At 39.9% G+C, this 288358-nt stretch overlaps 4 protein-coding genes and 1 non-coding gene across 5 annotated transcripts in view; 2 read left to right on the top strand and 3 right to left on the bottom strand.

Moving 5' to 3' along the window:
* The window catches only part of gpr85 (G protein-coupled receptor 85), a 1185-nt gene extending 145 nt beyond the window's left edge, over window positions 1-1040 (bottom strand). The window contains exon 1 of the mRNA XM_063006417.1: window positions 1-1040. This exon is cut by the window's left edge and continues 145 nt beyond it. Coding sequence (XP_062862487.1) covers window positions 1-989 — 989 coding nt within the window. The 5' untranslated portion in view covers window positions 990-1040.
* Window positions 1041-5585: 4545 nt separating this feature from the next.
* On the bottom strand, window positions 5586-6258 carry LOC134324527 (small integral membrane protein 30-like). Its single transcript, XM_063006406.1, has one exon. It carries the CDS (start codon window positions 6234-6236, stop codon window positions 6051-6053), a length of 186 nt encoding a protein of 61 aa, XP_062862476.1. The 5' UTR covers window positions 6237-6258; the 3' UTR covers window positions 5586-6050.
* A 66156-nt stretch (window positions 6259-72414) lies between these two features.
* Window positions 72415-84376, bottom strand: ppp1r3aa (protein phosphatase 1, regulatory subunit 3Aa). The gene is made up of 4 exons (XM_063009255.1): window positions 83595-84376; window positions 81882-81931; window positions 78817-78917; window positions 72415-76764 (listed from the first exon to the last, which is right to left on the bottom strand). Exons 1-4 carry the CDS (start codon window positions 84374-84376, stop codon window positions 74797-74799), a joined length of 2901 nt encoding a protein of 966 aa, XP_062865325.1. The 3' UTR covers window positions 72415-74796.
* Window positions 84377-104725: 20349 nt separating this feature from the next.
* foxp2 (forkhead box P2) lies at window positions 104726-267918 on the top strand. Its single transcript, XM_063006393.1, has 17 exons — window positions 104726-104766; window positions 165383-165560; window positions 198447-198536; window positions 219493-219630; window positions 221949-222038; window positions 225948-226140; window positions 229676-229889; window positions 233310-233420; window positions 241513-241600; window positions 244930-245013; window positions 251874-252084; window positions 252696-252772; window positions 252890-252991; window positions 256474-256595; window positions 256900-256969; window positions 259187-259401; window positions 267690-267918. Exons 2-17 carry the CDS (start codon window positions 165393-165395, stop codon window positions 267832-267834), a joined length of 2118 nt encoding a protein of 705 aa, XP_062862463.1. The 5' UTR covers window positions 104726-104766; window positions 165383-165392; the 3' UTR covers window positions 267835-267918.
* trnat-agu (transfer RNA threonine (anticodon AGU)) lies at window positions 149403-149476 on the top strand. Its single transcript has one exon. It is a non-coding gene; the product is annotated as a tRNA-Thr (tRNA).
* Window positions 267919-288358: the final 20440 nt, after the last annotated feature.

Raw genomic sequence — 288358 nt, 5'->3', positions numbered from 1 at the left:
GCCGTAAGATAGCCTCCAGGCATGGCAGGGCCACGGGCGAACACTCTCCAGTAGCACGCCACCAAATAGGGCCCCCACAGGCTGAGAAAGAAGAAGGTCATCACGTAAAACATCCGGCTAATCCTCTTCTCCGTCTTAAACTCATCCAACACCAGGAGGCGGCGACGTCCAGCAGCGTTACCATTCTGTCGAATTCCAAGCAAGGTCGGGGGCGTTGGGCCTCTGCCAAAACCAGCCAGCCAGTTAGCGGCTGCCTGCCCACTAGCCCCTGGGCCGTGGAAGGTCCAGTTTTGGCTGACAGCAGGAACAAACTGGACTGGTTTCATCTTGCGTCTGTCATGGACGAAGAATATGAGCTTGAGGTAGACAAGCTGGGTGGCCAGAAGAATCAGGGCGAGCAGCAGCATGAATCCCAGTGAGTCATTGGCACGGAACGAACGATGCTGGAACGTGCACTGGTCCTCCTCACGGATGAACGAGTACGTTCCTACATCCAGTACTGGTGGGAAAGCCATAGCCACTGACAATGTCCAAACCATGCACACTACAGCAAGGCAGGTCCACAAGGTCAGCCTCTTGGTATAAAAGCGGTGATGGGCGATGGCTAGGTAGCGTGTGACGCTCACACAAAACAGCATAAAGGCTGTGTGGAAACAAGAGAGCACGCCCAAGAAGGCAATCACTTTGCAAGTGAGCGTGCCGTAGGTCCACGCTGAGCCGTTCTTGACCGAGGTGAACACAAAAGGAAAGCAGATGGCCGAGCGCAGGATGTCCGAGGCACACAGGTCCAGAAGAAAATAATAGGGCGCACGGTGCAGACTCTTGTCTTTGACTAGCAGGATGGAGATCAGGAGGTTTCCCACCACACCGACGCCAATGATAAAGCCCAAGGAGGTTAGTTTAAGGAATGTGACAAGGGGAGAGACATTCTGCAAGATGTTGTGGTCCCCTGCATGGCTATAGTTCGCCATAGATGGAGGAGGGATCATAAAGATGGTTAAAGCTTCAAGCCAAGTATCATGATCTGGATGCGAGGCGGAGCGATAGATCCATTTGGTGTGCTTTGAAGCAGATGCCAGCCTTCTCCGCGTTGCTTCTAAGGCATCCTTTGTTCCTTTGTCTCATCACACCTAAAAAATATGATCCACCCATCAGGATTTTAATAACACAGACAACATACTGCTTTTTTAGCATTGTGATTTCTACATCAGGTTGGGTGCATTTGCTACAGATGTAAATACTGTCTATTTTTTTTCCGATCACAATACAGCTGTAATGGTATGCATTCGTCTTATGCAGTGCATAACCAGTTGGGTTATTTCATTTAGCCTACATTAAGTGACTACAATAACATGCATCTATAATATAATAAAATAAAATAAAATACATGTGAGCCATCATCAATCAAAAGTATTTAAAGTTTTTCTTTACAAAATGTATAAAAAAATGTAAAAAGTGATGAATTGGTTGTCATGCTGGCGCAGACCGAGTGAAACATTCATAGAAATGCAGCAGAAAGCTGTTGCTCCCACCCAGGGAATCTGCAAAATGGGTGTCTAGGCTCTAACCAGGACAAACCCTTCTTTCAGTGTTGGGTAAAATCGGTAGAGGAATACCCGACCTAAGGATCACAGATCTCAGACTGACGGTTGGCATTAAATAGGCGCAATAATAGGCGCATCTATAAAATGACTCTGTAAGTAGCCTATAAACAATGGTTCATATGGAGTATGCTATTTAACACGCCATATCATTGGTACAATCTGTACCCATTAGAAAAATCTGTGTTTTTTCTCTTTTTTTCCATGAAGCGCGTTTTTTTTCCTTTGCAGATTTTTTATTATAGGGTTTATTATAAGCGCCACTTGTACAGGCTAATTGCGTGCCGTCGTTTCATGCCATCTCGACGAAAATACATCATACAAATAAAAAAAAGCGAGACTAGGCAGAATTATAGTCTGTTTTCTTAATGAAAGATGTAACACCCATTCACCGCCACCGCCATCATCATAATAATCATCATTCTCGTTTTATTATAAGCGTTTATTTTCGCGCCATGTTTACAAAATCTCCATTGTGCGTCTGTTTTCGTCGCCGACTAAAGGTGTAGTCCAAAGCAAGATTTTTCTTAACCAAATCACAAAACACTCGATTTGCTTTTACCTTAGCAGTCACATATGTTTCCCGTCCAGTCTGAAGCAGCAGCGTTACATCCATTAGGTGAAGCAGTTTCTAAGTAGATCCGCTATGTAAATCGATGCCATCCCAATCCGCATCAAAACGCCATCGCCACGGATCACACCGCACGGATCAGATGTATCAATTAAACCCAACCTGTTGATTATTCCCTTGGATCTTATTTACGTAAAAGAATTCACATCGCCGTTATAAAAAGGCTTGGTGTGTCGCCTGCCCTTTTTTTCCCTCACTGTGGATATACAGTAAACGGTGCAGACGGCGCATGCGCACTGAAGCCCCTTCGTGAGCCTAAGCCGCGTCTGGTCTCTTGTTGCAGCAGCAATAGCAGTGAAGTCTCCATTGGCAACATCTGCACAGCGGGGGCAGCATTACTGTTCCAGCTCCCATACCTCTCAATATATAAATGGATCCTCTTATTCACGGTTTATATAGCTAGTAGAAACCACAGACCACTCCATAGATTATCTAAGAATATGATTTTTTTGGTCATGCTCGTGTGGGTCCGGTGCCAACATGAACCACTGATCAGGATGCCAAACCATCGCAGAGTAACACACTCAGTTTGGCCTGTTTTTGAAATTTGAAATTTGTTTAGATGCCATGTGGTTGCGAGGTACACACTGTTCCAGCTGTGGTACTTGAAAACCTAAATCTTGACTGGTCATCCCATTCCAAACCATGGACAAACTTGACAAACCTCCATTGGCAACATCTGCAGAGCGGGGGCAGCATTACTGCTCCAGCTCCCTTACCTCTCAATATATAAATGGATCCTCTTATTCACGGTTTATACAGCTAGTAGGAACGACATACCACTCTATAGATTATTTAAAAATATGATTTACTGTAATTTCAAGTCACGTGGGTCCGGTGCCAACTTGAACCACAGATGCCAAACCATCGCAGAGTAACACACTCAGTTTGGCCTGTTTTTGAAATTTGTAAGTAAATCAGAATGAAAACTCAAAGATTACATAAAGGAGGTTAAACCTTATGTCCTTAGAGACCATGTTGTTGAGAAGCACCCACTGTTCCAGCTGTGCAACACTGAAACCCTAAAGTAATTCTAAGTTAAATATGTAAACCTATAATTAGGATACACTATATGGCCAAAGGTACTTGGAAACCTGAATCTTGACTGTTGGGGTGGCGCGGTGGCTCAGTGGGTAGCACTGTCGCCTCACAGCAAGAAGGTCCTGGGTTCGATTCCCAGGTGGAGCAGTTCGGGTCCTTTCTGTGTGGAATTCTCATGTTCCCCCATGTCTGTGTGGGTTTCCTCCTACAGTCCAAAGACAAGCAGGTGAGGTGAATTGTCCATGACTGTGTTTGACACTGAACTTGTGAACTGATGAACCTTGTGAAACGAATAACTACCTCTCCTGTCATGAATGTAACCGAAGTGTGTAAATCATGACATTAAAATCCTAAAATAACGTTGAATAAATAAAAAAATCTTGACTGGTCATCCCATTCCAAACCATGGGGATTGATGCAGGTTCTGTGGAAGCCATGGCAAACTTGTCAAAAGGTGTGTCTTTATAGACCTCACTTTGTGTATGTAGAAAGAGATGGAGTCATGTTGAAACAGAAAAGGACCTGTGAATGTTGAAGAAACATAATGATATAATATAATATAATGATTTTATGTATGTTAAAAATGGTTGTGTCTGAAACTCCTAAACATAGTCATTAAAAACAGTGTTCACATTCTTTTGGGTTATCTGATATTTATACACTGACCAAAATAAAAAGTTAAAAAAAGTGTTAAAAATCAGATATTATTATTACTTAATAGAAACATTACTTATTATTAATATTTATGATACTTAAATCTGAAACAGAATCTCCTGAACACTCACTGAGTACTTTATTAGGTACACATATCTTTTATGTATTCATTGATAATTGTATAGGCACCTGCCTTACAGATAAACATTATGTATTATATAGTTACTGACTGTACCTCATCTGTTGTTCTGTACTCTGTCACCCCTGTACGCTATTTATTAATTGAAATGGACCCTCATAGGCCCCCCAATGACCAGATGTTAATTGAGTGGTAGATCACTTAGCACTGCAGTGTAGCAGGTTTACCAGAGTAATAGGAATTTTTGAACACCTGTGTCAATGCTGTGAGAAGAATAGTACTTCAACTAAATAAAAAGCAGTGTCCACTAATAAAAGACTAGACAAATGAACACACATTGTGCATAAAATTAAAATAGCACCAACAATCAGTGCTAACAGGGTATGTGTTCCTACTAAAGTAGTCAGTAGGTTCATGCAGCACTTTCAAATCCCAACAACACTACCGTACTTGATATTCTCATACTAGAACAAGACACTATATTATATTATAATGTAATATATTACTATATATTGTTAGCATGTCATTGCATTGCTAAAATGGTACATTACCCAAACATCCTCTGGTCACTGGGGATCCTCTGCCACTTTCGCTTGACAAATTGTGTAGAGTGGTGATACAAAGTACAGAGCTGCAGATGGGTTACAGTCAGTAATTGTATGCCCACAAAATGTATGTGTATTGTAAGTGTAGTTTATAAAATAATCAATTAATGCATTGAATAAATTGCATTTACTTTGGAACCACGATCATGTCTAATACCATGATTAATTAATAACAGTGACTAAATAATAATAATAATAATAATAATAATAATAATAATAAATTATATTAAGACTACTTTACAATAAACTAGAGCTGGGCAGTATGACAGTACATTCGGTATACTGGTTTTTATTCCTCATACGGTATGGATTTTTCAACAGTTAATACAACAGCTGTAGGCTTCAGTAGCCAGCAAATCACATAGTATTGTTTGCCGCTAAAAGTGCAGGTTAGATACAGCTTATGAGTTAGCCAGGTAGCATTATCATGACAGTGTTAACAGATAAGAAAAAAATTGGTGAAAAAAATAAACAAAAACAGATGGAGGATGAAGAGAGGAAGACCAAATATGCACCAGAAGAACCTGCCAAAGAAATGAGCCTAAAACACTATATACTCTACGGTTGGTTGAGCCACGGAAGTTGCAAACAAGTAAACGATGGCGCGACATTACTAACGCAGTAACAATCCACATATGCAAGGACACGGTTCCTCTATAGACAGTCGAGTAGGAACATTTCAGAGCAATAATTAAAACAGTGGATTGAGGATGAGGTAAAAGCTAATAATTTTAAGCAGGATAACTAAACATGATTAAATAATAACCATGACTAAATAATAATAATAATTATAATTATTATAGATAATATTAAAACAATATTACAATAAACAAAAACACAGTAAAAAAAACAACAACCCATTTGCAACTGTTTTATAATCATTTTTAAAATCAATAAAATGACAGACCAGTCTGTAGCATTTACAGTTTATTAGACAAACTAGGCAAAAGCAAAAGATTCATCTTTCAGCAGTGTAATCAAAACTCACTAAGGCAAAATCACTCATTGTTAAGTGCTGAACAGCAGGTGCATGATGCCAGTGCTGTAAATTCTGATTATCTTCAGTGCTAAGAATGATACAGTTACATGTAACAAGAGGAAGAGTTCCATCATACAAGCATAGCAGGTAGTTTATAAAATCCAGATGCAGTACAGATGTGCTTCGATGCCATGATCACAACAGCACTGGCACAACAGGTCGGTCAGCGTGCATGCTGGGTTTTTTTTAGTCAGTACAGTCTTTAGGGGCTTAAAGCATCACCACCAACAGTCTCAAAATCTTTTACATCCCCAGAGCTTTGGGTAAAACCCGATCAGCTACTGAGCCATGAGCTTACAGGAGGCGATGAGAGTCATTTCCGCATCACAGGCCTGTAGGATCAGAACTGTCCGTTCCGTCTCCGCGCGTACCAGCCAAGACACGCACAAAAGCCCACCACAGTGATGGTCATACCCAGCAGCAGTGCCACCGCGTCCCCGCCGTCAATCGCCTCCACCGGCTGCACAAAACTCAGCAGCAATACCAAGAGCATCGCGAAAATACTCCAGTCGTTCAAAGAAGCCATGTTGCTAATGTTGGCGCTTATCATGACTGATCACATGGTCTTACTAAACTTCCTCATTTTTTTACCCACTCGTCGTATTTGGTCGAACACCCGCCTTCAAACAACGATTCGAACTGCTATTGGCTTTAACGACACGCAGTCAGCGTATCGTAAGGCGGGACAGTAAACGCTGGGCGTAGCTGACTGACTACGGGTGGGAAAATAGTTTCCTCTCAGACTATTTGCTGAAATTAGGTTATTAGGAACATTGTGTATCTGTAAACTGAGAGTTTTGCATATTCTCCACCTTTGCGCATGGGGAAGAACACAAATTGACTATTTTAAGTTTCTTCTAGGTGTAAGTGGGTAAATAAGTGAGTGTATCCCACCAAAACACTAACCTGAATTAAGCAATTAGTTAAAATTTAAGAATGGATAAAAACATTGTTCATGTTTTCTAAGGAATTTGGTATGTTTTCTTTAAGCATGCATATTATTCCTCTGTCTACTCTGGTTTCCCCCCACCAAACAAAACGGTTGATGCGGTTGATGTATTGGCTTTAAGTAAGTGAATTACTTGCCCTGTCCAGAGTCTGTTCCTGTCTTAATCCCATTGTGAAGAGGTTAATTATGTTTAATAAATGAATGAACATTATTTCTGGCTGGCACAGTGATGAAGTGAGTTGCATTGGGCTGCACCACTCTATAGGTTCTATCCCTACTGAGTATTTGTCATGAAGGTTTCTCCTAACATCATATAACATGCCAGTATGCAGGTATTCATTCACATATTCATTAATTCAAGTTACCACTCATTAATCAGGGCCCTCACTAATCAGGGTCCTTCTCCCCGTGTCTGTGTGGATTTACTCCGGGAGCTCCGGTTTCCTCCCACAGTCCAAAAACATGCAAGTGAGGTGAATTGGAGACACTGAATTGTCCATGACTGTGTTTGATATAACCTTGTGAACTGATGAACCTTGTGTGAAGATGAACTACCGTTTCCTGTCATGAATGTAACCAAAAGTGTAAAACATGATGTTAAAATCCTAATAAACAAACAAACAAACAATCAGGGTCCATGGATTTGCTTTCCACTGTTGCCCATGGTTTGAAAAATATCAATAAAATAATTCAAGAAATCATTTTTATTCTTTGTCATTTTCATTTCTTTGTCTAGTATATCCATGATGTACATACTGCCAGTAGTTATTTAACCAGTAGCCATCCTGGTGTTCAACTGTCACAGTATTGAGGTGCTATAGTGTTTAAATATCGTTTGATTGACTTAATATATAAACCCCTGTTCTGGCCAAGAGTTTGCAACACTCATGCAGATGCCAACTGCTTATCACCTGCCAATGGTTGGTTAAAACACAGAGCCGTACCACATATGGAGATTCATGTTTTATGTGATTCCCCCACCACCTGTGCTGTGTCATAGTTCAGTCCTGGAGATAACATATTGAAGCAACAGTTAGGTCAAACCCCATCCGTCCTTCCATTCTCAGACAAGGCCAATTGTGTCTGTTTGACACCCAGCTAGGTCAGTAGTACTGCTGAGATTCAAGCTTGTGAGTTTAAACACTTCATAGTGGGAAACTAGAAAAAAACTCCAGTGACCTGCACAGAGACCTGGCCTAATTGGAATCTCAATTGCGAGGCTTTCTGAAATGCTCTTTATAAATGGGCACAAATTTCTACAGTCACACTTCAGAATCTTGTGAAAAGCCTTTCTAAAACTGCTGTTCTAGCAAAGAGGAAGGCCACCTCAATTGTAAGGCTCATGGACTGGAAAGTGATGTTGAACAAATTCATGGTTAGATTGTCCACATACTTTAGAACTGCTAAACATGTGCATTGTACTGTATATAAAGGCAAGCTCTACTCTCAGTTCAAGGTCAATTTAAATTAAATGACCTTGTTTAAATTAACAAGATTGATTTAACTATTATTTATTTAATTTTCATTAGTTGTTTAGTCTTTATACACATTCTTAAATCCAGAATTTTTGCATACCCCTCTGTCAAGGTTGTAGTGTGTTGAAAATAGAGAGAGCACAGTGAACATGTTTTGTTGGCTGACATGCCGGGTTACATTTTACCTTTTGCCACAGATTTAATTGGTTTACAGTGCGGTAGGGGTCTCTCTGTTGGTGTGCCATGTAAGATTCTGTGATTTTAATTAGAACATACCAGCCAAAGTAAAACACTGACCTTGCTGTCTGCCTCATCCACTGCTGTCCAGCTCGTTTACGACGTTCTTTGCACAGCATGCCAGTGTAGGGATTATTAGCAAGTCTGAAATGTTAGCCCACTGAATAAGAGCTCATTCTGAATGCAGAACACACACAGAAAAAAGATTAATGCCACTGTCCTGACCTGTCTGGACAGACGTTCTTATTTCTCTAAGTTAATTCTGCTTTGAGTTGATTAATGACCCGGAACTTTTTAAGCCAAAGAAAGATGTGAGACTATGGATATACTACGTGATGGTAAAATTTGACGGTTAATTTACTCTTGATGCCTTACCTATTAGTTCTGGTTAGATTTTTATCCAAGGTGTAATAATAGACAGAGCATTTTGCCAAAAGACTGGGAGAATTCTTAGGATGTACTTAAAATAATAAGAAATACACAATGTACTTAATAAAATAATAATTCATATTGATTTTTCACCTAAATAAAAGTGTAGGACTTTGCCAAACAGTTAGTACATTAGTTGAACTAGTAGCTGAACATAAAAAATTATATAGAGAATCATATCTAAACACTAGCTATACTACAACACTGTTGCAAGGTGACTGGGAGAATTGTAAATACTGGAAACCATAAAAACATGTGGACACGTGACCATGAGCTTGTTGGATATCCCATTCCAAAACCGTGGCCAATGATATGAATGCCCCAACCTCTTTCACATACAGTGTATCACAAAAGTGGGTACACCCCTCACATTTCTGCAAATATTTCATTATATCTTTTCATGGGACAACACTATAGACATGAAACTTGGATATAACTTAGAGTAGTCAGTGTACAACTTGTATAGCAGTGTAGATTTACTGTCGTCTGAAAATAACTCAACACACAGCCATTAATGTCTAAATGGCTGGCAACATAAGTGAGTACACCCCACAGTGAACATGTCCAAATTGTGCTCAAAGTGTCAATATTTTGTGTGACCACTATTATTATCCAGCACTGCCTTAACCCTCCTGGGCATGGAATTCACCAGAGCTGCACAGGTTGCTACTGGAATCCTCTTCCACTCCTCCATGATGACATCACGGAGCTGGTGGATGTTAGACACCTTGAACTCCTCCACCTTCCACTTGAGGATGCACCACAGGTGCTCAATTGGGTTTAGTCCATCACCTTTACCTTCAGCTTCCTCAGCAAGGCAGTTGTCATCTTGGAGGTTGTGTTTGGGGTCGTTATCCTGTTGGAAAACTGCCATGAGGCCCAGTTTTCGAAGGGAGGGGATCATGCTCTGTTTCAGAATGTCACAGTACATGTTGGAATTCATGTTTCCCTCAATGAACTGCAGCTCCCCAGTGCCAGCAACACTCATGCAGCCCAAGACCATGATGCTACCACCACCATGCTTGACTGTAGGCAAGATACAGTTGTCTTGGTACTTCTCACCAGGGCGCCGCCACACATGCTGGACACCATCTGAGCCAAACAAGTTTATCTTGGTCTCGTCAGACCACAGGGCATTCCAGTAATCCATGTTCTTGGACTGCTTGTCTTCAGCAAACTGTTTGCGGGCTTTCTTGTGCGTCAGCTTCCTTCTGGGATGATGACCATGCAGACCGAGTTGATGCAGTGTGCGGCGTATGGTCTGAGCACTGACAGGCTGACCTCCCACGTCTTCAACTTCTGCAGCAATGCTGGCAGCACTCATGTGTCTATTTTTTAAAGCCAACCTCTGGATATGACGCCGAACACGTGGACTCAACTTCTTTGGTCGACCCTGGCGAAGCCTGTTCCGAGTGGAACCTGTCCTGGAAAACCGCTGTATGACCTTGGCCACCATGCTGTAGCTCAGTTTCAGGGTGTTAGCAATCTTCTTATAGCCCAGGCCATCTTTGTGGAGAGCAACAATTCTATTTCTCACATCCTCAGAGAGTTCTTTGCCATGAGGTGCCATGTTGAATATCCAGTGGCCAGTATGAGAGAATTGTACCCAAAACACCAAATTTAACAGCCCTGCTCCCCATTTACACCTGGGACCTTGACACATGACACCAGGGAGGGACAACGACACATTTGGGCACAATTTGGACATATTCACTGTGGGGTGTACTCACTTATGTTGCCAGCCATTTAGACATTAATGTCAGTAAATCTACACTGCTATACAAGTTGTACACTGACTACTCTAAGTTATATCCAAGTTTTATTTCTATAGTGTTGTCCCATGAAAAGATATAATGAAATATTTGCAGAAATGTGAGGAGTGTACTCACTTTTGTGATACACTGTATCTGGGAAGGCTTTTACACACTAATGTAGGACAGGAAGGCAATCAACATTCCAATTCATCCCAAGGATTTTCAGGGGGGTCGAGGTCAGGGTTCTGTGCAGGCTTACAATTAACAGTGGTAGTGGTAGCTCACAATCAACATTCCAATTCATCCCAAAGATTTTTAAGGGGGTCGAGGTCAGTGTTCTGTGTAGGCTTGCAATCAACAGTGGTAGTGGTAGCTCACAATGAACATTCCAATTCATCCCAAAGATTTTTAAGGGGGTCGAGGTCAGGGTTCTGTGCAGGCTTACAATTAACATCCCAATTCATCCCAATGATTTTCAGTGGGGTTGAGTCAGGGCTCTGTGCAGACTTGCAATCAACATTCCAATTCATCCCAAAGATTTTCAGGGGGGTTGAGGTCAGGGTTCTGTGCAGGCTTACAATTAGCATCCCAATTAATCCCAAAGATTTTCAAGTGGGTCAGGGTTTACATTTACATTTTCAGCAGACACTTTTATTCAAAGCGACTAACACAATGAGTGGAACACGCTGAGCAATTGAGGGTTAAGGGCCTTGCTCAGGGACCCAAGAGTTGCAACTTGGTGGTGGCGAGGCTTGAACCGGCAACCTTCTGTTTACTAGTCCAGCACCTTAACCACTGAACTATCACTGGCCCCAGGATTGGTTCTGTGCAGGCTTACAATTAACATCCCAATTCATCCCAAGGATTTTCAGTGGGGTTGAGTCAGGGCTCTGTGCAGGCTTGCAATTAACAACCCAATTCATCCCAAAGATTTTCAGGGGGGTCAAGGTCAGGGCTCTGTGCAGGCTTGCAATCAACAGTGGTAGTGGTAGCTCAGTGGTTAAAGTACAGGACTAGTAACTGGAAGGTCACTGGTTCCAGCCCCACATTTGTCAGGCAGCCCACTGTTGGGCCCATGAGCAAAAGGCCCTTAACCCTCAAGTGCTTGCAATGTTTGTTTGATTATTGGGATTTTAACGTCATGTTTTACACTTTGGTTACATTCATGACAGGAAGGGTAGTTACTCATTACACAAGGTTCTTCAGTTCACAAGGTTATATCAAACACAGTCATGGACAATTTTGTATCTCAAATTTACCTCACTTGCATGTCTTTGGACTGTGGGAGGAAACCGGAGCTCCCGGAGGAAACCCACGCAGACACGGGGAGAACATGCAAACTCCACACAGAAAGGACCAGACCGCTCCACCTGGGGATCGAACCCAGGACCTTCTTGCTGTGAGGCGACAGTGCTACCCACCGAGCCACCGTGCCACACTGCTTGCAATGTATACAGTCTCAATTGTAAGTCCCTTTGGATTAAGGCGTCTGCTAAATGCTGAAAATGTAAATTCATTCCAAAGATGTTCAGGGTTCTGTGCAAGTCACTGTATTTCCTCCACACCAAACTCATCATAATCATTTCTCTATAGACATTGCTTTGTACACTGGGACACAGTCATGTTGGGGCAGGAATAGGTCTTTCCAAGACTTAAGCCACAAAGTTTAAAGAATATAATTTAATTTATATATTATTTGCTATGTATATGTATACATTTGTTAGCAAAGGGTGTGGTTAAAACACCAGAACCCAATCATTTGGAGGGGTGTCTACATAATTTTGATAGTAGCTACTTGATTGATAAAAGGGTTTAATTCTAATCTACAGTCCTTAACCTGAAATGTATAAAATGCTTCAAAAAGTGAAAAGTAAACAGCTTCACCACAGGTTGTAGCTCTAAACTCACTGAATAAGCACTTTCATACATTCATACATTTTCAGAAGTATAGGACTGAAACAGAAATGTACCCTGGTGTGTCAATTGCAGGGCATCACTCACTCACACAAACAGGCAATTTAAAGTAGCCCGTTTGTTCTCTGAATGTTTAGAAAAATAGAAGGAAACACAGCAGGTCAGAGCAAACCCAAGGGAAACAAAGGGGAATGCACATTAAACTGGTTACAGACAGTAACCAGAGGCGAGGATCAAATTCAGGTCCATGTTTAGTTTCACACCCACTCTACCAGCTGAAAAGCTGTGCCGGCCACTACAATACAATGAATTTTAAACTATAAAAGAATTTACAGAAGAATATCAGAGTAGTAGGATGGCACAGTGGCTCGGTGGGTAGCACTGTTGCCTTCCAGCGAAAAGGTCCTGGATTTGATTCCCACATGCAGTGATCTGGGTCCTTTCTGTACTCCGGTTTCCTCCCACAGTCCAAAGACATGCAGTCAGGTTAATTGGAGATACAAAATTGCCCTTGTGTGTGTTTGCTCTGTTATGGAGTGGCGACTTGTCTGTTCAGGGTGTTTCCTACCCTTCACCTAGTGAATTTTACCTATCGCGCCCCTGGCTAGGATAAAGCGATGGTAAAACAGACAATGAATAAATATCAGAGTAGTGCTCCATCACCTGAGGCCAAATAGAAGTTTGAATATGCAACTAGACATTGACTCAAAACAAGTAAATTAACAACTGAGCGGTTGATGTGTGCATTAAAATGGCCAAATCAGACCTCAACTTAGGGGGCGGTTGTAGTTTAGTGGTTAAGGTACTGGACTCGTAAAAAAAAAGGTCGCTGACTCAAGCCCCACCACTGCCAGGTTGCCACTGTTGGGTCCCTAACCCTCAAATTAGACTTAGACAATATACACCGATCAGCCATAACATTAAACCCACCTCCTTGTTTCTACATTTACTGTCCCTTTTATCAGCTTCACTTACCATATACAGTAGAAGCACTTGTAGTTCTACAATTACTGACTGCAGTTCATCTGTTTCTCTGCATGCTTTGTTAGCCCCCTTTCATGCTGTTCTTCATTGGTCAGGACCACTGATGGTCTGTAACGCGTTACTTAGTAACGCGTTACTCTAATCTGACCACATTTTTCAGTAACGAGTAATCTAACGCGTTACTATTTCCAATCCAGTAATCAGATTAAAGTTACTTATCCAAGTTACTGTGCGTTACTATTTTTGTCATTTTCCTTAGTGAAAATATATTTTTGCTTTCTTCTTGGCAGGGACGGAGCCAGGGGGTGGCCAGTGGTTGCCATGGCCACCATAAAGTAATCTTCGGCCACCCCTCTGGCCCCCCCACCACCGCTTTGCCGGCAATTTTTTTGCGGAAGCATTTCTGCACGCAGGAGCAGCGCACCTCAGATGAGTAGTTCTTCACCAAAACAGTGCAGTAATACACTCAACATAAATGTCAACCACCAACACCATTACAGAAGTACAGTAGTACTATTTAGTAGTATTCGTGGCGCGCTACGAGTAAAAGCGCCAGCTTCTCTGCGCATTCCAGTGTTGCCAGATTGGGCGATTATCCGCCAAATTGGGCGGATTTTGTTGGAAAACAATTTAATAGCAGGTAAATAACCCTTCTATTTAAAAGAAAATCTTCCGTTTTAAGAAGCTCCAGCATTGTAGAAGGCTATTAAAAGTAAAGTCAATTTTCAATGCTGATTTAGCGTAATAGTGTTGGTCAGTCTGTATCATATTCTTGAAAGAAAATTAAAATTTGTTTTCCATGCATTCACACTGGCATGTTCTGGGATTCAATTGAGTCTCATCAATACACACAAGTTGGCAGCCAAATGATAAAGTATTGCAAAGGAATATCTTTGAAATATTCAGCATTATATAACTAATAAAGTAACTTGTAATCTAACTTAGTTACTTTTAAAATCAAGTAATCCATAAAGTAACTAAGTTACTTTTTAAAGGAGTAATCAGTAATCACTAATCAGATTACTTTTTCAAGGTAACTATGCCATCACTGGTCAGGACCCCCACAGGACCACCATAGAGCAGGTATTATTTGGGTGGTGGAACATTCTCAGCACTGCAGTGACACTGACATGGTGGTGGTGTGTTAGTGTGTGTTGTGCTGGTATGAGTGGATAAGACACAGCAATGCTAATGGAGCTTTTAAACACCTCACTGTCCCTGCTGGACTGAGAATAGTCCACCAACCAAAAATATATCCAGCCAACAGCACCCTGTGACCACTGATGAAGGTCTAGAAGATGACCAACTCAAACAGCAGCAATAGATGAGCGATCGTCTCTGACTTTACATCTACAAGGTGGACCAACTAGTTAGGAGTGTCTAATAGAGTGGACGGTTAGTGGACACGGTATTTAAAAACTCCAGCAGCGCTGCTGTGACTGATCCTCTCATACCAGCACAACACACACTAACACACCACCACCATGTCAGTGTCACTGCAGTGCTGAGAATGATCCACCACCTAAATAATACCTGCTCTGTGGTGGTCCTGTGGGGGTCCTGACCATTAAAGAACAGGGTGAAAGCAGGCTAAAACAGTATGCAGAGAAACCGATGGACTACAGTCAGTAATTGTAGAACTTCAAAGTGCTTCTATATGGTAAGTGGAGCTGATAAAATGGACAGTGAGTGTAGAAAGAAGGAGGTGGTTTTAATGTTATGGCTGATCGGTGTACAGTAACAGTATTGTAGGTTGCACTGGATAAGCGTCTGCTAAATGCCGTAAATGTAAATGTCAACCTAACTGAAACACTATGACGTAGCCTGTGTAGGGCTGTTTTTCTACTATTGTATAAGTCTGAAGGGTTCAACAAAAAAGAGGTTTTACTAGATATTGAATTCAAGGTCAACGTAGCTTTTGTGTGTTAATCCTACATACATATATTTCTATCTACAATGTAAATGTTTAATAAATGTGTTTAATAACGGTGTGAAACGTCCTGTTGGTGTGTTATTTAGTCAGAATGTCTTTTAGTATGACTTGGATGAAAATTAAACCTTGTTTTACGAGTAAATAATGTATTCCAAGGTTTCAGCTGTGTATTCCAACAGCGTTGGCCTGCATATTCATCCTGACATTGTTGTAATACATTTAAAATCATATTATTTATTTTCTTAATTACTGTCTTCATTTCTAGCAATGGACTCATGTGCTGTTGCCTGAAAAGCACAAAAACACCCTCTTTCAAGATTAATTAGGCACTGAGATAGGTAGTAAGCCTCAGAAGCAGTTGCTGCATCCGTACCAGCCTTTGTGCATCTATAATTAATTTCTGTGAAACAACATGACAAATGGATTGTCCTGTAGCTTTTATGCTAATGTTCTTGATGTTAAATAGTTAGCACATTGAAGATGCTGGCAGAGAAGGACGCCTGGTCCCATTGAGTCATACACACAGGCAGGGGATATAAGGACATTTCTCTGTGTTTTGAAATGGCTTTAAAGTGAAAGTAAAAGTGAGTTGTGTATTAGTTGACTGTTTTTTTTCATAGTTACAGTTTATTTATTAGGATTTTAAAGTCATGTTTTACACTTTGATGTTATTCATGACACGGCAGGTAGTTACAGGTTATGCATGATTTATCTCTTCAGGTTCAGTGTCAAACGCTGTCATAGGCAGTTTTGTATCTCCAGTTCACTTAACTTACATGTCTTTGGAGGAAACCAGAGCTCCTGGAGGAAACCCACACAGACAAAGCAAGAACATACCAACTCCACATAGAAAGGACTCCCACTTGGGAATCAAACCCAAGACCTTCTTGCTGTGAGGCGACAGTGCTACAAAAACAAACTCTAAATGTTGATGCTACAAGTCTGTTTTTATTCATTCATTATCTGTTTACCAAAGCTTTATCCTATCCTACCTTTATCCTAGCTTTATCACTGGGCGAAAGGTAGGAAACACCCTGCACAGGTTGCCTGTCCATCACACGGCAAGAAACACTGGCCTGGTTGTTTCCATCTGTGTACCATCTTGGTACTGGCAGTAATGGAGATAGTTATGCATCATAAGATTATATATGGGTATTTATTTATTTATTTTGCATTTTTCCCAATTTTCCTTCTAATCTAGTCATGTTCAATTACCTGATTGCTATCGCTTCCTCTCTACTGCTGCTGACCTTCACTCCTGACTGAGGAGAGCCGTGACGAACACACTCTGACATATGTGCAGTAGCCAACTGCATTTTTCTATTTTATTTATGCATTTTCTCTCATTTTTCTCCCAATTTTAGCGGAGTTCATTTGTCTTCCGCTGCTGGGGGATCCCTGATTGCAGTCGAGGTGGGTATATTGCTGCTCACGCCTCCTCTGACCCGCACGCAGCCCTTTTTGCGGAACCCTTTTTCGTTTGAAGACCCCACCCACATAGTCTGGCAGCCCACCCGAGCAGAACGGTGTCTGTTGCAGGCACTGCCAATTATGCTCGCTAGATGGCACCCAGCCGAACGGTGGCAACGCCGAGTTTCGAACTGAGTAGTTCAAAATCTCAGCGCTGGTGTGCTAGCAGAATATCAACATCAGTGTCTGACCTCACAAATGCGCTTCTGGAAGAATGGACAAAAATTCCCATAAACACACTACTAAACCTTGTGGAAATCCTTCCCAGAAGAGTTAAAGCTGTTATAGCTGCAAAAGGGGGGCTGACATCATATTAAATGCTATGGATTAAGAATGGGATGTCACTCAAGTTCAGGCACGTGCACAGACATTTTTGGGGGCAGGTGCTCAAGCCAAAAAAAGGGCACCCATTGCCAAAATTAGTAATAAAATAATTTAAAAAAAACACAGTAGGATATTTGTATTTTTGTTAACACAATCACTACACATCTAATCAAATGACTCAAATTATCAAATTGCATAAATAAATGAAAAACAGGCAAAAACAAGGCCATACTGTGCACGCTTTTTAATAACCAAACAATATATTAAATAATCATCAAAAAATAGCTCAACTTAAGATCTACCTTTGATTTCAAATCAGAAACCCACTTTGGGTAGTTAATATTAACAATGGGCCTATTATTCTGCCAATAAAATCAAATAGACAGCTAAATAACATTTTTCTATTTATTCATTATTTTTTGTATGCTTTTCTATATTAAAGAGCATTATATTTAGCCTTCTACATATATTGGTCTAGGCCAGTGATAGCTCAGTGGTTAAGGTACTGACTAGTAAACACAAAGTTGCCAGTTCAAGCCCTGCCACCACCAAGCTGCCACTGTTGGGTCCCTGAGCAAGGTCATTAACCCTCACTTGCTCATCATGTTCCGGTCATTGTGGATAAAAGTGTCTGCTAAATGCTAAAAATGTAAATGTTAGTATAAATGCTTGCATGAAAACAACTCCTTGACTAAAGGTGACTTTTCCTACACAGCGTTTTGGCCAGGATGCTGTAATTATAAAATTTTGTATGTTTGTATTTATTTTCAACACTTTACTGTGAGAGCTACTTGACATTTTCCTGCAAAATATTTGTGCTCATGCTTTTTTTTTTTCTTCAGGCTTTTACATCAAAATAAGTAAGAATTTAAATTAAACAAAACTAGTGACCTTGTCTAATTTGTAAAACAGTAAAACACTTTTCGGGGAATTGATGACAGAGAGGGTAATTTTTATTTTTAAATATTAATGATTGTAGAAAAAAATTGGGTTCCAACAGAAAGGGCACTTTTCTCATCCAGGGCAAAAGGGCAGGTGCTTGAGCACCACTAGGGGTCTATCTGTGCACGTGCCTGCTCAAGTTCATATGCGTGTGAAGGCAGACGAGCAAATACTTTTGGTAATAAAGTGTACATATACGACATATACAGAAGGAACAGCTACTGGAAGAAGAAAAACTTCAGAAAGTGTAAATTAAAAATCAGTGATTGTAAATGTACCTGAAGTTCAGCTTTAAAAATGAAATAATATAAAAATCAAAACTAAAATAACTCCGGGTCAGACTGTCTGACGTTGAACGGCTTTTGCTTGCTGTAATGGCAGCACAGTTACGGGCCAGCGACACTAAATCAGTTCACTGTGAAATGGTGTGATTCCAAGGTTATTCAATTTATTTCTTTTTTCTCCCCCTGTCCCTTGTTGTAGGTTTCCACCTGGTGAAAGAAACGAACTGTGCCATCACCAATCGGGTGCAGTGTCAAACCGTAATGGAATTTATGATCAATGGTTTCGAGCGCAAACCACTTTATTTTCGTGTTTTGTTTGTGTTCTGTCTGGTTCTCTTTTTTTTTCTAACAAAGATAAATTGCACAGTAACGGCTGTACTACTTTTTCTTTCTGAGTTTCCCCCCAGAGAGAGGAAGAGAGAGCGAACAGGAGGGTGAGAGAAACCCTCTGAGCGGTATCTGTGTAGTAAGGAACGAAACTATTTCATGGGCCAGTGCTTGCACGGTTATTGCCGGACTTTTCTCCACCTTGAAATAAAGTAATAAAATCACTGTCCATTATTGCAGACGGTATATTGCTGCGTTGAGGAAGGACATGCAAACTGAATACAGCGCTTCAGACACATCAGTATGAGCTGCACTAACTGAAAAACAAATGGTGCATTGGAAGACTACATGCAGATTGAGCTCAGGGCTTGAGGCACAGCAGATTTCTAGAGCTGCCAGCGGAGGCACTGAAACTGCACCACGTTCTCTCGCTGCTTTAAATGTCATCATTGAGTGTGACGAGCACCATCATGTACCTCATCAGTATTTCTCCCAGCTGGCAGCAACTCAGCCAGATGCCATGCTGTCCTCTTTTTCTGGGAAATGTAATTTTTTTAAGCCTAAATGCCATGTTTATGGCAATACTTGAACATAACTCTTTAGGTATTATTGGTGTAGAGATTAGAAGTTCATTGTTTTAATCGTTTCAGTAACCTTTTCATCCTGATCAGGGACTTAGTGGGTTAACACAGAAATACTGTGTACGCAAAGCAGGGGTACATTCCAGACAGGGCACAAATCCACCACAGGGCAACACACATTCACTCATGACCCTCACTCACATCTAAGGTCAAAGAATAGCCGGTTCAGCTTTTGCATGGGTTATGGCAATACAATAAATTAATGAATTGAAGATTAAGAGCAGGGCGGCACGGTGGCTAAGTGGGTAGCACTGTCGCCTCACAGCAAGATGGTCCTGGTTTCGATCCCCAGGTGGGGGGCTCTGGGTCCTTTCTGTGCAGAGTTTGCATATTCTCCTAGTGACAACTGGGTTTCCTCCCGGAGCTTCGGTTTCCTCCCACAGTCCAAAAACATGCAGTCAGGTTAATAGGTGAATGGGTGTGTGTAAGTGTGTGTCTGCCCTGCGATAGGCTGGCGCCCCGTCCAGGGTGTTACTGTGTGCCTTGTGCCCATTGAAAAGCTGGTATAGGCTCCAGCACCCCTCGCGACCCTGATTGGATAAGCGGTTAAGACAGTGAATGAGTGAGTGAGATTAAGAGAACCAACAATAACATGAACAGAGAAAGGGTTTATACCTAGGACCACATGACCCATGACGCTAACACCCACACTCTCCGCTGCATTTCTGTGCCATGTCTGATAAGGAGTTTAGTTTAAAGTTAGTTTTAGCAACTGTCCATCTTTATGAATTAATCACATCAGATTCAATTGGTTCCCCGGAGACAGCACGGTGGCACAGAGGGTAGCTCTGTCCTTTCTGTTTGAAGTTTGCATGTTCACCCTGTGTCCATGTGGGTTTCCTCCAGGTGCTCTGGTTTCCACCCACAAGTCCAAAGACATGCAGTCAGGCCAACTAGTGCTACTAGAAATTGCCCTAAATGTTTGTGTATGTGTGTGTGTATATTATTCATGAGTGATTTTAATTAAATTATTAATTAATTATTATTTGAATAAATAGCATTTTATGGGACAGTATGAAAAATGCAAATAAAATAAAAATGCAGTGTTCCTCACATTCACTTTGAGTTTTATTTGATTGCAGACAGGATGAACCCAAGATATATCATGTTTTATCTGCTCAACTTTATTTCATTTATTAATAAACATCCATTCCTGCATTTCAGATCTGTAACACATTCCAAAAAAAGTTGGGACCAGACAGGTGATGTCAACAGGTGATTGTAATCATGGTTTGGTACAAAAGCAGCATCCAGAAAATGCTAAGTCTTAGATGAGCAAAGATGATCTCCAGTTTGTCAACAAATGTGTGAGAAAATTATTAAAATGTTTAAAAACAATGTACCTCCAAGAAAGATTGGAAAGGATTCGCATCTACAGTGCATAATATCATTAAATGATTCAAGGAATCAGGAGGAATTTCAGTGCGTAAAGGCCAAGGGCGCGAGCTTAAGCTGAACGCCTGTGATCTTCAATCCCTCAGACAGCACTGCATCAAGAACCGCCACTCAACAACAGCTGATATAACCACATGGGTGAGGGATTACTTTGGCAAACTTTTGTCAAGCACTACAATACAGAGTTACATGCACAAATGCCACTTAAAACTTATGCCTTATGTTAACCATGTCCAGAAGCGACATTGACTTCTCTGGGCTCTGAGGCATCTAGGATGGACCATCACACAGTGGAAACGTGTATTGTGGTCAGATGAATCAGCAGTCCAGGTCTTTTTTGGAAAAAATGGACGGCATGTGCTTTGGACCAAAGAGGAAAAGGACCATCCAGACTGTTATCAGCAACAAGTCCAAAAGCCAGGGTCTGTCATGGTATGGGGCTGTGTCAGTGCCCTTGGCAAAAGTCATTTACAACTTCTGTGATGGCAGCATTAATGCAGAAAAGTACATTGAGATCTTAGAGAAACATATGCTGCCTTCAAGACGTCATCATTTCCAGAGACATCCATGCATTTTTAAACAAGTCAATGCAAAACCACATGCTGCACACATTACAGATGCATGGCTGCCAAAGAAGAGGGTACGGGTACTGGACTGGCCTGCCTGCAGTCCTGATCTGTCCCCAATAGAGAACGTGTGGAGAATTCTGAAATGAAAAATGGGACAACGACGACCCCGTACTGTTGCACATCTTAAGACGTGTTTGCAGGAAGAATGGGACAAAATAAAAGACTGAAACACTAAATCACTTGGTATCCTCGGTGCCAAACGTCTTTTAAGTGTGGTGAAAAGGAATGGCAACATTACAAAGTGGTAAATGCTTTACTGTCCCAACTTTTTTTGGAATGTGTTGCAGGCCTGAAATGCCGGAATGGATGTTTATTAATAAAGGAAATGAAGTTTACCAGACAAAACATGAAACATTTCAGGTTCATCCTGTCTGCAATCAAATAAAAGTCAAAGTAAATGTAAGAAACTCTGTGTTGTTTTTTTAATTGCATTTTCCATGCTGTCCCAACTTTTTCTGATTTGGAGTTGTACACAGATTAAGAGCTATTCCTTTTTTTAACTGGTGCTATAATTCTAAAAAAAAAGGCCCTTGATATTCTGCTTCTAAATGTTTAAAAGGAAGTTCTGCTTAACATCTTTATACTTATAGCTTACCTCACAGTAGTTGATGAGATCATTAATATCACATTAAGATCTTGGATAAAAGCTTGCTCCCTGAAGGCTGGAACGAATGCTTGTCCTTCAGCAAGTCAATTACCTTAACTACACTGCTAAAACAACACTGTCCTGATATTAACCCCATCATCAGTGGTGAAGAACTTGCCTTATTGTATTGTGCAATATTAATTGAGGAATGCACCAAGGGGCAGCAGGTTGAGTGAGGTGTACAGTACAGGTGTGATCCTCACCACTGATAACAGTCTGTAAGGAGTTTTCCATCTATGTGTCTGTTTGGGTTTCCTCCAGGTTACAGAATGTGGAAAGGTTACTCTAAATTGCGACTAGGGTGTGAGTGAGATGCAATGGATTTGTGTCCTGTGTATTCCTGGACTGCACCAAGTGTTTCCAAATGATTCTGAAGCAGCTGCGTCCTTGATAAAATGGATGATGAAGAGGCACCCAGGTGGGATATTTCGCTAACACACCTGCGATGAAATTCCGAACACCCCATTTAAATCTTGGCTCTGCTACCGGTCGGCTGGGCACCATCTAGCGGGTGCGATTGGCAGTGCTTGCAGCGGAAAAAAGTTGACCACCGTGTCTGCTGGGTAGGAAAGTGACCGGACAAAGTGGGTGTGGTCTACAAATGCTGTGCAAGGACCGAGACGCCTGTGCAGAAAGTGGATAAGCCTCATGTGAGAATCCACTGAAGCACAGTGTAAAAGAAGGGGTCCGCTATGACTATGCACTCCTCAGAGTGGGTGTAAGCAGATAAGTATTCCCTCCTCGAACGCAATTGGGATCCCCATCAGTCGAAGACAAACTGACTATGCACAGATGATCCTCTTGGTCTCCTTAATGCTCTTGTCCAAAACTGTTCATGGTAAAGGTATTCAAGCAAAACATTCTAACAAAGATGCTACAAAGTGCTTGTGTCACAGGGTCATTTTATATTTACACTTTTGAGAAGCCTGTCCAACCACCTCAGCTGAAAACGTCACTCACCTTAGTATGAATCTTCAGCGTTTTGTTTTTATCAGGGAACTAAAGGCCTAGCTAGAATCTCTAGCGACTACAGATGCTCCTCTTGGTCATCCATCTAATCCCAGGCTAAATAGAGTGGTCATAATAATCTAACAATGCACTTCAGTTTGGTCCACCCTTTACGATTAATATATGTACTATTGTTGTAATCCAAATTCTAAATCGAACGACAGAACAATATGTCATGACATTGCCTCAGCCAGCACAATTGTTTATACCATGGCTTCTGCCTGAATGCTCGGTCAGAATATTATTTTTTGCTAAAAGGAATGGCGCGGGTTAGAGAGAGGGTAACATTTCAATGGTTTCACTGTTTCCATGGTGACTCTGACTTCAGCCTCGCTTGCGCTGCTTGCCCTAACTTCGAGTTCACAGCCAAGATGAAAAAATGAAGAAAAGAGACTTCACTTTTAGAAGACTCACGTCAGAGCACAAATAATCAATATAATGATAATACTTTTGTCTTTACTATACAAATTCACCAGGGCCAAATTTTTAAATGTATTTAAAATTGTACAATTTTATTTATTTATTAATCAATTACTTTTTGCCTCAAGTTGTTCTCAGACATGAGAAATCAATGTATATGATAAATAACAGTGTATTGTTACAAGTACTTTAATCTATCTGGAGGAGTAAGGGCACTGCTTGCTCCAGATTTAAAACCAAGATACAGGCATGGCATCTTGTAATTAGATCCAGACCAACACAAGCAGTGTCCTTACTCCTTTTGTTTATTTAAATGTTGTATTTTGGACTGTGTTTCATTTTCTCTTACAAATATTCCAATGCACATTATGCTTCATTTAGCTTTTAGCCTGTACCATGTAATGAGGGCAGTGGTAGCTCAGTGGTTAAGGTACTGGACCCACCCCTGCCAAGTTGCCACTGCTGGGCCCATGAGCAAGGCCCTTAACCCTCAGTTGCGTCAAATAGTATCCAGTGATAACTTTAACCTATGTTAAATCATGAAATCAAATAAATCTATTTAATAAATTTAGTCTGTTATCTAGAGATTGCAACAATGCTGACACTAGGAGACTTGCTCCAGATTTAAAACCAAGATACAGGCATGGAATCTTATAATTGGATTCAGACCAACACAAGCAGTGTCCTAACTCCTTTGTTTATTTAAATTTTGTATTTTGGACTGTGTTTTATTTTCTCTTACTAATATTCCAATGCAAATTTAGACTCATTCAGATTGTAGCCTGTACCATGTAATGAGGGAATTGATAGCTCAGCAGTTGAGGTACTGGGCTAGTAATCAGAAGTGTAAAATAACAGTGTATTGTTACAAGTACTTTAACCTATTTTAAAACTCTGAGTTTAGTCTTTTATCTAGAGATTGCAACAATGCTGACACTAGGAGACTTGCTCCAGATTTAAAACCAAGATACAGGCAAGGCATCTTATAATTGGATCCAGACCAACACAAGCAGTGTCCTAAGTGTCCTTTGTTTATTTAAATTTTGTATTTTGGGCTGTTTCATTTTCTTTTACAAATATTCCAATGCAAATTTAGCTTTATTCAGATTGTAGCCTGTACCATGTAATGAGGGCAGTGGTAGCTCAGCAGTTGAGGTACTAGACTAGTAATCAGAAGTTGCCAGTTTAAGCTCTATTCCTGCCTAGTTGCCACAGCTGAGTCACCGAGCAAGGCCCTTAAACCCCAGCTGCATCAAATTGTATCCAGTGATATTTGTAAGTCACTTTGGATAAATGAGTCTGCTAAATGCCACAAATGTAATTGTAATCGTGCACAGCACACTGCTCTCATTAATGCAGTTTGGCAGTGGTACATGAAGTCAGCAGGCTCAGGCATTTTATGGGCACTTGGGTGGTGCAGCGGTCTAATGCTCTTGCTCATCACCGCTAAGGTCTTAAGCTCCTTGAGTTAATATTCAAGACAATGTTATTGACCTGACCAGGTGACCAAAAGACACAATTGGCAGTGCCTTGTGGAAGTGGGGTGGGGTTGAATGGGTGTCATTGCTGCTGTGCAATTGCAGCCTTTGCTGTCTGGTCAAGGTGCCACCACTAGTTGTTGGGTTTTTTACAGAGTCCATAGTGTGGCTCTTTGTGTAAGACCAGTCTCCATCAGCCAGCGTGGGAGTGGTACACACAGCAATAAAATTGTAAGTGGATTGATCAGATTGGATGAAATATGGGGGAAATGCAAAACAAAGGCATTTTATGTATAAAAGACACCCTCTGGAGCGCAAACTTCGAAATATCTGTCTTACCTCTTATATAAAATACTCATAGCCCTAATAAATATTAAGACCTAATTAGCTTTAATCATAAAAATACAAGTACATTTGTTGTTTTGGTTGAGATATACGCTTCTCCGCTATATTGCTAACATTCTATTTTGCTGTAGCCTGCAAGACTTTCAGTGCTCTCTTCTCCTTTACCCCATGCATCTTGTCCAACCGTGCAGTAAACAGCCTATTAAGTGACCTATTTATCCATGGCCATTTCTGCTGGCTCACTCGCAGCAATTACTTTGGCTGGATGTCTGACGTGGACTGCCTCTGAACGCTTTGCTCTCAAATTGATGATTCTGCAGCTCACCCCATCCTCGACGCACCCCTGTGCCAGATGAGAATGGATACTCCATTGTGATGATAAGGTTGCGGAGAGGTTAGAGAGAAGGGGCAGTGATTGAAGATGAAGATGGTTTGTCTTCAGCTCAGGAGTATCAGACTCTTATGACCCAAGTCTGATTACACAAGTGTTTCAATGCTGGATTAGTCTGAAGGGAATTTTAAGGACAATGACCAGTTTTACCTTCACAAAGACCAAGGGTTGATTGCAGAAACAGGGCCTGGTCATTAGCATAAATTTAAAACTTTTGAATAAACTGTGTGAATTCATTTTCCTTTTTTTTTTATATATATTTTGTTTATGCATTTTCTCCTTTTTAGCACGTCTAACTGCCCAATTGCATCATGCTTCCTCTCCACCAATGCCAATCCCCGCTCTGATTGAGGAGAACAAAGCTAACCCATGCCCTCTCCGACACATGGGCAGCAGCCGTATGCATTTGTCACCTACAATTTGACGAGTGCAACGCGGATCAGAGAGACACACCCTGACAGCACTCTTTTCCCCGTCTCTGTGCAGGCGCCATCAATCAGCCAGCAGGGGTCATAATTGCATTAGTTATGAGAGAGTCCCTATCCAGCTTTAATATCCCACCCCTATCTAAACAACAGGCCAATCGTTGTTCATGTGGCCGCTCAGCCCAGTCGGCAGGCAGAGCTAAGACTCGATACGATGTATTCGAGATCCCAGCTCTGGTTCCAGCATGTGTTTTTACTGCTGCGCCACCTGAGCAACCTGTGAATTCATTTTTTAATAGAGATGGACATTAACTCTGTACCTACCCAAGAGTACAAATCTAGTCTAGAAATTAATAAAACAATTGAAATGTGTTACAATATAATAATACGACGGCCAGCTCTGCCTTCAGAAAAATGCTGTCTAACAAGTTCAAAATGTTTTGTGATGGGAACAATGATAGGAAAACCTTCCAGATCTTTGAACAATAAAAAATAGGGCCAAAATATTGAGCTGTCAATTTCTTTTGGAAGATGTTGCATTTCAAATCAGTGAAATCTTTTGAAGGAGAAACGATAGCATGGAATATTGTATTTATGTATTATTTTTTACAGGTCAAAAATAATTAACTGGTGAGTAACTGGTGAGTTATTTTGATTTGATTTTCTTTATCCTGGTCTGGTCTGGTTTATGGCAAGTCCAGGTCCAGTTTTACTGGGAAACACTGGGCACAAGGTAGGAATCCCCTCCACTGGGGCATAGCCAATCACGTCTGTGTAGATGTCTGATAGCATCTCTGAGATGCAAATGCATATTTTTAGTAATGGGTTATGTTAAAAGTTAATGACCATGCTTACTTTTAGAGAGATCAAAGGGTTGATTGCAGAAACAGGGGCTGATCATTAGCATAAATGTAAAACCTTTAAATCAACTGTGTGAATCCATTTCTCAATTAAATCTGCACCTACCCACAAGTACAAGTCTAGTCTGGAAATAAATAAAACAATTAAAATTACAATACATTACAATATAATAATATGAAGGTAATTGGTAGAACGGCCAGCTCTGCCTTTAGAAAAATGCTGTCCAACAAGTTCAAAATGTTTTGTGATGGGAACAAGGGTAGAAAAACCCTCCAGATCTTTGAGCAATGAAAAATAGGGCAGAAAACTATGAGCTGTCAATTGTTTTGGAAGACGTTGCAGACATCACATTTCAAATCAGTATCTTCTGACTAACTTGTTTTTTTTTTTTTTTTACAGGTCAAAGAGAATTTACTGGTGAGTTACTGGTGAGTTACTTCATTTTACTTTCATTTTATTTTCTAAATCCTGGTCTGGTTTATGACAATCCAGGTTCAGTTTTACTGGGAAGCACTGGGCACAAGGAAGAAATAATCTGGACTGGGCTTTGGCTATTCCCCTGCTTCTCTTCCCCTAGGACATAGACAATCATGTCTGTGTAGATGTCTGATAGCATCTCTGAGATGCAAATGCATATTTTTAGTAATGGGTTATGTTGAAAGTTAATGACCAGTTTTACCTTTACAGAGACCAAAGGTTTGATTAAACAGGGGCTGATCATTAGCATAAATGTAAAACCTTTAAATCAACTGTGTGAATCCATTTTTTAATAAAGCTGGACGTTAAATCTGCACCTACTCAAGAGTACAAATCTAGTCTGGAAATTATTAAAACAATATAATAATACGAAGGTAATTAGTAGTATGACCAGCTCTGCCTTCAGAAAAATGCTGTCTAACAAGTCCAAAATGTTTAGTGATGGGAACAATGGTAAGAAAACCTTCCAAATCTTTAAACAATAAAAAATAGGGCCATAACTATGAGCTGTAAATTTTTTGGAAGATGATGCAGACACTCACTCACTTTCATAACCGCTTATCCAATAAGGTTGTGGGGGTGGGGGGTGCTGGAGCCTATCCCAGCTTTTCAATGGGCACAAGGCACAAAGTAACACCCTGGACAGGGGGCCAGTCCATTGCAGGGCAGACACACATACACACACACACACACCCATTCACCTATAGAGCAATTCAGTGTCTCCAATTAACCTGACTAAGCCCGGCCTGGGGATCGAACCCAGGACCTTCTTGCTGTGAGGCGACAGTGCTACCCACCTAGCCACTGTGCCACCCATGATGCAGTCATCACATTTCAAGTAGCCTAGAATTTAAAATCTGAAATATTATATTTATGTTTTGTTTTAAACAGGTCAAAGAAAATTTAAAACACTGATTTTATAGAACAGCCCACTTCCCACAGCATTTTTGAGTTACTGGTGAGTTAATTCATTTCATTTTCATTGTATTTTCTTTATCCTGGTCTGGTTTATGGCAAGTCCAGGTCCAGTTTTACTGGGAAACACTGGGCACAAGTAGGGCTGGGCGATTTTGCAAAAAAAAAAAAAAAAAATTCGCGATTACTTTGAAATTATTACCGATTCTCGATTACGATTTCGATTTTTTTTGTTCTTGTATAATGCAATTGAAAAAAGACTCAAATTTATCAAAATTTATATATATCCTTTCAAGGAACTCAAACTTTATAACAATAACTGTATAACAATAATTAACAATAATTGAAACAAAATAGAAATCTTAATTAGCTATAACCTTTATAGGAATAACTCACAAACAACTCACTTTAAATAATGTGCAGCATAACCTCCTTACATTAAGAAAAGTGCAAAAGGGGGGGGGGGGGGGGCATCAAATAATCACTCAGCTCAGCTTTGATTTTGTCCTCTTGTGACTTGGGGGGTGGATGGAGGTCTTAAGATCTGCTTCTAACAATATAGACTACAATTCCCATGCTCCCATCAAAATAGTCCCCTCCTGGGGAGAGGGGCGTGGCACATACACAAACTCCAGGAGCATAAACAGGCTGGATACGTGACGGTAATTAAGTTTCTCATTTGGTATTTGTTTATGTATTATCAGGAAACATTACTACTATGTCACTAGCCTCTGAAATGAATTGTGATTTACACTGATCAGCCATAACATTAAAACCATCTCCTTGTTTCTACACTCACTGTCCATTTTATCAGCTCCACTTACCATATAGGAGCACTTTGTAGTTCTACAATTACTAACTGTAGTCCATCTATTTTTCTACATACTGTTTTAGCCTTCTTTCACCCTGTTCTTCAATGGTCAGGACCCCCACAGGACAACCACAGAGCAGGTATTATTTAGGTGGTGGATGATTCTCAGCACTGCAGTAACAATGACATGGTGGTGGTGTGTTAGTGTGTGTTGTGCTGGTATGACTGAATCAAACACAGCAGCGCTGCTGTAGTTTTAAATACCGTGTCCACTCACTGTCCACTCTATTAGACACTCCTACCTAGTTGGTCCACCTTGTAGATGTAAAGTCAGAGACTTTCTTATTCCGGTTTGTTTGAGCTGAGATCAGAGCACAGAATCAGCTATTATACAGAACATCCTGAGAGTGAGAGAACTGAGGGCCTTGCTGTTGCTCAAGGGCCCAACTGTGTCTGTTTTGAGTAGCTGAAATTCTAACCTTAATTCTTTTGATTAATAGCCCAGACCCTTCAGCTACCACTGCCTGGGTAACTATGATTCATTGGTGGAGTAGATCATAATGATGAAAACATTATGTAGTCAGATTGCAGAGATGAGTAGGAGAAAAAGCACCAGGAGTGCTGTGTAATAAGGATATTTTTATTAGTAAAAGTATTTGTCCTTAAGTTTTCTTTAAGCATGATTTATTAAAGGTTTAAAAGCAACTAATAACCAAACTATTAAGAATAAGAGGAGCACTTCCTGGAGCAAAGACAGCTTTACTTGTGTGGGAAATTAATGGTGCTGCCGATTGCATCGCTGGTAATTGCAGAGTTCTCGGAAGTTGCTGTTATGTCCAAGGCATGAGCTATTTTAGGGATATCCATGACGCTGATGGTCCAGCTTAGACATTAAAAATGGCAGCTGAAACACCCAGTGGTAATTATCGTTCTGTGGGCGAATCGTGCTTCGCCACTGAGGCGCCAGGTGTAACCACGCACCTGCAAGAACTGAAAATGAAATCAAAATGTCTTTGAAGACCTTACTTTGGTCAGAGAAGAACAGCCATGCTGGAATAGAAAAGTAAAACACAAATATTGAAATGAATACGATATAAGAAATATTTTACAAATCCAGCATTCTTGTGGGTCCCAGTGATGACTTGAACTACACTGTGTAGTTGTAGCCTTACAGTTAAGGTACTGGACTAGTAATTGAAAGGTCACTGGTTCAAGCCCCACCACTGCCAGGTTGCCACTGCTGGGCCGTTGAGCAAGGCCCTTAACCCTCAATTGCTTAGACAGTATACTGTCTTAGTACTGTTAGTCATTTTGAATAAAAGCGTCTGCTAAATACCTTGAATGTAAACTATGTAGCCAAAAGAATTGGGACGCCTGACCATAAGTTTGTTGGACGTCCCATTTCAAAAACAAATTGTATTAAAATAGAGTGACCTCTATGTGACTTTAGCTATAACCACATTCACTCTTTTAAGAACGCTTCTAACAAGTTTTTGAAGTATGTCTGTCGGGATTTGTGCCAATGAAATTGATGTTGGTCTAGAAAGCCTCAACTGATGATCGGGCGGCACGCTGTCGCCTCACAGCTAGAAGGTCCTGGGTTCGATCCCCAGGTGGGATGGTCCAGGTCCTTTCTGTATGGAGTTGGCATGTTCTCCTTGTGTCCACGTGGGTTTCCTCCGGGTGCTCTGGTTTCCTCCCACAGTTCAAAGATATGCAAGTGAGGTGAATTGGAGATACAAAATTGTCCATGATTGTGTTCGATATAACCTTGAGAAGTGATCAACCTTGTGTAATGAGTAACTACTGTTCCTGTCATGAATGTAACCAAAGTGTAAAACATGATGTTAAAAATTCTAATAAACAAACAAACAAACAATTGCTTAGAAAATATACTGTCTCAGTACTGTTAGTCGTTTTGGATAAAAACGTCTGTCAAATGCCAAAAATGTAAAATTGTAAACTATGTAGCCAAAAGTATATGGACGCCTGTTGGACGCCTGACCATTAGCTTGTTGGACATCCCATTTTAAAAAACAAATTGCATTAAATGAGTGACCTCTGTGTGACCTTAGCTATAACAAGCCATTCTTTTGTTAAGGCTTTTAACAAGTCTTTGAAGTATATCTGTGAATTTTTGTGCTCATTTAATTAAAAGAGCATTGACATGGCTTGGCACTGATGTTGGTCAAGAAAGTCTCAGTTGATGTTCCTGTTTATTCCAAAGCTGTTCAGTGTGGCTAAGGTCAAGTATCTGTAGGTCACTGGAGTTTCTTTAAATCAAGCTTTTCTTAAGGACTTTATAGACCTTGCTTTGTGCTGCAACATGAAATGGCCTTCCCTAAACTGTTGCTGAAAAGAAAGCACCTAATTCCCTTGATATCATTTATTCATTATACCTTTTAGCAGCTGTAGTGGCTGAAACACATAAATTAAAAAATTAGAAGGGGTGTCCCAATACCTTTGCTTATATACACCGATCAGCCATAACATTAAAACTACCTCCTTGTTTCTACACTCACTGTTCATGTAGAAGTAAAGTCAGAGACGGTCGCTCATCTATTGCTGCTGTTTGAGTTGGTAATCTTCTAGACTTCATCAGTGGTCACAGGACGCTGCCCACGGGGCACTGTTGGCTGGATGTTTTTGGTTGGTAGACTATTCTCAGTCCAGCAGTGACAAAAAACTCCATCAGCACTGCTGTGTCTTATCCACTCATACCAGCACAATACACATTAAAACACCACCACCATGTCAGTGTCACTGCAGTGCTGAGAATGATCCACCACCCAAATAATACCTACTCTGTAGTGGTCCTGGGAGAGTCCTGACCAGTGGCGATTTCTCTAAGACTGCAAGGGAAGCTCAGCTTCCCCTAAAATGTCAAAAATTAAATGGTCAAATATGTACACGTGTGTTAACATTTCATTGACTACAAATGCGTTAGAACACGTTCATCTCGAAGACGAGTTTGTTCAGAATCAGCTACTTATCACAAATTGACTGACTCGAACTTCTCATACATTCCCGTAGCGTCAATGCATTTGCCCGCAGAAGCTGAGCGTCTATTCACTTCAACTGCATGGAAAAAAAATTTTCAGTGCTTCGAAACTCGCCGGTCATTGGATAAATGCCACGATTTTTTCCCGCGGGTCTGGACACGGAGCTTCTGCAAGATGATTGGAGGATCAGTCGAAAGGCTGAATCCCGTTTTGATTGACAACTATTTGCTGGCCATTGAGAGGACACTGGTCAAGTCCCTGGAAAAGACGCCTACTTGGTACCATAGGATCACAGGCCATTTTCTTGAAAAGGAACGGAGGGCAGAATTTATGTATAAATAAATTTACAAAGTTTATGATGTACGCCGACAATGAGCTTCCCCTCTATGAAAGACCAGCAGCCACCACTGGTCCTGACCATTAAAGAACAGCATGAAACGGGGCTAACAAAGCATGCAGAGAAACAGATGGACTACAGTCAGTAATTGTAGAACTACAAAGTGTTTCTATATGGTAAGTGGAGCAAATAAAATGGACAGTAAGTGTAGAAACAAGGACGTGGTTTTAATGTTATGGCTGAGTTCTTGACATTTTAAGAGAGGTAATGTTGTGTTCATATTTGCTTGATTTTCTTGCAAACTACTTTCACAGCCTGGAGGTTCACTCTCAGTACAAACATGTATGAAGGACATGCTCCAGCAGTCAGCCTGGTAAAGCCTGATAGGGTTATTTGGATTCACTGAGTGACTCGCCAGCCTTAGCAACAAAGAGCTGCAAGATAAACATAAGAGGATACAGACGAAAAACAAAGCAAAAAGAGAAAAATCAATAAGATAACAGGATGTCTGAGGGTGGAGAATTGCGCTTTATCTTCTTTAGGGCCAGCAATTTTTATAAACATTTTTATTAAAAATTTCATCTAGGCTTGGGCTCCCCAAAGCACTCGAGTCTAGTAGCTGTCTCTGTGTTTGTACTGAAAATGTATAAAATGAGGAGTCATGGGTTTTAGCACCACATGCTTTGAATTCAGTAATGAATCAGCCTTCTAACCGGATCCTGCTTTTCACTGAAATATCTCACTTCATTGTGCATTCAGTCTTTTACGTGACACACAGGTTTCATCCTGTCAGACCTGTGCATAGTTAGCGTGGTAAGCGCATGTGAGCGTGGAGTGAATCATCCCAAAATTAGAATGTAAATCAGCTTTTAGTAAAACAATAATGATTGGGGTGAAGAGAAGAAGCATTTGCTTTAAGACAGGTCAGTGAGTCATCAGCAGAAAATAAATCATGTGTTACAGTGCAAGCATAATCAACACATCAGAGAGATGTGTTGTTACATAAAAAATATGATAAAAGCCTTATTATTTTAATACAAATAGATTAGGCTGGCAATTTAAAACACTGTATAAAAAACTGACTTTTGCAAATCCAGTCAGGATGCAGTAATGAATACAATAATGAAAGTCCAGGGGTAATATTACCTTTTCATGTCTGTTTTATTTGCTCTTGTTATGTAGGCAGTGGTTTATTAATTCATTGTAAGTCACGATGGAGTCGTGTCCTTCTGCATGAAAGACATTTTGGGTAGGCAGAGGATACGCAGCAGCGCAGATGATTGAGGTGTCGGTTTCTTTCAATTAACAGTCATCTGCACCTCATTAGCATTACACGTGTGCAGTAGCCGACTGCATCTTTTCACCTGCACGAGGTGAGTTCATATTATCCCTTGTCTCTGTGCAGGCGCCATCAATCAGCCAGCAGAGGTTGTAAGTGCATCGGTTATAAGGAGTGCCCGTCCGGCTCCCACCCTGTATGAACAACAGCCAATCGTTGTTCATGTAGACTCCCAGCCTACCGGATAGCAGAGCTGAGATTCAAAACGATGAGTGCCCACCTGAACTCCCCGCATTTTGTCTTTTCATGTCTGTTTTATTTTCTCTTATCATGTAAGCAGTGGTTTATTAATTAATTTTGAGCCATGATTAATTCGTATCCTTCTGCATTAACATTTTTGGCTGGAAGAGGGGAAGCAGAGGCTCAGATAATAGATGTTGTGGTTCCTTTTATTTGAGAGTCTTCAGCGCCTCATTAGCATTATTTTGTTGCAGGTGGAAGTCCTTCTATTTATCATTGCTTCTGCTTTTTGAAATATTTTTTTGTTTTATGCAGTTTTATAAATGAGTTTATATGCGGATCGGCTTTGTGTCGGAGAGCCACACCCTGATCAGCGCATTATCACTCTGTGCAGGCCCCATCAATCAGCCAGCAGAGGTCGTAATTGCTTCAGTTATTAGAAGTCCCTATCCAGCTCCCATCCTGAATGAACAACAGCCAATCGTTGTTTATGTAGGCGCCTAGCCCAGCCCGGTGGCAGAGCTAAGTTTCAAACTTAAGAGTTAGAAATGTCAGCTCTGGTGTGCTAGTGTGTTTTACTGCTGTGCCATCTGAGCACTTATCATATAAGCAGTGGATTAATAATTCATTTCGTGCCACAATGGAGTTGTGTCCTTCTGCATGAACATTTTGGGTCGGCAGAGGATTTGTAGCGGTGCAGATGATTGAGGTGTCGGTCATCTGCACCTCATTAGTATTATTTTGTTGCAGGTGGAAATCCTTCTATAAATCCTGGCTTCTCTTTGACAGATTTGCCAGTTTCTCTGTCTGGTAAACCTGCTTTTCTCTGGAACCGTGATGCCAGGCTTGGTCTGGTCTGTTTTTCTGCTGACGTATGAGACCAGCACACTTGGCTTTTTCTGGGAACTCATCCAATGTTGCGCCATTTTTGGGCTTGACTACAGAACCGTCCAGGAAGAGTGGATTGCCCCAGAGGCTAGGTGACGTCTCTTTTCTAGAGTGGACCCAGTCCGTAAAGTCACAGTATGTGCGGAGTTGGGGTAATCCTTGACTTATGTTTAGGCTTCTCTACTGGGCTGTCATATTGTCACAACCAGTTCTCAGTTCTGTGCTTTCCCTGTTCTATCCATCTTCTCCATTGGGGGCTGTGAATGTTTTTTGTGTGTCTTTTATTTGTTACTTTGTTTCTGTTATTTTGACCACCCTATTTATTGTTTGATCCATGGTTCCACTTGTTGTTAGTGACTTTTACGCCACTCTATTGCTCTACCTTGGTTAAACATCCTGCAATTGGGTTCTTTTTTTCTTTATTCTTGCAGGTGTGGGGCTTTGCGACCCACCCTGTTACAGCTGAAAAGATCACACAGAGGTGAGTCTATTTTAAATTAAGCTTTTGAAATGGGATGTCCAACAAGTAGTGTACATACAAGTCACTTTAATAACAAATTAGCCATAATTTTGAAATTAAATCAAAACATCTACTTCTCTTAATAAATGTCCATGTGCACTATTATTTAACCCCAGCCTTAGTACATGGTGAAACATCCTTTTGTCTTGACCACCTCTAATAAGCTACTTCAGTGCAAACAAGCTTCTGACACCTCTCTTGTGGATTCTTCACCCATTCTTCTTATACGAAAGCTTTCATGTTGAAGCTGATTTCTTCAAATCCCACCTACGATTTTCTGCGAGACTGAAAAGGCCACTCCAGGATATTTCATCACTGATGGTTTAACCAATCTTTGGCTGATTTGGAAGTGTACATGGTATCACTGTCTTGCTGGAAAGTCCAATTATTATCAATATTCAATTTCACTACAGAAGGCGGAACATTTATCCTCAAAATTATTTTTTAATGTATTTTTATGAATTCATGATGGCAGGTACTACCAATGACTGTGTGACTGGCGTTATTAATTCACAGAAATACCAAAAGCATTTTAAGGATAAATGTTCTGCCTTCTGAGGTGAAATTAAATCTTAATCTCAAATCAAATCACCATCTGGCCATAGAGTTTTGATTCTTTACTCCATAGAAATGTGTCCCAAAACTGGCCAAGCCTATCCTTAATCCTTTTGGTTTATTCCAGTTGGCCCTTTCTGTTAAGTGATCCTGTAACAGGGCAGGTCGTGCCTCACCAATAAAGCGCCAGGTGTAACCCACACCTGCAAGAATTGAAAGCTAACCCAACATGCATTATGCACAATCGAGGTAAAAGAATACTGAGGCAAAAAAGCCACAAACAGATGTATTATAAAAGAGTAAAGGCCAAAATAACAGAAACACTTTAACAAATAGAAGACACAAAACATCTGCAGCCCACAACGGAGAAAGAGGATAGAAAAGGTACAGTGCATATATGAAAACTGGTTGTCACAATATGGCAAGCTACTCAGAATGCCAGCAGCAACACAGTTATCAGCAAAAAGGAAAGAAAAAGAAACTCAAAGCAAGCCAGGGGCTTTGAGCTACCGGAGAATTATCCACAGAGTTTCTTTAGAGAATTACAAACTTCAGGAGACGTTCCTTCAGAAGGGATACTCTAAGAAGTCCATTTGCTGTGGAGATTGGAGGCATGGGTTGGTTTCTAAATCATGTCCATCTGCCTTCTCAAATTTAAGCCCTTGGAAATTTGCTTGTGTTTATTTATTTATAATGTGCTTGTTGTGGGTTTGAGTTTATACTGTACACACTCGCCCCTAGTTTGAAACACATTCACATGAAAAGCGGCAAAACCGCTTTTGTGCCGGCTGTGCCACTGTTTCCTATGGAGTGAGGTGCGTTTTCCTAAGCAGTGCGCATGGTGCACTTTTGCCGCGTTGGGCTCACAATTTTTGCACTTGCCGCGGTGCTTCGAGTTCACCTGATTAAACTTTGAACCAGTTTGCCGCTGATCTCTTTAAAGCACCCCCAATGAGACAAGCTGTTTGAAATGACGCAGTAAAAGCGACTTATGCAGTACGAACAACACTTAATGTGAACAAAGCTTATTGTGACTTATTGTATTATAACAACGAGCTAGTTATTTAGTAGAGAGAACTTATGAGCAGTAATAATTAAGAGAAGTTTAATGTTCCTGTGTCGTTCTTTCAATACATTAAACCTTGTTAAGCTTTTTTAATGATAGACATTTAAAACTCTCTTGGAAAAGCTGACTCTCACAATTTTTCAGCACTCTAAGCTATAACACAAGTTTAAAAGTGAAACAGCTAAACATAAATGTATGTGGATGCTTTCAGAGTGTTGTTCCACACAAATGTATATTCGACTCATATTCGTACTTTTATTATGTTTTACCGCATCGCCCATCCAAGCGCTGAGCAAAGCGTTAGTTTGTGCAGAGGTTTGTGATGAGGAAAGCGCAAAACGCTTTTTATGCAAATGCGCCCTTACGTGAGCCCACCACCACCACTGAGACCCGGGTTCGAATCTCAACATTGCAACACAGACATAATTGGCTATGGTTTGAGGTGGTTCAGTCAAAGCCCTGCAATGGACTGGTGCCCTGACCTTGGTATTTCTGCCTAGCATCCAGTCGTTCCAGTGAAACTGGACCTGCCATGATCCTGACCTGCCATGATCCTGACCAGGGTAAAGCAGTTAATGACAGAGGTGGAAAGAGTACTAAAATATTGTACTCAAGTAAAAGTACTATTACTTTAATGATTTTTTACTTAAGTACGAGTAAAATTACTAGTCTAAAAATCTACTCAAGTAAAAAGTAACTCATTTAAAATGTACTCAGAGTAAACGTTACTTCGATACTTTTTTTCATGTAGTTGTTTATGCACAACATCATAATGAAACAGAGTGAGTCGTTTCTGACTCGTTAACTCAGTGATTCAGTTTGCAAGCCCTACTCTAAAGCACACAAATGCGTAAATGCTCAGCGGGTCGGATCAAACAGCCTAACGGGCCGGTTTAATGTTGAGTTTTTTATTGTTTTCTTTTCTTTTTTTTTACTCAGTAATGGATGTTATTTAAAATGTAGCGAATTACAATTCTTAATACAAAACATACTTAAGTAAAAGTAAAATTACAGGTTGTAAAATCTACTTTAAAAGGTACAAGTACACAAGAAAAACTACTCAATTACAGTAACGCGAGTAAATGTAATTTGTTACTTTCCACCTCTGGTTAATGAAAATGAAATAACTACCTAAAATTTCATGGTAAAGACAGTTTGTAGATGAAATCTGGCTTGCATTGGTAGTTAGTAGATGTCAGTCACTAGTGACAGATGTAACAGCCTTCCCAGCATCCTTTGCAAAAGCAAGCAAAGTACACCCAGCTGTTTTTATGCATGTGTGGTTTTAATGATGCTGCAATACATTGGACACACTAAGTAAGGAACTGATCCTCAGAATTTAACATTATAATCCTGGACACTTCATGAGGACAGGGGAAATGTCTTCAGTCTTTGATTTAAAGTCACCCAGTCAGGTGAATATGATGCAATATTCTTTGTCTTCTTCCTCCTCCTGACTCAGTCATACTCTGATATATAGTTGCAGCAGGTTCTGCTTTTTTAATGGACACTGTATTTTTGGATGCCAGACATATTTGGAATGCAAAGAATAATGCCAGCAGTGCTGGTGAACTGCAACTGTGGTTTTGCTTTATTTGTTTGTCAGCGCTTGGCTTAATCTATAAAACATGATTTTGTACACAAGACTTACATAGATTTTCACAGCTTTGCTATTGATTCCGCCTCTACTCAACACCGTGTTGGCCAGCTTGTTGTAGTGTAAATGCTGCGTTCATTAAAGGGAAAACAAAAGGATTGAGAACAGCAAATTTAAAATTGTTCACTTCCCGAAGTTTTATTTGCAGGACCAGCATAAGAAATGTAGTAAAATTAATGTAAAATTGGGCCCACAAGCAATGGCACTGCGGTCTATTATGCTACCCAACCACAGCTGAGATCCGGGTTCACCGGGACTGGTGGCTGTCCAAAGTATTCTTGCATTGTGCCTAGTGTTTTGGTGAAACAGGACCCTCTGTACAGATACAGTTATAAGCTTTGGCAGTTGTAGCCTAGCGGTCTTGGTACTGGACTAGTATTCAGAAGGTTGCTGGTTCAAGCCCCAACACTGCTATTGCCAGGTTGTTGCTATTAATTACTGTCTGTAGTCCATCTGTTTCTCTGCATGCTTTGTTAGCCCCCTTTCATGCTGGTCATCAGTGGTCAGGACTCTCCCAGGACCACTACAGAGTAGGTATTAGTTAGGTGGTGGATCATTCTCAGCACTGCAGTGACAATGACATGGTGGTGGTGTGTTAGTGTGTGTTGTGCTGGAGTGGATAAGACACAGCAGCGCTCATGAAGTTTTTAAAACACCTCACTGTCACTGCTGTACTGTGAATTGTCCACCAACCAAAAATATCCAGCCAATAGCACCCTGTGGGCAGCGTCCTGTGAGGTCTAGAAGATGACCAACTCAAACAGCAGCAATAGATGAGCGATCGTCTCTGACTTTACATCTACAAGGTGGACCAACTAGGTAAGAGTGTCTAAGTGCTAAGAATGATCCACCACCCAAATAATACCTACTCTGTAGTGGTCCTGTGGGGGTCCTGACCATTGAAGAACAGGGTGAAAGCAGGCTAAAAAGGTATGTAGAGAAACAGATGGACTACAGTTATGGCTGATGGCATACATATGGCATACATATATATATATATATATATATATATATATATACTGTATATATAGTATATATATGTATATGTGTGTATATATGAGGGGTAACATGGTTTCTTCCATTCTGCTTTTTTGGACAAATTGTACATCCAGTGTCGACAAGTTTATAAACTACATGCTTATAAAACCATCGGGTCTGGAGACTTCAGGAGGTAACCACTTTAATCTTATTTAAAGTCCCAGTCACAGCAAGATGCTTAGCGACCAATTACAGTTACAGATCGGATAAAATCAATTCTCATGTTGAATAAATGAGTGGATAACTGAGACTGCACTTGGTCTTTCATAGTGGGGAAAAGAAGAACATTTGCATGCGTTACTGCTCCTCCAGACTGGCATCCTGCTGGGCTGAAGAGTGTAATTAATGAAGTGAACTCGATCCAATCCACACAGCCATGGTACACTCAGAACCCAGTCTGACATCCAGCAGTGGGTATCAAACTACACAGCTCTAACCCCTTATGAATAAAGTCTGTCGCAGGATTAGCTGTTCTTATTCCTCAGAGAAATACAGAATATCTCAGTGTTGTACTAATCAAGCTTAATTGACTTTAGAATTATTTTTTTTTTGCTTAATCCTAGTTGGGATAAATGAATATATTAATTTAAGCATTTAATCGTCAGAAATTGTAATGAGAAAATGATTAAATCAGATTATACACTGATAAACTGCTGATTTCAGTGTTCCTAATCCGCTACATAAGATAATGAACACCAGAACTGTGTAGGAAGCTTAATGTAGCAGTGAGATATTAATGAAGGCTTAGAAACGCCAAGTTTCCAACAGACAGGATAAAAGCAAGAGTTTAAAATAGTAATGAGGGCTATTATTACATTATCAGTGAAACGTATGTGGACACCTGACCTTTAGCTTGTTAGACTCCAAACCTTTTTGTGAGATTTTGGAGTGTGTACGTGCCCATTCAGTCAAACGAGCATATGTGAGTTCAGGCACTTACAATATTTTATGATTTGAATATTATCTTAGTCTGTAAAATAAACTGGAACAAAAACATTCTAAAATATTGTTGATTTTAGCTTCCATTATTTTAATGCATCTAGCAGGAGAGTTTGATCTGACCACAATGCTAAAACCAAATGCCTTTCTTTCGTTTTTATTTAAAACCTTGGCATAACATTGTTTACACTTTAGTGGACAACACCCTCACAAACAGGCTGAACACCAGACTCTACAGTCAGAAACTAGCACTTCATAAAAGCTTTCGTCAACGTTTACAATTAACATTAGCTTGAGTGGAAATGTGATCTTAATGACTTTGACTATCTATGGTTATTGGTGCCAGATAGGCTGGTAAGAATTTGTTAGAAAATACTACTCTCCAAGGCGCCCAGGTAAGTGGCACAGTGGGATATTCTGCTAGCACACCAGTGCCGAGATTCTGAACTCCTCGGTTCGAACCTCGCAGTTGCCAACGGCCGGCTGGGCGCCATCTAGCAGTACATAATTGGCAGTGCCTGCAGCAGACACGTTTCTGATAGGGCGGGATGATTTCTGATTTGTTGACAGACTCTGTCAGTTGTGTTTTCTGCATGGATGAATACCAATTCACTTTTTAGGTATTGGAGAGTTTACTGCTTTTACCTAATTAAGTTTGTAAGCTCTGGCATAGCTGTGAAGAAAATGTCTTATTGTAAAGAAGACACATTTATTATGTCTATTATTGTATAGTAGTTAAACCTGAGGAAAATTATTCCAAATAAAGTCATTCTGTTCTGTATGGGGGATTTGCGTGGGTTATAGGAATGGATGATGAACACAAAGAAATTGTAGCAGTGTGGATGAAAATGTTGCTGTCACCATTATAAACTACAAAACATTTAAGAAGCAGCGATGGTAATGAGGGAGGGGAGTAGCCTTGGAAACCCTCCGTATCTCACCCTGCATGTGCTGCTATTGTTGGAACGGTGGTGTGCCAAAGCGTGTCTCAGATAAAGAATCCTCCCATCTGTGCCTAAAGGAGGACATCCCCACTCTCTCTCTCTGTATCAGTAGCTGCATCCCAAAAGACTATACAAGCCTAAACAGGAATCCCCACCCCCTCTGTAAAATGAGGGCATATTTTTTCAGATTCACACAAGAGGAACAGAGAGGGGAAGGTGAGAAAGCAGTCCTGATTTTTGCTATTATTAGAGTGGAACATCATCACTATGGGACTAATCTCATATATTTAAGGTCTCTTCTGTAGCACTTCATTTGAATGGTAGATATGTGAAGAATACCTCTTTTGGATGTTAGTAGTATCATAATTTTCCTGCTTTTTGAAACAGCTTGCATTAGCAAAAAATATGCATTAGCCTTGCATAAGCAAAGAAAATGGGTTCTTGTTATATTTGTCCTTGTAAAATGTCTTTGGAAATACATATTATTAATCTAAAGTTTGACCCCAAAACAGCTTTTTGAAGATTTTGACAGTGTTTTTATATTACCGCAACAATGACACAATAATAAAGAACAAATGTTTATTAAAATTATTTTATCTTTAAGCAATAGTAGCCCTTAAAGTTACCACCTCAGTAGCCTTCGTTATTCATTGGCAAAAATGAGCTTTGGCCACCAAACACCTTGTCAGTGGTTTGTGGATTGTCCCTCCTTGGATTGCTGTCAGTAGGTACTCACCATGACTGCGTATGAGCACCCCTTTTTTTTCTTCCCAATAAACCCTTAATTCTGCCATTTACCAAATGTCACTGAGTCATTTGTATAACGACAGCTACCAGTTTAAAATATTGAAGCATATGCTTTGTCCAAAATAGATACAGTCTTTTTTAAATGTAGCTTATGCACAAGATTAGTTAGATTGACAGGCTTGAAGGGGGGCATCATCTGCTCCATTCTAAATATATATATTGGTTGAACGTGTAGCCACTGATGCATCACATCATCATCACATGAAAATCTTCCCTTTAAAGCTTCTTTGGGTGTCCAAAAAAGTGGAAATCAGATGGCACTACAGACAGACTATCTAAACATCTTGGTGCCAGATTCCACAGCACACCATCAGGGGTCTAGTTGAGTCCATGCCTCGATGGGTCAGGGCTGTTTTGGCAGCAAAAGGGGGACCGACACAATATTAGGAAGGTTGTCATGATGTTATTCCTGATTGGTGTGTATATGTATATATACCTGACAAAAGCCTTTGTTTGGCTAGTATCACAGTGATCAAGACAGGAAGCAACCCTTGCTATTATCTAGAAATAAGGGGTTATTGATTGAACCTGGGTAGCCAGGACAATAAAACTGTGTATGACTGTGTTTGATTAAATCTATTCACATTGCAATCTTTTGTTCAAAGTTAATACTGTCACATACTGTCTAATTCCACAGTATACTAGATGTACAAATAAATATGTTGTTGTGGGCTGTGTCTCTGCATCCAATTTTCTGATTTAAAGAAGCAAAAGACTTTACTGATTCCATGTGTCTGCTGATCCCTTAACATGGCAGCTGGCCAAATGCTCTTAGTATCTGCTTACACACAAACACACATTATGGCTTAGTGCATCTATAGCTCACTCTGTATGTCTTACTGAGATTACAGCCTTCCTTCTTCAAGCTTCACTGGATTAAATCAGCTGGCATGAGTTAAACCCAGTTTTGATACTGAGAGTAAATGATGGCTTTATTTATGATGGCTGTATAGTGTGAACTGTACGGATGCAGAACTGGCTAAAACGTTTCATCTGTTTTCTTCCAGCAGCCGAGTTGTGTGCTACCCCTTTTTAAAATTAATTCAATGCAAAGACAGTCGCCATGGCAACCCATCAGTCGGGCAACGGAGCTCTTCCGCCTCCGCATGCTCGTATGGCAGGCGTCAGCTGCAGAAACCTGTATGTGTTACCTCGTAAAGCATGCTGACAGCTGCTGGAGGTCCTGCCTTTGACAGTCTCCACCTCTGTCTTGGTTTCCTGCTCCGATAGTCTTGGTGCTTGCTCAGCCTTAGAAGCACTAAACCAGGCATGAGATCTATGCAGTTCTGTTTGTCAAACTAAGCGAGAAGTTGAGAAGGTGTTCATTTCAATAAAAATGAGTATTATACATGAGTAAACATTTCGAGGCAGCAGGCAGCGACTTACCTGTCAGTCAAAATCAATTCAGTTGCTGTAAATAAGAGTCATTTTAGAAATAAGCATTTGCAAATTTATGTAAGGGCAGCCTGATGATACAGCAGGTAGTGTAAGGTCTTTGGGACCTTGTCTAACATTTGATTAATATCAGTAAAGATTTTTTCCAAGGTTGTTTTTACCTCATAAATACACACAGTAGGTAAGTTTTGTATGTCTGACCTACACTGAGGTGTAAATAAGTGTGTGGATAAGTGTATGGTATAATGCAATATATTTCTTTCCGCTTTTATTTATATAGTAACCAACCTTCCCTCCCTCAGACACATTCAAATATGTACGTTAAGCCCACGGCCAGGCCAGTAGTACTATTGAAACTCGGGACACCTGGATGTGCACTTCCTGCAATGTATACTGCCATTTTGCACAAAACTTCCAAGTGGCACCAGACCCACCAAAAACCTAATTAGGATAAATTAGTTAGCTCCTGAGATTAATCATTTGTACAGCAAATCAATCTATGCCTTCCGTCGAGATAAAGCAGACAAAGGTAAATAAACCTTTACAGAGCCCCCTACACCAACCAGGTATGACCACTGACATGTGAAGTGAATAACACTGATTATCTCTTCATCACGGCACCTGTTAGTGGGTGGGATATATTAGGCAGCAGGTGAACATTTTATCCTCAAAGCAAGTGTTAGGATTTGAGCGAGCATGACAAGGGCCAAATTGTGATGGCTAGACGACTGGGTCAGAGCATCTCCAAAAGCAGTTCTTGTGGGGTGTTCCCGGTCTGCAGTGGTCAGTATCTATCAAAAGTGGTCCAAGGAAGGAACAGTGGAAAACCAGTGACCGGGTCTTGGGCTGCCAAGGCTCATTGATGCACGTGGGGAGCGAAGGCTGGCCCGTGTGGTCTGATCCAACAGACGAGCTACTGTAGCTCAAATTGCTGAAGAAGTTAATGCTGGTTCTGATAGGAAGGCGTCAGAATACACAGTGCATCACAGTTGCTGGGCTGTTTTGGCAGCAAAAGGGGGACCAACACAATATTAGGAAGGTGGTCTTAATGTTATGCCTGGTCAGTGTATGGGAAGGTACATTTTGTTCCATGGTCCACCGCTTGATTGCGGGGAACTCTTGGATTAGCTCTGGGTCCATATTCCCTCCCTCTGACACAGCCAAATGTACACGTTAGGCCCATTCACAGGCCAGTAGTACCATTGCAACCTAAGACTCAAGTCAAGCAGACAAAGGTAATTGAGCCTTTACAGAGCCCCCATAAGACGGTACCCTAAGTTTTATGGTTTACCGCTTGATTGCGGCGAAACTCTACATCAACTCTGGGTCCAGGATGTGTTGGGCTGGCACTCAAGAGCGTTCTTCCAGTCTTTTCCAATGAACTAGGTTTGACCCAGCGTATGTCAAGGAAAAATTTTACAAGAAACTAGTCATGGTGTTGAAGGATTTGGGGGGACAGGGCGTCAAAGCGCTGCATAGTACTGGTTTGGGAGATAATATTTGTAAGGTAGAGTTTCTTCACATAGACCAGGACATTTGGAGGATATATGCTACTGGGATGACCTTTCTAAAAATCTTGAATGGTCCCTCATATTTGGACACTAACTTCTTTGACTGCAGGGGAAAAGGAATGTCTTCAGTAGACAAGCTCAGGGTGTTTGTTTAAGGTCTTGGTTGACCCTCACTATCTACACATTGGACTGGGAATGGAAACCATTGGATACACTGATATAAAATTAGCTTGTGAACTGGAAAAATTTGATCCGAATTTATATCTCTAGGTAAGCCATGGACAAACCAGTCCACTATAGCCAAGATAACAGTGTTGCTTTGCAAGGGAGGTAACCCTGTCACAAAGTCATGGGAAAGGTAGGAACAAGGATGAGATGGGATAGGAAGGGAACACAGGAGTTCTGCAGGATGAATTCTTTCGTCTTTGCTGTGGGCACAAATCCAGCTATGATGTACTTTACCAAATGTACTTGCCTATTGAAAGCTACTAGAACCATCTTCATAAAAACTCCTGAACTGCTTGTGTAAGAACTATGTTATGGGTAGCCTGCAGAGGGGGAGGAGTGCAGGATTCCCCTGACTGAGGAAGACATGAACACTGTATACCTGTTTACCTGTAAGCCCGTTGCCAGGATCAAACTTTTGCCAATTAGGATCCTTAATCCACATTATGGATCTACTTTCTGGTGGCCCCTCAGCCAGGACAGTGATTGGTGTCTCGCTAAGAAAGGTCGTTTGACAGAAAGGTGCCCAGAGAGATATTGAACATTTGCACCAGTCGACCCTGGGATGTGTTGTTGGAGCCATTGAAACCCCAAAATCAAAGGCATGTTTGAAGTTGGAATAAGGAAAAGACATAGCGTCTCTGTGGTTGCAACAGTACAGGCCAACTTTGTAGGCTAATTGCTTCAGATTCAGTGACTAACCATCCAAGGTTGTGATGGGTAACAGAGCCTCTAGGGGTGTCGTGGGTATGCCCAGCATCTTTACAAGGGTAGCGTTGATAAAGCTACCTGCCAAGCTGGAATCAATGAAAGCCATGAGGCTCTTCTGTTGCAGGACTCCCTAAAATCAAGTTGCTTTCAGAAAGACTCCTGAGGTCCAGGGGGCAGATTTCTGGTCTGTCACAGGTCCTCTGCCTAGGACGGATTCTGCCTTTTAAATTATGTCTCATGTTAGGGTGCTGGGAACCCCCTCGAGCACTGCCACTAGAGCAGTTCAGTTTTCTCCATGTGGACGAGATGGGTGTTCCTAATCTGCATGGCCTCTTCCTCTGTATTTACAGAGCTAGATTGAGATGGAGGGTGAGGGAAGCAAATTTGGGTGGACTATTTCTCAGGAGGTCCACCCATGCAGTTGTCAGCTCATAGATAGATACCTGCCATTCATACCTGCTCTGCTGGGTCCATTTCTGACTGAGTCATTCTGTGATGGGATGGTAAGAATAACAGGCCCAACCTCAGGTGTAATTTTATTGGTTGAAGACATTATTTCTCTGTGGTTACTCAGTTGCAACAGTACTGGCCAAGTGTGTAGGCTAACTGCTTCAGATTCAGTGACTAACCATCCAAGGTTGTGATGGGTAACAGAGCCTCTAGGGGTGTTGTGGGTATGCCCAGCATCTTTACAAGGGTAGCGTTGATAAAGCTACCTGCCAAGCTGGAATGAAAGCCATGAGGCTCTTCTGTTGCAGGACTCCCTAAAAGCTTGTTTTCAGAAAGACCCCTGGGGTCTGGGGGCAAATTTCTGGTCTGTCACAGGTCCTCTGCCTAGGACGGACTCTGCCTTTTAAATTATGTCTCATGTTAGGGTGCTGGGAATTCCCCCCTTGAGCACTGCCACTAGAGCAGTTTAGTTCTCCCCACATGCCAGGCTGTGTGCAGGAATGTGGGCTACATGGGTGTTCCCAATCTGCATGGCCTCTTCCTCTGTATCTACAGAGCTAGATTGTGATAGGGTGAGGGAAACAAATTTGGGTGGACTATTTCCCAGGAGGTCCTCACCCAGTAACTGCATTCATATTCCCGTTGTCAGCTTATGGAGGGATACCTGCCATTTATACCTGCTCTGCTGGGTCCATTTCTGACTGAGTCATTCTGTGATGGGATGGTAAGAATAACAAGCCCAAGTTCAGGTGCAATATCATTGGTGCTTGTGGAATTAGTAGTTTGTTTCAGACTATAATGGGCCGATTTATGTCTCCTGATGCAAGATGAATCTGACTACTGTAATCAAGGTAATCAACCTTCAAAACCATATATGTTGTGTGTGTTTTGTGGCTTCTTAACAATAGTATGCTGGTGGTAGACTGGCCTGCCTCCAATCCAGACTGGTCCACCATAATAAAGTATCATGCCTTATAAAGCACAATATATGACAAAAGAGACTCAGCTATTGGCCAATAGTGTTTTATCAAGAGCATTATTAAAAGAAAAGGTGACTTAACAGTAACAAACATGCTTTTGTTTTGAACATTTTGGTTTTTCAAAGCCTTAATACAGTAATGCAGAAGGTAGTGTTGGTAATTCACATCTCTATGGTTTTAAGTTTAATCCAGAGTTCTGATTACTATGTTGATGCTTAGCATACTCACCATGGTCATGTGGATTTTTTGTTAGTATTCCAGGTAGGGCTGGACAATATGGCTAAAATTTATATCACGATATAACTCCTAATTTCGGTCGATACGATATAATTCCGATATCGATATGAATAATACAAATGTCAGAAAAACTGCCACCAAAATTGGATGGCTGTACCTGCAAACCTCTTTTCTGGTTTCTGGCAAGAAATACAAGCTAAATAAACCACTGAATCAGTCCTTCCTCTCTTATCAGCTATTTCATCTGCTTCTTTTTCACACACAGGGGTGGCACAGAAACTGTCTGATACCTTATTCTTTTATGTGGCAAGTTGCTGTGGATCTAGTAGTGTTTTGGTCACTCACTCGTTTACCTATACAGGCAGTGAGTGCCATGTAGAATTACATCAAGCCTAGCATCATAAGCTTTTTATTTTTTCTCATTTTTCCTGACAAGTAAAAAACTAAAATATAGCATATAACCTTAACATTATGAGGAAGAATTTCAAAGATATTCTTTTGCAGTACTTGATCATTTGATTGCGAACTTGTGTGTACTGATGAGACTCATTTGAACCCCAGAACATGCTAGTGTGAATGCATGGAAAACAAATTGTAATTTTCTTACAATATAATACAGACTGACCAACACTATTAAGCCAAATCAGCATTGACTTTACTTTTAACAGCCTTCCACAATGCTGGAGCTTCTTAAAACTGAATATTTTCTTTTAAATGGAAGTGAAAAAAAAAAAAAAAAACCCGCCCAATTTAGAAGAAAACCGCCCAATCTGGCAACACTCAGGGCTCTAGACTAACTTTTTGCACTGGTTGCACTGGTGTGCCTAACTGTTTTTCTTTGGTGCACCAGCGCAAAAGTTAGGTGCACCCAAATCAGGTTCACTTTTTTTATTGACTTTGATTGATATTGATTAACCAACAATCTGGTCAACATAAAGTTCTTTATTTGAAGCACAATTCTACAAGAAAGGTAACTTACTGAAAAAGTGTTGGTGTTTAAAGTGCTTCACTGAGCTAAAATTTTAACTCAAGATAAATAAAATAAAAAGAAAATCTAAATTAAAAGTGCAAGTGTTTTAAGGGCTTCACACTGAACATCTCATTTAATGATAAGAATATTATATATGGTTAATGCAGTAACGAGACACATATTATTGACATAGGCTTCATGACATTATTACATTTTGAGTCAGTTTGTCGCTGATATTTTTAAAGTGCCTTAAAAAAAGATGAATTGTGTGATATGACGTGGTAAAAGTGACCCGGACAGAACAAACAACGTTTAACATGAAATATAAACACCACACGTGAAGTAAATCCAGCTAAACACAGATACATGTGGTATTTTAGACTGGATTTGATGGTTATTTCACACAGATGTTTGTTTGTATAATGGAACTTTAATTATGTTTTATCTCTCGAGTCGAGCGCTGAGCAAATCGGTTATTTACGTCGAGAGTCGCGGTGAAAGCGAAGCGCAAAACTCTTCTCACGTCAATAAATTAAAGAAAACAACAACTAAGACAAACACGTCACGTCTTCTTATCACCGATATTTGATTGATGTCTTTACATTAAAACGAGCATCTATAACAGCAGCACAGATGCTCACACATAATCTACACACTCCGCCAGGATATTTCTCTGTGTAACGCCTGCCGGTGATGACGCTGGTCCCGCCCTTCACTATCTCTGATTGGTTTAGATATATAGATATGATTAGATTATAGGCCTAATGTGTGTCTGTTGGTGCACCGGAGACTTTCAGAGTCACAGAGGCTTTTTTTCCCCTCGAACGGCTGGCCGCAGATTGACTGTGGATGCTCATTCACTCATAGCTGTTGAACTCATTTAGCCGCTAATATCCACCGTGTTGTAGCGGAGTGTAATCAGAGCAGTAACTGTGGCGCACGTCATCATGCACTTACATAAGCATATCGATCGAATTTGTTTAAAAATCATATTACCGTTATTGAAACATTTTCTATCGCGATATATATCGATATCGAATTATTGTCCAGCACTAATTCCAGGAGTCTTTCTGAATGCAACCCGCTTTTAGTGAGTCCTGCAACAGAAGAGCCTCATGGCTTTCATTGATTCCAGCTTGGAGGGAAGCTTTATCAACGCTACCCTTGTAAAGATGCAGGGCTTACCCACGACACCCCTAGAGGCTCTGTTACCCATCACAACCTTGGACGGTTGGTAACAAACATGCTTTTGTCTTGAACATTTTGTTTTTTCAAAGCCTTAATACAGTAATGCAGAAGGTAGTGTTGGTAATTCACACCTCTATGGTTTTAAGTTTAATCCAGAGCCCTGATTACTATGTTGATGCTGAGCTTACTCACCATGGTCATGTGGGATTTTTTGTTAGTATTCCAGTTATCCAAAAATTCCAATAGCTAAATAGCTATAGAATGGATAAAATAATAAATAAATAAATGAAAAAGGGACATTTATCTTAAATGTGGCAGAGCCAATAATGCCTACCTCTACTATGCCCAATCTCATCAGAATAACCTGCATTACATATGATTTACTTATTCTTACCTGCCATATTTCCAGTTCTAGGAAGCACCAGCAATACCACACACTAAACCTAATCACAGCAGAATGGGTTTGGCTCTGATTCCTCTCAGTAGTGATGATGATTGCAGTCTGTCTCACCTCACTCAGAGCTTTTATCAGCCTGTCAAAAGTGCACTGGTGCTGGAGATGGATTTTTAGCTTTTGTGTTGTGGGTCGGGTGGTAATAAAGCACTGCTCACTGGCTTCTGGGCTGTACTTTGAAAGATTTGGGCTGGGAGCAGGTGATTTAGAGACGCAAGGCTGCTCTGGAGAAAATCAATGGCATCCTCAGTCACCTCATCCTCAGATGGAGGACGAATCGGCTTGTTCAGCCTCATTGTCCTTCTATTCCTCTTGCTCACCTGATATAGGGCTTTAGTGAAAATACTAGGGCCGGAAGGACTAATGCTGGAAAGAAGAAAGGTGATCAAGAAAAGCTAATAATGACCTTTAAAGTATTTTTAGTGCTGTAAATGTCACCAATAGCCGCAGACCAGTTAGGATGCCCATGCTGACCCCTGTCCACCGCTGAAAGCAGTAAGCATCGGAATGTGACCACAGAGCAATGAAATAAGGTGGCCTGGTCTGATGAATCACATTTTTTTTACATCACATAGATGGCCGGGTGCACGTGCATTGCTTACCTGGGGAACATATGGTACCAGGATTCACTATGGGAAGAAGGCAAGATGGCGGAGGCAGTGTGATGCTTTGGGCAATGTTTTGCTGGGACACCTTGGGTCCTGCCATCCATGTGGATGTTACTTTGACACGTACCACCTACCTAAGCATTGTTGCAGACCATGTACACCCTTTCATGGAAACAGTATTCCCTGTGAGGCTGTGGCCTCTTTTAGCAGGATAATGCGCCCTGCCACAAAGCAAAAATGGTCCAGGAATGGTTTGAGGAGCACAACAACGAGTTTGAGGTGTTGACTTGGTCTCCAAATTCCCCAGATCTCAATCCAATCGAGCATCTGTGGGATGTGCTCGACAAACAAGTCCAATCCATGGAGGCTCCACCTCACAACTTACAGGAGTTAAAGGATCTTGGTGCCAGATACCATAGCACACCTTCAGGGGTCTAGTGGAGTCCATGCCTCGACAAATCAGGGCTGTTTTGGCAGCAAAAGGGGGAACAACACAATATTAGGAAGGTGGTCATATGCCTAACTGGTATATACAGCCTATTCAACCCTTTTATTTAATTGCAGACAGTATGAATGCACAATATTTTATTTGTTAATACGCATCCATTCATTTTATTTCAGGCTGACAACACATTTTAAAAACAGTTGGGACAAAAGCAATTTCAGGCTTAGTGTGATTTTAAACAGGTGATATCAACAGGTGATTGTAATCATAATTTGGAAAAAAGCAGTATCCACGAAAGTCTTTAGGAGCAAAGATGGGCAGAGGATCTCCAATTTGTCAACAAATGCATGAGAAAATTATTATTATTATTAAAAGTTCAAAAACAATCAGTTTTATAAAATTGACTGTTGTTTGTTATTATTTATTTATTTATGGATTTATTTATGTTAATAAATTTTCACGCTGTTTTAGGCCTGTAGATGTACAGTGTCCTTGGGTGTCCTGAAAGGCGCATATAAATAACATTTTTTTATTATTATTATTATTATTATTAGTATTATTATTATTATTATTATTATTATTATCATTATCATTATCAGATTGGAAGACAGATTGGAAAAGGGTTTTGCATATTTATCCCCCTATAGTACATAATGTCATTAAAAGTTTCAAGAAATTTGGGGGAAATTCATTGCATAAAGGGCAACATTGTAAGCCTAAATCGCTCGGACGGCACCGCATCAGAATTAGATTAGAATTAGATTAGAATTAGATTAGAATGCCTTTATTGGTAATATATACATACAGTACAATTAAATTATTTTTCCACATATCCCAGCTGTTTGGAAGTTGGGGTCAGAGCGCAGGGCCAGCCATTGTACGGCACCCCTGGAGCAAACAGGGTTGGGTGCCTTGCTCAAGGACCCAACAATGGTTGGATAGCAGAGCCTGGATTTAAACCAACAATCTTTCGATTGATAGCACAAAGCTCTACCCACTAGACTACCACTGTCTATACATATATCTTTTTTTCATTCAGAGTTTATACTGTCTACAATAAAATAAAAATCACTTTGCAAGTTCATTTTTTTGATTCAATCTTTTAACTGTCAAACCTTAAAATGAAACAAAAACATACACAATAGGACTACTTTTTGCTGTAAAACCATTTTAAATCAATACAGATTCAATAAATCATTTTAAATCAATACAGAAATAGAAATTGTGCTGAAAGATGTGTGTGATGGGAAGAAGAGGCTAGATACAGTAATAACACATCATGGAAAGAAGTCATTTATTCAATAGCTTATCAAATGAACATAAGGGTGGCCTGGATAGCTAAAGATGTAGAGAGAAAGCAGTGAATTAATTACTCAGCAGTTAATCCATTACTGTGTAGCCCCAGATGACTATACTTCCTATTAGCTGCTGCTGTAAAACCATTAACTGCTGCTATAAAGCCAGGCATTTCTATCCTGTTATATATATATACAGTGTATCACAAAAGTGAGTACACCCCTCACATTTCTGCAAATATTTCATTATATCTTTTCATGGGACAACACTATAGACATGAAACTTGGATATAACTTAGAGTAGTCAGTGTACAACTTGTATAGCAGTGTAGATTTACTGTCTTCTGAAAATAACTCAACACACAGCCATTAATGTCTAAATGGCTGGCAACATAAGTGAGTACACCCCACAGTGAACATGTCCAAATTGTGCCCAAATGTGTCGTTGTCCCTCCCTGGTGTCATGTGTCAAGGTCCCAGGTGTAAATGGGGAGCAGGGCTGTTAAATTTGGTGTTTTGGGTACAATTCTCTCATACTGGCCACTGGATATTCAACATGGCACCTCATGGCAAAGAACTCTCTGAGTATGTGAGAAATAGAATTGTTGCTCTCCACAAAGATGGCCTGGGCTATAAGAAGATTGCTAACACCCTGAAACTGAGCTACAGCATGGTGGCCAAGGTCATACAGCGGTTTTCCAGGACAGGTTCCACTCGGAACAGGCTTCGCCAGGGTCGACCAAAGAAGTTGAGTCCACGTGTTCGGCGTCATATCCAGAGGTTGGCTTTAAAAAATAGACACATGAGTGCTGCCAGCATTGCTGCAGAGGTTGAAGACGTGGGAGGTCAGCCTGTCAGTGCTCAGACCATACGCCGCTCACTGCATCAACTCGGTCTGCATGGTCGTCATCCCAGAAGGAAGCTGACGCACAAGAAAGCCAGCAAACAGTTTGCTGAAAACAAGCAGTCCAAGAACATGGATTACTGGAATGCCCTGTGGTCTGACGAGACCAAGATAAACTTGTTTGGCTCAGATGGTGTCCAGCATGTGTGGCGGCGCCCTGGTGAGAAGTACCAAGACAACTGTATCTTGCCTACAGTCAAGCATGGTGGTGGTAGCATCATGGTCTTGGGCTGCATGAGTGTTGCTGGCACTGGGGAGCTGCGGTTCATTGAGGGAAACATGAATTCCAACATGTACTGTGACATTCTGAAACAGAGCATGATCCCCTCCCTTCAAAAACTGGGCCTCATGGCAGTTTTCCAACAGGATAACGACCCCAAACACAACCTCCAAGATGACAACTGCCTTGCTGAGGAAGCTGAAGGTAAAGGTGATGGACTAAACCCAATTGAGCACCTGTGGCACATCCTCAAGTAAAAGGTGGAGGAGTTCAAGGTGTCTAACATCCACCAGCTCCGTGATGTCATCATGGAGGAGTGGAAGAGGATTCCAGTAGCAACCTGTGCAGCTCTGGTGAATTCCATGCCATATATACAGTGTATCACAAAAGTGAGTACACCCCTCACATTTCTGCAAATATTTTATTATATCTTTTCATGGGACAACACTATAGAAATAAAACTTGGATATAAGTTAGAGTAGTCAGTGTACAACTTGTATAGCAGTGTAGATTTACTGTCTTCTAAAAATAACTCAACACACAGCCAAAAATGTCTAAATGGCTGGCAACATAAGTGAATACATCCCACAGTGAACATGTCCAAATTGTGCCCAAAGTGTCAATATTTTGTGTGACCACCATTATTATCCAGCACTGCCTTAACCCTCCTGGGCATGGAATTCACCAGAGCTGCACAGGTTGCTACTGGAATCCTCTTCCACTCCTCCATGATGACATCACGGAGCTGGTGGATGTTAGACACCTTGAACTCCTCCACCTTCCACTTGAGGATGCGCCACAGGTGCTCAATTGGGTTTAGTCCATCACCTTTACCTACAGCTTCCTCAGCAAGGCAATTGTCATCTTGGAGGTTGTGTTTGGGGTCGTTATCCTGTTGGAAAACTGCCATGAGGCCCAGTTTTCGAAGGGAGGGGATCATGCTCTGTTTCAGAATGTCACAGTACATGTTGGAATTCATGTTTCCCTCAATGAACTTTAGCTCCCCAGTGCCAGCAACACTCATGCAGCCCAAGACCATGATGCTACCACCACCATGCTTGACTGTAGGCAAGATACGGTTGTCTTGGTACTTCTCACCAGGGCGCCGCCACACATGCTGGACACCATCTGAGCCAAACAAGTTTATCTTGGTCTCGTCAGACCACAGGGCATTCCAGTAATCCATGTTCTTGGACTGCTTGTCTTCAGCAAACTGTTTGCTGGCTTTCTTGTGCGTCAGCTTCCTTCTGGGATGACGACCATGCAGACCGAGTTGATGCAGTGTGCGGCGTATGGTCTGAGCACTGACAGGCTGACCTCCCACGTCTTCAACCTCTGCAGCAATGCTGGCAGCACTCATGTGTCTATTTTTTAAAGCCAACCTCTGGATATGACGCCGAACACGTGGACTCAACTTCTTTGGTCGACCCTGGCGAAGCCTGTTCCGAGTGGAACCTGTCCTGGAAAACCGCTGTATGACCTTGGCCACCATGCTGTAGCTCAGTTTCAGGGTGTTAGCAATCTTCTTATAGCCCAGGCCATCTTTGTGGAGAGCAACAATTCTATTTCTCACATCCTCAGAGAGTTCTTTGCCATGAGGTGCCATGTTGAATATCCAGTGGCCAGTATGAGAGAATTGTACCCAAAACACCAAATTTAACAGCCCTGCTCCCCATTTACACCTGGGACCTTGACACATGACACCAGGGAGGGACAATGACACATTTGGGCACAATTTGGACATGTTCACTGTGGGGTGTACTCACTTATGTTGCCAGCTATTTAGACATTAATGGCTGTGTGTTGAGTTATTTTCAGAAGACAGTAAATCTACACTGCTATACAAGCTGTACACTGACTACTCTAAGTTATATCCAAGTTTCATGTCTATAGTGTTGTCCCATGAAAAGATATAATGAAATATTTGCAGAAATGTGAGCGGTGTACTCACTTTTGTGATACACTGTATATATATATATATATATATATATATATAATCCTGACTGTAGTCTATTTATTTCTCTACATACCTTTTTAACCTGCTGTCACTCTGTTCTTCAATGGTCAGGACCCCCACAGGACCACCACAGAGCAGGTATTGTTTAGGTGGTGGCTCATTCTCAGCACTGCAGTGACAATGACATGGTGGTGTTAGTGTGTGTTGTGCTGGTATGAGTGGATCAGACACAGCAGTGCTGCTGGAGTTTTTAAATACTGTGTCCACTCTTTGTCCACTCTATTAGACACTCCTATCTAGATGGTTCACCTTGTAGATGTAAAGTCAGAGACGATCGCTCATCTATTGCTGCTGTTTGAGTTGGTCATCTTCTAGACCTTCATCAGTGGTCACATGACGCTGCCCACGGGGCACTGTTGGCTGGATGTTTTTGGTTGGTGGAAAATTGTCAGTCCAGCAGTGACAGTGAGGTGCTTAAAAACTCCATCAGTGCTGCTGTGTCTGATCCACTCATACCAGCACAACACACACTAGCACACCACCACCATGTCAGTGTCACTGCAGTGCTGAGAATGATCCACCACCCAAATAATACCTGCTCTGTGGTGGTCCTGACCATGGAAGAACAGCATGAAAAGGGGCTAACAAAGCATGCAGAGAAACAGATGGACTACAGTCAGTAATTGTAGAAGTACAAAGTGCTTCTATATGGTAAGTGGAGCTGATCAAATGGACAGTGAGTGTAGAAACAAGGAGGTGGTTTTAATGTTATGGCTGATCAGTGTATATAACGCGCATTTGTATGGCTGGGCACTGATGTTGGTCAGGAAACCATCAACTGATGTTCCGGTACATTCAGAAGCTGTTCAGGGTTTATACATACGTTCCTTTTTAAGAAAATGGCATGAAATGGGTTGCAGTTTGTCTTTCGACTTCACTCGCAAAATCCGCGATGGGACTGAAGCTCCCAGTGATTAAGTGATGGTGTAGAGATCAAACTAGCTGTCAATCAAAACGGGATTCAGCCTTTTGACTGATCCTCCAATCATCTTGCAGAAGCTCCGCGTCCAGACCCGCCCACAGCTCCATTCACCCCCAGAGACGCTCAGCGTCCGGGGGCGGGACAAAATCGTGGCATTTATCCAATGACCGGCGAGTTTCGAAGCAATGAAAAAACCCTTCCATGCAGTCCCGTTGAAGTGAATAGACGCTCAGCTTCTGCGGGCAAATGCATTGACGCTAAGGGAATGTATGAGAAGTTCGAGTCAGTCGATTTGTGATAAGTAGCTGATTCTGAACGAACTCGTCTTCGAGATGAACGTGTTCTAACGCATTTGTAGTCAATGAAATGTTAACACACGTGTACATATTTCACCATTTAATTTTTGACATTTTAGGGGAAGCTGAGCTTCCCTTGCAGTCTTAGAGAAATCGCCACTGCTGCAGACCACACAGAGTTTGTTTAAACCAAGTTTTTCTTCATGTATTTATAGACCTTGCTTTGTGCACTGGAGTACAGTCATACTTGATCAGGAAATGGTCTTTTCTGAACTGTTGCTGCCAAGCTGGAAGCATATAATTTCTTTTATATGATTTAATACATTTAGTGTATATAATCAACTGTAACTGCTAATATTGTGAGGTAGAAATTTCTTGAACCAAAACAGCTTAGCTGCAAAGCAGTGGGTTACTGAATTTAAAAAACGGGAATACCTAGTGCATCAACGCAAGAACTGCTTATCAGGTGCGTATGGATTGTGTTTTTTTGTCTGAGTATCCATGCATATGCCTGAGATTATCATATATAACATAAGGTAAAACACACTGCCATTTGTTTCTAGAGCAGTAGATACTGTATATATTCTCTTAAATTGTAAATGACAGTTAACTTTACCATGTGGAACTTTACCATGTGGGATTGACAAATCTGGTCTTGACTAGGGCCTACTAGCTGGAATAAAAAGTGCCAAAATTGGATAAATATTAATATTATTATATATTTTTCTCAATTTTCATTCCAATCTAGGCGTATCCAATTATCCGATTGTATCACGCCTTCTCTCTACTGATGCTGATCGTCACCTTGATTGAGGAGAGCCTTGACTAACAGACTCCCCCTCTGACACATGTGCAGTAGCTGACTGCATCTTTTCACCTGCATGAGGAGGGTTCATTTGCGGATCAGCTTTGTGTACGGAGAGCCACACCCTGATCATTGCATTATCCCTCATCTCTGTGCAGGCGCCATCAATCAGCCAGCAAAGATCATAATTGAATCAGTTATGAGGTCTCCTCCAGCACCCTCCTTGAACAACAGCCAATCGTTGTTTATGTAGTCACCCAGCCTGCCGGGTGGCAGAGCTGAGTTCCGAACTGACAAATGTACCGCTGCGCCAGCTGAGCGCCCTTGATAAAGAAGTATTAATATTCAGAGGTAACTGCTGTCTATTTAAGCTGGAATGCAGTGCCAAGATAGTATGCCAAACCTCTAATTTAGTAACCAGAACTCATGTTTAAAACCAGGTTTTCAGGAACCTGGAGCTATGCAGTGGTCACCTTGATGCTTGAACAGTTTTATGCCTCAGTATATAGTTTGGTTTTCTTTCACACATGCATTTGATTTAAATAAATAAATGAATACAATAAAATCACTGTTGTCCTAGGAAAGCACTGACAAAATGAAACACCACAGCCAGCGCTGACATTGTACTGGTGAAAAGTCTCCTGACATTGTACTGGTGAGGTGTCTCCTTAAAAGTTTCCACTGACATGTGACAGTTGCATATGCCCCTACAAAAGAGACACCACCACTGTAACCATGTCAGTTCATTAGGTTGTCATGACATTTTGGACAGCCTGACACCATAACAGGATTCAAAAAGTTCAGAGTACCTCGGTGGACCGAAGGGCAGCTATGTGTATGAGTCTGAGGGTTGATTTGCTGACTGCTGCGCATTGCAAGCTGATGGTTGAGCTGCACTGGTGCCTGGCAACCACTAATTACTGTAAAAGCAGGTATGAGTGATGGGTTCAGCCTGGGTGGCTGTCAAAGTCTGGTAGTGACTAAGGATGAGAGAGAGAGAGTAATTCTGGACCAGTTTCCTGTGGGATATTCCTTTAGGAGTGGCTTGTCTCCTTGCATTAGGAGCCTAGGCTGCAGTGCAGAAAAACAACTCATCATGATTCACTCAGCAGAGCCACTGCCATCGGGGGGCCTGACAAGGCCTTGGCAGCCTCAGGCCAACTTCCACACACCCACACGCCTTTTCCTTGCCTTTCTCTTTCTGCTCTTTTCACATAGTTTTAAGTGTACATCTCTCCATTTGTCGTGCTGTATAGGTAAGAAATAGGATCCACTGGACAGAGGTAACCCGGTTTGCTTATGATGCCTCCAAAATGTGGCAGGACAGACATAGTGGTGCGGTCCAATCAGTATTGGGTATACTATGACTAAGGCCCTACCTAATTCATGGCTGTGAAAATCACATCACGGGTCGTGAAACGCATTTCTCCCCTTTTTCTCCCGACTTTTTAGTGCGTCCAATTGCCCGAATGCGTCACGCTTCCTCTCCACTAATGCCGACACCCCGCTCTGATTTGAGGTGAACGAAGCTAACCCACGCCCCCTCTGACACGTGGGCAGCAGCCGTACGCCGGATGGCAGAGCTGAGATTCGATACGATGTATTCGAAATCTCTGGTGCACTAGCGTGTGTTTTTAGCGGCCTGAACATTTTCACGTGTAATATGCAATTTGCTGTAAAATTTAAAATGAAAGGTTTGTGTTTAGTGAATTAACATTTTTAACTCACTTAGCGTTCAAGTGCCTCACGTTTACTGGTTAATTTGCACTATAAGGTGGTCCTAGCAATCCTATGACAATTCAGTTAGCAATCGCTTAGTCAAAATGTCTAACATGTCGAAGTGTAAAGCAGCTAAAAAAAACACTGCTCGTGTAAATGAGGTTGGAAAACTCCCAACCAATTCTGTGAACATGGGCGTGGGGGGGGGTGCAGGATGTTTACATTCAACTATTAAGGTAGGCTGTGCTGTGTATTGTAACCTCCATTTATTATGACTAATAACTATGACTAATGAGTGCTAGTCTCACTGAGACAATTGTCAGTACAGAGATTTAACACAACCACAATACGATATTTAAACCACTCTTTGATTCCTGAAGGTAAAGTGTAAAACTTTTAAAATTAAGACTGCACACTAGTGTCTAAATAATAAATCAAAGTAGTGCAGTACCCACACTAGTGTACTAAATAATATATCAAAGTAGTGCAGTACCAATGGTATTGTTACGTTCCACACTGATGAGTTAAAAATTATTACCTCAAAAAATGTGAATGCCACTCCTGTTTCTTAACAACTGTACATGTTGCATTAAGGGATATATTAAATACTGGGTTGTTGTTAGTCACTTGTAATAGTCATGTTGAATGCAGCAGAGATTATCAGACATTAAGACCTAAGTGACATTGATTAGGGATGTAACAATGCACCACAAGACAGTTAATTAAAAAATTCCACGATTCAAATAGATTTGACATATAAAATGAATCAATATTCACTTTAAACAGCAAAGGGGAATAGCGCTATACATCTCGCCTGGTTGACGTCACTGGCGCTATACGCCTGGTTGCCAGATTGGGGTTTTTTCATAGTTTGTACCTACCTCAGAAATAAAAGGACATTCATTATTTAGATAAATAAAAGATACTCACAAAACAGTATTTTATTTTACTTTTTAAGAGAAATAATAAAAGGAAACTTTGTCATAATTTGTCTTCAATTTCAGTTTAAAAAATTGGGAAAAAATCATATCGTGAATCGCATCACATCATGGGCAGAGTGTATCGTTACATCCCTAACATTGATAGGACCAAATCAGTGTGGCCAGGCGACTGGGTTGAATTATGTCCTAAAGAGCAAGGGGTGTTCACAGAAAGCAGAGGTGAGTAGCTACTGACAGTGGTCAGAGGAGGGACAAGTAATGAACCACACACAGGTTGTTGGGCATGAAGGCTATGGAGTCTGGCATGGACCAGCAGAAGTGCTTCTTGTGGCTTAAATTGCTAATAATTGTAATGCGTTTACACTTTAATATACATTTATTTTGATGACTTGGCATGGTTACATGAGAATGTTTTGCTTGTGTTATGGACTAAACCTGAGTGTTAGAGTAGGGCAAGCTGTAGCCTAGTGGTTAAGGTACTGGACTAGTAATAAGAAGATCACTGGTTCAAACCCCACCACTGACAGGTTGCTGCTACAACCCTCAATTGCTCAGACTGTATACTGTAACTGTAATGCAAGTCGCTTTGGATAAAGGCGTCTGCTAAATGTTTAAAAAATATAAATGTAAATGTTGGACAGGGGTGAGCTTTGGAAAATTCTGGGCATAGCCATAATAGATTTTAATGCAGTTTAGCAGATGATTTCATTCAGAGCGACTTACAATTATGATGGATACAATGCACAAATTTGATTTAAGGATCTTGATCGGGGCTCACCTGTGGCCACTTGGAAGTGTTGAAGCTTAAACCAGGTTTGCTTATGATGCTTCCAAACAGTGGCAGGACAGACAAAGTGCTGTGGTCCAATCAGTAGTGGGTATACTGTGACTAATGGTTGTCAGTCCCACTAAGGCAGTTGTCGTTACAGAGTTTAAACGTCTGAAAAAAATGTGGCGTCTGGCGTGGACCAGCAAAAGTGCTTCTTGTGGCTCAAATTGCTAATAATGTAGGGGTTTTTTTCCCCCATTTGACATGTATACACAAAAAAATTATACACATATTATATATATAAAAAAAACCACTGAAATACAATTGAAAAACAGTTAATATAAAAATACAATAAAATCCACTCTTTACCTTTACTTCTTAATTGTTTTCTTATGTTTCTTAATTAGTGGAGAGAACTTATAAGCAGTAATAATTAAGAGAGGTTTAGTGTTTCTATGTCGTTCTTTTAATACATTAAGTCACATTAAGTTTTTTTTAACACTAAGTGATTTAAACTCTCAGAAAAGCTGATTCTTACAATTTCTCAGAACCTCGAGCTGTAACACAAGTTTAAAAGTAAAACAGGAGGAAAATCCAGCTGAACACAGATACATGTGGAGCTTTCAGAGTGTATTTACCTGTTATTCCACACAAATACAGATTCGTCTCATATTCGCACATTGATGACGTTTTACCGCACTGCTCAAGCCGAGCGCTGAACAAAGCGGCAGTCGCACACACGTTGAGTTTAAGGGAAATGTTGAGTTTAAGGGTATACATTTCTTGACGAAGGGTGTTGAGTTTCAAAGATTTTGAGTTTAGAAGACGTTGAGTTACAAGGTACCACTGTAACTATAGATCAGCGTCTTTCTGATCTATAGTACAGTACTTTCATTTTACTGACATGGACAGAGTGTGTTTGCTTGACTTGCCTGCCTGCAGTCCAGATCTGTCTCCAATTAAAAATGTATGGTCCATCATGAAGAAGAGACTCAAACCAAGGACTGTTAAGCAGTTGAAGTGTTATTTTAAGCAAGAATGGCTAAAAATTATACTTGCAAAACTGCAGCAATTGTTGAGCAAATCATTAATTATTGGACAGTTTTTGAGTGCATGACTCCACTGGTTCGATATTTACATTTGCTTGTCAGTTCAAAATCCAGCAGACTTAAAACCCTTTCATTTAACAGAGCAAACATTGGATTATTTATTAGATATTTTCAGCAACATCGCTACATTTAAAGAAAAAAAAATGTTATTAATGTAAAGAAATGTGAGACAACCAAGCATTTAAGCCTGTAACTAGTGCAAAATGAGGCCACAAGATATTGGTAGCACTGATTACTAAGCTGCGATATATTTACATGCCCACACAAGCCAGAATGAAACCTGCTGAAGACTACTGGAGGAGTGAAAGTGGAGCTGTGTGTGTGTGTGTGTGTGTGTGTATGATAAAAAAAGAAAAATGTGTTCTCCCAAGTTCTGGACGTTCACTAATGATGCATGAGTGCTTAGCCCCCTGGGAAGTCCAAAATATGACCTAGATTTGGAGTGTGGACATGAACAGAGACACATGTCCCAGTGTGTGTGTGTGTGTGTGTGTGTGTGTGTGTGTGTGTGTGTGTGTGTGTGTGTGTGTATGTGTGTGTGTGTATTCTGAAGGTAGGCTACAGTGATATACAGTGCCATCATGTGTCTGACACTTGATATTGTATGATCCAAGTCATTTCTTTCTCTAGCCAGTCACTACGTGGCTGTGGCTTTCTTCCACATAAGTAAGGCACAATCATATGTTTTTCTTTGATATATGAACATATTTTAATATATTCTAAATGTTACATTGTAACTACAGTGACTATTAAATGTAGCTTTTTAATAATAACATGCGTCAGCAGTCTCTTGTTTGCATGCTATAGGATTTAAAGACAAAAGCAGTCTTATACTCCCATCTACTGGCACCAAATTGTATTGTCTTTAAAAAAATGATTGAATTAATAAATGAATGAATGGATTAATGAATGAACAAATAAATAAATAAATAAATAAATACAAAACATATATACAAAGAAAAAAAACTTCCTGAAAAATGTTGATAATTCAAATAAATAAATAAGAAATTAAAAAATACAATAAAATCACTCACTTTCTTAACCATTTATCCATAGGGTTGCGGTTGCTGGAGCCTATCCCATCTTTTCAATGGGCGCAAGGCACACAGTAACACCCTGGACGGGGCGCCAGTCCATCACAGGGCAGACACACACACATACACACCCATTCACCTATAGGGCAATTCAGTATCTCCTATTAACCTAACTAAATGTCTTTGGACTGTGGGAGGAAACCGGAGCTCCCGGAGGAAACCCACACAGACACGGGGAGAACATGCAAACTCCGCACAGAAACGACCTGGACCACCCCACCTGGGGGTCGAACTCAGGACCTTCTTGCTGTGAGGCAAAAGTGCTACCCACCGAGCCACCGTGCCACCCTAAATAAAATCAGTAATTTGTTAATTTTCTTGTAATGTTTTGGCTGATCAGCTTGATTCTGATTTCATGCATGTAAAACAGACAGAAAAAGTTGGGACATGGGCAAAATAAAAATAAGAGTGCAAAGTTCATAGAATCATTATGGAATTTGAAACATTCCACAATAAGCAGGTGAATTGGTAACAGGTGAGGGTATTATAAATGGGTATGAAAGGAGGATCCAGTAAAGGCTCAGTCTTTGCAAAGATAGGTTTTGGAATTACCATGCTGTGCTAAACTTTGTGAGAAAACTGTGAATCAGTTCTTAAAGCAGGATTTAAAACAATTTAATTATTTCACCATCTATTGTACATAATATTGCTAAAAGATTCAAGGAATCCAGAGAAATGTCTGACTGTGTCCTGACCTTTGGGCCCCTAGACAGCAGTGCATGAGAAATTGTCACACTACTGTGATAAATACAGCCACATTGGGAATTTGCAGTCATACAAATCAAGGCAATGTCTTTTTTCCCAGGACGTCCATGGTTATTTTACAGGACAATTCCAGGCCTCATTCTGCACACACTACTACAGCATGACTTCTTATGTTCCATGTGCTTGACTAGCTCACCTGCAGTCCAGAAATGTCTCCTATTGAAAATGTATGGTGCACCATATAGAGGAGATTAAGCCAACATGACTGTTAAACAGCTGAAATCTTGTATCAAGCAAGAATGGGCAAAGATTAGTATTCTCAATTCTCAAATTATTTAAAAGTGTAATAAATAGGGAAGGTGATGTAACACAGTAGTAAACATGCTTCTGTCCCAAGTTCTATTTACAATTTGTTTAATATTGTGTTTATTATTAATATTATAATAAAGCTATAATAAAACATTGAAATCCTTTCTTTGCACTTTTGTCAGTCAAATATGTATTTATTTATTAGGATTTTAACATCATGTTTTACACTCTTTGGTTACATTCATGACAGAAACGGTAATTACACGTTACACAAGATTCATCAGTTCACAAGTTTAATGGGGGAACATGCAAACTCCACACAGAAAGAACCCCCACCTGGGGAGTGAACCCAGGACCTTCTTGTTGCGAGGCGACAGTGCTACCCACTGAGCCATCGTGCCGCCCTATCAGTAAAATAAAGTTTAAGGGTTATTAGCAAATCACAGATTCTAGTATTATTGCATTTTACAAATTCTCACAACTTTTCTATAAATGTGGTTTGCAAATAAATAAATAAGTACATTTTAAAAGATGTCTATTATTATTTTTTTTTGTCTTTACAAACTGCTTTTGTCACATTTGGTCCCAGTCAGTCCTGCACCACCCAGAAACACTGATTGTAATAAATATAAATATAAAACCTAAGACCTTGATTCTTGATTTCGTTATCGTCAGAGGCGGTGGCTTAAAAGATGGATAAAACTCAATTTAAAAACCAAGTTCAAGACCAAACTTCTGTGTACCACTCAATATGCTTTCAGAAAAACGTCTAATTTTAGCCCTAATAGCCTTCCAGTCTCAAATACAATGTCTGCCAAAGAAACCATGGCCAAGCCTTTCAGAGAATTCTCACATAGAAAAACATCTCTCACATGATGGCAGTGATATGGCTTTATAAAAAGATCCTCCCTCTTCTCTCTGAGGAATATCAGAGGTGGAGAGTAGTGTGATTAGTGATGGAGTCACTCTCTCATTTCAGCTTGCTTATTACAGCTCTGAACTTCTTTATACTTTGATATATTTCTATATCAATATTTTAACTTATTCTTAAACTGTAATACTATAACTACAATAATAATCATAATAATAACTATACTGCTACTACTACTACTACTACTACTAATAATAATAATAATAATAATAATAATAATAATTTTTGATAATAATTTTAGAAATTTTAATATTGCAATGTTTATCCTGGATAGTTGGTGCTTGGTACAGGAAGACAATATATCATATACATATGTATACTGTTCTATATAATAACACAATATATGTTGTGTCCCCTGACAGACATTTTATTTTCCTAATTTGAGACCTTAGAAATACTCACCTAATAATTAAATAATACCAAACATTACATCAGTTTTTACCGTCATGTTTGCTTGACGGCAAAAAATTAAATCATTTAAATATAACTCAAACTGTCTTTTATCAGCTCCACTTACCATATAGAAGCACTTTGTAGTTCTACAATTACTGACTGTAGTCCATCTGTTTCTCTACATGCTTTGTTGGCCCCCTTTCATGCTGTTCTTCAATGGTCAGGACCCCCACAGGACCACTACAGAGTAGGTATTATTTAGGTGGTAGATGATTCTCAGCACTGCAGTGACAATGACATGGTGGTGGTGTGTTAGTGTGTGTTGTACTGGGATGAGTGGATAAGACACAGCAGCGCTGCTGGAGTTTTTAAACACCTCACAGTCACTGCTGGACTGAGAATAGTCCACTAACCAAATATATCCAGCCAACAGCGCCCTGTGGGCAGCGTCCTGTGACCACTGATGAGGGTCTAGACGATGACCAACTCAAACAGCAGCAATAGATGAGCGATCGTCTCTGACTTTACATCTACAAGGTGGACCAACTAGGTAGGAGTGTCTAATAGAGTGGACAGTGAGTGGACACAGTATTTAAAAAGTCCAGCAGCACTGCTGTGTCTTATCTACTCATACCAGCACAACACACAATAACACACCATCACCATGTCAGTGTCACTGCAGTGCTGATCCACCACCAATAATACCTGCTCTGTAGTGGTCCTGACCATTGAAGAACAGCATGAAAGGGGGCTAAAAAAAGCATGCAGAGAAACAGGTGGACTACAGTCAGTGATTGTAGAACTACAAAGTGCTTCTATATGGTAAGTGGGGCTGATAAAAGTGTAGAAAGGTGGTTTTAATTTTATGGCTGATCAGTGTATATATGCAAATCAAATGCCGTTTAGCCATCAGTGTCTTCCACCCTATCATAAAGGTCTAAAGTGGGTTTAAATTTAAGTGCTGCTATCGGCTGGCCATGCGTCTACACAGCCATGACTGGATATGTTGGCAGGATGGGCACCCTGTCCAACGTATTCCTGATTTTTGCCCATTGTTTCCTAGTTTATGCATATACAATGAACGTTTATTTAAATTAATCTCTTAATATCCTCTGTTTTATGCTTACAGGGTTTCCTTGTGTCAAGGTGAGTTATTTTCCCACTGTATGTTAATTTATGACTAGGAACATTGCTGGATAAGCTTGTTCAGTCTGTCCTGAAGTGCCGATATCACTGTGAACTGGTTTAGAATGTACACAACCTTTGTAAAAGCAACTATGAATAGTCTTTACTGCATTTACATCATAGTGATTAGGCTGTAAATGGAAGTCAGGTGACCCAGGAGAGTTGTAAGTGATTTGAATGTTCTGTTACTGAATGTGAGGAATGGTCACTAACCTTCTACGAGACTTTCTGGGTGCACGGCAAGGCTAAACATCCTGAAAATTCTCTTGATGAGAAGCCTGAGCTGGGAAACCAGCCAGCTCCCAAAAGGTCAGAGTCACAACAGAGAGGATCGAGTGACTGCAGTGTCAGTCATCGAGTGGTTTTATCTACCTCATCATGTATACACAGCTGGGTAATAAACTTTATCCCTTTAAACACACATGGAATATGAGTTATACACGAAGCTGCTAATGTATCTGATGACAAGCCTAAATGTCACATTAAATTTTTCTATAATAATGATTGTGTATATAAATAACCATAATGCATTCTTTTGTTTGTGAATACGAAGCAGAAACACTCCATAGCAATGACCCCGTGTACGGTTCATGTGTGGTTCAGTCTCAGGTTACTTGTGTCAATTAGATAACTTACGTACGTGACTAAAATCAGCTCTCTATCTGCTTTCTCACTCACATGATCAGTTAAAGGATGGTCACATGGTAGATGTTGCAGGAAATGTCATGTCCATCCCAGTATAAGCAGGTTCTATTGAGCATAGAAACAACCAGCACAGCACCACTTTTTGTACAGTATTGACTGTGTACTGAATGTGTATGATATTGTATATGTCATATACTGTATATGTACAGTGTATCACAAAAGTGAGTACACCCCTCACATTTCTGCAGATATTTAAGTATATCTTTTCATGGGACAACACTGACAAAATGACACTTTGACACAATGAAAAGTAGTCTGTGTGCAGCTTATATAACAGTGTAAATTTATTCTTCCCTCAAAATAACTCAATATACAGCCATTAATGTCTAAACCACCGGCAACAAAAGTGAGTACACCCCTTAGTGAAAGTTCCTGAAGTGTCAATATTTTGTGTGGCCACCATTATTTCCCAGAACTGCCTTAACTCTCCTGGGCATGGAGTTTACCAGAGCTTCACAGGTTGCCACTGAAATGCTTTTCCACTCCTCCATGACGACATCACGGAGCTGGCGGATATTCGAGACTTTGCGCTCCTCCACCTTCCGCTTGAGGATGCCCCAAAGATGTTCTATTGGGTTTAGGTCTGGAGACATGCTTGGCCAGTCCATCACCTTTACCCTCAGCCTCTTCAATAAAGCAGTGGTTGTCTTAGAGGTGTGTTTGGGGTCATTATCATGCTGGAACACTGCCCTGCGACCCAGTTTCCGGAGGGAGGGGATCATGCTCTGCTTCAGTATTTCACAGTACATATTGGAGTTCATGTGTCCCTCAATGAAATGTAACTCCCCAACACCTGCTGCACTCATGCAGCCCCAGACCATGGCATTCCCACCACCATGCTTGACTGTAGGCATGACACACTTATCTTTGTACTCCTCACCTGATTGCCGCCACACATGCTTGAGACCATCTGAACCAAACAAATTAATCTTGGTCTCATCAGACCATAGGACATGGTTCCAGTAATCCATGTCCTTTGTTGACATGTCTTCAGCAAACTGTTTGCGGGCTTTCTTGTGTAGAGACTTCAGGAGAGGCTTCCTTCTGGGGTGACAGCCATGCAGACCAATTTGATGTAGTGTGCGGCGTATGGTCTGAGCACTGACAGGCTGACCCCCCACCTTTTCAATCTCTGCAGCAATGCTGACAGCACTCCTGCGCCTATCTTTCAAAGACAGCAGTTGGATGTGACGCTGAGCACGTGCACTCAGCTTCTTTGGACGACCAACGCAAGGTCTGTTCTGAGTGGACCCTGCTCTTTTAAAACGCTGGATGATCTTGGCCACTGTGCTGCAGCTCAGTTTCAGGGTGTTGGCAATCTTCTTGTAGCCTTGGCCATCTTCATGTAGCGCAACAATTCGTCTTTTAAGATCCTCAGAGAGTTCTTTGCCATGAGGTGCCATGTTGGAACTTTCAGTGACCAGTATGAGAGAGTGTGAGAGCTGTACTACTAAATTGAACACACCTGCTCCCTATGCACACCTGAGACCTAGTAACACTAACAAATCACATGACATTTTGGAGGGAAAATGACAGGCAGTGCTCAATTTGGACATTTAGGGGTGTAGTCTCTTAGGGGTGTACTCACTTTTGTTGCCGGTGGTTTAGACATTAATGGCTGTATATTGAGTTATTTTGAGGGAAGAATAAATTTACACTGTTATATAAGCTGCAAACAGACTACTTTTCATTGTGTCAAAGTGTCATTTTGTCAGTGTTGTCCCATGAAAAGATATACTTAAATATCTGCAGAAATGTGAGGGGTGTACTCACTTTTGTGATACACTGTATATGCATGAATATACAGTGTATCACAAAAGTGAGTACACCCCTCACATTTCTGCAAATATTTTATTATATCTTTTCATGGGACAACACTATAGAAATAAAACTTGGATATAACTTAGAGTAGTCAGTGTACAACTTGTATAGCAGTGTAGATTTACTGTCTTCTGAAAATAACTCAACACACAGCCATTAATGTCTAAATGGCTGGCAACATAAGTGAGTACACCCCACAGTGAACATGTCCAAATTGTGCCCAAAGTGTCAATATTTTGTGTGACCACCATTATTATCCAGCACTGCCTTAACCCTCCTGGGCATGGAATTGACCAGAGCTGCACAGGTTGCTACTGGAATCCTCTTCCACTCCTCCATGATGACATCACGGAGCTGGTGGATGTTAGACACCTTGAACTCCTCCGCCTTCCACTTGAGGATGCGCCACAGGTGCTCAATTGGGTTTAGTCCATCACCTTTACCTTCAGCTTCCTCAGCAAGGCAGTTGTCATCTTGGAGGTTGTGTTTGGGGTCGTTATCCTGTTGGAAAACTGCCATGAGGCCCAGTTTTCGAAGGGAGGGGATCATGCTCTGTTTCAGAATGTCACAGTACATGTTGGAATTCATGTTTCCCTCAATGAACTGCAGCTCCCCAGTGCCAGCAACACTCATGCAGCCCAAGACCATGATGCTACCACCACCATGCTTGACTGTAGGCAAGATACAGTTGTCTTGGTACTTCTCACCAGGGCGCCGCCACACATGCTGGACACCATCTGAGCCAAACAAGTTTATCTTGGTCTCGTCAGACCACAGGGCATTCCAGTAATCCATGTTCTTGGACTGCTTGTCTTCAGCAAACTGTTTGCGGGCTTTCTTGTGCGTCAGCTTCCTTCTGGGATGACGACCATGCAGACCGAGTTGATGCAGTGTGCGGCGTATGGTCTGAGCACTGACAGGCTGACCTCCCACGTCTTCAACCTCTGCAGCAATGCTGGCAGCACTCATGTGTCTATTTTTTAAAGCCAACCTCTGGATATGACGCCGAACACGTGGACTCAACTTCTTTGGTCGACCCTGGCGAAGCCTGTTCCGAGTGGAACCTGTCCTGGAAAACCGCTGTATGACCTTGGCCACCATGCTGTAGCTCAGTTTCAGGGTGTTAGCAATCTTCTTATAGCCCAGGCCATCTTTGTGGAGAGCAACAATTCTATTTCTCACATCCTCAGAGAGTTCTTTGCCATGAGGTGCCATGTTGAATATCCAGTGGCCAGTATGAGAGAATTGTACCCAAAACACCAAATTTAACAGCCCTGCTCCCCATTTACACCTGGGACCTTGACACATGACACCAGGGAGGGACAACGACACATTTGGGCACAATTTGGACATGTTCACTGTGGGGTGTACTCACTTATGTTGCCAGCCATTTAGACATTAATGGCTGTGTGTTGAGTTATTTTCAGAAGACAGTAAATCTACACTGCTATACAAGCTGTACACTGACTACTCTAAGTTATATCCAAGTTCATGTCTATAGTGTTGTCCCATATAAAGATATAATGAAATATTTGCAGAAATGTGAGGGGTGTACTCACTTTTGTGATACACTGTACATATACATACACCGATAAGGCACAACATTACGACCACCTTCCTAATATTGTGTTGGTCCCCCTTTTGATGCCAAAACAGCCCTGACCCGTCGAGGCATGGAGTATGACACCTTTCTATCAGAACCAGCATTAACTTCTTCAGCAATTTAAGCTACAGTAGCTCGTCCATTGAAGCGGACCACACGGGCCAGCCTTCGTTCCCCACATGCATGACCCTGTCGCCGGTTTACCACTGTTCCTTCCTTGGACCACTTTTAATAGATATCGACCACTGCAGACCGGGAATACCCATCAAAAGCTGCAGTTTTGGAGATGCTCTGACCCAGTCATCCAGCCATCACAATTTGGCCTTGTCAAACTTGCTAAAATCCTTACGCTCGCCAATTTTTCCTGCTTCTAACACATCAACTTTGAGGATAAAATGTTCACTTACTGCCTTATATATCCAACCCACTAACAGGTGCCGTGATGAAGAGATAATCAGATTTATTCACTTCACCTGTCAGTGGTCATAATGTTATGCCTCGTCGGTGTACATACATTCACTTTACAGGTACAGTGCCTATAGAGAATCATCAATTAAAACAAAATAAATTCAAATGGATTTTTTGCAGGATCAAAGTAGAAATAAACAGCATGACCTATTCAAAATGTAATTAGTAAAGTATATATATGGCTTGGATAAGTGAACAGCTACTTAACTTAAATGTTATAAACTGTCTCAGGTTCATCCAATCACCTTCCAAATCATACTTGGTTAAGTGGCCATTGCATCAATTACTTTAGTATAAAAATGGCTGTTCCTTGAGAATTCCACTACTAGTAATGCATGGTAGCAAACAATTTACCATGGTTTTAAACTGCCTTTTAAAAAGGACTCCAGAATAAAGTTGTTGATATAGCAAAGCACACTACAGAAAAAACTGCCACACCAACTGTATAGCATATGGTGGTGGCAACATTTTACTGATGTTTTCCATCACAGGTCCCCTAATCAAGTGCTGTTTAAATGTCACAGCCTATAATAGTATATTCCAACTAATTTAAAGGCAACATGAGTAAACATAACATCCAGCATTGAAATAATCATTCAATTTATTGACAATAAAGATTTGTTCACAACATATATCATTAATGTGAAAAAGTAACTGCCTTACCTAAACCTAATAACTGGTTGTGCCAACTGTTATCAGTAACAACTGCAATAACTTGTAATAAGTCTTTTACATCAATGTGAAGGATTTTTTATCCAATCTTGTTTGCAGAATTCTTTATATTTGGCTACACTGGAGAGTTTTCAAGCATGGACTGCCTGGTTAAGGTCTTGTACCAGCATCTCAATGAGATTGAAGTCAGGGCTTTAACTTGGTCACTCCATAACGCTAATTTCTTTGAAGTAGACTTGTGTGCTCACTCACGCTCTCACTCACTCACTTTCTTAACTGCTTATCCAATTAGGGTCGTGGAGGGATGCTGGAGCCTGTCCCAGCTTTTCAATGGGCGGAAGGCACACAGTAACACCCTGGACGGGGCGCCAGTCCATCGCAGGGCACACACACATACACACATCTACGTATAGGGCAATTCAGTGTCTCCAATTATCCTGACTGCATGTTTTTGGATTTTGGAAGGAAACCAGAGCTCCCGAAGGAAACCCACGCAGACACGGGGAGAACATGCAAACTCTAATCGAACCCCGGACCTTCTTGCTGTGAGGCGTCAGTGCTACCCACCGAGCTACCGTGCCGCCCTGATTTGTGTGCTTTAGATCATTATCCAACTTTACATGAGCTTTAGGTCACAAACTAATGGGTAGACATTCTCCTTTAATTTTTTGATAGAAAGCAGAATTCATAGTTCCATCAATTATGACAAGTCATCTGGATTCTGCAAATACATTGACATGAACTGAGACAAGTGAGGGCATGCAATTCTTTAGACGTTCGTCTGTGTTTTTGGATGAGTCATCAATACATTCTTGGTGAAAGGTCAGCCTGGCAGTATGACAGTATGCCCGGTGGTTGCTAATAAAATTGAACCCAATTGAATTAGTACCTAAGGGGGCAATTACTTTTTCACATAGGGCCAGATACTGTATTTTTCCTTCAATATCATCATTTTTGAAGAAAAAAACAAACATATTGAGTTTATTATTTAATATAATAAAATATTAAAGGTAGTTTGATGATATGAACAAATACAACATATATGCAAAAACAGAAAACAATGGGAGGGGGCAAATAATGTCACAGCACTGTGTGTATACAGTTGTGGTCAACATCACTGGCTGCCTTGATTGTTTTGCATAAAAGCCAGTATCTTCAGAAATAAGTGGATGTGTAACAATTTTATATCATTAAAATATTTAATAGCATGTCCAAATACATTCAACAAAAAGTTCACTTGCATGCAAACGATATGGACAAAATTAAAGACATCCTTTCCTAATACTTGGTTGACAACCCCCAAATGTTTTTACAGCTTCAAATCCAAAGATTGTCAATTGAATTGAGATCAGGAATCATTGCTTGCCAGTTTTAATCAGTGCATTTTTACCTTCTCAACCATTCTTGTGTACTTTTGGATGTGGTTTGGACCCATTTTGTTTAACCTAATTTAGTTTTCTTACACTTGAGAGCACATTTCTTTCTAAAATCTCTGATAATCCTCTGATTTCATTGTTTCTGTAACGTGGCTTCCTGTCTCAGAGGCTGCCAAGCAGCCCCACAACATTATGGATCCTTCAACATGTTTCACTGTAGGTATGGTGACCTTTTTATAGGCCTTCATTTCAAAGTCTTTAGACATAACACACGGGTATGCATTGTCAGCGAGGTCTAGTTTGGTTACATTTGTTCATGGAACATTTCTCAGAAGGATTGTCTGTGTAAGTTTTGGCGAAGGTCACTTTTTATGCCGTTCTTTAAACAGTGGGGTCCACTTTGACTTTTGCCCATAGAGCCCTGTTTTTGTTCAGTGTGTGGCTCATGGTACGAGTTGAGGCCATCACTCCAGATGTCTCAGCCTGGAATGTGGTTTCTTTGCCACATTTTAATCCACCTTTATAGGGTTGTATTAATTTTGTTTTCCACCTCATCCTGAAAAGTTCTGGATTGTTCCATGAGAAGTAAATGTCTTGATAAAATTTCAAACTGTTAAAGCCAGGATGCCAAGATCTTTGGAAACAGACATGTACCCTATTGATTTTACATGGTATATTAATATTCAGGGGCACCACCAATGTTGACCACAATTATATACATTTTGTTTTGTCTTACAAAGTGTCCTGTTATGTCTATTTATGTCACTGTTTTAGTATTATTGTAATCTTGCAATTTAAAAGAAGCTGACAATTATTTTATTCATAAACATGCATCAAAAGAAAAGAAAAAACACTGTAAAACTCATTGTTTCCTAATGTTGGGCCCTTAAGATGCTTTAATTATTTTATTGTTGATGTTAATCCACACTGTCAGCTGTGCTTGCTCGCTTTTTTAGGCTTTGCCTGCACCACCAGCACACAGACAACACATAGATGGCCAGGCAAACTGGCAGGTCATGCAAATAAGTAGCTATAAAAATTATAACCAGAACTGTATACCGCAGGGCTCCAGAGATATGGCTAAATGAGCAAAATTTAACCCACCACAAGAGTAACCAGTTCAACATTGAGCCCACTGAGAGTGTAGTCGGCCTGGAGGATTCAACAGGAGACTTAGCTCCCACAAGCTGATCCTGCGACTCCTGAGTTGCCCTCTGCCTGAAGGTCTTCTCAACGTCAAAGCCCTTATAAAGGGCAGGAAAGAACATATTCTCACCCTCAGTCACAGACTCTGTCCAACTAAAGTGCCCAAATGGTTTACTGGTCTGGCTAGTCACAGAAAGCATGAGTAAGCGTGTATGTTGGTAGGTATCAGAAGAACGTTGAGGTTGGTGTGATTCCATGTCTGCCTCACTATCCTTTTCACAGATACTTTCAGCTTGCTGACCCTCCACTTTTGTTTTAAGGTCATTTTCACATTTTCTATCAAATGTATTTTCATCTAAAGCTACAGATCCAATGATCTCCTGTTTCTGGCTCATACTCAGTTCAAAAGGTCCCCCTTGCAAGGGCTCATCAAACACAGCATCATCTTCAGCTTGTGCCTCTACAGCCCCACTTTTACAGATTTCAGTCCACGTGGGTGATTCCTCTTTATCACACATCACACTTGCACCTGTCAAAGTCCATATTTCTGAATTCCCTTCTTTCAATTGGGTGAATTCCTCATTCTCTTCTGGCCTTCTGCCTTCTAGTACCACTGCAGCATCTTCAGGATATTCCCTCCAAGACATCTTTATTTTTGTTTGAGTTGTTTTTTTATATTTGTCTTCAATATGCTCTTCCGTCCTTACCATTTCTTTTCCTTTATCTGCATGCTGTTCTTCAAATGACCCTTCTTTCTCATTGGGTCTGTTTGTCAATGGCTTGTCCCTGATCCCTTTAAATATCAGAGGGTCTCTAACTACTTGACTCGTGTCTCCGTTCACCTCCTCCTCAGTGCCTGGGCTGGTTGCACATTTTTCCAGCAAGACTTCATCTCCTGCATGTGAATTTGCTGGCACTGACGTTCGGGCCGTCTCCCCTGGGTTTGCTAATGGCAGTGACCCGTCTTCTCTAAAAGACATTATACCAGAAGTGTGTCCATCATGTGACGCTTTGCTGACACAAGGCTCCTCTGCCCTCCATTGGATTCTGGGCAACTCTGATTCCTGAAGGGTGTCTGTTACAAAGATGTGTCCTGTCCTTTTGGTATACTCATAACCCAACACCTCTGTGACATGATTGGGGTTGAAAACTTGCAACAGTTCAGCAGGATTAGAGTCTAGAGTTACATCTAATCTTATACACTGGGGTGACCCAGTTCCCCCGGCTAGAGGAAATTCCTTGGTATCTTCAGTTGCACTCCATTCTGACAATGAATTCAACGTGTCATATTTAGTATTTAATGGTTGTAAAACATTTGATTTTGCAATGCAGGTTAAACACTCTTTATCCGAACAGTTGGCGTGGTTGTCTGAACTATCTGACCCTTTAAGAAAAGCTTCCCAGGCATCGTCAGATGACTCTGTTGACTCATCCTTTGTTTGTTGCTCAGCAACACTGGGCCTTGTACCATTGCTGACCTTTGGATCATGTGTTTGAGAGAAAGGTGTGCATTTGCCCCAGTCCAGAGAGAGCAGGTGGATCTGGTGGTCATCTAAAATTGGGGATGTGTCCTGAATCATTACTTGAATATGCTCTGGTGCAGGGAGCACCACCTTTAAACCGTCTTTGATTCTCTTCCTGTCCTTAAGATGATCCAGCTGGGATTCAGACTCCCTATGTGAAAAGTAATCTTGCATGCATGACAATCGAGTTGCCCGCCGTCTGCTGCGTCTTGCAGCCTGTAGAACAAAAACAGCCACAAAGTCATAATTCCTGGTACATCAAATCTCCTATTTACAATATTGCATATAGTCCTACATGTGTTTTTTGTTTGTTAGTTTTAAGTGTTATAAGTGCTTCTCTGCATCATGCCACTGCCCTCTCTCAGTCAACTGCATTTAAAACTTATGCACCTTACAAGTGGATATATATAGCAAGCTAGTAGCCATTTCAGATTGTCAAACCGTGTTGCAAAATATAGTAGAGCAAAACATGTATTAAACCACTTTTTCGGTGTAGTTCTAGTGCATGAACTCACTCGTGTGAATTTGGTGCAGCTGCCTAATAGTCTAATCGACTAACCCACTCAAACTGGACTTAAGTCTTTGCAGTACCCCTAGCCTGGTTGGGCACTTAACAGACACAATAGGCTGTGTTGGCTGGTAAGGAACACTAAATGGTAAAACACCTCCTTGCTGCTGCCTTGAAAATAAATCATGTTTTATCTATATTAAGACATTGTCATTGACTATAAACAGCTATTAAGCAGCAAACATAAAACAAATTTATTAGAGACAGCATTTTCATTTTCAGCAGACACCTTTATCCAAAGTGACTTACAATTCAGACTGTATGTATTGCAAGCAGGGTTAAGGGCCTTGCCTAACGGGCCAGGAGTGGCAACCTGGCAGAGGTGGGGCTTGAACCAACAACCTTTCAGTTACTTGGCCTGTACTTTAACCACTGAGCTACCACTGCTCAAAGACAGAGAGACAAAGTGCAGGTCGTTTGTTTTGGAAACAAAATAAGAAAGGTGAGACTGAAATGGTCTTGGCATGTGCTTGAGAGGCCATGGGTATGAGAGTTATATCATAAGAAGGGAGTTGAGGATAGAACTAGCCGGTGAAGGAGAGAATGCAGTGAGGGAGAACATGCAAGTGGTTGGGGCGACAGGAAATAGGAAAGGTCGAGATAGAGGTGAATGATACGTGGTCAACGGGAGCAGCCGGAAAAAGCTGAAAAGCAGCAATTAAATAAAATAAATAAATAAATAAATAAAACTACAGAGCTATTCCTGTCAGTAAAATTAGTTAGTAATCATCCCTGTAAAGGTATGATTTTTAAAACCAATAATTATTTAAGATTAAAACTAAACAGTCCCTTAATAAAACTGTAGAATGGCTGAAAAGCATTTTGAATAACAGAATAAAAAGCAATAAGTGCACAATATCTTAATACATGCAAAACTTCTCTACAAGTGCACTACAATGTAAATAAAATATTTGCAAAAAGTATTTTAGACAAATTAGAACAACTTATAAACAATGAAGAAAAAATATATTAGAAAAAATAGGACTCTCTGGTATCATTATACTGGTGTTTCAGAAAAAATGGGACTACAGGGACATTAAATTCATTGAAAAAAATATATATATTAGAGGAGAATTTAATCTTACTGACCAAGAAACTAAATCTAAAGAGAAAGTGAACATTTTAACCCCACACATACAGACAAAGTAACTAAACGGGACTTTAAAAATAAGATAAAGGTAATTGCATGGCCTAGTCAGTGTCCTGACATTAAACATGAATAGAAGACTTTGTTATTGTGACTTCATTAGAGGTACCCTTGTAACTCTGGGAAACTGAAGATAGTAAAGGAATGAATCAATACTAAACCACAGAGCTGTTAATTATTACTTAATCTTGACGTCTCACAGTTGCTATTGGCAGCAACACCTTTGCAATGAAGTACTAATGATGCATGTAAATTTAAACATATGCTAAACTGAGAGTGCTTTAAATAACAAAACAGAAGTGGTTGAATACTTGTTTCTCATCAGTATTTAAACATGAAATATCTGGTACTAGAATGATTGGATGTTTTTTTTGCTAATGAGGAATATTTGCATGTGTGGTTAAATGTATGTATGGCTAACACACAAACCTACCCCAGCACAGTTTCACTAAAGTGCATTTAATCTCTTAAAGCATCTACAACCCACTTGTTTATGTTGATTCGTGGATAATAATGCAGATCATAGTGCAGAGGGAAAATAACATGTCTTTACCAAAAGTTTGCCGCTCTCCTCTTGGGAACATCTTGCTGGGCTTTTTGTTTTGTGCTGAGCTTTTTCTTTCTCACTTTCTTCAGACTTGAGCGACTCTGGTTCTGAAAAATAAACAACTTTACCACATGGCTTAAACAACTAAGACTCAATACACAATACTAGGTCACTGCTCATGGCTTAAACGACTAGGACTCAATACTCAATACTAGGTCACTGCTCATGGCTTAAACGACTAAGACTCAATACTCAATACACAATACTAGGACACTGCACATGGCTTAAATGACTAGGACTCAATATTCAATACACAATACTAGGTCACTGCTCATGGCTTACACGACTAGGACTCAATATTCAATACACAATACTAGGACACTGCACATGGCTTAAACGACTAGGACTCAATATTCAATAGACAATACTAGGTCACTGCTCATGGCTTAAACGACTCGGACTCAATATTCAATACACAATACTAGGACACTGCACATGGCTTAAATGACTAGGACTCAATATTCAATAGACAATACTAGGTCACTGCTCATGGCTTAAACGACTAAGACTCAATACTCAATACACAATACTAGGACACTGCACATGGCTTAAATGACTAGGACTCAATATTCAATACACAATACTAGGTCACTGCTCATGGCTTAAACGACTAAGACTTAATACTCAATACACAATACTAGGTCACTGCTCATGGCTTAAACGACTAAGACTCAATACTCAATACACAATACTAGGACACTGCACATGGCTTAAATGACTAGGACTCAATATTCAATACACAATACTAGGTCACTGCTCATGGCTTAAACGACTAAGACTTAATACTCAATACACAATACTAGGTCACTGCTCATGGCTTAAACGACTAAGACTCAATACTCAATACACAATACTAGGTCACTGCTCATGGCTTAAACGACTAAGACTCAATACTCAATACACAATACTAGGACACTGCACATGGCCTAAACGACTAGGACTCAATATTCAATAGACAATACTAGGTCACTGCTCATGGCTTAAACGACTAGGACTAAATATTCAATACACAATACTAGGTCATTGCTCATGGCTTAAACGACTAAGACTCAATACTCAATACACAATACTAGGACACTGCACATGGCCTAAACGACTAGGACTCGATATTCAATAGACAATACTAGGTCACTGCTCATGGCTTAAACGACTAGGACTAAATATTCAATACACAATACTAGGTCACTGCTCATGGCTTAAACGACTAAGACTTAATACTCAATACACAATACTAGGTCACTGCTCATGGCTTAAATGACTAGGACTCAATACACAATACACAATACTAGGTCACTGCTCATGGCTTAAACAACTAAGACTCAATACTCAATACACAATACTAGGTCACTGCTCATGGCTTAAATGACTAAGACTCAATACACAATAATAGGTCACTGCACATGGCTTAAACAACTAAGACTCAATACAAAATACTAGGTCACTGCTCATGGCTTAAACAACTAAGACTTGATACTAGGTCATTGTTCATGGCTTAAACGACTAAGACTCAATACACAATACTAGGTCACTGCTCATGGCTTAAACGACAGACTCAATACACAATACTAGGTCACAGCTCATGGCTTAAACGACTAAGACTCAATACTAGGTCACTGTTCATGGCTTAAACGACTAAGACTCAATACGCAATACTAGGTCACTGCTCATGGCTTAAACGACTAAGACTCAATACTCAATACACAATACTAGGTCACTGCTCATGGCTTAAACGACTAAGACTCAATACTCAATACACAATACTAGGTTACTGCTCATGGCTTAAACAACTAAGACTTGATACTAGGTCATTGTTCATGGCTTAAACGACTAAGACTCAATACACAATACTAGGTCACTGCTCATGGCTTAAACGACAGACTCAATACACAATACTAGGTCACTGCTCATGGCTTAAACAACTAAGACTCAATACTAGGTCACTGTTCATGGCTTAAACGACTAAGACTCAATACGCAATACTAGGTCACTGCTCATGGCTTAAACGACTAAGACTCAATACTCAATACACAATACTAGGTCACTGCTCATGGCTTAAACGACTAAGACTCAATACTCAATACACAATACTAGGTCACTGCACATGGCTTAAACAACTAAGACTCAATACTCAATACACAATACTAGGTCACTGCTCATGGCTTCAATGACTAAGACTCAATACACAATACTAGGTCACTGCACATGGCTTAAACAACTAAGACTCAATACAAAATGCTAGGTCATTGCTCATGGCTTAAATGACTAAGACTCAATACACAATACTAGGTCACTGCTCATGGCTTAAACGACTAAGACTCAATACTCAATACACAATACTAGGACACTGCTCATGGCTTAAACGACTAAGACTCAATACACAATACACAATACTAGGTCACTGCTCATGGCTTAAACGACTAAGACTCAATACTCAATACACAATACTAGGTCACTGCTCATGGCTTAAACGACTAAGACTCAATACTCAATACACAATACTACGTCACTACTCATGGCTTAAACGACTAAGACTCAATACTCAACACACAATACTAGGTCACTGCTCATGGCTTAAACGACTAAGACTCAATACACAATACACAATACTAGGTCACTGCTCATGGCTTAAACGACTAAGACTCAATACTCAATACACAATACTAGGTCACTGCTCATGGCTTAAACGACTAAGACTCAATACTCAATACACAATACTACGTCACTACTCATGGCTTAAACGACTAAGACTCAATACTCAATACACAATACTAGGTCACTGCACATGGCTTAAATGACTAAGACTCAATACACAATACTAGGTCACTGCACATGGCTTAAACGACTAATACTCAATACACAATACACAATACTAGGTCACTGCACATGGCTTAAATGACTAAGACTCAATACACAATACTAGGTCACTGCACATGGCTTAAACGACTAAGACTCAATACACAATACTAGGTCACTGCTCTACAATACTTGGCTTAAACGAGTAAGACTCATACCTGAGAGATCACTGCTCTCGACTGTGGACTTTCCCTCAGTAGAACTCTTTCTGTAAACATACAGAATGAAGAAAATCAAAGTTTGAAGGCAAAAGTTTACATACACTGGTAAAGGATACGATTCTTGTTACAGTGTTGATATTGTCTTGAGACACTGTCTTTAAAAAGGTTTACAGATAAATACAAAAAGAACAATATAGATACAGTAACCATTAGATGATTCGTTTTTTGGTATGGAAATGTCTTTATGGTGTTTTAACTTAGTGACATTGCCTAATTGATAGTGATTATGATTGACTACAGATGGTAACTTTTTAGTGTCCTTAGAAATACGACGAGTTTGACTGTACTTATCAAAACCTACATAAAACTGTGGTCTTTTGCCACAGTCAGAAAGAGCACATAAGGTGTCAACTTATCCTTTTGGGATGTACATCCCATGTTATTACCCCTTTACATTACTCTCTTAATTAGTACCCCTACAGAACATGTTTAACTCAGTTTTACTGAGCTGGGAAGATGCAGTTTTACTTACTGTGCACCTGTAACCTGGAAACGCACACAGCATAATCTAAAGCTTACCTTATTTTTATGCTTGGGATTTTTTTTTTTTTTTTTTTTTTTTTTTTTATCTTATTATTATTATTATTATTACTTCTGTCTGTTCATGCTTTATTTGATACATTAATATATATATATATATATGTATATATATACCGTATATATATATATATATATTTTTTTAATGCATTTTCTCCTTTTTTTCTCCCGACTTTGTAGTGTGTCCAACTGCCCGATTGCATCATGATTCCTCCCCACAAATGCAGACCCCCACTCTGATTCGAGGAGAACGAAGCTAACCCACGCCTCCTCCGACACGTGGGCAGCACCCGTATGCATTTTATCATCCACACTAGGCAAGTGCATATATGCGAATCAGCCTTGTGTACGGAGAGACACACCCTGACCAACGCACTCTTTCCCCGCCTCTGTGCAGGCGCCATCGATCAGCGTAGTTGCACCAGTTACGAGGAGTCCCTATCCGGCTAAATACCCCACCCCATATGAACAACAGGTCAATTGTTGTTTATGTGGCCGCTCAGCCCAGCCGGATGGCAGAGCTGAGACTCGATACGATGTATTCGAGATCCCAGCTCTGGTGTGCTAGCATGTGTTTTTACCGCTGCGTCACCTGAGCGGCCATTGATACATTTGTTTTTAAATAAAATTCAATTTGCACTTGCATTTAGTTGCATTATTTCTATCACCATATTCATTTTTATTTGTTCTCTGTGTTCTTGCTGTCTTTTTCCCACTCTGCTTCATTGTAAATGGTATTAATAAAGGTTTATTGATTGATTATTACAAACAAAATATTAGAGGGTTATACCACAAAATTAAACTACACTATATCTACACCATTAAAGTAATAGTCTAAAAATTGTTTAATGTATATCTAATGTAAAATATATATTTTAGACATGCATATTCCTTACAAATGTAAACTTTTAACTTTAACTAGATACTGCACTTCAGTTTAAAAAAAAATAATATTACAAATATTTGCGGAATTAAGTTTAATATTGAAATTGCATGACACTTTTTCTGATTCAACAGGTTGCCATTTAAATATTTGTTTTTATTTAACTGTGAATAGACCTTTTATTTCAATTGTTAGTAATTTGAGCAACTATTTAGTTAGTCTTACCCTACCTAACAGCTTTCAAGCAGCTCTTTTTCCCCTTGTAATTGTTTTCCTCCGTCTCCTTTTCTTTAGCTTCACTTTTCCCTTTCAGCGCTCTTCCTTCTCTCTGGTGGCAGAACAACACATAGTTCATGCCCCCATTGCTGGCCCAGAAGGTTCCAACAGAGGACTCATAGCAGAGGCAGAACTCTACCCGCACCCCAGCGGCCCCAAAGGGAGGCTCTAGGTTGAGTTGGAAAGAAAAGCGATCTGTCTCCCCATCACTTGAACCAGGAACGAACTCTGCTAGAATGTCAAAACTGCTTTGCCAGCTATCAAAAGTAGTATGCACATAGATGGTCTTGTGGTAGGATAGATTAAGAACACGGATGATGCCTCGGATGGTCGTGGAGCCAGGCAGGAGCTCGATGCTCTCGAGTTCAAGTTTGTTTCGATGAAGATGAAAATGCAGCTCCTCATCTGAGGCTGGGATATTAAAGATGCACAAAAGGTAGAACTCCTCTCCTTCTATAGTCTCTCTTCCAAGCAGCTGCTCCAAACCCTCAGACCCTGTCCCAACTCGGCTGTCAAACTCTTTAACAGACACCAAGTCCAGACCAAAGGCATCAGCGAAAGAAACCTTCCTGCGCACCCTGGAAGCCAAAGAGAGCTCGGGTTCAGACTCATCAGACTCATCACTGGAACTCCTCTGTGACTTTTGCTCTTGGGCTTCAGTCACCTCCTCGTCTTTGTCATTTTCATCTTCACTGTAGCAAGAGGCTGCGGCAAGCCCAGGCTCTTTTGCCGACATCCCTGCTCAGGGTATGACCAAGAGACAGAGGCAGGCTAAGTCCAGCTCACTGATACCCCTGCAATGTGACTGAACACCCCCACTCAGGTTGCAGCCAAACACCGTGCTTTAAGCCAGATTTAAAAATAGACGGATTACCCATGAATCTTTGTTTGTAAATGCTATGCCTTCCTCTACAGACACAAGCCAGATACAACATGTTCTGTTCTAACCCAGGATTAAAAGCTTGATGAAAGACTTATAGAAATTATTATATACTGTAACTCTACATATTAGAATATAAACCCCCCTCTACACCCCTACCCAAAAAACTTTATCAGAAAAGCATAGGATGCCTACTTTGTAGCAATGTAAATAATAATAATGTAATTATGTTATATTTAAAAGTTACCTTAAGTACAGTCTGATGAATTATAGTATTTATATTTTGTAGTATTACACTGTGCCGTCATGTAAATGGGGATGACACAGTGGCTCAGTGGGTAGCCAAGAACAAGAAGGTCCCGGGTTTGATTCCCAGGTGGAGTGTGGAATTTGTGCATTCTCCCTGTATCTCCATGGGTTTCAGAGCTCCCACAGTCCAGACATGCAGTCAGGTTAGTTGGAGATACCAGACTTGCCCTGTGATGGACTGGTGGCCTGTCCAGGGTGTTTCCTACCTTTCGCCCAGTGAATCAGACCCACTGTGACCTTGAATAGGATAAAACTGTGGTTACACAGACAATAAATGGATGAATAATTGAATATGTATTCAAAAGATTTTGGAGTGTCTCCAAGTCAGTTTATGCCAGTTTAGTTACAACCACATTTGATGATGTGTAAAGTGGCCTCAGAGGTGATCAATAGGGATAAAATCTCAGCTCTGTACAGGTGTTCCACAGTGGAGACAGTGATTTGGTTTGCATTGGTGCAACAGGTACAGTATTGTTGCTGCTACTCAGTTAATATACACACTGATCAGCCATAACATTGAAACCACCTCCTTGTTTCTACACACAGTGTCCATTTTATGTTGGTGTTTATGTAGAGAGGCCTGCATGGTTGCAATGTGTGTAGGTTCAGTGGGAGTTATTTTTTTCTGGATATCGTCAGCAAGAGGTAAATCATACTGGGGTAAATTGGCCATAATGGTTTTGTATCTGTACCCAGTGTGTTTATTTATGAATTTATTTAGTGGGAAGTTCTCCTACCAATCCCATTGGACCATTATAACAATTCTGAAGGGCTTTTTATCAATTTGTGGTGTCCAATTTGACATGAGCAATGATAATGGCACTCAATAGGATCCACATATCCAGAGATCATAGACCTGGATTGGGCCTAACGTTAGTCCTTTCTAAATTCACATGTCTTAAGAATCCATCACAGGTCTTCCCCTGTTCATCCTGCTCTGTCTTTCCATCTATGCAGAAAGCCTGCTGAGTGGTGGATGACTTCTCACTGTCTATGGTCATTCCTGCTGGGGGTTAATTTTTTTTTGATTGTCAAAGAATTGGTCTATGCTAGCTCCACCTCACCCTGATTGGAAAATGAATACTCAGGCTTAGCTTTGACCTTGGTTTCTTAACTGTTGTAATATTAATACAGTTTAAACTAAAATTACATTTGATTTTTGCAGTACATAAACTTAAAATATTTTTGATTTATTTACCACCACTGGGCAGAAGGTGGGAATCTATTGCAGAACAAGCAGTCACACATACATTTACTCACATATTTACTCGCTCATACACACATGGTGTTTTTTGCAGGTAGTGTGTATGCTTGGAAAATGTTTTTAAACCTCACCATAAATCACTGTCTGTCAAAAGTCTTTGTGCCAGTGGCAGTGGGTGGCTTGGTGGATTTGTGCCTAGCTGTGAGTGAATACATTATTTTGTGGGATGAATTGTGAGGATTAACCCACTATCCATGATGTATTTCTGCTTTATGTTATTTATTTATTTATTAAGATTTTCACGTCATGTTTTACACACTTTGGTTACATTCATGACAGGACAGGTAGTTACTCATTACACAAGATTCATCAGTTCACAAGGTTATATCAAACACAGTCGTGGACAATTGTGTATCTTCAATTTACCTCACTTACACAACTTTGGACTGTGGGAGGAAACCAGAGCCCGGAGGAAACCCATGCAGACACAGGGAGAATATGCAAACTCCATGCAGAAAGGACCTGGACCGCCCCACCTGGGGATCAAACCAAGGACCTTCTTGCTGTGAGGTGACAGTGCTACCCACTGAGCCACCTTGATGAACCTCCTGCTTTATGCCCAGACTCTAATCAGTATATAGCAGCTACTAAAGATGAAGACTAAAGTACAGTGGACCCTTGAGTTATAAAGGGTTAACCATATGAACATTTTGGGTTACGAACGATCTTTTTCAACTTAACGTACAAACAAATTTCGGATTACAGTGAGGGAACATTCGGACAGCGGACAGTGTTTTTCCGTTTTTTTCTTTATATTTTGTAAAATTAAATATTAAAAAGTCCCCAGAGAAAGTGCAGTTTTTTGTTGTTGTATAATTACTCCTGCCAGTAGATGTCACTGTGTATCAGACAGAAGGGACATTGAGTAAGAGAGAAAAAGGAAGTTATTCTTTCATAAAATTACACCTACAAAATACAACACTATTGAAATAAAGAACGAAATAATAGAGAAATATGGGAGTTATTGTTGTTTCTGGTAGATACAATGTATTATGGTGTATGGTACTGCACACGTACTGTACTGAAATGTGATGTGTGTTTATGTACAGTACAGTACTACTGTGTATTGTTGTTTATAATTGTTTATTACAGGAATGTCTATTCTATAATTTAAGGTTTAAGGGAAAATATACTTGTATTTATAACAAAAAAGACCATTTAAGACATTAGAGAGGTTAGGTAAGGGAGGGGGGGTTGTCAGGTCTGGCACAGATTAATTCTATTTACATGATTTCTTATGGGAAAAATAGGTTTAATTAACGAACATTTTCACTTAAGAACAGCCCTTCGGAACCAATTAAATTCGTAAGTCAAGGGTCTACTGTATAGGCAAACTGTGTGTGTGCGTGTCTGAAAACGCTTAGTAGTTCACCTATGGCCTTGTGTGATTACTTTTACGTCCACAATCGGTTGATTGTTGCAGTTTTTAGCAAATTCCGATAGGTGACAGCAACTCTCAATATTTCAGTATTGCGTGTTGTATAAAGTACCTGCTAAAGACGAAGACTGAAGTATAAGCAAACTTTAAGTTTGTGTGTGTGTGTGTGTGTGTGTGTGTGTGTGTGTCTAAAAACGCTTAGTTGTTCACCTGTACCGCCGGGTGGCGCTGTGTGATTACTTTTACATCCATAATGGGTTGATTGTTGCAGTTTTTAGCTAATTCCGATAGGTGGCAGCAACACTCAATATTTAACTTTTCGTCTTCAACGGTGTTTTCTGTCAAATTTCATTACAATTCGGCTAACATTTAATCAAAAGAATGGATCGATACAAGCATTATTGATAGCTTATATTTTAAGCTAGCATTTATAGTTTAAGAAAAAAAAGCACTAAAGGTATGAAAATTTGTTTCCAACTACTATTCATGATTAATTTATTATTTAAAATATTCCGTGTACGAACAATTATTTTAATTATAATTACAGAAAGCAAATATAGGCTACAGTACATCTTCCATTCAGGTAACAAACAACGTTGTTTGCTTTAAAACCGGTCTGAGCAATACAGGTATAACTTCTGGAAAATTCTCTTGACCTTAATGCGTTAATATGAAACAATGTAAAAAGAACAACAACAACAAAAAGAACAGCAACACGAAGAACAACACCAACAACAACAAGAGGATGTATGGTTTAATTCAGTAACAGTTTCAGTAACAGCGACCGCTGTGTTGAAGTATGTGAGACTTTGAATTGTGTGATGATACATTTCTCATTAAACTAAATATGTGATTAATTTTAACACTGTATTTGGCAACTGAAAAACAAAAAAAATACATTATAAAAATGTTTCCTGAATTATTTGTACTAAATCATTATGTTGGTCAAGATCTTATCATTCTAACCTTCGATTAAGAGAATAAAATAGATGTTAACTCTCGTTGAAAAGGTCCTTCAGTTTCTTTAGTATATTTTGCTTAACAGGGACATAAAAATCAGTCATAATATCTTATTACATTAGGACGAATTGCACTTATAACATAAATTGTTTAGGTCTAACCAGGTAGGTGTCTTGTATTAAGAACTGTACCTGACGTTCTATTGTATGCTTAATGTTTCTTCAGCAGGTGTAAGTCCAGACATGGACGGATTCTTTTTATATTGCTTATATATAAATATAGTTTGTAGATTTGCTCATTGGTTCGGTTTTTTAGGTTGACAGGTTGACAGTGCTGGAAATGTAGACTAAAATAATTTCAAGAATAAGACATGTAAAAATAGCTATTTCAAACTTTTCAATTGCTTCTGGTGTGGATATTCTAGGAAAACATGACAGTTTGGGTCATCTTATTTCAAAATAGAAAAAGAACATTCCAACTTTCTGATCTGGTCCATCTTAAGCACAAGGTTTCCTTTTTATACCTTCTGGCTTCAATGGACAGTGTGTGCTGTAAAACCTGCATCTACACCGGTCCTTTGAGACTAGTGTCACTGATGTAAATCGCACGATTTTATTAAAATGATCCAGTTAATAAGACTTTAGGACATAAAAAAGAGTTTCAATGAATTTACATCTCAATTACATCATTTCATTAACTATTTAATGGTCTGCTCAACCATTTGGATTGATTGAAGCTTGATTTTAGTCTAAATACTTGGGTAAAAATAAGCTGTATTTAAATAATCTTGTTTGAGCTGCATGTACTTCTTGGTTGACGTGTGTTAAACTCCAAAGTATTGGTAGATGACATTGTGGTTTTAAGAAAACAGCCGTACTAACCTTTATGTCAACTTGAAGCTATCAGGTAAAAAAATCATCTATGAAGCTTGCATCATTTTGGTGTTCATCTCAACAGTCTGGTAGAGGCTCAGTAAAATACTTTGTGCACTAGTAAAAATATTAACTGTTTGTTGGTGGTATAGCCCCAAGAAACTAAGAAATGCAAAAAAAATAATTTTTCTATTGTATTAAAGGGTTAATGCTCAAATGTATCAAGAAGTAAGTGAAATGGAAAGCAGTTGTGCTGATATAATGTATTTTATTAAAATATTTTATTACAATGATGTCCACTTTCCAGTTGAGCACTGTTATTTGTGTTAAAAGAGAAACAACATGGTAAACCCTGTTTCAAGTATTTACATTTTTATTAATGATAATATAATAATAAGAAGAAGAATATAAATAATAAAACATGTATGTCAGTGGGTAAAATAAGCAATAGTGCAGAAATGCAACATGTAATGACATTTTTGTGTTGTTTACATATCAGGTGGACATGACGTCACACGGGGTCGCAATACTCCAAAAAATAACAATATGTGAGTCCGCGGCTGCGTGCCTCCCCCGGGGGGCCGCATTCTAATAAGCTAGTCCCCAAATAGACTTGGCGGAATGGGCTACAGCTTGATGTGTTGAATGGTAACGCGAAAACAAGGCGCACTTCGCATTGCATCGCATCTGCTCGCATCTCGCGTCCTGCATGCTGAGCATTAGACTGTATTCGGTGCGCTGCTTTTGTCGGTACTGTTAGTGTTAGATAAGAGAGAGAGAAAGAGAGAGAGGAGCATCTCCAAGTGCAGGAATACCCGCAGATTTTATTTACTCTGAGCATTGTTGATCGTTTTTTCTGCTTTAACCTGAACTTCTTTCCATACCGACTCTTAGCGCGTGACTTTAGTGCGCTTCATCTTCTTCACGCGGAGCTGCGCGCGCTGTTCGGTAAGTTTTTATCTCAGAATTCTTCTTTTACTTTACTTTTATTACAATATATAGACTAAAGTAGTCTATAAAGCGCTCACCTGCTGTTAAACTTCGAGGTTATTTACTGTTTAATTAATATTTGCTTTGGACACGTGCGTTGTTTGGTACTTTGTTGCAGCGTGGGCATCACGAGCGTTCAACACTGAGAGAACACAACCGTCGCGCGCGGTCACAGTTACCTCAGCCTCACACCTTTATCCAACAGTTTGTTGTTAACTAGCATAACAATATTTACACTTCGTACTTCTACAAAGTACAAATGTAAAATCACACACTGAACATAAGTATTCATTTTAAACTCATTAAGTTACAGGGTTAACTTAGATGAACAGGTGACCCGTAAAACTGCAACACTACTGTAAACACTGTAAACAGTAAATACATTTTAATACCTCATGTATTTATTTAGCATTGAATATGTTCACTAAAATGATAAGATACATTTCAATATTAATTAAGTACTTCTGTTTACAAGGCTAAATCTAAAGTGTTTGTCTACAGTTGGCAACTTAAACACTTGCAAAATGCTGTAAAACACAGTAAGCAGTGAATTAATTTGGAATATTTTAGATTATTAATACTAATGTAAGTATTTAATTTGAATTATATGTTGACCTTAAGTCTTCAGAGTCAAATATTATTATTTTTAGTGTTAATTTAACACTTACACAGACAGGTCAACTATACAACACTTTTATTTGAATGCCTTGGGTGTGTTTTTGGATTTTTATTTAACACTAATATTGTCTATACAACAAGTTTTAAGATTTACTCAGCAAAATATCCATTGTTAAATTAGTTTTTAAACATTAAACTGCACCACTGTAAAATTATTTTAATAATTTACTTCTTTTTAGGTATTTTAGTATTAAAGATTTTATTTGAAAGATGATGCTGTAATAGATGATACATCAAGTACACTTTAGATGAGTAACAGTATTATAAATACAATTACATGTGACCTAAACGACAGCAGTACAGTAAACAGTTCATTCTTCTGTTATACCTTAGGTATTTACTTTGCATTAGTTATGTACTGTAAATGTGTACATGTTTCCATACACACTTAAAATACAACACTGTCTAAATGCAGCACACCAACACTATGCTCAAAAGTAGAGTAAATGAACTACAGTATGTATTTTATAAATATAAATTTATATGCTAAATAAATACTGCTAAAAGTATTGAAAATACTCAGTAGAGTTGCTGTCATTCTGCATGCATGCTTTAGATACTAATATTGTACAACAGTAATTTTATTTTTTCAAAATTGTCTTAGTTTATTAAAGAAAATATATGTTAAATTGACTAGTAAATTGAGTACATCATGTAACGATGACCATTTTAAAGTGAGATATCAAATATTCAGTGCTGAACGGGTGGCCAGAGGTATACCTAAACTGTTAAAAGTGGATTAACTATGAACGTTATTTCTATAATTTGGGAGAATTTAATAAGACATTTGAACCGAATACATAAACACAGTAAGTAGTTATTCTTCACTTAATATATTATGTATATATTTTAATAATTGTTGGGCTTGAAGAAGACTTGCAGCAAATGTAACAGTAAGCAAGAGAATTAAATACTTACTCAGACTTTGGCATGATTTTAGTTCCAAAATTATACGTCTCAGATAAGATGATTGAATTAGTATACTACTAGCTTTCCTAATCGTATGTTTTTAAAATTAATTACAAATAAATAATAGCTTTAAAAAGAAATATTAATAAATACAATTTAAATAACTTACTTGATAGTACATATTTTAGTATAAAGAATAAAATATATGCTTTTATATGTATATTTTTCTTGCAGGTCAAGTGTATGCATCTTATTTTGGCCATATGTTTTTCATAACCAATTTTCTTTAAAAATTATTGTAGGTGATCTACAATATCTACATATAAAATTTTGTTATGCACTTAAACACGTGTTTTTTTGTAAAATATACAAATTTTAAATTTGCTTTTTAATTTATATTAAATTTCAAGTATTTCAAACAATAATAATAATTATTATTATTGTTTTTATTATTGTTATTATTATCTTACCGTGTGTGCTCATTCCCATCTCATCGGTCCAGGTGAAATGTCCATTCCGATAAAAGTTAAAGCCTGGTGTTGATGAAGCAAGTAATACTATGGACACACTTCTTTTATACACAGACCTATTTTATACCAGTATTGAGTGCGCACAGAATCTGCACCTAAATCAATAGGGTGGATTTTTTTTTAAATTTCTTAAAAAAGATGTGTAGTAGCAGTGCACAGCACTTGGTGATGAACTATGATTTGCTTTCAGGCTTTCACCCCTGTGTTAGCTCACGTTTACTCTGGCAGCTGTGAAGGTGAGGTGCAGGTGTGTCTTATGCCATTTCATCACTCAGCACATGGCCTCTTCAAAGAGCCCGTAATAGCGGTAGTAAAATTCTGCCGAGTGTACCTTGCCGCCTCAAGTCCCACTCTGTAATCTGAAGCCTGGCCCTTCGTTAGCCTCAAACAGCCTTCTCCAGGTGATTTTAATTAGTGTCATCAGAGTACATAGCACGTGCAGAGCAATGCAGCCCGCGCACATTGTGCCAGCTTGATGGCTTGATGGCGGACCGCTGACGGCTGACCCATGACTGGGGCCCAAACTTGCATTCAGCGCTTGGCATTTTGCATACATTTTCAGATTAGACCATCCATCATGGCCGGCCCTGTGTTACGCTGATAGGAAAATACATGTGGTGCCTGCATTAATGTGCATGCATTGTGTTAAGTTAAAATCATTTGTCAAAATTAAGGTCTGAGTTGACTGGCTGTAGGTTAATGGATCTATCGCTGATGTTCTATTCATACCGTCGTATTTCATACCAAAACATGCCAGGATTTATTTGTTCAGCTTTAATAGGTCAGCACACTGTGTTTTTTTCAGATTTGTTAAGTTGTTTGACTGAACTGTTTTCAGCAGTAGTTTATTTGATTTATTCTTTGTGTATGTGTATAGTAATTTTCATCACTTTGTTTGTAGTGAAAGCTCAAATTTCACAGCTGTAAATTTCTGCTGTCTCTAAAAAACACAGGCCAGTCAGTTTACCATAAGGTGTGTTTCACTGTTATGGAAAAGTTGAAATGAACGAACGCCTAAACAGGGTTTAAAAAATGCATTTAAAAGCCTCCTGTTTCTATCCACAATAACTTCACAGAAATGTTTCCATGACAACCTCCATGTAAGTTAAAGCGACTGGAGGTAATCAAGTTTTTCTTTCTTTTGTCTTTTTTTTTTTCTTTTTTCTTTCTTTTAGTAAAAATGGAATTTGTGTTGACAGTTCTGGCCTTTAATAGCACTTCTGCGCAGTGTGAGTGTATTTGTTTACCAGGATCGTATGCTGCTACCTGTCAAGCTGGGACAGATTGACTTCTTTAGATAAAAGACTGGTACATGTCTAAGAGGCCCTTGCATGCCACAATTATCATGTAATGGCATAATGGCATTTTGTGTGCTTCGCTCACCAAGAGGCTGAGAGCAAAGGCTTTTTTTTTGAACGTACACTCTGGGTCGCCCTCCTATTAAACCTGACCAGAGCGGCTGTTTTTACTGAGGAGTGGCATGACTTCTGGCCAGGAACAAAAAAAAACAAAACGCTTCCTTGGGTGGGGTCAGTAGATATACGGTACATTATATGTGGATTTTAGTGCAGTCTAGGCACTAAATGTTCAGCGTATTGTTTGAATAAAAGCAGAGGGATGGAACGATTCGCTCTTCGTTCTCCTTAGTAACTGTGGTTTGAACAGATGACCCAAATCTTTCCACAGCCTGCTGTTTGAACGCAACCATCTGATTGTCAAGAGACACCCGTTCCAATTAAATTGTAGAAGCACTGCTTAACCTTACATTTGTCAGGAACATTTTCTAACCTTAAAAGTTGTTATTTAGAAAGCTTTTTTCTGCATTATAAAATTGAAATTTTTACTGTTTATATAAAATCTCATTCGATTTGTAGGGCACCTATTATTATATAAGGGACTTATTATTGTTTTTAAAAACTTGTATGATATTGTGGTTTTGCTTAATTCTTTGTCGGTATTTACAATAAGGAAATCTGTCAAGCCTTGTACTGCTTTTGTGATGTGAAGGCATCTGTCTCACGGTCCTGTCAGAATGAAAACTAAAACTGGCTGGTGGTGTGTCATTTGCATTAAACGGCAAGGTCACCGTGTTCAGGCCACTCTCGCCCCTGGCTTGACTGTATAGTAAACAGTGAGCAACATCAGGAGAACAGAAGGACAGCCTGAGGAAGACTTGATCTTTTGTTTTTGTTTTGTTAATACAGTTTGTTGCATTACAATGTAAGCATTTTTACTGTTTAATTAAAATTGTTTGACCATGGTTCAAATAAACATAAATAAATAAGACTTAATCCATGTGTAATAAACAGATTTACATAGTTTAGTGTTTTTACAGGTTTGAAATAAATCAGTTGAGATGATTGGGTGGTGATGGTCTTGTGCTTCTGTTGATGTTAAGGGTGAGGGGCTGTGTAGGGTTTTTTGTTTATTTATTTTACATTTTTGTTTTAATGTGCCTATAAAAGAAATATTGCAATTAGAAATTTATTGGAATAAATTACGTTTAATTAAATCTTACATTGAATTAAATGTAAATTAATTAAAATACTTATTTTATTTTGGACAAAATATTATGGATGTAACGATACACTCTACCCACGATGCGATACGATTCACGATACTGGGTTCACAATACGTTTTTTTCCCTATTTTTTAAACAAAATCAAATTGAAGACAAATTATGACAAAGTTTCCTTTTATTATTTCTCTTTAAAAAAATAAAATAAAATATTTTATTTATCTAAATATTGAATGCCCTTTTATTTCTGAGGTAGGTACAAACTATGCAGAACAATGCTTAAAGCAAATCCCACATTAAATAAATAAATGAATAATACAAATAAAGAAAGTATATCCTCAAATAAATTTGGCTGAAAAAACTCTTACAACTCTTACAATATCGATTCATTTTACATGAATTACGGATTCAAATCGTGGCACATGTGCACCGATTTTTAACTGCCTTGTGGTGCATCGTTACATCCCTACAAAATATACTTGATGTCATGATGTTTGTAATTTCATATTATAGTGGTGATGGTATATCATGATGTAAATATTTTGTAGAAATTTTAGGGTCAAATTACACAGTTTACACATTTTTTCCTGGCCACTTGTGCTTTAATATGTCTAATGAGGTAAATGTGTAATTACTGCTGTTTTCTTAACTCTGTGTACTGCATTATACACTTTGCATCTATAGCATTTAAGTACAGTGTAGAGATTTCTAGAACTGTAAGTTTGATTCAAATACCTGAACACAGCTGTTAGGATTAATAATTAAGAAAGCACTGTGTGTATAAAGAGGTTCTGTTTGTTTAAACATGATAAAAACACACACAGGATTTTTGATGGTAAAATCCTCTGACAGGCGTATTAGGGCTGGAGAAAGAGCATCGAGCTCGGGGCTGGGGGCATATGGTGCTGCCTTCTGCTGGCATTGCTTCAGAACAAGTTGTAGCACTGTGGCAGGGTCATGGCTGTCTCAGGTTTGTTCCTCCAGTGTAAACATGGAAGAACAGGCATGCTGGCTTTGTCTTTCAGGAGGGCACTATGAATGTTATCTAGGTGACTCCATGGCCTCTTCCTTGAAAATCAGGTTCACCGGCTTTGTTTTCTTGCACTTGTGAGGAAAATCTATGGAAAAAATACCAGAGTAAAGGTCTTGGTACCTTACATACCACACAGAGCTCATGTATGCTGTATGGTTTAAAATAACTATTGACATGCCACACTACACCGACTACGCATAACATTATGACCACTGACAGGTAAAGTGAATAACACTGATTATCTCTTCATCACAGCACCTGTTAGTGGGTGGGGTATATTAGGCAGTAAGTAAACATTTTATTCTCAAAGTCGATGTGTTAGAGGCAGGAAAAATGGGCGAATTTGACAAGGGCCAAATTGTGATGGCTAGACGATTGGGTCAGAGCATCTCCAAAACTGCAGCTCTTGTGGGGTGTTCCTGGTCTACAGTGGTCAGTATCTATCAAAAGTTGTCCAATGAAGGAACAGTGGTAAACCAGCGACAGGGTCATGGGCGGCCAGGGCTCATTGATGCACGTAGGGAGCGAAGGCTGGCCCATATGGTCCGATCCAACAGACGAGCTACTCTAGCTCAAATTGCTGAAGAAGTTAATGCTGGTTCTGATAGAAAGGTGTCAGAATACACAGTGCATCACAGGTTGTTGTGTATGGGGCAGCAAAAAGGGGGACCAACACAATATTAGGAAGGTGGTCATAATGTTATGCCTCATCGGTGTATTAACCTGTTTATGTTTCATTGGGCACGGCTTTCTCTGGTCATTTTGTTTTAGATTTGTGTAATCTAATATCCACCAAAAGCAGAAATTTGTTCAATTAGACCTTCTAAGGGCAAGCCGTAGCCTAGTTGTTAGGGTACTGGACTAGTAACCAAAAGGTCACTGGTTCAAACCTCACCACTGCCAGGTTGCTGCTGTTGGGCCCTTGAGCAAGGCCCTTAACCCTCAATTGCTCAGATTGTATACTGTAACTATAATGTAAGTTGCTTTGGATAAAGGCGTCTGCTAAATGCTGAAAATGTAAATGTAAGCCAATCACAAAAGTGGCATAGATCAAGCATGGCTGCCTGTAACACACAAAAAAGGTATTTTGATTTACTGATGTCTACAGTTATATATTTTAAAGAGAAATATAGCAAATGTGGCATATCCTCACCTCAAAACATAATTCAGTTTTGAAAAGGTTAATGTTGCTTCTACTATTTAAAGTTAAACAGAATTTGCAATAATTTGCAGTTGTTCCCAATCCACTGACAATAAGCAAGTGAGCGTTACCTTGCTCCTTCAGAGGCTGTGCTCATTCTCAAAACCACTAGAAATAATATCACATTCTCTACCCATGCTCAGTATACACCTAGGAGCATGCAGGAATGTGTGTGAACAACACAGGAGCCATTGTTTTGTTTGGTGCACAGGGATGCCCTCAGTCAGCTGTACACCCCGGTTCTAGATGCACGCTGAGCAGAAGTTTTGTTGTATTTTCTGCATGTACCTGAGCTTTTGTTTTTGATGGGCCACTTACGAGGACCATATGGCTCCAGCAATACAATGGTTTATTTTTATAATATTTGATGAGTGGTTTTTAATTTAGATTGTCACTCCTGGCAAGTAGCAGGGCAGATGGTGCAGACTTGAATGCCCATCAGAGCCTAAATACCCTCTTGGCAGCTGCTGCTATTAAACTTTCTTTTTGTTTTTTTTTGTTTTTTTGGGCTGTTTTTTTCCCCACAACATGCTTTAGGTCAAGAAGAGTCAAACCTGTTACAACACCTGTTTCTGCATATGCAAATCTGTTGTTTTGTCATTTGATTAAACAAGAAAAGAGGCAGTGGTCCCTAATGGTTGCAAATGCGACTGGCACAGAGCCCACTTGGCAGCGTGCAGACAGAGGGAAAGGCAACGAGATGCCAGAAGACAACAGTGGGTTGGGTAGTGGCTCTTATTGCTTATGCCAATTAAATGCCAGATTTAAGTTGCTGCTTGCCCTTTTGGTTTATTAAGTAAATGATTTATATTTGAAACTGAGGATGATTGGGGGGGGGGGGGGGGGGGGGTGTCTCATGCTGCATTCTTGTGCTATTGGAATGATTGCAACTAGATTTTTACACATCAGTTGTAGTTGCAGTTGAAATAGCAGCTTCCCCAACATTTGAACAATAATAATGCTATTAAATTTTTGATGCTCCTCTTAGTCTGTCTTGGTCTGGGAAAATTTTTATGGAAACCCCCAGTCACTGGTTAATTTTGGCATGCAAGAGGTTGTAGTTATATAATCCAAGCACTAATGCGCAATAAAATTTCGAATGTGAGTGCCACACTTAAATGCAAACCGATCATAATTATGAGTCTGAAATTAAAACATTCAACATGCATGTAAAAGCAGCATTAAAGGAAACCACAGTTCCTCTGTTTTCCCTCTCTTCTCTCTGGAGACTAGAGAATGGGGGCTGGAACAGGCCCAGCAGCTAGTGTTTGATACACAAGTGGCTTCGGTACACGCTTCATACCCTCTACTCCTGGTATTGCCCTGTTATCATGTGGTGGACTTCCATGGCCCAGCTCCAAGCCCCATGTGCCAGCTGCATCTGTTCTGCCTCTGGGTCTAATTGCCCTCGCTAAACTGATTGTGTTACCTCAAACCAGAGCCGAATGAATCGGAGATATCTTCAAACGCTCATGTATTTTCTCCCCCGCCTCCCCCTCCCCGCGCCTCTGTAAGTTGTGGGATTTGAGTTGTAATCCTCTCTATGTACGCAGGATGCAACAAATATGGCGTGAAATTAGAGGTTATTCCCAAATATTACGTCTCAGCTTTGAAGATTACCGCCGTTATTGTGCCGCTGCCATGAGAACTGGGTCTCGTCTGAACTCTTGTCCTGGGCGACATACACGCACAAGTGCATGTGATTATTCAGTGTCATGATGTCCATGTCTGTCGTGGTTGCTGGCTGTTTTATTACCTTCATGCAACATCCTGCCTTCAGGCCTGATTCAAAACACTTGAGCACAGGTGAGGGTTTTTATTTCATGGATAATGTGAGATAGGGAGGTGCGGTAGGGAAAAGCGTCGGACAGACCTGTGTGGGGTTTAAGCGAGGGTCTCCGCAGGGTGTTAATCTCCTTGGGCAGTGAAAGTCTCCTGCCTCCATTTGCCGTCTCTGATTTAGAGTCTGTAGCTCTCAGCAGTGCCACACAGCCCTCTCTGATATGGAAGTTCATTAGGGATGGGCCTTTGATGGGCCGGCTTTTCATGTGATTCTGCTCTCAAATACCTTGATGTAGAAGCTTAAGAAGCTATTGTGCTGTAAGCCTTCCTTTTGATGCGTCTTATTTAGATCTGCATAGTAAATCAAGGAGAGTAAATAACGAGGCAGCAGATGGAAGCAAGGAGATAAGAACCAGGCGAACAATCGCATTTGTATTTTGTTATGATGTTGACAGCAGCTAAAATTCACTAATCTAGCGCCACTGATCTGCATTTCAAAGAAATCTCATTTAGCAGCGGGAAGGATAAAGTTCTTTTCTTTGTGCTCTTTTTTATTGCATTCTTTGCTAATTTATCTGGCACAGATTTAACGCCAGGCCGGCCGCAAGCAGCATGTGTGTTGCAAAGGGGGTCTTAAATACTCTGAAAGCGGTAACGTCTAGACTGCGAACCAGGGGTAATTACACGTCCAATGATGAATAGAAGCAGTTTGAAGACCCATCTTTGTTAGGAGGCCTCGAATTGCTTGACTAACACAGATAAGAGGCGTTTGGCCCCTGTCAGAAATATTGCTGTGACTTTCCCTCTAACACAGGAATGGTATTTACTTTAAAGATAAAAAATATATATTGTGTACAGTAATCTGATTTGTTAGCATAATGTCATCTTTTATTCTTATAACTCAGCATGCGTCTTTCAGGTATTTCTACTCTTCATTTGAAGTAGTTTATTCTAAGATCTGATGAATGGCTGATGATGTCTGTGTATATATAATTTAGCAGTATTTAAATACCTTTGCACGATGAATAAAAATCGGCCTGTCTTTGTGAAAATATTAGATGCTGAGGTCACACAGGCTAATAGCCTTGCTATAGTATTTTATACGATTTAAATCACAAGCCTTCACAGTCCAGAAGTGTTGTGGTATTCTTTAAAGAAAACCTAGAGGCCATTTAAAATGAATGGAACATTAGGAGAAATGTTTTTTCAAGGTCATTATCTGGTGGGCGCAGGACACATTTTAATGTTTATTTACCAGACAGATGGAACGTACGATGAATAAAATCAGCCATAACATTAAAACCACCTCCTGGTTTCCCCACACACTGTCCATTTTATCAGCTCCACTTACCATATAGAAGCACTTTGTAGTTCTACAATTACTGACTGTAGTCCATATGTTTCTCTACATGCTTTGTTAGCCCCTTTTCATGCTATTCTTCAATGGTCGGGACTCACCCAGGACCACTACAGAGTAGGTATTATTTAGGTGGTGGATGATTCTCAGCACTGCAGTGACACTGACATAGTGGTGGTGTGTTAGTGTGGATCAGACACAGCAGCGCTGCTGGAGTTTTTAGGTTAACACTACTGCACTTTATAAAAAAGGTCAGAGCAGACTCTTGAGGACTTTTTTTGATACAGTGGTGGCATCAGCCATCTTTTATGGAGTGGTATGTTGGGGCAGCAGCATCTCTACAGCGGACAGGAAGAGACTAGACAAACTTATTTAGAGGGCTGGCTCTGTCCTGGGGAGCCCCTTAGATCCAGTGCAGGTGGTGGGAGACAGAAGGATGTTAGCCAAGCTGGCATCCATGCTGGAGAACGACTCCCACCCCATGCATGAGACTCTGGCAGCACTGGGCAGCTCCTTCAGTGACAGGCTGCTTCACCCCAAATGTGTGAAGGAGCGGTATCGCAGGTCCTTCCTTCCTGCTGCTGTTAGACTGTATAACCAGCACTGCTCCAGACAGATCACACACACACTTTAAATCACTCATTATTCATAACAATGTGCAACTTTTTCCCCATGTAATTATTACAATGTGCAATGTGCAATATGTGCAATATTTTTTCCCATGTGCAATTATTATTTGTAATTATTTGTAAATATTTTTTACAGTTTTTCAGAGTTTTTTTTTATTATTATTATTATTATTATTGTTATACACTGTACTTTTTATTGTCTATTTTTTGTACTGAGTGCTTTACTGTCCCTTCGCTGCTGCAACACTGTGAATTTCCCCACTGTGGGACTAATAAAGGATTATCTTATCTTATCTTATCTTATCTTATACCGTGTCCACTCACTGTCCACTCTATTACACTCTATTAGACACTCCTACCTAGTTGGTCCACTTTGTAGATGTAAAGTCAGAGACAATTGCTCATCTATTGCTGCTGTTGGTCATCTTCTAGACCTTCATCAGTGGTCACAGGACGCTGCCCATGAAGCGCTGTTGGCTGGAAATATTTTTGGTTGGTGCACTATTCTCAGTCCAGCAGTGACAGTAAGGTGTTTAAAAACTTGATCAGTGCTGTTGTGTCTTATCCACTCATACCAGCACAACACACACTAACACACCACCGCCATGTCAGTGTCACTGTAGTGCTGAGAATGATCCACCACCCAAATAATGATGTATGTAGTATGTAGATAAACAGATGGACTACAGTCAGTAATTGTAGAACTACAAAGTGCTTCTATATGGTAGGTGGAGCTGATAAAATGGACAGTGTAGAACCAAGGAGGTGTTCATTAGGCCTGATCGGTGTATTCACGTTTAATTTTCTTTGGATCAAATCTTGACCCAGTCCGCAGGCTTGGATATACCCCAACATGGTGTATTCATTACTGCAGATATAATAATAAGCCTATGATTGTTAAAATAAACCACATATTTAGACTACATAGGAAAAAATTTACGTACTTAGCAGCCTTGTCCTGAGACCCTTTTCATAACAGCAGAAGTGTTTCCCACCAGAGGTCTCTAAACACGGCCAGTAAATGTAATGGCACTTGGCAGTTTTTGTTTGCAGCAATGCTCTCCTGCCTTTTTGAAAAGTCCCCAGAGCACATTCCACAGGATCTAGCAGTTGCTCATTGCCTACAGGGTCACTGGAATTTGGAAAACACACACACACACACACACACACACACACACACACACACACACACACATACAAGGCTTTGGCAAGACAGTGTTTGTGTGTGAATGTTCGTCTGTTCTTTGCCATGGATTCATGTGTGAAATTTCTCCACAATAAAGAGCTAATTAAATGTTAGGCTTCTTTGAATTGTAAGTATTGATCTTTTAATCTCAGTAGAAATGAAAGGCGCTTGTAAACCTTTTGCATTACACAGTTGCTTTGTACTCCATGTAAATACTTAACTGCTATATAAATAGTTCTTTGTATCAAAATTAGATTTTAATCCAAAAATCTAGCAAATGTCTTTATGCTTCAGTTACAGGAATACAGTTTTTTTTTTTTTTTTTTTTATTATTATTTTTTTTTAATGAATTTTCTCCCATTTTTTCCCAGCTTAGCATAGTCAATTTGTCTTCCGCTGCTGGGGGATCCCCGGTTGCAGTCGAGGTGGGTATACTGCTGCTCACGCCTCCTCCGACCCATGCACAGCCCTTTGCGAAACCATTTTTCACCCATGCATTTTGCACAGGCACCTCTCTATCTGCAAATCAGGGTCCTTACACAGCGTTTGAAGACCCCACCCACATAGTCCGGTCGTCCTGCCCTTGCAGAACCGTGTGCTGCAGGCACTGTCAATTATGCCCGCTAGATGGCACCCAGCCGACCGGTGGCAATGCCGAGTTTCGAAACGAGGAGTTCAGAATCCCGGCGCTGGTGTGCTAGTGGAATATCCCGGTGCGCCACCCGGGCGCCTTGGTATAGGAATACATTTTTAACACTAATGCAAAAGTCACCCAAAACCTGCTATTTTAAAGATAAAACAATCCCAAGTCGACTTGATTGTAACTTCTGTCTTCGATGTTGATTGTATGAAATTTTACATTAGATATTACCCCAACCATACACATGTCAGGGTTGTGGAGCTTGCGACCAAATGTAAGCATCACCGGTGAACATAGTTGAGCTTATCCAGCTGCAAGCGTAGGTTTCAGTCGTGCTGATTTCTCTCGGCCACCATAGCCAACGGGGTGGTCAGTGTGCTGTTAAACAGCTCAATGAAGCCTTCACTTTGGATGGAGTGGTCCCTAGGCATGCACATGCACACCTGCTCATGATCTGCGACTTGAAATTTCACCCCTGGTCACTGTGGCGCTCCCTCAGAAGCTCAAACCAATATTGTGAGCAGGTCATCCATGGTGGTCTGTGAGCTCTGGTTGGGAACAACACACATTTTGGGCCATTTTGTCAAATAGTCTGTAGCGCTAGAGAGTTTTCATGTGTGGATGTATGGATGTCTGCAAACCTGTATACATTTATATGTAAGGAAATTATTTTACAACATGTTAAACAGTAGAACATTTATAGCAGTCCTTTGTTATTTTTTATTAGAGGCTTTAAATAAGTATTTACTACTTTGTTGACAGATGTACCTGGACTCGCCTTCACAAAGACAGACATCAGTTAAGAAAATATCCTCACGGGTAAGTTTGCAAAACAGTTTCTTTGTACTTTTGATAAGGTTGTTTATTTAATCATTTATTTTATTTTTTTTGTATGAAATGATGTCACAGTAATAGAACTAAGTGTCCTTTTTTAATTAAAGACACCATTCAATTTAATTTAATTGTTTTATTTAATAGGAACAACAAAATATAGATTTTGCAAAATCTTATGGGCAGTACTTAAAAGGAACAATGTGAAACGTAAATTAAAAGCAAGTAGCTTATTTGTTATACACCGATCAGTCATAACATTAAAACCACCTCTTTGTTTCTACAATCACTGTCCATTTTATCAGCTCCATTTACCATATAGAAGCACATTGTAGTTCTACAATTACTGACTGTAGTCCATCTGTTTCTCTGCATGCTTTGTTAGCCCCCCTTCATGCTGTTCTTTAATGGTTAGGACTCTCCCAAGACCACTACAGAGCAGGTATTATTTGGGTGGTGGATCATTCTCAGCACTGCAGTGACACTGACATGGTGGTGGTGTGTTAGTGTGTGTTGTGCTGGTATGAGTGGATCAGGCACAGCAATGCTGATGGAGTTTTTAAACACCTCACTGTCACTGCTGGACTGAGAATAGTCCACCAACCAAAAATATATCCAGTCAACAGCTCCCCGTAGGCAGCGTCCTGTGACCACTGGTGAAGGTCTAGAAGATGACCAACTCAAACAGCAGCAATAGATGAGCGATCGTCTCTGACTCCAACTAGGTAGGAGTGTCTAATAGAGTGGACAGTGAGTGGACACGGTATTTAAAAATTCCAGCAGCGCTGCTGTGTCTGATCCACTCATACCAGCACAACACACACTAACACACCACCATCATGTCAGTGTCACTGAAGTGCTGAGAATGATCCACCACCTAAATAATACCTGCTCTGTGTTGGTCCTGTGGGGGTCCTGACCATTGAAGAACAGGGTGAAAGCAGGCTAAAAGTATGTAGATAAACAGATGGACTACAGTCAGTAATTGTAGAACTACAAAGTGCTTCTATATGGTAAGTGGAGCTGATAAAATGGACAGTGAGTGTAGAAACAAGGAGGTGGTTTTAATGTTATGGCTGATCGGTGTATGTGACTGTGAATTCTCGTTTCTCTTTGTAGGATCTGGTATGGCAGTTGCACACTGCACAAGCTGGGCACTTTGAAGCCAAGGCAGAAGTGGTGAGTAAACACATTCTTTTAAGTGAACATTTGCCCGGTCTAGACATGAGTAATTTGACAAATATTATATTATACTTCACACTGTTGTATGAGCAGTATCTGTTACAGTATTTAGTTAAGTAGATTTGCTACTGGTGCAAACAAAATGTGCTGAACTGTGCAGTGTTTTAAAAGTACCAAAGGTACCCACAACACTCATCAAAGGACAAATTAATCACAATAAACGTCATTTTTTTCATGTCTTTTTTAGCATGGCACATAATGCAGTCTTATACATCCTAGAAAACTATGTTTTATATAGCCAAGATTTGAATAACGTAATTCTCTGAGCTTTCCATTCCTTTTTTGTGTATTAAGCTTAACACACCACTCACTCTGGGAGTGTTTAATGTTTATGCACGCTTACAGATGAGCTCATTATGTCATTGTGTCGGAGAGCAACCATATCACATCCTCTTGTTGTCTTTCCCAAACCTCAGTAACAGCAGCAATTTGTCACCAAGCAAGTGCAGAAGCAGTGTGAAGAATTTACCTACCCAGTGATTGTGTCACCGGTACTGAGGTCCATCATTAGCTATATAGATCAATGCAGCAAGTAAAGGAGGCCTGATGTAGCCATGCAGACGTTACTAGATACTGAAAATTCAGAGAAAGTGGGTTGCTTATATGCTGAAAAAACGGTCAATTTTTTTAGTTGGGAAATGCATATGCAGTTAATTGGTTTTGTAATTTAATGTAAAAAATCATAGTTTGCATTCATTTTAGAGAGTTTTATTACAGACACAGCAATGCATTGCTGGCTATATTTTCCAGACTGCCTTTTCACTGAGTTGAGTTGTTCTCCTGATTGATGCAATGAATTCACCGGTCTAGGTTTTTTACTTTCTCCAAGCTTTGAATTTTAAATCATTTCCTGCCAAAGATAACTGTTTCCTTTTGGGAAATGTAGTTAAATCAAGGTAAATATGCATGTGCTATTTCCAATTGCTGTAAGATTTATTCTTTAAGGCAGAATTTAAAGAAAACTAATAGTTGCTGGTGCACTATTATGGTAACAGCTTACAAGGTAGTGGTATTAAAACACTGAGTCTCAGTGTGTACGTCCTACATTGTTGAACATATATAAAGCATTATTAGATAAGCATTAGTAAGTTATATGAGACCATGTTTTTTAAAGCTAGTTCATAAATATAAGTACTACTGATCCCATTATTATTTTATTATTATTATTATGCCACTTTTTCAGATATCGTATGTTGTATACACCAACCAGGCATAACATTATGACCACTGACAGGTGAAGTGAATAACACTGAAGAAGTTAATACTGGTTCTGATAGAAAGATGTCAGAATACACAGTGTGTCGCAGTTACAGGGCTGTTTTGGCAGCAAAAGGGGGACCAACATAATATTAGGAAGGTGGTCATAATGTTATGCCTAATCGGTGTATATGCATGCTGTAGATTCACTACACACTACTTACTTTATTCGTATTAGTTCTTTTTCTTTTGCTTGTTCAACTACTGGAGGCCAATAATTCCCGTCGGGATAAATAAAGTATCTGTCTGTCTGTCTGTCTGTCTGTCTGTCTGTCTGTCTGTCTGTCTGTCTGTCTGTCTATCTGTCTGTAAGTGACTATAATCAGGAGTGCCTGTGCACAGACTTGTGTTTTATAATTTGAGTATTAATTATTATTTGTTTAACTGGTGCAATGGATTGGCACAGTGTGTTACTGCATTGCGTCTAGTGATTTAGGTGAAGCCGGACCCACTACAACTCCCGGACCCACTGCCTGGGATAAAGTGTAAAAATAAAGATATATATTTATATAAATATAAAGATAAAATGATGTTACATAATTGATTTACATACGTTTAACTCTTTTCCATTTTGTACTGGCAGATGATACAATAGTTTTACAACAGAGATTGTGGAGTTCAAATTCTACTTTAAATTTATTTGCTCCAATTTAGACCAGATACCTGGTCATTAAATCAGTACTGTGGCAGGCCTGTGGTTCTTTGACTTTCAGACGTATCTATTGGTGTGGCTGCCCCATTCCACAGCACTGAGTTTTGCAAGCTGAGGACATGATTAAAGTGTGCCGTGAGGTCGGGTGGCTTGGCTGTAAGCCGAAGATCAGAACCCATGAATGGTGGCCTCACAAGACGGCTTTCTCTTTCCCACTTTAAGCATAGTTGTATAATTGTTTTTTTTTTTTTTTTTTTTTTTCTCGTTTTTTTAGTGTCCAGCTAAATCTTTAAAGATGAACTCCTAAAGCATGTCTGTTATGGAACAGAAGTCTTCCCATCAAGGTCAGCGAAGAAGTATAATTGCCCTCCAACTTTACACAGCAGCAAGACACATTATGCGAAATCTTCCTCAAATTAAACATATCTTTTCCAAGTTTGAAGGCAGCGATTCAGACCAGCAGCTCCGCTCAAGCTTGCCTTTGAAAATTGACTTCTTGTTCTAGCAGAGTGGCTGTCATCTCCCTCCCAAATGGCTCTTTGAGAGCTCTTTCCTTTCCCAGCGTGGATCATTCTAACCTCCACGGAGCTTTGCTCCGGCCACTTGGAGCAAAGAAGACTGGGGATATCAAAGGAGCAGGGCTACGTCCCCATTGGCAGGTGTCATTGTGCGGTTGATTTGAGATGGGGTGGTAGGTGGATGGGGTGGGAATTAAGCTAATCTTTATCCTTTATTAACCCCAGAACTCAGAGTGCTCCTGGGATCAGGTCAACGGTCAAGCCTTCTTTCATAGCCATCCAGATTATTTTTAATTTAAGCCTTTTCCATGACATAAAAGTTTGTTATGAAAGGTTCACTTTTTTTCTTACTGCTTTATGGATCTGGTGTTCCTCTCTCTTTAACTTTCTCTTCTTCAATAGAGAGCGAGGAACGTTTTCTTTAGAGTTGGAACAAGTTTCCATATTTTCATTAAACTATGAGAAAGGACGGATATGCTGTGAACAAATTGCAATCTAAGTGGTTCTTTGTCTTGAACTCCTAGAGGTTTTTTGTTCATGCAGAAAGCTTTTTTTTAAGACGTGTTACATCCCTCATGGATTCAATCATTTAGTTAGATACTCTCCTAACATGCATTCTATGGCTGTAATATATGCTATATAAATTAAACTTATTTAACTGAAATAAGGACAAAGAAATGACTTTTATTGTTTTGGCTTACCAACTTGACTGTCCTTTGTAATTATTAGCAAATTTTGAATTCGATGCCTCCAGCACACTCAGATTTAGGATGGGGCAAAATAAGGGTAAAAAGTTGCCCCCAGGTGGCGCAGCACATCAGCGCACATCAGTGCAGAGATTCTGAACTCCTCGGTTCGAAACTCGGAGTTGCCACCGGCCAGCTGGGCGCCATCTAGCGGGCATAATTGGAAGTGCCTGCAGCAGACACGGTTCTGCTAGGGCGGGATGACTATGTGGGACTATGTGGGTGGGGTCTTCAAATGCTGTGTAAGGACCCTGATTAGCAGATAGAGAGGCGCCTGTGCAGAGTGCATAGGTAAAATAGGACTGTGTGCAGGTCGGAATAGGCGTGAGCAGCAAAATACCCACCTCGACTGCAATCAGGGATCCCCCCAGCAGCGGAAGACAAATTGACTATGCTAAATTGGGAGAAAATGGGAAAAAATGCATAAATAAAATAGAAAAAAAGAGTAAATAGTTTTTAGAATATATTAGTTACATTATTTAAAACATTTCACAATAAGGTATCATAATTGAGTTTAAAAGAAGTATCCTCCACATGTTCAGGCTCAGGGGCATGGTGAGCCAGTTCAGATTCTGTTTTTATTGCTTTTCATAATATTTCATAATATTTCCCAACATTTTTGGAAATGGGGTTTGTGGATTTATTTTGATGGGACTGCAAACATTGTACTTGGCTGAAATTCATAAATAATCCATCCAAGATTATTCATCCATTAAGATATTTACATAAATTTGCATAACGCTACTTAAGATTGAAAGTTTAACATTAAACAATAACCACATATCATTTTTGTTGGCCTCGTGGCACAGTTTAGAGCGTGAGTAGAGCACATCCAACTTAGGTTCAAAGAAGTCAGGTTTGATGAACGTTTTACAACAAAAACTTATAAATAAAGTGATTAGGTTCATTTCTGACCAAATATTTTCCAACTCACAAAAAGTTTGTGCAAGTAGGAACTGCTTAATGTGGAAAGATTATAATGCACGCCATGTAAGTGATTAAATGTAAATAAGTAAAGGAATAGCTTTTTATTTAGGTTCAATTGCATTATTATTACTTTATCATTATCTAATAATAATAATAATAATATTATTATTATGATTAATAATAATAATAATAATAATAATGATAAAAATGAATGAATTATTTTTTTTATTTTATTTTGACTCACTTTTTTTGACAGTGTATACATTTACATTTTTGGCATTTAGATGGATGGATGGATGGATAGATTGGTGGATGATGGATGGATAGATAGATAAACAGATGGATGGATGGGTGGATAGATAAATGGATGGATGGATAAATAGATGGATGGATGGATGGATGGATGGATGTATAGATAGAAGGATGGATGGATGGATGGACGGACAAATGAATGGATAGACAGATGGATGGATGGATGGATGGATGGATGGATGGATGGATGGATGGATGGATGGATGGATGGATGGATAGATAGATAGATAGATAGATAGATAGATAGATAGATAGATAGATAGATAGATAGATAGATAGAAAAAATGGATAGATAGATAGATAGATAGATAGATAGATAGATAGATAGATAGATAGATAGATAGATAGATAGATAGATAGATAGATAGAAAAATGAATGGATAGATAGATAGATGGATGGATGGATGGATGGAAAAATGAATGGATAGATAGATAGATAGATAGATAGATAGATAGATAGATAGATAGATAGATAGATAGATAGATAGATAGATAGATAGATAGATAGAAAAATGAATGGATAGATAGATAGATGGATGGATGGATGGATGGAAAAATGAATGGATAGATAGATAGATAGATAGATAGATAGATAGATAGATAGATAGATAGATAGATAGATAGATAGATAGATAGAAAAATGGATGGATGGATGGATACCTATATAGATACATAGATAGATAGACACTATATTGATCCCAAATGAAATTAAAATTAATTTAGCAGACACTTCTATCCAAAGGGACTTCCAGTTATGACTGAACAATTGAGGGTTAAGGGCCTTGCTCAGGGGCCCAAAGGTGGCAACCTAGCAATGGTGGAGCTTGAACCGTTAACCTTTTGATTACTAGTCCAGTACCTTAACCACTAAGCTACCACTGCCCATAGTATTAGTAATATATTAATATTGAAATATATATTACTAAAATACATTAAAAAGATTGTTTAACATTAAACATTTAATTTCATAAATAACAAACATAGTCACAAATACTAATAGCTCAAAGTCTGTCACTGACAGTAATAATTATATTATGATGTACAGTTATTTCATTATAATTGTATTTTAAGTAAACCAATTTTGAATGGTTTTTCAGTACTGAGTAACATAAAATATAATGGTGGTTGGTAACTGTCTTTACACCAAAGGGGTGGTGAGTTGGGATAAGGTTGAAAAATGTGCACAAGTACGTTATTTGTCTTTCTAACTACTAGAAACAAGAGGGTTTAGAAAAGGTAGTGATAGTCGAGAGATTGTGTAGAGAATGAACAGTTGCCGTGAGTATAGAGTTACAAAGGCCAGTTTGTACCATGCTGCCATCACTCCTGATGAAGGAGACAGACTGACTCAATGAGGTTATTGATCCACCGAGGAGCTATGCTAATGCACCTGGTTGAATGAGCCGAGATACATCGTCCTTCACTGCGACTCTCTTTATTTACCTTAAGCCATACACCCCACCTCAGTGATATCACATTTCAGTTGTTATTCTCGCGCTTTTTTGGGCAGATATGTTGTTGCAGAATCTAAGCTTGGAATTGTTCCAAGCTGCTCAAAATATTGTGAAACAGGACACTGTTAAGACATGACATCAGAGCGGCCTGACACAGAGCTCACCCTGTAACTCCAGGTGTGTGGAATTAAAAAGGCGCTTTGCTTGAGGGGGATTGTGTCCAGTGCATCGGTCTCACACCGCCTCACCGTCTTTGTTTTGATCATTGCTCCCCTTGTGATGGGCACAGTCAGGAAATAGATCGGTGTCTGGCTGAGTTACTGATACTGAGGTGTGAGAGAAACTAGAGTTGGATGGGTTTGGAAAAAAAACAGATTTGATAATTGTATATAAGTTTAATCACACTTATTTGATGTGCTATACTGTGACCACATGACATATTAATTATATACGTCTACATTAGCTTGTATTTTGTGTATATAAAATCATACACAGAAAGACAAAGGAAGATTTAATGCTGGAAATATTTGTAAGCTGATTTGTGCTGTGTCGAGTTGGCCAGTGGATAACAAACAAGGCTACAATTGTGAAATGAAATCAGCATCATTAGAAACTAAAACCATCGGCTACTGTGCACATGTCGAAGAGGGCATGTGTCAGTTTGCTCTCCTCAGTCAGGGTGGGAGTCAGCACCAGTAGAGAGGAAGCTTAACGCAATTGGGTAAAAATTGGATGCGCTAAAAATCGGGAGAAAAAGGGAGAAAATGCAAAAAAAGAAAGAGACTAAAACTATGATTTTTAGCAGCTTGATCGCATAAACCAAATTTTCTTTTTGCAATAAAATACAAACACATTATTTGTTGTAGTTTTGGGTTGGTACAGGCTTATATTTGTTTTAAAGTAATGCAAAAGTAAAGAAACACTCATTGAGATTACTGGTTTAAGAAAGTAATACAGTGGACCCTTGATTTACTAACCGTTTACCATTTCAACTTAACATACAAACAAATTTCGGATTACGAACCGAAATTCGCGAAACACGTGACGTCACGAACAAGTTGACTCCGACTGTCTCTCTCTCTTTCTCTCTCTCTCTCTCTGTATATATATATATATACAGGGGTTGGACAAAATAACTGAAACACCTGTCATTTTAGTGTGGGAGGTTTCATGGCTAAATTGGACCAGTCTGGTGGCCAATCTTCATTAATTGCACATTGCACCAGTAAGAGCAGAGTGTGAAGGTTCAATTTGCAGGGTAAGAGCACAGTTTTGCTCAAAATATTGCAATGCACACAACATTATGGGTGACATACCAGAGTTCAAAAGAGGACAAATTGTTGGTGCACGTCTTGCTGGCGCATCTGTGACCAAGACAGCAAGTCTTTGTGATGTATCAAGAGCCACGGTATCCAGGGTAATGTCAGCATACCACCAAGAAGGACAAACCACATCCAACAGGATTAACTGTGGACGCAAGAGGAAGCTGTCTGAAAGGGATGTTCGGGTGCTAACCCGGATTGTATCCAAAAAACATAAAACCACGGCTGCCCAAATCACGGCAGAATTAAATGTGCACCTCAACTCTCCTGTTTCCACCAGAACTGTCCGTCGGGAGCTCCACAGGGTCAATATACACGGCCGGGCTGCTATAGCCAAACCTTTGGTCACTCGTGCCAATGCCAAACGTCGGTTTCAATGGTGCAAGGAGCGCAAATCTTGGGCTGTGGACAATGTGAAACATGTATTGTTCTCTGATGAGTTCACCTTTACTGTTTTCCCCACATCCGGGAGAGTTACGGTGTGGAGAAGCCCCAAAGAAGCGTACCACCCAGACTGTTGCATGCCCAGAGTGAAGCATGGGGGTGGATCAGTGATGGTTTGGGCTGCCATATCATGGCATTCCCTTGGCCCAATACTTGTGCTAGATGGGCGCGTCACTGCCAAGGACTACCGAACCATTCTGGAGGACCATGTGCATCCAATGGCGGTGCCGTGTATCAGGATGACAATGCACCAATACACACAGCAAGACTGGTGAAAGATTGGTTTGATGAACATGAAAGTGAAGTTGAACATCTCCCATGGCCTGCACAGTCACCAGATCTAAATATTATTGAGCCACTTTGGGGTGTTTTGGAGAAGCGAGTCAGGAAATGTTTTTCTCCACCAGCATCACGTAGTGACCTGGCCACTATCCTGCAAGAAGAATGGCTTAAAATCCCTCTGACCACTGTGCAGGACTTGTATATGTCATTTCCAAGACCAATTGACGCTGTATTGGCCGCAAAAGGAGGCCCTACACCATACTAATAAATTATTGTGGTCTAAAACCAGGTGTTTCAGTTATTTTGTCCAACCCCTGTATATATATATATATAGCGGACAGCGGACGTTTTTTTTTTTTGGTGTTTTCTTTATATTTTGTACAATTCAATATTAAAATGGCCCCAAATAAGGTGCAGAGAAAGCGTAGTGGTGAGAAAATGAAAAAATCTATTACTATTTGTTGTATAATTACTCTTGCCAGTAGCTGTCAGTGTGCATCAGACAGAGGGGACAGTGAGTGAGAGAGAAGAAGGAAGTCGGCTGAGTAAACTATTCTTTCTTTCGTGCAATTACACCTACAAAATACAACGCTATTGAAATAAAGAAGGAAATAATAGAGAAATTTGAGAGTTATTGTTGTTTCTGGTAGATACATTTTATTAAAAAAATGAAAAATTTATTATGGTGTATGATACAGCACACATACTGTACTGAAATGTGATGTGTGTGTTTTTATGTACAGTACAGTACTACTGTGTATTGTTGTTTATTATTGTTTATTACAGGAATGTCTATTCTATTATTTAAGATTTAAGGAAAATAAGACCATTTAAGACATTAGAAAGGTTAGGTAAGGAGGTGGTTTGGGAGTTCTGGCACAGATTAATTCTAATTACATGATTTCTTATGGGGAAAAATAGGTTTAACTAACGAACATTTCGACTTAAATAAGGAAATTAAAATTAATTTAGCAGATGCTTCTATCCAAAGCGACCTACAGTTATGACTGAACAATTAAGGGTTAAGTGCCTTGCTCAGAGGCCCAAAGGTGGCAACCTAGCGGTGGTGGGGCTTGAAACAGCAACCTTCTAATTACTAGTCCAGTACCTTAACCACTAAGCTACCACTGCCCATAGTATTAGTAATATATTAATATTGAAATATATATTACTAAAATACATTAAAAAGGTTGTTTAACATTAAAAAATGTCATCAATAACATACATAGTTACGAATACTAATAGCTTAAAGTCTGTCACTAACAGTAATAATTATATCATGATGTACAGTGATTTCATTGTAATTGTATTTTAAGTAAGTCACTACATCTACATTATTTTTAAATAATCAAAAACAAACATCAATCAAAAAAAGTCATAAAATAAATGTTTACAGCTGCATTTTTCTGAGCTGTGGAGATATTTGGCCATCTTTCGGACTGGTACAAGATTACTGGACTAATTGGTTACAAAACAACATCATATACCACATATATAAAATTATGGTTTTATGTCATGACAGTTGATTTTTTTTTTCTTCTTCTTCAAAGCCTTGATTGGCTGTTTTGATTTCTTTTTTTTCCTTTGATTGTAAAGGCTTTGAGCCGAGTCTCAGTCATCCCCAAGCATTTGGTAGAAAGGAAAAGCTAACCGCCCTGTTTTCTGTGATCACTTGATTGCCAGTTGAAAAGTGATCCGCCGTAAACACCAGTCCTGGAGCGTGGAATTTGGTTTCTCGACCACAAACCGCAGGCTTGCGCAGTGTAAGCTCGTCATGGTTACCTGGCTTGATGGAGGAGTGTGAAAGTGTGTGTATATGACACACTCGCACTAATTCAGGTCACAAGTCAGGCAGTATTGTTGAACATGTGAACATACGTGCACTTTCCTTGAAGCGTGTGTAGTGCGTGTTGATAAACTCTGGGATTATTTTGGAGCACAGAGGTTTCTGATTACTCTTGTGTGTATGTGGTCTTTAGTTTGGTCCCCCCCCCTCTACATGAAAGTGGTGCCTCCGAGCCAATTGTATGGTCACACTCGCTGACTCTTAAGTATCATGGAGCGATGTTGACTGCAGCAGCCAGAGGGGAGTCATGTGAGAGGAATCCAGTCTACATAAACATGCCAGTTCAGCAGCACTAAAAGACAGGGTGTCCTCTGGCATGCTCACCTTTAAAAGCTGTTCTTCACAAATCTTCACTAACAGCTTCATTGTTTAGAGTTTGGAGGCACTTGGCTCAAGGTAGTTACTCAAGGGAGTACTCTATGGGCTGGGTGCTGGCCTATACCAAGGCATCACATATTTGCAAATTTACTTACACCTAGGGGCTAATCAGACTAGACAACCTACCAACTGGCATTTTTGTATGTGGATTAAAGACCCAGGTGGACACAGAGTACTAATATTTCAGATTTAAATCTACACCTACAGTATCTGATGAGTCACCATGGCACCTTGTGATAAATAAATGTATTAGCTCATTAGGTGGGCACAAGTGGCATTTAGTATCTTATTAGAAGTTCCTTAATATAGTTATATACTTTTTGAAATGTAACATTTTCACAGCCACATTTGCAGTTCAGCTAGACAACTGCTTCAAAAATTGTTCAATTTTAGTATCCGTTGTTTGCATTATTAAATTTTCAGCCAAGTGCCCAGGTGGCAAAGCTGTCTGTTATATTAGTCCATTACCACTGAGATCCGGGTTCAAATCCAAGTTGTGCTGCTGGCCGGGCATCTACACAGACATGACTGACTGTGTCTGAGGAAGGGGGAACTGGACCTGTCACAGTGCTGACCATGATAAATATCCACTGATCAGCCATAACATTAAAACCATCTCCTTGTTTCTACACTCACTGTCCATTTTATTAGCTCCACTTACCATATAGGAGCAATTTGTAGTTCTACAATTACTAACAGTAGTCTATCTGTTTTTCTGCATGCTTTGTTAGCCTGCTTTTATGCTGTTTTTCAATGGTCAGGACTCTCCCAGGACCACCACAGAGCAGTTATTATTTGGGTGGTGGATGATTCTCAGCACTGCAGTGACACTGATATGGTGGTGATGTGTTAGTGTGTGTTGTGCTGGTATGAGTGGATCAGACACAGCAGCGCTGCTGGAGTTTTTAAATACAGTGTCCACTCACTGTCCACTCTTTAGACACTCCTACCTAGATGGTTCACTTTGTAAATGTAAAGTCAGAAACGATCGCTGATCTATTGCTGCTGTTTGAGTTGGTCATCTTCTAGATCTTCATCAGTGGTCACAGGGCGCTGTTGGCTGGATATTTTTGGTTGGAGGACTATTGTCAGTCCAGTGAGGTGTTTAAAAACTCCATCAGTGCAATGACCCACCACCCAAATAATACCTGCTTTGTAGTGGTCCTGGGAGAGTCCTGACCACTGAAGAACAGCATGAAAAGGAAACAAAAGCATACAGAGAAACAGATGGACTACAGTCAGTAATTGTAGAACTACAAAGTGCTTCTATATGGTAAAAGGAGCTGATAAAATGGACAGTGAGTGTAGAAGCAAGGAGGTGGTTTTAATGTTATGGCTGATCGGTGTATATCATGGTCATATGTGAGGGTTCTTCAAAAAGTTTCCACACTTTTTAAACTCTATTTATTACGAATTTGAAAAGACAAATTACATCACTGTTCCACATAGTCACCTTCCGATGCTTTACAAATCCTCCCTCCCTCACTGTTTCGGAACCTTTTGAATCTCCTATGTCTTCAAAGGTGCTACCCAGTAAACCGACTTGACTTTTTAGTATTGATCCATTTATCTTTTTTAGAGTTATTTTGATTTTTAAAGATCATACTTCTTGTCACTGACGCCTCAGTTGGTGTCAGTCCACTCACCTGTGTTTTGTTGTACATGGGCTGTTCCACACTGTCCACAGAGAAAACTATACCTCCCTCCATTCTCCTCCAACTACCCAGTCTTCCCCTGCTCAGTCTCTACCCTGTCTCGCTTGACTTTCTCCAAACCCATCTCCATTGCTTAATCCACTCTCCCCCTTCCCCCTGCACGGCTCGGGCTTTAATGCTGACTGACGCCTCTGGCACAGACTGATTGAAACTCGTGTCTCAAAGTTGCTAATGTTCACTGGACCATTTTATTGAAGATAAAGTAAATAAAATAGCTTGCTGTATGTGAGTTCACTGAAATAGACTGGAATGATCTGAAACAAACTCCTACACATACACACACAGTCCTGACAGTGATTGGCTCATAGAGAGGTGCAGAATGAAGAATTCTGTTAAGGTGTTTTCTAGAGGTATTAGAAATAATATATAGCTTTTTTGGCCTTGAATTTTCAAGAGAAAGCAAAGGGTTTGATTTAAACTATTTTGAAGGCACGTCAGCCACACAGTTACTTGAAGTATATTGGATTGTTTTTGAGCAATCATATTTTTGTGCTGATGTAATGCTGCTGACTTGAATGACATAATGATGTGCTGCATGTTACTTCGCCTGCAAGTGAAAACACTACAGACACAGAGTTTTGGCTTCAGGTTTTTTGGGTTTAGTTGTTTATTATTTATTTGTTTACGAGGTAGATTTTGAAATAATCTATTTATTTATTTGTTTACGAGGTAGATTTTGAAATAAAATAGTTAAAACTATTGTAAGATTGTGATGATTGAAAGAAAATAGGGTTTGACATATCAGTTAGCTTATATAAACAGATATAAGTTCCTCACACTTCTGCCAAAATAATGCTAACTATTATTATTATTATTATCATATTATCATTATTTTCACTGCTACCAATATTACATCCATAATTATATATTTTATTCTATTTCATTATTTTTTATTATTTTTATTATTATTATTATCATTATTTTTTTCTGCTACCGTTATTACTACATCCATATTTATATATTTTGTTATTATTATTATTATTATTATTATTATTATTATTAATATTATTATTATTATTATTATTATTATTTATGGTTTTACCTATTAGAACCAAAATGGATTTGTCCCATTAGTCATCAGTTCACTCCCAGACAATGCCATGACAATCCATAGACAGGAGTTCAAAAGAGCAAAGTGTATTAGATCAATGGTCCTCTTTTCTCTTACCCGTCAAAGCAATGAGTGACTGAGCTCAAGTATATAAAATAGGACAGTTGGTGCCATCCTTTAGTTGCATTATTTGCGTAAGATTACATAAGCTGCAGTTTAAAAAGATACAGTGTCTGGCTTTATGAGTCTTGGAGAACACATGAGTCTAGCTAGTTAAATCTGAAAAGCAAACTGATTTTTAAATATTTGCAGAAGAAAAAGTATTTAATATGAAAGTAACTGCTTATGTAAGCTTATAACACTCAAAACCTACAAATGAGTAACTGTTTATAGTTTATTATTGTTAAAGAAGTACTGATTACATTAAGGATGCTATTTTATTAGTCATTAGTCGATGGTTAACGGATAATCGAGAAGTGTATAGCATCCCATTAAAATACAATACACAAGACTGAGAGCTACAGTATATCAACTAGTGTTTGTGCTTTATTTAATAAAAAATGGCGTAACATGGTAAACTTGGCAGTAATGTAGAACAGTAAGATGAAGATAAACACTGAGCAGAACCAGTTCAGCATTCAGAGTGTAATTTTTAAACAGTAGCCCCTAACAAACAGATCATTACAAGCTCTATCAGAATGAACAGCGATGCAGTCAGTATAAAGGCATTTCCTGACATCATTATCATAGTTATTATAAGATGATAAGCTAAGTTTAATCTTGCTACTGGGACAAAATCCAAATCATTTCTGTAATAAAAAAGCACTCAACTACATCACACAGAAGCATGCAGTCTGGCTCCATACCGAATCAAAACAGCTTCTGTTTGTGATTTTAATGCTTAATAGTTCCATCGTTCATTTAAATATTCACGTCATGTTTTATTCATCAGTTCAAGTCTTTTTAATATCAAACACACTCATGGACAATTTTGTATCTCTAGTTCACCTCACTTGCATGTCTTTGTACTGTTGGAGGAAACCGGAGCTCCCAAAGGAAACCCACACAGACACGGGGAGAACATGCAAACTTCACACAGAAAGAACTCAGATCGCTCCGCCTGGGAATCGAACCCAGGACCTTCTTGCTGTAAGGCGACAGTGCTACCCACTAAGCCACCATGCCGGCCCGTGATTTAAATAAGTGCATACAATTTTTTTCTCTCCTAAGGTCAGATTAGAAGGCTGCACTTTTTAAAATAATCTGATGCATGCACACTGAGGGTGGGTCTTGAATTAGCACTTAGAGCTCTGGTCTGTGTAGAGATCTGTACCTCAGCTCTCGGTTCAAGCCAAGCTTTAGTTGTTAAATGAATTTACATAAATGTTTTTAACCAACGGCAAGGACTTGCTTGTCGCTTACTGGTTAACCATTAACCATTGACATTCCTAGATGGCATGTGGTTGTCTCGAATTTTATCAGGACAGTGTATTGTGATATTGCTGTTTGATTACACGTCTGCCTGACCCTCAGATCCACATGTGTACAGATACCGCTGCTGGAGATCCCAATTATGTTGGAGGAGGGTATATTTGCCTGCTCCACGCCCCCTCCAACACGTGCGTAGTCCTTGCACACCCCTTCTTTTCGCCCATGCTTTAGTGGATTCACACATGAGGCACATCCACTTCTGCACAGGCGCCTCAGTCTGCTAACCAGGGTCCCTGCACAGCGTTTGAAGACCTCACCCACTTAGTCCGGTCTTCCCACCCAGCAGACACGGTGGCCAATTTTGTCTGCTTCAAGCACTGCCAATTACGCCCAACTGACCGGTAGCAAAGCCGAGATTTGAACCGGGGTGTTCAGAATCTTGGTGCTGATGTGATAGCGGAATATCCAGCTGCGCCATCTGGGCCCCTTATTAATATATTCATTTATAATATATAATAATATATTCCGAACACTCCTGATTTAAAAATATACATCAATCAGCTTGACTATATTCATTGAATTAATGCATTCGTTTATGATTTTAAAAACGGCTTGTACGTTAGATAACGTTCATTTTGAAGTCATTGAACCTGCTTCATGTTTCTCATTTACAGTCACACATATCTAAATCTCAAACCAATTTTTCCTTGAGTTTTCTGTGCTGAAGGGAAAGAGCATATTGAGATTTGGACGTGATTTCCTTTAAACTGTGGCCTGGTATCGGTGGTGCAGTAATACATTACTATTGTTCTTAATAATAAATATTCTACCAGCTCCTCTTTAGTCTGCTAGCCCTGAATGCTCCTTTGCTGCATATGTATTGTGGAGAGCGCCAGGTCATTCTGAATTCACTCTCTTTTTCTTTTGTCAAACATTTCAGCGCTTTGATAGTTTTCTCATTTATTTGGTGAATGGTTTAGGAGGGGGGGAGAAGAAAAAAAAAAAGAGAAGGGAGTTTTTACATTATGTAAATGATGGAGCGGTGCCTATAATCTCTTCCATATTCACCACAGCAGACATTAGACTGAATGATACTGACCTCCATTTTGCCATTGTTTGGATTTCTATCCTCTTTCTGCTTCACTCAATGCCTTTACCAGGCTTTAATCCGGCCCACTTCCCCAACAACGTGTTTACCAGCTATCATTCAATAAGCGCTCAACCAGCTCACTGTTCCCTTTGACTGTGACCAGTGTAAGAATAAACGTATTGTAGGAGATACAGGAATAAAGTCATGAGTGGATTTGTGTCTGTTTGAATGTGGACATGATTGTGTGGGGCAATGTGGACATGCCTGACTCTAGTAAGTCACAGGAGTGTCAGTGTGTACCGTTGATGTGTGTGTTTAAGAGATTATATACACTGCTGGACTGGTGTGACCGCTACACTCATTTCTAGCATTATTAGAGGTAGGAGAAGGAAGCATGGTGGCTCACAGCAAGAAGGTCCTGGGTTCGATCCCCAGGTGGGGCGGTCTTGGTCCTTTCTGTGTGGAGTTTGCATGTACTAATCGATCTGGTTACAATTTTATAAGGTAGCGAGTTTACATAAAAAGTATAAAACACATTTTAAGTAATAATAAATAATAAAATGTAATAGGTCACACTGGGATATATCAGTATAAACATTTACCTGTAAGTATAACATTTACCCCTGGATTTAATGGTTGACACATTGGACTCCGTCTTCTAGCATCAAATGTGCCTAAAGAAAGAAAATTAAAGTATAGTGTGGTTCATTATTTGTTTCATAATATCAGAGTTAAAGGATTGTTTAATTTATTATTTTGCTGATCACTGAAATTACATTACATTTACATTTGCAGCATTTAGCAGACGCTTTTATCCAAAGCAACTTACACTTACAATTTAAGCAATTGATGGCTAAGGGTCTTACTCAGGGGCCCAACAGAGGCAACTTGGTGATGGTGGGGCTTCAACCGGCAACCTTATGATTACTAGTCCATCACCTTAACCGCTGAGCTACAGTACCACTGAATAATCATTGGTTTGCTATGCTACAATACCATGCTGAACAGGGGAGTTAATGCTCCCTCTGGTAGAGATTTTGTCATTTAGGATCCAGGGTTTGAATCCACAGCTGTGCTATCAGCCCGTCGGGCATCCACATACAGACATAGCTGGCTATGTCACAATGAATATGCATTGTGCCCAGTGATTACCGAGAAGTACACTGACCGGGATAAAGTGGTGGTTGAAAACGAAATGATGAATGAAAATGATGTGCTTTACTGGCGTTACCAATTGTTTAATTGTTTTAATGAAAGTTTAAGAATATTGATAATAATGTGCATTTTTAAATTAAACTTTCTAAGATCAAACAGCATTGTATTTTTTGAATTATTTAGTTAATTAATGAATGTATTTTATTATTACTATTTTTTACATTTGCAGCATTTAGCAGACACTTTTATCCAAAGCGACACTTACAATTTAAGCAATTGTTTTGAAGACCCCACCCACATAGCCCGGTCATCCCACCCCAGCAGCCATTGGAAACGTGTCGGCTGCAGGCACTGACAATTATTCCCACCAGCTGGTGCCCAGCAAACCGGTGGCAATGCCGAGTTTTGAACTGAGGAGTTCAGAATCTCTGTGCTGGTGTGCTACTGGAATATCCTTATTTTTTTATAATAATCATACTTATAATAATATTATTAATAATAAATTCAATTTTTAAAAATCAAACAGCATTGTATTGTTTTTATGAACTAATTAATTAATTTATTTTTTCATATTTCGAATTGTCTATGAAATATCTGACAAATTAAATTATAAATAACTGACACTTATAATAATTTAAACCTGTAACTCAAAACTGTTTGAGCAGAGCCATACATCATTTATACATTAAATAATAATAATAATAATAATAATAATAGTAATAATGATAATAATAATAATAGTGATAATAATAATAATGATAATAATAATAATAATAATGATAAGTGATAATAATAATAATAATAATAATAATATAATAATAATAATAATAATGATAATAATAATAATAATAATAATAATAATAATGATTAATAATAATAATAATAATAATAATGATTGATAATAATAATAATAATGATTAATAATAATAATAATAATAATAATAATAATAATAATAATGATTGATAATAATAATAATAATAATAATAATAACAATAATAATGTTACTGGTAATTATTATTATAACACCATTTACTCAAATAAAAAAATTACTTTTTTTACAGCTGTAAAGTTGCCCGTCGGCTACATAACAAACTAGCGCTGAGGCAGGCTAATTATTAGCTTTAAGTAGGGATTAGAATGGAATTGTTGACAGCAAATTAGCTTTTAGCGTGTGTTTCACACAGCAGGTTGCGGATCAGAGGCATTACTACACGCAGTCCCTGCTAATGACAAATAATACACACATACACGTTTAAACAAAGCATGCAAGCTCTCTTATTCTCAGTAACTGAACGTTTTTCTCATTAAACCATCCATATTTTTACTAATAAGCATAATCATTTATGTTGCATTTACAGTGGAGACATTAGAGCTCCAGCCATTGAAGGCAAACGTTTTTAACGTCATTACATATCTATTTGTTTATTTATTTATTTTATTATTATTTTTTAACTTGCACTCATGTGCAATTTTAAAATGAAAAGCAATCAGTTTGACCTCTAGTTACCCTTCCTGACGTACAGTGAGTTAAATGGTTTGTAAGACGTTTAATTACCAAACGGTATAATGGTTATTCATCTCATGATTAAATAGTATAATATTAAGTGAATCGCCTCTCTTGAGTAGGGTGTTTCACAGATCAATAGATTTACAGCTGGGAGGGACTCCTGGTGAACGGAAAATCTCTATATGATGCTAACTGGCACATTACTTCTTCCTCTATTCATAATTAGCTTGTGTATGTGCAGTTACATGCAAATTTGCATTCCATGCGTAGGCAGCACAGAGATTCGTACGGCTGACAGACATGATGTGTTTTTACATCTTAGCATCTTTGTTGAACCCATACATTCATTATCTATGTGACATTATATACACTGAAGTTAATTAAATGTGGCAAATCTCCACGCTCTTTAATGTATATATAATTGACTCTCACCCATGATATACAATGCTGTGAATATGTTATTCGTACTTCTCACTGTTTCTGTTTTTGTCACACTGCACGATTGCAAGTCAAAAAGGAAACAACACATTTTGTGGAACTGTTATTTCCTAAAGTATTTTAGGGAAATGCTGATCTACCACTTAAATCAGTTGTGAAATGAATTGTCACCCTACTGTAATTGTACCACCTTCAGCAGAAACGACTCCTACACTAAATAGTTTCTAATTAAATATTTATTATTATTATTATTGTTTTTATTGTTATATTATTATTTTTGTTTTTATTATTATTGTTGCTTTTGTTGTTATATTATTATTATTTTTTGTTTGTTTTTATTATTATTGTTGTTTTTGTTATATTATTATTATTATTATTATTGTTTTTATTATTATTGTTGTTTTTGTTGTTGTTATATTATTATTATTTTAGTTTTTATTATTATTGTTTTTGTTGTTGTTATATTATTATTATTTTTTGTTTGTTTTTATTATTATTATTGTTTTTGTTATATTATTATTATTATTGTTTTTATTATTATTGTTGTTTTTGTTGTTGTTATATTATTATTATTTTTGTTTTTATTATTATTGTTTTTGTTGTTGTTATATTATTATTTTTGTTGTTATATTATTATTATTATTATAATTATTATTTGTTTATTACTACTTTTATTTATTTATTTATTATAACATATTGTTCTAGTCGACCACTGTTGGGAACCTGGTTCAAATCTCATCATGTGCTATCAGCTGGCCAGCCACCTACACAGACATGATTGGCTATGTCTAAGGGAGGGATGATCAAAGCCCCATGATGAATTTGCTCCCTGTCTTGGGTGTGTTCCTGCCTTGCGCCCTGTGATTTTGGGGGATCGTAATCTAGACCAGGATAAAGCTGTGGTATAAATAAAAGGTTCTTACTGTAAATGCATAGACTTTTACCACACACGAGAGCCATATTGTCCAAAATTTTTTATTCATCTGTTTATATAACATTTAAAAATGTTTTAAAATAAAGTTGAAGGCTCAGGTGGCATAGCAGTGAAACACGCTAGCTCACCAGTACTGAGATCCTGAGCCCACTGTTTCAGTCTCAGCTCTGCTACCGGCCAGCTGGGTGCCTACACATAGACATGACTGGCTAGTGTCTTCCTCAGTCATGGCTGGCAAACATGAATTTTGTAATAAGTGATTTGTTGTTTTATTTTATTTTACCAGACAGGCTGTTTCATTCAGGTTTTATTCATTTAGAGACAGTGGTGATGTCACTGAGCCCTTGATAAGGCTTTATAACGCTGTCCACCAGGTTGTAGAATGGTGTCCCTATAGAAACTTTTAAGTAATTGATTGGTTCAGTGAGAAACAAGTGAGTTTTTAATATGAAATAACTGGCTTTAACTGGTAAGCTGTCTGATAGGTATCAGTGTATATATCACCTTTGTGAAAAAAAAGTAACTATGTGACCAAAAGTATTTGGGCACCTGACCATAAGCATATTGGCCATCCCAAAAAAAAATAGTATTAAAATAGTTATCTCTGTGATCTTTTCAGCTACAGCAGACACTCTTTTAAGATGGCTTCTCACAAGACTTTAAAGTATGTCTCTGGGAATTTGTGCCCATTTAGTCACTAAAGCATTTGTATACTGGACACTGATGTTGGTCAAGGAATCCTCAATTGATGTTCCAGTTCATTCTAAAGCTGTTCAGTGGTGCTGAGGTCAGGGCTCTGTGCAGGCTTCTGGAGTTCACGTCTTTATAGACTTTGCGTTGCACACAGAGGCTGGAAAAGGAAAGGGCCTTCCCTAAACTGTTGGTGCAAAGTTGGAAGCATCTTATTTCCTTTATAATTGATTTATTACTCTTGATAGCAACTGTTTTGTTTGAAACACATGAATTCAACAATTAGAAAGGGTGTCCCAATACTTTATTCTATATAGCATATGTTGGATAGCTTTAGCTCTTTAATAAATACAATATGGTTTGTTAACTATTTTATGTAATTATCTGTGATTGTTTAGTGTGAACAATATGCTAAAACATAGACAGTCATAAAAAGGAAATTATTTCTCACAGCACTGTACTTTAGTGATTGTTAATGTAGCTCAGAAATGGGTGGAAAACACTGATTAATCGAGTAACTGAAGGTAAATGTTGCTTTTGCTCCATGAACATCTTGTCTGAAATGAGAGGAGTGCTCACAGTGCTTTAGGAATGCTCAGGAAGATCACATGATGGCACTGTTTCCTTCTTTCCTAATCCAGCCTTTTAACTGCAGCAGCGCTTCATGTTTTATGTGGCCTGAGTGCACTTGAAAAGGCAGGAACTAAGAATCCCAGGGCAAGCTTTTCTAAACGTACCTTGCATGGAGGGCTCGAACTAGCAAACACAACTCTATGAGGACATTTCTAAAATATGTGCCCCTGTTTATTTTAAGTAATCTTTCACTTTTTTGTTTGTTTTGGCTTGCTGACGGGTCAAGTCAGATGTGATATTGCTTAGAAGAGGGTTTTTCAAACGCTGGGTCGTGACCCTTGGATGGGTTGCAGAGAAAAATAATAATCATTAAGTAAACGGATTTGGGCGGCACGGTGGCTAAGTGGGTAGCACTGTCTCACAGCATCCTGGGTCCTGGGTTTGATCCCCAGTTGGGGCTGCCAGGGTCCTTTCTGTGTGGAGTTTGCATTTTCTCCCCGGGTGCTCTGGTTTCTTCCCACAGTCCAAAGACATGCAATTGGAGAGACTAAATTGTCCATGACTGTGTTCGATATAACCTTGTGAACTGATGAATCTTGTGTAATGAGTAACTACTGTTTCTGTCATGAATGTAACCAAAAGTGTAAAACATGACATTAAAATCCTAATGAACAAACAAACAAACAAAAAAACGAATTTTAACAGGCACATAAACATGAAATAAATGTGTTTATGAACGCACCCCTTGTGCCCAGACTGTCTGGTCAGCCTAGCTGCTGCTGTTCAAACATTTTAATTCTGAATATTGTTAATAGAACTGTGCCATTGTAAACCACAGTGGGACCAGATCGTACAGAGCAGACAGGCCAACCCTTCTTATTAATAAATATATCTTGTTTTTGCATTTAAAATCATGGACAAAATAAAGGTTGCTTTAAAAAAAAAAACCTAGTCTAAAATAGTCCCAAAAGTTTTTCTTCTTGTTAATGATGCAAAATTAAAGCACACTATTAAAAAAAGAACATAGCGTCCAGAAAGAAACGGCTCAAATCCCCCAGTCCACCCTGGATTACTGTTTCGTTTTAATTTTCCGAGCACATCACTTACAACACAAATTCTGTGCTTATTCACCCGCCTCAATTAATTAAATCAGATTCCTCTGATGCTGCCAGGCGTCCTGATTATAATTGCATCAGTACGCCGGAGCATAATAGGGCGGAAAAGTCTTTCGAAGGTGGCGGTTCAGTCATCCGGCCCTAGTCCTGTGGCTAAACCTCGTACACTCTCTCGCCTGGTTGTAAGTCATCCAACGTTTAATGCATCTGCCAGGATTGGTTAAGAAAACGCACTTACAACCGTTTCATTAATAGCCACGTTCTCAGCATCATCAGCACCAAATAGCAGTGCTAGTACTGTAATGAGCAGGAAACGGATTTAAACCCGCATTCGTAGCCCGTGGGTTCGTCCTGTGCAGCGCTTCTTACTTAACCGTATATGAAACAAAACAGCAGTGTGAAAAATTGCAGCGGTTCCTTTTCAGCGCAGCACTAATCATAAATGAAGGTGGGAGTGTAATTGAGTGGTGTACATCAGGGAGGCTGAGAAGGGGGACAAAAAAAATGGAACGCTGTGTACTGGTAAATAGATAATCACACAAATGTAATTGAGGTTTTCAAACCCCAATCTACTCTGCCAGCGTGAGCTCGTTTGCATGTTAATCACGAAAGCGATTTTCCTTCATCACAAGGAAGTCCGCTCTCTTTTATAACCAGCTTTTAATTGCATTTAAAATGTCACAGAGGTGGAACACGTGTAATTTAGCCATAACTGTGTCCAAATTAATGGCCTCTACACCGATGCGCTATTCACAAAGCCCAGATGAATCAGGCAGTTTGGTATTTTTATGAATTTATTTTAAATGTTTTTTTTGTTTTTTTCAACCCTTTGTGTGTTGTACTTCTCTACAGTAATACCATACATGCAAATGCTCTGTGTGTGTGTGTGTGTGTGATGCATTTTGCTGGCATGGTTTGGGTCCACTTGTCACCAGAAGGAAGAATAACAGTACACAGTTATACTTATAGCAGACTAAGTGCTTGTGTAGCACAGAGGTAAACTACATTAGCCCAACACTGCTTAGATCTAGGGTTACATTTTCAGCTGTGCTATCAGCCAGTCAGACAGCTACACAGACATGACTGTATATGTCTAAGGCAGGGCTTGGGGGAGGCAGAACAGCCTAGCTATTGGGAAGTGCACTTGTCAGTGCGCTCTCAGTGCCGGTCTAATGCCTGGATAAAAAGATAAAAATAAGGAGCGTTAGGATGGGCATCTGGCATAAAAATTGTGGAAAATCAGGATCATTATTATGATTTGCTTTGGCAACCCCTAATACAGGAGCAGCTAAAAGAAAGAAAAAAAAAATAGTACAATATTTCTTAGTAAAAGTCTAAGCTTTTTTACATGTACAATTTGTACCAAGTCTATTATCTAATTTACATTTTCAAGATTCAAGAATATGATTTATATAGAATAGAAACCATCACTTGAGAGGGTTTGGAAAACTCCTGTCCATCATGTGAAAAGTTTGGGGCATGTCTACAATGTGTGGGCAAAAGACACAACATAATCTTTGAACTTTGTTTAGGGGCTTGAATTTGGATATATCTTATTGAACTTATTTGTAGTACCATATGATTTCCACCTTTTTGGACGCTCAAAGAAGCTTTAAGGGGAAGAAGATTTTCATGTGATGATGACGTGAAAGTAGCGGTGCATCAATGGCTACTCCCTTACCCCCAAAAAACAAGGCTAATTGGAATTAAAATAGTACGATGCTAAAAAAAATGCATCGGAAGGTGACTATGTAAAAAAGTGATGTCATTTGTTTTTAAAATTCTTAATAAATAGAGTTTAAAAAGTCCAGAAACGTTTTAAAGAACACTTTTTGAAGAACACACACACACACACACACACACACACATATATATATGAACCTCTTGCCAAGACGGCATCCTATTAACCCTCAATCAGTTTTCCAGCTGATACTTAATTTTGGACAGTGAGGTGATGGGGACTTGTTCATATTGTGCCCATCTGCTGTGCTACACAGTGTCCATGGTGGTATTGACATGTAGTCCTGAACTATTTGGAAAATGAGGAAGCCTGGTAAGTTTCGGATTGATTAATTTTGCCTCACAGCAAGAAGATCCTGGGTTTGATTCCCAGGTGAAGAGGTCCAGGTCCTTTCTGTGTAGAGTTTGTATGTGCTCCCCGTGTCTGTGTGGGTTTCCAAAGACATGCAGTCAGGTTAATTGGAGATACTAAAAAAAAGTTCCCCTTAGGTATTAGTGTGTGTGTGAATGTGTGTATGTGTGATAGATTGGCAACCTGTCCAGGGTGTTTCCTGCCTTTCGCCCAGAGAATCAGACCCATGCGACCCTGAATAGGATTAGGGGTGGTAAAACAGACAATGAATGAATGAAAGAAGTAATCGCACAACAGTCTGAAAATCATTCTGTGGTCCTTACTTTAAACAGATCTCAACCAGACTGAACATCTATTGGAACTTTTGAATCAGTCATAGAGTTCTTTTCATCATCAAAACGTCAATTGAGGGGAATTTTCCATTAAAAAAAGGTCTTCCATCCCTCAATTTCAGAAAGCTGTAGGATCTATGCTGTTCCAGTCGTGCATGATGTCCCGCCTCACTAAGATTCCTTGTGTTGCCCATCTACAGGTTGCAGTTCCTGAAGTGTGAAGTAACAATAGTGTAGAAGTTAACAAGGTGAAATGAAGAAGATTAAAGGGGGTGAAAAAGGCACCAGACTACATTTAACACAGCCCAAAAACAGTTTATTTTCTTTCATCACCAGGTGTTCTCGCACATATAATTTACCCAGATGATGTTTCCATAACATGGCTTAGGGCACTCAAGAGAGCCAAACCTGCAAAATAGACCTATTTAATTTTTCATGAAGACGAACCATCAGGAGCAATAAGCCAATATTCTTCTTTCTGTTTTCCAGATGCTTTCTCAAGCCCTGCTTCTTTCCAAACTCGATCCCTCACTTTTTTTTAAGAATAAAAATCAGTTCTGCCGAGACCCACATGAAAGGGATGAACTGTTGAAATGTTAATTTTACCATCTGCTGTTGAGGCCTGCTACCTTTTGTGTGCCTGTTTGTGTGTGAGTGTGTGTGTGTTTGTGTGTGTGTGTTATTCTCCCAATAAATTCCCAGCGGTTCTGTTCTGTTATATAAATGTGCTGGTATTTTGGTTGTTTGAAGTTTTGGATCAGGGAGCTCAAAAGTTCGATTCAGAAAAACAGGACAGTAGTGACGTAGCGATTAGCCGTGCTTAATATCTGTGTTAGGGCCTGTCCCTCTCCCACCATATCAACATCTGTCCCTCCCAGTTACTTGCTCAGTTGTTTTAGGGAGTTTGGTATGCTCATTTCATGTCTGGTTTTCCAAAACATGCTAAAATTAAAGTAGCTATTCTAAACTGCTTAAAGTGTGGCTGCATAAGGAACTCTGTAAGTTGTGCACTGTTCAGTAAATTACTTCTTTGTGGCCATTGTTTCTGGATGGCACCTATCCTATTTCCTCGGCTGCTCCCTTTAGGGGTCGCCGGCGGGTCGTGATCCGCATTCATGAGTTAGGAGTTCAGGATCTCGGCGCTGGTGTGCTAGCGGAATATCCCGCCGCGCCACCTGGGCGCTGCTTGTGTGCATTTTGTTGTGTTTGTTGTTATTTTAAGAACATGATTAATGGATGAGCATGGTGTGTGATATGGTGTCTCGGGTTATTTAACAATATATTAAGGAGTGGTTACATTTATACAATCATACAGTTACAAATGGCTCTTTAAGGGCAGCCAAAATGCTGATGTGAGTTTGACACCCCTGATTTAGATACCCAGGCTAAATCCTTTTTGTTGAATTGTTTTATACTACACTAAAACTTCTTTGTCTGGAATGTTGGTCCTGTTGCGCTTCACTGTTGACTTTTATTTTATTTTCATAATTGTAGCTACATTTTTATAACTGGGTTATACTTTTGGGTTTGAGGGCCACTGGAGCATTGTGGCATTAACAGTACATGCTGCGTCACAGTGCCTCCCACTATCAGTCATGTTCAATAAACTTTGAAAGGCAAGCATTGTGTTTATCATTAATAATTGATTAATTGTGCAGTAATTTAGCTGTTTGCTTTTAAGCCATGATATATGATGCTAAACAATTTGACTTAATTTCTCCGGGTCCATTAGGTTAATGCCCAGTGATTACTAAATGCTGGTCTATGAGTTTGTCTTTGTTTTTCTTTCTGTTAGACTGACAAGGGGCAGAGAAAGAAAGTAAGAAAGACATCAACAAATAAATAAAAGCCTTTCTGCCAAAGCTAGACTGGAAACACAGATTCCTTCAGAACGATTTTCTTCTCATTCTGAACGTAGCTGTCACTTTTTTTTTAAACCACATTATTTTTTCTGGGTGGACTGACAAAGTCTCGGCCAAACGGACAAATCTCCATTGTGAGATTTGATAGTTGGCAATTAGGCTGAGACATCCTGCAATGTGACTGTGTGCAGAGTTGCGTTTGCCTTGGCGCAGATCTGATTGTTTAGTCTGCTCTCATTGTGAACCCGCACCGTTTCTGAGTAGCAGTTGACGGTTGTTTGCAAAGCGCCGGAGAAAATGTGAGAGGCCACTGCTCGCCTGCTCTATTTGTTTATTTTTCTTTGTCCTTGAAACTGGAATCTGATTTGTGTTCATGTTGCACGATTCTTTAAGAGCCGATTTGTCTTTAGGAAAAGCAGCTGCTGGAATGTAGACTTTGCATGACCTTACTGTGCAGCCTGTATTTCATTAATGACCAGCTCTGTGGGTTTTTTTTGGGGGGGGGGGGGGGCTGCGGGGAGAATATTTTTCATATGACACTGCCTTGCATTAGTGGAAAGCAGCAGCTGCACAAAGCCCAAAAGCGGCCAATTTTCTGGCTTTGAAAGGTGTGAAAAGTTCAGCTCCCCATTGTAAGGGCCGTGCATTGATAATTTTGTATGTGAGTATGTCTGGTAAACTGGAACTACCACAGACTTTTAAAAAATCACCTTTTAATGAAGCATATCCAATCATTTTAAGAGGTATGAGGACATGTGTATATCATACTTACTTATTTTTCTTTTTCTTTGTTGTTTTTTAACCAAATGATACTATGCACTAAACAGTAAAACCAATAAGTCAAGTAAGTCAAATTTATTTGTATAGCGCTTTTTACAATGAACATTGTCCTAAAGCAACTTTACAGACTCCAGGACCAACAGACCAAAAACCCCTGTTGAGCAAGCCGAGGGCAACAGTGGCAAGGAAAAACTCCCTTAAAAATAAAGGAAGAAACCTTGGGAGGAACCAGACTCAGCAGGGACCCATCCTCCTTGGGTGGCCTGAAGGATAATTAATAAAAATCAAACAAACACAAAATTAAATTAACTAGTAAAAAATAATTGGAGTTCTTCATTATTTGTCCGTGATAAAGTCTGTAGTGAGTTCTTGGTGAATTTTTGGTGCAAACAAGCCAGGTGTCCGTCACATCTAGCAGGAGCAGCATTGTTGGCACAGCAGTCTCGACGTGCAGTCTTTAACCTCAGGGTAAAACAACAGAAGATGTAGTTAAAATGTGAAATCATTAAGAGTAAAATGTCAGTTTTATAAGAGTGTGTTTGTACCACTAAACGGAATTCTTAATTTCTACTTTATTGAAGCTCCTGTAAAATCTTTGTTTCCAAAAATACAAAACTTTATAAGTATTAAACCAAAAAGGACAGTGGCCACATGGTGGGTAGAGCTTTGGGCTATCAAGCCTCTGCTCTGCATCCACTGTTGGACCCTTGAGCAAGGACCTTAACCATGTCTGCTGCCCCTGTGCTCTGATCCCAGCTTCCAAACCAACTGGGATATGTGGAAAACAAATTTTATTGTACTGTATATGTATATATTACAAATAAAGTCATTCTTCTTCTTCTTTTTTTTCTTTTTCTTATTAAAAAGTGTTTTGTCAGTATTGTAACTGTTTAACAGCAGTGCATGTACTCCGTAAAAATGAAAAATACATTTATTGTGCTTTACTGAGAAATGTCCATGTGCCTGACATTTGTGGTTTAGTTACAGCATGAGGAGTTGAATTACAGTTGCTTAAGTTAACATTAGTTTTAATGACATTTACATTTTTGGCATTTAGCCGATGCTTTTATCCAAAGCGACTTACAGTACTGAGACAGTATACTGTCTAAGCAAGAGAGGGTTAGGGGTCTTGCTCAAGGGCCCAACAGTGGCAACCTGGCAGAAGTGGGGCTTGAATTGGCGACCTTTCGATTACTAGTTCAGTACCTTAACCGCTAGGCTACAACCACCCTGTATTAAATGACATGTCAATAGATTTATTTTTTTTAAATAGGTGGCCATTTAATTTAAGTTCATGGAGAGTGGATTTTAAGGAAAATGAATGTGTTAACACTGTTGTTGTTCAACACCCACTTTCTAGCTGTGCTGCAATCGCTGTTCAGAGGGAAGCTGAATGGCTGTGTCTGAATGCCCGCTGCTTATTTCGTCCCTCTTTTTTTATTTATTTATTTTTATTATTTTTTACTAATTTATTTTTAATTCTCAAACAAAATTTAATATGACACAATTAAACATGACACAAATACACCCTGAGTAAACACAAAATACACCTGATAAATTATAATTGTATTTCTTGAAGGAAAACAGTTATCCAGCATCAACTGACCCTATGTAAAAAGCAATTACCAATTAGTTTCTTAATCAACCAATTAACTGCTTTTAATTAAGAATTTCTGTGTAATTAGACTACGCACTCCCAGGTTTTAATTACTGCCATCCCTGTTTAATTTAACCGTTGCTTAAATAGAACCTTTTCAGCAAAGTGAAGGAAGCTAAAGGCACATTAGACCATAACGCTTGTCCTAAATTTGCCCAGGAACACACCTTGCTGGCTTACAAGTCTAAAGCTGCCACAACATTTCAACAACATATATTAATATTAAAAATAATAATAATCATTGTGACAGTCAAACCTGTTGGTGGCAGTGTGCTGCTGTGGGGAGTTTTTGATGTCTCAGGGCCTGGGCAGTGTTTGTTTGCAGCTGCTGATAAGGCTGGTATGACCAGTCAAGTTTTTTTTTTGTTTTTTTTTGTCTCTGAACCCATTTAGTGTGAAGATCAGAGGTGTGCAAATACTCTTTTCAACACCTCTGAAGTGGCTAACTTCTAGTGTATTGAAGGAAACACATATTAGCTCTCACCCTACAAGGCTGATAGCCATCAGGTGATGGGTGGACTTAGCTAGTGGGTGGAGATATGCCATTATTAAAGTGGGGAAAAAGTAGAAAAAAAGTACCTAAAGTAGCTTATGTTACATATTTGAAGGCCACTAGTCATGACTGATCACTGTGCTCAGGTGGCGCAGCGGTTAAATTCGCCAGCCCACTACTGCTGAGATCAGAGGTTTAATTCTCAGTAGTGATATTGACCTGTTGGGCGTCTGCCAATCGGACATGATTGGTTAGTGTTCAAAAGTGGTCAAAACAAACTAGCCATTAAGAGGTGGCTCTGTCAGTGCACTTTTACTGCCTGTCCCAAGCCTGGATAAAAAGTGGCTGGTATGCAGAACAGATCTGCTCTGGCGACACCTAATATATACAGGAACAGCCAGGGAAAGAAAATAAATATTCAATCTGCAAACATGTCTGTTGCATGTTTTTATTGTTGTGCACAGTTGCATTATTACTTCTATACTATGCATTAATAACTCTTAATATGATTCTCTATTAAGTGATACAATAGGTGTAATAGTTTGGCCATATTGACTTTAAACAGCAGTGCAGTAGCCACACTATTCTACTGGAAGAGTATTAAATGTCATATGTAGAAGCCCAGATTTGTCTGGTTCATAGAAACCAAAAATATCCCCTCAAGTTTCCTACTGTTCTCCTCTTCCTTTAATCATGTCCCGTAACAATCAAAAACAAAACACAGAGAGGTCAGAATGCATTCACCTCACTTCTGACATTCAGATTTCTTTTATTCTCATGCTTATTTACTCAGCTCCTGTTTGTATGCTGGTATTAAAAATTTCACTGGGTTGGTTTAAGGCCTCGGTGCTTCAGGAGCTGTGGGGAAGATGGAGGCAGACCATCAAGGCTCAGTGAATCCAAACAAAAGAGGGATTACCTAATAGTCCAGCTATGTATTTGAAGTCGAGTCTTCTGTTTGTTTGGGGAGGTGGATAGTGTATGTGCCTTTAGATGGCCTGGCAGCAGCTGTTGGGTACTTTTAAACTGTCAGAATAATTCCTGCTGTTTTCCCAGCAACCTTCAGCGCAGGCCACAAACAGTCATTGTCTTGAGTATTGCCAGAACTTAGTGTAGCTATGGATTGAATGCAAAGGTTTACACAGACGCTTAGTCAAATCCTTTTTTCCCCTGCTGCTTTATATGAAAATGAACATGTCTATCATGTCTATAAAAAACACACAAATGTACATATGGCATTTTAAATGTGTCATGACTTTTGCAATTTTTATTGGTTCTGATATGTTCACTTGCATTAAAATATGCAGAATAATTGCATTACAGTTATAACCCCCTCCCTTTTTTTATTATCATTATTATTGTTTTATAGCTGAGTATATCTCTCTGTCATTTATACACACACACCAATTCTTTTTTAGATAGACAGACAGACAGAATGTGGAACAACAATAGAAATTGATGCTATCAAGCCTGTGTCACATAAGCGGTAAGTCACCAACAGTATCTACTCCACCACCATGTCACCAACTTACCTCCCACGAGGTATATATATATATTTACTGATCAGCCATAACATTAAACACCTCCTTGTTTCTGCACTCACTGTCAATTTTACCCCACAGGACCACTACAGAGCAGGTATTATTTAGTGGTGGATCATTCTCAGCACTGAAGTGACACTGACATGATGATGGTATGTTAGTGTGTGTTGTGCTGGTATGAGTGGATTAGACACAGCAGCGCCCACTCACTGTCCACTCTATTAGACACTCCTACCTAGTTGGTCCACCTTGTAGATGTAAAGTCAGAGACGATCACTCTTCTATTGCTGCTGTTTGAGTTGGTCATCTTTTAGACCTTCATCAGTGGTCACAGGATGCTGCCCATGGGGCGCTGTTGGCTGGATATATTTTTTGGTTGGTGGACTATTCTCAGTCCAGCAGTGACAGTGAGGTGTTTAAAAACTCCATCAGCACTGCGGTGTCTTTTCCACCAATGCACCACCAACCAGGGTCCTTACACAGTGTTTGAAGACCCAGCCCACATATTCTGGTCATCCCTCCCTGCAAGCACTGCCAATTATGCCCGCTAGATGGCACCCAGTCGACCGAGTTTCTAGCGAATTTCCCGCTGTGCCACCTGGGCGCTTGTTAAGCTATTTTTAAAGTGTATTGACTAAAGTACTGACTATAAATACAGTTAACTATGCTTAGAGCTGCATTATATGTATGCTTTAATGCTTGTTATAGGATTTAATGTGCACCAAAGACTGTAATGTCTTCTATTTCTACATATAGCTTTTCATTGACTGGTTTGAATTAAATCTGTGTTATTTCAGTTTACACTATTTCCTACACTTTTTTTCTATTTTCCTTTTGTAGCATAGCCTCTTACTATATCTGCTAGGTATGAATAAAAAGCCATTTGTGTTAGAAAATATTTGTCCATTTATTCATGTTTTTACTTAATTTATAGAACATGTTCCGCTTTTAAAGTAGTGTGGCAGCAAACCGCTAAGTGGTTCATTTCACTCTCTAAACCCTTTTTATTGGAACTATAATAACTGCTGTATTATCATTTATAATGCATTCCTTCGTTTGCTAATGCCTTTCAATAAAGCAGACTACAGTGGCTAAATGTGGGATGAATTTGATTGTGGCGATCTTTTCAAAGACAAATCAATTACATGTTTTTGGTAATGCATCACAATTTAACTGTCAGTCTGGTTATGAGTAGGGGAATAAATGGGCTAAAATAGGTGAGGGAGAAACGAGGTACATGCGCTGTAAGGCATAGATTTTAGTTACTTTAGTTTTTTACTTATTGTTTATGAACTGTGCCATCTGTGGTCTCGAATCAAAACTATTGATTTTGAACTATTGACTATACTAAAGTCTATTTTATATATAACCATCGCCACTGCTTTTAAACCAACTGCAACGTTATTACAGTCATCTGTACCTGAATATGGACTTTTTCCTTTCTGATAGAGTCAGAACGTCATTAAAGCAATTCTCACACAAAGTTTGCCTCAAACCCGACAGTGAAAGAGTTCGTAGTTTTGGCCAAATTGCAGAGCGCAAGACTGAGGAAGGGTATCAGTCGGGGAATCTTTGGGAAGTAAAAATTGCCACTTGCATACTGTCTTTGACCACGGTGCGGAAGCTTAACCACTCCTGAGGAACATGCGGCGTTTAAGAAGATATAAAGGAGTGATTTCATTACCTGGTACATCTCCCCTCAGAAGTGATTTCATTTCTCCTTTCAGACTCCACGGGAGCCTTTATTTGATCTCATATTCCTGAGTTTAACTGCCTCAAACCAGCCAACCTCCATTTATTTTCATTTGGAAAACACATTTTCTGTTCACCTCAAGAGGAGCTGAAGGTGGCGGGGAGGGGGGCGCACAGCCCTGTATCAAATGTAAATGTCTTTTTTTGTGGCAATTTTTAAGGCCACTTTTTACACACCAATTGGAGCCCAAACTTTTTGTTACACTTTAGCTTTAACTGTCATAGAGGTGTACAAGTGGCATGTATGTTATCCAAGCTCATATTGTCATGATGGCCGAGACATTTCTGCTGGTTTCTTTAAGGAGATTATAGAGCATGTGCAGTTCTGCCTTTTTCAGATGTCTGTGTTGTTTATAGTAGCGTTTAAAATAAAGCGTAAAATAAAATACAGCTATAAAGTATAAATAAATCAAGTATAAAATAAAGTACAGCTATAAAGTATAAATAAATCAAGTATAAAATAAAGTATAGCTATAAAGTATAAAATAAAGTACACATGTAAGGTATAAAATAAAGTATAAATAAATCAGGTATAAATAAAGTATAGCTATAAAGTGTAAAATAAAGCATAAGTAAATAAAGCATAAAATAAAGTACAGTTAAAATGTATAAAATAAAGTATAAACAAATAAATAATAAAATAAAGTATAGCTATAAAGTATAAAATAAAGTATAAACAAATCAAGTATAAATTAAAATACAGATATAAAGTATAAAATAAAGTATAAATAAATAAATCATAAAATAAAGTACAGATATAAAGTATAAAATAAAGTATAAATAAATAAAGCATAAAATGAAGTATAAATAAACCAAGTATAAAATAAAGTACAGCTATAATGTATACAATAAAGTATAAATAAATCAAGTATGAAATAAAGTATAGCTATAAAGTATAAAATAAAGTATAAATAAATAAACCATAAAATAAAGTACAAATGAATCGAGTATAAAATAAAGTACAGCTATAATGAATAAAATAAAGTATAAATAAATCAAGTATAAAATAAAGTACAGCTATAAAGTATAAAATAAAGTGTAAATAAATAAAGTATAAAATAAAGTACATATAAACTATAAAATAAAGTATCTAGTGTAAATGAATCAAGTCTGAGATACTGTACTTTTATAGGTTGCCATGATTCTGTATTCATTATTAATGGTTTTATTTTAATTTAGGTGGGTTGGACTGTCCCAGCTTAAACACTTCAGAACTGCAGAATCTGTATAGTTAACAGTTAAGGTCAGGTTTAAAAGGTTTAGGTTCAAAAAGGTTAGAAACAGACCTGTAGAAAAATAAACAAAGCCACATCAGTATGATGCATTTATCTGGTTTCTTGTCATTGTTTCTTTGGTGTTAAATAATTTTCTCTAGACAAACCCTTAATGAAATACATCACACTGGATTGTGAGTAGAAAAAAAAACGTTTTAATCTAGTCTGCAGAGAAGGACCGCACCAACAGTCTCGCATAAATATTTGGTGAATGCAAATAAAAGCAAATAATCACCCTTTATACTCATATCTGTGACATTGTAGGACTGTGGAAGATTCCACTGTTAATAGAGATTTCTCAGCTAGAACATAGGAACTGGTCTACATCAACTAAAACTGGGTTTTGGACGTCATGCAATGCAATTGGCACACTTCTTATCATGTACATCACGTACACATCCAGTAACATTCTATTGTATCAGTATTCTTGGTATATTGGAATATGGGTACTGGCAATCATGCCCTAAACATATCTACATGTTCTAAGTAGTAACTGATTATGTGTTAACACTACTAGTGTAATTTAACATTATTTACTCACAGTTCCTTCTTTTTTTCAGTACATTGTGAACAGCACATTAATATAGCACAGCAGAAGAACTTAAGTAATCAAGGTACTTTTGATTTGCCATGGCGACCTCTACTTTTTACATCCACTCGCCTACTGTTAAAGTAAACGTGTTATTTGCAATGCAGGACGTTTTAGGTAGACATAAAGGGATCATCTGAAGGAAATTTTCTCCATTCTGGAGCTTTTTTTCCAGCCTAAAATGATTTTATTCACTAGTCAGTTTGTTCCTGTCTGTCTTTTGTCCCAAATGTCTATTTCTCCAGTGCCTATGTCTGCTCTAAAACCTCTCCAATGACAGCACTGTAAAAACATTCAGCAGTTTTCAGAAACCGGAACCCCCCCAACACCCCCCACCTCCCAACCACCACCCACACACACACACACTTTCTCTCATTGAGTTGCCTCCACTGGGCTCGGTTCCATGTAGAGAATTACCTCCAGATGTAATTCCTAACCCGGCCTCCACGAATTAGTGGCTAGTAACAATTAGGTTTGAATTAGCACCGGCACGGCGAATGGTTACGTTTAAAATTTCCATTTAATGAGTTTATTATTCTTAGGAGGGATGCTGTTTTCCTAAATTCATTTTCTTTCTTTTTCAGTTTAATTTGTGTCCGTTTCGATAGGCTTAAACCGCTGAACGGACGAGGTTCACGCTAGCTTCCAGTCCTGATGTAATGTGAGAATTTCCTGAATAGATCCATCTGTCTGTTTCTCTCATTGTGTAGAATTTACACTTAATTTATGGGAAACAGTTCCAACTGACTATATCGAGTATATCACTTCATTTCACCTCGCTCCCCAATCCTCATTACTGTTTTAGCCTCTTTTGTTCTGTCAGCTCAGGAACAAAACATGTATATATACTACTGTACTTTATTATTATTGTACTGAATATATTGAGTGCTTGTTATATGTTATAGTATACAAGTTTATCAGTTGTTATGTCATCACAGTATTTTAATGGTCCATTTCAGGCCATGTTTATCTCATCATTAAGATGAAGAGATTCTGCTTCTATCAGTTTGTCATTAATATTTTTCCCCCTGTTTTTGTTTCATTATATGTAATAGATATATGAGTATCTATATTAGTGTAACATAAATAAGGTGTGAGAGTGTAACATTCGTTTTTTTATTTATTTATCTTTAGTAATCACTAGATCTTTAAGGTTTTGGGGCTCTGGGGCATTTCACCTTACTTCACCTGCACCTCAGCTTACACCTTGGAACAATTCAGGTTGTCTTCATTAAAGGTTCCCCAGCCCTTGTTACTGTTTTAGCTTCTTTTTGTCAGCTCAGGAACAAAACATAGTCCACCAACCAAAAATATCCATCCAACACAGCCCCGTGGGCAGCGTCCTGTGACCACTGATAAAGATCTCAAAGATGACCAACTCAAACAGTAGCAATAGATGAGCGATCGTCTCTGATTTTACATTTACAAGGTGGACCAACTAGGTAGGAGTGTCTAATAGAGTGGACAGTGAGTGGACACGGTATTTAAAAACTCCAGCAGCATTGCTGTGTCTGATCCACTCATACCAGCACAACACACACTAGAGAATCATCCACCACCTAAATAATACCTGCTCTGTGGTGGTCCTGTGGGGGTCCTGATCATTGAAGAACAGGGTGAAAGCAGGCTAAAAAAAGTATGTAGAGAAACAGATGGACTACAGTCAGTAATTGTAGAACTACAGAAGTGCTTCTATATGGTAAGGTGAGCTGATAAAATGGACAGTGAGTGTAGAAACAAGGTGGTTATATATTTATGTACAGTGTATCACAAAAGTGAGTACACCCCTCACATTTCTGCAGATATTTAAGTATATCTTTTCATGGGACAACACTGACAAAATGACACTTTGACACAATGAAAAGTAGTCTGTGTGCAGCTTATATAACAGTGTAAATTTATTCTTCCCTCAAAATAACTCAATATACAGCCATTAATGTCTAAACCACCAGCAACAAAAGTGAGTACACCCCTCACAAAATGTGAGGGGTGTACTCACTTTTGTGATACCCTGTATATATATATATATACAGTGTATCACAAAAGTAAGTACACCCCTCACATTTCTGCAAATATTTTATTATATCTTTTCATGGGACAACACTATAGAAATAAAACTTGGATATAACTTAAAGTAGTCAGTGTACAACTTGTATAGCAGTGTAGATTTACTGTCTTCTGAAAATAACTCAACACACAGCCATTCATGTCTAAATGGCTGGCAACATAAGTGAGTACACCCCACAGTGAACATGTCCAAATTGTGCCCAAAGTGTCAATATTTTGTGTGACCACCATTATTATCCAGCACTGCCTTAACCCTCCTGGGCATGGAATTCACCAGAGCTGCACAGGTTGCTACTGGAATCCTCTTCCATTCCTCCATGATGACATCACGGAGCTGGTGGATGTTAGACACCTTGAACTCCTCCACCTTCCACTTGAGGATGTGCCACAGGTGCTCAATTGGGTTTAGTCCATCACCTTTACCTTCAGCTTCCTCAGCAAGGCAGTTGTCATCTTGGAGGTTGTGTTTGGGGTCGTTATCCTGTTGGAAAACTGCCATGAGGCCCAGTTTTCGAAGGGAGGGGATCATGCTCTGTTTCAGAATGTCACAGTACATGTTGGAATTCATGTTTCCCTCAATGAACTGCAGCTCCCCAGTGCAAGCAACACTCATGCAGCCCAAGACCATGATGCTACCACCGCCATGCTTGACTGTAGGCAAGATACAGTTGTCTTGGTACTTCTCACCAGGGCGCCGCCACACATGCTGGACACCATCTGAGCCAAACAAGTTTATCTTGGTCTCGTCAGACCACAGGGCATTCCAGTAATCCATGTTCTTGGACTGCTTGTCTTCAGCAAACTGTTTGCGGGCTTTCTTGTGCGTCAGCTTCCTTCTGGGATGACGACCATGCAGACCGAGTTGATGCAGTGTGCGGCGTATGGTCTGAGCACTGACAGGCTGACCTCCCATGTCTTCAACCTCTGCAGCAATGCTGGCAGCACTCATGTGTCTATTTTTTAAAGCCAACCTCTGGATATGACGCCGAACACGTGGACTCAACTTCTTTGGTCGACCCTGGTGAAGCCTGTTCCGAGTGGAACCTGTCCTGGAAAACCGCTGTATGACCTTGGCCACCATGCTGTAGCTCAGTTTCAGGGTGTTAGCAATCTTCTTATAGCCCAGGCCATCTTTGTGGAGAGCAACAATTCTATTTCTCACATCCTCAGAGAGTTCTTTGCCATGAGGTGCCATGTTGAATATCCAGTGGCCAGTATGAGAGAATTGTACCCAAAACACCAAATTTAACAGCCCTGCTCCCCATTTACACCTGGGACCTTGACACATGACACCAGGGAGGGACAACGACACATTTGGGCACAATTTGGACATGTTCACTGTGGGGTGTACTCACTTATGTTGCCAGCTATTTAGACATTAATGGCTGTGTGTTGAGTTATTTTCAGAAGACAGTAAATCTACACTGCTATACAAGTTGTACACTGACTACTCTAAGTTATATCCAAGTTTCATGTCTATAGTGTTGTCCCATGAAAAGATATAATGAAATATTTGCAGAAATGTGAGGGGTGTACTCACTTTTGTGATACACTGTATATATATATATATATACATACATACAGTGTATCACAAAAGTGAGTACACCCCTCACATTTCTGCAGATATTTAAGTATATCTTTTCATGGGACAACACTGACAAAATGACACTTTGACACAATGAAAAGTAGTCTGTGTGCAGCTTATATAACAGCATAAATTTATTCTTCCCTCAAAATAACTCAATATACAGCCATTAATGTCTAAACCACCGGCAACAAAAGTGAGTACACCCCTAAGAGACTACACCCCTAAATGTCCAAATTGAGCACTGCTTGTCATTTTCCCTCCAAAATGTCATGTGATTTGTTAGTGTTACTAGGTCTCAGGTGTGCATAGGGAGCAGGTGTGTTCAATTTAGTAGTACAGCTCTCACACTCTCTCATACTGGTCCAACATGGCACCTCATGGCAAAGAACTCTCTGAGGATCTTAAAAGACGAATTGTTGCGCTACATGAAGATGGCCATGGCTACAAGAAGATTGCCAACACCCTGAAACTGAGCTGCAGCACAGTGGCCAAGATCATCCAGCGTTTTAAAAGAGCAGGGTCCACTCAGAACAGACCTCGCGTTGGTCGTCCAAAGAAGCTGAGTGCACGTGCTCAGCGTCACATCCAACTGCTGTCTTTGAAAGATAGGCGCAGGAGTGCTGTCAGCATTGCTGCAGAGATTGAAAAGGTAGGGGGTCAGCCTGTCAGTGCTCAGACCATACGCCGCACACTACATCAAATTGGTCTGCATGGCTGTCACCCCAGAAGGAAGCCTCTTCTGAAGTCTCTACACAAGAAAGCCCGCAAACAGTTTGCTGAAGACATGTCAACAAAGGACATGGATTACTGGAACCATGTCCTATGGTCTGATGAGACCAAGATTAATTTGTTTGGTTCAGATGGTCTCAAGCATGTGTGGCGGCAATCAGGTGAGGTGTACAAAGATAAGTGTGTCATGCCTACAGTCAAGCATGGTGGTGGGAATGCCATGGTCTGGGGCTGCATGAGTGCAGCAGGTGTTGGGGAGTTACATTTCATTGAGGGACACATGAACTCCAATATGTACTGTGAAATACTGAAGCAGAGCATGATCCCCTCCCTCCGGAAACTGAGTCGCAGGGCAGTGTTACAGCATGATAATGACCCCAAACACACCTCTAAGACGACCAGAGTTTTATTGAAGAGGCTGAGGGTAAAGGTGATGGACTGGCCAAGCATGTCTCCAGACCTAAACCCAATAGAACATCTTTGGGGCATCCTCAAGCGGAAGGTGGAGGAGCGCAAAGTCTCGAATATCCGCCAGCTCCGTGATGTCGTCATGGAGGAGTGGAAAAGCATTCCAGTGGCAACCTGTGAAGCTCTGGTAAACTCCATGCCCAGGAGAGTTAAGGCAGTTCTGGGAAATAATGGTGGCCACACAAAATATTGACACTTCAAGAACTTTCACTAAGGGGTGTACTCACTTTTGTTGCCGGTGGTTTAGACATTAATGGCTGTATATTGAGTTATTTTGAGGGAAGAATAAATTTACACTCTTATATAAGCTGCACACAGACTACTTTTCATTGTGTCAAAGTGTCATTTTGTCAGTGTTGTCCCATGAAAAGATATACTTAAATATCTGCACAAATGTGAGGGGTGTACTCACTTTTGTGATACACTGTATATTAAGAACATAAACAAGGTGTGACAGTGTAACCATCATTTATTATTTATTTGTCTTTAGTAATCACTATATTTTTAAGGTTTTGGGGGTCTCTAATGCCAGTCCTACACCCTTCACGTTCCCAATCGTAATTACTATTTTAGCCTCTTTGCTCTGTCAGCTTAGGAACAAAACATGTATATATATTTATGTGTGTTTACAGTGTATTTTATTGTACTGAATATATTGAGTGCTTGTCTTCAGCGCAGATCCTTTCATGTGATTACATGTGATAAGTTTAGCAGTCGTGCGCGTGTCAAGCTCCGTCACCTTTGCTTCCTCCTGATGCGAATCTAATACAAATTGCAGCCTTTACAATATGATAATATCTCGTGTGTGAAACGGGAAGTGGGCTGTCACGCGCCACGCTTTCATCTCGCTCCAATCCGCTGCATAATAGGTAAACCGCTGTGAGGTGTACCTGCTTGTATAAATTTACCCACACCATCGAGTCTTTGATTTTTATCAAGTCGTCTAATTCAAAATGCGCTTTTGAAGAAAAGCCACATTTTAAGGCGAGGTGCCAAAGAGCCAATTTAACCTGGAGTGTCTGTCGCATTAGCCAGGGCTTTCTGTTTGAAGTGGCTGGTCAGCTTGAACTGTCTGACTTCTTTCATTTCTATCTCTTTTATTTTCTCTGCTGTAATGTATACTTCAATTTCTCCCTGCAGCTGTTTGAGTAGTGCAGGTATCATTAAACAGTGGAGAGAGAGGAAAAGAGAGAAAAGAAGAGAGAACACCATGCGACTGCTGCTCGGCCTTGTTTATATTTCAGCCACTGCGAATGTGTGGGGGTTTATTTTGAATAGGAACCGAATCGGGGCCCTTCCCTGGAGCTGCTTACTCGGCCTGTTGATACTGAGGCGAGCAAACACTCACTCTGGGATGTCCCGTTGGGCGGCCAGCCAGAGCCGCAAATCGCAAATGAAAGTCACATGTGTGAACTCCCGTGTACGGATCTTGCATAGAGAAGTGGGGCCCGGCACCGCGGGATGCCTCCTCTTACTTACGGCCACGGGCTTTAATTAGCTTTTTAATGGCACGGCCACGCAGAGCGGCTTATTTACCCGCCCGGACGGTGGCTTATTTTGATGTGCATTGTGTCTGTCTGGAGATTTGGGTGTGCGCCCGTGCTTCAGGCTTGTTATGATCCAGATTAATGTTGCAGATTAAGCACAGAGGCACTTGCTCTGTGCTGTTGTGATTGTTGAGCTCTATCTAACCCCCACCACCCATGAAATATGTATGCAAATATATTTGGACACTATCATTATAGGCTACTTAATAGGGATTTCATTAAAAAGCTGCCATGCAAGGCAAAGGCAAGTTGCCATGGATACTGTGGTGCTTAAGTACAGTGTGTTATCATGTTTGGCGCCGTTATGTCATCACAGTATTTTAATGGTCCATTTCAGGCCACGTTGATCTCATCATTAAGATGAAGAGACTCTGCTTCTATCAGTTTGTCGTTAACTTTTTTTATTTCCTCGCTTTGTTTCAGACATATGATGACGTATGAATATCTACATTAGTGTAACATAAATAAGGTGTGACAGTGTAGCATTAATTTTCATTTATTCGTCTTTAGTAATCACTGTATTTTAAGGTTCTGGGGGTCTGGAACAGTCTTTGGACAAGTCTTTCACATGGCACCATTTACTTGCTCATGCACCTCAGGTCAATTAAGATGGTGTTTTCACTCATCAGCTTCGGTTGGATTAAAACGGACCCTGGTGCAATTGCTCTGTTAGTAAACGTGAGTGCCTTCCTTTTGCAGAGTAAGTAAGCAGACCGAGAACACTTAAGCAGAAAGGTCTCTGTCTGTTTCAAAATGAACTCTGATGTGATTCTATTCAGGAATGAACACCATATGAATCAAATGCATCTAAACGAACCAAACACATGACATGATGTCACGAGATGAGCTGCAAAAGAACAGAGTGCATTAAAAACAGTGCAGCGGAGGGATTTTTGAAGCTATTTTGACTCCTTTAATCATTTTACCACCTCTTGCTGTGTTTCCAGTTGGTAAAAATACCAGCAGGTATACACAGCCCCGATAAGTGCATCAAGCCCAGTATGGTGCTTTGTTCTGACAACTGGCTTGCAACATAGAATAGAATAGAATAGAATAGAATAGAATAGAATAGAATAGAAACTTTATTTGACTTTGTACATGGTACAACAAAATACTGTGTGGTACTTCTCAACATAAATGAATCACATAAAAAAGAAAAACAACAGCAACAAGAAAAACAACACAGACATAAAACATGCAGTCAATTATAGCAGCATATAATATTGAGGTGCAAAGTGGCAAAAGTGAGGTGCTAAAATGAGGTGCAAAAAAAAGAGTTTTTAAGGGTTTGGGCAGGGGTGTACAAAGGGAGTGATGGAGGTCACAGCTCCAGGGAAGAAGCTGTTCCTCAACATGTGTCTCATGCCACTTATTTTATTTATTTATTCATTTATTTCTTATTTATTTTGGTTTAACTGTAATTTGTGAATGTGAACGCTAAGCAAACCAGGACAAAAGCATACCAATGTATCATCTTTGTTAGTCTGGACCAAGGGAACTGAAATACAAGTATAAACATAACCTAAGAGTAACAAGAAGCATGTTTTATGATGGGGAATGAAACTGAATAACCTGAAATTAACTCACAAATACATATGAAGAACATGCCAAACTTTGCCCAGGCTGGATTTGAATATGGTTTGCTAGAGTTGCAAGGATATAATAAAACTAATTTGATATACAGAGTCATTTATACATATACAGGTGTACAGTACAACTTAATTCTTTCTGTTCATATCCCAGCTTGTTTGAAAGATGGGGTCAGAGTGCAGGGTCAGCCATTGTATGGCACCCCTGGAGCAGAAAGGGTTAAAAGCCTTGCTCAAGGGCCCAACAGTAACTGCTTGGCAGAGCTGGGATTCGAACTCTCAACATTTCAGTTGAAAGCTCTACCCACTAAGCTACCCCGTCCCATCAAATTCTTTCTTCACATATCCCAGCTTGTTTGAAAGATGGGGTCAGAGTGCAGGGTCAGCCATTGTATGGCACCCCTGGAGCAGAGAGGGTTAAAAGCCTTGCTCAAGGGCCCAACAGTGGCTGCTTGGCAGAGCTGGGATTCGAACTCTCAACATTTCAGTTGATAACCCAAAGCCCTACCCACTAAGCTACCCCTGTCCCCGGTACATGCGCATATAAGGGCAAGTTTATGCATGGAAGTCTAAAATCTACATGCCAGTACGTTCATGTATATAGGGCAGTGTTTACCAGTGCAGCGTGCATACTGGTGGCTCGGACATCAGCTGCACGGCGGAGTGGAAATGAACTCGAGTGCGTAACTCTAACCAGGGAGAACAGCCTTGCTGCCTGTGGCAACTCCACCGGGCCTGTAACGCATCACCTTCCAAACAGCTGCACACGAGCCCAGCCTGGCTGCAGACTTGTTCATTCATCTGCGTTTCACAATAAATGCTTAAAGACTGAATTCATGATTATTAACACCCTGTTGATTTTTGCACCGAGGTGGATATGATTGGTTCAAGTGATTAGTATAATTTAAGCGAGTGGTTCGTGAGTGCTACTGTAAGCAGGCTAGTTGCATTGCCTCTGGGTCGGGGGGACCAGACACCCCCCAACAGCCATGTGGGTGAGACAATGATAGAGATGCGCTCTTGACACTGCCTACTGTCTCAGGGCAGTGTGTTTTGTGTCTGGTTTAATTGAAAAGAAATCATTAGAGGGGGGTTGCTATGGAAATGGTGTCATTGCGCGTAGAAGGAGAGCTGGAGCAACATGGCGGGTGACCACCGTGCACGCCACCGGTTTCTCCTCCCCACCACCACCAGCCGCTGGCTTTCTTCACAAGTGCTGCTGCTGGGATTGTGCGTCCTTGTTGACCTTGGAAGTCCAAAGCTATGCAAAATGAAGCGTAAAAGAGAGAAAGTGGGAAGGAATTAGCTGCACACATATGCAAGGCATCACTGGCAATGATGGGTAGAAAAAATGAGGCTGATTTAATTGGAAAGAAACTTCCAGACGTTTAATGAAGCAACTCCTTGGTCACTGTTTATTCCAGAACAAGAGGGTGGAGAGCCGTAAAAGGTGTTAGAGTTTTTGGCCTAGGATCAGGTTATGATATCGTATTATTGAAATATGGTCCAGTCGAGCGGATAATGCACCATTGTGAGCCAGTTAAATCATACCAGCAGAGTTCAAAGTGGTCTTATGAGGCGCTGAAAGCTAAATGTTGAACTAAATAAATCTGTCTTGCCTGTGCTGGGTAGATCTCATGGAACATGAAAGTTCTTGGTGTTTGTCTATAAGTGGTGTGTTAGTCCGTGTGTTGGATTGCCAGCATGTGCACATGCAATCAAAATGTTTAACAACATGGGTGAGTTTGTATCCTAATATAACGTCCATATAAGTTCTGTTTGAAAAGTCAGCATTTGATGCAACAACAGTTTTTGTTGCTTGTTAGAAGCCAAAACAGCTCTGACTAAGCTTACTGTCTAGTCAGTGTGGTGGTGGGTTCGGAGCCTAGCCCAGAAATATCAGACTCCAGGGCAGAAATGCAACCCATCACAGGGTATCACACACTCACCTGTTTACCGACACCTACAGGCAGTCTAGAGTAGCCAAACCATATACAGTCAGGTTACTGGAAAGTCAGAGGAAACGCATTATTAAATAATAAATAATAAATAATAAATGCATTATTAAACCCTGGACTTGTGCAGCACCAATACTGCCTATTAATAAAACGGAAAGAATAATAAAATGTATTAATAAATACATTTATATTAATAAATGGAAAGAATTATTAAAATGGCTATTTATTTATAATTATTAAATGCCTATTAATAAAATGGAAAGAAATGGAAATAATGGATTTCCTTATCCATAAGGCAGTTGTGACCTAGTGGTTAAGGTACTGGACTAGTAATCAGAAGGTTGCTGGTTCAAGCCCCACCACTGCTAGGCTTCTTCTGTTGGGCCCTCAATTGCTCAGACTATATGCTATATGTAGGGCAGTTGTAGCCTAGTGGTTAAGGTACTGGACTAGTAATCCAAAGGTCGCTGGTTCAAGCCCCACCACTGCCAGGTTGCCACTGTTGGGCCCTTGAGCAAGGCCCTTAACCCTCAATTGCTTACTGTCACAGTACTGTAAGTCGCTTTGGATAAAAGCGTCTGCTAAATGCTGAAAATGTAATGTAATGTAATATGCTGTTACAGTACTGTTAGTCACTTTGGATTAAGGCATCTGCTAAATGTCGTAAATGTAAATAATGTCACACATTTCTGAGTAAAGCAGCTCGTTTTTTGGTTGATGTCTTCTGCATGTTTAAGTGTGTGTTGTGACAGTAAAGAATTAACAGATGTTTAGGTGTAAAGGTGTCAACTACAGTTTTGTTACATTTTAAACAATACACCCCTCAAATTGTTATTGTGATTACTTTATTATTTTTCTCCTCTAATCTAGTCATATCCAATTACCCTGATTGCGTTACACATCACCTCTACCGATACAACCCTCCACTGCTGACTGAGGAGCACCACAACTGACACACGCCCCCTCCGACACGTGTGCAGTGCACTTTTCACCTGCACAAGGCGAGTTCATATGCGGATCAGCCTTGCGTACGGAGAGCCACACCCTGATCACATTATTCCTTGACTCTGCGCAGGCGCCATCAATCAGCCACCAGAGGTCGTAATTGCAATACTATTATTATTATTATTATTATTATTATTATTATTAATAATAAATATTATTATTATATGTTATTAAGACACTTTAATTTCATTATACTTTAATTATACAATTGTAATTAGAGTATAATACTTTTATACCTTAAATACTTTAATACCTTAATATTTGGGGTCTTCTTTCTAAAATTTATTGGATTTGTTAGTACTGTCTTTAAAGACAAGGTGACATAAAATTAAAGATTTTCAGCTTCGTCATGAATTTGTTAATCAATTTAATAGCACATTTTACCACCAATTTAGATTTTTCACTGAAAGCGATTGCTTTAACACAACTCACTGGATGGCAAGACATACGCCCTTAAGACTTAAATAATTAACCCAATTGCTTGAAAATTTATCAGTATTTAAAAATACAATTAAATATTAAACCTATGTGGGATTTTGGGTAGCACAGTGGTCTATCTCGCTAGCCCACTACCTCTGAGCTCTCGTGCTCTGGAGTTTAAATCTCAGCTGGCTTACTGACCTGGCCTGATGTTCAACATGTTTAGTTGACTGTGCTTGAAGGTAGGTTGACCTGGTTCCTTAAAGCGACCTCTGCTGGCTGGTTGAGGTGTAGATGACTCATAGAATAGCAAAGCATTTTCGGTGGCTAAAAAGATGTGAGAATTTCGGAGGGGGCGTGTGATCATTAGATTTAGAATTAATAATATACAATATTAAAGCTATGGTTCATGGGTTTGATTTATAGTCAAATGTGTTTCTTTTTTATAGGATATAATGTAATAAGTATGTAGGGATAATGTGCATAATTAAAATGCTTCTAGATCTGAGTAAATTTGTGTGATCGAGTGAGTGAGTGAGTGTATGAATGCATGATCCCCATCTGGGTTGTGTTACTACATTGCACCCAGTGCTGTAGCGATAGACTCTGAATTACCGGGACCCTGATCAGGGTAAGCTGGTTAATGCCAATGACTGAGGTGTAGTAGTGATACTGAATATTAAGACCAATCACATGAAGAAAAAGTTGAGTTTTGATTGAGGTTGTGTTCTAGGGAGGGACTGGCATGGGCTGCATGTGGATGCTTGTGAAAAACACACTTTTTTGGTTGAGTCTATACCTCACGTGTTGATAAACAGCTGGCCCCCTGGCTGCTCTTCCAGCGGTTTATGTCTCTTCCGACAGAGCCAGGTGAGCTTCAATCTCTCCAGGTCCATGTGGTGCAGCGAGCTGGTAGCAGATGGACTTGCTTTTGCATCTGCTGTGTACAGACCGGCCTTTGTACTTCACTCCTAGGGGAGAGCGCGCCTTTCTTCTCTGCAAGTAGATTCCTGTCTGAGCGACTAAGAAAACCATCTGTGGCATGCAAGAAGGAGGGAGGGGGGATTGACAAAAGGATTGACAAACACCATTAGCCGAAGACGTTCCGTGTCGTCGCTAGTGTGTACTGTTTACAGTACGGCGCATATGTCAATACATCACTGTGACGGCTGTCTGGCAGAGGACCCGCTTTCTCCGGCAATAATTAAGGTTGGAGAAGGAGGAATCAAGGGGGCTTGATTAACTAACATCTGTAGGGACAACTTTGCCTTTGTGAAGTGACATGAAAAATCGTATTTCTCACTTTTAATCTGGGATATATATATATATATATATAGATATACTTATCAGCCATAACATTAAAACCACCTCCTTGTATCTAAACTCACTGTCCATTTTATCAGCTCCACTTTGAAGCACTTTGAAGTTCTACAATTACTGACTGTAGTCCATCTGTTTCTCTACATACTTTTTTAGCCTGCTTTCACCCTGTTCTTCAATGGTCAGGACCCCCACAGGACCACCACAGAGCAGGTATTATTTAGGTGGTGGATCATTCTCAGCACTGCAGTGACACTGACATGGTGGTGGTGTGTTAGTGTGTGTTGTGCTGGTATTAGAGGATCAGACACAGCAGCACTGCTGGAGTTTTTAAATACTGTGTCCACTCACTGTCCACTCTATTAGATACTCCTACCTAGTTGGTCTATCTTGTAGATGTAAAGTCAGAGATGATCGGTCATCTATTGCTGCTGTTTGAGTTGGTCATCTTCTAGACCTTCATTATTGGTCACAGGATGCTGCCCACAGGGTGCTGTTGGCTGGATATATTTTTGGTTGGTGGACTATTCTCAGTTCAACAGTGACAGTGACTGTGAGGTGTTTAAAAACTACAGCAGCGCTGCTGTGTCTGATCCACTCATACCAGCCCAACACACACTAACACACCACCACCATGTCAGTGTCACTGCAGTGCTGAGAATCATCCACCACCTAAATAATACCTAAGACCATTGAAGAACAGCATGAAAGGGGGTTAATAAAGCATGCAGAGAAACAGATGGACTACAGTCAGTAATTGTAGTGCTTCTATATGGTAAGTGGAGCTGATAAAATGGACAGTGAGTGTAGAAACAAGGAGGTGGTTTTAATGTTATATATATATATATATATATATATATATATATATATATATATATACAGTATATAAGGTGTTTTTGCTCTAACAGTAGGAAACCAAGTAAAAACTATTTGAATTTGATTACTATTTATTTATTTGATTACTTTACCCACCAGATGCAGGAAAGCAGCCCCTTCCCCAAGCCCACCTCCTCCAACTACTATAACGTCCAACCCGCACGTACCCCCCACCCTCTGGTCATTCCTTCATATCGCTGATATTTTTTTGTATACTATTAGTCCTCAAATGCCAAAACAATCCCAGGTCAGGCTGATCTGTTTTAATTACAGAAAGCATTAAGTTCTAGAGCTAGAGGACGTGACCGGGCAGAGGCGCTTAGGCTGTCATGTAAATACCGCTGTAAATAGTTCTTTAATGATGGCTTTGACAGTCAGCGTCAGCTAGTTTTTTTTCTTCTTTTTCTTTTTTCTTTTTACCCTCTCACCTTCACTCTCGTTCTCGCTTTCTTCTGTGCAGTTTTTTTCCTCCTGCTCTTTCTGATGTTGCTTACTACTGGCATTATTTTTTTTCTTTTTTTCTTTTTGATACATATTAATCATCCAAAGCTGTTATGAAAATATCTTCAAATATCTACCTCTGAGGAGCCTAATATTCAGCCATTGTTTAAAAGGTAGGTTACTTTTTCTCATTCTTCCTACCACTATCTGACCGAGTGTTGCTCTGAATTGTATTGCCCCTACATACAGTATGTAGCATTTTTTTATCCCAGCTGTTGTTTTTTCTTGTCTGCCAATTAAAAACAAGCAGCCAGTAATTATTCAGCATCTCTCAGCATTCTCTCAGCCAGCGCTCTCCCAAGACTACCTAGTCCTGCTCTTTTATTCAAACGCTTCGCAACCTGTCATTTAAAAGCTAGAATAAAAAGGCCACGTACCGTTCGTAGATAACCCTGACAGCCTTCTGGAGCACGGTGAATAAGTAAATCCCAAAATTAGTGCCCTACAGCGGGAAGGTGGGAGCGAGCGTGCGTGCCGGCTCTCTCCGTGCCGAGCTCTAGCGGAGGAGGTGCTACCCGAGCTGTAGCTGTTCGTGCTGCCTGAGACCGCTCAGCGACTGCACGCACACGCGCACGCACACACACTCCACTCACACGCTCTCCACATGTTCTGTAGAACCTGCACGGGATGTATTTTTAGCTTTTTTTATCACCTTTGTTTTCAGAGGAAGCTTTGATCTTATTGTGACATCACAAAGCTAATTTGTTTAGAGCTTATACATGTTATAAATTTTCATTTTATCACTTTTTTTTCTTGGGGTTTCTTGGGGTAAAACTCTCCCGAGCCGTCCCTTTACCACCATAATTACCCAGTGACTAGTGCAAATGGTGGTATAATAATAAAAAAAAAAAGAGGGGTCCTTTTTCTGGTGAGTTGAGTATGCGTAAGAGGTGAGTGAGGGACGGGGTCGACCCCGGCGCTTGTTTATGATGCCCCACTGTATAAACACAGTTGGGATGATGACACAGATAAGAGCACAGTGCTCAACATGACACGGGACGGCAGCGCACACCAAACAGCCAGCATTTAACACACACAGGTAACACGTCTACCTTTCTAACCACCTTTTGCCCTCATTTATTACACCATCCATCCATTCGTCCATCCATCCATCTATCCATGTAGAAGTTTATCCCTCTTGGCTTTGCTTTACTGGGTGAATGTTGCTGTTTTTATTATTATTTTTAATTTACTAGTTATTACTAAATTCTGTAATGAATTAATACACATGAGTGTGTTGGTAATGCAGATCAACTTTCGCTTGTTCATGCTTGTATTCTGATTAGTCTTTGCACTGGAATGTGAGGTTGTAAAGTTTGTGCTATCAAGTCACCGTGCAAAATCTTTTTTTTATCTTAGATTTATTTTTGGTACTTTAGCATCCCAGAATTACAGCAGACATGCTGTGACTAAATATCAATGCTGTGCATACATCTGCTCTTTATGAGCGGAAGGAGTTCTGATTTTTCACACTGATTCAGAACTTTATAGAGCCCGTCTGAGTTTGAAGGGAGGGGTCAGTGAAATTATGAACACTGAAATCCTAATTATCTCCATCAAAGGCAGGTGTATAATCTGTTTACTTAAATATTCATGAGAATGACTACGGCACGGTATTGGCCTATTGTGAGCATATTATTAACATTTCATAGGGCTTGTGTTGGAATGCACAAGGGCTCTTCTTCATTATTTAATACCCCGGTGCATAATGAGCTGTGTGATTAGCTCCTACGGAGAGCCCCGTCCTAAAGAGAGATAATTCATATTGTTCTCGAGAGTCGCAATATAATAGGTTCTTTAGCGCAATGAAATTAAATGCTACACATTTTAGATTTCAGGTTACAAATCCCCTTGGCAATATTCCGCGTTTCAGTCAGCGCCTCCTTCCCTTCTGTTTTCAGCCCTGCTTAGAAAAAAAAAAAAAAAAATTTAACAGTGTTTAAATAAAACAAATGTTTACCCACATGTTTTATTTAGAATGCATCCGAGCCAATTAACACCGTTCATTACCCGAGCAGGGTATTTGTTTTGAAAGTTTAACCAATCGCTTTGTTATGCTAATTGTGATGTAATTTAATTTGAGTCCCATAATGATGATGCCGTTATTATCCCCATAAAAGATGCAGTAAAGCATCACGGTCTCATTTGCATGTGCTCAGAGGGGGAACCTGGAGGAGCCGGCACCGGGAGCGATCTATCTACTCTTCATTTTCCACCCTTCTCCCGCCCCTCAGCTTCTCCCTGCCTGTCCCTTCCTATTGATGATCAGCACTATTGGCTGAGAATTTAATGACTAAGACCAGACCAGATGATTGGTTGCGTTAGAGGGACAAATAAATTAAAGGAGACATTTTTATTTACATAAAGTAGAAGTAGACTGTGATTCAATTTTACGGGCAACTAGGAAAAACTATTTAATTAAATATTAATTTCCATTTTTATTATTATTATTTATTTATTTATTTCCATGTGCTCCATTTTATATAGTACTTTTAAAGCTATTTTATTTATAGATTTTTTATTATTGTTTAGGGAAAAAATGCAAGTTTTATAGACTTGTGACAACTAACAATTTCTACAAGTAAGAAGAAAAATAATTTTTTAGTATTTATTTCTATATGTTTATTTACTTTTTAATTTAAACATAAATAAATTGCAAAAAATGATGTACCCGTGAACCAGAATTTTTTATTTTATTTGTTTATTTATTTATTTATATGAGAGCTTGTGTACTGAAATCTGATAACTAATCTGATGCGTGTGAGTATAACAAATACAAGCAGTGGATGAATGTATTAATTTATAAATGTAAATAAATAAAAAAAATAATAAATAAATAAAAAAACATATTTTAAATTGTAGAACAAAACTTGCAGCAACAATCACAGATTATTATTATTATTATTATTATTAATTATTATTATTTCTTATTATATTATAATATATATATATATATATTATATAATACATTATTTATTTATTTATTTATTTATTTATTTTAATGTAATAATAACAACCTAATAATAATGCTGATTTACGTCCACAACAAACAAATGACATTGCACTTAAGATAGTTAAGATAGTGTAGTTTAAATTTACATCAGCTCAATAAAACTAATTAAGCATTAGAGTGTCGCTCCCGTCATGTGTGTTTAAAATATTTGTAAATTCAGATGATTAGCTGTTTTATAACATGGAAAAAATGTCTATACTCTAAAGCTTAACTGGCAAAAAAATCAATTAAGTATAAAATGTGTGGAAGTAAAGAGGAGCTTATTTATATAAATGCACTTTGAGGAGCCATCAGCCCGGTTGTACATAAGCCGCTGCTAAAGACTGTCCATTATCTATTTTGTCAGTGGTTAGACTTGGGCAATTTTCTTCTGGAAAGATTATTTTTCTCATGAGCAATCCTGCCTGTTACAGCCCTAATTGGTTACATAAATCTTGTCTGGTATGAATGAGAAATGTTGCGGTGTTGTCAAGTATAATCTTCACCCTTATTTACCAATTCATTAAGATCTATCGATGCAGGACTGGCGAGAGGGAATGACAACATAAATCAGAACCGGGGATATAATGACCCTAATCAGCCCCAAATAACTGGAAACGTCACTATGAGCTATGTCTCTATGGCCGCGTGGATGTGCTGTGCTGTGCGGCGGTTTCCTTCTCTTACAGCGTCAATGCTGGTGAACTTACAATCACAGCTCACGCAAGTCAACGTCCCCCCTTTAAATCTCTCACCCGCCCTCTATCTCTCACCCTGAACGGGAAAGAAAACCAATGCAACAACAATTAAAAAAGAAACGACCGTTGTTAGAATGGATAATTGATCCAAATATGCATTCGAGTCAGTAAATAAATAGTCCAGGAAGATGGAGAAATAGCAGTTGAAGCAGGTGAGAAAAATGGTGCAATGTAGAGAAAGTGTGTGTGTGTGTGTGTGTGTGTGTGTGTGTGTGTGTGTGTGAGAGAGAGAGAGCGAGAGAGAGAGAGAGAGAGAGAGAGAGAGCACTTGTTTCAAAACTGTTCTTCTGCCAAAAATGATTGGAGCAGACAATAGGGCCTTCCCCTTTTTATAGGTCAATTACTGATAATTAGGTGGGCTGAGTTAATTAAAGAAATTACCCAAAATGAAAACGGGGGTGGGGGGGGGGGGGACTGCTCAATTAGATAGTGTCACTGTCTGTTCACCTACTTTCAGAGTCTTGTTCTCCTAGAGGGAGGTGCTTCTTGGGTACAATTTTAATTATATGGGCCGAACTAAAGGAGGAAAGCCGGCGGTGTTCGAGAGGGCTGGAGGCGATTTTACTCAGAACTGTCTGTATGTGCTGTTCTGTCTGAGTCAGTTTCCCAGTTAATTTCAATTAATATTAATATCGGCTTGCTCAGATTTGTGTATTATCTTTAGAACAGGTCTGAGTGACAGTGACACCCTTATACCTTAAACTCCACATTATTATGTACATCTTGTATATGATTGTAATTCTAAATAGTTTTGGCTAATTGATAAAAAGCTGGGATTAGAATATTGGTTTTTAATTGTAATTAAATTAGCAAATGTGTAATTATATTTAGCAACATTTTTTATCTAGTTAAAAGGAATAAAATAATGTAAGAGAGAGCAAGAGACAATCCTCATCAGTACACTCCAAATGAAACTGCTTTAATTTAAAATAAGTTTACAACCAAGTTAAAATAGTTATTAATTGCTCAAGAAAATGAATAAATAAATAAATAATAATTATAATAATAATAAACTAGATTACTTTAAATTACATTTGCAGCTAATAATTAAAACTTATTGTTAATTTCTTAGATGGGTAAAAATAAGTATTTCTGACTGACAAGGAGCTCCAGTGATGGTAGAGGGGGCTAGAGGCAACCCTAATGCATTCCCTCAATTGATTTACTTTAAATCTCCTTTTATTTTTAAAACCTTAAACTTTCTGATGATTAAATAATTACATGGCTGAAAATAACTGTATTCTGATTAAAATGAATTTACTTAAATTTTATTACATGATCGCAATAATAAATAATAAATAAATAAATAAATAAATAATAAATAAACAAATACATATTTATTTAATCATGTCACTGTTAAATAAATAAATAAATAAATCATGTCACTGTTAAATAAATAAATAAAATGATGGCAAATTGCAAAAAAATTGTACAATTTAAGAAATTAATTAAGAAAAAAGTGTAGTTCTTTTATGTTCATTAAAAAAAATTATATTTTAAGGTTGAATTTACGCTATAGTTGTATTCTTTTGCATTTTGTATATTCTGTATTACTGTATATTAAGGATAACAAATCACTAAAGTGTGTGATTGCTGCTCTTTTATAACACTTACATATAATAAAAGCATTTTAAAATGAGTCAATCAGATTATTTTCTTTAATCCTTGTCACTTTTTTTCCTAACATAAATAGAATTAACCCTCATGTGTAATGACAGATGTGCCATAAAGCCAAAATTTCCCAATTGAAATGCAATTTCCTCATTTTTTTCTTCACTTTCTTTCTGCAAATGCTTTTGTACCCCAGATAACAGCATTCGATTTTGCTGCTCTGCATAGCGCTGATCCAAAAACCCAGCCCTCTGTCTGCCGCCCCCCTTTCATTTTACCAAATTGTAAATATGAATTCACCGACACTCTTACTGAAGAAATCTCATCTATTGTAAATCATGTAAAAATCCCATCTGAAAGGAACAACATACTATTACTCAGGTTTATACTGGAGTCGTTAACTCTATGTTTGGTGGTCCTTTAAATCTCCCAAAGACTTTGGATGTTAAAAGTGGCAGTATTTATTCTTCTGTTCCTTAAGCCTGTTTTTATAGACATGCTGTTTGGTATCCACTGTAATTCTCTGTTCCTGTTCTCTCTCTCGCGCTCTCTCTCTCGCTCTCTCTCTGTGCGTGCACGCTTGGTACCAACACGGATTAGACATACGGAATCCTGTAATAAGCACGGGAAGAAATGGCAATTAAATAAAAATGACTGCTAACATTTCAGACAGTTTAAAGTCTGGCGTTTTGATTTATTAAGCAATCTCGCGTATTAAATATTTGAGCATAGTGTAGGCTGCACTTCTTTATTTTGCATCTATTGAAACTTATGGCAATGATGAATTCATTTCAGTGGAGCACAGAATTCATGATTATTTAAAATGGTATCCTGGACTTGTTTTAATCTGAGCAGGACAAGCTAGCAGACCGTGAAATGTAATTTTTGTCGACGTTCTCCAAGCCCTTCCTTAAATCTGTAGCACCTTAGCAATGCACCGATAGACTTTTTGGATCACAGACCTTGACTTTGATGCTTTTCGGAATAAATCTGGCTTTTCTCATGTCAGACTGTATCTGTTCCATAGTGAACCTGCGTTCATCAGTTGTGTTTGGAAGGAGAAGGGCAAACTTGGGCATTATCGCTGTCTTATAGGAGTGTCGCTGCATTTGTGGCTTTAAAATGAAGTCATTAAAACGACGTACAGAATATTTTAGTCCTGGACTCAGAGAAGTTCCTCTATTCCGCTCCTAAAATCACAGCCGTAGCCTTGAATGAATTGTCGGGATTCTGTTTGAGATTTTTCACCTGGTGGAAAAGACAGAATTGTGTGAGAGAGAGCAAACATTTGCTCAGATACAGAGGAATTGCAATTATACTGTTACAGTGTAGCACAAGGAAAGACTGGGCAAATACCTCTTTGTGTTATAACTACAGTGACTGGTCTCAATCCGCATCAGTTTTGCTCTGAATATGTGAACATGAGCATGATGGAAAGCAGCACTCAGTTCTTACACATTTTAAGGTAGTTATATTGTATGTATACTAATATATTAATATATTATATTAATAAAAGTATGGCTTGGTGATGGCAGAGTGACTCAGATGCAATAATGCATGCAAAGATCATAATATGCACCGACGAGGCATAACATTATGACCACTGACAGGTGAAGTGAATAACACTGATTATCTCTTCAACACGACACCTCTTAGTGGGTGGGATATATTTAGCAGCAAGTGAACATTTTATCCTCAAAGTTGATGTGTTAGAAGCAGGACAAGCGTAAGGATTTGAGCGAGTTTGACCAAATTGTAATGGCTAGACGACTGGGTCAGAGCATCTCCAAAACTGAAGCTCTTGTGGGGTGTTCCCGGTCTGCAGTGGTCAATATCTATCAAAAGTGGTCCAAAGAAGGAACAGTGGTAAACCGGCAACAGGGTCATGGGCGGCCAAGGCTCGTGGGTGATGCACGTGGGGAACGAAGGCTGAACCGTGTGGTCCGATCCAACAGAGGAGCTTTTGTAGCTGAAGAAGTTAATGCTGGTTCTAATAGAAAGGTGTCAGAATGCACAGTGCATCACGGTTGCAAGGCTGTTTTGGCACCACAAAGGGGGACCAACACAATGTTAGGAAGGTGGTCATAATGTTATGCCTAATCGGTGTGTATATATTGTCATTGTGTTACTCAGTAAGACCACACTACAACGTCTTTCTTTACAATCAGGAAAGCATGTATAAAGCATTTAGTTTCTCTCTCTGCATCCACACATTCGTCCACTATCTTCATCCTATTTTTTCTTATTCTTCAGCTGGTAGAAAAGACAGAATTGCATAAGCAAGAGCAAACATTTGCACAGACGGAAAGGAATTGCGATTGTGGTGCAGTGTTACAGCGGAGAGCAGAAAAGAAACTGGACAAACATCTCTTTGTATCAGAGCAACAGCGACTGGTCTTCATCACTGTCAGCGCATATGAGGAAGATCTTTGAGGATGAGAAAATGCTATGTGAAATGCTGCTCTCTGTGAAAGATTGACCTCGCCATATATAGCTCTAATTAATGCAGAACTGTGACAGGGACCGTCACATGCTGAAGTACTCGAGTAGCAGGTTTGAATCCTGGATACTCCCAGTCTCACGCTCTCACACATCTCACAGTCCTAGACTGGTGAAAATAACAGAGCCAGAATTAATATTGGTACAGGTGTTCAGAATACTTTAGGGATATATTAGTATTTGTTACTAGGTAGTATTCAAAATGCACATTTTTGTAATGCCTAATTCTATAATTATATCTCTTATTTGTTCTGTTATTTGTATTTGAAGCTTTAATTTGAAGGTACATAAATCAGGCTTTTCACAAGTCACACTCTATATCTATCAAAGTGATCCTGCGTTCATCAAGGGCGAACATGGGCATTATCGTTGTCTTATATGGCTCATATTGCATTTATGGCTTTAAAATGTCATAAGGTGTTTAGGGAAGTATTAGTATTTGTTGTTAGTTAGTATTCAAAATATTTTTTTTAATACTTACATTTTCAGCATTTAGCAGACGCCTTTATCCAAAGCGACTTACAGTTACAGTATACAATCTGAGCAATTGAGGGTTAATGGCCTTGCTCAAGGGCCCAACAGCAGCAACCTGGCAGTGGTGAGGCTTGAACCAGTGACCTTTTGATTACTAGTCCAGTACCCTAACCACTAGGCTACGGCTTGCCTGTTATTTGTATTTAAAGCTTTCTTTCTTTTAAAGGTACATTTTAATACAATAATATATACTCTGATGTGTCTTGATGGCGTCTGTTCCATTCACTGAGAACTTACTCAGCATTTTATTGACATCTGGCTCATTCCTTTTCGCTCGTGTTTTGCGTCATCAGTGGCAGAAATAGATCCAGTAATTCAGTAAATGTTCATATTTAAGGGCAACAGGGGTTTCCAATTTTTCTGACACCCTGACACCACAGTCTTACCAGTCCTTTAACTGACTAAAATGTCAGAAACACATTAGATGTCTGCAATTAAACTTTGTCAGAGGGCGAGTGTGTTTATTTGATTTTATGTGATTGAAATGGCTAAATAACAGATTTTTAAAAATCAGCCAATTGAACTGAAAAGATTGAAATAAAGAGATAAAAGAATTTAAATTAGATTAAACAAGGTGTTTATTCTGTGATATCCCTGTAAACAGTCTTTTCTGGTATTATTATAATTGTAATTTGAGTTTAAAAAGCACCCAGTCTTGCTAACTGTAATTATTGCTCCAGTGGGTCCACCCTCATGCCTCATCCTGTTTTTAGGACAGGACAGTTTGATAGATTGACACGTTACCAGTCATTAAGGTCACCGTGTCTTTGATGAACATTTTCTCCGTCTGTCTGTATGAGTGTTCACGTCTCTCGGCCGGTACAGTAAGTGCTGACACTCGAGTATTTCACCGGTGTGGGTGTGCAGTGTGCCGCCTCTCTTCGCTGCTCCTTGGCGTGGAAACGAACACAGGCGCTCCTTGGCTTCTAATTGACATTGTAATTGGCAGATTTGAATGCTGCTGTTAGATGGCTAATTAATTTATCTCACCGCTGTCATTAAGGTTAAAGCACCATCTGATCTTCCTGAATACACTTTGCATACATCTGCATGCCTATTACTTTCACTTACACTCGTACATAAAATGGTTTATTCTTGGGTTAATTGCCAAATAAAAGTAAAAAAAAAGGTGTTACAAACATTGTACAGATACACTCGCTGTTTTAATGAAACTCTATAAAGGATTAATAAATAATTACCATTTTTGCAATCAAATACTCTGATATTAGAATTAAATAAATATTTATTAATTAAATAAATAAATAAATAAAACAAAAAATATAATACTGAACTATTCCACTGATCAGACAGTTGCACCATCTTTATTATTGTTGTTATTATTATTATTATTATTATTATTATTATTGTTATTATTATTATTATAATTATTGTTATTATTATTATTATTATTATTAATGTTATAATTGTTATTATATTATTGTTATTATTATTCAGTGATAAAAAATACATTTTATTTGCATATTTGCAAGATGAACATAGTTTTAAAAAATGCTTTTTTGCTTTAAATTCATCTTAAATTTAGCATATTTTAATTATTTATTTTATTAGATTGTTGCATTGTGATGTTTTGAATTAATTTCTACTGATTTAGTGAATTTATGCATTTAAATAAGAACAAATTGGCATATTATTGGGATGTCATTAATGTTTTTCTATATTCATAAATATTCCAATAGAATTGCTGGACACGTCATTTGACCCATCTATTGAAGCTGGCACCCTTTATGTAAAATATATTTATATATTAGTAACTATTTAATAACTAATTAGTTTTTTATAATACATTAAAAAATAAATTAATATTTAAATGTGTAGAAAAATCTTTACTAAGCAATTAAAGTGTTTTTTTTTATTAGCTATACAGTAGATATTTTAAGGTTTTTTGTCTTGTGGATTTTAATATTTATTTATTTATTTATGTATTTTAATGAAGCTACGCACACCGTCATTGCTGTTAAAAGCACTCCATTAGATTGTTCTTAAAATCCGAATGCAATCAGGCACGCGTTCTCTGAATATTTAAAACATGGCCATGTAAAATTTATGCCTAATTTGAATACTTATTAGTCGCCTGATCTCTGGCAGCTTTGTGTTTCTTCAAGAGATTCATCAGCACCTCGTCTCTATGCCCTCTCTCTCTCTCTCTCTCTCTCTCCCACACACACTCTCTCTCTCTCACACACACACACACACACACACACTTCTCTCTCAGTGTATTATTGCTGTGTACACCTGTGTAGCCAGAATTGTTTGCTGCTAAGCATGTCATGTTGGTTGTTTGTTGAACTGGGTGTCCGCACACGTCCCCCTGTCCGTTCCTCTGTGTAACTTAAGCGATGTGTTTTCAGCCTGGATGCTGTTAAAATGTCATTTACCCGTCTCAACCTGGCACGGATTAGGCATCTCTTTGTTGTGTGGAGAATTTGATTATGGATCTAATTTTTCAGCACTAAGCTGTCTGACCACTGCAAATCACAGCCCTACTTACCAATGCAAAGCAGGTTACCAAATCAAGCTAAGCAGGGTGGCAGCACTGTGAGATAAATAAATGAAACCGAAGCTTGAAAATTTATCCATAATAATAATAAAAAAATAATAATTAATTAATACATTTAAATATATATATATAAATATAGTAATGTGGTGTCTATTGATGTGATTATATATTTATAAAATTAAATATGAGAGTCATTTATTTCTGGTGAGGAACCAACACGATGTAGAAGAGAGGTGTTTTAACGACTGCGTGAATAACAGAGGGGTGATGAGGCTTGATTCTTTCAGCAGCACTCGAGTTAAGAAGGGTATATTAGCTATGCAGAACACACCTTGTATTGCGTTTGTCGGGTCAGGCCGATTCTTTTATTTATTGCGTGGATCTTCATAGATCTTGGCAGGACTCCTTATTGCTCCTTTGAAAGTACAGAGCATTTATGCAGGGAAAATAATAAAACATTTATTACAGAAGACGAGCAAGGGTAATATGCATAATTTATGCTGTTTTTAGCGCAATCATTAGTGAAGTTCATGATAGATATTTTTTTCAGCTTGTGCCTCATCTTTTCAGTTGCTTTTTAATTTTATTAGATTTTATTTTGTATATTGTGGATGTAAAATTAAGGCTTTGAGTTCCTCATATATATATATATATATATATACATACATACATACATACATATGCACACACTAAAAATCCTACGAACTGGGTTAGTGGTTAGCACTTGCATTGTGCTGTTGGAGAATTCTAGTGTTCGTGACTGAATGGTACCATGTGATTTGTTCTACTCACCCTCCCTTGCTTACCCAGTTTTAATTTTGCATGATTAGCTGTGCGTCATTAAGCAACGTTATTCAGTCGCGACATAGCAGAGATATTTTAGGACATGATTACAATAAAAAATACACATTCACATACTGGCACATTTACACTCCCCTTCATAATAACATTTATTTGTTAAAAGATTCCAGCTAGATTCATTTAAAAAAAAAAAAAGCAGAGAATGGCACATTCTACACATTGCTTAAAATTGCTTTAAATAAAAATAAACATCAAAGCAAATGTATTTTAATTGTAAATGAATAAATACAGTACATTAAAAAAAAAAAAATATATATATATATATATATATATAAGCACCGAACACCCCTGGTTTAAGCTTCAGGAGTGTTTCTTTGTATTGCTTCATTTACACAATGAATGCATAATTTCTCCTGCATCTCCTCCCCCCTCCCCATTAAATGCTTTAATTTGCAGAAAGGGACGGCCGCTTAATAATGGAAATTCTTTCAAAAAAAAAAAAAAGAAAGAAAGAGGGGGGGTTGTAACAAGAGCCTTAACAGTGCCTCTTAATCACTTCTAGGTATTAAGTCATGATGCAGGAGTCGGCCAGTGAGACAATAAGCAACAGTTCAATGAGTCAAAATGGAATGAGCACCCTAAGCAGCCAATTAGATGCTGGCAGTAGAGATGGAAGATCAAGCGGTGACACGAGCAGTGAAGTAAGCACAGTCGAGCTGCTGCATCTGCAACAACAGCAGGTAAGTTGTGTTTCTCGCTCTCAGTCAGTCAGTCAGGGCTTTTTCGTTTCCACTCGTGTGCCAGAGCTCACGTTCATCTCACTGTCCGTTTGCACAGAAGCTGTAGGAACTGGACTCATTGTTTGGTAATTTGTGTATTTTAATGCTTTTATTTATTTGTGTTCATGGTTGCACATTTGGACTTGGCTTGTGGATTTTAATGCAGTGTACTTTGCTTACTGGCTTTGCTTATAGTCTAATTTTATAAGTCTATTTTCAGTTTTGGTCAGTTTTGGCATGTATTTATTTTTTATTTATTTGTATTGATGTGTTTGTCTGGATGGCACTCTGCATCCCAGGCTAAGTGTGTGTGTGTGCGAGGCAGGACGGGGGAGTAGTGCTCAGATAAGTGTCTAGGGCTGCTGGGATAGATTTCTGGCCTCTTTTTCCACCAGAGGGCCTCCTAACTCGACTCACTACCACTCAGGCCTCTTTAAGGCTTCTCACTGCATTGTACCGGTGTCTAGATAACAAACTCACTAAAGTTTACCACATATACATTGTTGCCATTAAATTTAATTGCTCTATTGCTTTGTGTTTTTGACTAATAAATAAAAGAAGCAGTGTGTGTAGTAATGCATAGACTTTGTTGGGTTGTTGAAGTGTGTGTGTGTGTGAGTGAGAGAGAAATTAGAGAGAGATTACAAAGGTTTGAATGAACTGCTGAAGTGCTGCTGAGGTTAAAAAAGCTGAGGCTTTTGTTTTGACTGGCTACCCATAAGGTTTAGGGATTAAGGGGTGCTGTTCTGTCTGCATGAAAGTATGTACGTTGAAACTTGAGTGTGTGTATTCATATGTGAGGGTAAATTCATTCCATATTTGAAAAGTTTGTGGTTCAGCCTTTATACTTCTCTAATTCTCTTTTAAGTATATAGCACAATGCGAACAATGTGCATGAATATGTGTGTGTGTGTGTGTGTGTGTGTGTTTAACCCTGTAAAGCCTAAACCACCAAATAATTGCCAGAATATTTTAATTCATTGAAACTGTTGTTTGTTTGACCATCTGTTAATTTTTAAAAAATTAAATGAGTTTTGATTTGTAGCATATTTGATACATCAGTAATTAGTTGTTTATTATTTATTATTCACAGCATGTTTTTTAACCCATAACACTTTACATTTCCTTTACATTTGTGCTCAGGTAATTTAGGTAAAAAAAAAATAAAAAAAGAATTTTGGAATCTGTACATAATTTCAAATAAAGTGTAGGTTTGAGCAAAGTAGGTGTGTATCAATGACCAGTCCACCAGTGGGACTGGTAGAGTGGAAAATATATATTTCAGTTAGTTTGGTCGAGTGTGTGACTTGATCTTAGTATTGGGACTTTGGATCTCTGAGGTTTTTTTCCTTGTTTGTTCTTATGGTTCAGCTTTTATATGGTTATGTGACCTTCACATACATGTATAAATATTATCAGTATTTAACACTTAGAGTTGGAATATTAACATTATTTAATACTGTAAATAAGTGTATATTAAGTGTTTGTAAAAAAAGCACCATAGCGAAATGAAATGTGTCCTACAGGGTTGCGTATACTCGTCTACTAACCTCCCTCCAACACACACGCGCACACACACGTACGTACGTACACACTCCAGCTGGTGATTACAACAGCTCCCCGACACCATGGCCTCTCCTCCCATTCATCATCACAGCATCCGTCTCTCTCTCTCTGTCTCCATCCCAGTCTCTCCCCTCACAGACGTCTGATTGGGGTCAACCCCCTCTTTCTCATTACGCTCCTCTGTTTTAACCTACTCGCACACGCACACACACGCGCAGACACGCACGCGCACGCACACACACACACATGCAGCTAACTAAAGCAGCCAGCAGTCTTTTAAAGTTTAGAGTGAAGATGTGGAAATGGTTTTAAACATTTAGAACTTTTATTAAGAATAAATACATCTATTTTAAATGTAATAACTCCTTAAATAGGTCATCGCCTTAAGTTTTAAAAATACTATTATTATTATTATTGTTACTATTATTATTATTATTATTATTACTATTATTATTATTATTATGACTATTGTTGTATAATAATAATATAAATATATATATATATATATATATTTATATATATATATATATATATATATATATATATATATATATATATATATATATATATATATATATATATATATATATATATAATAAAAGTAATAACAATAATAATAACAATAATAATAATGTAATTGTAGGTGAGTTCAGACCTGTGGTATAAACCTATTGCACATCACCACACACTTTTGACATTCTGTGTGCCCTGTTTCCAAGGAATCAGCTTGGTTACTGCGAAGATGTCTGTGTTGCTTAGTACTTAAAATCTTTGACATCTTATGATATCATAATGAAAACCCACAAAGTGATTGTTGTTCTTTTTTGGGAGCAGTGTGGTGCTCATTGATTTGTTTTGTAGGAGATTCTATGGTTGTACTTACTCCCTTTTTTAAAGCTCTAATATCACAAAAAGCTTTAAATTGGGATTTAATTTCAAAATGTGACTATGGGCTGATGTTCTTTTTTAATACAGTAAATTGCAATGATATGAAAACAAAAATAGTCCACTTTTGTTTTGGGTTCTGATTAAGTACCACGTGATGCATTTCTAATGGTTTTTTTAATTTTTTTATTAATACTGCTTTAATATTTTATATAGATCTAAAATTGATACCTTAGTCTCTTAGTCCTGCTGGTTATGCATTGCATGAACAGAAATGTAGAAGCCATATGATGCAGATTGTTTGATACTGTTGTAACAACATTAACATTTAACTAAGCGTTGGTACTGTTCATGAATGCATGTTTGCATGAATTCACTGTTATTATGTTTTGTCAGTGCAGAACGATTGTGTTTGCTGTTGCAGGTTTGTTTTACTGACATTTGTCAGTTCTCTATCTTCCCCCATAGTTCTAAAATGTATATATTTAACCTTTGGTCTTAGTTTTTGGTCTGACATTAAATAGGACCAGTTATAAAACTTCCACATTTTTAAAAAGCCCTGTGTTGTAGAGTAATAAATAATCAGCTCGGTTTATAATAATAATGGATTGTAGGCCTGCAGTGGATAGATGTTTTAATGTATGGTAATGATAATGTGAATACATGAAGGCTGTGCATTGATCTGAAGATCCATACAGTAATGGAGCTGTTACATGATTACGTTGATCTACAACTCATCCTTTTATATATATTTAGATTTAGTTTTTGAAGACTGCAGCCTCATGTGTGACTTGAGGTGCAAAAAGCAAACTTTGTTGTTCTGTTCTATATTAGAGCCATTAAAACTGGTGTTTGTGCAGATTCGTGGATGAATACTAAAGTTGCGCCGGTGTTTCCGAACGTCATATGCAGATGCAAAAGGACAGTGTCCCCCCCCCCCCCACCTTTTTAATTCTGTGCCAGCAGCAATCGTTACAGCGAATCTCCTGTAAGTCACCGGCCCAATGTAAGAGTGACAGCAATTAACCCGAAATTTTAGCTTGAGGAGAATTTAAGATGAGATATCTGACAGCTGATGTCAGCCATTTTTTTATATTTTCTGGGTTTAAAAGCAAATGAAATTGGAGGCAGAATCACGGCTAAGGAGAGCCACTTGGGAGGAGGTGTTGGGGCGTAATGGCTTGACGAGGGGTGCGACTGAAAATGAAGGCACTAACTATGAATAGTGAAATAGGAATTGAACCTTTTATTTGGTGTGTAGCTTTGCTTGATTTCTACCAGTTATTTAATTTGATCTGTTAGAAATTTGTAATCCAAGCCTGCAATCGTGGGTACATCAGACACACAGCCCAACTCGACAGGGTAAATTATGTTGTAGTGGAAAATAAATAAATGTTTTTTGTTTTTTTTGGGGGGGGGGAGGTAAGTCTCTAGGGCACAAATGTCATTCAGGAGGAAAGTAAGGTAACGCCAGCGCACGGGTTCTCTCCACGCCTTTGTCTGTGTAACCCTCTTCATTCTGAGTGCCGTCCGCAGGGAGCGCGGAGTGCCACATCTCCAGGCGGGATGATGACGGTCTCCGCCGTTCATCAGCCAAATAAAAGCCCCTCTGATGCAAATAGTGCTTTGCCCTTGAGCATAATTTAAAGAGGTAATCACCCCTGGAGTCTCGGCCTGTGCCGGTAGGCTGGCCGAGGTGACTCGCTCATTTACACTCCAACACCGGAGCTCATTATCTTCATCACACCGGCTCAAGCCTACCCCACTCCAACATGTAAATAACACACACACACACACACACACACACACACACCCTTACAGATTGTAAACAAAGACAAACCAGGCGTTCCTCACAAATGTCAGGTTGCCCTGATTATGATACACATTGTAGTCCATGGTGCTCGAGATCTGTCTTTCCACATTGACTTTTCAAACATCTGGCACAGAGTGTTTTACATTTATGTAAACTATCACACTGGGATATAAACCATGGTGTAAAATACACACTGTGATCAAAGATTTAGACTGCTTTGCACAATATTTAGTTTTGCTTCTGTTGGGGTTTTGCTAAAATGACTTTTTATCTAATGAGGAAAAAATATGTGCCACTGGGTTGCCAGATATTTAGGTTATGTTAATTTTTTTATTGATTATTGTTAACATTTTGCAATAATTGATTCTGAAAGCATTAAGGGCAAAGACGTTGGGTCAGTTGCACTGATAAAAGATTTTTATTGGCCACTCGGGCGTATCTTAAACCACCTACCTGGCCGGGCCACACAAACACAGTTGGCCGGCTGGAGGTCAGACGGGGGTCTCTGTGATCTCCCACAAAGACCCGTATTGTGTACGGAGAGCCACGCCAAACCTCTTTATCTTAAATATTTTAATATGAATTAATGGAAGAAATTAAAACAGTGCATTTTTGGCCACTCGGGTGGCGCAGAGATCTAACACACTAGCACACCACAGTGGAAAGTTTGAACTTGTGGGTTCGAACCTCAGCAATGCCACCTATTTGACCAGGCCACACAAACAAAGTTGGCTGTGTTTGATGAAGGGAAGGTCAAACGAGGTCCCTGCGATCTCCCACAAAGAGCCTTATCATGTATGGAGAGCCATGCAAAGCCCCATATGACCCCCACTAATCGTGCGAAACGATCTGATGCACTAGCACTAGGAGGGAAGGTTGAACGAGGTCCCTGCGATCTCCCACTAAGAGCTGTGTCGCGTACAGAGAGCCACGCTAAGCCCCATGTGACTCCCCGTAATCGTGCAAAGCGATCTGATGCGCTAGCACACCACTGCAGAGGGTTGAAACCTCAGCAGAAGTTTTGCGTATGGAGAGCCACGCTAAGCCCCATGTGACTTAGCTCACATGGAGCTTAGCATGGCTTTCCTTACGCGATACGGCTCTTTGTGGGAACCTAACACTGGCAGGCGATAAGAAGCGGCTACAGATTAGACACACGCCTCCTTCATCGGAATTGGAATTAAGTAGATCGGGAGATGCATAGAATTACAGTGGACCCTTGATTTAACGGACTAAGGGTGGAGCACTGGTCCGTAAAATGCGACTGTCCGAAACAGCAAGGTTTGCAAAACAACAGCAGTAAGGTCCACAAAAGTGCTGAACATGCACTTACTGTACTACTGGGGAGAAATATAGTGGGGACGCCATAACTGTGCACTAGAACTTGCCAAATTTAAGCATAAAACACCAGAAAAATAGGCGAGAACAAAGCGAGCCTCCCGACAAAAAGCCTTATATAGTCACTTATGTAAACAAAATTACTGAACTACTGGTCTTGGTTTGCTTCTCGTGGGATTTTAAAGAGTCAGACTGGACATTCAGTTTTCTAGATTTTGTCTGTTAAATCAGAATTTCGTTATATGGAGCTCTTATGCAATAAAAAGTAGATTTTTAAGGTTTTTGAAGGTTTGCTGGGTCTGCATGTTCATATTTATTGTCTTCTTCAGTTCATCGTCAGCATTTCTTTAGAGAGTCCCGGCAGTGCGCTACATTCAAGCCTGATATATAAAGTCGTCATCCTTCAGGCGATGACACACAGATAGCGTAGTGAATGACAACCATTCACATGTTTGCTTCTTTTATTATTATTATCACACACACACACACACACACACACAAACATGATCCACACGTTCACTTCTTCCAGCACTCCGGCCACCAACCTGGACGGTCATCCACATTTAAGGTGTATTACATATTACATATTACATGTGGCTGCATGGAATTTACAGTGTGTAGTAACACCATTTCACACTGGGCTCTCCAGAGACCCGGTGAAATGTCAAGCCGCAGTCCTGAAACAGACGTGAAAAGAGGGATGAAGGGCGAGAGGGAGAGAGAAGATCGGGCGGGAGATTGGGAGATCAGGACTGGGAGTGAAATCTGCTGGAAACAAACACTTACTAGCATTTTATGCTCGAGCAGCTCTGTGCCATTGTGATGAAGGACCAGGCAGGTCAAAGACATTCACAGGTGGAGCGCGCGCGCACACACACACACACACACACACACACACACACACACACACACACACACACACACACACACACTGTGTTTCACTATAGATGAAATAAGACCATCACCTAGGGGTATAATACACTTACTGATCACTTTATTAGAAACGCCTGTACACCTGCTTATTTATGTATTTATCTCAAAGGCTAATCATGTAGGACCAGTGCAATAATATATATGTAGGACTTTATATTGAATAATATATAACATAAATAGGACTCTTCCTAATTCACGGCCATGAAAATCGCGTCACGGACCGTGTAATGAGACATTTCCCATGTAATATGCAAACTTAAAATTTTGTCTTTAGCAATTTAACGTTTTTTATTCGCATAGCATTCAAGTGCCTCACATTTACTGGTTTCTAGCAATCCTACGGCAATTCAGTTAGCAATCTGTATTTAAACTGTCCAAGATGTCGAAGTGCAAAGCAGATTCTGTGACAGGAGTGGAGCCTGTTGTGGTCTTCTGCTCCTGTAGCCCATTCAGTTTACATTTACATTTGTGGCATTTAGCAAACGCCATGTGTGCCATGCTCAAGGGAACAACAGTGGTAACTTGGTTAAAGTGGGGCTTGAACCAGGAACCTTCTGATAACTAGTCCAGTACCTTAACCACTGAGCTACCGAGGTCTGTCCGTGTGCAGTCTGAGGAAGACGTAGATAGTTGAGATGGTTCATATGAAACACTGGCTATCAATCCCAGCTCTGCTGTGCAGCCACTGTTGGGCCATTGAGCAAGGCCCTTGACGCTCTTGACTCCAGGGGCGCCATTCAATGGTACACTATATGGACAGAAGTATTGGGACGCCCCTTCTAATTGTTGAATTCTTCAGTTTCAGCAACAACAGTTTGTACCAGGTGTAATAAATCAATAAAGTAAAGGAGATTATTTGCTTCCAACTCTGCAACAACACTTTAGGGAAGGCCCTTTCCTGTTCCAGAATGACTGTGCCTCTGTATACAAAGCAAAGTCTATAAAGACATGAAGAAAAGCTAGTGGACATCAGCCCCACTGAACAGCTTAGGAATGAACTAGAACTTCAGTGGAGCTGCCCAACCATACAAATGCTCTTTTGACTGAATGGGCACAAGTTTCCACAGACATACCTCTTGTCTTGTGAGAAGGCTTTTTTAGAGGCTTTTGTTGTTATAGCCAAAAAGATCACATAGAGGTCACTAGGTGAGGTCACCACTTGTTTTTGATGAGGTGGTCAAGTCAGGTGTCCAAATACTTTTGGCCTTATAGTGCATTTGACATGAACCAATAGTACTTTCTAGAGAACAGAATAAATGTTAAATTCTTATACATTTGTCCATGTCTTTAAGATATTATCGACACGTGAAGTGAGGTTTGTCCTGCAGTTGTGCTGCATCACTATTTACGTGACCCCCGCGGGTTATGTTCAGCAATTAAGGTTAATCTCAGCGGGTAAATAAAACTCAAACAGGCAGCCTGGGTGGAGATCAATGGCCACTTCTCAACTCATTTCCTTTTATGCCTCCTAACCGCCCCGCCTGAGGAAATTAATGACACCGGATCTATAGAGTCTTAACGGCCGAGGCTTCTGGCCGCCCTCGCTAACTGAACGTTTATACGCTGACCCATCCCATTAAAGCGAGGTTTTAAGCGAGCGTCGATTCACTCACTTCCACACACACACACACACAGTGGAGCGCACACCTGAAACTCATGATCTGTAGTCGTAGTCGTAGTGACTGGATTTGCTTTGCGTTTCACGTGAAGGACCACATGCAGCTCGAGTATCTGCATGCATTAACATAACGAGCAAAAAAGCGCAAGAACGTTTTATTTATTTCTTTATTTATTTCACTTTTTTGACAGTCTGCGACACCGCTAACCATTTAACAGAGCTTAAAAAAAAACCTCATATGCGTACGCTGAGCGTCTTAAGCTGACAACCAAGAGGCAGGATTTGTGAGATTTGCTAGAAGGCAGCTTTGGCGCCTTGTGAATTTAACAAGCATGTCTAGTGTAACAGTTTCTCCCGGCTCCGGCCATGAATAGTAACAAATCAGCCCGTGAAACGCCTGCCCTGAAATGTTTGTGTATGCGGCTTTGCTAACAAATATTAAAACGATGGAAATCTGGTTAGGGAGATACGGGTCGGGATGCTGCTACACTCTGGTCCTCTCTCTCTCTCTCTCGATTTTCCATGCGCTGGCTGCAGACTTACACTTGAATATCTCGGTCGCTTATATCGTGGGTAGAGCGAGACTCGACGCAAGCGCGCGAGTGCTTTCGGCTCGGCTCGGCTCACGGCCCACTGCTCCCAGACGCCGAATGCATATGTAAGAGAGCCTCTCAGCCAGCCCCTCTTCGAGGCTTTCGAACAAATGTGGTAAATAAGCCTGGTTTCACCTCGCAAATACACAAGAGGCTTTTCAAACACATGCATGTGTCACTTAGCCTGCGATTTCACTCGTTCACACCGTGGGTGTTTCGCGCTAAGGGCTCGTACGACTGATTTTGAAGTGGGGTTGCTTTTCATTCGTGTCTTCTTTAGTGCTGTCACTGTGGACACGTCTTCATCCTCAACCGAGCGCGTGCACGATGCAGCCTACTGAATGCTAGCGGTGACGATGTGGCATGAATGATGACATTTTTACAGCCGAAAGTATTCGGACACCTGACTATAAGCTTGTTGGACATTCCATTTCAAGAACAGTAGTAGTTCAGTGGTTAACTGGCCTAGTAATCAGAAGGTTGCCAGTTCAAGCCCCACCACCGCCAAGTTACCACTGTCTGGCCCCTGAGAAAGGCACATAACCTTCTATTGCTCAAATTGTATTTAGTCATAATTGTAACTCACTTTTCAGTTACAACAACAGCCACTCTTCTGAGAAGGCTTCTTACAAGACAAGAAGTATGTCTGTGGGAATTTGTGCCCATTTAGCCAAAAGAGCATTTGTATGGCTGGGCACTGATGTTGATCAAGAAAGCCTCAACTGATAATCCAGTTCATTCCAAAGCTGTTCAGTGTTGCTCATGTTCCCTGGAGTTTTTTTTAAGCTTTCTTCATTCCTTTATAGACTTTGCTTTGTGCACAGGGACACAGTCATGCTGGAACAGGAAAGGGCCTTCCATAAACTGTTGCTGTAAAGTTGTAGGCATGGAATTTCCTTTATTTAATTAATTTATTACACCTGTTAGAAATAGTTGTTGCTAAAACTGATGAATTCAACAATTAGTAAGGGTGTCCCAATACTTTTGTCCATACAGTGTCCCTGTAATTATAACTATAAACGCCCCTAATGTTGGAGGCATAAAATTTTCCACGTACTGCATTGCTGTGCTAGCATCTGTCTATAGATCACAAGCCTTAAAGATACCAAGGCCATCTCTGGCCGGGACCCCAAAACAACATAATTATTCTGTGTTCCAGTTGGAATGAATGGCAATCAGAACAGCACTAATTCCAGTCTTGTGCTGCTTAAGCTCTTGTCCACTATAGGGGGCATTTAGTATTCTCCTGTACGCATACTAGTTACCCCCTGTAGTGGGTGGAATTTGTCATTCCAGGTTGGTGGCTTTCATGTGATATGGGGGAAGCGATGATTTCATTAATTAGAAAAGCCAGGTACCACAGCCAGAAGGTCCTGGGTGGACATCAATTCTCAGGTGGAATTCCCAGCATGTTCTCCCAGTGTCTGCATGGGTTTCCTCCCACAGTCCAAAGACATGCAGTCAGAATAATTGAAGATACTAAAAACTGAAATGTGTGTGTGTGTGTTTCTGCCCTGTGATGGACTGGCACCCTGTCCAGGGTGTTTCTGTGTGCCTTGCACCCACTGAGAGCTGGGATAGGCTCCAGCACCATCCGCGACCATGATAATGACAAGCAGCTTAGAAAGTGAGAGAGTGAGTACCATAGCTGTTGGTGTTTGTGTAGTCCAGCTCCAGTGATCAAGTTTTACCCCTGATCCTGTGTGGATTTTTTTTTTAATTTACTTACTTATTTATATTTATTAATGTTATCATTTTTTAAAGTAATTAATTAATTTTTTTTTTTTTTATTTTATTTATTTATCGTATTTTGTTTATTATTTTTTATTTATTTTAATGTTATTTATATTTATTTATTTTATTATAAAAATATTTTATTTATTTTATTTATATGTATTTTATTTCTATTTATTAATTGTATTATTAATAATAATTTTATTTTTATATTTTTATTTATTTTATTTATTGATTTATTTTTGCTATAACCACATGGGTTTTTCTCAGATGTTTTGGGTTTCCTTTCACCTCCCAAAAACATACAGTAGGTAAATTGGCTAATCTTCCAGTCTGTACTTCCAGCTCGACTCCTGACCCATCATGACACTGACCAGTATGGTTAGATGGTAACTGAATGACTATTTAAACCAAACCCAGTCTTGGTTACTTGTTGCTGCACTAACACCTGATAATTGTGATGTTACTGTACACATACAGCACTGTACACATACCGATACATCTCTCTGCCCCACCGTCGACCCTGCTAAGCAAGTGTGTGTCTGAGAATACTGTGAATACATGTGTGAGGGCGGGTGGCTGTGTGTGTGTGGGTGTATTTCGTGATAAGGAAACACTGTCATCCTATGCCGTGCATGCATTAACGTTGTGTGTGATGCTTCACGCTTGACTTGATACTAAGCTGATATTCGTTTCACGCTTGAGCCCTTCAGCGCCGGCTCCGTTTCAATTGAAACGTGATTGTTATTGCCTGCGTATTTACCAGAAGTTATTTGATGTATGTTCCCGCGAATGAATTTGCCTGCTAGGCCCCGATGCACTCATGCATAAACGTTGGCCTTTTCTTCTTAGAAATGATTTCCAACCAGTCGTACCATTTTCAACATTCGGGGCTGTGTTCCTTTACACACAAAGTCCACGGGGCATTTCAAGTCAAGATGTGGGTGCTTTTAGTGAAGCTATGACTTGTTGGATCCTGCCAGCCGTAGTCGTACAGTAGTGCTAGATATAATATTGGACTCATCTGTACTTTGACCATCAGCGATGGAGGTGAAATGCTTCACTTAGCATCTTTTATACTCCGCACTTTGACTGCACTATGAATAATGTGTCATTTATTTTTGATGGGGAGATTGTAGTCAGAAGGGTTTTTTTTTTTATTAAGCAGTATAATTGTGCCATTCTCATCGTGAGTGCTTCGGACGAAGTGATCATGCTTTTGGCACATTCATCAAAGCCCAGCAAAAGAAAATGTATTAAGAAAAAAAAAGAAAAGCCGGTTGTGTCTCGTATGGCCGGGCTAAGTGAACGACACAGTGATAAATTTTCTTGTTAGGAAAAATTACATCCACTAACTTGAGCTACTTCAGCATGAAATTGAAAAAGAAGCATTTCTGCTAAATTTCCATTCTTGATTCAATGAAAGATGTAGATTAGCTCGGTGGGGTGGGTTGGTGAGGGGGTGCAGCATGACTTCGTTCATGCTACGTTCCTCTTATAAGCTTGTCATGGTGTGTGCTTGGACGATCGTTGTTTATGGTGGCTAAGCGTATTCAGGCAGCTGATTACAGCGCTAGCGTATAGATTTATATGAACGTGCTTTCTTGCCTGCATGCATGTGTGTAGTGTTGCAAGGAAAAGTTTGTGAACCCCTCGGACTTGCATGTCTTTCTGCTATTCTGATCATAATGATCACGTGATGTTAAAATCCTAATAGATAATAGATAAATAACAAATCTCGGCAGGTGCTATCAGCTGGCCGGGCGCCTACACGGATATGAACGGCTATGTCTTAATTGGTCGAAGCCCTGAGGCAGATTGGCACCCTGTCTGGGATGTATTCCTGCCTTGAGCCCAGTGTTTGCAGACCAAAGCAGAAACCAGACCCACCTTGACACTGAGCAGAATAAGCAGTGGCAAGGAAAAGTTTGTGAACCCCTCGGAATTTCTGCTATTCTGATCATAATGATTAAAAAACGCATTATGTTTATAGTAATAGCACAAACAGTTCTACAAGCAAAGCCTCGGCGAAACAATTGGGTAAGATATGATCATGTAAAGCATCTCCTAATAAAACCAGTGCTAGAGAACCTTTGAAGAAGAATTGTCATAAATGCTTGAAAGCATTTCATCGATTGAATATCATGCAACGATCACACAAGGGTTTACTGAAAAACATCAGGAAGCTTGTAAAATCTAATTGAAATTGAATGATGCAAGCCAAGGAGCCAAAAGACACAAATAAATAAACAAAATAAGTTCAGGCCTTGACATCTTGAGATGTTATGACATAGCCTAAAGGGCTGCTCATGGATTTTAGCAAATCCCAGAACATGCTCAAATTCCTCCTGATCATTGTGCAGGTCTGAACAGCAGCTACAGAAAGAGGAAAAGTTCTAAGAGTAAATTAATGCCGAAGGTGAAATATAATTTCCTGCCTAGAATGTGAATGATTACATCGTGTGATTGTCAAATAAGGCACTCGGGTGACGCTAGATCTGGGATCTGGGATCGAATCAGGACAGGTGCTGTCGACCGGCCGGGCACCTACACAGACATGATCGGCTATGTCTTTGCAGTCGAAGCCCTGTAATGGACTGGCAACCCATTGAAACCAGGTATTCCTGGTTACAGATAAACCACACCCACTGTGATGCTGACCAGAAAAAAACAGTGGCAAAAATAAAATTAATAAAAAGTGAATTATTTGGACTTATAAAAATCACATTTTATGATTAAATAGGCGGCACGGTGGCTTAGTAGGTGGCACTGTCACCTTTTAGCAAGAATGTCCTGGGTTCGATTCCCTGGTGGATTTCCAGGTGGGTCCTTTCTGTGTGGAGTTTGCATGTTCTCCCTGTGTCTTTGTGGGTTTCTTCCAGAATCTCTGGTTTCCTCCCACAGTCCAAAGACATGCAGTCAGGTTAACTGGACTTGAACTGATGGATCTTGTGTTACCTGTAACCACCTGTCCTGTCATGAATGTAACCAAAGTGTGTAAAACATGATGTTAAAATCCTAATAAATAATAAATAAATAACAAATCTCAGCAGGTGCTATCAGCCAGTCGGGTGCATACACAGACATGAACGGCTATGTCTTAATTGGTCGAAGCCCTGAGACAGATTGGTTCCCTGTCTGGGGTGTATTCCTGCCTTGTGTCCAGTGTTTTCAGACCGAAGCAGAAACCAGACCCACCGTGACACTGACCAGATTAAAGCAGTAGTAAAAATGAAATGAATAAAAAATGTATTAATTATTTATTTATGTATTTATTTATGTATTTATTTATTCATGTATTTATTTGTTTGTTTATTTATGTATTTATGTATTTATGTATTTATTTATTTGTTTATTTATTTATTTATTTTGTCATTCAGGCAATTTTTAATAATTTAGATTTATATAAAGATCCCATTTTATAATTAAATACAGCAGAAATCCAGGTCATTCCAAAAGTTCCCAAACTGATGCCTCTTGTTCCGCTTGTATTCTCACCAGCCCTTTCTGTGAAGCGGCTCTGATTGATGGCCACTCCTTGTCAGATGGAGAAAGAACTGTATCTCATTCCACTCTCCGTAAAGGTCAGACGCACGCCATAATCGGAAAATCGGCATGACGAGCACGGGCGCATGCAGCATGCAGTAGGTAGTCGTTCTTTACAGCCTCGTAAGTAGCCGGGCCGGCACTGACGAAGACGCATGGGCCCTCTATTAGCCAGACGCAGTGCTATTAACTGCGCCGATCTTTGCTGGAACCGGGCGCTCATTCAGACACACCGGAGAGATCCATCACCTGGACGAATGATTCACTGGCCCACCACGGTCTAACGATAGCCCGACGCTCAGGTAAATGGACTGAAAACAATAGTTTGTCTTCACCTGGAGCGCCGACGAGACCGGCTCAGCCTCGTACCGTGTTTGTTGAACTCTATCTTATTTCATCCGGCTCGTCTCCCACCCCCAGCACACCAGGAGTGATAAAGCCGGAGCGGGGTTTTCTGCTCTCCTGTGTAGGCTTAAGCACATATTTCTTCAGTAACGGGGTGTGCGCAATAACTTTTTGACATTTGGGGAGCAAGCAAGCTCAGTGCATGGCTCTCCCTCCTCAGCACGGCCTGTCGAGGTCAGAGCGGCGGTAATTAAGGTTAAGGTATTTACATCTGAGAGCAGGGAGCCTCTTGATTGACTCCTTAGGGGAAAAGTGTACGAGCAGCCATGCAGACCCAGACACACACTATTGACCCACAGATTGAAAGCCTGCATGTGTGGGGCTTTGACATTGATTACAGATTGCAGATTTCGCAACACACACATGGAAATGTTTCATTTCATAGAAATTGGGGGTGGCACTGTGGGTACGGTAATTCAGTTTATCTTTAGTATCTTCAGTAACTGCGGTCCAATCTGGGATGATCATTCTAGATTACAAACCATCATTAATTTAAATATTGTAAAACAAATACTCACCAGATGTGTTTAATAATACTTCAGGGTGTCACAGTGGCTTGGTGAGTAGCACTGTCACCTCACAGCAAGATTTGCCATTCTAGGTTGGTGGCTTTTATGTAATATAGGGCAAAGCTAGGATTTAATGAATTAGGGAAGCACAGTACCATAGCAAGATGGTCCTGGGTTCGATTCTCAGGTGGAGCAGTCCAGGTCCTTTCTGTGTGGATTTTGCATGTTCTCCCTGTTTCTGTGTGGGTTTCCTCCCACTGTCCAAAGACATGCAAGTGAGGTGAATTATGGAAACGAAATTGTCCATGACTGTGTTCAACATTGACTTGAACAGTGATTATCTGTCCTGTCATGACTGTAACCAAAGTGTGTAAAACAGTCCTAATAAATACATGAATTAATTAATGGAAATTGATAGTAAATTGGCTTGTGGATCACTGAAGTAGGGTTCAATACTATGAATCACTGTAATCACCTTTACGCTCATTTATTAAGCACACACATCCATTTACAGTAGAGACCAAGGATATAATCCAACAGTTCTGGTCCAAGGGCCCGGCTAAAATCATATACAGTGTATCACAAAAGTGAGTACACCCCTCACATTTCTGCAGATATTTAAGTATATCTTTTCATGGGACAACACTGACAAAATGACACTTTGACACAATGAAAAGTAGTCTGTGTGCAGCTTATATAACAGTGTAAATTTATTCTTCCCTCAAAATAACTCAATATACAGCCATTAATGTCTAAACCACCGGCAACAAAAGTGAGTACACCCCTAAGAGACTACACCCCTAAATGTCCAAATTGAGCACTGCTTGTCATTTTCCCTCCAAAATGTCATGTGATTTGTTAGTGTTACTAGGTCTCAGGTGTGCATAGGGAGCAGGTGTGTTTAATTTAGTAGTACAGCTCTCACACTCTCTCATACTGGTCACTGAAAGTTCCAACATGGCACCTCATGGCAAAGAACTCTCTGAGGATCTTAAAAGACGAATTGTTGCGCTACATGAAGATGGCCATGGCTACAAGAAGATTGCCAACACCCTGAAACTGAGCTGCAGCACAGTGGCCAAGATCATCCAGCGTTTTAAAAGAGCAGGGTCCACTCAGAACAGACCTCGCGTTGGTCGTCCAAAGAAGCTGAGTGCACGTGCTCAGCGTCACATCCAACTGCTGTCTTTGAAAGATAGGCGCAGGAGTGCCGTCAGCATTGCTGCAGAGATTGAAAAGGTGGGGGGTCAGCCTGTCAGTGCTCAGACCATACGCCGCACACTACATCAAATTGGTCTGCATGGCTGTCACCCCAGAAGGAAGCCTCTTCTGAAGTCTCTACACAAGAAAGCCAGCAAACAGTTTGCTGAAGACATGTCAACAAAGGACATGGATTACTGGAACCATGTCCTATGGTCTGATGAGACCAAGATTAATTTGTTTGGTTCAGATGGTCTCAAGCATGTGTGGCGGCAATCAGGTGAGGAGTACAAAGATAAGTGTGTCATGCCTACAGTCAAGCATGGTGGTGGGAATGCCATGGTCTGGGGCTGCATGAGTGCAGCAGGTGTTGTGGAGTTACATTTCATTGAGGGACACATGAACTCCAATATGTACTGTGAAATACTGGGCATCCTCAAGCGGAAGGTGGAGGAGCGCAAAGTCTCGAATATCCGCCAGCTCCGTGATGTCGTCATGGAGGAGTGGAAAAGCATTCCAGTGGCAACCTGTGAAGCTCTGGTAAACTCCATGCCCAGGAGAGTTAAGGCAGTTCTGGGAAATAATGGTGGCCACACAAAATATTGACACTTCAGGAACTTTCACTAAGGGGTGTACTCACTTTTGTTGCCGGTGGTTTAGACATTAATGGCTGTATATTGAGTTATTTTGAGGGAAGAATAAATTTACACTGTTATATAAGCTGCACACAGACTACTTTTCATTGTGTCAAAGTGTCATTTTGTCAGTGTTGTCCCATGAAAAGATATACTTAAATATCTGCAGAAATGTGAGGGGTGTACTCACTTTTGTGATACACTGTAGCTGACGACCCTGCCATTTGAACTTTTTGTTACTAATGTCCTTAATGTACTCTGGTTGGCTGTTCTAGATTGCCCCTAGGTGAATCAGTTATCTAATTGGTTAGTGTTTGGTCCACACTGCGTCTAGGTTTTTCGAGATGGGTTCCAAAACCACCCAAGTATTGACCTAGGCTTCTGAATGGCACATTAAAAATCATTCATTTAAAAATTCAGAAGTAGATCCCTGCTATTGCCATTCATGAGTCCATGGGAGCAAAATGGTGTTTTCCTAGGTGATGACAAGCTCAGGCAGGGCAGAGCTTTTCATAATGGTTGTTAAGCGACTAACCTCCAGCATCAAAAGTTAAAAAAGCTGCTTTATGCAAATCTCTCCATCTAAGTGAAGTAGTGTGGTGCAGCACAGTGGGGAAAAGTGGATGTTAAAACCTATATGTTTGTAAATTTATGATTTAAACTTATGTTGGTAAGCTTGTGCTGATGGCTGAGTTCCTGGGGTTCAAATCGGGTTGGGCTCACAAATACTAACTTTTGGAGGGACACATACTGTATCAGTGCAACCTTAGTGTCGGCTCCAAGCCTGGATAAATAGGAAGGTTGGGTCAGGAGGGGCATCTAGTTTAAAATCTGTACCAAATCATACACGAGGTTGATTGATCTGCTGTGGTGACCCCTAATAGGAGCTGTCGAAAGGAATCATTCATTCATTTACTACTAAGTTGGAACTTTAGGTTGTAAGCACCATGGCAATGGCATCCTTCAACCAAGAAGGATGGGTCCTTGCTGAGTCTGGTTCCTCTCAAGGTTTTTCCTTGCCACTGTCATCCTGAGCTTGCTCAACAGGGGTTTTTGGTCTGTTGGTACTGGATTCTGTAAAGTTGCTTGGAGACAATGTCCATTGTAAGAAGCACTATACAAGCATTTGGCAAGGGCTAGTGACAATTATAAAGTAATATAAGTGGAGTAGGGTGCTGAGGTAGGCTGAAGAGTATGCGGTAAGGAAGAGCATGATGGTGGTTGTTGTGACAGATAAGGATGTTTAGGACAGGACTAGATAGGGACGAGTAATCCTCTGTGGCGACACCTAATGCCAAGTTCACACTAAACGACTTTCCAAGTCGTCAGGTCGCTGTACAGTTCACACTACACAACTGGATCTCTTGTAATCGGGAGTCTTTTAAGTCGGTGTGGCTTTCACACTACACGACTGATAGGCGATAGGGGGTTTCACACTACACGATCTATCACCAACTGGAATTGCAGGCGAGCTTCTCTGGTCTCTGATTTCCCCTCACACATAGCACTCATTGTAAGCGACTCAGATCCAGATATTTGACATGCTAGATATCTCTCTTTGGTCGCCTAGTGCTCGGCGAGCCGCTCGGATCGAGTTGTTGAGTAGTTCACACATAGCGATCAAGAGCCGAGTTTCGATCGCCGAGCAAACACTGAGTTGCTCCCGAGCCGGCAAATCTAGTGCCGACCAGTCGGCGAGCGAAAATCAGGGCAAAAATCGTGTAGTGTGAACTAGGCATAATGAGAGAAGCCGAAAGAAAAAGATGATACTGCTCGGCTTGTCCGGGATTTGAATCTGCAACCATAGAATGCGAGATCATACCCCAAGTAACTAAAGAGTCGATTGCAAGTAGCCAAGCTGAAACATAAATGTGTCCCTAGCATTAAATTTAAGTTAAAAAACATAATTCATGAATCCATCTAATGAATTTACTTTCCAATACGTTTTCTTGGCATGTATGTGAAGCTGTGAGTATTGACAAGCACTTTATCTCGCTGGCACTGCACTGATTTTGCTCCTCGCCTCTGGCAGGATACACTTGTGAGCGTGTATTTAGTGTTACGTAAGTATTAAGTGCTTGTCAACAAAAACAAGCTTAAACAGAGAAAAGCGTTACGTTCATTTACCCACCATCCACAGAGCTTTTCTTTTTCCACCGCTCCGGCCTGGTTTTAAATGAAGTGCGGAGTGCTCTTTCTTTGCCTTAAATGCAACATTTATTAAGAGGTATTTCTCCGACCGCGCGCCGCTCATCGGCGTGGAACTGTGAAAAGGAGACGGATCGTAATCACTCGAAGGACAAACCGAGCGAATCGAGTGCGCGCTAGAAAGGAGAGGAAGTTCCTCTCGCTTGCGCCTCTGTTCATCTTCGTTTTTCCTTTGCTCTCGGCTTTTATCCCTGCACGCGTCGATGGTGTAAGTGGGGCTCTGTTGTGTTTTCGAGCAGATATAGCTGATAGCTCTCGGTCAAGCCCGTGTAAAGCACTCCTCTCGGAGAAGTCAGATAAAAGCGCTGAATGGCCCTGCGTCACCTTATCTAAACCCCAGCGCTCTACACCAGTTGAAAGTAAAAGCTTTACTAAAGCCGGCCGGAGCGCACAGGGGATGAATTGAATTTCATAAGGAAGTGTGTGGCAGAGACGATGACAATGCTCCCGGGATGTGTGCGCTAGTGCAGACTGAGCAGGTGAAGGCTGTAAAGTTCATGTATAGGTGGAAAATTGCATGTTTATTTACACTGTTACATGTTTATTTACATTGTTACGTGTATTTCGACTTTCGACAAGCTTCTTTGAGCGTCCAAAAAGGTGGAAATCAGATGCCACTAAATCCGGACTATAAGCTCTCCCTCAGTCTCACAGACACGACCGATTACTACTCTTCCCACCCTCACCGTTTCCAAACAAAATATAAAAGTGCGGAAACTTTTTGAAGATCCCTCGTATAATTTAAGTCTTACACTAATACTTAGGTCAATTTTAAGAGCAGTAATTAATTTTTACACTGTTACATGTGCTCTATACATTGAAATTTTCGGCATTTAGCGGAAGCTTTTATCCAAAGCGACTTACAGTATACAGCCTAAGCAATTAAGACAGCGGCAACCTGGCAGTTGTAGGGTTTAAACCAGCGACCTTCTACTTACCAGTCCAGTATCTTAACCGCTAGGCTACAACTGCATCTTGCTTCCTCTGTACTGCTGATGACATCCACTCCTGACCTAGTAGAGCCGTGACTATCACACGCCCCCCTCTGACACATGTGCAGTACCTGACCACATCTTTTCACCTGCATAAGTTCATATGGCACTCAGTATCGCTTACGGAGAGTTATGCACTTATCCCCGTTATCCCTTGTCTCTGTGCAGGTGACACTGACATTGCATCAGTTATAAAGAATTCTCTTCAGTAACTCACCACCGGATGAGCCAATTAACGTCCGTTTAGCCATCCCAGCCTGCCAGTAGCAGAACTGAGATTCGAACCTTTGAGTTTGAGATGTGCTAGCGTGTCTTACCGCTGCGCCACCTTAAAAAGCCAGTTTAGTGAACATACGGTGCACCATGTACTGTTGAATTTAAATGGTGTTGTAATGTTCTCTATCTAGATAGTAAAAATAAGTCATTGGAGCTACTGGTTTAAAATATTTTTTTCTACCGTGTTAAGGGTGGCCAAATTTCAGTCTTGGCAAATCCACATATGACAGATTATACTGGATACTTACTTTTACTACTATAATGTAGCCTGATGTTGTTTCTGTGCTATATCCAGACTACGTGTTAATAATCGCCACAGCGGATCATTCAGTGGCACACATTTTATTTTAGCCAGGCCTGGTACAGGCACAAATCGCACTAACAAGTGACTTCTGAACGGCTAGGCTGTTCAGCCACCCATCTCCCCTCACAGACACAGCCAATCATGCCTGTGAATACATCTGACATGGTGGCTCGGTGGGTAGCACTGTCACCTTACAGCAAAAAGGTCTTGGATTTGATTCCCAGGTGGAGGGGTCCAGGTCCTTTCTGTGTGGAGTTTGCATGTTCTCCTCGTGTCTGTGTGGGTTTTCTCCCACAGTCCAAAGACATGCAAGTGAGGTGAATTGGAGATACAAAATTGTCTATCAGTCCTGTCATGAATGTAACGAAAGTGTGTAAAACATGATGTAAAAATCCTAATACACAAACAACACAGCAGAAGGGTCCTGGGTTCGATTTCCAGGCCGAGTGGTCTGGGTCCTTTCTGTGTGGAGTTTGCATGTTCTCCTCGTGTCTGTGTGGGTGTCCTCCGGGAGCTCCATTTTCCTCCCCAGTCCAAAGACATGCAAGTGAGTCCAAGACTGTTTGATATTAAACTTGAACTGATGAATCTTGTGCAACCAGTAACTACCTGTCCTGTCATGAATGCAACCAAAGTGTGTAAAACATGACATTAAAAATCCTAATAAATAAACGTCCGACAGGCCGATAGCATTAATCTAGCATGATTTACGGCTGCGGTAAACAAATCATTTAGTTTGCTACGCATCTCTGCTTTATGCATTTACTACCTGAATGAATCTAATTATATTGTAGTAGCAGTAATTAGCACCATTAGTGTTGATTGGAACCATTCTCTTTTCCCTCCCTCTATTTGTTGCTGTATTACTATGGGTTACAGATGTTGTTTCGAGTGCTGGGCCCCTACTGCCTAATTCTCTCCACAGGTTGCTGGCAACACAGTAAACTATTATACGTGCTCCTTCACATACGTGCGGCGTGCGTTCACCAAAGCCATCCATAACAGCGTCTGCTCGAGGTGGGAAGCGGATGAATGTTTGTGCTTGCACTGAACGATGGAAGCCTGTTCTTTTCAGCCTGTTTTTGCTGGCAGGACTTCGACAGTGTGAGCCTGCTGGAGTCACACGTACAAATACACTAGCACACATACACACACACACACACACACACGTGCACAGATTTACCCTGATGGGCTGAACAGACCCATGTTTTGTCTTTACACATTCGGAAAAATAGGTGTGAGGTTACACAACGAGGCTTTGTTTTGCCCTCGATTTGGTAGTCTAAATGCACCACTTCCTAGGGTGCATGGGTAGAAATGAGCGAATTCATGTGCTGTTCACCAGGGAGGACGGCACGATGCCTGTCTGTTTACAGTGGCAGAAAGTTAATATAAATTTTCATCAGAAGGGGAAGTTTACACTATGATTCTATTTGTCCTTCATTATTAGCACCTGAGACTGGGCTGGGGAAGCATAATTGTCTACAGACACAGGCCAAATAGATGCAAGGGAAAGGCAAATAAGCACAACCCAAAATAATTTTATGGTTGTGCGTTACAATCCCTCTCGCCGGGATTCTTAATCTAGAAAATCAATAAACAAGTCGAGAGAGAAAGAAAGGTGGTGCTGGTTGGGTGATTGGGGGGGGGGGGGGGAGGGGGTCTTAGAGCATCCAGTCAGGGCGAATACATAAACAAGAAATGGAGGCGTTGGAGGATCAAGTGGAAGATTAAGAGAGAGAAAGAGAAAAGTGCAGAGAAAGGAAGCGAATGTAAAAGGGAAAGTGGTAGGAACAGCCAGCGCTACACACAGAAGCCCATTGTTCTGCTGGTTAGCTCAAGCTCCGGCCCGCAGTCCAGGCAGATTCTCCACGGACCGGCCAACGCACCGCACACTCTGTTGATTTATTAAGTCATACATAAAAATGCTCATTATCCCCACGTCCTTTTCTCTTGTCTGGGAAGCGTGACATTCAGCTGGAGAGAAAAAACATGCAGAAAAACCAGCCTGCTTCTGGAAACGCTCTGACATCTATTCTCCCGTGGCCTCTTAATCACCCTCGCTGTTTTCCTTATTCTCTTTCTCACTTTTGAACTGTATTTTTCTCCTTTTTCCCCTTTTTAGTGTGTCCAATTGCCCGATTGCATCATTCTTTCTCTCCACCAATGCCGATCCCCTCTCTGATTGAGGAGAACGAAGCTAACCCACGCCCCCTCCGACACGTGGGCAGCAGCCGTATGCATTTTGTCACCTACACTTTGACGAGTGCAGTTCAGATCAGCACTGTGTACGGAGAGACACACCCTGACAAGCACTCTTTTCCCGTCTCTGTGCAGGTGGCATCAATCAGCCAGCAGAAGTCGCAATTGCATTAGTTATGAGAGAGTCCCTATCCGGCTTTAATATCTCAACCCTATCTGAACAACAGGCCAATCGTGGTTCATGTGGCCGCTCAGCCCAGCCAGCAGGCAGAGCTGAGATTTGATACGATGTATACAAGATCCCAGCTCTGGTGTTCATCGTGTGTTTTTTTTCTTTTTTTTTTTCTTCTCTGCTCCTCCACTGCCAGGCATTCAAAGGAGGCATCATGCAACATCATGCAACTCTGATGCCACTCGGTTGGATTCATTGCCAAAAAATGGATGGAATTGTTCCCAACAGCCTGAAGTTGTGTGCTTTTTAAAATTTCAGTACGTTACATTCTTGAGTGACTTGGCTCAGCGTCAGACTCCCGTGTCTCAAGCATGCTTACATAACAATGCAGTGTCAATATTGTAGCACGGAGGTTTTGACCCTATATCCACCCAGACTGTCCAGGCCACCAGCCAATCGCCTCAGGATTGTTTGCTTTAACTGTTTGTTCCTTGTTTTCCATGGCACAGCTCCTCCTGGCTTTATGAAAGGTCGGAGTTCTCAGACTGTGTGTTTCCATCCTGTGAACGGATAAGCGAGTTGGCCATGTTCGCCCTCTATACAGTTCCAGTGTTTTTATGTTGGCTGGGATTATATGTATAGTTGGATCATAAAATTAAAGCCGTGTCTGCTGAACCTGCAATCTTTTATAAGCAACAGTGCTCAGTGCCTAGGTTCTTGGGGTTCAAATCCCAGGCTGGGCTCACAAATACACAAATCAGTGCACCTTAGTGCCAGTCCCAAGCTCGGAAAAATAGGATGGAAGCATCAGGAAGGCCACCCGGTGTTAAAACTGTGCCAAATCAAATATGTGGATCCCCTGTGGCAACCCCTAAAAGGAACTGCCGAAAGAAATCGTCCATTTATTCAAAAGCAATGTTGGCAGACTTGCTTCTTTGTCACTTAACCCTTTAATGGTCTGGAGCCCTTTAATGGACCTCAACCATTGGTTGAGCTTACTTTAAGTCTAAATAATTGGGTAAATATAAGCTGTATTTAAATAATCTTTTTTGGGCCGTATTTACTTCTTGGTTGACGTGTGTTAAACTCAGAAATGTTGGTAGATGACACTGTGGTTTTAAGAAAACAGGCTTTCTAACCTCTATGTCAACTTGAAGCTAGCAGCTGAAAAATCATTCATGAAGGGTTTGAGGCTCATTGTAAAATTACTGTGTGCAATAGTTAAAATTATATATATTTTTAACATTATTTTCTTGGTGAGACCATTGAAGGTTTGAAGATGTTGAAGAGCCACCCTTACTTCAGTCCAATTCCTTCCATTGAAACAGGTAGCATCACGATTAAGAAAGTTTTGATGTGTCAGCAGGTTTATGTTACATGCCATGAGTTACACACCTGATTCAAGACTAGAGCTGTTGTTCTGATTGGATCTGTGTGTACTCAGGTGGTGCAGCCGTCTATTACCCTAGCCCACCCTATAACCCTACCACTGCCATCTAAGTTTGAACCTCAGCGGTATTATCAGCTGGACAGGCATCCACACAGACATGATTGGCTATGTCTGTGTGGGATGTTGCCTCACAGCAAGAAGGTCCTGGGTTTGATTCCCAGGTGGAGTTTGCATGTTCTCCCCATGTCTGCGTGGGTTTCCTCTGGGAGCTCTGGTTTCCTCACACAGTCCAAAGACATGCAAGTGAGGTTAATTGGAGATTGTTAGTGACTGTGTTTGACATTAAACCTGAACCAGTAACTACCGGTCCTGTCATGACTGTAACCAAAGTGTATAAAACATGACGGTAAAATACTAATAATGAATAAAATAAATGTCTAGGTGGGGTGTTGTTAGATTGCATGTACACAATGTCACAATGGGCTGCTTTCACTCCATCATTCAGGAGACAGGAATGACGTGTCCTATTTAGAGAGCATTGCCATTGATGCTCTTATGGATTCCCAAACAAGGATGGCTAGGGCATACAGTGGGGTCAAAAAGTATTTAGTCAGCCACTGATTGTGCAGGTTCTCCTACTTAGAAAGATGAGAGAGGTCTGTAATTTTCATCATAGGTACACTTCAACTATGAGAGACAAAATGAGAAGAAAAAAAATCCAGGAAATCACATTGTAGGATTTTTAAAGAATTTATTTGTAAATTATGGTGGAAAATAAGTATTTGGTCAATAACAAACAAGCAAGATTTCTGGCTCTCACAGACCTGTAACTTCTTCTTTAAGAAGCTCTTCTGTCCTCCACTCGTTACCTGTATTAATGGCACCTGTTTGACCTCGTTATCTGTATAAAAGACACCTGTCCACAGCCTCAAACAGTCAGACTCCAAACTCAACCATGGCCAAGACCAAAGAGCTGTCGAAGGACACCAGGAAGAAAATTGTAGACCTGCACCAGGCTGGGAAGAGTGAATCTACAATAGGCAAGCAGGTTGGTGTGAATAAATTGTAAGAAAATGGAAGACCATTGATAATCTCCCTTGGGGTCAAGATCTCATCCCCTGGGGTCAAAATGATCATGAGAACGGTGAGCAAAAATCCCAGAACTACACAGAGGGACCTGATGAATGACCTGCAGAGAGCTGGGACCAAAGTAAAAAGGCTACCATCAGTAACACACTACGCCGAGAGGGACTCAAATCCTGCAGTGCCAGGCGTGTCCCCCTGCTTAAGCCAGTACATGTCCAGACCCGTCTGAAGTTTGCCAGAGAGCATATGGATGATCCAGAAGAGGATTGGGAGAATATCATGTGGTCAGATGAAACCAAAATGGAACTTTTTGGTAAAAACTCAACTCGTCGTGTTTGGAGGAAGAAGAAGAACCCAAGAACACCATACCTACTGTGAAGCATGGTGGTGGAAACATCATGCTTTGGGGCTGTTTTTCTGCAAAGGGGACAGGACGACTGATCCGTGTTAAGAGAAGAATGAACGGGGCCATGTATCGTGAGTTTTTAAGCCAAAACCTCCTTCCATCAGTGAGAGCATTGAAGATGGAACGTGGCTGGGTCTTCCAGCATGACAATGATCCCAAACACACCGCTCGGGCAACGAAGGAGTGGCTCCGTAAAAAGCATTTCAAGGTCCTGGAGTGGCCTAGCCAGTCTCCAGACCTCAACCCCACAGAAAATTTGTGGAGTCCGTGTTGCCCAGCGACAGCCCCAAAACATCACTGCTCTAGAGGAGATCTGCATGGAGGAATGGGCCAAAATACCAGCTACAGTGTGTGCAAACCTGGTGAAGACTTACAGGAAACGTTTCACCTCTGTCATTGCCAACAAAGGTTATGTTACAAAGAATTGAGTTGAACTTTTGTTATTGACCAAATACTTATTTTCCACCATAATTTACAAATAAATTCTTTAAAAATCCTACAATGTGATTTCCTGGATTTTTTTTTCTCATTTTGTCTCTCATAGTTGAAGTGTACCTATGATGAAAATACAGACCTTTCTCATCTTTCTAAGTAGGAGAACTTGCACAATCAGTGGCTGACTAAATACCTTTTGGCCCCACTGTATGTCCAGTTGCAAACTCATCCAAAATAGTACGGCAGACACTTTTTTGTTGGTGCCAGCACATGATTAATACAGCCTGAGAAATTACAGAATCCACAACCATCCCAAAGGCAGAATTTCATTAGGCTTGAAACTTAGTTTCAGAAACAATTATAGCTGTTTATCTCCTTTTATAATAATAAGAGGCCTGTGTGATCACTTCCTGTCTGCTTTATTGACCTTGTCATCCCCAAGAATCCACATCGCTTGTGTATTATGTATTTTCTTCTCACACAAGTCAACTAGCTCTGACCCTCAGGAGGTAATTCATCTTGCACGCTATATCATCCCTGTTTGTGTTTTGTTTTAATATGTTTAGTCACAGCTATGCAGGCTGTATGGGGGTATTAAGGAGCGGTACAAGTGGTGGTCTGGAAGAACAGTGACGTGTTTGTAATGATGTGCCAAACTGCGGCTTACTGCTAATTTATTTCATGCTTGTTTTAGACCAAGAAACGGTTCTCACAAAGGTGCTTTGTGATGTGTTTTTTATTACCACTGTATTAAGTCTAAACACAGACCATACGAAGGTGGGGGGGATAGCTGACATGTGTTCCTTTCACCCGTCTCTCGCTGCCTCTCCGGTGAGCTCTGCTCGGCTGTTAACGTAGCCTGTATAAACATTCGTGTTTCTCCGAGTTGTCCGTATCGGCTTTCTTCTGACCTCACTATCTGAAACCAATTACGGCAGATCCATTTGGGCCGAAACTTATTTTCATAAGGATCCCGAGCCGCAGCGTGCTCGCGTCCCGGCGTGTAGGTGGACGCGGGTGTGTACGCGCATGTGGGTGTACGCCAATGTGTTTCTTTTCTCTGGGTCCTCGGAGATGGATATCAACATCAAACATGTTCCTGAGGACCTTGTTATTTATGTTCCAGCCAGGGATCCTGAGCTCGTAGCTCTGAGGAATGCAGCACATTGTGCTGTTTATACAATGTGTGCATTAATGGATGGCAGCAGCAGCGGGCATTGCTAGCAGACTGTAACACAGGTTGGAATCCAGGTTTTTTGGGCGTTTGGGCTTTCAACGAAGTTATGGTGTGTAGTTTAGGTTTTACCTCAGTGCTGAAGTTTCATGATAGCTGATGGAGCTTTGTGCATACCTCTATGTGGGACCTCCTCCGCTTTGGTCGGCCTGCCTACGTCAGCAGGGATGAATATTAAGAGCAGATCTCTGGAGCTCAGAGGGTTAAGGGCCTTGCTCAAAGGCCCAACAGTGGCTGCATGACAGAGCTGGATTTGAACTCTCAACCTTTCAGTTGATAGCCCAAAGCTCTACCCAATAGCATGCCTTTTACAATAGACATTGTCTCAAAGCAATTTTACAGAATCCAGGACTGACAGAGCAAAATACCCTGTTGAGCAAGCCAAGGGCGACAGTGACTTAGTGAACCAGACTCAGCAGGGACCCCCATCCTCATTGGGTGGCCTGGAGAGTCAATTAAACCCCACGAGACCCTGCAGTCACATTAAAAGGACATTAAATTTTGACTTTGTTATGCCTTATTCTGCTTAACTTAGACCTGTTGTCCCCATTAGAGGACACTTTTGTCTGCCAAAAGTACTAGACAATAAATTAGGTAAAAAACAAGATAAAAAGTGCTTAAGAAAAATCAAAGCTTGATCTAGTACTAGTATAAAAGGTTTAAGAAGAAAACTATCTTCTAGCACCAGTGACTTGAATAGGACACGTGCTAAACAGTTGATCAACCCAGCACTGGGCAACACATTCACACAATTATTTATTTAATTCATGCAGTCAATCCACCAGTCCACCTTATGCATGTGTGGGAAAGTCTGAGGAAACCAGAGTACCCAGAGAAAACCTTACAGTGGTTCCAGTGACCAAAATTAAGTATCACAACCAGGTTGCCAGAACATCTGCTGCTGCCACCAGATTCACCAAGTTTATTCTGTAAAGCATCACAATATGCAAATTATGTTGTCATATTTTCCAGAGCAGTAACTTAACAATGCTTACTAAATATAAGCAGGAATACATTTGAAGAGCATATCAGTTAATCAGGAAACGGTCATTTTATAGCATCAGGTGCTAAAACAGAGTGTGTTCTTGCATAGAGCTTGAATGCTAAAGCTGTTAAACTCTTCTATAACGTACCACACTTCTGTACCCGAACCCTTATTGAATGACTTCTTTGACTTTGCCCTTCACCCAAGGACAGCGAGTCTGTATTGATCTCAGCTCAGATAAACATTTTCCCTCTGCTAATTGTTGTGCTAAGCCCATTAGGCGTCCGACAAAGCCCCACAATCACAATCAACGCTTGGATGGGCGTGAAATCTCCTGCAATTTACAATCTCCACCACGAATCTCCACCAGTAATGACTCGAGACTTGGAGCAAGTTTGGATGTTGCTTGGAAGTCACTCATGCGTCTAAAGGCTCAGCGAGCACCAGAACCAATCAATCAATTCAACATTAAAAAGACCAATGAGGAATACAGACAATTTCTCCAGACTCCAGACATTTGATAGGCAGCATCAGCAGACCCTTGGGATATGTGCAATACAGTGATATGACAGAGATACAACAAACTTCTAACCACACTGTTTAGTAACACAAAGAGCGTAAATTAAATGTTTAATATCACTACTGGTGTTGTGCCTAAATGGTAAAATCTTTACTGCTGCTGCTGTATTGTATATATACGTATTTTACATCATACAGTGTGTAATGTATCTTTATTCATTTTTAAATGAATTTTGCGTATTCACTGGTATTGCCACAATATGCTCAAGTCATTTACATGTAAGGCATTTAGTTTAGACACTTTTATCCAAAGCATCCTATAATTGTGACCAAATGTAAATCAAGCAGATGAGGATTAAGGGTCTTGCTCAGGATCCAACATGGCAACTTGGCGGTGACTTGAACCAGCAACCCTCTGATTATCAGTTTAGTATAGAATAGACTAGAATAGAATGCCTTTATTTCTCATATATTCATATACAAATGCAACAAAATTATTTCTTTGCACATCCTAACTTGTTTGAATGCTGGGATCAGACCGCAGGGTCAGCCATTGTACGGCACTTCTGGAGCCAAGACGGTTAAGGGCTTTTTATACTTTTATGCCTTAATATATAAGGACTTAATTGTTGTGTGTATTTTATGGTTTTAGTGTGTATTTGGCAGCATGTCACACACACACATATGTATGAAGTTGCATAGAAAATTCTGTTGTATTTTAATTGCAATGACAATAAAGGGATTTATTTATTTTATTTTTTTAATTTATTTATGTAATTGTTGAACTTGTAGCTGATTTTTTTCTTTTTAATTACAGATACATTTATCAATAGCTTTATTCTCTCAATGCCATTTTATTAAAACTAAACATTGCAATTCACGTTATGTATCATCAAATGTCTCCAAGTACAGAATTTTTGGCCACACACTCCTGACTTCAGGTATAAGTGGAGGTTGTGAAGAATGCCGTCCCAGCGTCTCTGCAGGCCACGCCGGTGGCTGCATGACGCGCATGTGTGTGAGGAGACAGATCGATGCTGTTAGGACCCAGCGCCACTCTGTTGTGTTTGTTTACCGGGGGCTCCGTGAGCCTGGCTCCTCCGAGCCTTCTCCAGACAGACAGTGGCAGCTCCTCGTTCTCTCTTTTCATAATTGATCAGGGGGATGGCTGCCTTCCCAGAGGGTTAAGACATGGCAACTCTCTCTCTCTCCCTCTGTCTCGCTCGCTCGCCTCACTCTCTCCACAACACCATTCTTCCTCTCTGGTCCTGTTTGCTCAGCATCTCAATGCACTAGTTCAAACATTGTTTTCACCAGCTGGCAGAGCAATGCCATATGCACATCCTGTCAAGGCAGCTGTTGTCATGGATACAGGCAAGCAGCAGAAAATAAAACAAGCTCTTGAATCTGCAAGACAAAGTGTCACTTTTTATCCAAGGCAGTGTTTCTTTTCCATCTCTACACCTCAGATCGTTTTTCTCTGCACCTGAAGAGACACCTGTGAACGTATTGTTTTGTTTAGGAGTATTTTTGGCTGTTGTTGCTCTGATTTGGTAGACATAGTTTGCAAATAACATATCACAATACTTGACAACAATATGCACTTGTATATGCACTGTTCTGCACAGTTATACCAGGCTGACAAACAACTATACTGATATAAAATATCAGTTCCAAATATAGTTCCACACATTTTTAAATCCCCTATTAATCCATGTAAAGAATTTAAGCTGCTACAGGTGATGAGCAGGGTGGTAAACTTCAACATCCCACTAAAATAAAATAGTAAAAAGTCTTATCATAGCCATCATACTACATTTCTATAAAATGTATATTTACAACATATTAGATCTCCTACATTCTCCCCCTAGCAACTCCAACCACCCTCACTTGTCACTTAACGTATCATATCTTTAGCTATTCCAACAAAATGAATAAATAAACTATCATGGACCACAGTTTTGTTGGTTAAAGCTATTATAACCAATCAAATTAAGGCTTACGCAAGTGATGGCGACTTGCATTTGCGTTCATGGGTTTAAACTGTTACCTTTTCGGTTTGTAATTGTAAGAATAGAACGCCTTGATTTGTCATATGTACCATGAAATGATTCTTCTGCATATACCAGCTTATTTAAATGCTAGGTCAGAGCGCAGGGTCAGCCACTGTACGGCGACCATGGAGCTGAGAGGGTTAAGGGCCTTGCTCAAGGGCACAACAGTGGCAAACCTGGGATTTGAACTTTCAGTCTTCCAATTGATAGCCAATAACTCTACCCACTAGGCTACCCCTGTCTTTTATATGTTGCCCATATACATTGATCAGCCATAACATTAAAACCACATCCTTGTTTCTATACTTACTGTCCATTTTATCAGCTCCACTTACCATATAGAAGCACTTTGTAGTCCATCTGTTTCTCTGCATGCTTTGTTAGCCCCCTTTCATGCTGTTCTTCAATGGTCAGGACCACCACAGAGCAGGTATTGTTTAGGTGGTGGATGATTCTCAGCACTGCAGTGACACTGACATGGTGGTGGATGAGTGGATCAGACACAGCAGCGCTGCTGGAGTTTTTAAAATACCGTGTTCACTCACTGGCCACTCTATTAGACACATGTATAATCTATATGTATACACGTGTATACTTAAAACTTTGTGGACATCCGACCTTGAGCTCTAGGTCACGCCATTCCAAATTCATGTGCATTATTAAAGAATAAAACTCAAACAGCATTTACTCTTATATTTTCTGGGATTTTTGGGGCCATTCAGGCCAAAGAGCATTTGTGAGGTCAGGGTGGGGTTGGATGAGAAGATCTGGCTCACAGTCACCAATCCAATTCATTCCAAAAGTGTTTAGTGGAGTTGAGGGCAGGGCTCACAGGGCCAGAAAGATCATTTATATATTATTAATTTGACACACCTGTTGGCAGTGGGTGTGGCTAAAACACCTGTGTTCAGTGATTTGCTGGGGTTTCTACATACTTTTATCCATACAGTGCATGATGTCTAAATTGGCTGTGAAAACAAACAAGCAAGAAAAGTGCATATCACTTACACTTACTAAAGTGTAATAGTCATGTCACACATGGACAGTGCTTGTTGTGTAGGGATCTGTCAACTCTCAGCACTAAATAAAGGGTACAGTCGTAAAGAGTGGTAACCTTAGTGCCACCTTACTAGGATCTTATAGCAGGCAAGGGTTTGGGTAAAGTACTAAGATAACACCTTGCATCCTTCTTCTGCCAACCCTCCCTCTCAGTCTTTGCCATTTTTGGAACGTCAGGTAGCGGTTTTCCCCTCCAAGAAGGCACAGTAGGCAGTCGGCATGATTAGGCCCAGAAAGCCCATTTTCTCCTCCTCTGCTCATAAGCAGCACTAATGCAGAGTGTAAAACCTCGGCTCCTTGTTAATTCACTCCTAAGGTAATCTGATGTTGATTTTGTCAACTTTAATTACAGCTTGTAGGAACACTTCACATCGCCTGCCTCTACTTCAAATTGATATTATGAATATGCAAATGGGCTGGTAATTTGCAGAGAAGTGGGTATTTCAGTTGAGCACACACTAGACAGGTCAATTCTACTGACGCGCTCACTGGTTTTTTATCCCCCCCTCACACACACACACACACACTCCACGGGTACTTTAGAAAAACTGTATTTATTCTTCATCACGGCTCATGAAAAATGTAGAATGTTTGCCCGGTGTTCCAGGCTTCACTTTCATAAAAACAACAAAAATAGGTAGGACTTGTGGGACTCTATCGGCTCTTTTCTTTAGTGTCAACGGTGCCGTCGGACCTCAGAAAGACAAAAAGAAATCTAATTTCGCCTCTCTCTTTCTACTCTCTTTGCAGGCCCTTCAAGCAGCAAGGCAATTACTCTTACAGCAACCAGGCAGCGGCCTGAAGTCTCCAAAGAACAACGACAAACAGCGTCCACTGCAGGTGAGCGGCTCCTGTTAATCTCTTAAGTCCATCCATAATACATGGCGCTCGCAAAAAAAGATTTCCTCTGTTCCACCAGTCTGTTTGATTTGGCAATGTAATTCTGGACTTGTCACTGAAACTCTCAATCTGTCAGGTCTGCCCTTCTCTCAAACACACACACACACACACTTATACACTTGGGTTGGTTTTAAATTCATTTCTCGTTTTAGTCTTTTTAAGTAAAAAGTATTTTTAATCAAAAGATGAAAGCAACAGTGTTTGTTTATAAGGATTTTAATGTCATGTTTTACACTTTGGTTACATTCATGACAGTTCAGTTCACAAGTTTATTGTCAAACACAGTCATGGACAATTTAGTATCTCCAATTCACCTCACTTGCATGTCTTTAGACTGTGGGAAGAAACCGGAGCACCCAGAGGAAAACCACACAGACACAGGGAGAACATGCAAAGTCCACACAGAAAGGACCCGGACCGGCCCACCTGGGGATCGAACCCAGGACCTTCTTGCTGTGAGGCGACAGTGGAATTAATGAGTCGAACGCAACCTTTAAACTGCAGATTCAGCTTGGAAACATTTGGAATAAATCATCTGTGTAAAAAATAAACCCTTTAATTTGTTATTAATAAGAAATATTACTAACAAAATATATTTTTTTAAAATTCTGTCACTTCTGTGCTTTCTGTGTGGAGTTTGCATGTTCTTCACGTGTCTGCATGGTTTTCCTCTGGAAGCTCCGGTTTTCTCCTACATTCAAAGACATGCAAGTGAGGTGAATTAGAGATACAAAATTGTCCAAGACTGTGTTTGACATTAAAAACTTGAACTGATACATCGTATCGTATCTCAGCTCTGCCATCCGGCTGGGCTGAGCGGCCACATGAACAACAATTGGCTGTTTTTCAGAGATGGGATGAGCTGGACCAGGGTTCCTCATAACTGGTGCAATTACGACCTCCTGCTGGCTGATTGATGGCGCCTGCACAGAGTTGGGGAATAATGCTGATCAGGGTGTGGCTCTCCATGCTCAAGGCTGATCCATATATGAACTTGCTTCGTGCAGGTGAAAAGATGCAGTCTGTACTGCACGTGTTGGAGGGGGCGTGTGTCAGTTTTGAAGCTCCTCAGTCAGCAGTGGAGGGTTGTATCGTTAGAGGTGAAGCGTAACGCAATCAGGGTAATTGGATACGACTAGATTAGGAGAGAAAATTGGGTGACAAATCGGAGAAAAAGAGGGAAAAAAAACTTGAACTGATAAATCTTGTGTAACCTGTCATGAATGTTATCAAAGTGTATAAAAAAAAATCACAATAAAATCATAGCCGTTTAGGTGGCACAGCGGTAAAAACACATGCTGTTCACCAGAGCTGGGATCTCGAATACATCGTATCGAATCTTGGCTCTGCCTGCCGGCTGAGGCTGAGCGGCCACACGAACAACGGTTGGCCTGTTGTTCAGATAAGGGGCGGGACTAAGCCGGATGGGGACTCTCTCTCAGACTACTACGATTATGACCTCTGCTGGCTGGTTGGTGGTGCCTGCACGGAGATGGGGAAGGAGTGCGTAAGAGGGTGTGGCTCTCCGTACACAGCGCTGTACTGCACTGCACTCGTCAAGTGTAGGTGATAAGATGTTCGATTGCTGTGCACGTGTCGGAGGGAGCGTGGAGCAGCCTCGTCCTCCCCAATCAGGAGTAGGGACCAGCATTAGTGACAGGATGACTGACTGGCAGAAATTGGATGCGCTAAAGTGGGAGAAAAAGGGGGAGAAAATTTTTTGTAAAAATAAAATACAATAAAATCATAAATTCCTAATAAAATAAAATGAATTGTGAGTAATTCTGATATTTTGTGTAAAAAATAGTAGTTTACACATCCTACATAATTAGCATATCAATTAAATCATATCTGTTCTGTCTGCTGTTTAGAAGGCAAAAAATGCTTGCTAAGCAAGATGAACCATAAAGCTAAACACAGTGTGTGTGTGATTATGCTAATATACATGCTATCTAGAAAAAAATCCTGCCACAAACAGATTGATTAATGGGAGGTTTACGTTGGGAATAAAAAACGCTTGCATGACTGGCAGCCAGCAGAAGGCGTTTGTATAATGTAGTGTATTCTAACTAGCTGCCATTTGAACTCCTGTGAGATAATTTGCCATATTGATTCCTGCAGCGCTCTATTTCTGTTGTCAGTGATTTGATAAAGGTCACGCAGCATTGTGCATGATGCTTTTCTTCTTACTAGAGCTGTTTACTCCATCCCTGTCACAGAAACTCTCCCGCCGTAGCTTTCAACACAAACGCAGCCTTCATTTTCCCGCTCAGCATTATGTAAGCGCTTGACATGCCGGGCTCTGTGTTTTTAGGTTCAAGCTGAAGTGTGAGAGTGCGCGCACTTCCCCTGCTAATAAGTGCTATAAGGGATTAGTGGTTTACCTCATTACTACTCTGTACATTTAATTAAAAAAGGGGGAAACTGCCGTGAACCCTCGTTGTTAATATTTTCACAGAGTATAACAATGGCGACACCTTCCATGTGAGTCACACCCCCGGTCTGACTAATTATGTAGTAGTGAAAGATAAGCTTGGCAAAGGGTGCGAACACATCTCTCATAGGGATCAGTCACATTATTCAGATTGCATGTCAGGTCGTGTTTTACCAAAATGGGCATAAACAGCACTGGTTCACTAAAACAGTCAAGTAGAAGGGGTCTGGTTACCTGCCATGGGGGGTTCTTTCTTTTATTAGGATTTTAAAGTCATGTTTTACACTCTTCAGTTACATGATAGAAACTGTAGTTACTCATTACACAAGATTCATCAGTACCGAACACAGTCATGGACAATTTTTGTATATACAATTCAGCTCACTTGCATGTCTTTGGACTGTGGGAGGAAACCGGAGCACCCGGAGGAAACCCACGCAGACATGGGGAAAACAAGCAAACTCCACATAGAAAGGACCTGGACCACCCCACCTGGGGATCGAACCCGGGACCTTCTTGCTGTGAGGTGACAGTGCTACCCACTTAGCCACCGTGCCGCCCGGAGAGGTGGGGGGGGAGATAACTGCACCATGAATAATAAGAATAACTGCCCCATGAATCTTGTGTTCTTAGGTTACTAAGAATAACTTCACCATCCAAGAGGTAAAGAAGGTTTTAAAATTTTCTGATAAACAAAGCAGATTCAGATTTTTTAAAAAGTGCCGTCACACAGCTAGCAAGGGTGAGAACTGGGCATAAAGAATATAGAACATAGATCATACATGGTGAGTAAATGCAGTTTCAGCATGTTTCTTTCTTTTACATTGTACTGGTTCATTTTTTTATTATTATTTTAAAATTACTGTACATTATCAATCAGGCAGGGTGTGGTAGGACTTTTTTCCTAATCAACAGATTTGGTTCAATTCGTCAGCCAGTGACACTGACTATAAGTGCTAATACGTTAGAAAGAATACTATGGACCAAATTGACCAACCATGGACAGAAGGCAGAGTATACATTACATTTGCCTTTTTTAAAATTAAAATGTTGACAGTTGTGGAAAACTACAGCATTGGGCAAATTGCGCATCAGATTAGTGTCCGTCTTTTGCACATGCAATCAGCTAGAAACACCATAATAATAGCATGGTGGCTTGGTGGGTAGCACTGTCGCCTCACAGCATGAAGGTCCTGAGTTCGATTCCCAGTTGAAGCGGTTCAGGTCCTTTCTGTATGGAGTTTGCATGTTCTCCCTGTGTCTGTGTGGGTTTCCTCCGGGAGCTCCGGTTTCCCCCTACAGTCCAAAGTGAGGTTAATTGTAGATGACTGTGTTTGACATTAAACTACCTGTCATGAATGTAACCAAAGTGTGTAAAACATGATGTTATAATCCTAATTAAATAATAAAGTAAGAAACAACAATCATTCTGCTAGGGTCCAAAAATCTATTTGCACAGACACCACCATATTTATTTGAAAAATGCAGTCCTTCCTAAAGTCTGTTCATAAATCGGCCTTCTTACTGATATTATTACAGTGGTACCTTGAACCTCAGCGTCAATTGGTTCTGGCATTGAAAAGGCATTGAGTTTCAAGGTATTTTTTCCCATAAGGATGTATGGGAAACCTGTTAATGTGTTCCATGGTTTTGTGGGCTTACATATATTTTAGGGGGCGGCACAGCTGCTCACAGCAAGAAGGTCCTGGGTTTGATCTCCAGGTGGGGCGGTCCGGGTCCTTTCTGTGTGGAGTTTGCATGTTCTCCCCGTGTCTGCGTGGGTTTACTCCGGGAGCTCCGGTTTCCTCCCACAGTCCAAAGACATGTGAGGTGAATTGGAGATACAAAATTGTCCATGACTGTGTTTGATATAACCTTGTGAACTGATGATTCTTGTGTAATGAGTAACTACCGTTTCTGTCATGAATGTAACCAAAAGTGTAAAACATGACATTAAAATCCTAATAAATAAACAAACAATATATTTTAGGCTAATGTTAAAAAAAGGGGTTGTTTTGACACTTATACACTGAAAATAACACAAATATAATATAAAAACACTGAAATTAAAAGCTGATTCTTACAATTTCTTACAACCCCGAGCTGTAACACAAGTTTAAAGTGAAACAGTGAGGAAAATCCAGCTAAACACAGATACATGTGGAGCTGATTCCTCTCATATGCACACTTTGATGACGTTTTACCGTACTGCTCAAGCCGAGCGCTGAACAAAGCAACTGTTCATTGTTAATTTGAAATTAAATTAATAAATGTAAAAAAAAAAACTGAAAATGTTGAGTTCACGTTGAGGTACAAAATTGTCGATGAAGGACGTTGAGTTTTAAAGATTTTAAGTTTAGGGGACGTTAAGTTACAAGGTACCTCTCTGTATTATATCGGGTTTTTATACATGCTGGTCTTTAGTAAATCAGGGTCGTTGAACTCATCACTACAAATGTACATTTGTTTTCCAAAATGTATAACATTGTATATACTGTATTTTCCATCAGACATTAGCACTGAAACACAAGTGGAGCCAGATGAGGTATTGAATATGCTCAGCCTATTGAATTTCCCCAGTGCTGTGTATACTTAGAGAATAGATTCCAGGCACACAGAGTGACTGCAAATTAGCACACACACAGCACAATACTTCAGATGAGGCAGAGCAATATTGGTTGAAGAACAACTGTTGGGCTAGAAATGAGGATCTGATTCTAATAACACCCGAGAACAGTAAATATTTAATATTTACATTTGCTTACTGCTTCCTTGCCTCATGTTAGCCGTACGAGTCAATATGAATCGGGAACTTGTCGAGTCATGTCTACAAGCTGTATTTAATGAGTACTGGTGGGTCTTGCTAAATTAACGTCTTTAGATTTCAGTATTAGTGGGCTGCAGGCATTGGGAAAGAAACTTTTAGACTAGGGCCTGGTCTCTATAAGGTTCATATTTTGAATGTCATAAGTACATCAACATTGTTAATAAGGAACTGATTGCATGCAAAATCTTTCCTTTTATTTGGTAAAAATAATACAGATGTATCTACCTGTTGCTTTTTACACTGATCAGGCATTACCACTGTTCCTTCCTTGGACCACTTTTGATAGATACTGACCACTGCAGACCGGGAACATCCCACAAGAGCTGCAGTTTTGGAGATCTAGCCATCACAATTTGGCCCTTGTCAAACTCACTCAAATCCTTACGCTTGCCCATTTCTCCTGCTATTAACACATCAATTTTGAGGATATAATGTTCACTTGCTGCCTAATATATATATCCCACCCACTAATAGGTGCCAAGATGAAGAGATAATCAGTGTTATTCACTTCACCTGTCAGTGGTCATAATGTTATGCTTGCTCGGTGTGGGGTGGGGATCCCGATCGCATCATAGGAGAGCATATTCGTCTGACATACGCTCCCTTTGATGTATGCACAGTCCACGCACCTCCTCTTACTCACCAATACTTCGGTGGACTCGCACATGAGGCCAGTCTTGTGTTGGACACTGATCTCCACATTCCTCTATTTCTGTACAGGCACCTCAGGGTACTAACCTGGGTCCTTACACAGCGTCAAAGACCCCACTCATGCCAATCGTGCCTACTGGGGGCACCCAGTCGACCATAAATATGTATTTTCTATGCTAATTGAGGTCCCAAAATCATTAGTACAAGTTTTGTCTCAATATATGAAATGCATGGAACAGTGGTCTCTTTGTCAAGGCTAGAAAGAAAATCAAACTGTCACCTTGTGCTAAAAAACAGGTATTTTATTTATAAAAAGGAAAAGGTTAATGCACACTGTCCACGGTAGAGTGAGCTTTACATGCAAGAAGCATTTAGAAATGCTTTAGAACTTTTACCTTCCTATACAAGTGTATGTAACCTTTTAACTTCAAATGTAACTACTGAACAAACAGACATTAACATTAGTTCCTTTCTTTAATATTCCTCATTCCATGTTTATTTCATTTCATTCCAAGCATCTAATGTTGGAAAAAGACAAACATTTTATTACAGGAAGAAAAAAAAGACTTAGCACATGCAAGCAGAGCTTTAGGCTTTAAATCTTATTATTTATTTATTATCTATTTTATTTACACCTCAATGCGCATTGCCTAAATTGAACTGCAATGTTCTAGCACTTGCTCAGCAGTGTGTAAGTTCACCTCATTTAAGTAAACGAAAGTCTGTGAGGACACTGACAAATCCCAGCGTTTTCTTCTCAGGAGGAAGGAAAACCATCCATACATCACATCCCATAAATTATTTACCGCGCTGGCATCTAAGTGCCGCGGCGTGCAGTTTTAATTACTCGTATTAGTGTCTAAAGGCTCTCGTCTGACTAATTCCAGCCGCCGTTGCATCTCAGGCTGTTGACGTGCACACAAGCTGCTTTTCCACATTTGCGTAATGTGACAGGTCTATTATTACCCAGTAAGCCCACGGGAGCACTCAATAAACACCTATTTCTCTCCCGTAAATCCCTGCGCCTTCGCCACACTGCTTACAAGGATTTCCCAAGGCACACAACAGCCCTCTCGCATCTCTGTAGCTCTCACCGCATCGGCAATATCTCCTCCGCGTTCTCTACACTGACATTTAAAACACAAATAAAACAGCGGCGGGGATGAAAAGGGAAGGCGGATTACAGGGAGGCCACACGCCTGACAGTAGTGTCCCTGCCAGATCAGCTCACTTGTCATTCTGCATTTCTAAGCGTGTTGGCTTGTTTGCCGTTCTCTATGGTGGCACCTAATCATCTCATCCTGGTTACTGTGGTGGCAATTAAAAGTGCCAGAGCCAGAGCTGACACATGTAAGGTATAAATATGAATATGAATTCACAATGCAGGCTGGCACAGTCCACTCCAGAATTATTGGCACACCAGTAACTGTTTATCCCGATGACTGTGAACACTGGGTGCAAGTTTATTGCAGTGCTATTACATACTTGAACACTTTGAAGTTACCAATGAGAATCCAGACCCACATGGATGCTGGGAAGATGTAGCCTAGTGGTTAAGGTACTGGACCAGTGATCAGAGGGTCGCTGGTTCAAGCCCCACCACTGCTGTTGGGCAATAGCTAGCACTTTATTAAACACTTTTGCCTCCATACTTTTTGACGAAGATGGTTTTGGAGGCAAAAATCCACCAAAAAGATGGTGCTTTTATGCCAACAAATGATTTTTTTTGGCTTAACTTATCTCCCGGCTGGCCTGGGAACGCCTGGGCATTCCATTGGAGGAGCTGGTAGAGGTTTCGGGGGACAGTTGCTTGCCCTGTTGCCCCTGAGACCCTGATATGGATAAGCGGAGATGATAATAATGATGAGACCTTCTATGGTAAGATGAGACAAAAGTAGAGCTCTTTGCCAACTCAAGTGCAAATGTTAAGTAGGGTGGAGCTGTAATGTTCCAGGATATTGTTCCCAAATGCCATAAGACTAGATAAGATGGATTGTATTATGGATTCCATGACATACTACCATACATTTGGTGACCTCTGCCAAGCTAAACACTTGAATTCATGTGGCCTAATGGTAGGAGCCACACCTGAATTCCTGGGTTTAAATCCCAGACTAGGATCACAAACACTGATGGCACTTGGCACCAGTCTGAGGGTAGTTGTAGCCTAGTGGTTAAGGTACTGGGCTAGTAATCGAAAGGTCACTGGTTCAAGCTGCTGGTTGTGTAGAGCAGTAGCTTAGTGGTTAAGGTTTTGAATAAAACCAATTTTAAGCAGCAGAATAATCAAAAAATATATAACAAACATTTAATGACAACAGAATTAGACTTTTAGTCTGAGCACCCCAGGCCTCTGGCCTTATACGTGTGGGTTGAGCTGAAGAAAACAGGTCCACAAGGGAGGATCTAGGATCCTGAAGGGTCAATACTGGTTCTGTATTAAAAAGTGTTTTCACATTTCTAGCTTTCATCAAGCATTATATGTGTCACAAACCATCAAAGGCTGATGTGTCCATTTTTATATGAATAAAATGTATTTAAATTCTTAAAATAAATGTTTAGTGAATTCACCAGGCGAATTGCCTGTCTTTACCAAGGGTGCCCAGATTTCTAGAGCAGACTATGTGTTGGGGGTTGTGTGATCAAGCAAAGCCTTCTGGATGTGTGTAAAGAGGGTGCGCTGACCCCTGCCCTGGTCACAGCAGGGCCTGTGAGTGCTACCAGTGCCACCGTTGAGCCATTAACAAGGTAAAGAAACACAAAGAGAGCACGAACAAAAGGGATTTGAGCCCGAGAGCTCACAGACATGCCATGTTTCCATGGACGAAAGGAACTGCCTCTGGACATCCTGACCTTTGGTTAAGTCGAGATCCGAACTCAGTAAGCAAATACTCCATACGCTTTTCAGTTTTTTTGCACTCCTCTTTATGCATGGATTCCTTTCTACAGAGTCGGATAAGCAAACCGGCACGCATTTCTGGATGAAAGGAAAGCACAGGAGTGCATGATGTCCCACCCAATCGTTCCGTGAGCACTGGGCCATCTTCAGGGTGTCACCGTTTTAAAGGTCATCTCATCAAAGCATGCTCCATGTTCCTTAAAATTCATCTGCTTAGCCCTCCAACTGGAACCATGTGAAAAAGAGAATCTATACAGACTTATGCTCACATTAACATTTATTAACACCAGCTCTCCAAGGAGAAGAGATGTAGAAATAAAGTTGTTCCATGTGAAAAGTGCCCTTTTTTTTACGCCGTCTGTGGAAATTCTACATGAAGTTGTAGTCTATAGTGTACAGTTATAGTACAAAATAACCTTTTAATATTTATTTAAACATTATTATAAGTGATAACAGTATAGGTCTATATATCTGAAACAAAACCCAAGTATTTTTGTGGAGTCAATATTTAATACTATAATTTACCTTGCTCATATACGTCTCCTTTTTTTAGGTGGACCAGAAATCAGTATCTAAGACCAAGACCAAGACCTTACCCGGGCTTAAAACCAACTTTCAAACTTTCTGAAATGTGTTTACACCCCAAATTCAACACATTTCAGAAAGTTTGAAAGCTGGTTTTAAGCCCGGGTAAGGTCTTGGTCTTAGGTACTAATTTCTGGTCCACCTAAAAAAAAACAGGAATGACATGGTGGTACTGCTAGAAGGGGGGTGCCACACAGCAACATGGGTTCTGGGGATCTGGGTTTGATCCTTGCATCCTGTCGCTGTCTGTGAGAAGTTCCACAGGTTCTGTTTGGGTTGCCTCTGGCTCTTTGTGTGTGTTTTTTCCACTAGGTCTCTTTGTGGGTCTTTCAGGGTGGGTTTCCTCTGGGTCCTACAGGTTGGGTTACAACTGGATCTCTCTGGGTGCGTTTTCTCTGGATCTTACTGGTTTGGTTCCCTCTTAATCGCTCTGTTTGGGTTTTGTCCGGATCCCTCTGGTTGGGTTTCCTCTTGATCTCTCTGTTTGGGTTTTGTCTGGATCCCTCTGGTTGGGTTCCCTCTTGATCGCTCTGTTTGGGGTTTCTCTCGATTTTACTGGTTGGGTTCCCTCTTGATCACTCTGTTTGGGTTTTCTCGGGATCTCTCTGATTGGGTTCCTTCTTGATTGCTATGTTTGGGTTTTGTCTGGATCACTCTGATTGGGTTCCCTCTTGATCCCTACATTTGGGTTTTGTCCGGATCCCTCTGGTTGGGTTCCCTCTTGATCTCTCTGTTTGGGTTTTGTCCGGATCCCTCTGGTTGGGTTTTGTCTGGATCCCTCTGGTTGGGTTCCCTCTTGATCACTGTGTTTGGGTTTTCTCTGGATTCCTCAGTTTGGGTTTTTCTTGATTCCTATGTTTGGGTTTCTTCTGAATCCCTTTGTCTGGATTTCCTCTAGCTTTCTTTTTGTGGGCTTCCTTAGGGTACTCAAGGGTCATTTCCTTTCACCTAAAAACAAGTGTAGGATGAACTGACTACCATAAACCTCCCCTAGGTGCAGAAAAATGAGTATTATGTGACACCCTATGACATGGTACCCTGATTAAAGTGTATTATTTAAAAATTAAAAAAAGATTTTAATTTGAAAGCTGTCTAGTTTAGCGTCCATGCAGTGCTTTATTGTTTTTTTAAGCTTGTTATCTACAATTGGTCGTGCTCGATACATACAGAAAGTTTTCTTATTAACTTTCAAATAATATTTGTGATAAAGCCATATTATATACTGTTAAATATCATGACAAATGACCGATTCTTGGGCTAATACAAGCAAAATACCTGATTTTACTGTTTTCTTGCTTTAAAAATGCTTAAAACAATAATTTAAATGTATTAGAAAATGTTTTCTTGGCCAAAAATTATTCTTGGTTAAAAAACGAGAGCAGCTTTTGAAAGTTCAAATCTTTAGCATATTTCTCTAAAGTTATTTCTTCCAATCCCAGAGAGAAAAAATTCAGCAGGATAGATTGCGAAGGACAGCATGCAGAGTCGGTCATTGTGATGCAAAAGTAGTTAAAGTACAACCCCGCGGCAGGAAAGGGGAAAAAAAAGTGATCCACGGTGTCCCCGCTTTGATGTAGTAGCAGCAACAAATTTACCTTCTGACAGAAGATTCATGGCAGCAATAAACGAGTTCTAGCGGCCCTTACACATGCAATCTGATTTCTCTGGCCAGGGTGTTAATTGGATCCTAACTGGCAGATCTGATATGTGTAGCCCGGTGGAGAGAAGTCTCTCCAAATGATGAACTAGAATTCGCCGGGCCGCTTGAAGCTCATGTAATTTACCGCGTGTCATTTGATGAGGAGTCGGATCCGACGTTCTCCCTATTACCTGTGACATCAGAGAGAGAGCCAGAGCGGGGGAAGATTTTCAGAAATTTCCATGAATGCTACACGGTGCACCTCTTTAATTGTGGCCAGCGCAGACACGAGTTAAAAAAAAAAAACTCAATTCAAAAGTACGGAAAGGCACAAGCACGTTCAGGCCTCGCTTCATCTCGCGTGACGCAAGATCAAGAGCACTTGCTCGGCTAGCCGGAGTTCATTCATATTTGAAAGCTTTTGCTTCTGTTCTTCATCCCTGCCTTCTTTTCTTTTTTTTAAGACTTATTACGCTCCCCGGAAGGCACCGCCAGGCTGGCACGGAGGCCTCCGTGTGTAGTACGTACACATCTACACATCTGCCTTCCATGGATTGATGGGAACGAACACATGATTATCTACATGGAGATTAATCTGCGCGGAGGGTCTATTGTATTACCGTTGCCCTTCCAGTGCTTCTAACACAGAGCTACATGCACCTTATCATCACTTTAAATGCATTACTTCCCATCGGTGTTACTCAGCCACACAATAAATTGATTTGGGAAATCGTTCTGTAATCTACTTAACTCTGCTTAACTCCGGTCGTGAGGATCACCCGCATTGATCTTCTAATCCGAATGATCTTTAAGTGTGTATGTACATGTGTGTGTGTGTGTGTGTGTGTGTGAGAGCGGGAGAATCTTGTTGGTAGGCAGTTGTAACCTAGTGGTTAAGGTACTAGACTTGTAAGCAGAAGGCTGCTGGTTTAAACCCCACCACTGTTGGGCCCTTGAGCAAGGCCCTTAACCCTCAATTACTTGTATACTGTCGCTTTGGATAAAAGCGTCTGCTAAATGCCAAAAATTTAAATGTGTTAATGTCCTTGTTGCTGTCTGTATTGGCATGTACATTGGTGCTAGGGCTGACCTGACCATAACCAATGGTCAGCTATAACAACAGCTCTTCTGACGTTTATCTGAGGGAATTTGTGCTTATTCAAAAATCAAAAAAGCATTTGTATAGCTGGGCACTGATGTCCATCAAGGAAGCCTCAATTGATGTTCTAGTTCATTCCAAAGCTGATCAGTGGGGCAGAGGTCTGTGCAGACCACTGGGCAGTTCTTCATAAACTTTGCTTTGTCCACAGGGGCACAGTCATGCTGGAAGAGGAAAGGCCCTTCCCTAAATTCCCTAAATGATTTATTACACTTGTTAGCAAATATTGTGGATGAAACATATAAGTTCCAAAATTAGAAGGGGTGTCCTAATACTTTTGTCCATATAGTGTAAACCAATATAGTTCATTCACACACAGGGACAATTTAAAACAGCCAGCCACTATTTACTGTTTATCTTTGTAGAATGTTTATTTTATTTTCACCACTACTTTATCCTGATCAGGGTCACGGTGGGTCCAGTTACACTGGGTCCAAGGCAGGTACACACTCCAGAAAGGGAGGTCTTGAGCAAGGTCCTCAATCTTAATCAGACATAGCCTACTGTCACCTCACAGCAAGAAGTTCCTGGGTTTGATTCCCAGGTGGAGCGGTCGGGGTCCTTTCTGTGTGGAGTTTGCATGTTCTCCCATGTCTGCGTGGGTTTCCGCCAACAGTCCAAAGACGTGCAAGTGAGTTGAACTGGAGATACAAAATTGTCCATGACTGTGTTTGACATTAAAGGACTTGAACTGATTAATCTTGTGTAACCAGTGTGTAAAGTATGACATTAAGATAAGATAAGATAAGATAATCCTTTATTAGTCCCACAGTGGGGAAATTCACTGTATTAGAATCTTAATACAGTAATTAAATAAATAAATCAGACATAGCCAATCATGTCTCTGCAGATGCCAACCTGAGCATTAATGCGATTACTGAATTAGTATTAGTATTGGCTTATGTTCGTACCAATAATTAAGAAACAAAAAGAAAGATCTGGACATTCCTAATTGAGAGTCCACTTTGCCGTATTGTAAACCTCGGTTTGGTGGTATCAAGGTAAAACAGCTGTACTCTGAACAAAGCCTGACCAGCCATGGCTATTAATTACAGTGAAGCAGCAGTGTCAGCTCGGCACAAGTTGTGAGGTCAGGAGCTTGGTGGAGGGTCTGACTTTAGGACCTGCTGTCCCAGGAGTTTGGGATTAAGATGAATTTTAAGGTGGTGAAAAGTGTGGAATCGCATTGTATCTTTCCCTTACTATCCCCGAAACCCACACCATCCCGAACAAACCAGGCTTTATACCTTAATTAACACACCAGCTCTCTGTGCCAAGCAGCTGAAGTAATTACCACTGCCTGCCCCTCCATTTCTCATTTTATTTATCTTAACAGTATCTGTGGCGAGCGCCACCACTGTTCCCACCCCTGAAGTGGCCACATTATTCACTCCATTCAGCGACCGCCGGCCTTTTCCACACGTCTAATACGCCCGGGCCTCCCTTTACCTAGCCTATCAGCCACGAGGAAATGGTGTATTGAATTGGCTCTTGCTTCTGCTCTAACCCTGCCCATGTATTTGTGCAGGTGATAATCTAACAGCGCTCCAGTCTGGTGTAATGGGATAAACAAGCAGTGCTAATAGCACTTGTCTGTCGATAAAGGGAAAGGAATTGTGCTGTGGAATGCATAAAGAGGTGAAGGTACTTTACCAGTATATGCTGGTTTGATCTGAGGTGTTTAACATGGGTTCTGAAGGAATGAATGAATGCTTTTGTTTGGCTGCTCCCGTTAGGGGTTGCCACAGCGGATCATTCAACTGCATATTCATTTATTTTTTTTAATTTATTTATTTAATACACTGGATGCCCTTCCTGGCACAACCCTCTTATTTGTCAAGACTAAGGGTGCACTGATATTCCCCTTGATCTCTTCCCCCAATGGCTAGCTTTACTCTACGCCATATCGTCTTTGTGAGCCCAGCCTGGGACTCAAACCCCCAGAACTCAGGCTTTTGGCTCCTACCACTTTGGCAAACTAACTTCTTGTATTACTTTACTGGTGCAGAGGTGATACTGGTCCTGTCTCATGATTTTAGCTTGTGTAGTTACCTAGCTGTGCATTACTTCAGTATAACTATATTTAGGTCAGTTGTTTAGACTGTTTTTAGCTGCTCTTGTATTTAGGGGTCATCTCAGTGGATCATTCTTGCATAGTTTATACCTGCTTTGGCACAAAGCTTTGGTTTTTTTATGCTGGATGCCCTTCCTGGCCCTCCTGCCTTCTAATTTGATTGGGGTATGGGACTGGCAATGAAAGCACACTGACAAGTGCACCTCCCAATGGCTATGCTGCTCGGCCGTCCCTCCCTCTCTCTTTCTATATATATATATATATATATATATATATATATATATATATATAAATATATAACCTTGATTTAGCAGACCTCCATTTAACAGAATTCAGATTTAACAAACAAAATCTGGAAAACCAAATGTCCGGTCCGATTGTTTAAAATTTCCAGAAGAAGCAAACCAAGACCAGTAGTGCAGTAATTGTCCGGTAGCTGGCGCACTCTATGAGTGAGAGGCTTTATTTTGTCGGCAGGATCACCTTGTTCTTGCCTTTTTCTCTGTGTTTATGCTTATTTTGTGCAAGTTCTAGTGCTTACTTATGCACCAGTACTGCTCCAGTAGCCACCAGCAGTCCTTCAGACTTCGAATAATAGATAGAGTCCCCACTATAGGATCACGGCAAAAAAACATCTCCATCACTCAAGGTACTACAGTACATCTAATATTTATTTACAGGTTTTACATTACATATTTACATTTCTATTTAAGTTGTTCATTTTACTGTTTGTCATATATATATATATATATATATATATATATATATATACAGTGTATCACGAAAGTGAGTACACCCCTCACATTTCTGCAAATATTTCATTATATCTTTTCATGGGACAACACTATAGACATGAAACTTGGATATAACTAAGAGTAGTCAGTGTACAACTTGTATAGCAGTGTAGATTTACTGTCTTCTGAAAATAACTCAACACACAGCCATTAATGTCTAAATGGCTGGCAACATAAGTGAGTACACCCCACAGTGAACATGTCCAAATTGTGCCCAAAGTGTCAATATTTTGTGTAACCACCATTATTATCACTGCCTTAACCCTCCTGGGCATGGAATTCACCAGAGCTGCACAGGTTGCTACTGGAATCCTCTTCCACTCCTCCGTGATGACATCACGGAGCTGGTGGATGTTAGACACCTTAAACTCCTCCACCTTCCACTTGAGGATGCGCCACAGGTGCTCAATTGGGTTTAGTCCATCACCTTTACCTTCAGCTTCCTCAGCAAGGCAGTTGTCATCTTGGAGGTTGTGTTTGGGGTCGTTATCCTGTTGGAAAACTGCCATGAGGCCCAGTTTTCGAAGGGAGGGGATCATGCTCTGTTTCAGAATGTCACAGTACATGTTGGAATTCATGTTTCCCTCAATGAACTGCAGCTCCCCAGTGCCAGCAACACTCATGCAGCCCAAGACCATGATGCTACCACCACCATGCTTGACTGTAGGCAAGATACAGTTGTCTTGGTACTTCTCACCAGGGCGCCGCCACACATGCTGGACACCATCTGAGCCAAACAAGTTTATCTTGGTCTCGTCAGACCACAGGGCATTCCAGTAATCCATGTTCTTGGACTGCTTGTCTTCAGCAAACTGTTTGCTGGCTTTCTTGTGCGTCAGCTTCCTTCTGGGATGACGACCATGCAGACCGAGTTGATGCAGTGTGCGGCGTATGGTCTGAGCACTGACAGGCTGACCTCCCACGTCTTCAACCTCTGCAGCAATGCTGGCAGCACTCATGTGTCTATTTTTTAAAGCCAACCTCTGGATATGACGCCGAACACGTGGACTCAACTTCTTTGGTCGACCCTGGCGAAGCCTGTTCCGAGTGGAACCTGTCCTGGAAAACCGCTGTATGACCTTGGCCACCATGCTGTAGCTCAGTTTCAGGGTGTTAGCAATCTTCTTATAGCCCAGGCCATCTTTGTGGAGAGCAACAATTCTATTTCTCACATCCTCAGAGAGTTCTTTGCCATGAGGTGCCATGTTGAATATCCAGTGGCCCGTATGAGAGAATTGTACCCAAAACACCAAATTTAACAGCCCTGCTCCCCATTTACACCTGGGACCTTGACACATGGCACCAGGGAGGGACAACGACACATTTGGGCACAATTTAGACATGTTCACTGTGGGGTGTACTCACTTATGTTGCCAGCTATTTAGACATTAATGGCTGTGTGTTGAGTTATTTTCAGAAGACAGTAAATCTACACTGCTATACAAGCTGTACACTGACTACTCTAAGTTATATCCAAGTTTCATGTCTATAGTGTTGTCCCATGAAAAGATATAATGAAATATTTGCAGAAATGTGAGGGGTGTACTCACTTTCGTGATACACTGTATATATATATATATATTTATATACAATTATTTTTATGGGGGTGGGTGGGAACTGTTCAAATGGACATTTTGAAGTCCATTCGTCCCAAACATTATCTAATCAAATAAAGCTCATATATGACTTCACAGCAAAGTTGATGCTCTCTGCTAGTTTGACTGTTCTCTCTGCTAGTCTTAATTCTAGTATGGACTATATGACAATGTAAGGGTTTCTTGTGGCTTACCAGTACAACAGGACAGGGTTTGTTTTAAGCTCTAAATGCGGTTTAAACTTTAGAAAGATCTACATGGCCTTCAGGAGAGGCAGCTTTTTCATCCCCACCCAGTCTGTAGCTTTATTCTGCACTTCGTTTCTTAGCTGCTGACTCAACTTCCAACTCAATTTTGGATTATTCATTGTTTTAGCTTAAAATCCACTGGAGACCAAAAGCCTCATTTCTGATGACATTGTGTTAACTGAACCCAAATAGAAACTAAAGTAAACCAAACCTGCTTTCTGGCCTTAATTTTATCTTTACTAAAAACACCAATCAGGGCTCCTGGTTCATATCTATCTAAAGCGGGACTGATTTGAGACGAGTGTGTGTGGTAAAAAAATTTTTTGGCAGTGTCTCTAAGGGTATTGCTAAGTCATCATGGCAAAGTGGCATCGCTGCTCCGGAGCCTCCTATTGTGCGCGCATGTTTATGGCTCGACCCCTCCTGTAAATGCTCATTAATTTCATCCCTTCCTCGCAAAATCATTTCCAGGAGAAGCAATTCAGCCTCTGTTCCTTTCAATTCACCCAACTTGTCAATCATCCCCTGGCGCAGTATCTGGCGGAATGGAGGTGTTATATTCCACCAATTATCATGTCATATACTCGAAAATGTAAATGAACGTGTGTGTAAAATTAAATTTATGGGTTGTCAGTGAAGAATAAGAACCAGGAGAGCAATTACTTATCTGCTTTCATCTTTCAAGCTCCAATACGTCAGGCAGAAAGGCACGCCGTTAAATGCGGGAATTAGCATTGTGCAGGGCTCGCACAATGGTGAATGGGTCGGGGCCTTCCACTTTGCCTTTTTTCCCTCCTCGCCTCTTTTTGTTTGGAAGAGCGATGAAATGAAGATGATTATCATCCATCTCTCCTGTAAAAAGCTAATGAAAGGCTGAAAGGCGCTTCCTGACTTCATTTGTTTGCTGTTTTCTTTCTCTTCGGCGGGCTAGGTTTCTCGCTCGCTGCTTCTGAAATGATTAAGAATTGCAGACTTTCACGCTACGTCTGGTTTACAGCTCGGAATCGGACTGAGAGATGTACAAACTAATACTGTTGTATTCCATTGTATAGTAATTTACATGTTTATTGTATTTATTTGACTGTAGAACCACTGGAGTCGTCTTTATTATTTGCAATAGTCAATTCAAATAGACAAATAATGAGTGTAATGAGAACATCTCCTCTGCCTCACGCTTTGGTTTTTTTGCATTGTCGTTTAGTCCAATCTAGATCCTAGGTTGAACCCAGGGGTAATTACACTTCACAAATGTGTCTTAAGGTTTAATAACATTGAAGGTGTAAGTATATATTTGCATAATTACATGCAGCTGTTTAATTTGTGACTTTGTTGCTTTGTTCGTTGTTTTTTGTGTTTTTTACCCCCTTTCTCTTCTCACAACCCCCCCACCCCTCAACAAAGAGTGTTACCGAGCGAGAGTGTGCGTGTAAGCGTGGGTGCGCGTGCTCCTCCATGCCAGTGCTTGTTGAGTTTTGGGGCCAGTCTAATGAAGAATGGTGCTGGGATTTGTTTGAATATGAATATGAATGTGCAGTGAGGATAGAGTGTGACCTTCAGCTCTGAGACTCAGTTCATCAGGATTAGTCAAGCTGGGCGATCAGGAGCGCTAATGCATAATGACTTCTAAAATGAAAAATGTGTAGTGACCATGCAAATGTCTCTGCTAATCAAAGAGGGGGAACCTGAGCCAGGGCAAGCGACGAGAGCAAAACAAGGACGTGTCGAGGCCTCGGGAGCTCGGATGTATGGAAAGCAATCAAGCAGCTTGATTAGGTGCCGGGAGGAGCACCCGTGTCTCTATAGCCCACTGACACCTCACACCACAGGATCTACCATAACGAACCTTGACCAACACTGGCATGCTACATCTTAAACTGGAATTAAAAATGCCTTAAATAACCGGACAAACATTCTGTGATTGTATAACATCCCAAAAATATTTATTTCTACTAGCACTACTTTTTTATCCAAATACTCTTAATTACAGGGAAATGAGTGAAAGTATATATTAGGAATATAAAATATGTCTAGCCTTTACATAGTAGGAACATACAGCATCACTGTGACTGGTCCAAAAACACAAAAACCTTCCACCTGTCAAACATGAGTATGTACATGAGTAAATAATCTTAAAGCCAAACACATAAGAGATCCTAACTGAGCAAAAAATCTACAAAAAATTAATGAAAAACCTTATATATATTGACCATAATAAAGGATAAAATTCAACATGAAATACCTACAAAAAAATTCAAAACTTGTGTATGTTGACCCTAATTAAACATAAAATCTGCATAAAAAAACATATTAAAAATAAAAATTTTATTAATTGTTAAAAAAATGTTTCAATTGTATTTAAAATAATTATATTAATTTAATTAATTATATATTTAATATAATTATATATTTAAATTTAAATTATTAATTAAAATATAATGTATTTAAAGTCATTATATCCACGTTTGCTTGTTTTGCTTATTCTGACATCACATTTCCATTATTACAGCCTTTACTTGTTCAAGTACACTTTTAACTAGACTTAAAGTTAGAGGCCCAATTAATCCTAATCCATTTTGGCCCCAATCATTTTTCCATTGGCCTGCTATTTTGTAATTGTCCTCAATCAAAGCTCTAGAATTTCAGCTCTAGCAAGTCTCTGGAATCTAGATTGTTGGAAAGGTTGCTTACTATGATGGTGCCACATTAAAGTTCTGCTGTTATGAAGAGTTCAACTTATGTACAAATAGTGATCACATACCCTTGGCCAAGTTGACAGCATCACCTCACAATCAAATGCTGAAAAAGAGTCTGCTCAATGTGTTGATCTGTTTGTTCCTGAACTCTGAGACATGCTACGGAAATATTTTCTATATTGTTTTCACAAAAATAAGTTCTTCTTGCAGTTAGACAGCTGGTTTGTTAATTATTATCACCTAAAAATGACACATTTTTAAAAAAACAACGTTTGCGAAAAAGGTTTGTGCCTCCGGCTGCCTTTGTACATCCTGAACTAAAGGCTGATGGAATTCAAATTCAACACATGTTCTGTTTAACAGAGTTTTATGTGTATCTTAGAATGTATTAATAAATTCATTGCTATTTCCTTCAACATACACTTTGTGGGCAAAAGTATTTGTACACCTCCTTGTAGTTCTTGAGCCACACCTATTATTAACAGGTGTATAAAAATCAATTATTTGCTCCCAATGTTGTAGGAACAGGTTGGGAAATGGCCTCAGACTTGTGATCTTGCTTGACTGTGTCCCTGGGCACAAAGTTTATCAAGACATGGTTTCTAAACAGAGGCCAGTGTCTTATAAAGAGCCCTGGCCTCAACCTCAAGATCTGGTTCAGGGTTCTAAACAAAGCCCTGGCCGCAACCTCACACTCTGGTCCAGTGTCTTACACAGAGCACTGGCTTCACCCTACAATCGTGTCAAGTGTCTTACACAGAACCCTGGCCTCAACCCCACACTCTGGTCCAGTGTTCCAAACAAAGGCCTGGTCTTAACCCCATGATTTGGTCTAGTGTGTAACTCAGAGCACTGGCCTCAACCCCATAATCTGGTCTATTGTCTTATGAAGAGCACTGGCCTTAACCCCACCCTCTGGTCCGGTGTCCTACACAAGGCCCTGGCTGCAACCCCACACTCTGTTCCAGTGTCCTACATAGAGCCCTGGCCTCAACCCCAAGATCTGGTCCAGTGTCTTATAAAGAGCACTGGCCTTAACGCCACTCTCTGGTCCAGTGTCTTACACAGAGCCCTGCCTTAACCTACAATCTGGTCCAGTGTCTTACACAGAGCCCTGGCCACAATTCCACAAATGCACAAGGAACTTGAAAACGTTAGTTCTCTTTATAAGCGCTGTGCTTTTCCTACTAACGGCACTGAAGGATTCTGAAACAGCCCAGCACGTACCCAGCATGCACTCTGCTTTGGTAACTTGTTTTGGATTGATCTTTTTTCACTCTCTCGCTCTTTTTCTGTAGGTGCCGGTGTCAGTGGCCATGATGAGTCCACAGGTGATCACTCCTCAGCAGATGCAGCAGATCCTTCAGCAGCAGGTGCTCTCCCCTCAGCAGCTCCAGGCCCTTCTCCAGCAACAGCAGGCCGTCATGTTACAGCAGGTACACAAGTGCACAGATGCAGAAAAATCATAACTCGACAAACGCTTTCAATCTGAATAATCGAATAAATCAGAGATTTGTTTATTGCTTAAATTGCAGTATTCACTTCATCCTGATCAGGGTTGTGGTGGGCACTTGGCACAAGTCCATATTAGGGTGATAATTTATCACTGGACCTTTATTTACACACAGACTTACTGACACCTACAGATGTGGCCAAAAATATCACCCACCACTGCTGAAATCCGTGTTCAAATCTCAGCTGTGTTATCAGCCAGCCGGGCATCTACACAGACATGATTGGCTATGTCTAAACTTAATGTCTATTTCTGCCTTGCATCCAGTGTTTACTGGTAAAACTAGACCCGCCGATACCCCAACCATGATCAAGCGATTGATGAATAAAATTAAAATTTAATTATTTACATGAACTCAGAACTATAACTGTTTACAGTAGCAAGCAACAACGATACAAATAAGCAGCATGGAGCCAGGATTTCAACCACAGGTTTTAAATAAAGAAGTCATGAGTGCATTTGAAATCCTTCTCCACTCCCGTCCTTGGAAGTTTGATTAGGGAAACAAAAATAGACAGGCGTATAATTAGCCGTTTTCAGTGGGGACATCCATCAGGGCTTGACGCTGTAAAGACATAAGCAAGGCTGACATGAGGGACCTCAGCGTTCCCAGCCATCACTCACCAGGCCATGTGGAACACCACTCTAAAATCCTTTAGAAGTTTTTCCTTATTCACTTTCTATGTAATGTAGTCTTTATTACCAGGTCTTATTGTGGTTGCTTGCTTATCGGAAGGGGTCAGTGCTGAAAATTCAGTCAGAAAGACATTTACATTTTTGGCATTTAGCAGATGCTTTTATCCAAAGCAACTTACAGTACTGTGACAGTATACTGTCTAAGCAATTGAGGGTTAAGATCCTTGCTTAGGGGGTTCAACAGTGGCAACCTGGCAGTGGTGGGGCTTAAACCAGCAACCTGAAACATTTAATGTCCAGATAGAGACATTGAAGATAGTGCAGACACACTAGCTCAGTGAACGACATGCAGTAGATTGGCATCCTATGTAGATGGGATGCCTTTATATGTCATATATACAAATACACATGTACAGTGCAAGGAAATGCTTTTTCCACATATCCCAGCTCATTTGAAAGCTGGGGTCAGAGTGCAGCGTCAGCCCCCATTGTATGGCACCCCTGGAGCAGACAGGGTTAAGGGCCTTGCTTAAGGACCCAACAGAATTTGAACTGACAATCTTCCAACTGATAGCCGAAAGCTCTACCCACTAGGCTACCATTGTCCTAGGGTATCCAGGGTGTGATACTGCATTGCGCCCCGGTGATTCCGGGAGCACCCCAGTGATCCTGGTAAATTATGAAAATTAAACGGTTAAATTATTAATTAGAATAATAGTTGCCAGGCATACCCCACTTCTATGTGCTATAACACTGTAGCTAGTCTGTGTTAATGAGCCTGATTATTGATTGATGTTTATTGTGCATTTGACAGCACAGAGGAAATTAAAGCACAAAAAAGAACAATAATGCAGCCAATATTTTAGCATAAGAATCAGGGTATTTAGCTCATTTACCTCTTTATACCAATCTTTTTTGTATGTGTGCTAGTGCACCGTCACTAGAAAGAAAGTTTCCTTGTGCAGCGTCCCAGCGTGCAACGCACACATTGGTTTTACACACATTGGTTACATTCAGGACAGGTAGTTACTGGTTACACAAGATTCATTAGTTATAATGTCAATTACAGTCATGGACAATTTTGTATCTCCAATTCACCTCACTAGCACTGTCGCCTCACAGCAAGAAGGTCCTGGGTTTGATCCCCAGGCGAGGCAGTCCGGGTCCTTTCTGTGAGGAGTTTGCATGTTCTCCCCGTGTCTGTGTGAGTTTCCTCCGGGAGCTCCGGTTTCCTCCCACAGTCCAAAAACATGCAGTCAGGTTAATTGGTTTAAGACACTGAATTGCCCTATAGTTGAATGAGTGTGTGTATGTGTGTGAACCCATCAACCAATTCAGACCAGAAAATTCTCTGCACCCCCCCACGACCCTGATTGGATAAGTGGTTAAGAAAGTGAGTGAGTGAATTCACCTCACTTGCATGTCTTTGGACTGTTGGAGGAAACCGGAGCTCCTGTAGGAAACCCTTACAGACACTGGGAGAACATGCAAACCACGCAGAAAGGCTATACTGATTACTGTCTATGAAAATATTAGTTACAGAAGTGCATTTAAATCATTTGATCAGATTCGTTTACACATGTGTATACGTGTCTCTGTCCACAGCAACATTTACAGGAGTTCTACAAGAAGCAGCAGGAGCAGCTTCACCTCCAGCTACTGCAGCAACAGCACCCCAGCAAACAGGCGAAAGAGGTACAGCATTGCACACACACAATTTATACTTTCGTGAACGACAGCAGAACATTCCTCTGCTGTTTGTCAGCAATAAATCCGGTTCTGCTGACTTCACATTAAAGCAAACTTCTGCATACAGACTGAATTCTAATAGCCGCTAAAAGTGCCGCGTGCTGACAGGGTAGCGTCGCAGACAGACCCAGGTGCTGGCAGGTGTCAGGCTGCCGGAGGACGCAGAGCGAGAGCGGCGTTAAAGGCCCAGAGTAGCGCTCAGGATGGGACAGACGCGCACGGGGTCCGCTGATTAATGAAGCACCGCCGCTGGTCCGGGCAGATGAGCTGAAAAGTTCGACCACAACAGGCTCATAAATCACACTGACAGTCAGTTTACAGACAGGAGGAGTGAGAGAGAGAGAGATGTAGGGTGACGGGATTTAAAAACAGCACTGTGAGTGTTGGGGGTGGGGGTACAAATAGCATCTAGGAGCATTTAAATTGATCAGGCAGGTGTGGCAGATTCCACACAAATAGCCTAAAATAGTATCAGTGCTGTATGACCACTGTAGTACTTGGCTTATTTTCCAAAAGTAATAAAAATAAAAAGTAAAGGTTCACGATCATCAGATCACATCGGCCACTTCTGACACTCCCACTGAATCCCAAACTTTTCCCGTGATCCATTATGCAGGGCCTTAAAGAGGTAGGTCCGACCCCCCGGAGGCTTTGTTTCTGTTTGGATTTGTGAATCGAATTTTTTTCTCAACCCTCCACCATCAAATATGGAATAGAAATTGCTCCCTTATTTCTCCTGAGATGCAAGGGGCCAATCCAAACAGCTCACTCCATTATGCAGCCTGTTTTCCAGTGAGCGCATCACGAGTTTTCCTGTCTATACGTCTTCCTCTTGCCCCAACCTCTTTACCTTAAACTGAAAGAGAAAGGTCTTTCTCAGGAGCGAGCGTGTATGTGGCTGAAGCACGACGTGTTGAAGGGGTTCCTCCCGGGGCCTGTTCTACTCCTCTCGCTCCTGTAATTCCTGCAAAAATGGGAAAGTCAGACTTTCTCCCGTGATGGGGGTCTTACATTGTTTTATCGTTTCCAAGTTATAATGTATTCTGACAGGAGAAGAACAGGAGAGCTTGTGGAGCATCTGTGGTAGGTTTTTGCTAGGTCCTAGTTTACTAATAGACCCCTAGAGACTGTACGCAGAGTCCACTGGGAACCCAACTCCAGACGTTTTAAAAAGCAGCCCCTAAGCCTGGTTTAAATTCAGTTCACAGGGCGTGTAAATACTGTAGGATAAGAGGCCGACGTGTACAAGTCTGAGATGTCAGTCACAGTCTTTCACTCTCAGCCAAACCTGCAAGTACATGTATGTACAATTCATCATTCGATTTTACATTTAAAGCATTTAACAGACTTACAGAAGTGAAAAAAAAACACACAATGGTCTAGGAACACAAATCTGGGTGCTGGGGTGGCGCAGTGGTAATGCACGCAGAAGAATCTCAGCAGAGTCACCTACCTGGTCGAGCACCCACACAAACACAAATGAGTTAGTGGAAGGGTCGTACAGGGTCTCTTCTCACTGCAGCTGCGATATGCAATCTCGATTATTGTGTGAGTGGAGGGGATGGGGGAGGAATCCACATGGAGCACAGCATGACTTTCCATATGTGATACGGCTCTGTGTGGGAACTGGATACTGGCAGGTGATAGCTGTGGTGGGTGACTGGGCACAGGTTGAAGGGGGCATGTGATGGGCAACAGCGCTGGCCAGAACAGAAGTAGTGAATGTGGCAGTTGAGTTACAGTCGGGAACTGGAAATTATTACTGGAGCAGTTTATTCGTGGTTAGAACATGATCCGACCTTGATCTGACCTCAATCCGACTCATCTAGCATATCGTTGTACATTCTCAATATCAGATTGTCTGAAGACAGCTCATCTTCTTCGCAATCTTGAAGCACTACAGCATTTTCAAGACGTGCCCTCAAATAGCGCTTTTCCACCAAAAGAACCCTGGTTCTTGAACCGGGTCTGTTCGAGTTTTTCGAGCCTTGGTGTTTTTTAGAGAATCGACCTGCGTTTCCACCGGTTCTGGGAACCAAGACTGCGTCATCAACAATAGGTGTTACATAAAGAAAGTAAAGAGTGGTAACATGATGGCGGAGCATGTAGGTTACCTGCGGGCATTTGTGCTGCTGTTACAGATGTTTGTTTTTATACCCTCGGCACAAATAACCGATTTGAAGTTCCACGACACTAACATCCTTTGGTTTGAAATTACCATTAAATCCACTCTAAAAGCTCCACATGTATCTGTGATTAGCTGTATTAACTTCACATGTGGTGTTTTATGCAGCTCAGGGTTCTGCTTAACTTAAAAAATAAAGCGTAACGTAGCTGAATGTACTAAAAGTACCACACAGGAACACTACATTTCTCTCCATTATTACTGGTTATAAGTGCTCTGTTTTGCCGAAATTCACGTTAAGCGTTGTTCGTACTGTCCGGGTCACTTTTACCAAGTCATATCAAAGTTCATCTCTTTTGAGGCACTTTGAAAATATCAGCGGCAAACTGGATCAAAATTTAATCAGGTGAACTTTAAAGCTTGGAAGTGAAGCATTAAGCTCCATACGAGACAACAGCACAGCGGTTTTACAGCTTCTCATGTAAAAGCACCCAAACCTCTACACTTTGACACGCCCACCGATGACGTCACAGGTTACGCTGAAAAACCGAGTATTCTGTGGTGCCAGATTAGAATGCTAGTTTGCTGTTGGGAACATCTTTTTTTCCCGGTGGAAACATGCGGAACCGGTACTAAATCAAGTTCGCTGTGTTCCCCATCAGTGGAAAAGGGGTAAAAGTGAATCCTGCATTTTGCTGATGTAGCTTAGCCTGGTATATCACCCAGATAATTACCACAGCTGTAAACAAATTCCATTTCTGCTTTTGCTTCATGTTTGATTGCATCGAGGAACTGTTTTAACCTACCTTGCAGCCATAAAAATAAAAATCGAAATATAAATTGGACTCACAATATAAAGACAAGATAAAATAAACAGATAGAAACATAATACCTGTTTTGCCATTAAATGACACATGTGCTGAACATGGCATTAAAACCTAAATAAATAAATAATTGCATAGAAATATTTACGAGTTCAAAACACAGGACCTTTTTCCTGGATTTACTTTCCTGCTCCTGCCTCAGACACATCTGACCATTAAGCAGAGTGAACCTTAACATGTGGTGCTGATGTGGTGGTGCATTTTGGTACGCTTGGATTTTTCTGTGTGGGAAAAGAAACGGATCCAAGGGGAAAGCGTTTCAAGTTTATGAACCCATCATCTGACCAGAAAATGTTTAGACCAACAGTATAGAGTCGGAAAGTATACCACATTTCAAATGATACCAAATCAAAACTATAGTACCAGTCTGCTCAGCTAAACTCATTTTTTATTTATTTATTTGTTTTGTTTTGATCTTTATCCTGCGTTTTTTTATAGATATAATTCAGTCCGAGAGTCAGTGTGTGACACTGTTGTTGTGCTTTGATCACACGAAGGTGTCTTGTTTTTCTGACAGTACTTGTTGTTGTTTTCCTCGGCTTATGCAAGAAGCAGGCGGTTGGCAGTAAACAAGCCTAGGGGAGGGGGAGCCGTCGGGCTCGCTCGCTCTCTCTCCTCACCCCCGGTAATAGACCATTTAAAATGCAAGACAATTAAGTCAGCAGTAGGAGGCTGGAACTCACCCCGGCCCACCGTACTTGTATCATCCAGCTCTCGGTCCTCAATCTGTTCAGTCTGAAGAGAGCAGGAAGAAGAAAGTGTAGTGACATGTATAGCGAGCACCCACTTTCCTAATGTGTAATTGGGTTTGTGTGTATGTGTTTGTGTGTTGCACTCTCACTATAGCAACAGCAGCAGCAGCAACAGCAGCAGCATCAGCAGCAGTTAGCGGCGCAGCAGCTGGTCTTTCAGCAGCAGCTCCTTCAGATGCAACAGCTCCAGCAGCAGCAGCATCTTCTCAGCATGCAGCGCCAAGGCCTGCTGTCTCTGCCCCCGGGCCCGGGACAGAGCGCCCTCCCCACGCCTACGCTGCCACCAGGTAACTCGCCGGCGTCACGTGACCCGCACTCGCTCTGCGCATGGCACCTGTCTCGCTCTGTGTCTCATATTTTCTAACAGTATCAATATGTCTCAGTACAGCTTTGTGTCCCTTTTGTCTCCTTTTGTCTTTTTATTTTCCCTCATGACTGCACGTCTTTGTCCTTTCAGTGTTTTTCAGAGCTTGTGCTTGTGTCACTGTTTACTCATTCCCACTGCCTCTCTCCCCTCCTCCCCTCACTGTTGTTGTTGTTGTTGTTGTTTACTCCCTCGCAGAGTGAGCCTAGAGAGGACAGAATGATGAGCTGATGCTAGTTAGATGAAGCACTCCTGCTGCAAAGGCTACCAAATTTAAGCTAAATAATAACAATAATAATAATAACAGCGAGTGGATCTTATTTTCATCACTACTGGATAATTCTGGATTAGAAACGTTGTCTCAATCGAGGGATTACGTGATGATATGATTGGAGAGACTCATTGGAAGGCTGTAATTATGACTGGATGACTTCTACACCACTAGCACAGCAGCACTTTTGAATTCAGTGTTTGAAGTGGAGTGTAAGCGAGCGATGAATGAGCGAGTGGATCTTGTTCCAGTCTACCTGCAAATGCTTAAAGGAGAAAGTTGTACTCGTGGAGAGTGTTGGGCTGCAGAACAGCAGAACCAGACAGGTTAATATGTTTATGCTCCAGAAATGCTTGGTTGCTACTATCTGTTCTTACTTCTATAAGTGTTTTTAGCTCAGTTAACATTGAGCTACTCTAGCTTTTTACTCACATTCATACTTTATTTGGTGAGTAAAGGTTTAGCCGATCTTCCAGTACTTATTTGTTTAGTACTTTGTGTAGTGTTTGCTGCTTTACCTTTTGGCCATATGAACTCTAGCTTCTTGCTCATACAAGTACAGTAGACCCTTGACTTACGAATCTAACTGGTTCTGAAGGGCTGTTCTTAAGTCAAAAATGTTCGTTAGTTAAACCTATTTTTTCCATAAGAAATCATGTAAATAGAATTAATCCGTTCCAGACCTCCCAAGCCACCCCCTTACCTAACCTTTCTAATGTCTTAAATGGTCTTTTTTGTTATAAATACAAGTATATTTTCCCTTAAATCCTAAATTATCGAATAGACATTACTGCAATAAACAATAATAAACAACAATACACAGTAGTACTGTACTGTACATAAAACAACACACATCACATTTCAGTACAGTACATGTGCTGTACCATACACCATAATACATTTCCTTCTTTTTTTTATAAAATGTATCTACAAGAAACAAAAATAACTCTTATTTCTCTATTATTTCCTTCTTTATTTCAATATTATTGTATTTTGTAGGTGTAATTGCATGAAAGAATAATTTCCTTCTTCTCTCTCTGTCTGATACACAGTGACAGCTACTGGCAGGAGTAATTATACAACAACAAATAGTAATAGATTGTTTTATTTTCTCACCACTGCGCTTTCTCTGCACATTTGTTGGGGCCATTTTAATATTGAATCTTACAAAATATAAAGAAAACACGGAAAAAAACACTGTCCGCTCACTGTATATGTAGAGAGAGACGGTCGTGATGTCACGTGTTTTGCGAATTTCGGTTCGTAATCTGAAATTTGTTCGTACGTTAAGTTGAAAAATAGCGCTCGTAACCCAAAATGTTCGTATGGTAAACCGTTCGTAACTCAAGGGTCTACTGTACTTGCTTGTCCAGTTAAGGTCTAGCTGCTCTACCTTTTTGCTAATGCTGGTACTTTTTGCCCATGTGGAACAAAAGTGACTTGTTTGTTCCTGAAGAAGTGCTTGATGTTTCTTGTTTGTTTGCTCATCTATTCTTTATTAAAGCATGTGTAATACAACAAATAAAACACCCCAAGGGATCTGACGACTGCTCTACTGAATACAGTTTTCCAGTTATACTGTATCAAAAGCGTAGAGGTGCATCTCACAGTAGCACAAACAGCCTCCTGTACTTACAGAAAGCATTTAGGGCCTGCGCTTCCTATTCGGCCATACGAAGTCTAGCTTCTTGCTCATACCAGTACTTACTTGTTTGTTCAGTTAAAGTCTAGCTGCTCTACCTTCTTGCTTATGCTAGTACCTTTCGGCCATATGAAGTCTTGCTGCTCTAGCTTCTTGCCAGTCTACGTCAGTACCTTTGCTCCATGTTGGTCTAGCTTATCTAGCTTCTTTCTCAAGCCAGTCTACCCTCCTTCAGTAAAGGGCTAGCTAATCCACCTTCTTTATCATACCAGCATATCAGTGTAGCTCTACCTATGCTCAGTGTAGCTTTATCTATGCTCAGTGTAGCTCTGTCCATGCTCAGTGTAGCTCTATCTATGCTCAGTGTACCTCTATCTAAGCTCAGTGTACCTCTATCTATGCTCAGTGTAGCTCTATCTAGCACTTTTTAATACAGTGTAAGTCTAGCTGCTCAACCATCTCGCTCATTTAACCTCTGTTTGTCTTTTTGGACACCTACCATCTCTAGCATCTTGCCCATGCAAATAATTTTTTACACAGTTCTATTACTGTAGCTCTATCTATGCTCATTGTAGCTTTACCTATGCTCGGTGTAGCTCTATCTATGCTCAGTGCAGCTCTATCTATGCTCAGTGTACCTCTATCTATGCTCAGTGTACCTATATGTATGCTCAGTGTAGCTCTATCTATGCTCAGTGTAGCTCTATCTATGCTCAGTGTAGCTCTATCTATGATCAGTGTACCTCTATCTATGCTCAGTGTAGCTCTATCTATGCTCAGTGTAGCTCTATCTATGCTCAGTGTAGCTCTATCTATGCTCAGTGTAGCTCTATCTATGCTCAGTGTAGCTCTATCTATGCTTAGTGTAGCTCTATCTATGCTCAGTGTAGCTCTATTTATGCTAAGTGTAGCTCTGTCTATGCTCAGTGTACCTCTATATATGCTCAGTGTAGCTTTATCTATGCTCAGTGTAGCTCTATCTATGCTCAGTGTAGCTCTATCTATGCTCAGTGTAGCTCTATCTATGCTCAGTGTACTTCTATCTATGCTCAGTGTACCTCTCTATGCTCAGTGTAGCTCTATCTATGCTCAGTGTAGCTCTATCTATGCTTAGTGTAGCTCTATCTATGCTCAGTGTAGCTCTATTTATGCTAAGTGTAGCTCTATCTATGCTCAGTGTACCTCTATATATGCTCAGTGTAGCTTTATCTATGCTCAGTGTAGCTCTATCTATGCTCAGTGTAGCTCTATCTATGCTCAGTGTAGCTCTATCTATGCTCAGTGTACTTCTATCTATGCTCAGTGTAGCTCTATGTTCAGTGTAGCTCTATCTATGTTCAGTATACCTCTATCTATGCTCAGTGTAGCTCTATCTATGCTCAGTGTAGCTCTATCTATGTTCAGTGTACCTCTATCTATGCTCAGTGTAGCTCTATCTATGCTCAGTGTAGCTCTATCTATGTTCAGTGTACCTCTATCTATGCTCAGTGTAGCTTTATCTGTGGAGAAGTCACATGTTAATGAACTTCCTTGCGTCCTCCGCAGCGGGCCTAAGTCCAGCCGAACTTCAGCAGCTGTGGAAGGACGTAACCGGCAGTCACCCCATGGAGGATAACAGCATGAAACACAGCGGCCTGGACCTTAGCACCACCAACTCTAATTCCACTACTTCTTCCAACTCCTCCAAAGCTTCTCCACCCATCAACCACCACCCCATCTCCAACGGCCAGTCGCAAGCTGTGAACAACCGCAGGGAGAGGTAATTACCACTCGAATGTCTGGCAGGGTTCAAATGATCCAACAAAGCCATCCAGGACTGGGAGCCTTGATAAGATGATCTTTGTTATTAACCAAATAAAAACAGCTAGTATTAGACGTCTGGGCAGTGGTAGCTCGGGGGTAGTACTGGACTAGTAGTCACAGGTCTAACAGTTCAAGCCTGACCGCCGCCAAGTTGCCACCTTTGGGTTCCTGAGATATGCCCTTAACTCTCAATTGCTTGAACTTTATTTGTTCCTAATTGTAAGTCACTCTGGATAAAAGCATGTGCTTAATGCCACAAGTGTAAATGTAATTGTTTTGTATTAAAGGGGCTACCATCCCGCCAGGGTACATCCATTTTCCCAGGTATATTGCATAAGCTTTAAAAATATGTGGTGGTAGCTATTGGGTGGTGACTGCCAATGACTACACTGCCAAAAAGATTTTATTGTGGTGGCAGCACTTGGTGTTAGTCCCACACAGCATTCAGGTCCTGAGGGCATAGGTCCAATCCTAATCCTACTTTTTTGTCCCACCTTTTAAATACAGGCAAATGACTGAATGTGTGTTGCTCTGTAATGGATTGGCACTATGTTCAGAGTGCCTTTTGTACACAAATTGAAAGGTGTGATTGGGTAAATTACATGGTTAGGACAAATAAATGACTTTTTTAATCATATACAGTATCATGAATAAATATCTATGTCCTCGGCTGCTCTCGTTATTGATTTGGCACAGTTTTTACGCCGGATGCACTTCCTGACACAACCCTCCCTATTTATCCGGGCTTGGGACCGGCACTACAATGCACTGGTTTATGCATCCTAGCAGCTAGGTACCTAAAGGACAATTCAGTATCTCCAATTAGCCTGGCTGCCTGTGGGAGGAAACCCACGCAGACACGAGGAGAACATGCAAACTCTGCACAGAAAGGACTCATAACGGCCCACCTGGGGATCGAACCCAGGACCTTCTTGCTGTGAGGCGACAGTGCTACCCACTTAGCCACCGTGCCGCTCATCATTAATATATATCTAATATATTTTTGCCAATCCTGCTTTCATGCCTACATGTGGTGCACTTAGTTTTTTTTTTTTTTTCCCACATTCCTTCTGGGCATACAGACACAAACAGAGCGACTAATGCATATATAAACGCAACACATGCAGCCAAACACAAGCCACAGGCGTCTGTTTAAACTCTTTCATGTCAGACATCATCTAACGCGCATAAAAACTTCTTGTATTTGTCCCTATTTGGAAGAAAAGTGGCGTGTTTGTTCCTGAGGGGGTGCATGATATTTCTTGTTTGTTTGCTCATCCATACTTTATTAAGGCATGTGTAACATAACGAGGAAAAAAGCTCCCGAGGGATCTGACGACTACTGCGCTACTGAATACAGTTTTCCTGTTATACTGTATCAAAAGCGTAGAGGTGCATCTCACGGTAGCACAAACAGCCTCCTGTACTTACGGAGAGCATTTAGGGCCTGCACTTCCTGTCAGAATTACCAACCCTGCACAGCTTGACGTGTAAACAGAATACTAGATGCAGGTGAAACGTTTCCTCTGTTTATCCGCCTGATGGCTCTTTATTTGCTGCTCTGTCGGCATAAAACAACGTCGTGCATTTCTGTCTACTTGCTCCATACATTATTCAGACCCTCGCCGCCAAGTGACACGTGCATCTCTAAACATCAACTGGTGACGGTGCTGTGTAGGCAGGTTAAAGAAGATATCATCAGAGCCAGCTTGAAACTTCCAAACTGACAAAAACAGGCTCAGCCCGGAATGAAATGTAGTGCTGGAAATGAAATAAATGAACGGTTGAGTGTCTCAGGGGTTCATGGTTTTCTCCTAATGATCATCTGTGAAGCGTCGTCAAAGCCAGCTGCTTACTAACAGGAGCTGATCGATACCGACATAGCAAAGTGAAAAACCGCCAGTGAGGTTTTTCTCAAGCGTCAATACAGACTCACACAGGCCTGTCACTCATCAAGTCTGGTTCAGTTCTCAGTATTAACCAGAGGGCAGCAACTGACCAGATAGGTGTACGGTATTTGGACATTAAAAATCATGTGAAATCATCTTGTTGTCTTGTCAGGCTGTAAATATGTAGGCTGTTTTTAGTTTTGGATCTGGCCTCATATCTACACCTCTTATCTTATTTCTAAAATGCTGATGTCACGACTTGTGAGTCATGTGAGTTGCTGTCAGTGTTTTCCCTGTGATTTGGAGTTTTCCGTCTTCATACAGAGATGCTACATGGTCGTAGATTTAAATTAACCTGCTTTGTTAGTTTTTTCCTTCTTTATTTTTTTCGACCGCTCCCTGTATTTAGGGGACGCCACAGCAGATCATTCTGGACAGCATACCTGATGTGGCAATTTTTAAGCCAGATTTCTTTCCTGACACAACCCTCCTTATTGTATCCGGGGTTGGAACTGGCATTGAGACACACTGACAGGTGCACCTCCCAAAGCCTAGGCTGTTTGGCCACCCCACTCTTCTCAGACATAGCCAACCATGACTGGGTAGCACATTGGTAGTAGGCTTGCGTAGTTTACTGCTATGACACCCCAGCACCCAGCTTTATACAAACCTCAAAATCTACAAAGACTTTGAAGCTCACACTATTTAAATATTCTATTCAACTTCAACTATGTACGTCACTAAAATGATTGTTCTTTTGTTCAGACATATTAAAACTGAGGTTTGCTCATCGTTTAACAGCTTTATACTTATTAGTTATGTGATACATTTAACAGGCAACCACAAACAATGGGTGCCCAGAAGAAATATTCACAACACAAGATGCCAAGCTATTGCATTGGACCGCATGTTTACTTGTCCATTTAGTCACTCCTACCGAGGACCAGTTTATAGTATCCTATCAACCCTCTGCGTGTTTTGGAAAGCAGGATGGTATTTAAGAGTACCTGGAGAAAACACATTCCAAACTTCTCACGTAGTAATAAAATGTTAAGTTGCTGAAAAAATAAAATGCCAGGTAAAAACGGTTGACCGCCACAGTGTTCCTGTTGTTGTTAGTGTCACTGTTAATAAATAATAATAATTATAATAATAATTTTTTTTTTTATTTACATTTATGGTATTTAGCAGACACATTCATCTAAAGTGACTGAATACAATGCAAGCAATTGAGGTTTAAGGGTTTTGCTCAGGGGCTCAATAGTGACAACTTGGCATTAGTGGGGGTTAAACCGGCAACCTGCTTATTACTTATCCACTACCCTAACCACTGTTACCTTTCATTTTGTGCCAAAATGTCACTGAATCCTAGCATGTGCATATGGCCTTCAGCTATTGTACCACTTGTGATGAACCTGATGCCCCTTTTGTTTTCTCTGTTTCACTCTCAACCTCTCTCTCTCTCTCTCTCTCTTTCTCTCTTTTAGCTCGTTACATGAAGAGACTGGAGCGTTACATTCACATTCTCTCTATGGTCATGGAGTGTGCAAATGGCCGGGCTGTGAGAGCATCTGTGATGACTTTGGACAGTTTTTGAAGTAGGTGTCCATCATTATTTTTTAAAGTAAATCTGTGTGTGTGTGTGTGTGTGTGAGAGAGAGAGAGAGAGAGAGAGAGAGAGATAGAGATTAGGGCTTTTTAAATGATACACTTGAAGTTTAAAATTCTTATTATGGTGTCAGCACTTGGTGTTAGTCCCAAACAGCATTCAGGTCCTGAGGGCATAGGTTCAATAAGAAGAGTGTTCCTACGTGTACACAGATTTCTCGTCCCACCCAAACAGGCAAATAGTTGAATTTGTGTTGCCCTATAATGAATTGGCACCATGTCCAAAGTGCCTTTTGTACACAAATTGAAAGGTGTGATTGGTTAAATAGCATGGTTATGAAACATTAATGACTGTTTTATATTGAAATATTAACTTTTTTTGTATTTTATATTAAAAACATAGATTAGATAAATGAACCAGTAAAAACTCCAATGATTTTTAACACCAACATTGAAATGGTTAAAAAGAAATCATGTTTAGTTGAGAAGTGTTGAACATAGTTAGTGATTCTTCAGACTGACATCCTGTTTTGTCAGTGAGTCTGTAAGAGATTTGCTGTAAAATGTGAGAGAAAGCATGATAGGTTGATGAGGAGTGCCAGAAGCTAATGGCAGCGCGTGTAGCCACGTTAGCTTCTCACAATGGGATATGTTCAGTGTTGTCATGGTGCAGCCAATAGAGTAAAATGAATTTTTCATGCTCCATCAACAATTTAGTTAATTAGCTCATTTGTAATTGGTCTGCTTTGTTGCCGGGATGTTAGTGAGGGCCATCAAAGGAGAAGGTGTTTGCCATGCCGGAGATTATAGGTTATCACATTGCCACTTGGAGGAGAGCGCCTCCACGTCAAAGGAGAAGGAGAATTGTTCATTTGAATATTCTAATTAGGTTCATAATTAGCTGTAAAATAATGATGATGCCGGCTTTATGGTGTCTGCAAATGTCAGTTCACATAAACAGCAGTTGAAAGTGGGGACATTGTTCTTTTTTTTTTGGTTTCAGTGATTCAAAGCAACGGACGTAACCTTGAGAGATCCAGATTTAGGAATTCTGACTAAAAAACAAGAAGGGAGGAGGGGGGTGTCAGAATCAGACCATAGCATTCAAACTTTTTCAGTATTCCATCTCTATATGACTTATAGCCCCTTATTTGACCTAATTTACCTAATTGTATGACATGAACCACAGGTCACAGTTCTAATTCAAATGAAGTTGAGACAGAAAAATAAGAAAAACATCTGTACCAGACTTCACATCTGAACTAGCAGTTAGGTGAAGTCAAGAATGGCAATCGTAATGGCTGTGATGCTCAATTTGACAATGATGTGGACAAAAACAAGTCAGTTAGCATCATCACCAAGCTACCAGTGATAAAAGCCTTGGATTGCCCAGTAGCCACATATGTGAAGCCTGGACACTGAAGAAAGAGACATTTAGGCTTTTGAAAACAAGTGCATCAGAAAACTTTTGAAAATCTCATGGAGGAAGATCATGACCACTGAGCAAGTTTACAAGATTGCCAGAACACAAAAGCAGCAACTGTATGGAGCTCAAACGCTGCCATAAGTATCTGAATCTGAATTTTATAAATTTGAAATATTTAATGGCGTAATTTATAAATTTGAAATATTTCAATCTGAATTTTATAAATTTGAAATATTTAATGGCGTAATTTATAAATTTGAATTTTAACAATGCTTTTTTTGTGATTTGAACTTGTGAGGTGGTGAAATTTGCTGTTGAAAAAATTTCATTTCAAAATTACAACTTGCAATTTTCAGATTTTAAAAAATTCAGATAAAAAAAATTCAGATCTCTCAGATTCAAATCTCAAAAATACGAATTCAAGCTTGAGGTGAAACATCCGAGTTTCCCAGGAAAAGTAAACTTTCCAGAGCGATCGAACGCAGCATTTAACCAATCACAGCGCTGCCTCACCTGCGTTCATGTCTGTGGAGGAGAAATGAATCCCAATGAGGAAAGTGCATCCAAAGTTCTTCAGATCCACACAGTCAGCTAATTATTTATAGTTCTGGTAAATACTCAACGTGCTTTACGGCAAGTTTTATATTTTGCGTTATGTAACGCTGGTGGCGTGATAACGCGCGGGATAAGGTTAGTTAGCGTTAGCTAGCTTGTTGGTAGTGGTTAGCTAAGAGTTTTGCTTGGCATGAGCTGGTCTGAGTTTAGGAAGGCATGGATATTCCGTTGCTTGCACATATTAAAACGGGGAGTTCAGAAATGTTGTGAAACTTCTTTCCTGGTGTGCCGTATAGCACTTCAGAGTTCAGTCTTTACCTCATTTACCTAACACACCTGGTTCGACTCATCTGGTCAGTTGAGGTTGACACTTTGGATGCACTTACCTCATTGGGATTCATTTCTCCTCCACAGACATGAACGCAGGTGAGGCAGCGCTGTGATTGGTTAAATGCTGCGTTCGATTCCTCTGGAAAGTTTACTTTTCCTGGGAAACCCGGATGTTTCACCTCAAGCTTGAATTCGTATTTCTGAGATTTGAATCTGAGAGATCTGAATTTTTTTTATCTGAATTTTTAAAATCTGAAAATTGCAAGTTGTGATTTTGAAATGAAATTTTTTCAACAGCAAATGTCATTACCTCACAAGTTCAAATCACAAAAAAGCATTGTTAAATATCAAATTTATAAATTACGCCATTAAATATTTCAAATTTATAAAATTCAGATTGAAATATTTCAAATTTATAAAATTCAGATTGAAATATTTCAAATGTATAAAATTCAGATTCAAATACTTATGGCAGCGTTTGAGCTCCATACAACTGAACCATGTTAGATTCCCAAGGTTTTGTTACTTTGGGCATGTGATTAGGCACCCACATGACAACATTGAAGGTTATGATGGACTTGTGGACGAGGACGACCAAGAATAAGCTGGATTGACATCACGACATGGATTGCATGGATTCTAGTTTACTAGAAGTGACTCAACACAAAGGGTATTGGAGAAAGCTGACCCATCTGCACAACCAACCATCGCAAAGTAATGACGACGTAGTGACATGCCAGAAGTTCAGAAGTTACATTTGACAGGCTGCATAGTAAGAAGCAGTAAAAAGCAGCATTCATTCCAAGTGTTCAGCGGCTCCGAAACAAAAATGAAGCTCCCATGATTATTCCCCGAGTCAGACACAAGTACAGTAACTTGCACCTAAATCCCCCTCCACAAAGCCCGTGTGATCTGAGCCGGCGAGATGGAGGGTGTCAGCACGCTTTAGAGGAGCTATTGTCGTGTCAGGAAGAAGCTTTTCATGTTTTAGGAAGTGGCGTTCGGTGTGGCGCATCAACCCAGGTACACACGCCTAAACTGGTTTACATAAAACAGGTGTCAGAATCAAACGGCACCTTTGAAGGGGTTGGGATGCGGATTGTAGCTGCCGGCGAGGAATCTGCACTGTGCGTTTAAGAAACTTGTCAAGATCAGCATTTAATAGCTCTTCAGTGTTCTTTTAAGTGTTCCTCACCTGGAGAGCTAGCCTAGAGGTTCCTGGCACCTTCTATTAGCTCTGAAATTCAAATGCAATGTTGCTGGCATGTGTTTGGGTGTGTGTTGTGTGTGTGTTTCCTCAAGATATGTATATTTATGCATCACAGTGTGCATTATTCTGAAAGCTTGGAGTGCTCATGGTGTGATTCAGGGCAACTTATTTAAGGAATGTGTCAAATTAAAAGAAACGCATAATAAATTCATGCCACCAGAGTTCTTCTCTTGCATGCTGGCAAGTTTATTATTATATAAACCACAGATTGCTGACCTACTTGTCATATTAGTTTCCTTTCACACGCTTGAGAGGGAAGAAAAGGAATAAAGTAGAGAAAACATAACCCCGGGAAAAATCCAGCCAGGAGGTTTCATGTGTTTCAACTGAATATTTACAATAACTGTCTTACAGAGTATTCTGCCCTAAAAAGACAAACCACTGTGCTGACACTGAAACCGAGAGAAGAGCTCATAAATGCTATAAGTGTTATGTTTTCATACCATATTTTACTCCATAGCTTCTCTATTTATTTAGATTACATTACCAATCAAAACAATAGTTCTCCAAGTCTATATTGTCCAAATCTGGCTTATAATTAATGCCAGCAGGCGGTCCTGGGTTTCATTTCTTCTGGCCCTCTCCTAAATGAGGGTGCCAGTATTAAAAAAAATGCCAACTGTGGCTTTCTGACTGTTCTAGCTACATCTTTCAGCACTCAGACGAAAACACACAGTGACCATTGTATCTTTCCCCATAACTTTGGCAAACGTTGATCAACTTTCTTTCACTGTTAGACACAAAAATTATTTAAAATAGTGGTTACCATGACACCCATTTGTATTTCTGCTTTACAGCAACAGGCAATATTGTAACACAAGATAAAATGATTATTATCATTGAGAATAGAATTTTAATTAAGAACTTGGAGATAAGCATACCTCTCATTGCACCTGCACTTTACTGGAACTTTGTTTACTTAAACCTTAGCTGCTAATCCACTACCTCAGACCTGTCTATGCACCTATGCACCTTGTCTTATCTATGCAAATTGTCTATGCACATTGTCCTTGCACCTTTGTCTTTGTCTATGCACCTTTTTTTTTTTTGTCTTTTGTCTTGCGCTATTGTCTTTCGTTGTCTACACTGGAGATGTAATCTGACAGTGTTTCGTTATACTGTACAACCCTGTGTATTGTATAATGACAATAAAGTTGAAGTGAATTGAACTGAAAAAAATATATAAACTGTATAAAATTACTTGCTGAATATCTAGAAAAAAAATGGACAAAAGGAGGACTTTAAAAGTGGCTCCATATGTCAAACTTCTAGGGAAACTGGACCAGGGTAACTAGCCAATCATCAGTCTGAATTATTCATTGTGATATGAGGCTGCAACAGTGTAAGAATTTAGAAAATTGATCAAGGTTTGCCATAATTATGGGCAAAAGTACAGAAACAGAGGTCCCTTTATGATTCACAGTACGTCTGACCATAAACTTGTTGAAAATCCCACCTAAAAAATAAAAGGGATTGAAATATACTGACCTTACCTCTCTATGTGATCCTTTTACCTAAAATAGCAATTTTTTTGTGGGAATTTATACCCATTCAGTCAAAAGAGCATGAATATGATGGCCAAGAAAGCCTCAGTTGATGTTCCAGTTCAGTGTTACTGAGATCAGGGCTCTGTGCAGGACACTGGGGTTTCTTTAAACCAAGCTTTTTTACACATCTTTATAGACCTTAATTTGTTCACAAGCAAACACTCAGCCTGGAATGCAGAAAAGAACCTTCCCTAAACTGTTGCTGCAAAGTTTGAAGTCTCTAATTTCCTTTTTATTCCTGATTTATTACAGCTTTTGGCAACTGTAGCTGAAACATATGAATTCAAAAATTAGAAAGGGTGTCCCAGTACTTTTGTCCTTTTGTCATACAGTGTATGTGTGTATAATCACTAAATGTTTTTATACTCTGCTAATAAATCTCTGTATGATCACTCACTCAATTATACTGTTCAGGTATAATTCAGTATTAATATATTTTATATTTTATATTAATACATTAAGGTCAGTGTATACATCTATATGTGACTTTGTTTTAAATAATATTATACTATTTCTCTAGCAGCCAACTGTAAAATCCTCTCTCTCAGTCCAGCCTGCACCTGTCTGTCTTTTTCGGAGCCGAGTGTCATCAGAGCTCTCATTCCCTTTCTCAAAACAAAAATCAATATGCCTATAAAGTGACCCATAAATTACAGGCGGCCGCTGAGATGTTTGTTCAGAGCTGTTTTAGTTCAGCACCCTCTCTCATCCTCCCCTCACCTCTGTGTTTGAACTAAGCCCACCGCCTCTGCCTCATTAAGAGCTATCGGTGACTCCATCTAACCCCAATCTCTCTCTCTCTCTTTCTGACTCTCTCATTCCATTTTTTTTTTCTCATACTCCTGATTTCTTCCAGATTCTCTGTTCCACTTGTTTTTCTTTATTTACCTCAACCATATATTAAGTTCAGGCATTTCATCCATTGCAATCAGTTGTGTAAAATAAATTTTATAAAATAAAGTTTGTGCTTTCAACTGTGTGTCAACAGTTTGGGGAAGGCCCTTATCTCCTTAAGCATGGGCCTTAAAATACATGGATGGTCAAGATTTTCTAGTCCATCATCACAATGGACTGAAAGAACACAAATGTACAAGGACATTAAAACCTTGTGGGTAGCACGGTAAGGGGCATCAATAGGATGTGTCTCATGGTTAGCTGTCTACAATGTAGTGTATGCATAGTGAAAAAAGAAAAGCATAAAAGATAAGTTTTTACTTACTGGTCCTATTACTTAATTGATATAATCAGACTAAGTGGAGGTGTTCAGGTGGCATGTTGGTAAAGCACACTAGTGTCAGTGTATGACTCTCCGTGCGTGATACAGATCCCCTTATGAATCCACCTCATACAGGTTAAAAGAAGCGGCCGGCTGCTGCACACGTGTCAGAGAGGGCATGTGTTAGTCACAGCTCTCCTCGGTCAGGAGTGGAGGTATGCAGCAGTAGAGTAAGCGGGTAATTGGATATGACTAAATTTGTATCCTGCGTTAAATCAAGTCATCCAGAACCGTACTCACAGCAGCACAGACCATGATTAATCTGTTCATTTAAATGAGATGGAAAAAATGTGGCCAAATGGCTAACAAATGCATTTGTACTAAATGCATTGTGTCTCAAAAGCCCTGCACTCATTTCCAAATAGAAAAGAAAGGAAATCAGGAATGCTGATGCTAAGGCAAAAGGGAAAACTGTCTTTAGGGACGGCGACGGAAGCATCGGGCTCTTTTTAAGCAGCTGTAATTTATGACATCCTCCATACATCAAATGCATAAGATAGCATTATGAGCATTGAAATGAAAAGGGTATTTGCAACATTAGTTCCCCTCTTCCCTGTGAGGGACGTGATTAAATGATTAATGAAATGCCCTCTTTTGCATGTGCATTCTGAAACAGCAATTAGGCACGGGCTGAGGCGAGCCACCAGCCTTCCCTGCCCCTTCTCTTTTCTCTACGCTATCTCATTCCTGATTTATAATAGAGAAGATCTGAGCACCAGACCTGAAATCGTTACAAAAGCAGAAATGACCATGATGAAATGAAATGATTTGAAATGGGCATGGCTGTAATTGAAAGGGTGGCGGAGCTATTGTGCTTGCAGATGCCCTCCGCCTTGATTGGCGTGTTTTTTAGGGAGAGTTATGAATGCATTGTTATTTCGCAGATCGCTCATAAACAATGGTCGGCTGAAAACGAACAGAGGAAATGCATAACGGCGTGGTACGTGTCTGCGGCGGGCGGGTGGGGTAGGGGGTTTAAGCTCTCTCTAATGCACTAGAGGCTGTACTGTAAATGATCATTGAAGGGTCTGCAAGCTAACCTATAATTACAGGAAAGAAAGTGGCAGCTTTGGCATTTCATAACCATGTCTCCTCAAAGAGCGCTTTGTGGGTTTGTCACCAATGATAATTTAGATACAGGCTCATTACCGAACATCACAACACTTTTAAAAACCTTTTCGCCTCCGTGCGTTTGCCGGGAATAAAGGTCTATTTTAATGGCAAGCTTCTTTTGTGTCCTGCAGACAAAATCCAATCAAGGAAAATCGTCACTGACTGCATTTGCAGTCTGCTTTGGTGTTTTTTTTTTCCCTCTTTATTTTAATGAAGGGATGAGTAGACGTGTTTAATACATCGGGTGAATAATTCACCCTTAGTAGGAGGTGCTTTTTAAATGTTACTCAAGTTAAATTGCATGTATTGTTTTTCTGTATAAATGAAGAGGATAAAAACCACTTTGTAATGCCTTTTGTACGCCAACATTCTTTGCTTCTCTGCACTAGTCAGAAGTGTTCCTATTGTGATGGTAAAAACACCAGCTTTCAGTGGTTCACAGGTCTAATAATAACAAATTCTTGTTCCATTTATAGAATGAAGCATGACAATTGACATTTTTGTTAATTTATGCTTTTTTGCCATTGGTATATCTGATTGTTTTTCTTCATCTTCTTGATTTTAGGCACCTTAACAATGAGCACGCTTTGGATGACAGGAGCACAGCACAGTGCCGAGTCCAAATGCAGGTGGTACAGCAGCTAGAGATACAGGTACCATAATATGAACTCACCTATACACTATCCCACTAGTACAGCTTTCAGCAAGCCATGCACAGTAAACAGTAACAGGTGCTTTATTTCAGGGCTTCTTGACCCATGAGGGCAAAAACATGGTCCCTGGGAGTTGGGCTGGGGAGTTGGGCTGGGAGAGATAGGTTTAATACCTATTTTTGGATGTGTATTATCTTCCCTTATGGTTCAAGGTTTCAGAAAATGTTAAAGGGATGAGTGCTTAGTGCAATTGCTAATGATGCTTTTATTTTTAACTGAGCGCTCATTGCTGCTGATTTCACTGAGAGCTACCAAACTAAATCTCATTGTATAACTACAATGACAATAAAGTCTATCTCATCTTATCTTATCTTATCTATTTTTATGATGTAGGATAAGCGTATATGCTGAGAAAATGCTGAGAAAATACATTCGCTGTCCTCAAAAACAGAGAATTTATTTATTTTTGATGATGCTACACCTATACACACATTCAAAAACTCTTGATGATATGTGTGTGTGTGAATTTGTATTAATTTTATTGTTATTATTTATATGTTTATTTATTATAATTTTATTATAATAATTGTATTTAATTTATTTTATTTATTATATTTTTTCTGTATTTTTATATTTATTTTTCTATAATTATTTTTATAAATTTAATTATAATTTATAGATGTGCTAAAGGTAGAAATTTCTTAAAAAAAAAATTAAAAATGAGAAATTGGCAGTGTGATGATTGTATTAAACCTAACACTTATGTCTGTATTTATGTATGTGATTATTATATTTTTATCCCTAAAGAAGGGTCACATTTCTGAAAAAGGTTATGAAACATTTCAGTTTATTACTGTACTGTAAGTAAAAAAAAGTGGGAAAAATAACGCACAAAAATAGAATATTGTTCACAGCCCATCTTGAGCATCTCTCTGAAGACGGACACCTAGCAAGTGTCCTTGCTGGCATTTTTTAATTGAATTAGGCTATGTGAGATTTGTGCTTATTTGCTGCACTGTCCAATTAATATGCACGCATCTTGGGCTGGTCGGTGTTAATTAAATGCACGTTGCACCTGACAGAAGCTCTAAAGAGGGCCACTATTTTCAGGAGGTGGAGCGTGACATTATTAAGGAGTCATGCTGGCAAGATAATGAGTGCGGTGATTGAAGGACGTTATTACTCAGCGCTAAGGCCAGCTCTCCTGCCAGCAAAACACCATCCTCGTCTTCACACTCCTCCTGCCCTCGTACAGCGAGGGTCATCCTCACGACAATCACTCTGGAGTTTGAAAACAACACCAGTAACTTCTAACTTTCCTGATGGATTGATCAACATTTGAGGCAGACTGAGTTTTTTTAAGTCATTTTTTAAAGACCATGTTTCCATAAGAAAAATTCTACTGATAAGACGCTTCAACCAAAAAATAATTGGATGTTCATTCATTAACAATAATAATTAACATTCATTAATTATTTTATGAGCCACACCTACCATACAAATGAACTTTCTGAGTATACAAATACTAACTGTAGTTCATCTCTTTCTCTGCAAACATCCTCTGTCACCCACTTGTACCCTATTTGTCAATCTAAAGCGAACCCTTGACCCCAAACGGGACCCCTTTGTTATTTAGGTGTTAAACCAATCTTATTACTGCAATGACACTAACATGGTAATAACATGTTGTCCTGTATTGGTGTTTATCAAGAGCAGTAGTGTTGTTGGGATTTTAAACATCTTGTTGTCAATGCTCTAACCAAAAATGTAGAGCCCACAGCATTCTGTAACCAGTGCCAACTGATAACAGATTAGAGGAAGATTACCACACATTTTGCTTTACTCTCTATATGTACACCTATAACCAGTGCTAACAGGGCGTGTGTTTCTAATAAAGAGGTCAGTAAGTTCAAGCAGTGTTTAAAAATCCCAACAACAGTGCTGCACCTGATACACCCATACCTTGCAACACACTATGATGTCATTACCATGTTAGTATCATTGCAATGCTGAGACTGGGCCACCACCAAGACATCATCTGATGGGTTAGGGTCATATGGGGGTCTCAGTGTACAGGGCAACACATGGGATACTGGCAGTAATTGTATACCCACAATCTAGATAGGTGTAATAACCCATGAATGTACAAACCTGATAGGTGTTCTTAATAATGTGCTTGATTAGTGTATGTATGTATAATTAGCGTAATGTTTTAGAAATATAACCTTTAAAAAAGCTATAATAAGAAAAATAATAAATACACATGTAAATAGTCCATATTGCACTATTTTAACTAAGCCAGCCATTAGCTTTTAAGGTATAAAGCCGAACCCTATTTGATGCCTGTCCAAATGCTAGCCAAGTGTTTCTTGTGACCTTTAAAGGTTTTTCCGCTTGGCGAATTCTTTTCTATTTGTTTGCTAAGCTTTTGAATCTTAAACAATGAATAATTCGTGTTTGTATGTAAAACGACAAAAGTCAACCTTTTATTGTTTTTTTTTCCTCTGAAAACACCCACAGACCAAAGAGTCAGCGACCTCAGTTCTTACACTGTGACCAATTACGGCAGCCCTTCTGTTTTTCATCCCGCTTTTTTTCCCGCTATTTCTGTTTCCTTTTTCCATCCCTGCGTCAGTAGTAATGAGGCATGGTTCAAACCCGGGATCCTGGCTCAGTGGCAGAGTTCAGCTTGCCGTGCGTGGTCGCGGGCTGGTCTGTGTCACTCGGCGTGAGCTAGATTGATGAAGGCGGACGGCCGGGGTATTAACTCGAGCTCGGAGGGAACGAGCCGAGGCGGCGAGCCGGGGAGGCGGGGTTCGCCTGGCACTCTGTTTGTGGGACCCCTTCACCTCTTGGCAGCTGCTGGCTCCAGTCCGTCCTTAACTGAGTCCATAGGACTTTGCCTAGTCGCTCAGGACCCTCTAATTTATGGCCTGAGTAGCTTGTTACTGTCAGAGCCTCGCTGACCTAAATTCTGCTATTGACAAAAAGATGAAGTGCTATTTGTATTGCTCTGACCTCTTCCCGCCACCCGGCTCCCCTCCACAGACAACATGTTTTATGGGTGTGTTTTTTTCCTGTGTTAATATCGTATATATTTTTTTCATGTTTATCATCTGCTTTTCTTTTACAGTTACTTCTTTTTTCTAGTTTTCTTCCTTTGAGCTAAGCTGAGAAATTCAGACCAGGCATATGCAGGATTCATTACAGCCAGACAGACTCAATAACAAGATGTATGGCTTTGGCAGTCTGAGGAAAATCACTCATTTCTAAAACTGCTCTATTTTCTTTTTTTTTTTCTCTCCCCCACTCTGTCTTTCTGTTAACAGCTTTCTAAAGAACGCGAGCGTCTTCAGGCAATGATGGCCCACTTGCACATGCGGCCCTCGGAGCCCAAGCCATCTCCCAAACCGGTAAGTGCATATTGCTCTACATTCGGTAAACAGGGCAGCGGGCCGGCAAATGAGCTCTTCTAAACGCCCACATTTAGCGGCACTGAGAGAGGGAGTGAGAGGATGAGGACAGAATGGGATTTGTAATGCCAGGTTTCACTGCTCCCCATCAGCCACAAGCAGAGGAGACAACAGGCGTGAGTTTAATCACAGTCCTGATCCCAGCCAAAAAAATGTCCAGCCATTACAACCCGATGGCTTTAATACTCCCAACAACCTGTTGGCTGGCAGAAGCTGTTAAGCTCTGTCACCAGAGGAGCACTCGAATGAGAGAAGGGACCAGAGACGATCTTTTTTTGACAAACAAACAGCTTGAATTGATATTTGAAATAGAAATATGCAGCTGTACATGATGTGAAATAAAATAACCAGCGATCTGTAAACATATAAAAGATGGTAGAGTATCTGAGACGAAGTGATGCCTCCAACAGACTCATTTGGAACAAATGAATACTTTTTAGGGCCATTTCTAATGACATGGGGTCCCTATGCAACACCCTTCTCAGGGACCCCTCATGCTGTTTGGCTTACCCTGGAATTTACTGTTACATTTTAGGCATTTAGCAGACGCTTTTAACCAAAGTGACTTACAGCATACAGTCTAAGCAATTGATGGTTAAGGGTCTTGCTCAAGGGCCCAACAGTGGCAACCTGACAGTAGTGGGGTTTGAACCAGCAACCTTCTGATTACTAGTTCAGTACCTTACCTGCTAGGCTACAACTGCCCTTGAATTGGGAAGGTAAAACAATTAAAGTAATTCATGGCCTCCACGAGGTGCTCGGGTGCAGCAGTGGTAAATTATGCCAACCCGCTACATCTGGGAATCAGGGTTTGAATCCCCAGTGTTGCTATCGGGCACTCGGGTGTCTGAATACAGACATGATCGCCTTTGTCTAGAAGATGGGTGGTGTCCGAGACCCTGTGATGGATCGACGTCCTGACCCACTGCGACCCTGAACATGATAAAGGAGGTGGTTCATCTGTCCATGAATCAAAAGCTCATCAACCTTCATCCATCCAATAAAAAATAAAGCCCGCCCACATAAAAATTACCCAAAAGCAGACTATAAATGGGTACGGGGGTACACGTTTCCTGACTGTTGATTGGCACGGGTCATCAGCAATGGCCTATGGGTAAAATTGGAGGGAATTTGGTCTGGAAGATTGGAAAAGGTTAATAAATATATAGTCAGTACATGTTGTAGATGTTACTACTGTACTACTGAACTGTTGTTTGTTGAATTATCTGAAAGAGCAATTTTTTTATTATTTAATTTTGCTTATGCAGCCCTTGATGGACCCTTGAGCAAGGCCAAACACTCTCGGCTCCAGGGGCGCTGTTGAGGACAATGTCCCCACTTTTCTATTAAGACTTCTCAGTTGAAGCAAAGGTTCCTATGTTTTTTTTTGGTAGTCACAAGTCAGAAACTTAGATTTATAAGCTCTCTGTGCAGTGTGTATTCCAGCCTTAAACCCAGTGATCCCGGATAGTGCAGAACCCTAAACAGGGATCAAGACGTTTAATTTTTAGCCATAAATACTTTAAACCCTAAATATGCGTGAACTAGTGTTGTTACAAATAAACAACAAAACAAAGTAAATCATACAGCTGAACTTTCTGAGTATACAAATACTAACTGTAGTTCATCTCTTTCTTTGTCACCTACTTGTACCCTATTTATCAATCTAAAGCGAACCCTTGACCCCGAAAGGGACCCCTTTGTTATTTAGGTGTTAGACCAATCTTATTCCTGCAGTGACACTAATATGGTAATAACATGTTGTGCTCTATTGGTGTTTATCAAGTGCAGCAGTGTTGTTGGGATTTTAAACACCTTGTTGTCAATGTTTCAACCAAAAATTTAGAGCCTACAGCATTCTGTAACCAGTGCCAACTGATTAGAGAAAGATTACCACATTTTGCTTTACTCTCTATCTGTACATCTCTAACCAGTGCTAACAGGGCGTGTGTTCCTAATGAAGAGGTGAGTAAGTTCAAGCAGTATTTAATAATCCCAACAAAACTGCTGCACCTAATACTCTCATACCTGTACAACACACACTATGATGTCATTACCATGTTAGTATCATTGCAGTGCTGAGAATGGGCCACCAACCAGACATCTTGGGGGAGTTGGGGGAAGACCAAGATGTTTATTTTTAGCCTTAAATACTTTAAATCCTAAATATGTGTAAACTAGTGTTGGTACAAATAAACAACAAAACAAAGTAAATATTTGTACCACATTTATTTGGACAGGGTTCAATATTTAGGATGGAATGTGCCGTGTTTCCACCGCTTAGTAGTTCCTAATTTCAATATCCTAATTTTCCTCATCACCTCCCACCATATAAAACAGATAATCACAAGATAGAATAATTATCTTGTAGATCAGTAGCACCCTTCCAATTTATTATTCACTCTTTATTTTAATCTTCAAAACTCCTGCAGCTTGGTTACATCTCAGCTAATAAAGAAATTCAGCCTGTAATCCACGCCTGCATATGAATGAATGTTATTAATGAAGTATTGCATTACATAAACCACACATGAAAAGGCCGCTAATTGCATTTGATGGTGAGCAGTTAATGGCAGATTTTTAAATGAGCGATTATTTTCTCTCTCTCTCTCTCTTTTTTTTTTAGTCTGTGTGTACATCTGCACGTCTCTGTGTTTAGCTCTGAGTATTTACGTGTACAAATCAGCGCTAGATATTTTGAATTTCAATGCTTTAAGTGGTACACATGTATCCTACATGCTACACAGAAATTTTTGTAGCTGTAATAGATCCCCAGGCACAAATTTCAACCCTTGCATGTATAATTCTAAGGAAGAGACAGCCTACGCATTTGATAAATATAAATAGTGGGAATTTATTATCAGGCCAAGATGAATGCTCTTGGTTCATTACTGCACCCTTAACAGCTATCAGTAGCCCAACACAAGGTGCAGGCGCTGTCTATTATATGACCCCATTTATGCCCTGAATGGCACTTCATTAAATGTTACCTTTTGGCCATGCCATGGATGGCTGGAAATCAAAGTTACCAAGGCTGCAAGTCCTGAATAATGAGCACCCCCCTCTTCTTCTTCCCCACCCAACCTTAAATGTATATTCAGATGAGTGGAGGTGGCAAAGTGCTCATCCCTGCCTCTTATTCACTCCCGTTCAGTTAGGTTTTAATAAATTCCATTTGGTAAATACGGGATTGTGTGCCTGCAAACATGTTACGCTTGTTGCCGAAACCAGGTGAAGAGAGAAGAAAAGAAAATCTCGTCTTAACACTATAAATATACATGCCCTATATACCGTCACTCACTCTTAATAGGATTTATTATTAAAAAAGCTCTTTCTTCAGTTTCATAGTGTATCGAATGCTTTTGTTGGTCTCGCTGTAAAACAAGAAAGAAGAATGTAATTACTGGTTAATGTAGTGCTTTTGCGCAATCGTACACCAGTAAATGGGGGATTAAGAGGGCTGTTTTTTTGCAGCGTTGACCCATTGACATGACCTGACCTGAGCTCAATTATACGGAGATCCTTGCATTATACACTGCAAATTGAGAGCAAAAAAACACCAACAGATTCCTCACTGTATGTTTTTCAGCTGCCAGAATGTCACACCGTTATAGTAAGAGATACACATTACTGTATAATGTAGTTCTCCAGCATGGAGACGTCAGCGACAGTAACTACCGTAAGACTTTGTGATGTACAACAGAACTGCAGTGTAGTACAAGGGTGTACAACACTAAATCACAATATCAAATAATATGTCATATGTTTACTTGCTCTGTCCCATTAAATGTTGTTTTATTATGAATATCATAAAGAAACATTTACCATAATATTTTAAGAGAAGTGAAAGTTAGCTGGTGCATCAATTCTAAAAGTCCAACAATCAGTTAAAATGCACCCCTCTGCTACAATATACACAATAGATTACAGAAAGAATTGGGATAGAATGTGTGTCTATATATAAATACACATATATATACAGTGTATCACAAAAGTGAGTACACCCCTCACATTTTGGCAAATATTTTATTATATCTTTTCATGGGACAACACTATAGAAATAAAACTTGGATATAACTTAGAGTAGTCAGTGTACAACTTGTATAGCAGTGTAGATTTACTGTCTTCTGAAAATAACTCAACACACAGCCATTAATGTCTAAATGGCTGGCAACATAAGTGAGTACACCCCACTGTGAACATGTCCAAATTGTGCCCAAAGTGTCAATATTTTGTGTGACCACCATTATTAGCACTGCCTTAACCCTCCTGGGCATGGAATTCACCAGAGCTGCACAGGTTGCTACTGGAATCCTCTTCCACTCCTCCATGATGACATCACGGAGCTGGTGGATGTTAGACACCTTGAACTCCTCCACCTTCCACTTGAGGATGCGCCACAGGTGCTCAATTGGGTTTAGTCCATCACCTTTACCTTCAGCTTCCTCAGCAAGGCAGTTGTCATCTTGGAGGTTGTGTTTGGGGTCGTTATCCTGTTGGAAAACTGCCATGAGGCCCAGTTTTCGAAGGGAGGGGATCATGCTCTGTTTCAGGTTGTCACAGTACATGTTGGAATTCATGTTTCCCTCAATGAACTGCAGCTCCCCAGTGCCAGCAACACTCATGCAGCCCAAGACCATGATGCTACCACCACCATGCTTGACTGTAGGCAAGATACAGTTGTCTTGGTACTTCTCACCAGGGCGCCGCCACACATGCTGGACACCATCTGAGCCAAACAAGTTTATCTTGGTCTCGTCAGACCACAGGGCATTCCAGTAATCCATGTTCTTGGACTGCTTGTCTTCAGCAAACTGTTTGCGGGCTTTCTTGTGCGTCAGCTTCCTTCTGGGATGTTGACCATGCAGACCGAGTTGATGCAGTGTGCGGTGTATGGTCTGAGCACTGACAGGCTGACCTCCCACGTCTTCAACCTCTGCAGCAATGCTGGCAGCACTCATGTGTCTATTTTTTAAAGCCAACCTCTGGATATGACGCCGAACACGTGGACTCAACTTCTTTGGTCGACCCTGGCGAAGCCTGTTCCGAGTGGAACCTGTCCTGGAAAACCGCTGTATGACCTTGGCCACCATGCTGTAGCTCAGTTTCAGGGTGTTGGCAATCTTCTTATAGCCCAGGCCATCTTTGTGGAGAGCAACAATTCTATTTCTCACATCCTCAGAGAGTTCTTTGCCATGAGGTGCCATGTTGAATATCCAGTGGCCAGTATGAGAGAATTGTACCCAAAACACCAAATTTAACAGCCCTGCTCCCCATTTACACCTGGGACCTTGACACATGACACCAGGGAGGGACAACGACACATTTGGGCACAATTTGGACATGTTCACTGTGGGGTGTACTTACTTATGTTGCCAGCTATTTAGACATTAATGGCTGTGTGTTGAGTTATTTTCAGAAGACAGTAAATCTACACTGCTATACAAGTTGTACACTGACTACTCTAAGTTATATCCAAGTTTTATGTCTATAGTGTTGTCCCATGAAAAGATATAATGAAATATTTGCAGAAATGTGAGGGGTGTACTCACTTTTGTGATACACTGTATATATATATATATATATAGTATATACATACACATATATACAGTATATACATACACATATATACAGTATATACATACACACATATATACAGTATGTACATAAACACACGCACATATATATATACAGTATGTACATACATACACATATATACAGTATATACATACACACATACACATATATACATATATACAGTATGTACGTACACACACATATACATATGTACAGTATATACATACAGACACATACATATATACAGTATGTACATACACACACATATACAGTATATACTGTATATACATATGCATATGTACATATAAATATATACAGTATTCTCTCACACACACACAGGAGTTCAGTCATGTTCAGTCAGTCCCATCTCGGCCATTAAAGGTGTATTGATATTGTAGTTACAGTCCATCCAGTAAGTATTTATTGATTATTTGATTGATTTAAATCCAGTGTCACCATTGTCTCATCTTTATTTAAGAATACTAGTGCTATGACTCAATTACACTAAATCTAAATGGCCAGATTACTATCTGTGCTGTATATAAAACTAATACCGCAGCTGTCTATAATGATACGTACTATAATACATTACAGATAAAAATCTGAGTTTTTACAGAACTATTTTAGGTCTTAGTGGCCTTTAGAGATTAAAAGTAAACCTCTTAATGACTTTTGTTGCGGTAAAGCAAAAAAAAGGAGAAGGTTAAAGTTGAAACTACTCTTGACAGTTTGTGGAATACCAAAAGTTGTCTGGCTGCATGTGGGTTTGAACCCAAATCTGAGAAAACCGGCGGGATATTTATATATACGTATTTAATCCAGGTGCTTTTGTAAGCAAGGGCGTAGTAAAATAACAGGTGGCATCTCTGTCTGTTTTGTACACACTGAAAACACAGATGCCGGAAGCTCTTGTGGGATAGAGATGGGCTGGGATAACACGGAGGATCATCATTAGATAATCTTTTAACAGCATGCTCTAATTAGAATTCTTATGATACAATTTCATCCTGTAATTAGTGGAGATTGGCTGTTTCCTCTGCAGCTTATTAGTGTGAACACAGCTGTACAGCAGGATCTTAGCTTGTTTGTCTGAGTGCTTCAAACTAAAGCTCTGTCTCTCTCTCTCTCTCTCTCCCTCTCTCTCTTACTCATCTTCTGCTTCTATTTAATCTCTCACCCCCTCCCCCCTTTCCACTTCTCTCTTTTCTTCATTCTTCTGTCAGTTGAATCTGGTGTCCAGCATGACCATGTCAAAGAACCTGCCGTCGATCTCGCCACCGAACCTGCCGCAGACTCCTACCACCCCAACTGCGCCTATTACACCACTGAGCCAGATACCCCAGGTGCCCTCTGTCCTCAGCCCAGCCACCATGCCCAGCATGGGCGCCATGCGCAGACGCCACGCCGACAAATACTCCATGTCTCTCTCTTCAGGTAGACCAATGCAAATACAGCTTTATACATGTTTTTATGTTGTAGTAAAATGTTTTATAACGACACACACACACACATTCTCCTCCTATTAATGTTTGATCCAGTATTGGGCAAAATAAGCATCTGGGAAAATCTTGATTTCTTCCCTCCCTCATGAGCAAGCGACAAATTCTGTGACATCCTGTACAGTACTTCAATATTTAACGAGTGTTAATTACAGTCAAATAGAGCGTGATACAATATTCATCATTTTAGATGCGTGCAAAGCTGTGCTTGTAAAAATCCTCTCTTTTTGATGTTTATATTTACTGGACTGGCGCGCTTGCATATGAGAGGGCATGAATTATTCAGAAAGATACATAATATCTACATGGGCTGTAATTTCATGCTAATGTTTAAGATTTCTCCTGAGAGAGATTAATTAAAAATGCATTTTGTCGGATGATTTGATGTGCTCCCTTTATTTCTCACCCCGTTTTTAATTTGAATAAATCTTAAACGAACGTGGTCCCACGAGGAGGTGCATATTAACACTTTGACTAAACGTATTTATATCCCTTGCTGGATCTCTTCATTTTATTTATTTATTCTTTTATTTATTTTTATTGCAGAAATAGCCCCAAATTATGAGTTCTATAAGAACGCTGATGTCAGACCACCATTCACGTATGCGACGCTCATCAGACAGGTGAGTGGAGAAATAAATGAGCTTTTGCTCCATTTAATTAATTGCTCTTCATCATGACACCCGAGCCTGGGTGCGAGTGGTTAAACGAGCTGGTTAGTAAAGCGCTGTTTGTTGCAGGCGATCTTGGATTCGAAAGACATGCAGTTAACACTTAATGAAATCTACAGCTGGTTCACGTGCACCTTTGCCTACTTTAGACGCAACGCTGCCACTTGGAAGGTAAAAAGAAAATGTTGCTGCTCTTTTTTTCCTCATTCTTTCCACCCCTACCTAGCCCAACTGAGCCCTAAATGGGCATTTATTTACCTGACATGGATCCATTAGTATCACACTCCTCTTTTTTTAACCTCTTATTGAAATACATTTGCGAAATTTTCTCTTTCCTAAAAAAATGACAAGTGAAAGAATAATTTGGCCTCTGATATCGTTTTCTAATTTGGTGCAATTAATAGCCGAGACGTGGCGGGGAGGTGCACATTCTGACGCACTAATTACAACCCAGCCACTCAATCATCAGCACCTTTTGTTAGATGCAGCGTATTACTCCTTTCTCCTTTTCTTCCTTTCTCTCTTTCTTCCTCTCAGTGCCCTCCTTCCTGGCATATAATTGGTTAATTAGTTTGAAAGATGGCTGTTTGCCTTTAGAATGCAGGCCGGGTTGTTGGGTGGGTCTTTGCACACGCCGTAGCTCGTGTATACAGCGATAAAAGGGAGGTTAGGGCCTGTCGGACGCTAAGTAAATGCTGCTGTCACCATGGGAGCATGCTTTATTTACCAGGACAAAAGCTCTCATTTATATCCCTGTCCCGACAACCAGCACAGTGTCTTACTTTCTGACTCAGAGAACAAGAAACAGACACAAGAGGTGTAAAAGTGCTCTTTTTGTATAGGAGATGAAATATTTGTGCTGATAAGGTGGGTATTTTATTTTATAGAATGTGTTTCTTTTTACGTTTAGGATCTCGTAGGCAGCCTCGGAGCTTTGTAGCTTCTCTCTCATCAGCATGCTAAGCGTCTCCCAGAGACAAGATTTAGCAAAGTGATTTAATTTGGATTTGGCTTGCTAATGATGCTGGCATATGATTACAGCTCCACAAGGGTGTGCAATAGCTCCCTGTACATCAGCACGGCCCCTTTACTGTCTCAATGCTTGCAGAGAAACAATCAGAATGCACTACTTAATGCTTGTATGACCTACAAATCCACTCGTAAATACATGTCTCCTTAGCAAAAAGGAAATATATATAGAGAGACTCTGTATAAACACTGTACTAGTATGTGTTTTAGTTAACTGAACCTAAAATTAAATAAAATAATGATAATAAAAAGAAATTAAATAAAAAACAGCATCTTCTACATTAACTGAACCGAAAATAAAATAAAATAATAATAATAATAAAAAGAAATTAAATAAAAAACAGCATCTTCTACATTAACTGAACCGAAAATTAAATAATTAAAATAAAATAAAATAATAAAAAGAAATAAAATAAAAACAGCATCTTCTACATTAACTGAACCGAAAATTAAATAAAATAATAATAATAAAAAGAAATAAAAATTCAAAACAGCATCTGCTACATTAACTAAACCTAAATGTAAATTAAATAATACTAATAATAAAAAGAAATACAAAATTAAAAACAGCATCTTCTACATCAACTGAACCTAAAATTAAATAAAATAATAATAATTAAAAGAAATAAAAACAGCATCTCCTACATTAAATTAAATAATAATAATAATAAAAAAGTTTTTTTAATTTTTTGCAACTTTTTCCTCAGTACAAAAAAAATTATATTCATGCAAAATTATATTTAAAAAACTATTTAAAATTTAACAGTAAAAACTAACAATATTCTGAGTGAAGATTTTAATTAAATTATAATCCTAAAATGAAATCTAATTTAACATGTAAAAACTGTAAAACTTCAAACAATGCAAAATATTTAAATCCAGTCATGTCCAGAACAAAAAAAGCTCCAGAACGAAACATTTGCGCACCTCTTTTTACAATAGCAGCGTCTGGATATTTACATTTTGAGCCCGACCATTCCTTTGTGCAGCCTCTACAAGGCCGAGCTGTGATGGTCTTGTCATTTGATTAACTGAGAGAATTTTTAAAAAGGAATGAAAGGTGATTTAATATCTCCGCTTGGTCTCATCAGCTCAGCTTGGGGATCCAGCGCTCGGCCCCGGCAGCTTATTAGTTATAACTATATAGCATGCATAATAAAACTGCTCATTTGCTCATTAATATTAAAATTATCATATTCAGAGCCATGGGCATTAAGATCAATCAAATCCTGGGATTTTTGGGTCAGATGCGAGATCTGCTTATGAGCTTTTTTTTCCCCTTCCTTCATACAGGATCTCATAGAATCCTATTTTCAGAGCAAAATCACTACACCCTGTGTCTGAATTAAAACATGAAAGAGCTAATATTAAAGCAAAGGTTATTATGTGCCTGCCATTGTTGCGAGCTTTAATTAGATATATCATTTTCTCATGATATATATTGCACACAACTTTTTTTCCCCCAATAGCTATCTTTATTATGAATAAACACGTTTTAGGGTCATATTCATAAACCTCTTTATTTAAATATGGTCATGTTCTCACAAATAGATGTCACAAGTGCCATATGAGGTTCATGTCTAGTTCAGCCGAATGTACAGACCTTCTGGATATTATCAGAGACCAAAAGATATAAGAATATCAATATACAGTACTTCTGTTTTGCTTAGTAGGATTAACAAAAAAAGAGCGTTGTTAGAAATAATGAAATAAAAAACCTTTAATCAGTAATGTTAAAGTACAGAAAAAGGAAAAAATAGTAAAAGATTTCCCCCTTTTTATGTCCCAATCTGGTCATTTCCAATTCCCAATTGTGAATCCGCTGCCTCTTGCACAGCCCTGTATCTGATCAAGCCAGGTCATCACACGTCCCCTCTAACATGTGTCCAAGCTGCAGCCGCTTCTTGTCACCTGTCAATGTTTGCTTCCCACACAGAGTGGAAGAACTTGCAAGTTCAAATCCTCCACAGTAGTGTGTTAACAAATTAGACCGCTGTGTCACTCGAGCGCCCTACCAAAAACTAAGGTACTTTGATTTCGGCAACTTGTTTATGTCTGTGACTGAACAATTGCTACATGTTTCTTTATCCAAAACCACTATTTTATTTTTTCTTCCTTTTTTTGTATGACAGAAATATGAATAATAAGCGGTAAATATGTAGTGGTCCATTATGCCAGCCAACTAATGCAGGAATCAAAATTTCAAATCCTCAGTTCTGCTAATGGCCAGTCGGGCGTCTACATACAGTTATTATTGACTTTGTTTGGGTGGCCAAGGCCTCGCAATGGATTGATGTCCTGTCCGGGATGTGTTGCTGCAACCGGATCCGCCACAACCTTGACCAGAATAAAGCAAAGTGTTAAAACAGAAGTAAATAAAGCAACTTTATTATGTATTTGTTGTACCAACTTATTAGTGTGGTCTCCTCCTCTAATTTCTGGGAATATAAGCCAGCTTTATATTGATATATTTAAAACAAGACAAGTAGTGGTCAATGAAGACATGGAGTAAGCAGCTTGTTGATGGCTACTCATATAAACTGCCATGTCCCGTACATGTGTATGTAAACTTTAAATCTGTAGATGTTCTGACATGTATTTTGTGTTTGTGTATGTATTTTTAGAATGCTGTGCGCCACAACCTGAGTCTGCACAAGTGTTTTGTGCGGGTGGAGAATGTAAAAGGTGCAGTGTGGACAGTAGATGAGATGGAGTACCAGAAACGCAGATCTCAGAAGATAACGGGGTACGGTCCACAATATTTTTTTTATTAACGTTCAGGTTTTACTTCACTAAACACAGTTTTAAGCGCCTTGCTGTTTATTGAGCACCAGTTGTGTTAGGGGTCAATTAAATCACAAAAGAACGCAAGAGGTGTAAAGAATTTAGGGCTCTGCTGTTATTAAATATAAGGGGAGGTTCCTGATAGTTTTATCCTTCTGATTAGCACAATAATTTGGATTCTTAAGGACCCAGAAACAATACTTTGTACAGACTGAGTTAGATTTTAGGAAATCCACCTTTTGATTGACCTGTGTTGTGTTGCTCAGGAGTCCTACACTGGTGAAGAACTTGCCGTCCAGTCTGGGCTATGGAGCAGCTCTTAATGCAAGCCTTCAGGTAAGCAACATTATACACTTACAGCATAAACTGGCAGTTATACTAAGCTCTAATAATTTCACAGCATTCCCTGTGTTTCTGGGTTCATAGTGTGTATTCTTCTCATCTCAAAATTACAGCCTGAATAGCAAGACTATCAGAAGTTTTTATATGAGTGTGTGCATGTTGGTGTGTGTGTGGGTGACATAAAGAAGTAAGAGTCTAGAAGTCTAGAAGGACACCATGTGGCAGAGGGGCACAGGCAGGTAGCTTCTCTGCCAGGCTGCTTTACTGCACCTGTGTTTCAGATTGATGGCAGCCGGCGCAAATGCAAGGGCAGACGCATTAATATTTATCCTAGCTGTCATAAATGATTTGGCTCCGTAATGTCGGTGCAGCGAGGCGCTCATGGCAAAAAATTTTAACATTTAATTACTGTATATAACTTTAATGTGCAGGAGGCAAAAATGTCAGGATTTTTTTTTACTAGTTTCAGGTAAAGTTTCGGGCAGTTGAATAGTAATGCGCTCACTTGATGTTTTTTTTCTCACTGCACATTTCAGGCCTCACTGTCGAGGGGAAGAAGATGAATATGAAACCTGAATGTGAAGCGTTTTCCAGATTATATATTTATAAAAGCATTGTTAGCTAGTAAAACTAATTAGGAGAATTTTATTACAGACAGACGCAGACAGACATGTGCAGATAGACAGGTGCAAACAAATAGACACAGGCAGACAGACACAAACATACACAAACAGGCAAACACATAAATATGCAGACAGACAAACATAGACAAGCAGACAGACAGGCAGGGAGAGAGACAGACAAGCAGACAGACACAGGCAGGCAGACAGAGAGACAAACAGACACAGACAGGCAGGCAGACAAATGCAGACAGATAGATCCAGACAGACACAAACATACACAGACAGGCAGATAGACACATACATATATAGACATACACAGACAGATATACACAGACAGATATACACAGACAGACAGATAGACAGACAGGCAGACAGATATACACAGGCAGGCAGACAGATGCAGACAGATAAACGCAGACAGACACAAACATACACAGACATACAGGCAGACAGATATATGCAGACAGACAGGCAGACAGACAGACACAGGCAGATGCAGACAGATAGTCGCAGACAGACACAAACATACACAGACTGGCAGACACAGACTTATACAGATATACACAGACAGACAAACACAGACAGGCAAACAGATATACACAGACAGACAGACCCAGACAAGCAGACAGACAAGCAGACAGACACAGACATATACAGACAAACACAGTAGCAGACAGACATATATAGACAGACAGACAAATAGACACAGACAAGCAGACCAACGCAGACAGACAAACAGAACGACACAGGCAGGCAGACAGACGTAGACTAAGACAAACATAGATGGAGACAGACAGACAGACAGAGACACAGGCAGGCAGACAGACAGACAGACAGACATACGCTGACAGGCAGACAGATGTAGACTGAGACAAACATAGACGGAGACGGACAGACACACACACACACAGACAAATGGACATGTTTTCATTATCTCCATGTACCTCATCTCATCTAACGTACATGCTGCACATTTCACATAATCCACCTAAAAACAGACTAATAGACCTCAGACTAAAATTGCTCTGACAGACAGACAGAATGTACAGACAGTTATTAAGTCCACATCCAATGGTAACAGGTTTATGAATCCTAAAATATAAAAATAAAATGTATGCTTCCAACTATAACTACAGTATTCAAAAAGCCAGAATTACTGTCTCTGTGCACAAAGTGAGCTTCATGTTCTGACGTGTTTTGATAGGTTTGGTGTAGAGGAACACCAGTACCCTGCACAAAGCCCTGACCTGTACCCCAGTAAAGACGTTTGGAAAGATTTAATGATTGAATGTTAAATGCATGCCAGGTGTTCTTCTCCAGCATTAGTGCCTGATGCACTTTTGACTAAATAGGCACAAATTCTCAGAGGCACACTCTAAAATCATGTGGAAAACTTTCCCTGAAGAGTGGAGAGTGAGAGATAAGCTAGACCACATGTATACTATGTTATTATAATCACAATTACTTTACTACTTATCATAAAATGTGGTCATATGTATTTTTGAAAGCACTTGTGTCACAATATTGAACCTGGTTCTTTAAGCTTCTTTAAGCTTATGTACTGATACTTAATCCTCTCCTCTCACAGGCGGCTCTGGCCGAGACCTCCCTGCCCCTGCTGGGTAACACAGGTTTTATGAACAGCAGCGCGTCATGTCTGATGGGCGCGAGTCCACCCGGACTGCTGAGCGGCAGCCCACCTAGCCTTTTACAAAGCTGCCCCCACGACGACTTTAACGGCTGCCTCGATCACCTCGACACTAACGGCCATGGCAGCCCCGACTACTCCCCCCACACCCACCTGTAAGTCAAAACACAGTTTTAAAGTATAGTTTCACCTTCAAACCGGTGATATCGGTTTGATCTGTAAATAATTCTGCTATGATTTTTTTGTTACCACCTTGTTAATTTACAAATGTATTCAGCCTATGAGTTAATTAGCAGAAATTTGGGTAGGACTTTTCTTTCTAAAATTTATAAATTTGAACAATTGATTCCACACACACAGCACATTTTGTAATCCAGTTGGAACAGACACTTTTTCTTCCTTCCTGCTACCTGTTTTTGCACTGAAATCTAATTAATACTGTGACTGTTACATTGCAAAGCTAAATTAATTATTGTTTGCCTTTCATTTCCATAATTTTAAGCAGGTTTTAGTATATTATCTATAATATCTATAGTATATAAACTCCTCAAATTTTCCCTTAAATAAAGTACCTGTACACTATATGAGCATAAGTACTGGGACACCCCTTTTCATTTTTAAATTTAAGTTTTTCAGACACAAAAATTGCTAACAGGTGTATAATCAGTCATATAAAAGAAAATTATATTCTTTCAAATTTGCAACAACAGTTTAAGAAAGGCCCTTTTCTATTCTAGCATGGCTGTTTCCCGTGCACAAAGCAAAGTCTATAAAGACATAAAGAAAAGCTTGAATTGAAGAAACTCCAGTGGCCTGTACCTCTGCTGATCAGCTTTGGATTGAACTGGAACATCAATGGACGTCAGTGCCCAGCCATACACATTCTCTTTTGACTGAATGGGCACAAATTCCCATAGACATACTTCATAGTCTTGTAAGAAGCCCTCTCAGATCAGTGTATGTCGCTCCAGCTGAAAAAGTCACTATTTTAATACCATTTGTATTTGAAACAGGATTTCCAGCAAGGTCATGGTCAGGTGTCCAAATACTTTTGGTCTTATAATGTCTTATAGTATCTATCTATCTATAGATTTCAGCTAATTTGCCACACAAAAGAACGGCCTCTGAAACGGAGATAAACAGCAGCATCATTTGTGTAGTGGCTATACTTTAAGTTTAAGCTGAATTATTGAATTTCACCCCTCACCTATAAATAGCGACTGGCCTTATTTCAGATTCAGGTTTAATTACTGGAACGTCTGCATTGTACAGGTTTAGATGTGATATTTTATGCAAGCCTGTTTCTATTAATATTTAGCAGCTAACTGTATCATTAATTACTTTAAAATCTTTGCCTTTCCATCTTTTTTAATGGTGCAGAGAGAAAGAGAACGCGCAGCCTGATTAAACATTCATGCGGTGTGAGTTTGAGCAATGTGGATGTAGAAAATGTGCTTACCACTAATCAGTGATGTCATGCATGTCACCGTGCCGTGTTTACCCAGTCAGAGATAGGACACTTAGCACCATCACGCACACACACCCACACCCTCATACACACACACACAGCGCTATACACAAACACATGCACTCCGGGATACTGGAAATCTTGGTCTTTTGCTGCACTTGTCAGTCTAAAGCAATTCCATCTTAGACTTGTTAATGTTACTTTAATTGCTCTGTAGATTAACAAACATGTCCATCATTTCCTGATGATTATTTTTTTATATTATTTTTTTAAACGTATCTTAGAATGGGATGCACAAAAGCATGGTAAGATGTGGGACCGTACTGTTAACTGGGGCACATCATCAAACCAGACAGAATCCCAGTACACTCACTTCTTAGGTTATTTAATCTTTAATTATGGACAGTTTCCATTTATTTTCTTGGTTTAAGCATGTGGGCATGAAATGTGGCTGTACATACCTGCCACAAAATGGCAAAATTGTGTTTAGTCAGAGGCTTTTCTGGGCTGAATTTTAGGTGCCATCTAAAGGATAAATTACAGCCAGGTTTAGCTTTTTATCTACATTTGTTTTAGTAAAGCTATGTTAAGCTATGTTTAGAAAAGAAAACAGCAACAAAGAAGGTAATCATTTATGCAAAATAATGTTTTTTTTGTTTGTTTTTTTAAGCCCTAGAAAACACTATCCTAGGAAGATTCTAACAGATCCTAGGAATATCTTAATAGGCAACAGTTGTAGCATAATGGGTAGAGCTTTGGTCTTTCAGTTGAAAGGTTGTGTGTTTAAATCCAGTTGAGTTTCTTATTTATTTGAGTTCATAGTTTGTTTGTTTGTTTATTAGGATTTTAACATCATGTTTTACACACTTTGGTTACATTCATGACAGAAACGGTAGTTACTCCTTACACAAGGTTCATCAGTCTAATGTCAAACACAGTCATGGACAATTTTGTATCTCCAATTCACCTCACTTGCATGTCTTTGGACTGTGGGAGGAAACCGGAGCTCCCGGAGGAAACCCACACAGACACAGGGAGAACATGCAAACTCCACACAGAAAGGACCTGGACCGCCCCACCTGGGGGTCGAACCCAAGACCTTCTTGCTGTGAGGCGACAGTGCTACCCACTAAGCCAATGTGCCGCCCCCTAGGAATATCTTAATAGGCTACAATTATAGCATAATGGGTAGTAGAGCTTTGGTCTTTCAATTGGAAGGCTGTGTGTTTAAATCAAAGTCCAGTTTCTTATTTAAAGTTTTTGAGTTCATAGAGACTTAAAAATATGGACGTATTAGTCTCCATATAATGACATTTAATTCACTAACGAAAACAACACAGTCTAGCATTAAGTTATTTTTGTATTTAAAAAAAAAATTCTCAGATGTACCAGTCATGACCTGATGAACAAACAGGCTCATGCAGGCTGGTACTCGCTCCAGCTAATGCTAATGTAAGCCTCTCATTAACCACTAAATGACTCATCCTGATGTCTTAATACAGTGGAAAAAGCTCTAATCGTTTTCCTCCCTCCTCCAAGTGCACAAGTGTGCTGCTGATTTGTAATAAATGCAAATGAAAGCTGTAAGCCATGCTTCTTCACACGCCGGCTAAAGGCCTGTGTCGAGCTTAATGGTCGGTGCAGCGTTGGTGTGGCCGGGGATCATTTGTCTCTGGGTAATATCTTTAAGCCTATATCTGCAGCCCTGTTTGTTATAGCGTGATAAATGTGAGCTTGGTGCCTTTAAAGAGCCAAGTGAAGAGCCAAGGTGCAGGTCAATGAGAGCTTTTATGGCCCCGTTTCACATTATATGGCTATAATGCATGTTTACTGAGACGCTAACAGCACGTCTGTTCCTTTGTGGGGAGAAATTGTCATTAATGCAACCTGGGTAATTACAAATAGGCCACAAATGCACTATAAAAATGAAATGCAATGTAATAGGGGAGATAGTTTAGCATATTTATTTGGAACTGAGAAATCCACTAATGTACACTTCATTTAGGTGCTATTTAAAAGATTTGAAACACACTGAGTTTCCTTCGTTTTATTATACCACAGAATCAATTAAATAATAAAAATTAGAAACATTTCCCTTAAGACCTTATTCTCTGTACTTAAAGCTAGGTAGATCCTAAAAGAGCCCTAAGAGAGCACTTCTTTTTCCTTAATAAAGGAAAGTGCACCACTTGGCATTTTAGCTTTAGCACTTGTGAAACACAGCAACTAAATATATTTAGCCATTACATTTCTGCCAAAGTCTCTGGTTGAAAATTGGCTTCCAGCTGAATGTGTTTTTCCTCTGTTTACAGAGCCTGTGGTAGTCACAGACACATTTTTATACCTAAGAATATATTTTATCATCAGATGCTGGGGAAAAAAACCTAAAATATAAATATCACCCACTCTTTAAGTCTATAAAAGACTCCTAGTGCTGGTATTCATTCTAAACAGTAATTATGCACATATGTTGGTACACTGTGATGGATTGTATCCTGTCTGTGGTATATCCCTGCATTCTACCCATTTTCCTGGATGGACTCTAATCAGGAGGAAACAGTTACTGATTACAGATGAATGAATTATGAATGTATTGTTTTTTTATGCATCATCACTAACTGCTGTTTCTAACAGTTGTTAGTTGGTCTGCAAAATGGGCTGGAAAACAGCAGCTAATATCATGAATATGAATTTAAGTTGTGTGATATACAGTGTATCACAAAAGTGAGTACACCCCTCACATTTCTGCAAATATTTTATTATATCTTTTCATGGGACAACACTATAGAAATAAAACTTGGATATAACTTAGAGTAGTCAGTGTACAACTTGTATAGCAGTGTAGATTTACTGTCTTCTGAAAATAACTCAACACACAACCATTAATGTCTAAATGGCTGGCAACATAAGTGAGTACACCCCACAGTGAACATGTCCAAATTGTGCCCAAAGTGTCAATATTTTGTGTGACCACCATTATTATCCAGCACTGCCTTAACCCTCCTGGGCATGGAATTGACCAGAGCTGCACAGGTTGCTACTGGAATCCTCTTCCACTCCTCCATGATGACATCACGGAGCTGGTGGATGTTAGACACCTTGAACTCCTCCACCTTCCACTTGAGGATGCGCCACAGGTGCTCAATTGGGTTTAGTCCATCACCTTTACCTTCAGCTTCCTCAGCAAGGCAGTTGTCATCTTGGAGGTTGTGTTTGGGGTCGTTATCCTGTTGGAAAACTGCCATGAGGCCCAGTTTTCGAAGGGAGGGGATCATGCTCTGTTTCAGAATGTCACAGTACATGTTGGAATTCATGTTTCCCTCAATGAACTGCAGCTCCCCAGTGCCAGCAACACTCATGCAGCCCAAGACCATGATGCTACCACCACCATGCTTGACTGTAGGCAAGATACAGTTGTCTTGGTACTTCTCACCAGGGCGCCGCCACACATGCTGGACACCATCTGAGCCAAACAAGTTTATCTTGGTCTCGTCAGACCACAGGGCATTCCAGTAATCCATGTTCTTGGACTGCTTGTCTTCAGCAAACTGTTTGCGGGCTTTCTTGTGCGTCAGCTTCCTTCTGGGATGACGACCATGCAGACCGAGTTGATGCAGTGTGCGGCGTATGGTCTGAGCACTGACAGGCTGACCTCCCACGTCTTCAACCTCTGCAGCAATGCTGGCAGCACTCATGTGTCTATTTTTTAAAGCCAACCTCTGGATATGACGCCGAACACGTGGACTCAACTTCTTTGGTCGACCCTGGCGAAGCCTGTTCCGAGTGGAACCTGTCCTGGAAAACCGCTGTATGACCTTGGCCACCATGCTGTAGCTCAGTTTCAGGGTGTTAGCAATCTTCTTATAGCCCAGGCCATCTTTGTGGAGAGCAACAATTCTATTTCTCACATCCTCAGAGAGTTCTTTGCCATGAGGTGCCATGTTGAATATCCAGTGGCCAGTATGAGAGAATTGTACCCAAAACACCAAATTTAACAGTCCTGCTCCCCATTTACACCTGGGACCTTGACACATGACACCAGGGAGGGACAACGACACATTTGGGCACAATTTGGACATGTTCACTGTGGGGTGTACTCACTTATGTTGCCAGCTATTTAGACATTAATGGCTGTGTGTTGAGTTATTTTCAGAAGACAGTAAATCTACACTGCTATACAAGCTGTACACTGACTACTCTAACTTATATCCAAGTTTCATGTCTATAGTGTTGTCCCATGAAAAGATATAATGAAATATTTGCAGAAATGTGAGGGGTGTACTCACTTTTGTGATACACTGTATATAGCGGGTCCAAAAGGTTTAGATCACTATTCAACATGCACTCACTCACTCACTCACTTTCTTAACCGCTTATCCAGTCAGGGTCACGGGGGAGGGGCTTTTCTATGGGCGCAAGGCATACAGTAACATCCTGGACGGGGTGCCAGTCCATCGCAGGGCAAACACTTATACACACATCCATTCACCTATAGGGCAATTGAGTGTCTACAATTAGCCTGACTGCATGTTTTTGGAACCCACGCAGACACGGGGAGAACATGCAAACTTCATACAGAAAGGATCAAGACCGCCCCACATGGGGATCGAACCCAGGACCTTCTTGCTGTGAGGCGACAGTGCTACCCACTTAGCCACCATGCCGCCCCTAATACATTTCAACCATTGTTTAAATATTATAGATACAGCCATCCCAAATACCAAGAAATTCAGAAATTAATGGGTCTTTTTTGTTTTCTTTTTATTATTATTATTATTCAACTGTTCACTTAAATTATGCTTATTTTATCATTTGTAATAAAACCCATTTTATTAAAAAAAAAAATGCAAATATAGAATCATTTTAACCAGTGATCTCAGACTCTCTCCACTGTTTATCTGATTAAAGTTTAAAATATCTAGGACTTGTTTAAATTAGTCAAACATTTCAGAATGTGCACCTGGTTATATATTGTAGTTTCTTATTTTAAAGTATTTACAACATATTTGGACATAAAGGGTGTCAAAACCCTCTAACTGGCAGTGTATATATACCCTAGACTAAGCTGAGACCAGGTATTTAATACATGTTTAGCATCCATGCCAGCACCGGTAACCCTCCTGTAACACATTTGAATATTAATCTATTTTGCTATAAATATTAAAGCAATCTGTACCTTTTAAAATTATTTTTAAATTCAAAGTTCCCCCTGCTACTGATGAGTGCCGCCCAAGAGATGTCTGGCAGGCCCGTTCTAATACAGAGACGAGTTGATAAGGTTTTCCCCTCTCGCTCTTCTCTGCACTCCTCAAGTCTGGCGGGATTTCCCGATGCATCCAGCATGTCAGAAATAATTAGGTTTTGTCAGATTTATCATGGTAGCACAAACCTCTTTCCCTGCCAAGAGCCCAGGATCATGTTAAGCCTTGTTTGTGTTTGACAGCGTTATTATTCTTGTTAGTAGCCCCACTTCCAGCATCGTCTCCGCCGTTCTGCAGGGAGGAAGCCTCCTGCTCGGCACCTCACTGTTGGGTTTTCTTTACCAGCTCAGTTTATTGACAGTACAGATTCTCATCCATTAGGAGTTCAAATCATTGATCACCGTGTCCGAGTCAACTACCGGACTGGACTTGATTAATGTAGGAGACTAGCTGTAGCTTCTCTCCTGTCTCGAAGTGCACCACAGCGGTTTCTGCATATTAACGAAGGCCTGCACTTTCTATTAACAAGATAAAAAAAAGCTTCACTCCCCCTTTGCTCTAGGGGCTGAGAGGATGAGAAATTCTCTATTATTTATAATGGGCTTGCTGCTTTTCCCCCCATGTTAGGTACCATCAGTAAACTTTTTAGTAATTAATGTGGTGAAGTATAAACTGCTTTACTCTTCCGTTCATTACCATTTCATTGCTAAATTTAGATTTAGATTTAAAAAATCAGCCTTGAAATTCACACATTTTAGATGATACTTTGTGATAAATCAGTCAGAACATTTTTGATATGTAGTGAATAAACAATAGACAATAAAATGTGTGTTCAATTAAGAATAAATGAATAAAATAAATTCGAAATTCTGTGAAAACAAATCACCATAAAACAGTATCACTGTATTCCAAAGCAAGTAGTCTAATTGCTGCAGGAGCTCCGGAATCCTAAAGACATTTCACAACAAAAAGACTGACCCACCTTCATGCTTGACCGTGGCAATAGTATTCTTCTGATAATAAGTCCCGCCCCTCCTTTCTTACACCAGACAAACTACTGATCCATATGGCCGACACAAATCCATTTTTCTTTCGTCACTCTATAGATATCTCTCCCAGAACTTGTATGGCTCTTCCAAATTTCTTCTGGCGTATTCCAGTCAAATCTTGGTCAAGAGTGACGTGCATCATGTAGTCCAGCCATAAAGTCCTTGGTTGTTAAATGATGTTCTTATGGTTACCAGTGACACATTTTTTTTCTTTTTTGTCCTGATGAGATGGTTTTTGAGTTCCTAATAGTTTATACATGTTGTAACCCAACTTTATGTCATACAGACTAACAGTATTTGATTAATTGTGACATGGTAGTATTAACAAAATATCCTGCTACTCTAAAATACTTCATTGTTCATTATATGTTGTTCAATTGCTGGATCAATGAAAGACATCACTGAAAGCAAAATCTATCTGTAGAAAGTTATAAATTGTTATTTTTTTGGGGGGAGGGGTTAAATATTTTTGATTGCAACTATATACATTTGGAGAAGTTTCCTCAACTTTTCTAAACTGACAGAAAATGTTTATAGAAAGGTATCTGTGACAGCTCCTGCTCTGAGGGAAAAAATAAGAGCAAGCAACACTTCTATTCTTCAGGACTATTACAAATGTGTAAACTGTGCTCGTCTGTCCAAACATCTGAGTCTCTTGCTGTCTTCAAAAGACGATTAAAAACCCACCTCACGTCAATAAACAATTATTTTTTGTTACTTCGCAGGCCTCCAGTTCACATCAAGGAGGAGCCACTAAACATGGACGATGATGACTGTCCGATGTCGTTGGTGACGACAGCCGACCACAGTCCAGATTTAGATGAGGATCGGGAGCTGGAAGAGGGCAACCTATCGGAGGACGTAGAGTGACGCTTATCTCCAGCTTGTTTCGCTGGGATATACCCCGACCAGACTGCCCCCTAACCACTTCAAACCCACAGAGCGTCAACAAACGCAAGCGAGGAATATTTATTTAATATGTATCCAGGATTCTGGCCCAAAGAAGCTCTCCTAGGCCTTTGAGGACCACATAAGGACAGGCATTAGTCTGTTCTTCTAACAAGATTTCTTTCAGATTGCTTGGCCACTTCATACCACGCACCAAACGTACTGACAGAAGTGAAAAAGAGTCTTTTTCTGTAGAAAGACGATGGACACACGTACTGCCAAAAAGATTCAGTTTGTGAATATTCCACAGTGAGCCGCAATCGTCTCTGATGTAAGATAATTGCTGGTTCAGTTCATATCATTGCTAAAGTTTTTTTTTTTTTGCACAGGAGTATTATGAGAAATTAGTGTCACTGCCTATATGTTGCTAAAATGCTTTAAACCGTTTTTTTTTTTGTTTACATCCACTGTAAATGCCATTTTTAAGTCATACCAATAACAAAACTGCGGTATCCAGACTGTTGCAGCTGTCCAAAAAAACTTTCCAGTGTCTCTTTCTCTGTTTGTGCTAAAAAGTGAAATGTAATACTGAGGTACATAAAATGTAAATGTTTGTGTAAGTGTCACGCTGAGGAAAAAAAAAACAATGTGCATTTCTGCATATTCTTCTCTAGTCTCTTTACCTCCTTGTTCTAAAGCTTTGTCTACCTGCTAAGAGTCACAGGCAACAGCTAGAAACCAAAGCCAACACTATCAATGGCCAATAGCTTAGACAGAGAAGCCACCAGACTCTGGTCATCCTTTTGTGACTTTAGTACAAAGAGAAGCTACTTGTTCTGCTAACTACCTTCAAAAAACCTCGGGGATTGTCTCATTTAGCCCTGTACAGATTGAAGGATTTGAAAACATCCAGCAATTTTGATTATTTTAATGATTTGATCATTGAATTCTAGTTCCCTTTGACCATGTGCACTTGTTTCTGAACAAGCACGTGGCCTAGCTGGCGGTAGAGAGCAGCTACACTCGTAGCAGCTAAACCTAAGTGTCATATATATTTATATATGATTTATTTTCTTTCTTGATTTTGTCTCTCATTTGTTTTTACTAGTAAATTGTACTGTTTAGTGGAACTGTTCATTGTCTTAAATCTGTATGGTTTTATTTCCAGAAATGTGTCAATGCCGACTAACATAAGAACCAAAATTTCAAATATCTAGTGAAGCCAAAAACTTCATGATTTCAAATAATGTGGCTTGGTTATCTTTAAAGCAAATAATATAGCCATTGTAAAAGAGGAGACTGATGATGAAAACCATTTCTAGGTGATATTTGCTTTGATAAATGTATAATCTATTGTTACCTGTGTACTGCATGTGTTAAATATTAATATACTTGTATACAGCGTACACAATGGCTCAGTTCATACAGAAGCAAAATACATGTGTCACTTTTTACATGTGTCACTGTTTGGCATGCTAAATTGCTTTATGTTCCCCCATTGAAGTGACCATTAGCACTTTTAGATACATACTTATTTCAGTGTACAAGGACCCTGGTCAACAACTAATTGTGTCAGGTACAGCTATCTTAGCCTCATCTATTCCCTAAATAATACTGGTGCAGTTTAACGTAAGGGTCAGTAATAAACTAAAAATAAATCATTAATAAAGAATGATAAAAGTTAGGCTAACTTTAACATAGACCTTTTCACTTAAGACTTACCACTAGGCTCCAGCCTATAGCTGTAAACACAGAGCATAAATCTACTTTACATGCTCCCTCTCAGTAAATTTTGCCAACCTAATCAAAGGTTTGGATCTTGTTTATAGTAGCAATCCCTTAAAACACCAGCTTAACTTTAGATTAATAGAAAATGCCAAAGCATTGCACTATGCCACCTAACCATGAACTCATTGGACATCACATTTAAAAAACAAATGGTATTAAAATACAGTGACCTCTATGAGATCTTGTCTGTGATCCAGTCACTGTCATCCCAGTAAAGTTGCTACCAAGTTTGTGGCCCGTGATGTGCATTAAATGCTTCACTAAAAAGAGGGAAAATAGAGCAGATGGTAATTAGGTAATTATGTAATTTTTTTGTTAACAAAGGGTCCTTCACTATGGTAACTATATAGTAACTATAGGGCTAAAGCAAGGTTGCGAAGGCAATTTTGTCAGTAAACATGATTAAATTTCATATCATGTCTGATTGTATGAACTTTGCCCATGTGATCTGTATAAAAATTTTAAATGTATATCAGAATTGAAAATTGGAGAGACGATATTTGTTAATTAGAGCTTATATCACCTGGAATAGAAATTATTGCTTTAATAGTCATTTCGGTTTTCTGTCAAACCAAAGTTACACAGAATTCTGCCTCCTCTCATAATGAGATTGAGATGCTAGCACACAAAGCTGTTGTTGGTTTTTCCAGCCTCTGTTGACTTTTCTGCTTCTTCTTCTGGTCAATACAGAACAGATGAAACTTGAATACAAGAAATATTGTACCTGAAAAGTCAAAGAACAAAAGACAAAGAAAACATTGTGTGGTTATATCTCTGGTGTTTGCCAAACTGAAGTTTTAGGGTTTGTCTTGTTTTGTATTTTTTGTTTCTTAGCACAGAGACATACCAATAAGATTCTTATACCAGTTCAGCTGGATCCAGGAACAAAGCTTTTTTTTTGCTGGAGTCAGCAAATTGACTTGAAGATGATGTTCATAATAATTTAATAATCACACCAAATATAAATACGCAGCTTCTTTGAAAAAGGGTTGTCCCACTTATCCAAAAATGCTTTCTAAAAGGTTCTACCTCTTCACCATGATTTCCGAACAAATGACAGATCACGAACGATATTAGAATTAGAATGAGCTTGTCCATTCTTCTCCATATGACATTACCAGTACAGTTTACATTTCCAATGCCAGATACAGAAGGTGTGCATTGTGATAGGATGTCCTGAACCATTTGTAGATTGATGGTGTAATAAATATCTGTAAGGGGGTATTGTGTTTTAATGCATGTCTAAACTCATGTGGTGGACTGATAATGAATAAAAGCGTATCATAAAAAGATCAGGATCATGGCCTAAGTGTACAATGCATAAAATGTGCATACCTCAGTTCATTTTTGGGAAGGATGTATAGGAAAAAAGAACTCGACCACAAAATGCATATTACTTGTAGATTTTGCATGGGTTTTATAAAAAAAATATTAATAATAATAAAAAAAAAATTAAAATGTCTAAAATAGTTGCTTGCACATAATACCAGAAGGACCTCCAGATCTGCAATCTGTTCCTCCACTAGATGTAGGATTGTCTGGATTTTTCTGGGATGATTTTGTCTGTATTTTGATAATTGTGCATATTATGTAAAAATATGGAAAAAAAAATGTTGGTGGATTCATGAATTGACCAGACATTTTTTCTAAGCTCAAAGTTCCGTGTTTCTTTTTTGGACTTTCATGACTTTTTACTGTTGTCACCTTGCTTGCTAAGAATAGCAAACCTGCTTTTTTCCTGCATCTGCGTTGCGTAGCTGTAAGGCTTTACCTAATGTGTGTATTTATTGCTTGTACCTCTGTGCATACGTTATGGAACATTATGTCTGGCCGTTGAGTCATGTATCCTTTCTATTACTATCATTCTTTAACGAGCGGGAATATGATCCCCTATGTATACAGTAAATTGGGACGGTAGCAGAAACATGTTTGTCATTGGTGAATACCTTTTTGATCGTTTTTGTTAAATTTCTTTGAAGGTTAACACATTTTTATACTTTTGATTACCATGTACTGTGTCCATATGAGTAGAGATCATGATGGAGAATTGTAACACATTATTAATATTATTATTGTTATTATTATTATTATTTTCTGTATTCATGGCTTTTCACTGCTGAATAAAATAAAGGACCAAAACTAGGATTTGAACAGCAACTGTTTACATCCTGCGTCAGGGAGTTTTATGTTTCAGTTTAGGTTTATCTTTACACATCTTTAATTTTTTGAACACACAGCAGTACAATCTGCAAATCAGACCAAGAAAATTAGTGTTGTTATTTCTACTGAAGTTTTGTTGGTAAATCTTTACCATTACTAAGAGTGTGACTAAACCCGGAATAATAATATGTTATCTTAGTAGTACTAGCTGGGATACAGTTTTCTATTCAAAAGGAATCAGGTCGGCATGGTGGCTAAGTGTGTAGCACTGTCACCCTGTAGCAAGAAGGTCCTGGGTTCGATTCCCAGGTGGGGTGGTCCGGGTCCTTTCTGTGTGGAGTTTGCATGTTCTCCCCGTGCCCACATGGGTTTCCTCCGAGTGCTCTGGTCCCACAGTCCAAAGACATGCAAGTGAGGTGAATTGGAGATACAAAATTGTCCATGACTGTGTTTGACATTAAACTTGTGAACTGATGAATCTTGTGTAACGAGTAACTATCTGTCCTGTCATGAATGTAGCCACAGTGTAAAACATGATGTAAAAATCCTAATAAACAAACAAACAAACAAAAGGAATCTAATACCAGGGTCACATAACAGCACAACATTCACAAACTGGGCCTTCTTAAAAATCTTATTACAGTTTAATAGGATGTGTTCAAATTAATAAGAACATTATGGAGAAGGTGCTGTGTTAATAAATTTCAGAGGATGGTGTGCTGGTACTGAAATGTTATAGCTGGTTGGTTAGTTGGTTTTCTAGGCTGACCTGCTAGAACTAGTCTAACCAATAACATAACTAGACTAGCCTGACCTGCCGAGGTCATGTCTGGTGCCATCTGAAAACTGGACGCAAGGTGAAAACACTCCCTGGACAGCGGACCAGTTTACTGCAGACATTGACTCACACCAATTAGGTGCAGACTCACACTCATTTAGGTCATTAAGGTTGCAGGTGTAGCCTAGCGGTTAAGGTATTGGACTAGTAGTAAAAGATTGTTGGTTCAAGCCCCAGCACTGCCAAGTTGCCCTTACGCAATACTTTCAATTGCTTAGACAATATACTGTCACAGCACTGTAAGTCGCTTTGGAAAAAAGGATCTGCTAAATGCCAAAAATTTACATGTAAATTAAGTACAGCAGTTGTAGCCTAGCAGTTAAGGTACAGGACTCGTAGTCAAAAGGTTGCTGTTTTAAGCCCCACCACAGCCAGGTTGTCAGTGTTGGGCCATTGAGCAAGGCCCTTAACTCACAATTGCTTAGACAGTATACTGTCACAGTATTGTTAGTCACTTTAGATAAAAGCGTCCACTAAATGCTGAAAATGGAAATGTAAAGTAATGTCCATTAAAAAGAATGGACAAAAAAACAAGGATCAAACCCAGGACCTCTGGAACCATGTTGCTGTGCATCACCCACTTTACCAGCTTTACCACGAAGTTAGTTTCAATGAAAAACGAAAGAAACAAAATTCCCACAACAAACATACATCGATGAGGCATAACATTATGACCACCTTCCTAATATTGTGTTGGTCCCCCTTTTGCTGCCCCATATGCCACAAACTGTGATGCACTGTGTATTCTGACACCTTTCTATCAGAACCAGCATTAACTTCTTCAGCAATTTGGATCGGTCTGTTGGATCGGACCACACGGATTGGACCACCTTCCCTCCCCCCATGCATCAATGAGCGTTGGCCGCTCTTGACCCTGTCGTCGGTTTACCACTGTTCTTTCCTTGGACCACTTTTGATAGATACTGACCACTGCAGACCGGGAACACCCCACAAGAGCTGCAGTTTTAAAGATGCTCTGACCCAGTCGTCTAGCCATCACAATTTGGCCCTTGTCAGACATTTTTCCTGCTTCTAACACAACAACTTTGAGGATAAAATGTTCACTTGCTGCCTAATATATCCCACCCACTAACAGGTGCCTTGATGAAGAGATTTTTATTCACTTCACCTGTCAGTGGTCATAATGTTATGCCTAGTCACTCTTGCAGTATTGTGAGTCGCTTTGAATAAAAGTGTCTGCTAAATGCTGAAAATGTAAGTGTAAAGTAATAATTGTCCATAAAAAGAACTGACAAAAAGACAAGGATCAAACCCAGGACCTCAGGAACCATGTTGCTGTACATCACTCACTTTACCAGCTTTACCACCAAGTCAGTTCCACTGAATAACAAAATAAACAAAATTCCCTCAACAAACATATCTTTGCTAAATGACTGTGTAATGTACACACGAACAACATTTTCATTTTGTCTTGATTTTTTATCCCTTTCAATTCACTGACCACAATTTAAATGCAGGAGCCTACAGAGGTAAAGTAGGAGTATCTCTTAACTTGTCAAAGTCACAAACATATCCCATGACCAGGCGTGAGTCTCTGGTGTAAAACTCTAACTCTAATTATTATTCACACTGGTCCCACCATGACTGATGGCCTCCTGTCTCAGTGGCCCTTCTTTTAGTCTGAAGGGGTTTGTTTTTCCCTCAAAAGGCTGCTCTAACAGGTCCCTGAGAACCAGTCCTAAAGTAGCACACTGCTCTGCTCAGTGTTTCTTCCTGTCTAATATCTAAAGGAACAGCATCTATCCAAACCCTCACCCGCCCACACGTGCCCCTTGCTCCTGTGGCAACAGCTGGTAGTCGTTCCGTGGCTTCTATATGTATGGAGCTTGAGTACTATCAGCTCTCTGGGCACTTTTACTCTCTACTTCTTTTTCCTCTGTGCTATTTATGCACTTGGAAGTGTTTGTGAATTCAAGTGAGGGATGGCATACAGCGTGCAACAAGGGGCGCTGTGTACTACACAACATCAGAGAGAGCACAGACATTAAAGTGTGAGCAACACTACAGATCCCTCTTTCAAAGGCCATGAAATAATAATGTGTTGTGCTTAGCGCTAGCCATAAGTCACACTGGCTGCTTTTCATAAAGTGGAGTTATTTACAGTGCAATGAATAAAAGAAAAGGGGAAGTGGTGCACTGCTTTCTTACCATGCACTGAAGTGAGTTAAAGCCACTTTTTTGCAGAACAGGAATAGAGAAAAGTGAAATAGATGAAATGTGGAAATAGGTCAATGAGCATTTTACTTTTAAATGCAAAGAATTAATTTTAAATACAACAAGGAATGAATGCTATTAAAGAATGCTATTAAAATGTATCATTCATTTCATATTACAAAAGGCTAGCCTTTTACAATGTTGATATTCACCTTTTATTTAATACAAATTTCAAGTCAGTTTAGTCATTTAATATTTAATTTTTACAAAAAGCTTCATTCACATAGAGGTCACGTTGGATCTGCCGCCACCTGGAAATACACCCTGCTCTGGGAAACAGGAAAGACAGGAACCAACTCGCACTCCCCTGATCGTACCAGTTGTTTTACAGATGAATCCAACTTAGGAAAGAGGAATGTCATGCCACCTCTGGGACTTTTTGCTCTCCCAGGGAGGTTCTATCCTACAGCCCAAAAAGCCTCGACATAGGGGCGAGATCCCAGAAATAAACACAATGCTGACATTTTGTGTCAGCAAAAAACAAAGCAGATCAAGCCATCTGGCATAACAACTTTAGAAAAATGTGGATATGCCTACTAAGCCGTGATATATAGGAAACCTTCCACCTGAAGTGAGTTAATGCTTATAAGGCACAGAGGACTGTCAATCAAGAGAGGTTGACAAATCACACACAACTGAACTCTTTAATTCCATTTGCCAGCCAAACTAGGCAGCGCAGAGGGACAGAAAGCAAAGGTGACTGTCGACTACGAGAAGCTGACAAATCAGCATGTTTCTGCGTCTCTGTGTCCCCAACTGCCGGTCGAACTAGACTGTGTACATGGACACAGCTCTTAAACAGCTGCCACCACATTACAACTGTACTGCATGAGGACCTGATGTCATTTTTAAGGGAACAATAACTTGTACTCTCCAACCAAGAATAAATAAATAAATACTGAGTAGAACGTAAACTCATCAGCCAAAGCTGAGGTATAATTGATATACACCGATCAAATTAGATTAAAACCACCTTGTTTCTACACTCACTGTCCATTTTATCAGCTCCACTTACCATATAGAAGCACTTTGTAGTTCTACAATTACTGACTGTAGTCCATCTGTTTCTTTGCATACTTTGTTAGCCCCCTTTCATGCTGTTCTTCAATGGTCAGGACCCCCACAGGACCACTACAGAGTAGGTATTATTTGGGTGGTGGGTCCTTCTCAGCACTGCAGTGACACTGACATGGTGGTGGTGTGTTAGTGTGTGTTGTGCTGGTGTGAGTGGATAAGACACAGCAATGCTGATGGAGGTTTTTAACACCTCACTGTCACTGCTGGACTGAGAATAGTCCACCAACCAAAAATATATCCAGCCAACAGCGCCCCGTGGGCAGCATCCTATGACCACTGATGAAGGTCTTGAAGATGGCCAACTCAAACAGCAGTAATAGATGAGCGATCGTCTCTGACTCTACATCTACAAGGTGGACCAACTAGGTAGGAGTGTCTAATAGAGTGGACAGTGAGTGGACACAGTATTTAAAAACTCCATCAGCGCTGCTCATACCAGCACAACACACACTAACACACCACCACCATGTCAATGTCACTGCAGTGCTGAGAATGATCCACCACTAAATAATACCTGCTCTGTGGGGGTCCTGACCATTGAGAAACAGGGTGAAAGCAGGCTAAAAAAAGTATGTAGAGAAACAGATGGACTACAGTCAGGAATTGTAGAACTACAAAGTGCTTCTATATGGTAAGTGGAGCTGATAAAATGGACAGTGAGTGTAGAAACAAGGAGGTTAATGTTATGGCTGATCAGTGTACGCCACAAGGCTATGATCCAAAATGCAAAAACACTCTAAGCACTCTATTACAGGTTTTATCATATTTGCATGGTTTGTATTTTACATCTCTAACCAGGGTAGTTTTTATAATTTTATCACAAAAAGTCAGATTTTCTAGGTAGACATTGTACATTATCAATAACACTGCTGTATATTTTAATGCAGATAATTGTGCTGTACCAGTCACATGACACAAATAAAACTCACTATATCGTGTGACTGTTGATAAGAATGGTGATAGATTGAGTTTTTGAGTTTGTCGCCTGAAACTGTCGGTCTCCTCTCGTCATTGACAGCATGTCTGCAGCAGAACGCCCCCTCAGGCTGCACAACCGGCCACTAAATAGTCAGAGGTGATGGCAACGCTAATTGAGATCATCATTATTATAATTGCAGCTGCAGAAAAAAAGTATGTCTTAAATAATTTGCATTGCTCTCGAGTTGATATTGGAATGCAATGCAAAAAAATAATTGCACTGCTGCAAGGCACGTTTGGGTCGGATAGCTTCTCTCTTTCTCACTCTATTTCACTCTGTCTGGGTCTCTCTCCTTTCCCCTCAGGGACACTATTGCACTTTATCTCTCTTTCTGTTGAGCTGGTCATGTTACTGATCTGCTCCTTCAGCATAGCCAACAACACCATGACTTTCATGTGAGATCACCTTACCTGCTAAAGAACAGTTTTATTTTAACAAGAAATAAAAATCATAAGATCATTTCACAGAGTGAGTGAGTGAGTAAGTAAGAAAAGTAAATTAAAAAGTAAAATAAATAAATAGATGCTATTATCATAAACAGTTGGAGGCAAAGGTCCAATACAACTATTAAACATACTATTTTGTTTTATACAATTCTACTTTAGTAAAATGTAATTAACATATTTATCATGTACATAAATAAATAAATACACATTTAAATAAATAAATAAATAAATCAGTGAATAAATAAATAAATGGTATTATTATATACAGTTGGAAGCAAAAGTCCAAGACCACAAGCAAACATACTAATTTATTTTATACTATTTTATTTTATACTATTTTATACTTTTTCATGTAAGTAAATAAATAAAAAAAATAAATTTTTTTTATTATTATATACAGATGGAGGCAAAAGTCCAAGACCACTGGCAAGCATACTACTGTATTTTATTTTATACTATTTTATTTTTTTCATCTAAATAAATAAATGCATAAATAAATAAGTGAATAAATGTTATTTTTTATACAGATGGAGGCAAAAGTCCAAGACCACTATTTATAGCAAACAAACTATTTAATTCATGCTTTTTTATTTTACATTTATTTCATGTAAGTAAATAAATAAATAAATGTTATTATTATACACAGATGGAGGCAAAGGTCCAGGACCACTAACATACTATTTTATTTCATACTATTTTATTTTACTAAAATGTAATTATTTTCTTTATGTAAGTAAATAAATAAGTAAATATATAAGTAAATAAATAAATGTTATTTTTTTATACAGATGGAGGCAAAAGTCCAATACCACTACACTGGAAAACATATTAATTTATTTTAAACTATTTTATTTTACTTTAATTATTTTTTCATGTAAGTAAATAAATAAATAAATGTTATTATAATACAGAGATAAAGGCAAAGGTCCAATACCACTAGAAAAAGTACTATTTTATGCTATTTTATTTTACTATTTCTTTCATGTAAGTAAATAAATACATAAATAAATAAGTAAATAAATTAATGTAATTTTTTTTACAGATGGAGGTAAAAGTCCATGACCACTAGCAAAAATACTATTTTATTTTATGCTATTTCATTTTATTATTGTTTTCATATAAGTAAATAAATACATAAATAAATAAGAAAATAAATAAATGTGATTTTTTTTTTTACAGATGAAGGCAAAGGTCCATGACCACTAGCAAACAGGCAGTTGTAGCCTAGTGGTTAGGATACTGGACTAGTAATCAAAAAGTTGCTGGTTCAAGCCCCACCACTATCAGGTGGCCACTGTTGGGCAAGGCCCTTAACCCGCAATTGCTTGGACAATATACTGTCACAGTTCTGTAAGTCGCTTTGGATAAAAGTGTCTGCTAAATACTAAAAATGCAAACATACCATTTTATTTTATCATATTTTATTGCACTTAAATTTTTTTAATGTAAGTACGTAAGTACTTCAATAAAAAAATAAATATTAATATTATATACAGATGGAGGCAAAAGTCCAAGACCACTAGCAAAAATATTATTTTATTTTATGCTAATTTATTTTACTAAAATGTAATTACTTCTTCATGTAAGTAAATAAAGAAACACATGTTATTATAATATACAAATGAACACAAATGTGTATTTTATTTTATTAAAATGTAATTAAAATATTTTTTATTACAAATTAATTAATTAGCATAACAATTTAAGTTAAATCTTTGAACAATTTCAGATTTTCCTTAAATTTTTTCCCTCAATTTGGAAATAACCAATTTCCCTATGCACTCTGGCAACCTCTGCCACTTGCATGTCACCTTAACTGGCAGAGGAGGACTGTAGGCTGGCTCATGTGAAGCCATTAGACTTTTCTTTACACCAGCCAATGGGAAATTGTTACAGCAAGCCCTAACTTATACACAGAACATGCTATACTCTATTTATTTCTTTTATCTCAAATTGGCACCTGAGTTATACAGTAAGATGACTGCTGCAGCAGCAAGGAGATAATTCCCCATGCAACCTTCACCCCCATACAGTCCTGGAACCGTAATAAATGGTTGCGTACTAGTGATTAAGGGAAAAAAATGTATCTTTTGTTGGGGCCACTAAGGGTCACTAATTCTATAAGAGCAGCCCTGAAAATAAAAAAAAGTAAGTAAAAGTAAAGTAAGTAAGAGTCTTCACAGCATTTTACTGTAGCTCTAAAACACAACAGTCATGGTACAGTTTATTAGTGTTTTCTCACGGCATTACACCATAAAAAACAGTACTTGGCTCCACTCCAGTCCTGTAGGCTACCAATACACATGCTCTGGTTTATGAGCAAATTATCAAATCCTCCATGAGCTAATTCAGGTGCTGGAGGTGAATAAACCAGGAAACTGTTTAGAGCAGTGAACCTCCAAGACCAGGGTTTAGAAACCTTCCTTTGACTTGTATTGCATTAAGCACTTCTATTACCCTCCACCTTCAAAAACATATCAAAAGGTGAATAGGATATTCTAAATTTCAATTAGGTGTGTGTGAGTGAGCAAGTGTGTTATGCCCTGCACTCCTCCACCCTGTCCAGGGTGTATCCAGGTCCAGTGTTTCTGGAATAGGCTGTAGGCTCACTGCGACCTTTATAATAGCTGTCATTAAAGGTGACTTAATTAAATTAATCCTTTTACGTAATTTTTTTAATTGTATTCTAACAATTTGTTTTCTTTTTCTCCAGTTTTTCTCCCCTAATCATATCCAGTTACCCCTCTACGGATACAGCCCTCCACTGCTGACTGGGGAGCTTTTGCAACTGACACACGCCCCCTCCGACACGTGTGCAGTACCGAGTGCATCTTTTCACCTGCATGAGGCGAGTTCATATGCGGATCAGCTTTGTGCTCGAAGAGCCACACCCTGATCAGCATCATTCCCCAACTCTGCGCAGGTGGCATCAATCAGTCAGCGAAGGTCATAATAGCACCAGTTATGAGGAACCCTGGTCCGGCTTATCCCTACCTGTGAACAACAGCCAATTGTTGTTCATGTAGCCGCTCAGCACAGCCGGATGGCAGAGCTGAGATTTGATATGATGTATTAGAAATCCCAGCTATGGTGTGCTAGCATGTTTTACCGATTCGCCAACTCAGCGGCCCATTATAACAAATATAATGCTCTCCAACTAGCAAAATCAGCAAAATCTTAAAAACACCAATTAAACACACACACACACACACACACACACACACACACACACACACACACACACACACATACATCAAAATTATTAATGGTCTCTTTTAAAATAGCTAAAGTGAAACAGCTCAAGGGCCACCAGTCCAGTCCAATATGGTGCTTAAGATTCAAATCAGAATCTATGTAATTTCCAACTCATCTTAATTTATTAAAGAATGGTTTCAATTACATCAAACCTCCACTGAGCTCAAATGCACCAAATTAAGTTTGAACACTTGATTGTGTCTGCCTCAACAATCTCAGAGAATTTGAAGGGTTACAAAGGAACTTTGTGTTCTGGAGAGAGAGAGAGAGAGAGAGAGAGAGAGAGAGAGAGATGCCATTACATAGGAATGGTGGGTTAAATCACTTACTGAAGATTTTTAATGACATTTCAGTGTTCCTTGTATAATTACTCTTCATCTAAGATATCCCATAATGATGTTGGACAGTCTCGGTTCAGGCTCGCTGGCTCGCTTCATTAGCGTGTCATTCCCATTTCACATCACAAGATTTAATTGTAATGCTGAATATGCGCGCCTCTCTGCACAATTCTAATCAAAGTGGATCCACTTGTATTATTAATATCAGAGTATCGTCCAGCTTGCTATTTTTTCTATAAATAAAAGAATACAGATGCATACATTTGCTGTCATTTATTAGGCTGATGCCAGCATGTCCTCCAGACAGGTGGGCCCAACCTTTCCTCCACTTCTTTTTTTGTTGCACTACTCAAGAAGTGAAAGAAAGGGAAAACCTGGCATTAAAAATACATACTAATTTCTTCATGAAGTAATCAGAATAAAGAGCAGGTGACACTTGGCACTCAAGATTCAAATGATTGGCAATAATGAGGCATGTGAAGTTGAGTGATTGAGAGAGAGAGAGAGAGAGAGAGAGAGAGAGAGAGAGAGAGAGAGAGAGAGAGAGAGAGAGAGAGATCTGTAGATTAAGGGCTTATGTCTCTTTTTTTCTGTGTGAGCTGTGAATAAGTGAATGTACGACTGTACTGTAGATAAAACCATTTTACCCCTCGCTCCTGATGACCATTGTTTCTCGCTCCTCACACTCCATTCCTATTTCTGCTTTTAATCTCTCAGGATTTAAAATGGCATAAATTTAGCAAAAGTGCCCATGAATGACATTTATTTTCTTCACATCTAAAATTAGTTTTAAAAGCAAGTTTTGTTATGCTTTTTAAGAGTGTAACACAAATCCATTTTACTAAATTATTTTATCATAAGTAATGTAGTTTAAACAGATATTCCTTTTGAGATACATTAATTCCACAATGTAAAAGAAAAATTCTGAAACTGAAATCATTTTTATTTTTCAGAAAACATCATTGCATTTGTATCATTGCATCATTATAGCAGCATCAAAAACAACAACAAGTCTTCATTCATTGTCTGTTTAACCACCGCTTTATTTTATTCAGAGTCGCAGAGGGTCCAATTCACAGGGCAAAAACACAAACACACACTGTTCCCACCTAGGGCAATTTTAGTAGCTCCAATTAACCTGGCCACTCCACCTGGGAATCAAACCCGGAACCTTCTTGCTGTGAGGTGACAGGGCTATCCACTAAGCCACCTAAATCAACAGTTTTTTTTATTAGTAAATTAAGATAAAATGATAAATACAATGTAAAAACATACTACATAAGCTACAAATATGAAATAAAAACATGCCTTTTTTGCTTTTTCCATAGGTAAGCTTTAGTCTCTAAAGACCAGTTTGTCTCTAGAACTGTATTATACAAATTCTAAGTAATAAGCCTCTTCAAATGGCATTAAAATTGCATACTACTGTACTCAATAGTTGGCACGGTGGCTTAGTGGGTAGCACTGTCGCCTCACAGCAAGAAGGTTGTGCTTTCGATCCCCAGGTGGGGCGGTCTGGGTCCTTTCTGTGTGGACTTTGCATGTTCTCCCCGTGTCTGTGTGGGTTTCCTTTGGGAGCTCCGGTTTCCCCTCACAGTCCAAAAACATGCAGTCAGGTTAATTGGAGACACTGAATTGCCCTATAAGTGAATGGGTGTGTGTATGTGTGTGTATGTGTGTGTGTGTCTGCCCTGCAATGGTCTGGTGTCCCCCGTCCAGGGTGTTACTGTGTGCCTTGCGCCCATTGAAAAGCTAGGATAGGCTCCAGCAACTACCCCCCCCCCCCCCCCCCCCCCCCCCATGACCCTAATTGGCTAAGCGGATAAGACAATGAATGAATGAATGTACTCATGTGCTCAACAGTTGGCATGGTGGCTAAGTGGGTAGCACTGTTGCCTCACAGCAAGAAGGTCCTGGGTTCGATCCTGGGTCCTTTCTGTGTGGAGTTTGCATGTTCTCCCTGTGTGTGTGTGGGTTTCCTCCGGGAGCTTCGATTTCCTCCCACAGTGCAAAAACATGCAGTCAGGTTAACTGAAAACACTGAATTGCCCTATAAGTGAATGGATGTGTGTGTGTGTGTCTGCCCTGCAATGGACTGACGTCCCATCCAGAACGTTTCTTTGTGCCTTGTGCCCATTGAAAATCTGGGATAAGCTCCAGCAATCCCCCCCTTCCCATGACCCTGATTGGATAAGCAGTTAAGAAAGTGAGTGAGTGAGTGAGTGCACTCAATAGTAAATCTAATTAGTGCATTTTTAATTGTTGAATTGTTTACACTTACACACAAGTATGACATATAATGAGGTTTGGAGCACAGCCAGGAAATCACTTGTAAACAAAGACCGCTATTTAGGATGTAAAGTTAGACTGCATCGTAGCATTAAAAGATACTTCTGAGAAAGGATGCTAAAAACTACAAAAGTGAATTAAAACACATTCAAGACAACTGAATCAAATGGTGAGTCAAATCTTGTTGGGCCTTTTTTTCCCAGATGCAAATCTGCTTACAAGCATGGCAACCGGCCTTGCAAAACTAACAGAAATAATTCAGAATTAATGTTCCTCTAACATAATTTGTGAAAGTATATTTCTACCTTAAAAGAAACAAAAAGAAGTGCTCTGGTGGTGCAGCGGTCCATTACACTAGTCAACCAGGTGTCTACACAGACATGACTGGCTATGTCTTCAGTGAGGGGGTGAGGGTGGCTGAAACTGGATTGGTCTCCTGTCCAGGTGTGACCCTGACCAGATGAAGTGGTTGATAAAAATTAAATGAAAATAAAATAAAGAAAGCTAGAAAATGTTATAGACACTGGATATAGATTATTAATTATTAATACCACACCCAACAAAATTACGCTTGAATATGCTTACACCTTTGTGCATGTCATACTAGGTTTAGCAAACTGTTGCCTCATAAAGAATTGGATACATAAATCTGCCAGCCACATGTTTCTACATGGCCACAGTTTAAGCAATTCAGTGTAACCATATGAGTTAGTTTAGCCGGTTAAACAATGTCTATATTGTCAAAGTAAATAAACTTGACAGAGTAAAGTAATCACCACATCGGCACATAGAATCATTATATTATATTATATGGCGTTGGGTCACCTTTTTGCTGTACCCCATCTGCTGTGGTCTGCTTTTAAACACTGTACAAGTCTTTGTAACTGAGGGTAGCTGAAACCCTTAAATGGATTGGTGTCCTGTCCAGGTGTTACCCTGACCAGACAAAGTGGCTGATAAAAATTAAATGAAAATAAAATAAAGAAAGACAGAAAATGTTATAGACACTTTGGAGATACATTATTAATTATAAGTACCACAACCAACCAAAGTATGCTTGAATATGTTTGAAGCATTGTGCGTGTCATTTAACTTATCACATGCTAACTAGGTTTAGCAAGCTGTTGCTTTATAAAACATTAGGTACATAAATCTGCCAGCCACATGTTTCTAAACGGCCACTGTTTAAGCAATTCAGTGTAACCATATGAGTGAGTTTAGCCGGTTAAACAGTGTCTATACTGTCAGAGTAAATAACCTTGACAGAGTAAAGTAATCATCACATCGGCACACACGATCATTATATGATGGGACCTGGCGTTGGGTTGCCTTTTTTCTGTACCCCATCTGCTGTGGTCTGCTTTTAAACACTCTGCAAGTCATTGTAACTGATCCATGGATGAATGAAAAGCTGCTATGACCCATATTAAATTTTAATATTCAGCTGTATAGTTCATGTATATGATTTTAAGATGAAAAGTTGTCTTTTCTTTCACACATCTGCATCACAGCTGTTAAGTAAGTTGTTCTCCTGTTCCTACATTCCTACAATCTTAGGCTCCTCTCTTTCACCTTTATTTCTTTATTCTCACCACATGCTCAGCGGTGATTGGCATCATGCCCTTTTCTTCTGTCCGTGTATCCACCAGTCTGATGATATTCACACCAATCTGCCTTCTTCCACCCAATATGCATTTGATCTTCTATTTGCATGTAACTGCCCAGAAGGCGAGAAAATTATTTGGCTGAGTTTTTTCTCTCTCTGTAGCATCTTCTTAATATACCTGAGGGTGATGAAATCATGTTTCCCTTGATGTGGTACAACGCACACACACACATGCACACCCACGTGCGTATATGCATACACACACACACCTATACACGTGCACTCAGACTCAGAAATTCAAAGATTTCGCATATTCCTATCATCATGGGGACATTTGTTCGCAAAAGTGAGCTAAGTCAATGCAACATGCCCCCCCAACACACACACACACATACATCTCAAGGTGAAGGTCAACATCAAGTTCACTTCCTATCTTTAGTATGCAGTATTCCAGAGTAAAAGAAAATACATTTAATCATTGGTACATTTGTACATTGGTAGAAACAAGTAGAATAATAATTAAAAAAGTCAATTTACACAGCGATAAAAACACACGCTAGCGCACCAGAGCTGGGATTTTGAATACATCATATCGAATCTCAGCACTGCCATGCAGCTGGACTGAGCGGCCACATGAATAACGATTGACCTGTTGTTCATATAGGGGTGGGGTATTAAGCCGGATAGGGACTCCTCGTAACTGATGCACTGCAACCTCTGCTGGCTGATTGATGAAGAGTGCGGATCAGGGTGTGTCTCTCCATGCACAAGGCTGATTCGCATACATGCACTCACCTAGTGTGGGTGACAAAATGCATACGGCTGCTCCCCACGTGTCGGAGAAGGCATGGGTTGGCTTTGTTCTCCTCAAATCAGAGTGGGGTTTGGCATTAGTGGAGAGGGAGCATGACACAATTGGGCAATTGGACACGCTAAAAAAAAAAAAGAGAAAAAGAGAAAAAAATGCATAAAAAAAATAGTTGGATAGTTGTAGCCTAATGAGTAGAGCTGTGGGTTACCAACTAGAAGGTTGTGGGTTCAAATCCTGGCTTTGCCATTCCGCCACTTTCAAGCATGTAGGCAAGGCACTTAACCCTCGGCTTCAGGGTGCTGTACAGTGGCAGACCCTGTGCTCTGACCCCACCTTCTAAACCAGCTGGGATATGTGGAAAAGGAATTTTATTGTACTAAACACGTGAATACAAATATATGACAAATAAAGGTATTTCATATACCCTAGATTATCCCTAAGTCTAGCATTAGTAAGTGTCAAGCAAAAACACCCGTTGTCCTGGATGTCAGAAGTTGTTTTCATTGTTGCTATCAAGTTATCAAGTTATCAAGGCCAAGAATAGAGACCTCAGTCTTAAATATTCTTACAGTCCAATTGTAAGTTTGACTGTATTTACACTTCTTTCCTGGAACTTTGCCATTTACACTGGAAGATTGATATATTTGATCAAACGTGAAGCTGTATATAAAGTCAAGTGCAGTCCTAGTAACCACAAAATAAAAAAACAGTACAAAATGATATGTAGTCAATTTTTGGCTTTGAAGGTAAGCCTTATTGTTGTAAATGTGATACAGGCAGCTACAGGAAGCCAGTGGAGGGAACACAGCAGTGGGCTGATGTGGAAGTACTTGGGTAGATTAAAAAGCAATAAAAATGCTGCATGCTGACTCAGTTGTAGGGGTCTGCTGATGGGCATAAGAAAACTTGCCAGGAGAGAGTTGCAGTAATTTAGGCTTTAAGATGACACAAACCTGAACGAGCACTTAAGCAGCTGTTGTGGAAACAAGTAAAAATTAAAATCCTGAACTGTGTATCAGTGTAGGACTAACACTATAAAACTAGGACTGTAGGACTGTGGTGGGGTCTACATTTCATTTCATAGTTCAGGCACTAATTAGATTTATGAACATATTTACACCGATGAGGCATAACATTATGACCACCTTCCTAATATTGTGTTGGTCCCCCTTTTGCTGCCAAAACAGCCTTGCAAATGTTATGCACTGTGTATTCTGACACCTTTCTATCAGAACCAGCATTAACTTCTTCAGCAATTTGAGCTACAGTAGCTCATCTGTTGCATCAATGAGCCTTGGCCACCAATGGCCAAGTACGGATTAAGGATAGTCTGGGCCCCTGGGCAAAGAGTTGCTCACTCAATTTAATCGGTGTCAAAGATAGCATTCATTAGACAAATTGCTTGTCTTAAATTTAAATAATTGCAAAATTGCTAAATTAATTTGTGTCTCTGCGCTTAAGAGAAATTGAACATAATAATTTTGAAACAATACAAATTCAGAAACATTAAGTAAGGGCCTGAATCGCATATTTGCAACAAAACGTCTGTTATGAAATATGGTAGTTTGCCTGGCAATTTGTAGGTTCCTTAGAAAGTCAAGGAGCCATGGTAAACGACTTCTATGGAAGTCAAGGGCCCCATAGCAGGGGCCCTCGTGATCAAGGGCCCTCTAATGGTATGCCCTGCTCTTCTCTAGGGCCCCCTGGTAGGGGCTCTCATAACCAGGGCCCTCTAAAAATATGCCCCCTCTTTCCTAGGACCCCTAATAGCCAGAAGTCGAAGTCAGAGCAGTGCCACAACGCCTCATCCATTTTCATAAGGGGCCCAAAAGCATGGCTAGGGCCCCCAAAGGCATGGCTAGGGCCCAAAAGCATGGCTAGGGGCCCCAAAAGCAGAGGGTAAAAGTCCCTAATAGTCAGAGGATCCTTAAAATGGAGGGCCCTCGGAAATAAAAATATATTGTATCATAAATGTTGATAGGCATTGCAAAATGTTTTGGGCCAGGGCCCCCCCGAGGCCCCCTGACCTCAAGGGCCCTTGGCCCCACTGGCCCGGTCAGTAATCCAGCCATGCCAAGTTCCTTCGTTGGACCAGTTTTAATAGATATTGACCACTGCAGACCAGGAACACCCCACAAGAGCTGCAGTTTTGGAGATGCTCTGACCGAGTCGTATAGCCATCACAGTTTGGCCCTTGTTACATCTGGATTATTATTCCAATAAATACTTATGGGTAGACAGCTTAATTTCTGAGAGAACAAGCCAAATTATATCCAAAGGTCATGCACATATCAGGTTTTAATGCTAGGTTTAATACAGGAGAAAGAACTGCACTGAGGATTGTGGGAACCAAGCTCCCAAATTTGGCCACAGTTTATGCTAGCTGCTAGCTGCAAGAACTCAACCTACCCAGATGACAGACTTTTTGAGACCCTTTCATTAACAGACTAAGAAACAACTTCTTCACCAGAGCTGTAGACTCTTATTTACCAACCCCACCCCCCCACCCCCACCACCACACACATAAACACTCAGACACCCCATACACACACCCATAGCTGCTGAAGTTAGTGAACAAATCAGCCTGTCATGTTACCCCTCTTCACTTTTCCAAACTGCTGCTAACATACTGAACACTTTATAGTCTGGACTGTATGTTTCGTTGCATCTCTACAATGACAATT

Source organism: Trichomycterus rosablanca, chromosome 1 (assembly GCF_030014385.1).
Source record: "Trichomycterus rosablanca isolate fTriRos1 chromosome 1, fTriRos1.hap1, whole genome shotgun sequence".
Classification (NCBI taxonomy): domain Eukaryota; kingdom Metazoa; phylum Chordata; class Actinopteri; order Siluriformes; family Trichomycteridae; genus Trichomycterus; species Trichomycterus rosablanca.
This window is presented reverse-complemented; position numbering and strand designations above follow the sequence as displayed.

Excerpts from the sequence above, each read along its gene's own strand:
- LOC134324527 (XM_063006406.1), bottom strand. The coding sequence starts at position 6,236 with ATGGCTTCTTTGAACGACTGGAGTATTTTCGCGATGCTCTTGGTATTG.
- ppp1r3aa (XM_063009255.1), bottom strand. The coding sequence starts at position 84,376 with ATGTCGGCAAAAGAGCCTGGGCTTGCCGCAGCCTCTTGCTACAGTGAA. Across the intron at positions 78,918-81,881 it reads CGAGAGCAGTGATCTCTCAG|AACCAGAGTCGCTCAAGTCT; the intron begins GTATGAGTCTTA and ends TTTATTTTTCAG. Across the intron at positions 76,765-78,816 it reads AGGAGAGCGGCAAACTTTTG|GCTGCAAGACGCAGCAGACG; the intron begins GTAAAGACATGT and ends TTTGTTCTACAG.
- foxp2 (XM_063006393.1), top strand. The coding sequence starts at position 165,393 with ATGATGCAGGAGTCGGCCAGTGAGACAATAAGCAACAGTTCAATGAGT. Across the intron at positions 198,537-219,492 it reads ACAAACAGCGTCCACTGCAG|GTGCCGGTGTCAGTGGCCAT; the intron begins GTGAGCGGCTCC and ends CTTTTTCTGTAG. Across the intron at positions 256,596-256,899 it reads AGATCTCAGAAGATAACGGG|GAGTCCTACACTGGTGAAGA; the intron begins GTACGGTCCACA and ends TGTGTTGCTCAG.